The 288,358-nt window shown below is 37.2% G+C and overlaps 5 protein-coding genes and 2 non-coding genes across 16 annotated transcripts in view; 4 read left to right on the top strand and 3 right to left on the bottom strand.

Annotated features, from left to right (window-relative positions):
• Positions 1 to 59,263, top strand: part of LOC121373991 (urea-proton symporter DUR3-like) — an 81,432-nt gene extending 22,169 nt beyond the window's left edge. Inside the window, exons 2-7 of the mRNA XM_041500847.1 lie at positions 10,901 to 11,144; positions 45,154 to 45,270; positions 53,068 to 53,704; positions 54,771 to 54,936; positions 56,132 to 56,550; positions 57,533 to 59,263. Of these exons, the coding sequence (XP_041356781.1) occupies positions 10,901 to 11,144; positions 45,154 to 45,270; positions 53,068 to 53,704; positions 54,771 to 54,936; positions 56,132 to 56,550; positions 57,533 to 58,191 (2,242 nt within the window). The 3' untranslated portion in view covers positions 58,192 to 59,263. The remainder of the gene's footprint in view (positions 1 to 10,900; positions 11,145 to 45,153; positions 45,271 to 53,067; positions 53,705 to 54,770; positions 54,937 to 56,131; positions 56,551 to 57,532) is intronic.
• A 7,868-nt stretch (positions 59,264 to 67,131) lies between these two features.
• LOC121373965 lies at positions 67,132 to 87,803 on the bottom strand. The gene is made up of 7 exons (XM_041500823.1): positions 87,695 to 87,803; positions 85,725 to 85,971; positions 82,993 to 83,109; positions 81,067 to 81,706; positions 75,765 to 75,930; positions 70,926 to 71,344; positions 67,132 to 70,284 (listed from the first exon to the last, which is right to left on the bottom strand). Exons 1-7 carry the CDS (start codon positions 87,763 to 87,765, stop codon positions 69,647 to 69,649), a joined length of 2,298 nt encoding a protein of 765 aa, XP_041356757.1. The 5' UTR covers positions 87,766 to 87,803; the 3' UTR covers positions 67,132 to 69,646.
• Positions 87,804 to 89,512: 1,709 nt separating this feature from the next.
• Trnan-guu lies at positions 89,513 to 89,586 on the top strand. The gene has a single exon. It is a non-coding gene; the product is annotated as a tRNA-Asn (tRNA).
• An 867-nt stretch (positions 89,587 to 90,453) lies between these two features.
• On the top strand, positions 90,454 to 90,527 carry Trnan-guu. Its single transcript has one exon. It is a non-coding gene; the product is annotated as a tRNA-Asn (tRNA).
• Positions 90,528 to 128,183: 37,656 nt separating this feature from the next.
• Positions 128,184 to 128,852, bottom strand: LOC121374517 (probable 18S rRNA (guanine-N(7))-methyltransferase). The gene has a single exon (XM_041501619.1). It carries the CDS (start codon positions 128,850 to 128,852, stop codon positions 128,184 to 128,186), a length of 669 nt encoding a protein of 222 aa, XP_041357553.1.
• An 18,381-nt stretch (positions 128,853 to 147,233) lies between these two features.
• On the top strand, positions 147,234 to 180,364 carry LOC121373898 (histidine--tRNA ligase, cytoplasmic-like). Of its 3 annotated transcripts, none has more exons than XM_041500704.1 (15): positions 147,234 to 147,252; positions 157,635 to 157,744; positions 162,379 to 162,465; positions 162,902 to 163,021; positions 163,442 to 163,537; positions 165,136 to 165,261; positions 165,813 to 165,920; positions 167,377 to 167,475; positions 167,852 to 167,945; positions 168,836 to 168,963; positions 169,914 to 169,986; positions 170,449 to 170,633; positions 176,572 to 176,688; positions 177,989 to 178,135; positions 179,013 to 180,364. In XM_041500704.1, the coding sequence occupies exons 2-15, from the start codon at positions 157,652 to 157,654 to the stop codon at positions 179,073 to 179,075; spliced, it is 1,536 nt and encodes a 511-aa protein (XP_041356638.1). In that variant the 5' UTR covers positions 147,234 to 147,252; positions 157,635 to 157,651; the 3' UTR covers positions 179,076 to 180,364. The 3 variants fall into 3 exon arrangements, with proteins under 3 accessions (XP_041356638.1, XP_041356637.1, XP_041356639.1); XM_041500703.1 differs by lacking the exon at positions 147,234 to 147,252 and adding an exon at positions 154,019 to 154,282; XM_041500705.1 differs by lacking the exon at positions 147,234 to 147,252 and adding an exon at positions 160,169 to 160,345.
• A 590-nt stretch (positions 180,365 to 180,954) lies between these two features.
• LOC121373896 (E3 ubiquitin-protein ligase MYCBP2-like) lies at positions 180,955 to 276,569 on the bottom strand. 8 transcript variants are annotated; one of them, XM_041500698.1, is made up of 88 exons: positions 276,316 to 276,569; positions 274,911 to 275,107; positions 274,036 to 274,174; positions 273,438 to 273,547; positions 272,920 to 272,979; positions 272,504 to 272,597; positions 272,125 to 272,189; positions 271,313 to 271,457; positions 270,984 to 271,060; positions 269,148 to 269,358; positions 268,462 to 268,629; positions 267,828 to 267,983; positions 267,364 to 267,432; positions 266,519 to 266,630; positions 264,304 to 264,461; positions 263,726 to 263,836; positions 262,784 to 262,903; positions 260,824 to 260,905; positions 259,717 to 259,831; positions 258,770 to 258,863; positions 258,276 to 258,407; positions 257,889 to 257,967; positions 257,210 to 257,284; positions 256,448 to 256,617; positions 255,983 to 256,108; positions 255,474 to 255,601; positions 254,647 to 254,738; positions 254,008 to 254,142; positions 253,526 to 253,609; positions 253,156 to 253,252; positions 252,187 to 252,379; positions 250,835 to 251,109; positions 248,892 to 248,927; positions 244,690 to 244,920; positions 243,288 to 243,482; positions 242,309 to 242,512; positions 241,674 to 241,811; positions 241,279 to 241,457; positions 240,751 to 240,890; positions 239,652 to 239,752; positions 238,983 to 239,180; positions 237,503 to 237,743; positions 237,082 to 237,200; positions 236,587 to 236,674; positions 236,165 to 236,220; positions 234,082 to 234,254; positions 233,597 to 233,741; positions 232,840 to 233,028; positions 232,162 to 232,333; positions 230,980 to 231,068; positions 230,100 to 230,216; positions 229,449 to 229,674; positions 226,924 to 227,048; positions 226,100 to 226,361; positions 224,624 to 224,650; positions 221,560 to 221,895; positions 218,081 to 218,185; positions 216,508 to 216,805; positions 215,734 to 215,865; positions 213,490 to 215,050; positions 212,926 to 213,124; positions 212,108 to 212,310; positions 211,488 to 211,649; positions 210,648 to 210,788; positions 209,734 to 209,877; positions 208,796 to 208,822; positions 206,890 to 206,980; positions 206,342 to 206,475; positions 205,251 to 205,316; positions 204,679 to 204,918; positions 203,635 to 203,787; positions 202,530 to 202,571; positions 199,789 to 199,892; positions 198,015 to 198,165; positions 196,240 to 196,393; positions 195,527 to 195,656; positions 193,900 to 193,987; positions 193,376 to 193,495; positions 192,408 to 192,515; positions 190,905 to 191,033; positions 190,339 to 190,465; positions 189,323 to 189,435; positions 188,548 to 188,739; positions 187,356 to 187,463; positions 186,755 to 186,964; positions 185,449 to 185,553; positions 184,762 to 184,927; positions 180,955 to 183,995 (listed from the first exon to the last, which is right to left on the bottom strand). In XM_041500698.1, the coding sequence occupies exons 1-88, from the start codon at positions 276,341 to 276,343 to the stop codon at positions 183,880 to 183,882; spliced, it is 13,503 nt and encodes a 4,500-aa protein (XP_041356632.1). In that variant the 5' UTR covers positions 276,344 to 276,569; the 3' UTR covers positions 180,955 to 183,879. The 8 variants fall into 8 exon arrangements, with proteins under 8 accessions (XP_041356632.1, XP_041356629.1, XP_041356630.1 ...); XM_041500695.1 differs by lacking the exon at positions 224,624 to 224,650 and adding an exon at positions 223,316 to 223,369; XM_041500696.1 differs by lacking the exon at positions 224,624 to 224,650 and adding an exon at positions 223,316 to 223,369 and having other exon boundaries at positions 263,726 to 263,833.
• Positions 276,570 to 288,358: the final 11,789 nt, after the last annotated feature.

Here is a 288,358-nt window from a genome sequence, read left to right as displayed (position 1 = left end):
TAACACAGAATAGAAATAATGCTATTGCCTAATAATTAATACACGATGTCCCAAAGTGGGACAGCTGCAATCGACTTTTAATATTTGTTTTCTTTCTTTCTCTTTCTCATAAAATATATTGGCTTCGTTATAGAAATATTTTATTTTATTTTATTTTATTGTATATATTTTATTTTATTTTATTTTATTTCGTTTAATTTTAATTTTAATTAGTACTATGTATATGGATGCACTGTTTTCGTCAATAATACGTACACCCCTATGTATATTATCTTCTCTCTTTTTTGTAATTCCCTACTTTAATAAACCATTTCTCTTCAGTTATTGCCTTCTTAAACAAAGACTCAGTAATAGATGATATTCCGAGAAACAAATTTCTATTGATATTCTTATCTCTGTCAGGCAGCGAAGACGTCGTTCTCCTGCCCATCTTCGTGAAACATTCCGCAAGATCGTCCGCCGTCCATACGTCACTTGGCGGTCACTTACGTGTGGGAATAACGAGCGAACAATTGAGCTAATAGGATCAACAGAGATGCATCCTTCTTAGCCCGGCTACTTCAAAGTCCATAAAGACATCAGGGCAGGATTAGCCGGCGTCATATGCGTCAGAATTATTCGCAATATTCCCGGGCTCAATTTGTTAGGATTGCGGTTGACGAAATTAGATCTCATCCGCACATGGACATCGGCTTTGTATATATTGGCATTATTTAATGCACGTATTTGCCTAGATCAGTTTCGGCGTGATGAATTTTTTCCAGCACATTTGTCAACTGTCAGTTGCATATCCAGGCAGGTTTATAGCCACGTGCATATCCATTCATTTCAACTTATTTTCGTGCTTATATCCAATTCAGGTTCAAGCACGCTGTCCTGGGCACACACTTCAGCTATTTGGGCTGACTGTCCAGGACAGTGGGTTAGTTGTTAGTGGTGTACCCTACCCACTGAGTCGATAAACTCATCCTGGGTGGGAGCCGGTACCGGGATGCGAACCCAGTGCCTACCAGTCTATGTATGATTGCTTAACCACGACGCTTAACCACTGCGCCACCGATGCCGGTTATGTTTTTCAAGAAGAATCGCAGAGACATGCCATTGTGATGAATCCAGTTAAGTCTCCAAACACTAGGGATGTATTCGTCAAGCTCAGCATCAGTCATTGCTCGAGTATACACGGGTTTTTTAACCAATAATAAAGCAACAAACATAAAAAAAAACACATCTTAAAGTCACATGGTCGTCGGAGCCAAAGTGCCTGTTTAGCCATTCCCCCACCACAACTCATCATCTTCATACAGATACACCTTTCCCTCGTTTCAGTTTTACAATGACAGAACAGCTGATTTAAGCACTTTGTCAAATGTATGGTATAATACAACAGACTGCAGCAATAATGTCGATTCGGTTTTGTTACAGTTGAAGGAAAGTGCAAACTTCGAGGCTGGTTCTTGTAAATTAAGAAGGTGGGCTTATATCACGTTTAACGTTTAATGAATTGCAGTTATTTTTATACAAAGAATAACACACAAGTGTTGCATAATTAACCTCTGGGGAGAATGGAATGGGACGTGTTATAAATAAACCATGGTTAAATAGAACGTGTTATAAATAAACCATGTTTAAATATAAATGACTTTGATTGCGCAGTGACGGCAGTATCTAGGTCAGTTGGTAGAGATTTCGCGTGAGGTGCTTCCGCCATAGGATCGAAGCCCTCTCCCTCGTTCTCTGATTGGGTTTTCCCCGTCCCAACCACAGTGCCCCACGACTAGTATATCAAGGCAGTGATATATACTGCCCTGTTGGTGGACAAATTCACATAAAAGATTTCTTGCTGCTAATTTTAAAAAATGTAGCGGGTTTCCTTCGATGACCACATGTTACAAATGTTTACATCCAATAGCTGATGGTTAAGGAACCAATGTGCTGTAGTGGTGTCGTTAAATCAAAATAAACTGTATCACTTGATTGTGCAGTTGACATGTCATCGAATGCAATATGCAATATTGGTGTGTACAGAGTTCGTATCTCCGTACCGACTCAACCCAGAGTAAAGTTTGTTCGACTATTAGAAGGAAGGAAGGAAATGGTTTATTTAACGACGCATTCAACACATTTTATTTACGGTTATATGGCGTCGGACATATGGGCTACTCTTTTCGATTAGCAGCAAGGGATCTTTTATATGCACCATCCCATAGACAGGATAGCACATACCACAGCCTTTGATGTACCAGTCGTGGTGCACTGGCTGGAGCGAGAAATAGCCCATTGTGCCAACTGACGGGGGTCTATCCCAAACCGACCGCGCATCAAGCGAGCGCTTTACCACTGGGCTACGTCTCACCCCTCGGCTATTAGAGGTCAAACATGCAATAATTCTGACACATAGTCTTTCAAACCAGAGTGAGTGCAAAGCTAGACTTCGAAAAATTGTTACTTAGGCCATAAATATTCGGCTCTTGTATATGTTGTGCTGTTGCAAAATGCATATAAAGAACCCTTGTTGTTTTTCGACAAGAGTACAAATTGCTAGCAATTTCGTCGTTCATTAATCTTTTCACATCTGTCCAGGACCAATAGCTCATGTAAATTGGATGTCCAGGACAACATACTTGAATCGCAGTCAGATTATAAGTACAATAACGTATCACCCTCTTGGCATCTATCAGGTTGTAAAAACTAGTCTAATGATAACCTAACCAAAGGGCAAAACTTTAATCCCAGACTTGAGCTCTTACAGCGCTGAAGGGTATGTTTGTAATCTTGTTATAAAACAAGAAATAATGGTGATTACTAACGACATATCCTTATAGGTGCACATCCCCCATTCTCACGAGTATATACTCAAGTCACCGTCACCTTAGCAAAGCAGCCACTTGTTAACAATAATCTTCATCATCCCCCATTCTCACGAGGATATACTCAAGTCACCGTCACCTTAACAAAGCAGCCACTTGTTAACAATCATCTTCATCATCCCCCATTCTCACGAGTATATACTCAAGTCACCGTCACCTTAACAAAGCAGCCACTTGCTAACAATCATCTTCATCATCCCCCATTCTCACGAGCATATACTCAAGTCACCGTCACCTTAACAAAGCAGCCACTTGTTAACAATCATCTTCATCATCCCCCATTCTCACGAGCATATACTCAAGTCACCGTCACCTTAACAAAGCAGCCACTTGTTAACAATCATCTTCATCATCCCCCATTCTCACGAGTATATACTCAAGTCACCGTCACCTTAACAAAGCAGCCACTTGTTAACAATCATCTTCATCATCCCACAAATTGTCTGATTTTATAAAACCTGACCTGCATTATGAGACCATTTTAGACTGTTCTGAGAGCATTGGCATAGCCAGGAGTTTATATGGAGGACATCCATTATGGATTACGGGGCGATAGGCAACTATACATGTTGGTGAGAAAAATAGGTATGTTTGGGAGGTGGCTCACACCACACCTGCCTACACCAGTGTCTGAGTGGTCACATACGGAGGCTGGACTGAGATTGTGGTGTTTTGGCGAACATTCTTGGACTAATTTTTGCCATAATTTGTGTCTTGAGCATTCATTGTTTATCTGTCATTGGTCTAGGATTTGATGGGGAAATTGTTGAACGCATTTGATGGGGAAATTGTTGAACGTATTTGACGGGGAAATTGTTGATCGCATTTAATGGGGAAATTGTTGAACGCATTTGATGGGGAAATTGTTTAACGCATTTGATGGGAAAATTCTTGAACGCATTTGACGCTACATATACAAAGCTCTGTACTAATTAATTAGATACGGTGTTAAATAATAAATAGCTTTTTTGAATGTGATTTTATTAACTCAGTTATGTGTACAAACAGTTATATTCTTGATTACGTCTGTCGTCTTGCAGAACGGTATGAGTGTAATTAAGGTCGTGTGCCGTTCTGTTCTGTTTATTATACTACAAACGTAATGACAAAGCTTTTGTTAGATAATTAGGCATTACACAAGATCAGAAACGAGTGTGGCGTTTTAAAAAATAGATTTTTCTCTAACGGTATTTATATATAAGACCCACCGTTGAATAATAGATTCTTCTAGTGAATCGTATCTTAACCATTCCAATTACTGTAGGAAATGCCAGCTTGGTACGTTTAAGATGTTTAATTAATATATAATAAATACGGAAGGAAAATCAATGCACTACTATTTATAAAATAATAATTAATCTGACTACTGAAATAGCGTGTATACTAGCTTGTTATACATCCTTGTAAAGACCTTACTTTTCCTTATTTAGAATATTATTTTTCGTACACCTGAAGTGGTTCTGGTCATCCGTGTGTTTGCAGTACCCAAAACTCCGAAAACGCACGTTCGCCTTGAAAATAATGGTTATCGAGACAAACTCTAGTTATTTTAGACGGTATTTCACTGTTTAAACATCACAGACTTTAGCTTCTCTCTGTTATAACCTTAACTAAATGTGTGTTGTAGGTTTTTAGATTAAATGAAATTAGTATTCAAATAATTTCGTATGTACGAAAAAAAATATTTTAGGAAATACAATGAAATTTAACTCAGTATAAATATTAGAACGATCCGAAACACGTTTAATATACAGCCACTAATATTTTAGGCAGAAACATATATTTGATATGTAATTACAATCGTTAAAAAGTCTCTGTTAGTCGATAACCCTATAAAAATGGCAGCAAACTCAGGAATGTCCCTTTAAGAAGGGATTCTATTACCACTTATTGCGATTCAGGTGAATTACAGGTTGATACACAGTTTGCCATTTCACACCTATACTAATTACAAACTACCTAACTATTTTATAAACCTGATTTGCGTCTGTTTTAGCGATCTCTATATGAAATTAAGTTTTAAGCACGCTATCTGGCCATACACCCCAGCTGTCTGGGCTGTTTGCATATAACGGTTAATGAGAGAGAAGTCCGTGCAATGTCATTACCACCACCTTCACCCGCGTTCCCGCCCCCACCCCCATCCCACTGAACCATTAAAACTGGTTTAAAGCCGATATTGAATTGCGAACCCAATACCTCCCAACCTTAAGACCCATAGCTTAACGACTACGCCATGATTTATTTCGTGGTTATTACCAATGAATGTTCAAGCACGCTGTCCTGGGCATGTATCTCGGCTGTATAATCCCTTTAGATAGTAGAGCACTCGCCTGGGGTGCAATGGGTCGTAGGATCGATCACCCTCGAAGGTTCCAGGCTACATCTCCTCCCATTTAGTTCTCCATGGCAATGGGCAACTCGTTTTCGTTTTACGTGCCCCTATCCACGAAGGTTCAGGCACGCCCACCACGGATTTAGCCTCTGACTTCGCCAGTGACTAACTCCGGAGCAGGGGGGGGGGGGGGGGGGGGTAAGTTTAAGGTGGGCGGAATTTGGAAAAAAGCCATTTAGTAAAGTCAGCGCGAGCGCGGACCAAATAGTAGACACTTCGCAAACTTGAAGTACACCGAGTGGGAGCCGTGCTCTGATTTGCTGAATTTCGATTCCTCGGTGAAGCCTGTATTTTACCTAAGTCTACAAAGAGTAACTGCATCCAAAGACATGTCTGGACTCTAAAATTTGACCCAAAATAGTTAAGACTGCTCAGCCAAAATGTTTTTAAGGTGATTTTGAGCAATTGAACGGGCGCCGAAATAAAATGCGTTAGACTACTTATAAAAAAATAAACATAAGAATTTTGAACTCGATCGAAAACATTTAAAGTCTGACTAGCCCAATAAAAGAGGTTGGTACTCACGGAGGAAAAGGTTGACTAGGGGGAGGAGAGCTACACCCTCGTGTCCAGATGGGGGATCAGCTGGTGTATATCCGGCTTCGCTAGCAGTCTAGTGATCACAGGATACTGTTTGCTGAACACCTTCTTCATCAGGCGATGTATCGAAATGTTGTCCATTTCTGCGAACAGTAGAGCCTGGCTGTAGCGGTTGTCCAGATGGTGGGTAATACTCACAGCTGACCGCCCATCCTTGAAGGTCACTGGGTGCATCTCGTATTCGCCTTCAGCGTTCGGGATGTCCTCAAAGTTCCGACATCGAGGCGCTGCCAAGAGACGTTTGGTGTCCGGCACGTCGATTACCACGCACCTGGAATAGCGGCGATCAAGTTTCCCGTGCAGAGTCCAGGAGTCCATGGATTCGCCGGACTCTGCACCTTCAGGTGGTGGCGGAGGTTGTTTTGGCGGTGTTCTGATCTTGGTAACCGCTGTCGCCACTTCTGCCTTGCGCTTTCCAACAGCTCCTTGGCGGTCCGGGATAGCCTTTGGTGACACCGGTAAAATTGGTGACACATCAATGCTATCCAGAGTATGACGTGGCGAAGTGTTAAGTCGAGTCGGAGTTCTAGTTTCAATAGACTCGTGGACTCGGGCCGTCTCCGAAGTAGCAGCTGGGCCGGTCGAAGCTGGCTTCTCTTCCTTCTTCTCGGTTGAAACTGCAGGTAACGGCGAAGCAGAAGGAGCCGCTGCCGGTGGTTTAGCCACCGGGGTTGGCCCCCCCTGAACCGTTCCTGGCGGGTTTCTCCTCTTCTTCCTCGTCCTCCTCTTCTTGGTTGGAACCGGGTCGCCGTACACCAAGGTCACGGTCGCCCGTGACCCGGTGTACGCGACGCGGTATTCCAACAACACTCCATACGTTGTTATGAGTCCCCCCAGGTGGGGGGGGGGGGGGGGGTAACTCCAGAGAGCATGAACACAGGTCCTGCTTCATCTTAAACGAAATTAGAATGAGTTCTCCATGACTTATAAATACACAATTCTCCTATTTATGGGAATTTGCATCTAAAAGATCCCTTAATATCTATCGGTAAGGAATAGCTTATTTGGCCGTAGGAGTAGCTTGTTTTATCGTAGGAGTAACTTATTTGGCCGTAGGAAGTAACTTATTTGTCCGTAGGAGCAACTTATTTGGCCGTAGGAGTAGCTTATTTGGTCGCGGAAGTAGCTTATTTGGCTGTAAGAGTAACTTATTTGGCGTAGGAGTAGTTTATTTTGTCGTAGGAGTAACTTATTTGGCCGTAAGAGTATCTTATTTTGTCGTAGGAGTAGCTTGTTTTGTCGTAGGAGTAACTTATTTGTCCGTATGAGTACCTTATTTAGTCGTAGGAGTAACTTATTTGGCCGTAGGAGTAGCTTGTTTTGTCGTAGGAGTAACCTTTTTGGCCGTGAGAGTAGCTTATTTGGCCGTGGGAGTAAGTTATGTGGCCGTAGGAGTAGCTTATTGTGAGGTAGGAGTAACTTATTTGGCCGTAGGAATAGCTTATTTGGTCGTAGGAGTAGCTTATTTAGCAATGGAAGTAATTTATTTGGCCGTGGAAGTAACTTATTTGGCCGTAGGAGTAGCCTGTTTGGCTGGCCAAGAAAATGTTCAGGAAAACGAGCGATCGTAGTAGCTCAAGAGACAGTTGTTGTTTGGGTGGTGGGGGGTTGCGCCTAACCTGAGATGAATGTGATATGCTAGAAGACAATGGTACCAGTCAATTTGTTCGCAAGCGCTCGGTCTCCTGAACACGCCACGAGTCTCGAGATAACTACATGTTACTTTGTTAGACAATAAATATCCGTAATTGTCTCCAGACAAATGTGTCATGTCCTCTCTGATTGTGTCCGCACTTCGTATTCCGGGCTGGTACAGCCGTGTACGGATCCATTTGGATTGTTAACCTGTGCGTGCATGACAGAACCACGAGAAGACTATGAATATCTGAACAAAATTAATTAAACCCCGAGCGTCTCATTCGTTCACGAGGAAATAAGCTTCTCACGCAAGAAGCAATCACGTTTTGGAGCCGTTTAGGGGCCGTTTGGACCCGCTATTTATTGCGAGGTATTACCTAACAGTAATAGAGACCACGTGTCTTGCGACAAAAGAACATTTCACCGCCACCATTCGACAGATAGTATCTGCTTCGTAAACTGATCAAATGACTATTAACTAAATCAGTTGAGATGACTTGTTTCGTCTGATCGATACCGTCCGGTGTGTTATATTGGGGATGAGGTTTAACACCAACATTTTCAGATCTCATTTTACAACATGGTTTTGTTTAAAATGTATGTGATGCAAGTCCGCTGAAACGGAGGCGCCTGGACTTTTTCCTACACTTACCCACCCGTCCTCATTTAAAGATACACGTTTCTACTGTAATACTATTAGAACAAAAATAGCCTTTAAAATTGGAAAATTATCATCTGAAACATTGCAATGTTCTCTAGATGCTAGAAAGACGCTTTTGATGTCATCCAAAGATAAATAGTCTAAAGTAGTGCCTGCCCCCACTATTTCTAGTTCCAGCCAGTGCACCGCGACTGGTATATCAAAGGCCGTGGTATGTACTACCCTGTCTGTGGGATGGTGCATATAAAACATCCCTTGCTGCTAATCGGAAAGAGTAGCCCATGAAGTGGCGACAGCGGGTTTCCTCTCTCGATATCTGTGTGGTCCTTAACCATATGTCTGACGCCATATAACCGTAAATAAAATGTGTTGAATACGTTGTTAAATAAAACATGTCTTTCGTTTTTCTTTATGTCCCTTTATTCATAACTGTATGGTATTTTAACCAATGGCGATTTTTATCAATTTTAAAATTAGGTTCCATACAGGTTTTATGGTTGAACTTTAATAATTTCTGCACATAGGATGGATTATTATAGATTGGGTTTTCGTGCCTAACGTTAGATGAATGTCATATGATAGGATCCGATGGTACCAGTCACCCAATAACCGATGTGTTTTTCGTGCTGGGGTGTCGTTAAAAATCCATTCATTCATTCATTCATTCATTCCAGTCAAATTTTTCGCGACCGCTTGACCTCCCGAATACACCACAGGACTGAAATGTTTGTGCAGCTTTGAACTATCGTGTCCGTTTGCGAAAATGTCCGTTAAGTACTAGGTGTTCTTGCATCTCTTATAAGCTAGGCTAGGTGACAAAATATTTGTTCATAAAATATCATCCAGTTTATTGTTAGCTGACACGTTAACAAATAATTATCATCAATAAAATTAGACAGACCTTTAACGGGACTTATCGTCTGTGCATTCGTCATCAGTTGATAAATGTCATAATTAATTGTCAACAATGACGAATATAGATATACACGTGAAGAATAAGTCAGTATGGACGAATATAGACATACAAGTGGGGAATAATGTCAATATTGACGAATATAGACATAGAAGTGGAGAATATAGTCAATATTAACGAATATAGACATAGAAGTGGAGAATATTGTCAATATTGACGAATATAGACATAGAAGTGGAGAATATTGTCAATATTGACGAATATAGACATAGAAGTGGAGAATATTGTCAATATTGACGAATATAGACATAGAAGTGGAGAATATTGTCAATACTGACGAATATAGACATAGAACTGCAGAATATTGTTAATACTGACGAATATAGACATAGAACTGCAGAATATTGTCAATATTGACGAATATAGACATACGTGTGAGGAATTTGACAAATGTGCAACCAACATGCTTCAAATGTTAAAGCACGTCAGTCATGAGTACACCATGACCTCGCCAATGATTCTGTTTGAGACAAATACAAAATATACGTATACAGATATTGCAGGCATACAAAACAAAAAACATAATGTCCAATCGTTTGATTCGAATAGCACAAGAAAATCACATTTTAATTTAATTTGTTTACGAACTGCTCTATATCAATACATGTATTGGACAAAGATTAAAGTCCGATGAACTGATTTTTAATAGTGATACTGCTACCATTGCTCTATTTGAAAAATAAACCGTAACGTTATGGTATTGTTATTTTTCTGTGAAAGGCATATGTACCTGGTCCTCTAAAGGCAATGTTCTTTACTTGCGGTTGAAACTAACATTTTTAATTTCATGTACATGTATATCAAGCATGTTCATGATTGTACTAGTGTGTGCAGAAGGTCAAGACAGTGTCTTGTTGTCAGGGTTTAGCGGACGTAACAAGATTTTATTTTGTCAGTACTTTTTGAGAATTTTAGAAATGCATCCTGGTGAGTCTCTAAAAAATGTATCATTATTCAGATAATTTAGAAAGAAATGCGCATAAAGTTCTTTTCCGTGCATGCAGTTTTTTAAGCGGCGCGGGCACGGTTTCCAAAACCGTGTTATGCATATGGAAACGTTGCTACTGATAACCACAGGATCGAGATCTACCATTTTTTATGCGTTTGTTTTCCGCGTTTTGTACGTGCACAGATCTCGCTTATCGCCAATAACCATACACATGCAAAAAGCAAATACGTTGTTAAAGTAAACCCGGTTCTGTCATCTTGCCACTGTAAATACATCATTGTACGCTTACTCTAATTCCCCATATGCCGTCGTTTGACGGCCTGGGTGTACCCAAATAAAGTTTCAAGTTTCAAGTAAAGTTTCAAGTCATAAAACAAAACCTTGAAAAGTAAAAATGGCGTGTGCGTTTCAGCTACTATTAATATCAGAAGCATCAAAACAAATATGATTTTTTTTACAATCAATATTTCAATTAATTTTTTAACATGATATGCAAGTGCACGTGCTATGCTTCTAGGGGCCATTTGTTATGCTTTATTGGGCAATAATAGTTTAGTTGTTAAAAACATTACCATGTGCAGTGGCAGATCCCGAAAATCCATTGGCGGGGGGCAGTGACATGAGGTGGAATGCCAAGGGAACTTTGTGAGAGGTTTGGAGGGGATCGTAAAAAAAATGAAAATTAATATCTAATAAGATTATAACTGTCGCAAACTTTAGGGGGAGGCGGACCCCTGCCACCCAACCACCCACCCTAGATCCGCCTCTGATGTGTCTTTGATTAAAGGTATTAATGCGTTTAAATGTATTGTTTCAGCGTCACGGCTGTTCTCGAGAAGCATGAGACGGCTCTGCTTATGATGCTGGGGTTCGGTGGATTCTCCATCATCCTGGCCCTCCTGCACAACGCCGTCAGGAAGCACTTCTACCACGACGAACACAACCTCGATACGACGTTCGACGCCGGCGGCAACGTGTCCCTCAGTCTGACTGCCGTCACAGTGGCCTCCCAGCTCTTCTGGCCTGGTGATATCCTCCACAGCGCCACCCTGACCACAAAGGTAGGTGTACACTGAGCAATATTACCTCAACCTGCGGGATCAGTCGGTACAGCGCTCACCCAAGGTGGTTTGGATGTAGGATCGAACCTCCTCTGTGGACCCATTTTCTAACAGGTCTTTTTTTCTATCCAACCAGTGCAGCATGACTGGTATACCTAAGGCAATGGTATGTGATGTTCTGTCTTTGGGACCTTTTTTTGTATCCAATATCCGATGCTTAATTAATCAATGTGCTCTAGTGGTGTCATTAAACAACACAAACTTTAACTTTAACCTACTTGCACTGATTTAATAAACAAAATTAACGAAACAACTAAATCACATTGATTAAGTTATTGTCATCGACTGTTAAAACCGGCCTCGGTGGCGTCCTGGTTAGGCCATCAGTCTACAGGCTGGTAGGTACTGGGTTCGAATCCCAGTCGAGGCATGGGATTTTTAATCCAGATACCGACTCCAAACCTTGAGTGAGTGCTCCGCAAGGCTCAATGGGTAGGCCATTGTTTGTGCTATCCTGCCTGTGGGAAGCGCAAATAAAAGATCCCTTGCTGCCTGTCGTAAAAGAGTAGCCTATGTGGCGACAGCGGGTTTCCTCTAAAAAACAGTGTCAGAATGACCATATATTTGACATCCAATAGCCGATGATAAGATCAAAAATCAATGTGCTCTAGTGGCGTCGTTAAATAAAACAAACTTTACTTTACTTTACAATTTATAGATGAACGGCCGTGCTGTTCTGTCTATAGGAAACCACATGTAAAAGATGACATGTTGCTTTACGATGGTAGTCGTGACGTGTTTCCTCTCGGACTCCTCGAAACTTGGGGATGGGACGTAGCTCAGTGGTACAGCGCTCGCCTGATGCGCGATCGATCTAGGATCGATTCCCGTCGGTGGGCCCATTGGACTATTTCTCATTCCAGCCAGTGCTCTACAACTGGTTTAACAAAGGCCGTGGTATGTAGTATCCTGTCTGTGGGGTGGTGCATATAAAAGATACTTTGTTGCTAATCGAAGAGTAGCCCATGGAGTGGCAACAGCGCGTTTTCTCTCTCAATATACATGTATGTGTGGTCCTTAACCATATGTCCGACGCCATATAACCGTAAATAAAATGTGTTGAGTGCGTCGTTAAATAAAACATTTCCTTCCTTCCTCCTTCCTTGAAAGTTAAAGTTTGTTTTGTGTAACACCATTAAAGAGCGCATTGATTAATTAATCATCGGCTATTGGATGTCAAACATTTGGTAGTTCTGACAGTCTTCAGAAAGAAAACCCGCTACATTTGTCCATCAGCAGCAAGGGTTCTTTTATATGCACTTGCCACAGACAAGACAGCACGTGCCAACGGCCTATGATATACCAGTCGTGGAGAACTGGTTTGGACGGGAGAAACCCAATCAGAGAATGAGTCCACCGAGGTGGTTTGATCGTCCGACCTCAAGCACCTCAAGCAAGCGTTCTACCGACTGAGCTAGATCCCGCCCCTTCCTGCGTATGTACAGATTAATTTATATTCATTAATTGTGTATACATATTCATGTCTTTTTAACTCATTTAAGGGATTCCTGTGTGTTCTAGCTCTTCGCATTCTCAAATCGTGTAATATATATATCTGACATTGACTTATTGGTGGGTGGGTTTCTTTGTTTTTGTTGTTTTGAGTGGGTTTGTTTGGGTGGTGGGGGTGGGAGATGTGTGTGTGTGTGTGTGTGTTGTTGTTGTTGTGTGTGTTGTTGTTGTTGTGTGTTTGTTGTTGTTGTTGTTGTTGTTGTGTGTGTGTGTGTGTGTGTGTGTTGTTGTTGCTTTTGTTGTTGTTGTTGTGTGTGTGTGTGTTGTTGTTGTTGTTGTTGTTGTTGTTCTTGTTTTGTTTTGTTTTGGTTTTGTGTGAATTGTTTTACACTTTTCGTTTTAGTGTTAGTAAAAGTATCCTCGTGAGATAATGATAAAACAAATATTTTTGAGTTTACATGACAAAAGTATTGCTGATGTATTTACAATTGTTTTTCTTCTAAAAAAAAAAAAAAGGTGCAATTTGGGGGGTCGAATGTTTATGTATTTACTATAAACTATTAAATCTACACAAAAATATACTCTTTTTTATATTTGTTGTTTTATGAAAAACAAAGTCATTATACCTCGCATGTATAATGCATGTATTTAATAGCGATTACTGTCAAAGTAAGTTTCACTTGGTAATCATTGCAAATTATGCGTGTTACAAAATGCGCTAATTTCCTGCCCATTTAAGAGAGATTACCGGGAATTATTTTATTTGTATTTATTAGTAATAAGATCAGTCAATAATAAAGAAGTTTTGAGTCCATGTGAACACGATTGCCTTGTTACAGTTAAGGGTTTTGTGGGTTGTTTGTTTGTTTTTCTCTCCTCTTTCTTTTTTTTTTCTTTTTTTTTTTTTTTCATTTTCTTTTTTTAAGTGTTGTTGTTATTGGTTTTGTTTTGTTTGTTTGGGTCTTTTGTTTGTTTTTTTGTTGTTGTTTTTTTTTTGGGGGGTTGGGGGGGGGGGGTGGCGTTGTTTTGTATGTTTTTGGAAGGAAGTTTTGTTTTTTGTTTTTTATTTAGATTTTTGGTTGTGTTTTTGGTTGTTGTATTATTTTCATGTGTTGGTTGTTGTTGGTTTGGGGCTGGGGGTGGGGGGGGGTGCAGTTTTTTTTTTGTAAAACAAATTATTATTATTAAACTTCGTATTCTGAAATATATTGACAGGGACTTAAGTTCACAATGTGAGTGAACATTATTTTCCATTCATAATCACGTTTCCCTCTTCCAATTTCGTATTTACAATTTCTTTCGAAACCTTCTAAAATAACCAAGCAAACACATTTCCGACGACGTCAACAATATGAAACAAGTATAATACGTATAAACCGATATGGGATCGGGACGTAGCCCACTGGTAAAGTGTTCGCTTGATGCGCGGTCGGTCTAGGATCGATCCCCGTCGGTGGGCTATTTCTCGGTCCAACCAGTGCACAGCGACTTGTATATCAAAGGCCGTGGTATGTTCTATCCTGTCTGTGAGATGGGGCATATTAAAGATCCCTTGCTACTAATGGAAAAATGTAACGGGTTTCCTCTCTATGACTGTGTCAAAAGGACCATATGTTTAACATCCAATAGCCGATGATTAATAAATCAATGTGCTCCAACCTATAAATTATTATTACCATAGTGTCGTTGGATATTTCGCTGATAGCAGGGAAAATCACTGTTTTATGGTATTCTTAGCTACGATTATCACAACTGAAAAGTCGTCACCAATTATTGAGCACGGTTAACGATTTACATCTATATACAAATTCACGGCGTCAAACTTAAATCGTATTCGTAACCAAAAACCTACAATTACAAATTTAGCAAAACTGAAATAAAAATCTTTGTTAAAATGATATGGGCGATTATTAAAAAATTTATTACTATATTTTTTTCTATTTCCACCAAATTGCTAGACATCTGGAGTCGCTTGTTAAACAATGTGCTGGGGTGTCTTGATCAAGCATTCCTTTCCTCTAAATATCAGAAAATGGACTTCTGCAGTATTCCATACGTCTCATGCTAATAGCTAAATTCAATTTGCTGATCAATGTAATTTCTAAACAAACCTTCCGTTAATTGCGTGCATTGAGACGGCTGCAAGCAGGTTTCTCATTTAGTGATAATGGGATGATCATAGTTACCTAGTTTGAAAACCGGCCTCGGTTACTTGATGAATGAATGAACAAACGAATTGTTGAACGAATGAATGAATGAACGAATATTTAATGACAATCAGCACGAAATATTTGTCGTCTATAGAGTAAATCCAAGTGAATGCACAACGCACTAAAACACATTGGGCTATTACTCGTTCCTGCTAGTCCACCAAGACTGGTATATTACATGCCATGGTATGTGCTATCCTGTATGTGGGATGGTGCATATAAAAAAGTTCTTGCTACTAATGGAACAATGTAGCTAGTCTCCACTCTAAGACTATTTCAGAATCACCAAATGTTTCCCATCTAATAACCGATTAATGATTAATAAATCCATGTGCTCCAGTGGTGTTGTTTAACAAAAACTTAAACGAAGTTTTAACTCAGTAAACATATGTACTAGATGTTTTAAAAATAGTAACCTATATCATGCTAATGGGTTTCCTTTTTTAAACGACGCTAGTTTAACGTGCCCATATACCACTAGGGTTTCGAACACACCCATCCCGAGTCCGACCTCCGATAAGATCGGTGGCCTGACTCGGGATGGGGGGGGGGGGGGGGTGAAAATGGGCAGAATTTTGAAAATAGCAATTAGTAAAAAAAGTTAATAGAATAAATAAAATAAATAAAAAGGTTACAAGCCAAAAATAAAAAGAATTGACTGCTCGGCCGAATATTTACATAATTTGGAGCATTTTAGAAGGACAATCCAAAACTAAATAAGAGAAAGAAGAAAAGAAAGAAAGAAGTGTTTTATTTAACGACGCACTCAACATATTTTATTTACGGTTATATGGCGTCAGACATATGGTTAAGGACCACACAGATTTTTTTAGAGGAAACCCGCTGTCGCCACATAGGCTACTCTTTTACGACAGGCAGCAAGGGATCTTTTATTTGCGCTTCCCACAGGCAGGATAGCACAAACCATGGCCTTTGTTGAACCAGTTATGGATCACTGGTCGGTGCAAGTGGTTTACACCTACCCATTGAGCCTTGCGGAGCACTCACTCAGGGTTTGGAGTCGGTATCTGGATTAAAAATCCCATGCCTCGACTGGGATTCGAACCCAGTACCTACCAGCCTGTATACCGATGGCCTGCCACGACGCCACCGAGGCCGGTTAAGAGAAAGAAGAGAGGATCGGACTATTTAATAATATTAAAACGTTATCTGCTCTTTTGTATGTCAGAATTGCGCATAAAAACCCTGTAACCTAATTGAAAAATATCAGCTTACGTGGTAACTTCAGATTTCTCATGTACTCTAGATCGCATTTCACTATTAATATTTATTTACATGTAACTGCTGTTGATTAAGCAATGTATGCGGATGTTCTTAAACAATCTTCTTCTTTTTTTTCCTGTTCCTTTGTCCCCGTATATCAACTAGTTCTAAACATCAAGCTAGGTTATTAGATTCCACGGCCAGATTGACTTCGTTTGTAAGACACTGCAGATGCCTGCCAGCATTGTTTGCAGGATAAATTGCCAATATTTGTGTTTAATGGGGAATCACTGGTCTGCCAAGTAGACCGATCATTGTTTTACTTGGCATTAGCACAGTTCCGAGCCTGGAGGAAGGAAACAAATTGTTACCATAAACCTCCTTGTTTCTCTTTGCAAATGTGTCAAGTTTAACTATGATTTGCTCAAAACCAAATAACAAGGTGTGACGTCCTAATGTGAATGATACATCTCTATTTTTAAAACAAAATGAGTTCAAAAGATTTGTTTGATGTTAGTGGTTCAGTATTAGATAACAAAACTTTGACGCGTATCATCTTAAACGGATTATACTGAGTTTGCAATCATTGTAACATATTTCAAATGATAAATAATTTTTAAACAACTAAACTTACATCTTGAATACAGATTATTGTTTAGTATATTAGTTTCTGTATAGCGAATGTGTTTCTGGTCGCCATAATGTTTGTAGTAACTCGAATTTTATTTTACTTCCTAATTTTTGTTGTTGTTGTTGTTTTGTTTGTTGTTGTGTTTTGTACGTACCAAATTATTTGAAGGTTAAATACAGTTTGAGCTACCACAAACTTTAGGATAACAAAAAAACACAATGTATATACAGACAGACACTGACATTTGAAACAAGAAAATGTATTTAATCTGTAATTGTAGCTGTTCAAAATGCTCTGGTACAATGGCAGCAAACTTGGAACAGTGTCTTTAATTGTCTAGTAATTGTATTAGATTGAATCCAATATACGTTTCTAAACACCAAGTGGCTAAATATCAATAGTCAGTCAAATTAACAAAATATATATTTCTTTTCTTTATAACTGTATTTCTGCACAAGACAGTCTAAGAGTGTTTTTGCCAATCTAATTAAAATTAGCTCCACTATTACATGTGGATCTAACAGCAGCCCGTTGGAGCTCATGTCCAGCTGACCTTTCATTCGACCAATCAAAACCTTACTTGCGAAATCATGCCAGTGATTTGAAAAGAATTTGAAAACATTCGGGTTTATGCCGAGGGTATACGAAATGATTCGGGTGAATTACGAAGTATGCCGGAATGTAATTGCAATATAAAATCTGTCTATACTAGTCTACAATCCATAGTTTATTACTGCACTTTTCCCCCTGTTTTTTTCAATGTTGAAATAGACCAACAAGTTCGCCTGTTGCATAAATATAATCTTGCCCGATATTTTTGGAATTTGTATGCTCCCGAAGTGTAATTGGTCGATATTTAAATTGTTATTTATAGTTGAATTTTCCCTTGGACATGGAAGTCCACGCAATGCTGTTAGATCTACTGGTAGACCCAGTAGAGCTAATTTTAATCAGATTGTGTTTTTGCTTAACACTAACAATCAAAACGACAGTACTATTAGCATATTTCTCTACTTCACAAAACACACTGCTACAGTGAAATTACCTCTGCATTTCTACCATAAAACTTGTTCAAAGCTTTAATGAGTCTTTAGATGGTAAAACCCTATTGTCTCAAATCACGGTAAAAAGAAACTGCTATCAACTGTGATGTATAAACGCCAATTGCTGAAGAATAAAAAGGAACTGAGTATTCGAAAGATGGTGTCATCAATTTTTTGATGCAGCTATGTTCATATGCCTGTGTTTCTTTGAATACCTATGCAAAGATCAAGGTGTAGTGGGCTTGTTTATATATACTTCTGACTGGTAGATCAGTGGGATATGATGTGCAGATTATCAATGTACAAATTTAACTCATGTGAATAGAGAAACAAATGAGCGAGTAAAGTGACTAGTTTGCTCCCATGGTGAAACCTAGTTCCTGCCTGTGTAGGTTATTTCCCCAATTTGACATACAGGTGTATGATTTTTGTGGAGAGATTCAGGTTTCCGCGGATTGTCATACACTAAATGTTGTTCACTTGTTTTAGAAACAAAAAATGTTTGCCTTAAAGGGACTAACCTGAGTTTGTATCCATTTTAAAAAGATTTTCGGCAAATAAATAGGTTTAAATTAATAAAATTACAATTCACTTACATGTTCGTGCTTTGAATATAAATACATGTATTTTAATAACTTATTCATTTCTGATCATCGAAATGTTTTGAAGTATCTCAATATCGACTTTTGTCTAAAATAATTTCGTACGTTCGAATTTATTTCTTCCAAAGACTAAACGAAATTTGAAACAATTCGGCTAAAGGTAATTCCAAATGAATTTATTTGTATAATGTTTTATGTTTAAAACGTTAAAGATAGTGCTTTTTAAAAGCAGGATGTGTTCATTTTGTTGGGAGGAACAAATGGAAGTCTTGCTATTGAATCAAAATGAGGATACTCCCTTCAAATAATCGAAATAACTGAATCAAAGTAATAAGAAAATTATTATAGTTTTCATAGCTGTATCTCTGTACACGCTATAATCAAACTTAGTTTTTAATTTTAGCTACGGCAGCATCACTACGCTTGTAAATCAGTGTCAACACTGGCCGTATTCTCTTTCATGCTCATTTAGCATCAGTTATTTTTGTACGGCGTAACTATGCCAGTAAATCAAGTTAGTAACAACTTGCAATCACCTCTAGACATTGTAATGTGACCAGATTCCCTGGCAGCCTAACGAGCTCCGATTCCATTCTGAATGGAAAATAAGCTGATATGTTGACACTGGCAACAGACGTTCAAGTGTTTTCTTTCCACCTTGTTAGTGGAGAATAGTCTCGGTCCGCCTAGACTCTTTGCGAAACAAATAGGGGAACACTGCAGACCTCGATGTTTATGTTGAGATATCACTCTCGCTCCCCATCATTCCCCTAAGATTAGTTCAAGAAGAGTTATTTTTAGCTCCCCTTACCGTGTAAATTTATATGGTATCAATATGCTTATGTATATGATAGTTATATAAACAAAAGTTGGAGAACACCGATGCCGAAGGTGTGAAGCGTACCGTGGAGGTGTCTGAGAGCAGTTGAACATTTATAAAGCATTCATTAATAAATACGTTTTCCTGGCATTTGGGAGATAAATTGTAATGTGTAATGGATGTAACTGTTTTAGTAGTGTTAAATATCTCACCAAAAACGAGGACAATGGTAAAGAAAGGGGCACATAGTGTGTGCGCGCCCGTGCGTGTGTGTGTGTGTGTGTTTCCCCTGTTTTTGTTTTATTTGTTTGTTTGTTTTGTTTGTTGTTTTGTTGTTGATGTTTCTTTCGTTTTGTCTTTTATGTTTGTACTCTGTGGATCCGCACCTGAACATTAACAAATAGCTAGAAAAAAGGGATCTTTGTATTTTTTTCTTAGTCATCCTAAAATACATGAGCGAATATGTTGTAATTCACATAGACTATTTAATATAAACTAGTTTCATTCCAAAACCAATACATCTTGACAGTGTACTGTGCAGCATTATTTTTGTTGTGCATCTGTAAATTCATTTAGTTTGTGTCATAACAAAAAGGCAAATGATCTAAAGTGATGCACACTGTTATCATATTACATTTGTTTTTCGTCGTCCCTTTTCTTATACATTTTGGATGAAATAACGTTCTACTTGTCATGGATGTATCGGGCACAAAACATTCCCACGATACTGTCATTTCATTACAGCCCACATACTGAGCCCGAGTATTTAATTTGAGGGTTAGATGCAGTGTTAAAATGATAACATGTAGGAATTGTAATGTAAAAACGTCGGAACTTTCATTGAAATCTAACGACACTGGTATCATATATGTTAGCTTGTATTATATCTGCTGGGAGTGCGGGGCGTAGCCCAGTGGTAAAGCGCTCACTTGATGCGCGGTCAGTCTGAGATCGATCCCCATCGGTGGGCCCATTGGGCTATTTCTAGTTCCATTCAGTGGTATATCAAAGGCCGTTGTGTGTGCTATCCTGTGTGTGGGATTGTGCATATAAAAGATCCCTTGCTACTAATGGAAATTCTAAGACTGCGTTAAAATGACTAAATGTTTGACATCCAATAGCCGATGATTAATAAATCAATGTGCTCTAGTCGCGTCGTTAAACAAAACAAACAAACATATCTGTTTGGCGACATTCAGAAGTGTCGGTTTAGCGGTGTTGCCTGTATCAAGCATTCGACTCGGATATAATGAACGACAGTTATGAAAGCGTTTTTAACTGAGCATAGCTTGGTTTGTTGTGACTCTAAGGTTTGATACTACTTGTTTGTTTTCATAACGCTGAAAAAACTATTAGACATTTTGTACCATTTACCAAAAATGGATCTGAAGTAAAATTACCATAAAATATATATCATGTATTGTGTTTGAAGCCAAACCGATGATCTGTTTGTGATGTCGTCGACTTTAGCTCAGTAGCTGACAAGTCTTGAAATGACCGTCCGTATTCACGTACCTTGGTCCTTTCCTTGATAATGTTTAAAATTTGTTTTTGTTTAACGACTCCTCTAGAGCCAATTGATTTATTAATCGTCGGCTATTGGATTGCAAACATTTGGTAATATTGACATAGTCTAAGAAAGGAAACCTGCTACATTTTTTCCATTAGTAGCAAGAGTTCTTTTATATGCACCATCCCAAAGACAGGATAGCACGTACCACGGCCTTTGGTATACCAGTCGTGGTACACTGGCTGGATGAAGGAATATACAAATGGGCCCACCGACGGGGATCGATCCCACACCGACCGTGCATCAAGCGAGCGTTTTACCACTGGGCTATGTCCCGACTCACCCCCCTTGATATTGTACCCAGTTGTGATTCCCCTGCCACGCACTGCAAACATGTTATACGGTGGTACGTCTAGTTTGTAGTGGTGTCATCGGGAATTGACAGCGATTCATTGAAACAATCACAACCTTTGCCAATGCCATCCGACCTGCCTTGTGCGCAGATATAATTTTGATCACGATAACCATTTTATCCCAACTCCAATCACACCTCATCTTCCCACCACCTCTTATATGTTCCTGTATCCCCATATCACGACTCATAGACAGCGCGGTTGCCAGTGTGGATGCCTCCTCCACTCCCCACTAAGTATAAAGATCCTGGCTTCGCCACTGGCCGGCCATTTTGGCACTGCTGTTAGGCCAAAAGCTAACAGATTTTGCTAGAGCCATTTTCTCGAAGTATTCGAAGTCAGTATCGCATTGATGATATATGCATTCATCCTTTAACACACACACAAACACACACACAGAGAGAGAGAGAGAGAGAGAGAGAGAGAGAGAGAGAGAGAGAGAGAGAGAGAGAGAGAGAGAGAGAGAGAGAGACATACACAGACACACATACACACACACACACACATGCACATGCACAGACACACACATACACACACACATACACATACACACACAGACACACACACACACAGACACACACATAGAGACACACACAGACATACACACACGTACAGGCACAGACACACACACATACACACACATACACACACACACACACAGACACACACAGAGACACACATACACACACACATAGACATACACAGACACACACACACACACACACATACATACACAGACACGGATACATACACAGACACACATACACACAGACACATACACAGACACACACATACACACGCAGACACACACACCCATACACACATACATAGACACACAGACACATACACAGACACACACATACACATACACACAGACACAGACACACATACACAGACACACACACATACACAGACACACACATATACACAGACACATACACATACACATACACAGACACACACACACACACACATACATACACACATACATACATACACACATACACACACACACACACACACACACACACACATACATACACACACACACACTCTTATTGATAGCATGGAATACGAAAATGAACGATACAGGACTCTGGGAGTAGATCCATAGCTAACCAGAGACTTCGAACTTACCTACTTACTTTCTTTCTTACTTACTTACTTACTTACAAGTATTTGCATGCCTATATCCAACTAAGGTTCAAGCACGCTGTCCTGGGGACACAGTCCAGCGGCGTGGACTGCCTCTCCAGGACAGAAAGGGAGTTGGACAAAATGTGCTATGGCTTTATTTGGTTAAGTAGTGATCTATACTCAATAAATTAGTGGGTGTACTTTTTAATGAAAATAAGTTTATGATAGTCGTTCTAAAAAAATTAATAATCTGGACGACGATTTTGACGGTTCCCTAAAATAAAAAAGGAAGAAGACGTGAACTTTTCTTTTAGACATTTTATAGGGTCTTGCTACAAGTGGAAATACCAGTTTTTTGTGAACATGGCGGCGATGAAAGTCAGCATAGTGGACATGCTTTTGTAAAATAATGAGGTTGTCGCTAAATCTAATACGTGCAAACATTAGGGCGTCCAGAAACACAATGGATGTGAAAACTGTAAGTCGTTTTAAACTGGCAAAACATTAGGGCGTCCAGAAACACAATGGATGTGAAAGCTGTAAGTCACGTTAGCTAGGTTTTAAACTGCCAAAACATTAGGGAGTCCAGAAACACAATGGATGTGAAAATTGTAGATCACGTTAGCTAGGTTTTAAACTGCTAAACTTTTAGGGCGTCCAAAAACACAATGAGTGTGAAAATTGTAAGGACGTTAGCTAGGTTTTAAACTGCTAAACTTTTAACGCGTCCAAAAACACAATGAGTGTGAAAATTGTAAGGACGTTAGCTAGGTTTTAAACTGCTAAACTTTTAACGCGTCCAAAAACATAATGAGTGTGAAAATTGTAAGGACGTTAGCTAGGTTTTAAACTGCTAAAATTTTAACGCGTCCAAAAACACAATGTGTGTGAAAATTGTAAAGCACGTTAGCTAGGTTTTAAACTGCCAAAAGGTTCTATTATCAAAAACTTAGTTAGTCCACCTTGTATAACTAAGGTCAGCGTCTTTAAAACAAACGAAGAAAAAGATACATAGAAGGGCAGAAAAAAGATAGACAAAAGGGGAGAAAAAGATAGACAGAAGGGGAGAAAAAAATAGATATAGCGGAGATGAAAACGAAAATCACAACAGAATCGGGTATACGTTTTAGCACTATTTCGGGGTGACAAATCACGACGCAGGACATGACATTTGGCACTACGTGTCACCCGATTTGTAATAATTAGTCACCCTGATAACAAATCAAATTAAGGTTCAAACACGCTTGTTCTGAACACAAACTCTGGCAAGCCATAATATACTCATGGTTATCTTTCAATCCTTTACACCAGTGCGAGTGCGAATAATTTTTACATTCTCATATACCACTAGAGTTTCGAGCATGTCCGTTCCGGGGCCTGTCTCTGGATAGCCAGGGGCTTGTCCCGGGACAGAAAAAAATTAGCGGACAATTTTGAAATTTACATCCAAAAATTAAATAGTGGGCCTTTAAAATTTTGATGCGCATCTCTAATATAATTAAAGGAGACCGGACACCAAAAGACATGTAGTGTGTAATGGATTAAGTTAGCGTCAAAGACCGCATTACTCTAACGTCCAGCTCGCTGCGAGGCACCGGTCAGCTGCTCGTCTTAGGTTTGGGGTAAAAACAGAAGTGGGCGGGATTATGCATAGATCTGAACGAAAGCGAGGCAATACGTCATCGGTGAGAGTTACCAAGCAATACCGGTACATGTGTTGATTCTTTGGTTGTGCCTTTTAGTCGTCTTTTTTTTTTTCTCCAGGTTTATCGGAAATTTAATTTACTAGATAATTAGTGTTATTATATACTGTCGACGTAATTATATGATGGTTAACTGCGCAGTGTTTAACTGCAATAGTAACAGCAATGCATCCCAAGAAACGGCCAACATCATGGTTTCGATTTCCAAAAAAACGAAAGTTGTTTTAAAACATGGACGCATTATTGTCGTCGAACGGGCTTTACACCAGCTAAATACAGTAGGTTATGGTACATTTACAATGTGAAAATTAAAACAATAAAGTTATTGCAATTTGTTCACATACGAATATTTAAACTTCACATTTATTTACCTACAATTACCAAATTAATTTTCACTGACAGCCCATAACGACTCCATACTAACGTCTCTTGATCTAGTTGGTTTGTTAACCTTATAACAAAACACCTTCAAAACGTTAATTATTACGTTAGTTAATAATGTTTATAGTCAGTTCAGTATATTGGCATTAAAATTAAAATGCTAACACTTTGGCAGGAACAACATATGTACTGTGGCCAGAAGGAATGATGGTTAATTAGTTTTAAAGTTAATGTCGACTATTAAAGCATAATAAAATTGTACTTTTCAATGCTTTCTGTATGTCATATTAAAAATACTCTACACCAAATAATGATTTTAATACCTACCCTGGGTTTCTGCCAGAGGGTGCGGAGGGTAAACTTACATGTATGTACTAACAAATCTCAGAAATTAATGTATATATATATATATATATATATATATATATATATATATATATATATATATATAATGTTTTATTTTTTCGATAGATTATAGTAACATAATTGCTGTTTAAAATTTATAAAAGTGCATGAAATAAAATGTTCAGTAAAATACCCATTTCAAACCTATAACCACCCAATATACTCCTTTGAATATATTTAGTTTTTACAGGCCCGTAGGAACGACATGCAGTCGGGGGGGAGGGGGGGTGGGGGGGGACACTGACGGACCGGGTATAAACTCTATATCAGATTTCGGTTACAATGGCAAAAATTAATGTGATGAAGAAAAGCTCACAAGTGGGGGGGCACCCCCCCCCCCCCCCCTCCACCCCCCAGTTACTACGGGCCTCTTTTATTACGTACCCTCAAATTATTTTCTGGCAGAAAACCTGGTACCTTTGGCAGAGGTTGAAACAATTGGTCGTCTAATTTTCGACTGTTACCATAAAATAATATAATTAATCACTTTTGGCATAATGAAAATTCTACTATTAAATGTGGTTACAAGCCAGAAATAAAAAGAATTGACTGCTCGGTCGAATATTTATAAAATTTGGAGCATTTTAGAAGGACAGTCCAAAAATAAATAAGAGAAAGAAGAGAGGATCGGACTATTTAATAATATTTTTAAAAAAAAGAAGTAATTTCAACATAAACTTTTGAACGAAGGTCTAAAAGTTTTAAAGTCCGATCTGTATGTCCACGTGAGTGGCCTCATTAAGGCCGTTAGGGTGCACAGCTTGTAGGGACGAGATGGGTTGCATCCCGTCAAGAAAACCCCTAGATTGACACTCAATAGACGTTGAAGGTGTAGTGCTGTGCTGAAATACAGATTTTGAGAAGCCGGATCCGTCTGAACGACTCCGGAGGATACGAGATGGTATAATAGTAAAACAAAGTAAAGTCTAGAAAAGAGTAGTAGGGGCCGACCCCGATTCCTATTTCTTCTTAGAGTGGGGCGGTCAATCTTCCAGTGCTGCTAGGACAGGCTCGGACATGTAGAGACTAAACGCGAACAACCGTGGCGTTCTGCAGAATGGCCGTCATACGAGTCACGAAAAATACAAGTCAGCATAGTCAGACGGAGAAATGACGTGGAGGCAAGGAATCTCGCTAAAAAAGAATCCAACCTGGTGGTGCAGACTGTCGAAACGAGAAGCGTTCCAGCGTTCAATCAGTTCCAATGGCCGCATACATCCAAGTAGAAAACTTCACTTCGTTGACAAAAACAACAAAAGTGAAGGATCCCCAAGTCGAGCCGCGAAAGCACGTGCAGTGTGCACGTCTTACCGCGACGAGCTGCAGACTGGGAATGTTTACACCAGTCGCCCATATACTTTCACTTTTACCAGCCTCTGTGGCATAGTGAAGGCCTTACCGTTATAAGCTACAGAGTTAGCACCATGGTACCAGCTTCAACCCAGAGTGAGTTGCAATAACTCTGTGGATAGGTGCGGGACAACGCGTACCGACGTCTGTCTCAATAATTAACAACTAATCCTGAATCCTATTCTGAACAGACAACCGAGACAGCAAAGACGTGTTTATGCAGCATAGAGTGCTTGAAGTGAATAAAAACACAAAAAATAAATTTTAAACGATAATAAATGTATAATAATGATACTTTATATTATAATTGGCTGTTTGTTATGTTTTTGTTTGTTTTGTTGTTTTGTTGTTTAGTTTTTAGTTTTTTTTTTTTTTTGGGTGGGGTTGCTTACTTGTTTTGAGGGAGTTTTTTTAGGTTGTTTTCTTTTGTTATTGTTGTGGTGGTGGTGGTGGTGGTTATCGTCGTCGTTGTTGTTTTTGTGGGAAGATGGATAATTTCAAGTTAGCACTGTTTGTCAACTTCCGCACGGAAGCCTCAAACCTTTTGCTCGGTTGATTGATATCATGCTTTTTGTTCTTCACTGTAGAAACCATTAAAGGATAAACTTAACTAGATCCCCATTACACAAATTAAATTTAGACCTAAAACAGGTGTTTTTTGTGTGCTTTTTCAAATATTTCTAATTTTGGCTATATTAGCAATGTCTGGTGACCTATCTGTTTTTTTTCTAACTGGAGATTACTCGAGTTCATTAGTCAAATGCGAAATCATCGCAAATCATAGGTTGTCGTGGAAAAGTCACTAATTAGCTTCCTCCTCTCTTCTCTCTCTCACAGTCTCCAGTCTAGTTAACTCTTTCGAAATCAGAATTACAAGTCTGGTGCGTAATTAATAATAAAATGCCAAGCATCTTTATTTCTATGTTTAAAGGGACTGTTGTGAGTGTGCAGCTATTGTAAGAAGTTTCCAACTAACAGAGCCTTTTAGCGACTGAAATTACATATCCAATAAAAAAATTGTTTACAATATCAATGTCTGTTTATCCAATGTGTTTGCGGTCATGTGTCAATTTCTGCAGCAGTCACTTTTCTTTTTACTTCGTAATATATATTTTTTGTGCGTACGAAGTTATTGGAAGGTAAAATCTGGTTTGGGCTATACAGATAGTGATGTTCTAAATAAGAAAATATTTTAAATATGTAATTTTAGTCATCGAAAAGGATCTGTTTGTCGTAAACATGTTACAGTGTAACAAACTGAGGATAATACCTGTAATGCGGTAAACCACTGGTTTTATTATTTGTGTTAACATCATTCAGAGTAACCATCTCAAACTTTATGACAGAGTACATATCCGTTTTGCGTGTAGTTAAACGAACGTATATTTGTTTAATGTTACACTTTTCAAGAGATGCTTAAATAGGTTTTTGTTTTGGAACTAATAAATGTATGCAGGTTGGGTTTTTTACTGGTAAAGCACTGATTGTAATAGCTAAACATTACCGCTGCGACAGCATTTTGTTTACGAATGTTTCAAACTGTAAAATGTTAAACACGTTTTGTTCATGGATGCCACAAGTTAAAACAATGGAAAATAAGGCAACCAAGAAAATGGCTATCATGAAGAAGTTAGCAGGCACAAAGTGGGGGACAAATCGTAAGATCCTAACCCAAGCCTATACAGGTGCTGTTCGACCACATTTAGAGTATGCTTCAACAGCATGGATCACAGCAGAAAAAACCAACACAGCAAGATTGGCAAAAATCCAAAATACCAGCCTCCGTTTGATAACAGGTGGGTTAAAAACAACCCCAATCTCTGCAATGGAAAAAAACCTACGAGATTACATACACTTGAAGAAAGGCGGGAAGAAAAACTACTCCGACAATGCGAATAACTCAAGAGAATGCAATCTTATCCACTACATACAAGCCTGAGAGATCCTACCAAGAACAGACTCAAGAGACAGAGCATAAATCACATCTCCAAAATACTTCAAAGACAACATGCAGAATGCTTGCCACGACAAGACCAACAGGGCGAACCACTCCAGGACTATGAAGACTGGGAAACTGAAGATTTTACCACCATCATAGACCTGCCAGGAGTTGGTAACAAGGAGGAACACACAGAGGCAGAACTCAAAGCCCTTACCCTCGAGGTGTTGGACAGGGATTACCACACAGATTCCTGGACCCAAGTCTATACAAATGGCTCTGCTGAAAATGCTGTCAAAAATGGAGGAGGGGGTGTCTTGATCAGATATGTTGATGGAAGCTTCATATCGAAGTCTATCGCAACTGGATATTTCTCCACCAACTTCAGAGCTGAGGCATGTGCACTACTTGAAGCAGCTAAAGTACTAAACTTACAAGACAAACTGTCTCCCAACACCGTTTTCCTTACAGACTGCAGATATCTACTACAGAGCCTCCAGACACATTGTGGTGAACATATCCTGTTGAATATCAGGAGGGAACTTAAAGATATGTCAAAAAGAACAAACATAATCCTTCAATGGATACCATCCCACTGTGGCGTGTCAGGCAATGAAGAAGCAGACAGGCTCTCAAAATCAGGAAGCAAACTTCAGCAGGTATCTCAACCCACATCATACTCGGAGGTGAAAACCATCATAAAGAACCGCTTTAATACCAACTGGAAGATACGGATGGAAGTGAAAAAAGAGGATAACCTTGAGTCACTAGACAGAACACAGCAAGTAACCATCTTTAGAATGAGGACTGGCCACTGTCGCCTGCTCTCCCACCTCTATAGACTCAGACTTGCCCACACTGATGAATGCCCCTGTGGTACAGATGCCCAAACGTCTGAACACATTCTTCAGTCCTGTCCATCATATAGCACCCTGAGACAAGAAACCAGGACGTATCCAGTGGACCTAAAAGAGAAACTTTGGGGATCGACGTCGTCCCTTCGACGGACAGCGGACTTCCTGGTGAGAACAGGACTGGAAGTCTGAGCATGGCCTTGGGAACACAGAAGAAGAAGAGAAGAAACACGTTTTGCACTGATTAAGGCAATGTACAGCATTGTTTAACTGCTGTATCAGAAATGCTTGCATGAATATCGTACACTTTCATATGCTAATAAATTTAATATTTATCTCCACTAGTTAATACAACAGGATATAGGAGTGCAGTTTTGTTTCTGGTTTTGTGCACCACTAATACTGGTGAAGATTGATTGATTGTGTATTAAAATACAAACATTAAACGCCCATGAAGCTAAATGAATTTAAATGAAATAAAGTGCTCTGAAAATGCATAGCGTGAAGGAAGTAAAAAAGAAATCAAGTCACATTAATATAGGGTATTCTTCAGGTGTACAAAAAGAGCATTTCTGTATTTGTATTTTTCATAGGGAAGGCATTTCATTTATGTCTTTTCATTTATACCTATTTTCGTTCTTATATCTAATAAAGGTTCAAAGCACACTGTCGTGGGCACACGCCTCAGCTGTCTGGGCTGTTTGTCCAGGACAGAGGGTTAGTGATTAGTGGTTAGTGAGAGAGAAGTCGGTGTAGTGGCCTTACACACATTGAGTCGTACCGGGATGCGAACCTAGTACCTCCCAGCCTCATGTCCGATGGCTTAACCACTTACACCACCGGTGGGGGTGGGGGAGACAAAACCCTCTTATTACCGCTATGGTGCTGCTTGGGTAGGTTCCTTTTCAAAACTTAGACATGCTATGGCGTCTGATTTTGCAGACAGAAAACTTAGGTTACTGAGATATTAGTCCCTGGATATAGCTGATAAGTAATTGTTTCATTAGCAGGATTAGTGTCAGTGAGGAAATTGCTTTCATTATAATTTTGTCAATCATGTGTTATACCGAGGAGGAGTCTGTTAAGTAACTGTCAAAAAAGTTGTTACAACATGTATTAAACCTTTTGAGACTAACAGCGGTACGCCTTGGACTAGCTCAAACCGATAACATCTTACCTTGTGATTACAATCCGTGTGTATGAAGTGTCATCAGGGTCAACGGTCGTGGTTATGCGCTCGGTGGTGTCGTGCTTAAGCTATCGGACATAAGGTTGGTAGGTACATGGTTCGCTGCCCGGTACCGGCTCCCACCCAGAGCGAGTTTTAACGACTCAGTGGGTAGGTGTAAGACCACTAAACCCTCTTCTCTCTCACTAACAACTAACCTACTGTCCTGGACAGACATCCCAGATAGCTGAATGGTGTGCCCAGGACAGCGTGATTGAACCCTAATTGGATATAAGCACGAAAATAAGTTAAAATGAATGAATATGCGCTGTTTTGCATAAAAAATGGTTTGAAATGTCCCATTGCATTTCATTTCAATTTATGTTCGTGCTTATATACAATTTATGTTCAAGCACACAGCCCTGGGCACATAACTCAGCTATCTGAGATGTCTGTCCGGGGCTCCGTTCCACGAAGCGATCTTAGCGTTAAGATCACCTTAAGTGCATAAGGTAATTATGCACTTAAACGCGCTCTCTCACAGATGGTTGACTTAATTATTGACCCAACAAGGTATTATATGACAATATATACATTTGATTTGTACCTAAAAGTACTTTATTGAACCATCTACATAACCACCATATCACACTTATTATTGATATTTTATAAAAAAAAAATATAAAAAATTGAATTATGGGTATGGTCCATAATTCTGAGAAAAATAACGGCTATTTGGAGATCAGAGGTGTGACTTATTATTTTGAGTCACGTGACGGGCATTCCCCGAATAACCGCAGTGCCAAAACGATTTACCAAGCTCGTGTAACGAGAACGCTTGACCGTTCTCTGCGACGTAGGGTAAATATGAAGAAAAAAAACAATGAAAATAAGTCATTAAAAAATAATAAAAACATGTACTGAATGATAATAAGCTTATACATTAATTTATTTTAGTAACAGAAGCATGTAAACGTCGACAATCCCGACTAGTTAGGCCTTTGCATCTATAGGTAAATTTATTGTTAGTCGTACGCGAAAAACTCTAAACATCTGGATCGCAAACATCGTCATTTTCCACCTTGTCAAATTCATTATTATGCAAAATATGCCATAACAGCTGACTTGGCATAGAAATTATTACATTTTTAAAGAATACTCTGAACTAGACGGTGTTTATATACGATGTGACTATATATACGAAGGCCGTGTCTATAGCCTCCACTAACGAGGGCTGGTTATATTCACAGCAAAAATGTATATAGGCGGTAAATAAGTATATGTATTTGATTTATCCATATTACCGAACCATCTGGAACAGGAGGTATAAATACTAAGTACTGTACGAACAGTGCATTTTCTGAACAGGGGAGGGGGTGGGGGAGTATATGAATTTAGCGGACCCTTTTGTGTACGTTTTCCATAGATATATGAATAGTGTCATATTGTCCCTACAGTACTAACAAACAAACAAAAAATAATAATAAATAATAATAATAATAATAATAATAATGAATAATAAATAAATAAATAAATAAATAAATAAAAATAACAATTACAAATTATCAGCGGCTGAGGTTGATTAACTGAAAGAGAAACTAACTACGGACAGTACACAAACTAACAACAGGGTTTAATAATTATTCACTGATTGCAGTTTTGAGGCTGCTTACGTAAATTTAAAAAAAAATAATAATTTTATCGCAAATACATATGACTAAAACGTTATTTTGATGTATTTAGTCACATTTCAAATGCTCAAAATTGCAAGGGGCAATAAAACTCAAAATACATTTTTTATAGGCTATTAGTAAAGCTGAGACCACTCCCGGGTCCCCCTCTAAATGTAATGTTTCTATAACAACCGCCCCCACCCACCTCACCCCACCCCACTGCGACGTGATTTTACCAACATTATAATACATGTAATAATAATAATAGTAATAATAATAATAATAATAATACACAATTATTATTCCTATTACTATTATTACTACTAATTAGCCAACCTTTGAACGACAAAACATGCAACAGTACACTGTGTTTTTTACGCTATACATTAAAACCGAAATACCACTTTGCAAACTAGTCAAAATAATTTGCACACGCGCCTAATAATAAAAATAATAATAATAATAATAATAAATGATGAGTTCATGTTCCGACTGTTTATTATTTCATTTCAGCGTATTCGCGGTTATTTTCGTCATGAAATAATATATTTTTTATTATTTGCCATGTATATAGCCGGCCCTCATTTGCCAAGTCTCTATACACGGCGATCGTTTATATAAAATCCAAAAATACATTATACGGTTGTCGTATATATAGCCTCATCACTACGAGTCTGTTTTTCCGTATTTTTTATGTCTCATCACAAGAAGAGTTCCTAATTTTAAAAATAAAACGTATCATGGAATTCCCTTGATCGTAGTTCAATTAAAATATTTTGGATCATACAATAACTAGGTTTGGTATTCCAAATGAATATAAGTTTCATTTATAATGTATACTAGGCGGCAATAAAAACGCAATCTCGGAAATGATCATGGTTTATTTTATTATGCGAGATCCCACAAAAATGAAACTGATACCACCAGTGAGACCAACACTGGCCCATCTGACTGGCACTGTTAGCCGCCAACAGTGAATCGCGCATAACGTCTCTGGCGATGTCAACGTCATGGGGGTCAGTATTTCGTGTGACCTCCATGTGCTGCGATGCACGCCTGCAGCCTCCTAGGCATGGACATGCACAGGCGCCTCACCACACGTCGTGGGATGGCTGCCTAGTGATGCTGCAATGCCTGCTGCAGCTCAGCGAAGTTCTGTGGTGGATTCGGTTGGTTTTGAACACGACGTCCCAGCTCGTCCCACATGTGCTCTATTGGGTTCATGTCCGGGGAAACTGCTGGCCAGTCCAACACAGTGACATGGCGGGCACGAAGAAATGCCTGTGTACGCCTGGCAGTGTGCGGCCGAGCGTTGTCTTGCTGGAAGACGAGCCTGTTTCCGCCATGCCGTCTCATCAATGGGAGGAGGACCGGCCGCAGGATGTTGTCGACGTAGTGTTGCGCATTAAGGTTTCCCTGTACCACCACGAGTTCGGACCGGAAGTCAGCATTGATGGCACCCCAAACCATGACTCCGCCGCCCCCGTAGCGGTCTCTCTCCAGAACACAGGCCTGCGCGACACGTTCTCCACGACGGCGGTAAATGCAACGACGTCTGTCCGTGACACTCACGTTAAATCTCGATTCATCCGAGAAGATGACATCTCGCCATCTCCTGGGTCGCAAATGCCCACCATTCCTGGCCCATAAGAGTCTTGCTTGACGATGTCTGTGCAGGAGGATAAGGCCACGGTAGGGTCGATGGCAATGCAGTCGTGCTGCGGCAAGATGTCTCCGGACAGTTCGGGCGCTGATGAGTCGTCCCCTGGTTCCCACTTCAGTCCTGGCAGTGCTTGCGGCTGTCAAAAACCGATTGCGCAGGTGCCGCAACCGTATGTTCCGGTCCTGTCTATTGGTCGTTATGCGTGGTGTGCCCGAACGACGGCGGTCATTGCGGTCCCTGTCGTCTGATATCGGTTGAGGAGCCGATTAATGGTTGACGGGTGCACGTGGAACCGTTGTGCTACCCGCAATTGCGAGTTTCCGGCATTCAACAAGCCAATGGCTTGATTCCGATCGGCGTTGTTCAACCGAGGCATCGTGTAGGAGTGAGATACTCATTGCCACCCGCGTGTTCTGAGTGTGCCCGGGTATCAGGAAATGCACGTGCAAAGTGTTATTTCGTCAAGTGGTTGCGTGTGCGCGATTTACCGGATAATGCGTTTTTAGCGTTGTTCCCCTTATGTTGGGAACAGGCCGGAAGTCGACCTTTACATGCTGCTGAAATAATGTGTACCACTGTACCATGTATATTGACGAATAGCGTCAACGAAGTCCAACCAGAACGTATATTATTTTGACAAAAGGAAATTGCGTTATTAATGACGGCTAGTATATATTTAGAGAAACAAGGCCCACTAAATCCGTGATTGAGTTCTTTAATGTCATCTTAGGACTAAGATAGCTTCGTGTCCCCGGACAGAGAGAGAGAGAGAGAGAGAGAGAGAGAGAGAGAGAGAGAGAGAGAGAGAGAGAGAGAGAGAGAGAGAGAGAGACTGAGACTGACTTACACCTCATCATCGTCAGGAAAGATGTAAATCGGAAACAAATATTTCATGGGTTTGAAATCTTGGCCTCTTATATTTCGCACAGAATTAGTCTACAGGTAGCACTATACTAAATGGAGGGGTGCGACACAGAGCGAAGTGCTCCATCATTGACGTACGGCACTGAATACTATCATATCTTTGATTGGTGAGATATGAGTAAAGTGTTGTTTAGTGTGCTCATTAGTATAGTGTTATTTGAAGATGCCAGGTAATATTCTTCTAGAAAATTGCAGATGCCACTAAAATTATAATGATTTTTTTGTTTGGAAGTAGGTTAGTCAAGGACGATTTTTTTAAATTATATATATATATATATAGAGAGAGAGAGAGAGAGAGAGAGAGAGAGAGAGAGAGAGAGAGAGAGAGAGAGAGAGAGAGAGAGAGAGAGAGAGAGAGAGAGAGAGAGACACACACACACACACAGACAGACAGACAGACAGAGACCGGCCTCAGTGGTGTCGTGGTTAAGTCATCGGACATGAGGCTGGTAGGTACCGGCTCCCACCCTGAGCGAGTTTTAACGACTCAGTGGGTAGGTGTAAGACTATTACACCCTCTTCTCTCTCACTAACCACTAACCAACTAACAACTAACCCACTGTCCAGATAGCTGAGGTGTGTGCCCAGGACAGCGTAGTTGAACCTTACGTGGGTATAAGCACGAAAATAAGTTGAAATGAAATGAAAATAATCTTTCTCTCTTTTTTTTCTCTTTTTTTTTGTGTTGCTTTGCTTTTTCATTTTTTCTACAAAACTTTTAATACTTAAAATATCTTATTTAAAAGACGCAAAACTTTTTATCTCGTACTTATCCCACTATCTCAGGTTAGCTTTAAGTGCAGTTAATATCAACCCGCTGCAAAATGTGCCCCTTATATTAATCTATATATTACAAATGTTGACTATCTTTCGCAGATTTCCAATGCTGCAATAAGAGCAAAATATCTTTTAGCTATTCATAAATTAGTCATTACATTTTATATAGTCTTTAAATACATTTTATTCGGTATCTGCTCATCAAGGAAGTAAGTCAATAACCTATTTTTATTATTTTTGTCTGTTTCATGTTTTGTTTATTAAAAACTAATTATTTATATTACCAATTCAAAAATCGAACAGTTTAGCTAAAGAAACAGTGTTAAAAATAATTATCTGTCGATATTTTAAGTCGTCTTCAAATCTGTAATGAAGATTAAAATAATACAGATAACAAGGAAACAGAAATAATTTACTAATGAAGTACTTAAAAGCGTAAATCAAAATACGGGAGTTTTCTTAGAATTGATCTGTAAAAAATCAATCACCTTTTTGCACTATCGCCTTTTCTTTTCTTTTTTTTTTCTTTTTTTTTTTTTCTTTCCTTTTCCAATCTTTTTTCTCTCACCTCTTTTCCCTAGTCTGATGACTGCTTTCTTTTTTTCTTTTTTTTTAAATTTCTTTTTGCTTTCCAACTCCACATTTCACTCCTTGTTTTTCCAATCATGATAGGTGCTTGTACTCTCTGACCATTCGTGTCACACACCAGTTAATCCTCATTGTAACCATCACTCAGTCTGATCACTTAGAAAAAGGAACGAAATGATGGAGTGGCAGCAGCAGGTTTCTTCTTTCATGATCTTTGCCATCCTTAATTATATGTATGACGCCTTTAACGTGACACCAGCAGATTACTTAAAGGTAGACATACCCCGATGTTGTTGTTTTGTTTTTGTTGGGTTTTTGGGGGGGTTGCGTTGTTGTTTTTTGTAGGGTTTTTTTGGTTGTTGTTGGTTTTGTTTTGGGGTTTTTAAAGAAAATTATATGAAGGTCGTAATAGTGTGACAAAGTTCAAAATAGTGGACCGTATACCTAATATGAAGAGTAGCTTCGGCATTGGACGCATTGGTTGTAACACTGAAAGGTGGAAGTCAACTTTTTGGGGGAAAGGCTTTGCTTTGTGACGCATTTTTTTCAGGCACATTCGTAAATGCCCGAATTAATTAATTATGAGTGAATGAATGTAAGATCACTTGATTATGTATTTGTTTTTGTTGGGTTGGGGTTTGTTTTTGTTTTGTTTTTTTTGTTTTTTTTTTGGGGGGGGGTGTCATAAGCAAACGTAGATATAAATATTATGTAAACTGATAATGATTGCTAGTTATCAAACTTATATTTGTCACACTCAGTGTTAACCACAAGGGGTCTTTTATATCTACTTCTCCACAAACACATACCACTGTCTTTGATTTACTTGGCATCACTTCAGGCTCATTAAATATTGCTGTTGTAAATAACTGGCTATAGGAGGAAATATGCTAGCTCGGCGAGAGTTCATTGCCATAAACCATGGCCGTTCACATTGACAGTCCTGTCGCATCCTGTAAAGGACCTCGCGCCTGGTGTCGCCGACGTGCCAGGTTCCTTTACAGCTACCACAACAGCGAGAGTCAGAGTTCAAAACGTGCACGGCGTACGGAGTTCTTTTAGCCATGCAGCAATCAACACTGGATGAATAGTGCAGCTCGCCGAGGAATGAAGACGTGAAATAAGGATTACCGTCCATACCAAACAACACTAGAATACGCAACAACACTGCAATCAATAGAGAATATAGTATACACAATATTCACAAATACAGCTGGCAGTGGCGTAGCGAGTGGGTGGCACGGGGGTCATGCCCCCCCCCCCCCCAAATCAAACCTATTTATAATATTAAATTTGATAAAATCATACATACATACATCAGTAGTGCGTGTTGCCCCCACCCCCACCCCCACCCCCACCTACCCACTTCAGTATTAAATTATGTGTCCAATTTCACAAAATATCGTAAGCCTAGTTTTGCACGTAAACGTAAATCTATGACTAAAACACAATTCTTATTACTATCATAGTACAACAAATATAGTTTTAAGTAGACATATTCCATTTTCTTTTGTCATTAAAATGATCCATCTTCCGTAATGATGTAATTTTTCGTGTGATATAGATGCCAAACTCGTGTAAACGTCTGCCCGGGATAACTGTTGGTCGCAGACGTAAACTTACGATGTTCAGTGTACGTGGCCCCTGGCTACGCCAGTGATTGCTGGAGAGTTGGACAGTCGCACACACAAGGGTATAAGGGACGATGCGTATTTAAACAGATGTTATACGATTGTATATATCGAAGATCTCTTACTGCGTTAGGGAAAAATGTAGCGGGTTTCCTCTGATACCTTCGAGTCAGAATTACCAAGTGTTTGGCATCCAATAGCCGATGATTAATTAATCAATGTGCTCTAGTGGTGTCGTTAAACAAAATAAATAAACTGTACACAATGTGAAACTGTATTAAATATTTCGTAAGTGTAAGAGATCAAAACGAACAGAACACAATATACTTCCTACGATGAACCATAAACTCTGGACCAATCAAACTGTATGTTACATTGCGCCGTGAGGTCGCACTTCATTTGACAATAATCTCTCGTGGAAATTTATTAACTTCCTTTAGATCCGTGGTCCGCAAATAAGACGCATTCGATTGTAGCGACTTATGGTCATTTGCAGTGACTTACAATCGATTGTAATGAACTACTTTCGAGTGTCGATGTTACATTTGTATTACGCAAGTTTTACAAACGTTTCAGGTTTGGATGTCCGTGGTTATTAAAATCTTGGTTCCTGACGATATATCGGAACTTCTCGGGTGTGTTCGTAAGCATCGAGAATCTCCGACTAATGTCGTTTACCAAAACCACCATTGCCAAAAAAAAATAAGGAAAAGAATATTAGTTTAACAAAAGAAGCGGAATCCACTGGGTTTTCCCGTTACAACCAATGTCCCACGACTGGTCTATCAAATGCCGTGGTATGTGCTGTCCTGAACGTACATATAAAATATCCATTGTTGCTGATGGAAACACGTCGAGAGATTTATTTTTAAAATTACGTGTTAGAATGAGCAAATGCTTGACATCGAATAGCCAATGCTTAATTAATCAACGTGCTTTAGAAGTGTCGTCAAATAAAACACAATACTCTTTTATATGAAATTTCTCACAACGAAAGATATTTTATTTCCTTATTTCAAGTAATATGTGTTTTATATATACCAATGAAGTTCCTTCTTCTTAGTCATCAGATTTATTTTAGAACTACGTCAGTGTCTTTTGGAGTACTCGGTCTTATTTAACTTATGGTCAATTTTTTAACATACACGCATAAAATAAATCATACTTTTAAATGGACTTTTGATTTGATTTTTTTTAAGTAAATAGTATTATTAAAACATAATGATAACTACACACGCGGTCTATTCCATTGCTATGTCATTATTGCTTATTTCGTAAGCATACAACTGTTTAAGGGTATTTTGAAACTCTGTTGTTATTGTTGCTGTTATTACTGGCATTTTACAGATATGCCATTTTACAGTAGCTGTTGTTAATGGCATTTTAAACGTATGACATTTTATATGTTTTCACCTGTTTTACAGTAGTGCATTTTGCTGCATTTTCCTGTATCAGGTAAAATGTAAGATCACTTTCCTCCAACTTCAAAATGCTCGTCAGTGCTTCATACACGAACTAGTGACACAGAAACCTTGTCTTTAAATGCCCTCATACATCACCATGACGCGGGCGATAAAACAACTATAACCTTCTGCTCGGTGTTCAGTGGCAGGACCAATCGCCTGGTAAATACCTTGTGAAGCCCCCGATATGTGAAGATTGTCGTTTTAGATGATCCCACAACCCCAATCAGTGGAGGATATCTAAATTTATTGAACATGTATTAATCTGCCTGACCTGCTGTGGATGTCGATTAAATGGAGCTTATCTGCCCCTGGGCAAGTTTCGGATCACGTATTTTCACAGCCGATAAGTCTCCAGAACGCCAATTTGGCGGCAGTTTTTTTTTTATTCACCAATCAAAACTCAATGTTGTGTATGTAATAGAAAGAAAAAGTAATTTAGGCGTGAAAGTATGTCTTGCGATTAAGGAAATTGTTTTCAGAACAGACTTGCTCAATCCTGTTTCTTTTTCTTCTTTTTTTCTTTTTTTATATGAAAGAAAAGTGGATATTAAGTTGACTTGATGCAAAATAATTTGAATTTCCCTAAGCACTAACATCACTGCCTGTTAAAATCACCTTAAGGTTGTTTTACAACTGATATTTATTAGAACGTGAAAGGTCAGCTGTCTGATACCAAAAGTTTCGATTACATTCTTTTAGTTTTCAAAGGTATTGTTTGGTTTTGCGTACACCCGCGTGCAGTTTGAAAATTGTAAAACTGCTAATGTAATGTCGTGTGTGTGTGTGTGTGTGTGTGTGTGTGTGTGTGTGTGTGACTGGTTGTGTGTGTGTGTGTGTGTGTGTGTGTGTGTGTGTGTGTGCGCGCGCGCGCTCGCTAATCTATTTAAATATGACAACGCTTGGTAGCATCCTCTGATTAAACTTTATTACATTGGTAATAATATAGATTTCAAATGAAATATAATAGCATATATTTAAAATACAATAACATAAATTAAGCATTAACAAAATGTTACTGAACTGTTACAATTTAATAAACGTTATCGCAGACTCCATATGGAGATCTAAATAATAAATTAAGCCTTGTCAGTGCGGTAAATGTTTGATTTATGATCTCCTTGTGTTGTCTGAGTTTAATACCGTGTGACAGTGCAGCAACATTGTGTAAATGTTTAATTCATTATCTCCCTCTGGAGTCTGCAATAAAGTGTAATAACTTAGATTTTAAATAAATACAGTAAATACATACAGATTTTAAATAGATACAGTCAATATTATACATATAACAATTTCGTTGAATTTGTATATCACAAGCATTGCTATTCTCCCTTGTGCGTGTGTGTGTGATAGCAGTGTTTGTTGCTAATATCGAATTAATGGTGAGGTCGCTCAGCGGTTACTTATAAATGACCCAAGACAATATTGCCTGAAGACTATACGTTTAATTTGTCTCGTAATTACTTAATTCAACTGGGGCCGGGTCTAGCTCAGTTGGTAGAGCTCTCGCCTCATGTCGTAGAATCGAATTCCCTCGACAGACCCATTCCCAAGGGCCGTAGCTAGCTTTAAAATGATCTGACAATTTACTGGTTATTGCTACTGGCGTTTTAAGTATGTAACCTCCCTGAAATGGTTGCAAAATGGTATTTCAGAGCGTCTTGATTTCCAGTGTGGCATGCCAGGACTCCCTAGTGTCTTGCGCATTCCATACTCGTTCGTTCCAAAAATTCATCTGCACCACCCCCACCCCCCGACACACACACACACACCTCCTAGCTACGGCCGTTTTCTGATAGTTTGTATTTCAATCCCAACTAGTATATCAAAGGCCGTAGTGGTATGTGCTATCCTGTCTGTGGGATGGTGCATATAAAAGATCTCTTGCTACTAATGAAACAAATGTAGCGGGTTTCCTTTCTAAGACTGTATGTCAGAATGACCATATGTTTGACATCCAATAGCCGATGATGAATAAATCAATGTGCTCTAGTTGTGTTTTTTAACAAAGCAAAATAAGGCGGTGCAGTGGCATATAAAGGGAAGATAACTAAATGATTTCGTGGGCAACCTATGTTGACTTTTGTTTTGCCTGTCTGTTACCAAGAAATTATTTTCTAAAACTAGCAACCATATAGTCAGGGGCTGGATTTAGCTCAGTCGGTTGAGTGCTCGCTTGATGTGTTTGCGTAGCAGGATCGAACCACCTCGGTGGATTCATGGAAAAGTGTGGCGGGTTTCCTCTGTTGACTACGTGTCAGAATTACCAAATGTTTAACATCCAATAGCCGATGATTAACTAATCATCGTGCTCTAGTGGTGTCGTTAAACAAAACAAACTAGCACCCATATGGTCATTTCAACATTGTCCTATTTGCACATAATATATTCCAACATAAAAATTGCATTGGAATGCATGCAAACGTGAATGGTGGTATCCTAAGAGTCAAACACGGCTTGGACTCCACGTGTCAAACCAGATTAGTGCAGAGCAGCAGCATAGACGTACGTGGTCCGATGTTTCTTGCGGGCGGAAGGGGAGGGGGCTGATTTTTCCCGGAATTAAACGAAAATGCTCGAATCTAAATAACGTTTATTCATATTTGCATTATTACCAAACAGCTATATACGGTTCCAAATGAAACACTGCGTATTTTACATTGATTATTATTAATATTGTGGGTAAAATGATGGAAATACGTGGCAAAAAGGTTTTATAATGCTCATTTTGCCAAAATGCCTCCATCGTTTTAGCCCGAATGCGAATGTTTGCTCCATATCTGTGAGGTGTGTGGGGGGGGGGGGGCAATTGACCCCCCTGATCCCCTGTCTTATAGGGCCTACGCTTGTGAGCAGCTGACTGAACCTGCAGATCATGAAACCCCCAGTCTTCACACAGGATGTTTTTTTTTACATGTATACTAAAACACAACACATCACGGCCATTGATACGACCGTGTTGCAATTCCATTGAGCTGCATTAAATTAGATGTGAAGTGAATGAACACAGTGCGACATCTCAAGATTCTCCTGTCAAATAAAGTCGTCGATAGTGCTGCAATCAAGTCGACCACTGCCGTAAACCAGTGTGTGACTTTGTCAACGAGAGGGAAGTGGCTAGTCGAGATATGAGGATAATTGGATGTTAAATGAGATCATAATTAAAGTCCGGCTCGGCGGTCTTCGGTCCAGATTACCGCGGGAATCAGCGGTAAAGCTGACAATTATCAAGAATTGGAAGACATTTTTTTTCTTCTTTAACGTTTTTTCCTCCGAAAAGAGACGTGAGTTCCGGGTCGTTTAGGCATGCATTTCCGGCTTCTATTATGTTGTAAAATTGCTTTTTTGTTTTTCTTCTTTTTTTTTTTTACAAATGGCCCAATCTTTAACAAACATTATTTATAATGCGGGTCAAGCTATCCTGTGTTTAGCTTTTGCTGTGGATTAAAGAAAATGAAAGCTTTTTTTGTTTGTTTGCTTGCTTGCTTTCCACCATGTTACTAATTACTTTTTGGGGTGGGGCTACTTTAACCGCCGTCGACGCCGCTTCTGCTTCTGTTACTACAGCTGCCACTACAACGATTATATACTCTTAAAAAAGTAGGGGGACCTGAAATATTAATTTTAATATAAACTATTTGACCGAACATACGTTTTGACCACAGATATCCTAGTCAAGAACGTTCAGGTCTGTTTACCAACACACCGGAACACATTCCATAGTTTGCACATGCTTCACGCAGTTGCCCCGTACACGTGCGTGGTGTGTCATTCTCGAGTTTGACAATTTCCAGGAAGGTCCATTAATCACTGTGGAACATTATTTCTGTCAATCTCTTTCATTCTGTTGATCATACAGTTGTTATTGTTTTGTTTTTAGTTATTTTTATTGTTGAATTGGCGATTTACTGATTTAAAACACGTCAACTTTCAAATTTCACTTCTGACCCCAATCGTCCTTCAAGATCTTTTGTGGTCATAAAACCTACTGTAATACTGAACTACCGGTTGTAATGTTTGCCCAATTAATTCACTAGTATCTTATAACCATTCCCCACAGCTAATATACCTTACAATTTTGGCAATTGTAAATTCTTATTAGAGTTTCCCGACTTTTTTTTTGAAGAGTATATATCTACTAGTGATACTGGGTTGTATTTAGCGGGGTGCTTTATTTAGTTTTGTAATGTCATTTTTCACCCTAGAGAACACCATGTATTACTGTGGCCTGATTCCTTTTGTACTGCCACCAGACTTATTTCAGTATAGCAACAGCAGCAGCACTATGATGAAAAGATGTGTTGTTGTAGTAGTAGTAGTAGTAGTAGTAGTAGTAGTAGTAGTAGTAGTAGTAGTAGTAGTAATAGTAGTGGTAGTGGTAATAGTAGTAGTAGTAATAGTAGTATAGTAACGGTAGCAGTAATGGTAATACTAGTGGTAATAGTATTAGTGGTAATATTAGTATTTGTGGTAATAGTAGTAGTGGTGGTAATAGTAGTAGTGGTGGTAATATTAGTAATTGTGGTAATAGTAGTAGTGGTGGTAATATTAGAATAATAATAGTAGTAGTAATAGTAGTAGTAATAATAGCAGTGGTAATAGTAGTAGTAGTAGTGGTGGTAGTAATAGTAGAGGTCGTGGTAGTAGTAGTGGTGGTAGTAGTTGTTGTTTTAGTAGTAGTAGTTGTTGTTGTAGTAGTATTGATAGTGGTAGTAGTAGTACTAGTAGTAGCAGTGGTGGTAGTAGTAATAGTAGTGGTGGTAGTAGTAGTAGTGGTAGTAATAGTTGTAGTTGTGGGGTAGTAGTGGTAGTAGTAGTGTAGTGGTGGTGATGGTGGTGGTGGTATTGAAGATGCTGTTGTTTCTGCTACCACTATTGTTATGTATTATTATAAGAGCTGATTTCTGGTGGTCGTCGTGGCGGTGGTAATGGAGAGATGTTGCTAGTGCGCGGTATCCTTCACAATAATAACCGATTTTCTCAAACTAATTACCTGCTGGAGTTTTCAAAGACATGAATGTTCTATTCAGTTACAAGCACTAACTAACCTAGAACTCATGCACTTAACGGAATTATGTTTTCTTGGCTAAAATACCAGTTATTGGATTTCTTTAAACATCTTTTAACAAGTCAACCTAATTAATTAATGATATACTGTTATCAGCAAACAATGCCTGTAGACATAGTTGTGATTCACTTACCAGTGAAGCGTGAAGCGTTAAATATTTGAAGTCCTTTTGGAATCTGTTACGCAAACATAGGCGCCCTTGTAAAAAGAAAGCTTCTGGTCAAACAGGAAGATTTTAAAATAGTAATTATATCGCAATAAGCAGTGTTGCAGGGGTGAAGCCAGGAAATATTTTGCGGGAAAAGGGCACATAGACTAACTCGTCAAATGGAGAAAAAAAAAAAAAAAAGTGGAAAACGGGACGAATATTTTTTAGAGAAGGACAGGTCCCCAGGCCCGCCCTCCCCACCCCTCGGATCTGCTTCCGTGTTGTGGGCCAAATTATTTTATTAAAGATTCCATAAAATCTGTAATACATCGGTACCCAGTTGCGGATGGTCCGAGTTGGATTTGACTCGGATCGACGATGATCGACTGTTCTCAGTAAAATGTTCTTTGATCTGCGTCGAGCTGGGTCAGTCTGCGACGAGCTGGGTCAGTCTGCGACGGTCGCCAACATGATTCAGATTCTATGAAAACCAGGATTTTAATTATTTCTTCAACTAAGTAAATAATTTATCTGTATGACATAAAGATAGAGAGAGAGACAGAGAGAGAAGGATAGAAAGAATAGAGGCAGAGAGAGGTGGAAATGACAGAGCTATACAGAAAGCACACACACAAGAACACATTCAAACACACAAATACACACACACATACACACACACACACACACACACACACACACACACACACACACACACATAAAGTTATTTTTCTAACCATACGTTTCACATTTGACGTGTAGACCAGTCTAAGGGTTTCATTATATTTGCAGTATCAGTTCGATGTGGGGCAAGGACACTAACTTGTCTGTCCTCAACAACCAATCATTAATCCCACTTCTGGACAAGCAGTCGTCAGTTAGTTTATATTAGAACAGAACTTCCTTTCCTTTTCTCAGTTGACCTTGTGTATAGATTCTATTTGGATCAAACTGATTCCAATATATACTATAACAGCAGCTAAAAAAAAGAGTGTCATATTCAAATTGTGGCTCTGTACAAGATGGAGCCCAGGGGGCCATCTTTACAGCTGCTGATCCATGCATCAATCACAGGTCTGCAACGCGGAGGTGTATTAATTAGCTAGTACAGATACGTTTATTGTACTTACTGCATGTACCTGTGTGCGCTAATTATCCAACTTGTGTTCTTTCAGAATGGAATCGCTGGACCGTTTTGGTATTCTGCTGGCATCATGGCAAACATCTTCGTATTTCCGGTTCTTTCCGTACACTTCAAGACGAGAGCTCCCGGAGCCAAGACCTACTTACAGGTGACGCCCTTTAATAGAAACTAGTAATTCAGTGTGGTGGTGCGATTAAATATACTTACAGGTGACACCGTTCTTTAATAGCTACTAGTAACTCAGTGTGTTGGTGCGGTTAGACCTACTTACAGGCGACGCCCTTCTTTAATAGCTACTAGTAATTCAGTGTAGTGGTGCGGTTAGACCTACTTACAGGTGACGCCCTTCTTTAATAGCCACTAGTAATTCAGTGTAGATGGTGCGGTTAGACCTACTTACAGGTGACGCCTTTCTTTAATAGCTACTAGTAATTCAGTGTAGTGGTGCGGTTAGACCTACTTACAGGTGACGCCCTTCTTTAATAGCTACTAGTAATTCAGTGTAGTGGTGCGGTTAGACCTACTTACAGGTGACGCCCTTCTTTAATAGCTACTAGTAATTCAGTGTAGTGGTGCGGTTAGACCTACTTACAGACGACGCCCTTCTTTAATAGCTACTAGTAATTCAGTGTAGTGGTGCGGTTAGACCTACTTACAGGTGACGCCCTTCTTTAATAGCTACTAGTAATTCAGTGTAGTGGTGCGGTTAGACCTACTTACAGGTGACGCCCTTCTTTAATAGCCATTAGTAATTCAGTGTAGTGGTGCGGTTAGACCTACTTACAGGTGATGACCTTCTTTAATAGCTACTAGTAATTCAGTGTAGTGGTGCGGTTAGCCCTACTTACAGGTGACGCCCTTCTTTAATAGCTACTAGTAATTCAGTGTAGTGGTGCGGTTAGACCTACTTACAGGTGACGCCCTTCTTTAATAGCCACTAGTAACTCAGTGTAGTGGTGCGGTTAGCCCTACTTACAGGTGACGACCTTCTTTAATAGCCATTAGTAATTCAGTGTAGTGGTGCGGTTAGACCTACTTACAGGTGACGCCCTTCTTTAATAGCTACTAGTAATTCAGTGTAGTGGTGCGGTTAGACCTACTTACAGGTGACGCCCTTCTTTAATAGCCATTAGTAATTCAGTGTAGTGGTGCGGTTAGACCTACTTACAGGTGATGACCTTCTTTAATAGCTACTAGTAATTCAGTGTAGTGGTGCGGTTAGCCCTACTTACAGGTGACGCCCTTCTTTAATAGCTACTAGTAACTCAGTGTAGTGGTGCGGTTAGCCCTACTTACAGGTGACGCCCTTCTTTAATAGCTACTAGTAACTCAGTGTAGTGGTGCGGTTAGCCCTACTTACAGGTGATGACCTTCTTTAATAGCCATTAGTAATTCAGTGTAGTGGTGCGGTTAGACCTACTTACAGGTGACACCCTTCTTTAATAGCTACTAGTAATTCAGTGTAGTGGTGCGGCTAGCGAGTCGTTTTAGCGATGCCCTGCTTTAATAGCCACTAGAAATTCAGTGTAGTGGTGCGGCTAGCGAGTCGTTTTAGCGACACCTTGTACTCTTTGGTAAAAGCGTGAAATTTGACAGATTATGGGTCATGCTAATTATTTTGTGTAATGAACCCAATGAAAGTTGCCAAAAGGGTAGGGTCAGTGTAGCGGTGCTTCAGAGCAAATGTTCATTCAGCTATGATAAATTAATGTTTGAAATAAATGGGTCATGATTGATCATACTTTCTTTCTTTTAACTTTATTAATGTGCCTAAATCCAAAAGAGGTTCAGGCGCGTTAACTGATATCTGCGCCGCTAATGCTTGGTGGTTATTGGGCGAGAAGTTGGCAAAGTGGCATTACAGCACTCCACTGACCTCTCCATTGACCATTTTATTGACCACGTCAATGACCACTCCACTTACTATTTCACTGACCACTTCATTTACTATTTCATTGACCACTCCACTTACTACTTCACTGACCTCTCCATTGACCACTTTATTTATCACTTCAATTATCACTCAACTTACTATTTCACTGACCACTCCACTTACTACTTCACTGACCTCTCCATTGACCAGTTTATTTATCACTTCAATTATCACTCCACTTACTATTTCACTGACCACTCCACTTACTACTTCACTGACCACTCCACTTACTACTTCACTGACCACTCCACTGACCACTTCACTGACCACTCCACTTACTACTTCACTGACCACTCCACTTACTATTTCACTGACCACTACACTTACTACTTCACTGACCACTCCACTTACTACTTCACTGACCACTCCACTTACTACTTCACTGACCACTCCACTGACCACTTCACTGACCACTTCACTGACCACTTCACTGACCACTCCACTTACTACTTCACTGACCACTCCACTTACTACCTCACTGACCACTCCACTTACTACCTCACTGACCACTTCACTTACTACTTCACTGACCACTCCACTTACTACTTCACTGACCACTCCACTTACTACCTCACTGACCACTCCACTTACTACCTCACTGACCACTTCACTTACTACTTCACTGACCACTCCACTGACCACTCCACTTACTACCTCACTGACCACTTCACTTACTACCTCACTGACCACTTCACTTACTACCTCACTGACCACTTCACTTACTACCTCACTGACCACTTCACTTACTACTTCACTGACCACTCCACTTACTACTTCACTGACCACTCCACTTACTACCTCACTGACCACTCCACTTACTACCTCACTGACCACTCCGCTTACTACTTCACTGACCACTCCACTTACTACTTCACTGACCACTCCACTTACTACCTCACTGACCACTCCACTTACTACTTCACTGACCACTCCACTTACTACTTCACTGACCACTCCACTGACCACTCCACTTACTACCTCACTGACCACTCCACTTACTACCTCACTGACCACTCCACTTACTACCTCACTGACCACTCCACTTACTACTTCACTGACCACTCCACTTACTACTTCACTGACCACTTCACTGACCACTCCACTTACTACTTCACTGACCACTCCACTTACTACTTCACTGACCACTCCACTTACTACCTCACTGACCACTCCACTTACTACCTCACTGACCACTTCACTTACTACTTCACTGACCACTTCACTTACTACTTCACTGACCACTCCACTTACTACCTCACTGACCACTTCACTTACTACTTCACTGACCACTCCACTTACTACTTCACTGACCACTCCACTTACTACTTCACTGACCACTCTACTTACTACTTCACTGACCACTCCACTTACTACCTCACTGACCACTCCACTTACTACCTCACTGACCACTTCACTTACTACTTCACTGACCACTTCACTTACTACTTCACTGACCACTCCACTTACTACCTCACTGACCACTTCACTTACTACTTCACTGACCACTCCACTTACTACTTCACTGACCACTCCACTTACTACTTCACTGACCACTCTACTTACTACTTCACTGACCACTCCACTTACTACTTCACTGACCACTCCACTTACTACTTCACTGACCACTCCACTTACTACCTTACTGACCACTCCACTTACTACCTCACTGACCACTTCACTTACTACCTCACTGATCAGTCCACTTACTACTTCACTGACCACTTCACTTACTACTTCACTGACCACTCCACTTACTACCTCACTGATCAGTCCACTTACTACTTCACTGACCACTCCACTTACTACCTTACTGACCACTCCACTTACTACCTCACTGACCACTTCACTTACTACCTCACTGATCAGTCCACTTACTACTTCACTGACCACTTCACTTACTACTTCACTGACCACTCCACTTACTACCTTACTGACCACTCCACTTACTACCTCACTGACCACTTCACTTACTACCTCACTGATCAGTCCACTTACTACTTCACTGACCACTCCACTTACTACTTCACTGACCACTCCACTTACTACTTCACTGACCACTCCACTTACTACCTTACTGACCACTCCACTTACTACCTCACTGACCACTTCACTTACTACCTCAATGATCAGTCCACTTACTACTTCACTGACCACTTCACTTACTACCTCACTGACCACTCCACTTACTACTTCATTGACCACTCCACTTACTACTTCACTGACCACTCCACTTACTACTTCACTGACCACTCCACTTACTATTTCACTGGCCACTCCACTGACCACTTCACTGACCACTCCACTTACTACTTCACTGACTACTTCACTGACCACTCCACTTACTACCTTACTGACCACTCCACTTACTACCTCACTGACCACTTCACTTACTACCTCACTGATCAGTCCACTTACTACTTCACTGACCACTTCACTTACTACTTCACTGACCACTCCACTTACTACCTTACTGACCACTCCACTTACTACCTCACTGACCACTTCACTTACTACCTCACTGATCAGTCCACTTACTACTTCACTGACCACTCCACTTACTACTTCACTGACCACTCCACTTACTACTTCACTGACCACTCCACTTACTACCTTACTGACCACTCCACTTACTACCTCACTGACCACTTCACTTACTACCTCACTGATCAGTCCACTTACTACTTCACTGACCACTTCACTTACTACCTCACTGACCACTCCACTTACTACTTCATTGACCACTCCACTTACTACTTCACTGACCACTCCACTTACTACTTCACTGACCACTCCACTTACTATTTCACTGGCCACTCCACTGACCACTTCACTGACCACTCCACTTACTACTTCACTGACTACTTCACGGACTACTCCACTTACTATTTCACTGACCACTACACTTACTTCACTGACCACTCCTTTAAGGAGTATTGTTATCTATTAAGTATGTTAAAGGTTATAAATACAAGAAGTTCTATTACCTGTTAGGTATGTTAAAGGTTAAGTGATATAAGATACGAGAAGTACTGTTACCTGCTTGATATATTAAGTTTAAGTGGTATAAGATGTAAATAAGGTGAACTTTTGTAATTTTGGTGTTGAAAGGATCGAACAAAATAGCTCCAGATAACGATGGGTCGAGATAAACATAGTATTTGATGAAAATTATGCCATGAAACTATTTCTGGACTTCGAGATATCCTAGGCTAACAAGATAATAGAGGTCGAGATGTTTCATGGTTTATGCATTTACAAACGACCTAGTCTCAGTTCCACTGCTAAATTTATATGAATACTATATGCTACATTGTAGATCCTTAAATATAGCATTTAATGTTTTGCATTTACCATAGTTTGACACCCAATCGCCAATTATTCTATCTATCTATCGACCTTAAATATACGCACTAAATATTTCCCAAAGTTCTTTATTGATTTCAGTACGATAGTTAGAACCTGGATAATTTTTTTAAAACTCTTCGACGTAAATCATAATATATTTGGTTCTGCATCGGTTCTTAAATCCTTGCTGACTTCGACATAAGACATGTGATTTAATTAACGTTTTGTCACTCTCATTTCACATATGTCAGCACTTTAAGGCATTCATTATGTTTTCCCCGAGTGGAACCGTTTCCGGAACAAAGACAGCGAAATCGACTCCAATTTGATGTAAAAGTCGGGTTAATTTGAGTTAGCTGCAGGTTGTGAAACGCAGTGACGTGCTCAAATTTCAGATACCAGGTCATCATTACATACTCTTACGTCAAGAAATTTGAAATAATTCTTTAGGCTATAAATAATTGTGTCATAGTATCCCAAGTATGTTACTGATATCATGTATATGAGTTCATATCTCGGAAACTTATTTCATTTTATATACTTGAATTTCCTGTGATGCATTTTGCATGGAACTATATACAAAATAATGCTAAAACTTATATTAAAAAAACAAACATATCATTAAGTTTTAAATCTATACCAACTCTCATAAAAAATTTTTTACAACAACAAATAATACTAATTGCCTTGTAAATAAAGACGTTTCCTAACAAATTAAAATAATTATATAGATTAAATTTCATTTTTAATAGAGGGGTGAAGACAAAATGATAGAACAGCCAAGGTATGCAACTTTATCTGCACTGACAGCGAAGTAATCGATAATGCAGCACGCAGTGACTAAAGGGAGAACCGCGCGTGCTTTTACTCGGCTGTTCCATCCAGTTGTCTTCATACCTGTAGTAAAAAAAGAAGATTTAACCTATGCAATTTGATGATAATTTATAAAGAAACTTTTTGTTTACAATGATTTAAAAAAAATTGTTTAATGTTATTTGAGTTGATATGAGTTTAAAACTTAATAACGTGTTTTTATATATGAATTGTAATTCATTTATTGCACAGTTACGTGCGAATTCCTCGGTTTCTGTTTTGACACAAATGGACTAAAGATAGCCGAACAGCAAATATTTGAGTGGGTCAAAGTTCGAAATACACCAAACTTTTCATCCCACAGTTAAGGCTACCAGTCCTGCCATTGGTAATTAATGTGAGAGTGTTTGTTGTGATAAAATGCTGTTTCACCTGGCCACTAAATTCCTGCCATTTAATATGAACTAGTACCAATGTACCAACTACTATTGTGATTGAAACAAGGGTCCTACTAAAAAAAGCATGACAGATTGTGCGGAACTAGGTTAGTCATAGAGGCTTCCTTTTATGTGTGAAACGAGCAGCTCACACCTCCCCCCCCCCCCCCCCCCACCATTTCTTCTGATCTACTTTAATGATGAGAGGTGGTAGTATTAAATAATTTATATCCATGGTGTGTATGTCAATTGAAACGGTATGTGTAGCAGTTTTAGCCACATATGTTACTATTGTCGTCTATGATATTTGATTTGGTAGTATACACCCTATAGTGAGAGAAGAATCTGGCGTGGTGGCCTCACACTCTCCTACTGAGCCGTCAAAGCTCACTATGTGGGGGCCTGAACCGTCTCGCGGATTGACCAAATTAAACTTGTAAGCACCTGCGTTGTTCTTTGATTTCATGCCGTTGCTAAGAAGTTTCCAATTCAAAGTGCGACCACTGGTTGTGATTAGACGAGGGCTGCGCTGTCTGGATGATCATTGTGTGAGACTACAAAGGAAGGACGTGTCCAGTCTGCAAAACACTGACCACTGACAAGTCCACTTGTGTTATGCCAGTAATTATAAAGTGATCGTGCTGGGTACAAAACAAAATGTCTGGCGTGCTGGCTGGATTGTCATCATGGCTAGATGGGATGGTGTGTGGATTGGAGAGTATATACATGGATGGATGGATGGATGGATGGATGGATGGATGGATGGATTGGTGGGTGGTTGGGTGGGTGGGTGGATGTATGGATGGATGAATGAATGCATGCATGAATGAATGAATGAATGAATGAGTGAATGAGTGAATGAATGAATGAATGAATGGATGGATGGATGGATGGATGGATGGATGGATCGATCGATCGATCGATGGACTGATGCATATAAGGATGGATGGATTGATAGATGGATAGGTTGTTTAGTGAGTTCTGAATGTGCACGTCAAACTCTTTGACCTGACTTGACTTGATTTGGATCTATATGGCTGGGTAGGTGCGTAGATGGATGGATGGATGGATGACTCGTTGGACTGATCAGTAGGTGGAACACACACACATACACACACAAACATACATACAACTTTACAACAGCTTTATATGAATTATATGCACAAAATTTAATACCCGATCACACACGTACGTTCTACCATTGCACAGAATTGCGATTTGCGTACCATCCTGCTCATGGAAAGATGCATATATAATACGTCTTGCGACTAAAACGAATAACCTATGAGACAATGCCCAGTATTTGATATCATCGAACCACTGTTGGCAAAAACACTGGACTTTGGAATTGTCAAATAAACAAACTTGTCTAAAGTTTAAATTACCTTTAATTACATTAACTTTTGTCAATTTGCAGATCATGTATGCGAGATTCGGTAAAACTGCACACAAAGTGTTCTGCTGTTTCGCTCTGCTGACCAACCTCGTCATCACAGTGGGAGTTCTCTTGGCGGGCCGGGCCACCATCCAGTCTCTGACGAAACACGCATCCGACGAATTCTCTGTCCTCATAATGGCGACCCTCTTTGGCTCCTACTCTCTGATTGGTGGACTGGGCACTACTTTCTACGTGTCGTACTTCAACGCCGTCCTCGTGTTTGTTTTGTTGATAGTGTTTGTGGTGAAGATCCTGCATAACACGGATTCTGAATTCGAGAATATTGGAAACACGGAGAAAATGTACAGTGCCATCGTGTGTCTGCACGGACCGGAAGACAGCGAACAGAACAGTTACTTGACCTTCAGGTCATTTCCGGCTTTCCTTTACGGCGTCATCGAGGTGTTTGTGTCGTCTGCGGTGACCTACTGCGACCAGGCGTCGTGGCAGAGTCGTATAGCGGCCAAGCCCGTGCAGGGCGTGTGGGGGTTCATCCTAGCAGGGTTTGTGTGGTTCTCCATTCCTTCTACGATGGCCACGACGACAGGAATGGCGTACCTAGCCATTAGCGCCACCAATGGTAGTCATATTCTTACCAGAGGAGAGATTGATGAAGGTAAAGCAGTTTTAGATAACTGTCAGGTTTATTAGTACCCTACCGATCCAACCGGAGGGAACTATAGGTTTTGTATCCGTCCTTCTGTCCGTCTATCTGTATTTGTGTCCATCTGTCCCACATATAGGTTTCCAGATTTTGTTTTTCGCAATGTCTCAAGATGAGCTGAATGTTGGGGTTTTTGGGTTGTTTTGGGTTGTTTTTTGTTGTTGTTTGGGTTTTTTGGCGGGGGTAGCTTTATTATGTACTGTTACAGATCAAGTTTGAATTTCATCGTGATTTACAGGGGTTTTTTTTTCCAGAGTTATGGTCCTTGAACTTCGGAGATACAAAAATTTGTTTTTCGAACTTTTTTTTGTGTGCAAAGCCTCAGTATATTGAGCTGTTATTTTGTGTATAGCTTTATCATATACTGTTACAGATCAAGTTTGATTTTCAGGGCAGTGTCTCCATTTTTCACACAATTATGGTGCTTTATTTTAGGAGATGCAAAACTGTTGGACTAGTTAAGGGACATGTATTGCTGTAGCAGTACTTTAAGAATTCTTGTTTTCTTCATAATTTGGACACATCAGTAATTGTCTTTGTTAGACATACCATTAAATCTGCCTTTCTCATCCTTCGTTACTCTTCTGAAGTGGGTTTTTGTGGTTTTGTTTGAACGGTAGGTGGAACACACACACACACACACACACACACACACACACACACACACACACACACACACACACACACACACACACACACACACACACATACAACTTTACACACATCTTTATATGAATTATACGCACAAAATTTAATACACGATCACACACGTACGTTCAACCATTGCATAGAAATGCGATTTGTGTGCCGTCCTGCTCATGGAAAGATGCATATATAATACGTCTTGCGACTAAAAAGAATAACCTATGAGACAATACCATGTATTTGATATCGAACCGCTGTTGACAAAAACACTGGACTTTGGAATTGTCAAATAAACAAATTTGTTTGTTTGTTTATTCATTTATTTATTTATTTATTTACAATGTATTTATTTATTGCACGTTTTGACTGACAGGTTTGGTGACGCCTCTTATCGCTGAGAAGATTCTTGGGTCAGCGGGAGGTATCTTGGTTCTCACCATGGGGGCAATGGCACTCATGTCAACGGGGTCAGGCGAGGTCATGGCCATATCATCCATCATCGTATACGACATATATCAGACATATATACAACCATTCAGGTAAAATTAGTTCATGTTTATGTTTTGTCATTTCGTAGCTAGAAACACTTTGCTAACCTTTTCATGCTAAGCGCTCCGCTGAATAAGAACCAGCGCCTACCCCACAAAATGAACAGTAGTGGGTAGTGCTTTATTTATCCACACCAAACACCAAAAGTGAAAATATGTGACGTTCAATTCCCCAGACATAATGATTTTTTCCCCACCGTTTACGTTTGATGTACACAATAATTATAATGAATCAGATTAATTGACTTTAAGTTCAGTCGACGTGTCATCAAACTGGCATTCAATAATTTAGGATTTTTGTGCTAAATACGTTTCTTCAATGTAGGTAAAGACGAAATGTCTGCAGGTAAATAAATTCGATTTATCTACGAACTTTGTGGTCACGAAAATTACATTTAAAAAAAAAAGAAACCAGAACTATAACGTTGGTTCCTCTCTAAGACTACATGTTAAAATTACCAAATGTTGACATCCAGTCATGATTAATAAATCAATGTGCTCTAGTGGTATTGTTAAAGAAAACAAACTTTTAACGTTTTTATGAATGTTGGACTAATTCCAAATTGACCATGCTGCTAGTTCTGATTGTGTGCAGTAGAACACTGTCTGCAGCAAATAGAAACTATATAACACTGTCTGCAGCAAATAGAAACTATATAACACTGTCTGCAGCAAATAGAAACTATATAACACTGTCTGCAGCAAATAGAAACTATATAACACGTTAGCATGGTTAAACTACAATAGAGCAGAAACCAGTCGAGATGTTACGGAACTACCAAACTTATGTGCTCAACGTAGATCCGGTAAGAAAGTATTAGTTAATGGTATCCAGGATACAACAAATACACATCAAAATTGTTTTATATACTGCATATATAAAACTGATGCGCGGTTGGTGTTGGATCGATCCCCGTCGGTGCATAACTGCTGGTATATCAAAGGCCGTGGTATGTACTACCCTGTCTGTGGGATGGTGCATATAAAAGATCCCTTGCTGCTGATCAAAAAGAGTAGCGTATGCAGAGGCGACAGCGGTCTTTTCTCTCAATATCTGTGTGGTCCTGAACCATATGTCTGACGCCATATAACCGTAAATAAAATGTGCTGAGTGCGTTGTTAAATAAAACATTTCTTTCTCTCTCTTTTTTGCATATATAACACATTTTGTAATGACTATTTTCAGGAGGAATCTTGAGAGCATTCACTGTTTGCTGTGCGGTCGCACCAAGAAAAGCTTGAAGAAAAGCCAGGGCGAGGAGAACACCGCAGAAGAATACTGCTCGTGCATAGACGTGACCAAGTGTGAAGACTGTTCCCGCGACATGAAACCGCAGAAGGACGTGAACTTCTCGGATAAGAAACATTACAAGTGTACGACTCACGGTCGCTACCGAGAATACCGGGACCTGCTGTTCGAGTTCAAGAACTGGTGCATCGTGTGGGTGACCATCGCCATCATTCCTCTTGGGCTGGCCACCTTCGAGTCCGGCATCGATCTCAACTGGATGTTTTATTCGGGAGCCATCGTGACGATTCCGTGTTTTCCGCCAGTCTTGCTGTCCATCATGTGGGTCAAGGCGACTGGAATCGGGCTTATCATAGGTAAGTATTGAAACACGACTATTCCATACTGGTTTATTGCTGCAGTTTTTTCCGGAAAGTACAATGCATTGGATCACCTGTAACGACCTCTAACATGTGTTTTTAACCTTGGCCCGTGCTTCTAAATGTTTAAGATATAGCCTGAAATCTCTTATGATGTCACACACAAACAGTTTGTGTGGCGTTGCCATGTAGTTGAAAGTCGCAGACTCTGTAAGAGTCTTGAAGTTAAATTCTTCAAGCATTATAAGCCTAGGGCTTGATCCTCTCAATGTTTCTAGAGGTGGTGGACGTGACTGGAAAGTCACAATAGAACCACAAATAGTCTGGAACGAGTCTTGTTCTCGTCTCACAGAAATATCTTCAATGTCCTGCCTGCTTTACACAATATTTTGTCCATATTCATGTTTTTTAAAAGTACAGTATAAAAGATCAATCGTAAAATTAATATATTCGTAATCTTAGTTTATGATGGGTATGGATGGAAATGCATACTGTGGAATGCATACACAGTGATTATGCAATGGTCATGCTGTCTGGTTTAAGGCTGGCATATACTGAATTTATATCCTCGGACCTAAAGTCAGTGCATCATTCAGGTCAACGGTTCTTAAGTTGCATATTTAAGGTCGTGGTGTTTGCCATCCTGTCTGGCAAAATGTTTATAAAATATCCTTATTGATAATCCACTAACTTCTGTTCCGAAAAAAAGCTCAGAATATGTTCAGAGTTTCTTTAGGACAGGGTGTAAGTATAAAACTGACTTATCGTCATAAATGTATCAGGGCCGTAGCTAGCAGGGGGGCAAAGAAAGAAATCCGGAAAGCATTATAGAAACTTAAAGAAAATTCTCTTCTTAACTGTTTAAGGAGTTTTAGACTATTAACTACTCAGTTGCGCCCCCCCCCCCCCAACAAAAAATCATAGCTACGGCCCTGTGTATATAATGTATACTCAAATACTGTTGCAATCGTTATTTCAGGAAGTCTATCGGGTCTGGTTTGCGGCATATCTGCGACGTTACTGACGGCGTCGTTTTACGAAGGCGGCCTGAGCAAGTTTCTCCTGAACACCGCCCAGGACTATGCCCTCCTTGCAGGTACGAGCACCAGCTTCGGCATCAGTCTCACTGTGTGCGTCATCGCGTCATATCTGACCCACAATATCAAGACCCAAGAAGACGAGAACGTCGAATGGCTAAAAATGTACGACATAGACAACCCCATCAGCCCGTGGGAGCTGAATTTCAGGGATGATTTCAAAGGAGTGGAGTATGACGTGCGGCCGTCGGTTGAACAGATGAATACTGCCTTTCGGAAAGCCAAGTTGTGTGCCTATATTGGCGGCGCCTGCAGCATAGCGCTCTTCACCCTGATTATTCCCAGCATCATGGCCAGCTTTTCTGTAATGGATCAGACTCAGTTCTCCATGTGGCTGACGTTCACCCAGGCCTGGGCTGTTATCATGGCCATCATTGTAATCGTTGCACCTCCGGCAGAGGAGATTTCCAGAATCGTAAAGCAGCTAAATAAAAACAAAGGGTTGCAGTTACACGTGCTGAAGATGTCGAATCAGGAGTCACACGAACTGGTTGTTAAGGACAACGAACATATAGTCAATAATGAACCCACACATGTCTGATTTTACATGAATATAAACTGAATACAAACTTGATGTAATACGTTTGTATCCTGTTTTTCATACGAACGTTAGCAGAAGACTTTAAAACAATATTTATTACCAAAAATGAACTGGTATTGGATTTGTCAATAGGCGGCGTTTATTATTAGTATGTTAAGACTCTCCAAAATAAAATAATACAAATGCAGATTACGCAGATAAAATGTATGTGGATTTGATCAAATGTCTGTAAAATAGTAAGACAAGGAACTGAGACGAGTACACGATAGTTAGATGCATTATCATGTAATGTTAAATATGAACGAGATATGGTCGCACTTATTGTTATATGATATTGCTATGGAATACCCCTGTGAGACCCAGGCATATGACCCAATGGCTCTGTTGATGTTGGTGTAAGAAATGTCCAGAGTTAGCTCGTTCATCCTTGAAACTGTGTTGCAGATTGGCAACTGTGGGTCTCATAGAGACAAAAACGATCGAGTGCATATATTGTGGATAATGTAAATACCTTATATCAAGTAAATAGGTGGATCTTAGAATTGTCTCCGGGGAATTTGTGAGCGTCAGTAAAATAGATCCATAATATTTATGAGCAACCGAAAGACCCTTCTGGAAAACGTATACACTGTGAATCGACAAGTGCACGCGTTCTTGCACAACATTGTGGATTGTAGAGTAGGCTAATAAAGGCAGATTATTTCGTACGGGGTTGATGTTTACGGTAAAATACTGACAATAGCATACTAGTACCTCAGTATCTCCTAGTAATATTTGTGTATATAAACACACAACTACGTCATTGTTTCATGTAGTAGGCTAAGTAGTTGGTAACACACAATTCAACGGTTTTAGAATGAAAGTAAGCAGTGTTTCAGGGTGAGGGGTAAAAACTAATGCTCTCCCTCTTGCCACTTGAGAGTAGAAATCGCTGGAGACGAGAACAGTTTAAATGAAAAAAGATTTTGTTTAACAACACCACTAGAGCACATTGATTCATTAATCATCGGCTATGGTAATTTTGACAGTCATAGAGAGAAAACCCGCTACATATTTCCATTAGTAGCAAAGGATCTTTTATATGCACCATCCCACAGACATGATAGCACATACCACGGTCTTTGATATACCAGTCGTGGTGCACTGGCTGGAACGAGAAATATCCCAATGGGCCCACCGACGGGGATCGATCCTAGACCGACTGCGCTTCGAGCGAGCGTTTTACCACTGGGCTACGTCCCGCCCTCAGTTTATATGAAGCTAGTCTACTGGTCCAGGAGATCTGTTCCAATCGGATTAGTATACAATACATATGTTTAATACGGAGGTACGACTTGGGATATTATACCCATTTTCTTGTTTTGATTTGCGCAGATATCACCTGGCACAGGTGTGTGTGCATAGGTGGGTTTCGGGGGGGGGGGGTCGGTACGCCCTCCCCCACCCCACTGCTCCAAGTGAATTGTTTTTTTTAATATATTTTCCGTGGGAGCATGGCCCAAAACACACTAGAAACGTCGCTCGCCAGTCTAGACCACCCCACCCCCCACCCCACCCCTTCCCTGCACAATTTCATGCACACGCGCCTGGCTTCTGCATTTAACAGAAAGATGACCGGATATGCTCACGGTCAGGGGTCAGTATCAAACCATCAGAACACAATAATGTAGGCTATTCTTCAACTAAACAAACAATTGCAGTCGTAAACTGAAACGACAAAAACGTTTCAAATTCCTTAATGAGGGAACTGTTTTCTTGTTTTCATTTGCATAAATTGGTCCTGGACACTGTTTTGTGTAGAGATTTAGCGTAGGATATCTTAACGGTTGTATTACTTTTATTTTCAAACCGTTGAATTTTGCAAAGTGCCAGTCTGTTGTACTGTAGTAATCCGGTTCCATGGCGTGGATAGGATTTGTATCTGTGTACGTCAATACCATCGTCATTACTTCATCACATCAAAATAATAAACTTCTTTTACATTTTGGATGGTTTACCATGAAACTGAATTTATAATGGTTTGTAAAATAGCGTTGTATTTCAGGTGTCTTAGGTTTAGTGTGAATAGTAAATTATTGTTACTGTTAATACATTTGTACGTGTACATGTATATACAAACTTAGATTGCTATAGAATACCGTAAAACTGACCGTTTGGGGCGGTTAAGTATCTGTAGTACTGTATATCAGTGTACAATAAATGTTACGTGTGTGTGGTGACTTGTGTTGATTGGTGATATCATCTACTTAACAAAACTAATGAAGGGACAGTAGACTTTGTTGTGTTTTATATTATAGCAAGTTTTGATCACAGGTTTTGAACACTGTTTCAGTAAAATGTGACACGTGACCCTAGGCGTACGGGCTCCCATATTTGTAGAGGGCCAGGCTGGTTTTTTCCCGAATTAAACGAAAATGCCCGAATCAGGATAACAACATTTATTCATATTTGCATTGCTACCAAACAGCTATATAGGGATGCAAACAAATCACTAAGCATTTTTACATGGATTACAATAATTTTGAGGGTAGAATGATGAAAATACATGATAAAAAGGTCTCAGGTTAGCACATTTTGCCAGAATAACTATAATTTTTGCAATAGTTTGAGGTCTTGCTCGAGTCCCCCCCCCCCCCCACACACACACACACACTCCCCTGTCTCGTACGCTTATGCCCGTGACACGAATCAAAATCCATGCACACTTTGGGGTTTTTATGCATTTATGGAAACTATTGAAATGTACTTTCGACTTGGATTCAAACTGATGCTTGTCATTGTGTTCGCTCTAAATTGTTTAAATCAATAGATTTAATAGGACATTCCTGAGTTTGCTGCATTGTAAGATAAAATATTTCTTCGATTAAACTTACATATTAAATATATTTTCTTGTTTAGAATATCAGTGTCGTACCACTTTTTGGGCCAGGAACGTTCTCTCTCTCGCTCTCTCTCTCTCTCTCTCTCTCTCTCTCTCTCTCTCTCTCTCTCTCTCTCTCTCTCTCTCTCTCTCTCTCTCTCATTCACTATGTCTCCCTCTCTGTATATCTATTTCTCCAATCTCTCTCTCTCTCTCTCTCTCTCTCTCTCTCTCTCTCTCTCTCTCTCTCTCTCTCTCTCTCTCTCTCTCTCTCTCTCTCTCGCTATGGCGCCGCATTGTATAGATCTCATCATATGCATTGCTTTCATGGCCGTACCAACTTTTAATTGTTCCCGACGCTCCTGTTTACTGTTCGGGAACATGCTCCAATGAAAATTCAAATTAAAAAATGCGTTTTCAGGCCAAGTTGTATATTGTGGATGATGAATTTAAAAAAAAAAAAAAAAAATTCATTTTCTTACACACCCGTTGGTAAGAACATAATTTATTATTTGGTTACACATACTAATAGCACATACACGAGTGATGACAATGTAAAGACATTCGACTGACTGCTCCTACAGGGCCGTACCCTGACCAAAATCCATGGGGGGGCACTAAATTTTATAAATAATTTTTAACATACTATAAAGATTAAACATTTCTATGCTATTACTGGAGATATATAAAAAAAAAAAAAAAAGGACAAGATTCTCAGGGGGGCAGCTGCCCCCCCCCCACCCCCCCGGAGGGTACGGCCCTGTCCTAAGTGATGACAGGGCTTGTTCCACTAAGCTATCTTAGCGCTGAGATCACCTTAAGTGCATGAGGTAGTTATGCACTTAAGGTGAACATAGCGCTAAGATCGCTTCGTGGAACGGCCCCCAAGTCACTATTGTCCAAAGAAAAAAAGCACGGTCGAAATCGATTACTCTGTGACGTATCAGTGAATCTTCCAGATTACATTGTGACGCATAAGGTAACTACAAGCGATAGTACCGTAAATAAGTTTTAGTTGGAAAAGATGTTTAAATTGATTTTTGAAGATGTGTAAGAAATAGAATACTATGTTCGTGTTCGTTTCGCTCGTTAGATACGTTTTAAAACAACTCTCTATAAAATAAGTAGTTTCTAACGGCCACTCATGTAGTATTCTCTATAAAAAGTTTAAAATAATTGTTTCCATTCAAAACCCCTAAGTTAAAAGTGTATTATTATAATCGACGTTTCGTCAGTAAAAACAAAACCCACACCATCTTCTGAATAAGAAATAAAATAAAATTGTTGGCAAGTAGGCCAGTAAGGCATAAAATAGAAAAACATGGAAATTAAAAACAATACTGGGAGGAAGTAAAATCTAACCGATAAGGTAACTGACGCTGGGGTATAAACTGTATTAGGTATTAAAACCGGTTGTGTCGTAGTTAAGCCATTGGACTTAAGACTGGTATGTACTGGGTTCGCAGCTCTGTACCGGCTCCCACCCAGAGATAGTTTTTAACGACTCAGTGGGTAGGTGTAAGACCACTACACACTCTTCTCTCTCACTAACCATTAACCGCTAACAACTAATCCACTGTCCTGGACAGACAGCCCAGATAGCTACAGTATGTGCCCAGGACAGCGTGTTTGAACCTTAATTGAATATACGGTCGAAAATAAGCTAAAAGAAAGAAAGAAACCAGTAGGGCACTTCAAACAGGCGGCGGAGATCACGAATCCACGTGACACCCGTGTCTTTCCCGCCAATACGCGTAGATCCTCGACTTATATTGAGGAGCGGGTGTGACTTAGTACATGTGTAGTAAATCGCGTGTGTCGGATTCAATCCTCTTCGGTGGGTGGACCTCATGTGGGCTTCCACTAGTGCATTAAAGGCATATTGTCACAGACCACTGACCTATTAAATGGCCTAACAAAGTATTATGTGAAACATATGTATTTGATTTGTCCCTAAATGTACTTTATTCAACAATCTACGTCACCATCATACTCCACTTATTAATGATATTTTGTAAAAAAAAACAAATTGAATTATGGCAATGGTCCATAATTTAAAAATTAATATTGCCAAGAGGATTGACATGGATTTCATTCCATCATGGTTTAGTTAAGGTGATTCAATAGCCAGATTTGCTTTCCAAACATTGATATAATTTTATCCGCTTTTGGAGAAATAAGTATATCAAATACACTAGTTTTTACTAGTACTTAACAAGGGAATCATTTTCATTTCAGTTCATACGAGTATATCAAATACACTAGTTGTACTACTAGTATTTAAGTAGGGAATCATTTTCATTTCAGTTCATACGAGTATATCAAATACACTAGTTGTACTACTAGTATTTAACAAGGGAATCATTTTCATTTCAGTTCATACGAGTATATCAAATACACTAGTTGTACTACTAGTATTTAACAAGGGAATCATTTTCATTTTAGTTCATACGAGTATATCAAATACACTAGTTGTACTACTAGTATTTAACAAGGGAATCATTTTCATTTCAGTTCATACGAGTATATCAAATACACTAGTTGTACTACTAGTATATATCAAATACACTAGTTGTACTACTAGTATTTAACAAGGGAATCATTTTCATTTCAGTTCATACGAGTATATCAAATACACTAGTTGTACTACTAGTATTTAACTAGGGAATCATTTTCATTTCAGTTCATACGATTATATCAAATACATTAGTTGTACTACTAGTATTTAACTAGGGAATCATTTTCATTTCAGTTCATACGAGTATATCAAATACACTAGTTGTACTACTAGTATTTAACTAGGGAATCATTTTCATTTCAGTTCATACGATTATATCAAATACACTTGTGGTACTACTAGTATTTAACAAGGGAATCATTTTCATTTCAGTTCATACGAGTATATCAAATACATTAGTTGTACTACTGGTATTTAACTAGGGAATCATTTTCATTTCACTTCAACTTATTTTCTTGCTTATATCCAATTAAGGTTCAAGCACGCTATACTGGGAACACACCTCAGCTATCTGGGCTGTCTGTCCGGGACAGTGAGTTAGTTGTTAGTGGTTAGTGAGAGAGAAGAGTGGCCTTACACCTACCCACTGAGTCATTAAAACTCGCTCTGATTGGGAGCCGGTACAGGGCTGCGAACCCTGTACCTACCAGCCTTATGTCCGATTGCTTAACCACGACACCACTGAGACCGGTTTTAATACCTTATACATTTTATATCCCAGCGTCAGTCACTTTTATTGTTACCCTATCCGTCTGATTTTACTCCCTTCCAGTATTGTTAATAATTTCCAAGTTTTTCCAAGGCAGGTACTTGGGAATCAATCTCAAAATAAAGAAATTGAGGTGCAAGGGAAATAAGTGTAATTTCAAGTAATTTCATGATAAAGTGGAGTTACTTCCCTTCTAATTAACTAATTTTATTTCTTTTCCTTTTATTATTTGTCATTATCCTCTAACCATATACTACGATTTTATGTATGGTGAAATTTCATGGGCTTTTCTTTAACATGTTGAAGTTTTTGTTTTTGTATGTTCGTCTTAGCAGAATGTCCTTTGAAATTCTTGAGCTTTAATGTCATTGTATTTACTTTGAGGGGACTTTACTTGTCAACAAAATTTAACAAAAACGTTTTCTAGTGCCCCAGCCCAAGTCCTCTTGGCTCACATGTTTATGTGTTATACACATGTTAAAGGGTGACACGAAACACATATCCTTGTATTTCACATTCAAACAGCGCAACACTTTAAGGATGATAATGTGGATTTAGAATCACTATTAAAATAAAAATGAGATGAGCCAGTTTCACAAAATTTTGTAAGTTTTGGCATCCATTTAACGCAGAAAATTACATCGTGACGGAAGATGGAGCATTGTAAGAATGAAAGAAAATGAAATATATTATGTATAAATCAAACTTGAAAGTGGAGGCAACTTTAACTGTTCATCAATGTGGACGCTACATTGGGCGAGGTATAGAATGTTTACATATACTAGTATACTATAGTTGATTTTGCTTCTCTTTTTGTTTTCTTCTCATTTGTTTTCTCTTCTTTCTTCTTCTTTTTTTTCATTCATAACTAGCTTGGAATAAAATGGGTTTGCTCAATATATTAATTATATCTCGCAAACATAACTATATATGAAATCGAAATTTTGTCTTAATATTAAATAAATAAATATTAATGCAAAAGCCGTTCGATCATCAGTTTTAATACAAAATATTACCTTTGAACAGTATGAAATAATAATACGTATATCAAAACACATTGGTCTACAAATTAACTCACATCCACGTGAAGTTGAAACTGCGACTTAATTAAATACATAAATTCTAACGCTAAAATATGAAATCGATACAATGGCTTTAATATAAAATAAAACTTCAATCACACATTGAATCTTTAATGTCTTACCATCTTCTACTAACTATACAAAAAGGGTTACGAAAAAGCAAGCACACTTATGAATATAAATGTTTGCCAGATTTAATTGTCCATTTCTGAGTTTTATCAAATGTTCTAATACGCTGTACATACAATTGTACTACAAGTACATGTTCTATAAATATATACAGTTAGAATAAAGGGTAACATTTGAACCTGACTAAAAATGGGCGTAGTATAATTTTTTCTGCTTAAAAAACAACCGCCTGCTATAATTTAGACACTCGTGTGCCGCCATTTATACATTTAAATGTATAGTTCTCCGTCATTGAACAAAAGTATCACCTCATTTTTAATGTTCTACCTTTATACCACTTGCAGTTATGACCATTTAGTAATAAAAATATAACAAGTAACTTCAAACCAATGTGGGGGTTTTAAAATACTACAGAGGTCAACCTATTTGTAATTATTTTTTAAAAACTGGAAAAGCATTTCAGTATTTTTTTTTTTTTAGGAAGAAGTATTTTTTAAACCGAACTGCTATACAAAGTAACGACATGACAAATAATGAGGTGGCGCCTGCTATTCTGTCTACGGGAAGTACATGTTATAACAAACGCCTTGCCTCTGCTGAAAGAAATTCTTTTCGGTTCGTCAGCTAGTGTTGCAGTCACCACTTGTTAAGGTTACACACCACCATTAATTATTCCATGCATTTAAATACAATTTCTATGTCAGAATATATTCTGTGAAAAATACAACACTGTCGAGAGGGGGTGCTCTCAAATGATAAATACCGTGTAAAAAAAATCAACATAGGTCTACCATGAAATTTTTCAGTTAAAAGCCCTCAGACCTGAGCACTGCCTTGTGTTGCTGTTATAAAAGTGGCACTATACCACTTGCCCAGTTGTTATCAGTTAGTACTACATATAACACGTAACTTCAAACAAATGGGTTATTTAAATACTACAGAGGTCAACTTACATGTAATCATCAAAGAAAGATTTCAAAAAGCATATTATAATTTTTTTATGAGGAACTATTTCCTAACTCTGATTATATTAAGCTGTTACAGTAAGTAACGACACGACAACTGGTGGTGTGTTACCTAAAGGGACTATCCTGAGTTTTCTGCAGCTGTTAAAGGGACATACCCTAGTTTTTAAACACTACAGCATATTTTTTACTAGTAGAGCACTTTTTGATAACTGAAATCATATTTTACTTAGATTCTATTGTTTAGATTATCCATTTCCGTACAATCGAAGTGTTTTAGGTCATCCTGGTGTTTTTAATATCACAAAATGCATTTCTCATATTTTTAAAAACGCACGTGCCTCTGAGAAGTAACAGTTATGGAGTCGAGGTTTGGTTTATTTTTAGAGGGTATTTCACCATTTCAAAGTCACAGACTCATGTTTCACTCAATTGTAGCTGTATCCAAATGTGTTACAGGTTTGTAGACTAACTAAACTTATGTCCCTGTCAAGGGTATGTCCCTTTAAGATAATGCTGACTAACAGAGACTTTCTGACGACAGTAATTACTTATTAAATATATTGTTCTGCATAATATAGTAGTGGCTGTATATTAAAAGTGTTTCTGATAGTCCCAGTATTTGTACTAGGTAAGATGTCATTTTATTTCCTAGCATATATGTTTTGTACATACGAAATTATTGGGATTCCAAATCCAGTTTGGGCTAATGATAAATATTAGGACGATCAGAAACATATTGAACATACAGACACTGATATTTGAAATAAGAAAATGTATTAGTCGGAAACACAATAAACTAGAAAATCTCAGGACAGTTTCTTTAGACATCTTTCATTGCCACCCTAACTCCCCTGTACAAAGGCCGTAATTCTGTATGAATATAACATTTTAATCAGATTTTAATACAATGTACTTGGAATCCAGACCATTTTGAAAACCTGAAGTAACAAGAAATACACAACATATTATCTATGAGTAATTAACAGACTAACGGTATCGCCGTATCTTCACAGTTACATAGACACAAGGATTACGTCATCTTGCGTTGTAAGTACTATGCCGGATAATCAACACCATACACAATGTAACTCTGAACGTGTGATACTGCACTTTAGTCTAATTTAGCATTCACCTATTTATCATGAGCTTAATATTACAGCACATTTATACATTGCATAACATAGCAACGAAATGTTAAATTAGTGTCTTAGTGGAACGGCTTCCCTGCGTAATAAAACAATTGTGAAGTCAATCAGGCCTTATCTACTGGTATCACCATACATACGGTGATTGTATTATAATCGCCTATCAGTAGATATGACTGAAGCACGTGGGTACATGTCAAAGTAGTAGTGTATGTAAGGTCGTGATGACCATAATAATATTCAGTATGTAATACAGCATTAAATATGTAAAGTTCGTGCATGTGTGGAAGAGACAGGCGAGAGACAGCGATTAAGAGAAACAGACTGATAAAGAAAGAGACATAGAGACAGACAGGAAGGCAGGCAGAGATCTGAGAATGAGACAGTGGGAGACAGGGGAGATGTGTGTGAGGGGGGGGGGGGGGGGTGCAATGGATCTTAATCGAAGGATATTTAACATTTGGCATAACTGTAAATTTGGTTACTGATCGTTTAGTTATTCAAATTATATGCAGATGAACCAAATGGAAATAAATTAATTTGTTTGTTACAGTTTATGTGATGTTCGTACATAACACATGATTTATAACTTCGCGTGGGTTTACTTGGGTGTATTGCTGATTTTGAAACTTACTTGATAACCGATTATCGTTACCGTGAAGTTGTGTAACCGACACACTTAGTCTTAACTATTCAAAGAAGAAGGAAATGTTTTATTTAACGACGCAATCAACACATTTTATTTACGGTTATATGGCGTCGGGCTCTAACTATTCGATTAATATTGCATGCCTTGTACCCATCTGAACAACATACGTGTAATTCAGTGTTGGGTTTTACATGTATTTCAGTGTTCACAATAATATACTGATGTCGCTTACTCGTGGTCACTACTCCGGCTATAAACATCAGTTGTAAAATGAAAATATTGCAAAACATACGAGTAATTAAATTAGTATGTAAAACAATCATTATACTAACACAGTCACGTTTATGTACTATAGTAAACATAAACTGTATATGCAATGCTATCACAATGTAAATGTTATGAGAATACGTAAAATGTTTGCAACAATACATTAACGTACATAATACAGTGATTGTAAAGCAGTAATGTTACTAACTTAGTTATACGTAATACTGTAACGTATTACTGCAATAGTGACGAAGATGTTATTGTGGTCTATATTTAATAAGTGACGTGTTTGTGATAGACTACGGTATACGTATTATAGCGGAATACAGAAGTCGGGTGGACGTTGTTGTCTCACATTCTTAACATACTATCAGTCACGCGTGATAGGACAGTAAATTATAGCTTGTACCAGCCTTTACTTTAAATGTTTGTTGTTCGTTTTTCTTTTCTTCCTTCATTTTTTATTGTTCAGTTATTTCAGTTTGTCTTGACATTAAAAGAAAAGGAAATGAAAACGTGCTTTGTTTTATTTTATGAACAATTTGTAATATTGGTTAATAAAGAAATAAAATAGCATACTAGAAAAATATATCGTCTGCTCATGGAGTTCTTGGTTAATTAATCCACTGCACCTTACATTTAATATTCTTTTGTTGTTTTATTTTGTTTAGACTTGTTCAAAATTCATTTCGTATGTATGTACGATTTAAAAAACAACAACATTATTTTAGTTATCTAATTGTAAACTCTGTGAGCAGACGACCAATTTGCTTGTAAAAATATAAATGTTTTATTTCCAAACCACGTTTACCTTTTCTTTTTAGCTGCAACCAAACTGGAAATTCTGAGGGGGGAGGGGGGATTAAACTGGAAGCTATTATGGGATATCATGCAGCTTCCTTAAAGTTATTTTAGAGAAAATGCACTTAAACGTAAAGTGATTTAGGTATGTTAATGCTTGAGTTGCCGATATTGAAGTCTCTGCTCTCTCTCCACCCTATGGGGAAATGTTTCCTACATCGCTAAAAACAAATCCATGCAATGTTTCAGTTCTTGTGGCCCATATTGTGTTCTATTTACATTAATATCAGTTGTATTAACAGTAAAACAATTCACGAATTTCGTGCATTAAAGCATCTCTGTTTCACGTATCCCCTCAATATTCGTCTTTTTCAAATTACCACCATTGATCTCCAGTTTCTTATTTGCTTTCTTTTTACGCATATGCTTGACGATTATAATCGCCTCTTCCACTGGCGCAACGATTACAACAATGGCGGCCATGAGGAAACACCAGAACTGCAGCGTCATCAGCCACGTGCGAAACTCTGATGACGTCAGTACGTGCAGACTGGCCATGACCCCCGGCATGACGACGATGAACAACAGAAGACTGAAAGCGCCGCCGATGTACGCGGTCAGTTTGGCCTTCTGGAAGACTGTGTCTAGCTGGGCAAGAGTTGGTCTCTCTCTGGCCTGCAGGTTGGGCAGATCTTCCTTGAACTGGTCGGACCAAGGCCGCAGGGGATTGTCGATGTCGCGCAGTTTCTGCCACTCTTTGTTCTCCGCCTGCTGGTCGGTGATCTTGTGGGTTATCAGGGACACGATGATGGTCACGCTCAGAGAGACGATGAAGCTGCTGCTGGAGCCGGCCAGGACGGAGTAGTTTTGGGACGTGTTCGCCAGAAAGTTTCCAAGTCCGCCGTCAAATGTCGAGGCTACGATGAGCGTGGCAGATACTCCTCCAATCAGTCCGATGATGCTGCCTGGAAGAATTATTTTAATAATAATAATGTGATATAGCATTTGAGATAAAAGAAATTAAAGACTATTAATGTATTACCCCGTTCCCCATCGTGTGTCTGTAAAAGAGACTAGAGGTTGGTAACTAGTATAACAAAAAGTGTCATATGCTTTTAAAAAATTCGCCGCAAACGTGTCCGTTCCTCTTCAGACAACACAATATAATTTTATAGTTAGTAATATAAACATACAATGAGCTTGTCCAAGGAAAGGCATTCATTTATATCTTTAATCCAATTTATCGCTGCAATAGTACTGATTGGTCAATTTCGAATATTCTAGATGAAATGCATAAAGACATCAATGCAAACACACAAGATCGTGCGCACTCACACACACATACACATACACAGAGAGAGAGAGAGAGAGAGAGAGAGAGAGAGAGAGAGAGAGAGAGAGAGAGAGAGAGAGAGAGAGAGAGAGAGAGAGAGAGAGAGAGAGAGAGAACCAATCTTATGTAACTTCTACAGATATTAAAATATGGCTCCCTAGGTGCAAGAGTCCAGCTATACTCACTGAACTATTAGGATAAATCTCCACCACCTCTGCTAGTCTAAAGACTTTATACAAACTCTATATAATATAACTATAATTATCACCCTACCAGCTACCACGCCCACGGCGGTCGTCTTCACCCAGATGATGCTAAGCACGGACCCAGGGAAGCAGGGTGTCGTGATGATGAAGCCCACCATCATGGTCCAGTTGAGGTCGATGCCGGCGGCGTTGAGCAGCATGCCGAGCGGGACGATGCCGATGGTCACCCACAGGATGCACCAGCTCTTGAACTGGATCATGCTGTCCTGGTACATCCTGAACTGGCCGTGGTCCTCGCAGCGATATATCGTCTGCTGACCCAGGTTGGACTGGGCGTCGTTCAACAGCTGGTCCTTCTGGCACACCAGACAGTCGGTGGCCGACGGACACTGGCAGTACGTCAGCTGAGGGTCTCTTGAGGAAATGGGTTCTTCTAGTGGCGTCGGCTGCCCACAAAGAAGGCAGCTGCCCGAAGAGTTGTGCTTTCTGTGAAGATAAGATGCAGCATATGATACAGAAGATTATTTGTATTATATTTTGTATTCATTGTCAATAAGATTTAATATAAATCTCTCTTGAGCTCTCTTAAGCGCTCTTAATCTCTCGTAAGCAACATCACATCCCTGCAGTCATTTTGCACTGCACTGCTAGATCGCAAAGTTACGAGAGTTTAATGAATTAAACGGTGGTTACAAAATAAATGTAATATTAGTGTGCCTTATGTGCAATATTGAAGTGGCTTAGTTTAGACCTGAGATGCAGGACGGACAAGAACTGTAAATAATGCTTTGTGCTACAAGTGTAGTTTTAGAAATTAATTAACTAATTTAATGTTGTTGTTATTATTACCATTGTATTAGTGTTTACCAAAATATTCCTCATGGGGCTCATCTCGAACTGTATACAGTTTTAAAGTTCTTGTAGTTAGCAAATATATATTTGCAGCGCCCTCAATAGTTTAAGAAGTAGCAGGCTACAACAGTGACGATAGCAGGGGTCAAAGCGGGTGGTCTGGGGGCCCTCCCCCAGAAACATTTGAAAAATCAAATTTCGATGTGAACTAATCGCATTTCAAGACAAATAAACAACTATTTTGGCACCTTGTTTGGATCCCTTTTGTAGGAGACTTTATTAAAGAAGAGAAAGCACTTTTTTTTACCATCAATGAAAAGTAGGCGGTGGCAAAAGCTGTTTCAGGCGGCGATTTGCCGCCGGAGACCGGGTACTTTTGAGGGCTCTGTATATTTGTTAATATATTGATTTGACAAATATAGATTGACGCAGTTTCTGCGGTGCTCCGAAGACGATAGCTGAAGAATCTACAACCAACCAACCAATAACGGTCACCGTTGATCACATAGAATTTTAACAGCTCGAATAAACAACATAGTAATGCTTTGTTGCTAGTTGACGCTACAATGGATAAACTAAATAACGATGTCGTTAAATGCATAAGATGATTACATGCGTAGTAGCTCTTTTTTGTGTGTGTGTGCTAATGGGACGGTTTTCGATAGGTCGAGGATATTCGTTCAACTACAAACGCTTAATTTTCTAAATATCTACAATGGAATTAAATATAAAGTGTCTGCTTTTTGTTACAGTTTTAAAACCGTTTAATTTTTAGTCATAATATAGTTACATGGAATGTAGTTTAGCTATAGTCCTTCCCACAGGCAGCGCCATTTTCTTACGATGGTATTTCTCAGCAGATTATTTAATTGCACACAGAAATAGTATTTTCGTGTTCTTTTCTTTTTTGCTATTTCCAAAACACTTTTATTTTTTTCTTACGTCATATCAAACTGAAATTATTTATGAAAAAAACATTGTTCATGGAGGCTGGGACGGACAATAGAAATCGGACGTTTGGTGACATTCACCAATCAGACCATGACACAGATAACCTCGAACTTCTGAGTGTAATGGCGGAAAACTCTGTACGCTTGTCGTCGGCACAGATCCAACAGCTCATAGAGTTGTACCAGCGGCACAACTCTTTGTGGGATGTGTCCAGTCATTTATATAAAGACAGAAATGTTAGGACAGCCGCCTTCTTATAAATAAATACACGTTGCGTTGAATGAAGCAACCGGTATAAATCTTCCAAGTAAGTATCAATAACAGACATGGATTCATACTTCGAGCAAAATCCGTAATAATCCAGCTGAGGGTCCAGGGAGTGCTGTAATCCCCCCGTGAAATTCTTTTAAAACAAGTGCTCCCAGAGTGATACTGAGCAACCTTAACAACAATACTTATGAAGCTAAATTACCTACCCATCTTTGTAATTCATAAACCTGTTTATATTATATTAAAATTATCTGTTCAGGTAGGTACTTCAGCTTGCAAATGATGATGTTTACGTTTCCTTTCCTTGGCCTCTCTCTTCTATACAAGCTCTTTCTTATATACAGATGCTGCATGCCGCATATTGTAATTGAGTTTTGTTAACAGGGTTATGTATTGCTTCTGTTCGTGAAAACATGTGGATAGCACTCTTGTGAGCACGGAGCTAGTATTTTACAGTTTCATGAGTTTATATTGAATTAAAGGTCTCAACTTTGAAGTTTGCTGATTTGGTGTCCATAACGTCACCCATGATATTGAATAAGGATTCCACTAATGGACCATGGAATATGCTCAAGGCAGCAGTGATCACTTTCGGAAGGATCATGATTCACAAATAATTTGTGTTTGGAGTTTTAGTTTGAAGTACGCAGGATCCAGGATGTCATAAATACGCTTGCGCAATGAAAACTTCCGGTGAAACTGTAGTCTTGAACCTAAACTTAAAAGACTTCAGACGATTTCGACGACCGACATCCATCTAAACAACTTGTCGGCTATTTCCGCACCTGCTAATCTTCTGGTTCTGATTGTTGTCAAACGAAGAGTATAGTTCGAGATTGGTGTTTCCGTTTTACACTAGTTGCCAAAAACTCCGCTGAAGGTTTATTTGTTTAAAAACCATCACGGTCACGTTATTTAGAATTCTGGAATCTATAATCTAAAAAGGGTCTCCACCCCCACCCCCCCCCCCCCCCCCCCCCCCAAATGAAATTAAAAAAAATTAAAAAGTTTTAAACCGGATTTGTATTGATCTCAAATATGGTCCAAATGACCACACAAAAAGTCGGAAATCCGCGAATCCGCGGAAGAGTGACATCCCTGTAAACAGGAATGTAGAAAAATAACAATTGAATCACTAAACGCGCGCGTGGTACAAAAAAAAACACAAAAAAAAAAAAACACCAAACAAACAATCATCAATGTGTTTAACTTTTGGTATTGGGCATAGCATAGCTTTCGTTTTCTATTTGCTGTACCAACGGCATCGGATTCGCTTTCGTGAACAATATTTAAGTCAGTTGCTCCCCCTTGTTAATTCAACAAGGGTATTGCAATTGACGTTCCACGAATGACTTTATTCGATACGGAATGAAATGTATGATGTGTTGAACATATTTACGGTACCGGTACCAATCACACGCCAGACACGGTTTGAGTTGAGAACGCATTCGACAGTGGCATCTGTTAAATAAATTTATCTCTAAACAACATGCAACATGAAAAGCAATTCGCCGAACGCAACAAAGTCATTAGTCATATTTAGCTGACATTTTATTATTTTTCGTGTGATCGTATTTGATAAAGATATTTCGTAAACGTATTTGTTTTATTGACCAGTTATATTGTACCTTTTTTTCTTTTTCATAAGAAAAGCGTCCATCGTTTGACAGCTCTTGGCTGCACGTTTTTTGCTTAGCTCTCTTTGCTCAGGTCGTCCCATGATAGTCGTAGTTTGTGAGTCGACAAAATAGCGCGCCACAATTACTTACATGAGAGATTGGTTCTCAATTGAATATACCCATAACGATGCCTTGCAATATCATTCGTGTAACACATGTACCATTTTAGCCCCAAAATAATATTTATGGAAATTTCGAACGCTGAAATTAATATTTGAGCTTCTACAGAGACGAGCCAAATAATATTGAAATAATATCAGAATGCGGCTTCCAATAATGATTTTGAATAAACTAGCATTTAATACAGCCATCTGTTAGGATAAACGTTAAAATACTTATAATAGGAAATAAACAGTATTATACATTTTTGGGCGGAACTCCAATTCTCGCGGGAAGGTGCGTTCGTACCCGTCGTACCTCCAACTTCTAAACATAAGCAAATCAGAATATTTTTATTCAGTGTGTTCAACCCCTTTGCACCGAATACACCGTATCCATGTACTCATTTATTATCTGCCATGACACTCCTATTCCACCATCCATTACGCCTTACAGTTGTCTCTGGAAAATGATTCTGTAATCGAGACTGATATTTCCTAAGGTGTATTTAGCTTGTGCTATTTCAGGCATTTTGTACGATCTAAAACACGGTAAGGGTTTACATGTGCGCAGGTGTTTGGGATGGGTGTTTTCTCTGGGCTTGGGAGTTGTTGATTGGGGGGGGGGGGGGGGGGGGGTGGAGACAACAGAAAAATGGGTGTGTCAAAAATTAGATTCTACTGTAATCAATAACAGTGTTTTTACATCAGCGACAAGGTATTTAGTAACCGTGCCCGCACTGAATAAAAACAAAAATCTACATATATGAAAAACGCCTTACGCTGTAATAAAAACAGAACAACATGATAATTTATGAGTTTTTTCATCTTCTGTGGCATCCTTGGGAGATGTCTCAGTGACACCGCCACAACACTACCCCCATCCCCATCCTATGATTCTGTAGTATATCGGCTGCCAAATCAGTCGTTTATGACAGTGTGTGTATTAAAAGCGAATCTGCATATAACCGTATACATGTGCGTGCGTGCGTGCGTGCGTGCGCGCGCGCGCGCGTGCGTGTGTGTGTGTGTGTGTGTGTGTGTGTGTGAACAAACCTGTAGGGACGTAGGTGCGACTGGTATATGTCGTAGACGATGATCGACGACACCGCCATTACTTCGCCAGACCCTGTAGACATGAGTGACATCGTCAACATCGTCAACACCATGAAGCCGCCCGAATAACCCAGCGCCTTCTGAACTATGAACGGCGTCACGAGACCTGTGTAAAACAGAACACAATTTAAAGTTTGTTTTCATTAACGACACCACTAGAACACATTGATTTATGAATAATCGGCTGTTGGATGTAATAAACAATTAATCAATTTGGTAATTTTGACATATAGTCTTAGAGAGGAAACTCGGTACATTTTTTATATGCACCATCCCACAGACAGGATTGCAAATACATGCCACGGCCTTTTATATACCAGTCGTAATGCACTGCGGGAGTGAGGGTTAGCCCAATGGGTTCACTGGGGGGGGGGGGGGGGGGGGTGTCGATCTTAGATCGACCGCGCATCAAGCGACCGCTTTCAAAGTCGTATCTGTACAAGACAGACACGAAGACTGCCCTACTAAAGCAAAAGGTAGCAAGTGGTGAATTAACCATTTTGATGAAATCACTGTTTTGTGACGTTCATCCATCTGATAAAGGTTTTATTAAGCAGACAGAGATGAATTATTTTATTTCTCAAATTTAGTGTTTGAGAAAGATATTTATCAGCACTCGTTGATAAAAGTACTTTTATCAACTCGTGCTGATAAATTATGATATCACAAGACACTCGGGGAGTGTCCTCTATTTTTTTGGTATGCGGTTGTATAGTATATCTATGATCCGCCACTGAAATACCACAACAATGTGGTTATTTCTAGAACACATATATAGCTCAGTCGGTAGAGAGCTCGCTTGAGGTCCTTTGATCGTCAGATCGAACCCCCTTTTCTCTTTTAAAAAAAAGTAGCCGATTGCATTACATCAGATGAAATCGTAATATTGTTTTCTCACAATCGGATGTAGTACACGGCACTCGTATCATGTGGCACCACCTTAAGACTAGATGTCAGAATTACCCATTTTCTGTATATCCAGTGGCCTATGATCAATAAATCAATATGCTTTAGTTGTGTCGTTAAACAAACACATTATTTATTATCCACAGCGAATATTCTAGTACACGGCACTCGTATCGTGTGGCACCATCTGAAGACTAGGTGTCAGAATTACCCATTTTCTTTATATCCAGTGGCCTATGATCAATAAATCAATGTGCTTTAGTTGTGTCGTTAAATAAACACATTATTATCCACAGCGAATATTCTAGTACAAGGCACTCGTATCGTGTGGCATCACCTTAAGAGTAGATGTCAGAATTACCCATTTTCTTTATATCTAGTGGCCTATGATCAATAAATCAATATGCTTTAGTTGTGTCGTTAAACAAAACACATTATTTATTATCCACAGCGAATATTCCAGTACAAGGCACTCGTATCGTGTGGCACCACCTTAAGAGTAGATGTCAGAATTACCCATTTTCTTTATATCTAGTGGCCTATGATCAATAAATCAATGTGCTTTAGTTGTGTCGTTCAACAAAACACATTATTATCCACAGCGAATAGCAATAATCGGTATAAAAAAATGCACTATAATATATACAAGATAACTACCTGCACACGGTTTGTAAAAGAAAATCTTTGTGTGTTTGAACGAAACTTTAGCACCCTGTTTAATAAGCAGTTATCATTAAATGGTGTCCAACCAAACAGTTGATTTTGAAAGTAAGAAGAGAGAAAAAAAAACCACTGAGGTCGCATAAGCTACTCATTCCATTTATCAGTAAAGGAAGTTTAATGTGCACAGACAGGACAACACGTACAACGGCATGTATTATACCAGTCTTGAGGTATACGATTTTAGCTATGACAGTAAAGTTTTTGTTTAGATTATACTTCCTACACACTGCTTACTTTTTGTGCTGTTTAATTCTACAGTCAACTCATTATTCAGGTGTATTTATGCTTGGCTATAAGTGTTTGGTTGGGGTTTTTGTGTGTGATACTCAATGCAGTACATTATATACAAGTGCACGTGCATGCATTTATGAAATCCATTACAGATAAAACTGCCTACAGGTGTAGGATATGGGATCGGGGCCGCTCGGTGCATTTGTATTTCATTTATCAACACAGAGGCACTAAAATGTTCCTAGACACGGCCGATCCATATGGCAAGTTTAAGTGGGAGTCTAGCGAGAGGTTTCCTGTTCCTACTGCGGTGTAGACATATTTATTTCAGGTTTTTTTTATCTACGCGATTTGTCTGCGTTTGACATGAGGCGCAGTTGGTAGTAATTTCTAAACTTGTGTTTTCCATAAATCCATGTCAGATGCACTCCATTGCTTTCTTGCTCACTGTTATAAAATCTTGAATAACGATAACGTACTGTGTATCGGTCGGAGGGCGTATTTCATTATTTTGACACGATGGAAACTGGGGGATCGGTTCAGTAGCAGAGCGTACATCCGAAGTGTGATCGGCAGTAGGCAGAAAGATCAAATCTCATCCCTACCACACACACACATACACACGCACACAAACATATATAAACACACACACACACACACACACACACGCACACAAACATATATAAACACACACACACGCATACACACGCACACAAACATATAAACACATTCACACGCATACAGACGCACATACACACACACACACACACACACACATATATATATATATATATACAGTCGACCTTCGATAACTCAAACTTCGATCTTTCAAAAACGTCGATCTCTCGAAGTGAAACGGCGGTCCCGACCGAACTGCTATACAAACTAGTAATAACAGACTTCGAACACTCAAACTTCGAACATTCGAAAAACTCTATCTCTCAAAGTAATTTTTTGGTCCCACCATAAAAAATTAAGGGATATTGCACTTCCAAAACTCGAAGTTTGTGGAGTGACTGAGCCTTTTAACTGTACCGGTAATACTTTAAAGAAAAATTAATTGTCACCCAAGCCAAGCCAATATTTACTTAGTTTTATCATATACACAGAAGAATGTGCTAACATCTGTGTTGGGGACAGGGATGGAGCAGCAAACGTGTCTTCCGATATCAACGAAATGATAATACTACAATGCACAATATATAAACGCGCGCGCACACACACACACATAAATACACACCGCGATTTAACCAGCGCTCAACGACTCTCTCTCTCTCTCTCTCTCTCTCTCTCTCTCTCTCTCTCTCTCTCTCTCTCTCTCTCTCTCTCTCTCTCTCTCGCCTCTCCCTCTCCTTTTAAAATCTAATTCTACCAAAATTCAGAAGAAACCTGTTTTCAGAGCCAGACTTGATGGATGTTCTTCATTTTTACTTACTACTCCACGACTGGTATATCAAAAGCCATAGCATATTTTATTCTGCTACCGACAAAGTATATTCTTCTTCTACTTCTGCGATACCAAAGCCAGAAAAAAGGTATACAAGACTACTTGTTTTAATCTCAAAACCTTAACTTGAGTTACCGGCCTCGGTGGCGTCGTGGCAGGCCATCGGTCTACAGGTTGGTAGGTACTGGGTTCGGATCCCAGTCGAGGCATGGGATTTTTAATCCAGATACCGACTCCAAACCCTGAGTGAGTGCTCCGCAAGGCTCAATGGGTAGGTGTAAACCACTTGCACCGACCAGTGATCCATAACTGGTTCAACAAAGGCCATGGTTTGTGCTATCCTGCCTGTGGGAAGCGCAAATAAAAGATCCCTTGCTGCCAATCGGAAGAGTAGCCCATGTAGTGGCGACAGCGGGTTTCCTCTCAAAATCTGTGTGGTCCTGAACCATATGTCTGACGCCATATAACCGTAAATAAAATGTGTTGAGTGCGTCGTTAAATAAAACACTTCTTTCTTTCTTTCTTTAACTTGAGTTAACAACAGTTTTCTCTCTGATAATTAAAACCACAACATTATAAGCCTTATAGCATCGTTAACAATTCATCTAGTAATGGAATAACTCTTCTTGAAAACTGTGTTCTAGTGGTCCATATTTTCATTACTTTGGGAACTTTCTTACTGCACCGATTCGTATGATCGTAAACTAGTTTATGTGCCCAATCTTCATTTTATCTCGACATTCTCTCACGGTCCATTAGTGAAACTGTAGTGTGTGATGTGTACTCGCCGATTACCGCGGTGTGTTAGAGCGCTGCAATCAGATTGCAAGTCGTACCTAATACTTATTTAATGATACATGGGGTTCTCTTTAACGATTCTGACTATTGGCGCCAGAGTGTGTATAGTCACTAAGTGATGAAGAATGGTACACGTTATCGTTAACTTCGATAAGTACCCCATTTCCACACTACTCAACTACAGTATCTTTCTCTCTATCTTTCGCTTTTTCGTTTTCTTGCTCTCTTCTTTTGCTTGGTACTAATACTAAATATTGTTTTATTATTATCATTATTTTTTTATTGTTTTATTAATTTGTCAAATTCCTTTGCTCATTCTCTGTCTCTGTCCCTTTCTCTCTTTCTCTATTTGTGTCTGTCTGTATGTATGTATGTATGTATGTCTCTCTCTCTCTCTCTCTCTCTCTCTCTCTCTCTCTCTCTCTCTCTCTCTCTCTCTCTCTCTCTCTCTCTCTCTTTTACTGGCTACTAAAACTAAATGACATCAAATTGCCATTTTTAGCTAAAATGAACAGATTTCAGGCAGGGGGATATCAACCTCTCTCTCTCTCTCTCTCTCTCTCTCTCTCTCTCTCTCTCTCTCTCTCTCTCTCTCTCTCTCTCTCCTACTGGCTACTAAAACTAAATGACATCAAATTACCATTACATAACAGTATCTTTCTCTCTATCTCTCGCTTTTTCGTTTTCTTGCTCTCTTTTTCTGCTTGGTACTAATACTAAATATTTTTTTTATTATTATCATTATTTTTTTATTAATTTGTCAAATTCCTTTGCTCATTCTCTGTCTCTGTCCCTTTCTCTCTTTTTCTATTTGTGTATGTCTGTCTGTCTGTCTGTCTGTCTGTGTGTGTGTGTCTCTCTCTCTCTCTCTCTCTCTCTCTCTCTCTCTCTCTCTCTCTCTCTCTCTCTCTCTCTCTCTCTCTCTCTCTCTCTCGCTCTCTCTCTCTCTCCCTCCCCTACTGGCTACTAAAACTAAATGACATCAAATTACCATTTTTAACTAAAATGAAAAAATTTCAGGCAGGGGGATACCAACATACCACCCCACCACCCTTCCATACATAAGCCACAGTTGGCCATTCATTAACTCATTATTAATTAATTAGTTAACCAAGGCTACAAAGTCCAGTGGCGTACCTGCATCTATGTCTTGATCAGACAATTTGAAGGTCGAGTTGGTAGCGCTGAGTGCCAAATACGCCAGACCGGTGCTGGTTCCAATAGACGACGGAATCGCGAACCAGATGAAGGAGGCTGCGAGGAAACCAAGCACTCCCTGCACGGGTTTGGCCGCTATCCGACTCTGCCACGACGCCTGGTCACAGAACGTCAACGACGACGTCGCGAAAATACCTTGTATACCCCAGATTAACGCGCCCTCTGACCAAAACGTCAGGTAACTCTGTTCTTCGTTGCCTTCCGGACCTTTGAGGCACGTGACCTTTTCGTATATATTGTCAATGCTTCCAAGTAAGGCGGTTTCTCCGGAATTCTCCTTATAGAATATGTTGATGATGAATATACAGAGCATTACGAACACGAGAACCGTGTTGAAGTACGACACGTAAAATGTGGACCCCAGTCCGCCGATGAATGAGTAGCTTCCGAACAGCGTGGCCATTAGCAAGACACAGAACTCCCCGGATGCGTCTTTCGTCAGTGATTGGATGGTTGCTGTCCCGCCTGTCAGAAGACACGTCATCACCACTAAATTCGTGAGAAGGGCAAAAAAGCAGAAGACGATGTGGGCTGTTTTACCAAATCTGGCGTATATCACCTGAAATTAAAAAGTGTGCAGCAAATTAATCTTTATTCGCTGCATTTTGTTCTATAAAAAACAAAATGCCTGCAATTTGCCAGTAAACTTTGGTGCGGGTATACTAAATAAAGCGTAGAGAAATAATATGCAAGGTCCCGTGTTCATAAAAGGTTCTGAGTCTAGACTCAAGACTTAATAGAGCCTGAGATTTTAATGCTGTAGCACCGTCAATATTATATACGTGTGACGTCATTAGAGATTTGAGTTTAGTCTCTAAAGTTTTATAAGCCTGTGCACACTGTAGTGATTAAAAAGTCAACAATGGTTGTTTGCTCTTTTTATTTTTGATTCGAACTGAAAGATGGTTGTATAGGGCGTTTTGTTGTGTTTTCATATCAGACAGGGACGACAATAGGGCCTCCACGAGTACTTGAGTACTCGAGCACGGGCCGAGTCTAGCAAGACTCGAGTTCGTTCACAGTCACAAGACTCGAGTACCCGTGCAAGGAAGATCACTCATTTAATTATACATTTTTACATAATTTTGCCACATGCATGTTACATTTTAGGGCTATGAGACATGAAGTAAAATAAAAGACTACGTCGAATGTGTGGAATGCAATACAATGGCATGATTTGGCACCCATGTTTAGCGCTGGAGTGTAAGAGTCGGGTTTTCGGGTCCGGGTTGAGTTTGACCCTTGAGTACTTGAGTTCGATAGTTTGGACTCGCGGAGGCCCTACACGACAAAGATCAACAGCAGCGGCTGGAAACAATTTATCATAATATTCAAAATCTTAATAACACTACTTTCATTTTCGTTTTAAATCCAGTCCTAGTGATATTTCTTTTTGAGTAGATCACGAGTCATAACAAGACAAATCCAGACAACTTAATTAAGACGAGGTCACAGGGACCATTCATTTCAAATAGACAAGATGACATTAGTTTATTATATTTTAAATTCATTTATAGGTACATAAACACCATCAACATGAAACATTCACACAAAAAAAGAAAAATGGAACTTATCTTGTCATGAAGTCATGTTCGTGGTCTGGGTTAGGAAAAAAATTACATATTCTTACATGCAAGTTTATATTATAGCTAGAAAATAAGTAATGTAATACAAATTTTTTTAATAATAAATTGGTAACATTTTGTAAAGTTTCTTTGTGTCAACCAAGACATATTACTGTTCATGGTGTAAATGCATATACGAAATACACAACGTGTTCTTGCAGTTCTGTGAGACACGTGTTTTACATTTATCGTTTAGAATTTAGAAGCCAGTAAAGGTTACCTGTAGGAACGTTTTAGCACCAGGAGATCTTGTTTTGAAGTGGACGGAGAGAACGGGGAAAAGAATCATGTTGACAACCGCACCCACGGAATACCAGAACGTTCCTGCAATGCCGTTCTGTTAAACCAAAACAAACATGTACATTATTGTTATATAAACATGTAATATAACTCGTGGGAGCGGGACGTAACCCAGTGGTAAAGCGCTCGCTTAATGCGCTGTCGGTCTGGGATCGATCCCCTTCGGCGAGCTCATTGGGTTCTTTCGCGTTCCAACCACGACCGATATAACACAGGCCGTGGTATGTGTTATCCTGTCTGTGGGATGGTGCATATAAAAGATCCCTTGCTACTAATAGAAAAACGTAGCGGGTTTCCTCTCTAAGATTATATGTCAAAATTACCAAATGTTTGACATCTAACAGCCGATGATTAATAATCAATGTGCTCTAGTGGTGTCGTTAAACAAAACGAACTTTAATATAACTCGTGTTTACTGAAACACTCGTCTATAAAATATTCATAAAAATAACCTCAAGTTGGATCAGAAATTGTCTGTGTGAAAACTAATTATATTACCAGTTCACCGCAATCGTTACTGAAACAATTGTCTATATAGAGAATAATACATGAGTGGCCGTTAGATACCATTTATCTCACAGAAAGCGAGTTTGATACATTTTTAAACAACGAGTTGTGAGATTAATGGTATCTAACGGACACGAATGTATTATTCTATTTCTTACATATTCTAAAAAAACAAACAGGTTTTAAGCAAATTTTAACATCTTTTTACGACTAAAAGTTATTTAAAGCCGTTGCACTTGTAGCTAACTTACGCGTCACAGACCCATGATTGTCGGGTTAACTATACGTCACAATGTAATCGATTTCCATCGTGTAGGTTTTCATTGAATGTATGTGGTGACCTAGTCATCATCTAGGAGCAGCCAGTCGTATGTCTTGAAATTGTTAACACACGTATATGTGTAACCAACCATGTGTTATCAAAAATAACACATGGTGTTCTCACCAATGGGTGTGTAAGAAAAATATTTCACAAAATAACTTTTAATATCTCAAGTTAGATCAGAAAATGTTTCGTAAAAAAATAATAATGACATTTTGACTATATTGCAATCTGAAATAAAAATCGGCTCCATTTGTCTATAAATATAACCTGTTGATGTAAACCAGTGGAGCTGATTTCAATCTCACTGTGGTATACCGATGTATTTTGATTCAAAACGTAAATTAATAGACCTGTTACGATACAACCTGCATATAAAGCATGCAGGCATGCATGAAGCATATAACGGATTGAATTTCATCCCGAAAGCTTTCCACATTTTGATATTTCTATATCAGCAAACATTTTGTATGGATGGTGAGGCCTAGTTTCAAACATGTTGTATAGAGCACACGCTTTACGTGTCCCAACAACAGCGATATCCACGTTAATAAAATCTAGACGTGAAAATGACGGATGCTAGCCATTTCTTTCATCTCGACATTTATACGTCTGTGGTGGTTTCAATCTGTACAAAGATCTAGGTGTAAAACGGATGGTGCACTTTCATTTGCATTTTGTGTCCAACTCTGGTGGAAAAATAAATGAAAGGCGACCTGTTTGCCTGCTATCATTGAATCAGACTTTAAAAGAATTCTGTTATTGTCAAAACTGTTAACTGAGAATAGAACAGAATAGACTTTCACTTCTTGAAAGTGCATTCTTTCAAGACAAAAAAAATAAATAATAAAGCTAGTACATGTAAACTTCAATTTAGTAATCTCGAATATTTATTTAAAATAAGTCATCCAGTGTTGCTTCTTCCTGTAATGCGTCATACCTTTTAGTTATTAAGCTTAACATTAACTCGTGCAAATACTTTTTTGTTCATAACGACGTTCTGATTATGATTATAACTAGTTTAATGTGCCCATATACCACTAGGGTTTCTAACACGCCCATCCCGAGTCCGACCTCCGATAAGATCGGCGGCCTGACTCTGGATGGAGGGGGGGGGGGGGGGGGGGGGGGGGGGGGGGGGGGGGTGAAAATGGGCAGAATTTTGAATTAATAAAATAGAATAAATAAAATAAATAAAAAGGATTGACTGCTCGGCCGAATATTTATATAATTTGGAGCATTTTAGAAGGACAGTCCAAAATTAAATAAGAGAAAGAAAAGAGGATCGGACTATTTAATAATATTTTTAAAAAAGAAGTAATTTCGACATAAAATTTTGAACGCAGATCTAAAAGTTTAAAGTCCGATCGATATGTCCACGCGAGTGGCCTCGTTAAGGCCGTTTGGGTGCACAGCTTAAAGGGACGTTCTGAAGACGAAGAATGTCGTACCTGGCCCGTTTATTCATACAAAGTAATATAAAATACCGACCAAACACATATGTTGTATGAAAACAGGTGACGATATCCGTTGATAGTAAAATCATACTGGTTTGTTAAAGCTACATGTAATTTGTTTTTTAGTTGGTTGTTGGTTGTTTTTGTTTTTTTTGGGGGGGGGGTTGTGGGGAGGTTCTTGAGGGGCTTTTTTGTGTATGGTTGGGGTTTTCTGGGGGGTTGAGGGTGGTTTGTTATTGTTGTGTTTGCTTGGGGGGGGGGGGTTTGTGGTTTTGTTTGGGGTTGTTGTTTTTTCCCCTTTTAAAATGTTGTCAAGACGATGTTAGTCTGGCAACAAGATCCATCACATTATTAATATTACGTCACCTTAATGGCTACTGTTGCGCTCTGTAACAAATCACCCGGCCACAGGAGTTGCGAGGCGACCGTCACGGCTGTCAAGCTCATGCTCACATTGCCGCCGGCGTCGAACGTCGTGTCGAGGTTGTGCGAGTCGTCGAAGACGTTTTTGCGGATGAAGTTGTACAGCAGGCCCAGCAGGATGGAGAATCCGCCAAAACCCAGCAGAATGATCAGAGTGGCTTCATACTTCTCGATGTCGTGGCTGACTTTCCTGAAAATACAATATCCAGCAAAATAATCTCATATGTCGTGGCTAACTTTCCTGAAAATACAAAACCCAGCATAATGAGAAGGTGGCCTCATACTTCTCGATGTTGTCACTAACGTGTCTGAAAATACAAAACCCAACAAAATTATCAGTGACCTCATACTTCTCGATGTTGTCACTAACGTGTCTGAAAATACAAAACCCAACAAAATGATCAGAGTGGCCTCATACTTCTCGATGTCGTGGCTAACTTTCCTGAAAATACAAAACCCAGCAGAATGATCAGGTTGGTCTCATACTTCTCGATGTGGTGACTGAGGTGTCTGAAAATAGTTACAGGTAAATGGTACTCCATTAAACAAGGGCGGGACGTAGCCCAGTGGTAAAGCGTTCGCATGATGCGCGGTCGGTCTAGGATCGATCCCCGTCGGTGGACCCATTAGGCTATTTCTCGTTCCAGCCAGTGCTCCACAACTGGTGTAACAAAGGCCGTGGTATGTACTATCTTGTCTGTGAGATGGTGCATATAAAAGATCCCTTGCTGCTAATCGAAATTTCCTCTCTCAATATCTGTGTGGTCCTTAACCATATGTCTGACGCCATATAACCGTAAATAAAATGTGCTGAGTGCGTCGTTAAATAAAACATTTCCTTCCTTCCATTAAACAATGTACATGCTACGTTTGCTTGAAACATATTAGGTCATATTTATGCAAGCCTATTTGGGGTTTTTTCTTAAACGCAGGTGTCTAGTCTGGGAGTGGCAGTCCTCCTTGAGCGGTATAGGAAGGATGCATTGTCCAGTGTATGATATCCCCGGGAGTGGGTGTCCTTTTTAGACGAAGCACCAGATAGAGATTTATGATATCAACTGAATATATGTGTTTTCCTCTAATGTAACATTGTAGTCTTGCCCCAACATAACATTCGAAAGGTCAATACTATCACATCAGTTTATTTTCTCATCCAAATATAACATGGAAAATGTAACGTAACAACAATTGATTGTAACATTAGAAAGGTCAGTGTTATAAAATATGTTATTGTTTTATTCGAATGTAACATTGAGTCAATACCGTCATAGTATGTGATCATAATTCCATCCTAATTTAACATTTGACATGTCAATACTCATACAACAGTTTAGTGTGTTATCTTATTGTAACATTAGAAATGTCAATATGAAAAAAAAAGGTTTGCTTTGTTTAACGACACCACTAGAGCACTTTTTTTTATTAATCATCGGCTATTGGATGTGAAACATAAAAAAATTATGGTCATTTTGACACAGTCATAGAGAGGAAACCCGCTACATTTGTTTTCTATTATTAGCAAGGTATCTTTTATATGCACCATCCCACAGACAGGACAACACATACCACGGCCTTTGATATACAAGTCGTGGTGCACTGGCTGGAACGAGAAATAGCCCAAAGGGCCACCGACAGGGATCGATCTCAGACCGATGGTGCATCAGGTGTCCGCTTTACCACTGGGCTACGTCCCGCCACAAATGTCAATACCGTCACAGCAATCTATTGATTCTCCTTATTGTAAGACTGGAAATGTCAATACTGTCACAGCTATGTTGGCTTTGTCATATGCATTATGGTCTTACACAAGTTTAAATGTAGTATTAAAAGGTTTAATCCTGTCACGGGGAATGTTGTCTTCGCCTGATGTAAGATTGGATATACCAGTAATTGTTTAAAATTTATTGCCTTACCCCAATGTAATATTGGAACGTTCCAAAATTTCACAAGAATTGTTGTCAGTAACTTCGACAGCGTCCGTCATTGTCTGAATCAAGACCAGTAGTCCCACCACGACCAATGTGTTTGGCTTCCACATCGTTCAGGAACTGAAAACAAATATATAAATATTAATCAGGTTGATGAATTTGCAAACCCAGCTTAAATAGAGAACAATACATGAGTTGCCGCTAGATACCATTTATCTTATAACGAGTTATTTTAAAACGAGCGAAAGCGAGTTTGATACGTTTTTAAACAACGAGTTGTGAGATAAATTGTATTTAACGGACACGAATGTATTATTCTATTTCTTACATATCCTCAAAAACCAGGTTTTAAGCAAATTTTTAGTCATGACATCTTTTTCGACTAAAAGTTATTTACAGCTGTTGCACATGTAAATTTACGCGTTACAGACACATGATTGTCAGGTTAACTATACGTCACAGTGTAATCTATTTCCACCGTGTTGTTTTTCATTGGATGCATGGCACTGGTGACCTGGTCATCACCTAGGAACAGCCAGTCGTATGTCGTGAAATTGTTAACACACGTACGTGTGTAAACAGCCCATGTGTTACCAAAAATAACGCGGGATGCTCTCACCAACGGGTGCATATGAAAAATATATATCAGGTTACTCAATATGCAAACCCAGCTTAGATATATTATATAACATGTGACAAATTATTGGTGGACACATAGCTAGATGGGGCGGGATTTAGCTCAGTTGGTCGAGTGCTTGCTGGACGTGCTTGCATCGCAGGAAGGAGGCAACTGAATTATGTTTTGTTAGTGGTATTAAATTTGGTAAATTTATATATTTTACAGTTTCTGTACATTGATATAATCGTCACTGGGTGGACTCGAACCTTTAACCTGTAAGTTATAGAACTATGTTGTATTTTACAGTGGCATAGCTGGGGGGGGGGGGGGGGGCGCTCATCCCCAATAAAACTGTATTAAAGTTTATAAAATCATACATACTTACCTACCTACGATTTTTTGTTGCGGGGTGGGGGTCAAATGAGTAGTTAATAGTCTAAAACTCCTTAAACGGAATTTCCCTTAAGCTCCCTTGCCCCCCCCCCCCCCCCCCCACACACCCTAGATAGCTAAGCGCCTGGTGAATATATCCGTTTTATTGCCTCCGCTTCGAGTCACCGATAAAATATAGTTTGCGACTGTAAATACAAATTAGCATATATATCCACAAATGGACAAATACAATATAGTTTAATTTAATATTACAGTCTGTGGCGCTTAGGGGCCGTCCATAATTGTCAACATTTTCACAAGTGTACAAAGAGTACGCTTTTGACACACACACACACACCCCCACCCCACCCCCCTCCCCACCCCCCCCCAAAAGTGTACATCCGCAAAATGAAAAATGTTGATCGACAATTTTCATTTTCAAGAAAAGTGTACGCTGGCCCGTAACACACACACACACACACACACACCGCGTACGGTTTGTACGCTCGTGAAAATTATGGACGGCCTCTTAGCGCGTTCGGCTGTTAACCGAAAGGTTGGTGGTTCAAGCCCACCCAGGGACGTATTGTTTTATATTTAAAAGCTATTTATTTAAAAAAAAATATTCGTGGTTTGTTGTTTGGTTGGTGTGTGTGTGTGTGTGTGTGTGTGTGTGTGTGTGTGTTTGAGCGCGCCTGCGTGCGTGCGTGCGTGCGTGTGTGTTTGACGCAAGAATGATGCGTTTCATTTTAATATATCATATTACAATATATGTTAAATACCGATATTGTGTTTCGAATGTTTAGTATTCCGTCTCTGTGGCGCAATCGGTTAGCGCGTTCGGCTGTTAACCGAAAGGTTGGTGGTTCGAGTCCACCCAGTGACGAATTACTTTTATTTATTTTTTCTAGGAATGTTTTTTTTTTTTTTAATCTTGTAGAAATCAGCTAGGATCTGTTTAAATTGCGCATTCGCAAATTTCTCCATATAAACCAGCGAATTTCTTTTTAATGCAATGTTAATGGCAATGCGAAATGGTATTAAAATGCTATTTAGTATTGCTATTAACATTGAATTATACAGTACATATCTTCAATAATCGAAAAGAGTAGCCCATGAAGTGGCAACAGCGGGTTACCTCACTCAATATCTGTGTGGTCCTTAAACATATGTCCGAGAAAAAACAAAGAAGAGAAAAGAGCTCGTTCAAATAATACACGTAAAAGTGATCTCCTGGAGGACATCAAGATGACAGGATACACGTGGAAACAGGTTGAAATGAAGATTCCGGGGAGCTGTTGTCGACGGTCTATGCGGCATGCCCCAGGAGAGAGGATGGGCATAAGTAAGCAAGCACTGCGTAATGGAGAATATACGAAGAGGTGTGGATTCTGTTTTTAGCGAAATGGTCGAGTAATTTTCATTCTTGAAAAATAATGGAGGCGAGGACCCGTTAGGGTCGAGTTCAATTATATTTCGGGAATAGAGTGTTACTATGATAATACCTATTTAAAATAAGTTTTTTATAACCGGTAAATAATAATGTAGGCCTAATTATGTGTATGTTTTATGGTAACATGTGCACGGACGTTTTGTGTGCAGACTACTGTTCACCACTAGAGCACATTGATTTATTAAGCCATTGCTACTGGATGTCAGACATATAGTCTTAGAGAGGAAACCCGCTACATTTAGTAGTAAGGGATCTTTTATAAGCACTATCCCATATTGTGTTTCGAATATTAAATATCCAGTCTCTGTGGCGCAATCGGTTAGCGCGTTCGGCTGTTAACCGAAAGGTTGGTGGTTCGAGTCCATCCAGTGACGAATTATTATTATTATTTCTTGTCTTTTTTTCTAGTTTTTTTTTTTTTTTTAATCTTGTAGAAATCAGCTAGGACCTGTTTAAGTTGCGTATTCGCAAATTTCGCCATATAATCCAGTGATTGGTTTTTAATACAATATTAATAGCAATATGAAATGGTATTAAAATGTTATATAGTATTACTATTAACATTGAATTATACAGTACATATTTTCAATTATATGGTCTTAATGCACATGCAATGCTGGTATTATGCCAAAATATGAATGTAAAAGAAAAAATCGCAAAAAAAGACAAAGCAATTAATGTAATTATACGTAAATAATATCACTGTTTCACAATGCACCATGTTAATTTTCACTATCTGGAGTAACCGACGACCGTTGGTAAAAGTAAAAACAAAAACAAAGGTACGCTGTTGCTAAACTGTTCAGCAACATTTTGCTAGTTTTGCGCCATGATGTATTTATTGTCGACAAGCTAGTGCTCCACAACTAGTGTCACAAAGGCCGTGGTATGTACTATCCTGTCTGTGGGGGTGGTGCATATAAAAGTTCCCTTGCTGCTAATCGAAACGAGTAGCCCATGAAGTGGCGACAGCGGGTTTCTTCTCTCGATATCTGTGTGGTCCTTAACCACATGTCCGACGCCATATAACCGTAAATAAAATGTGTGGAGTGCCAAAAGATAAGCAAAATACATGTTTCATTACAGAGGCACTTTAAATAAAACATTTCCTTATTGTCGACATGATGTACATGACATGGAGCCCCCGGGGCAAGAGGAAAAGAGCTCGTCCAAAGAATAGACGGCGAAGTGATCTCCTGGGGGACATTAGGATGACAGGATACACGTGGAAACAGTTTGAAACAAAGGCCCAGGAGGAAGGACGGGCATAAGTAAGCAAGCATTGCGTAATGGAGAATATACGAAGAGGTGTGTATTTTAAATAGAGTGTTACTATGATATGACCTATTTAAAATAACCGGTAAATAATAATGTAATTATGTGTATGTTTTATGGTAGCATGTGCACGGACGTTTTGTGTGCAGACTACTGTTCACCACTAGAGCACATTGATTATTAAGCATCTGCTACTGGATGTCAGACATATAGTCTTAGGCAGAAAACCCGCTACATTTAATAGCAAGGGATCTTTTATTAGCACTATCCCATATACAGGATAGCACATACCACAGCTTTTTGCTGCACATGCTGGAACGAGAAATAGCTCAATGGGTCCACCGATCCCAGTCCAACTGCGTATCAGGAGAGCTCTTTACCACTGGGCTACGTTCCGTCCACCGACGGGGATCGATCCCAGACCAACTGCGTATCAGGAGAGCTCTTTACCACTGAGCTACGTTCCGTCCACCGACGGGGATCGATCCCAGACCAACTGCGTATCAGGATAGTTCTTTACCACTGGGCTACGTTCCGTCCCTTCTACGTCCCGTCCCTTCCCGTCCCTTGTGAAAAGTAGTCTACAGATAAAACAATATTATAGTGTGGCGTCACAGGTATAGATTAAATTAACGATAACACCGTTTTGAGAAGAAAAAAAAGTGTTGTCTTCCTAGTGGTTGATAACTTACAGCACAGATATTTTCAGATGTGTCACTAATTGCAATATATAATAAGTGTCCATATTATATTTTTATATTTCTTGAAATGTTATTTTTGGAACTCTTTACTTTAATGGCCAAATATGACTACACCAAGTTTGCGAAGAAGCAAATGGGTTTATGATGAAACATTTGGCAGACTTTAAAATGAAAGCAATAATTGCATAATGACATTTTCGTACACTGTCTAACCTGTAGCTTAGACTTAGTGGTAACTCGCCAGCCTCGATGGCGTAGTGGTAAAGCCATCGGACTAAATGCTGGTAGGTACCGGCTCCCACCCACATCAAGTTTAACGACTCAGTGGGTAAGTGTAAGCATAAGCGTACGAGGCAGGGGCGGGTGGGGGAGGGGGGCAACTGCCTCGCTAGTGCTGGAACAATACTGTAAATGCGGGTAAACATTATGGAGATATTCGGGTAAAATGTGCTGAGACCTTTTTTTCATTTATTTCCATCATTCTACCCGCAAAATTAAAAATGTGCAGTGATTTGTGTGCACCCTATATAGCTGTTCTGTAGTAATGATAATATGAATAAATGTTATTATCCCGATTCGGGCATTTTCATTTAAAGGAGGGGACAATTAAGGCATTTGGCTTGGTATGCATATTTAACGATATATAATGCACATTATTGCTTAATATCAACAAGTATAATCATATAGGCCTAATAATATGCATTTTTTCTTTGGATTTTTTTAAAAAGAAAAATACTGTAACTCCATTTCGTTCTATTGATGCAAATTGAAATATATTTAGTTAAATAGTTTATTATACTATCAAGTCATTTATGTTGTTTTACAAGTCAGGTTGATGAAAGTGAAGCGCCTTGTCGTAAATTAGAGCGTTTGTTTACACTGTAAATAGAGGAGATGGACGGAGCTGACGTCACTTCGCCCCAAGCTTTACCACCGGATGTCACAAAAATGAAACAAAATGGCTGCCCCCAGTTAGTAGGAATAATCATGGGTTTTTTATTAACTCTAAAATTGCGCGTTTTTCATTTGTTAAAGTGTCAGTATGTGTTGGTGGTCCGGGTATGCATCTTTCCAACACATAAGGCTCTTGTTTGAGTTGATCCTACCTTTAATTCGGGAAAAAAACAATCAGTCCCCTTACAAAAATTTGAACTCGTACGCCTATGGATGTAAGGCTTTTGAGTCACTAACTACTAACAACTAACCACTAACCCAGCTTGCTTAAAACTTAGTTGGATATAAGCACGAAAATAAGTATCAGAAGAAGAAGTGGTAACTTGGTCTTCCTTGAAAATGAACCTGCTATTGCTACAAAAAAAAAAGTTCTGATAAACCAAATGTTAAAAGCTGACAACCATGTGGAAATGGTTATTTACACATTACTGATTAAATTAAATCAGGTTATAATTTTGAGAAATGCCACTTATGGGTCAAAAGGGTAAAACAAGGTCAATCCGAATAAAATAGATGACTTTTGTTTTCTTTGTTAGGGTTGTGTTTGTTTGTTTGTGTGTGTGTGTTTTGCGTGCGCGTGTGTGTGTGTGTGTGTGTGTTTGTTTTGTTTGCTTGTTTTGTTTGTAAAAAGTTTTTAGTTTTATAGTTAAAAAGTTAGTGCCAAATTGTTTTTGCAAAATTATTTACGTTTATGATGATATAATGGAGTACTGAACTGATGTCTTCACCAAACATCTATTTTAAAACTCCGGTTATCGGAAAGAACATAAACATGAGTCTTTTTTATACTGCTGGGTTCAGAACGCGGTTATTCTATGCGTATCGCCCCACGAACACGGGATTAGGTACGAATGTTTCTTCAAATATATCTTAGCATTTTGTTAATTATCTGCTAAAAGGTGTTAAACCTATAGTAACAATGGCACATGGTCTAGAGTACAAAAGGAAAAAAAACAGTTTCTTTTACATGCATATTAGGTATTTTTTTTTAGGTAAGACAGAAAGCCGCCGAGCGGGTTAGAATAGTACAGACATACAGATATAAACGAACACACGAACGGACTGGCAGACGAACTAGGCAAAAAAGGAAGACAGAAGTAGGTAGATGGTAGGCATGTATTTAATACAACTGAATTTACTTCTTTTTTTTTTTTTTTTTTTTGCAAGGACAGGTCTCTCTTGTTTTCGTTCTGTCTCTCTCTCTCTCTCTCCTCTCTCTCTCTCTCTCTCTCTCTCTCTCTCTCTCTCTCTCTCTCTCTCTCTCTCTCTCTCTCTCTCTATCTCCATCTCCATCTCCATATAAAAATAACTTTCATATTATTTTCATTTTAACTTTATTTCCGTGATTATATCCAATTAAGATTCAAGCATGCTGATCTGGGCACACACCTCAGCTATATGGGTAATGTTTGTAATGAGAGAAAACTAGGTATAGTGGCTTTACACTTCCTCAGTGAGACTTGAAAGTGAGAGCCAGTACCGGGATGCGAACCCAGCTTCTACGACCATTGAGGTCAACGACTTAACCACTACACCACCCAGACCTATGCCCTTATTTTCATAAAATGTAATTTATACAGCAGATTTTCTATGGCGCGTTCCTCATGCTGAAGGACCTTGTAATTAGATTTGTCGAAGATAAAGAAAAGCTTTTAAACTTACTGTAACATAAGACTGACTAAGTACTCGCCGCATTAACGTACGTTGGCATTAATTTGTTTGTCCTTTTTGAAGTCCTAGAACCACATGAGGTTTGTAAATAAAGGTTATAAACACAATATTCTCTCTATAAGTAAAAACGCCAGAAAACGGTTTATTTAGCACGATATTTGTTTTCCTTTCTTGTATTTTTTGCTCTTCTGTGTTTTTTCTTCGTTTTTTCTTTTTTTTTTCTTCGTTTTTTTTTTTCTTGGGTTTTTTTTTCGTGTTTTTTCGTTTCTAATTTCTCTGTAATATTTTAATCTTTTTTTTCTTTTTTTTTTTTTCTTTCTTTTTCGTCTTTTTTCGTTTTTCGTCTCTAATTTCTGTGTAATATTTTATACTTTCTTTTCTTCCATTTCTTATTCTTCTTCTTTTCTTCCATTTCTTCTTCTTCTTTTCTTACTTTTTTCTTCTCTTTTTCTCCAAATATCTGTCTAGAGTTTATTATCAGATCTACCATATCTATTGTATTGAAAACCTAAGACAAGATGACATTTATCATGATCTCTATGCCTTAATTCGGTTTTTTTAAATATAGTCTTTACAAACTAGAATATATCTGTGTGTCAAAACACATTTGCTTTTCTCAGTACTACAAGGATATGTGCACAGTCTCACAGTGTAAAGGAGAAAGAAAGAAACAAGTGCACTGGTTGGGACGGGGGAACCCCCATCAGAGAATAGTTCCACCTACGTGGTTCGATCCTTGGGCGAGCAAAGAAAGAAAACGTTTGTTTTGTTCAACGACACCACTAGAGCACACTGATTAATTAATCATCGGATATTGGATGTCAAACATTTGGTAATTCTGACACAGAGGAAACCTGCTATATTTTTCCTAATGCAACAAGGGATCTTTTATATGCACTTTCCCACAGACAGGAAAGCACAAACCACGGCCTTTGAACCGTTGTGTTGCACTGGTTGGAACGAGAGAAAAAAATCAGCTGAATGGATCCACTGACGTGGTTCGATCCTGCGACACAAGCACCTCAAAAGGAGAGGACAATTAAGGCATTTGGCCTGGTATGCATATTCAACGATATATAATGCACATTATTGCTTAATATCAACACGTATAATAGTATAATTAATAAAACGGTTAAATGTGACGGCTATTATATATAACGGGCGCAGCCATTTTGTACCATCTCAGTGAGTACGCCCTCTGGCGAGCTGGTGGTTACGTAATACTTAACGGGTAACGTCAGGAATGAGCCTTAGAACTAGAGAAACACAATCTACCTGGTTTTTGCGGGATAATAAATAGTCATACATTGCAATGTTCGGTAATAATACACATCCCAGTAAGCCAGCAATAAGTATATCCAGCACTACATATATATTATTTTTCAATACAAAATAAAATACCATTGTCAAAGTGGCTACACAACAAGTCGAAACAATTAACAATGTTTTGCCCATGCATTAACCTACGTACTGAAATGATACACGGGGTGTTTTCTTAGTTAATTGGTCTATGCTGTTAGTTGCTTCTACCTGTGATTCCTGATTGGCAGGTGTGTATTTGATTGGTAACCAGATGAGCCAATTAATTGACGATGTCTAGACACAAAAATACATACCTGTATTGTGGAATATTACCTGTCGCCCCTAAAATTGTAATGGACATGGTTTATTACTGTAAAGAGTTCTGTAAAACTATTATGTAGACTTTTCCATCTAAAACCACAGAATTGACCAATTACGTAGTCCAAAAGAAAAGAAAATTATCACTTGGGTATCGTGGGTTGTCGTTTTTGCTCCAACGTAGCATATCAATAGGCCTAATAGTGTACATTTTTCCTTTGGATTATTTAACAGAGAAAACTACTATAACCCCATTTTGTTTCGTTAATGCAACTTGTAATATATTTAGTTAAATAGTTTATTATATTATTACGTTATTTATGCTGTTTTACAAATCAGGTTGATCGAAGAGAAGCGTCTTGTCGAAAATTACTGCTTTTGTTTATACTGTACATACAGGAGATGGTCAGGAGCTGACGTCACTTCGCCCCAAGCTATCTCACCGGACGTCACAAAAACGAAATAAAATGGCTGCCCCCAGTTAGCAGGAATAATCATGTTTTTTTACTAACTCTAAAATTAAGCGTTTTTCGTTTGCTAAAGTGTCAGTATGTGTTGGTGGTCCGGGTATGCATCTTTCCAACACATAAGGCTCTTGTTTGAGTTGACCCTCCCTTTAACTGACTGAGCTAAATCCCGCCCCAGCAAAGAAAGAAAGGCAAATAAACCGAGAAAAACAATAACAGGCAGGCAGGCAGAAAGTCAGATAGGCACATACATCTGTAAATTAGCTTAATAATCTACATATAACGCCATTCGTTTTATTTTCCCATGGGATAAAACAATGATATATATATATATATATATATATATATATATATATATATATATATATATATATATATATATATATATATATATATATATGAAATAGTCTTTGATATAATAAATGGAAAATGAAAGGAATGTTTGTTTAACGACACCCCAGCACATTGTTTAATGGGAGGTTGTTAGGTGCAAGTCTGTAACTTAATCTAGAGAACGGAACAAGAAGGGGTTACTCCCACCAGTTAGAGGGAAATTATTTTATTCCACTTTTTCAACAGAATACGGGATAGCATCGTATGCCACGACCTTTGGTATGCCAGTCGTAGAGCGCTGGTTGGATTGGAATTGATCCTGCTATCCACTGTACCTCATGCGAGTTTTCTACCAGTGATCGAAGTACTTGGTATTAATAAAGAATACTACACGTTATGCATATTAAACTAAAAAATTGTATATTAATTTGATTAAGTATACATATATTATTATGGGCAGGACGTAGCCCAGTGGCAAAGCGCTCGCTTGATGCGCGGTCGGTCTGGGATCGATGCCCGTCGGTGGGCCCACTGGGCTATTTCTCGTTCCAGTCAGTGCACCACGACTAGTATATTAAAGGCCGTGGTATGTGCTATCCTGTCTGTAGGATGGTTCATAAAAAAGATCCCTTGCTATTAATGAAAAAATTTAGCGGGTTTCCTCTCTAAGACCATATAACCGTAAATAAAATGTGTTGAGTGCGTCGTTAAATAAAACATTTCTTTCTATTTCTCTAAGACTAAATGTCAAAATTACCAAATAGCGGATGATTAATATGTCAATGTGCTCTAGTTGTGTCGTAAAACAAAAACAAAGTTTAAACATATTTAAATTTTTATTAAAGAATATTGCACGTGCGTGTATACTGAAACAAACAAAAAAATCTAAATACATTTGATAAAGATATTTAACAAGAAGTAAGGTTTAAACATACCAGCATATAACAGAGAAGAAGGGGGGAAAAGTCTTTAATGGAGGGGAAAAAACGTCAAAATATTGTTGGAATGTGCTCTGAAGGGAATATCAAATGCTGTTCTCTGCACGAGAATATACAGAATGTGTAATTTAACACTTGATTTCCCGGTGGAATCATCAGTTTCTCAGAATAATACTTATAACCTGTAAACTGTTTCAGTCACATTCCAATACACCTACGTAAAAATAAGTTGCATCGCACTTCAAGGTCACAGTTCTAGGTACATCTATAGGCAAGACTTATAATGTAGCAACAGCATAGTCTGTAGCTGTGATTGGTATTATCGAATGTCAGCCCAATAAATGCAAAAATTATAATTAAAAATCTGGCCTATATGCCCTCCCCCCCCCCCCCCCCCCCCCCCCCCCCCCCCCCCACCCCCCCCCCCCCCCCCCCCCCCCCCCCCCCCCCCCCCCCCCCCCACCCCCCCCCCCCCCCCCCCCCCCCCCCCCCCCCCCCCCGCCCTCATTTTACATAATATGCAACGATTCTATTTTTGTTAATATGATTCTTAAATTGTTATTACTGGTATTAAGATACAGTTAAACACAACATAACCAATAACATTTCTCTCCCATCCCTCATTCAGATTATTACTTTTTTTCTCTTCATCTTTTTTGTTTGTTTAACTCTTTTCTTTGTTTGTCAGTTTGTCAATATATTTTCTGTTTATCCCCTCCTTCCCCCCCCCCCCCCCCCTCTCTCTCTCTCTCTCTCTCTCTCTCTCTCTCTCTCTCTCTCTCTCTCTCTCTCTCTCTCTCGCCTTTCCTCTGTCTTTCTCATTCACTATGTCTCCCTCTCTGTATATCTATTTCTTCAATCTGTCTCCCTCTCTCTCTCTCTCTCTCTCTCTCTCTCTCTCTCTCTCTCTCTCTCTCTCTCTCTCTTTCTATGTATTTCTTTCTTATGTACCATTTAAAATATTGTTCACCATTGTAGAAGATTCAAAGGTAATGTCGACGCTATTAAACACACGATCACATAAAAACTACGTACCTAAATGCAGGGATAGGAGGGAAATGTCTCAACTTCGTCGACCAAGAAACGTTAAGCGGGAGTTTGCAACCAATACATAATTCCCGTCGTTATGAGAAAAACACCGTATAATAAACTGCGGCCGAACAAAAACATGATAACAATAGAAAAAGACAGCTGACAGGGTCATCGGAGTTATCTGTTTTTTTATATCCCACTCTCTTTGGACAAAAAGGCGGATTTAATATACAGCACGTCCAAGGCCAAGAAAACGTTTTGTCATCACGTATTTAAACCCGCGCTTGCGGTGGGTCCTACCGACAATAAAATGGGCGGAGCTTCAAGCCAGAGATAATGATCACGTGATCTAAGTCTAGCGACAAGGTCAGTCTATGAGTTATAATTAAACAAATATACGTGGCCTCAGAGAAAGAAAGCTGTACTCACGCAACGTTAGAATGAAGAACCACATTCCCGGTTTTTTTTTTTTTTTTATCATTTAGATTAGAAATAAATATGATCTACAACAGAATCCCAAATATCTCGTGCAAAGTTGCGAGTCTTCGGTTTTAGATTTTTTTTTACCAACTGTTTCTGCGTGGACAACGCGGATCTTCATAAAATGTCACCGAGGTAAAATCGCGACCAATGTTTTCATTCCAGTCTAAGATGGCTAGGTTACTTCTTCGTTTATATTCCTTGTCAGAGAAGGAAATGCGTTTGTCATGGTATACCAAACAAGCATTGTTGAATGATTCCACATAGTGTGTATCGACACATGTGACGTAGTCTTCCGGTGTTTTGTATATGACAAGTCGCTTGATTGCGCAATCGAAAAGTTTGATGGCGATCGGGTCTCGCAATATGATTTTGCTGGGCTCGTAGTTTTTATCAGTTTTGCATCTTGATTCAGGCAAACAGTTATCGTGTATATTTTGATAATGTAAAACTATATTGTCAAGAAGACTTCTCAGTTTTTCTGATGATCCACCACAATATTTCATGGCGTAATAACAATGCGTTTTCACCGATGCCGCTTTGTCAGACAATTCACCGTGCCATTTCACAGCATGGAACTTAACAGGGCCAGTGCAGACTTTTTTCATTTCTTTACTACTTCCCTTTGTTGCATGCCATGTGTCATTTGCGTTAGTAACACCAACACGGTTTTCTGACAAGTATTTATTTATGGTGACATTTCGGTCGTGTCCGTGGATGTTGACATTGATTCCACATTTATCAAAGTGGTCGTATAATTTCTTTACACCGAATGTCTTATGTCTTTGGCTTACTGGATCGTCATCTTTGGAGACGACTGCCAGTCCTATGACCTTTTTTGTTTCAAATCCAATGGCAACCACGTCAGAATGCCGTGCATTTTTTCGCCACCCATGCCTTGCGTCTGTCAATATCGTAATTCCTTTGAAGTCAGAATTAATATCAGAACATTGAAGTGTTGTGATAGCCGTTTCTTCGTCAACAGCATCTTTAATAGATTGATAAGCGATGTTATTTGTTTTGCAGCAGTATAAATCTAAAAATCTACTGACGAAAGTCTCTGATAACTGACCAAATCCTGCAGATGTGACAAAAACGTTCATACTGTGAATATCGCAAACCAAACACAAAAAGTGCATGCAAGAGATGCGAAAATTTGCGAGGAATGATCCACCCGGCAAACGAGGTGATGTGTCCACTTTCATGCTGTGTTGATTCTCACAGTGCAACGAAATTTTTTCCTGTGTGCCCTGAGTATTCTATGGTTTCAATTTTCCATGTGTTTCGAACATTCATGGGCATGCACCTGTAATCCGACACAAAGATTTTGTATTGCCGATTCAGTAATGAGGACACATCTTTTCTGTACTCTGTTCCTTTGGACATGGTAAATATGTTGAAAATTTGTGAGCGGTTCCCAAATCATCTGCATCGGTGTTGCTTGGTGGCAAATGCATGTTGTTGAAGATAAAAATCAAAAACCTCGTGTAGAATTGTGCTGTTGCTTGTATTTGAAACCCTGTCATCCAATAATAGTTTTGCGCGATCTATTTTGTTGAAGAGCAAAGTTTTTGTCATCATTAGATTGGGCATAGAATCGAATATTTCCTGTCACCAGAGGAACGTCTTTTAATTTTCTTCGTTTATTTCTTATTCGCATCTCATCACCCTCATCTGACTTTCTTTTCTTTCTTCCGAATTCTTGTCTGTTTTCGTCTTTTATACGCTGCATTTTCGATCTTTAAATAAGCAAGCTTCTAATTCGGAATATGTTCACATTGAAGAAACGTGTTGATTATTTTAAAAAAAGGGCGCCACAAATACAGGTTGGTGTTAATATTTAGTTTAGTCCATTTTTCTAAAAGGGCGAATTTTTCTTATCTACTAACAAAATACATATGAGAAAACGACAATATTATTTTATTTAATAATGCACAGTGAAATTAAACGTAGTATATATACATGCATATATTTGTTTTTATTGCGACACTGAACTCACATTATTCGAGTCAGAATATAAGATAACGGAAGAGAGTTTTAGTAGCTTTGTCTCCTTTACAGCGGAATGTCGCACATTCCTGGTAATTAAATTATCGGGGCTATTGTTTTAGTTTCCATCAAAAGTGCGCCAACGTTTGGCTGACAAATCATGAGTGAAAAAAGGGAATTATGTTTTTTAAAATAACCCAAGGATCAAGCGGAAGCTCTATTGGCATTCTGTCGCTTTAGCGATTTTGATTTAGACAATGATGTTATAAAAAATGAATGGTTCAGTTTGTGAGGACGAAGGTAGTGCTCACTTTGAGAGAAGCGTCGGACGCGCACACGGTTGACAGCACCGGACCGGGATTGCTAAAAATACCTGTTCTGGCTCTCGGGAAGGGTCGCAGAGAATTCTCGAACAAAGTGATGGACACGGCAGAACCTCGGCCAGACAACACAGCACACCTACTGACGATGAATGTTCATCTTGTTTTTGTGTGCCATGTGTCACGTCCGATAGACAGAATTGGTTAGGAAATGGCGCCGCACCCCATATTCGTAATGCTGGTTTACGGAAAGAACGTTATAAAAAATTCTGGAAAATGTTGTCTCGCCGAGGCGCATAGCTTGATGCCCGATATCAACAGAGCAAAATGCGATCTTTTGATAGAGGTACCACCCAGGAAAATGTCTGGACACTGAGAGAAATGATGCCGCACTGTGTTCTGTCGTTGGTCAGGTCATTATACCCAAACTCCGATGGTATATCGTATATGGGGCATAAGTGGCAATAAACGGTGAGTAGACACCTGTAAAGGCATTATTATTAAATGTATTTGGCAAATAACACGTTTGCTGCCTTGCAAGTGAGGGGCAAAAATACTATTATTCCACGTGGCCCGTTCCACGTGCGCCTTGTTACTCATGGTTGTCATGTGACATAAACAAGCTACGTCACATGTCCATATACGACTATTCAATTCTACGCTTCGGAGTTATAAGTTCCAGTTTACCTCTAATTACAATAGCTTTGTATAGAAATTAAAAGCATTCTTTATTTCTCTTACATTTATCTACAAGCGGATCAAATTTGGAGTTATAATATGTTCTAATTGTTCCATAAATATTAAAAATGTACCCCCAATAAAGCTGTGTCTTCAAACTGTCAAACTTTCAAACATTTTGGATTTAAGCTCCGCCCACTCCTATTTATATCGACGGCGCCGGTTTAATTTATACCCATTAATTTTTTTATTATTATTTTGTTTTTGTGAAGTAAATTCTCGTACTTAAATCTGTTTTTAATCGTCTTAATGTTTATAGTACTTCAAATGTCTTCTCTTTTTCTTCTTGTTTTTTTCACCGAATATTTATTTGTTTCGTATGTACGCAATTATTTGGAGGTAAAGTTGTTAGGACGACCAGAAATACTTCAAATGTTGTTGGGTTTTTTACCCGAATATTTATTAGTTTATTTGGAGGTAAAAGAGTTAAAGTTTGTTTTTGTTTAACGACACCACTACAGCACATTGATTTATTAATCATCGGCTATTGGATGTCAAACATTTGGTAATTTTGACATATAGTCTTAGAGAGGAAACCCGCTACATTGTTTCCATTAGTAGCAAGGGATCGTTTATATGTACTATCCAACAGACAGGATAGCACATACCACGGCCTTTGATATACCAGTCATGGTGCACTGGCTGGAATGGGAAACAATCGGCTCGGTGAACTCGCCGATTGACCACTAAGTGCATGGGCCTTATAAGATGTATTATATAGTTCGGGATATTACTATGGGATACACCACCAAATTACATCAACAGATACATCATAGATATAAATATTACACCCCTAACCCTTAAAGTGGCAGACGCTAGTCCTTAAGACCGTCGACGTATTTTCCACTATAAAACTTGTTTTTCTCTTTTTTTCTCTGATACTATTTAAATGAAACGAGCTCTATGGTGACAAGTCCTGTCATATATCTCATTAGTGGCAGAACTTACCGTCATTCGACCTACTTAATCCCCCTCGTGCTGAGAAGCCCATAAGGCTGTAACTAGTAATTGCCAATGCTGCCTGTCTTTTGCCAGCTTCTCCAGTAGTCCCCAGCTCAGACTGCCCTCTCGGGTTTCCTGCTCTGTACTGTCTTCCTCCATGTTTCTTTCGGTCTTCTCCGTTTCCTTTTTCCAGGAGAGGTCCATCGGAGTGCCACTCTTGGTAGGGCTGTTTGAGGCATTCTGATGACATGGCCAATCCACCGCCATCTTCGTCAATTGATCTCCGATACCAATGACTGTGTGGAGGATTGTTTATGGAGTTCTTGGTTATGATGTTGGGCCAGAAGATATTCAGAATCGAGTTATTTGGTACACAGCTACCTCATAGAGTTATTATGGCCTCTGTGGTATAATGGTTAAGTCATCGGACGTCAGGCTGGTAGGTACTGTGTTCGCATCCTGATATCGGCTCCCATCCAACAACGAGTTCCTTAACGACTCAACGGATAAGGCCATTACAACAACTATTCTTTCACTAACCACCAACAACAAACCACTAACTCACAGTCCTGGGCAGACAGACCAGACAGTTGAGGAGTTAGTCCATGAGAGAGTACTTGAACCTTAATTTAATAATAGGTTAAAACGAAAATGAAATGAAAAATGACGCATTAAGACAGGTGACTGCTTAACCCCACCAGTGGTGTCATGGTGCAGGTTTGGGCTATAACGGAAAGCCCTTTCACGATCCTTGATCCACACAAAAAAAATCGTTATTCTAATTTTAGTGGCACCCCGTGCGTTTAAACACGGTAGTACCGGGTACACAGTAACTCTGTCACTCAATCAAGTTAAGGTACCTTAATTTACTGACCAAACACACGTCGTAAGATAACTGCAATCCGTGAGGAGAACCATTTATTGATGTGTTTTCAGCTGGGGGAGGGGAAAATAGACTATGTTTATACAGTAAACCCCACTCTTCTGTACTGATATTAAAAAAGGGTCATTTTTGAGATAATTCCTGTTTATAGAGGGACCGGTTTTCATATTTGCAGGACATAACCCCTCTTTGCCCCGTCTTCCAGCTCCTATGCCCTTTATAAACTGTCACCAATGACAGGCATGGCAGTGTTCAAGGCTCTTTTAAAATGTGAGTGTATTTATTTAATCTAGTCCTGAAGATGCTAGTCTAACACATCGGGCCATATGCTTATAAAACATTTAGAGTCTGAGACTTTATATATCATGCCACGCCAAATAATTGCATATGACGTCATTAGAAATTTCATAAGCACGGGCCGTGCCGTCTTACTGAATCTGTCCAATTTATAGTTTGACGGTAGATTTGTTGGACCAGTCAGATGCTACCTGTAGTGGCGTACCTATCCCAACTGAACAGGGCCCGTTCCACAAAACGATCTTAGCGCTAAGATCACCGTAAGTGCATATGTTAGCTATGCAGTTACGGTGATCTTAGGGCTAAGATGGCTTCGTGGAACGGGTCCCTGGTCACTCTTGAATTAGCACCGTTATTGACACAACAAATCAGCATGTACCAATGTAAAACGCCGATACCTTAAATGACTTGTCTGAGTTTACAGCCATTGTTTTACGCTTTCTACTAGCAGAGAATTTTTAACAACTAAAATTACATATCAAATATAATTTATTGTTAAAAAAATTAAGCGTCTGCACATCCAATGTGTTTCTTATAATTTTAGTTGTTAAAAAGGATTTACTCTTTGAAACTATGTTACAATGTTGCAAACTCGGGATAGGACCTTTAAAGATTGCTATCCCCTGAAACTGATCGTATTAGCATTACTGCATGCAACATGGTGGGGAATCTACCGCACAGCATATACAGCGTACAGGTATAAATGTACGTCACAGACGTTTCGCTGATAACACACGTTAAAGCAATCCCTACCTTTGACACTGACAGATGAGATTCAGTGGCGCCAAACTCGCGTTGGTGGTTACCGTATGACGTGTGCAAATCAAGAGAGGTGCATCCAGCCAAACTCGACCGACACGACGGATGAAACACAATTATTATGGGACGCCAGATAAGTCAAAATTTGCAGCTTCACAATATTATGTATTTAAAGTTGGCAGGATAAAACTGAAAATTCGCAAGGAGCATTCATAGGTCGTAAAATACATTTAAAGTTCAAAATACGCATTTAAAGCTCACAGTATTCACTCCTTTGATCCTGTTCAGGATCGGCGTGCGCTACAACAGCTTTCTCTCAATGTGCACATAAAACCCACTGACCTAACCTTAGAACCCTGTTCAGATAGAGACATGTCACCGCCATCCTGTTCCGCACTACTTGCAGTCATTGCGATTTGACACTAAAAAACGAGAAAGGAATATTATTTTCAGACCTCGATCAACCGGTTATTAAAAAACAAAAATGCTCTCAATGTGCACATAAAACCCGCTGACCTAACCTTAGAACCCTGTTCAGATAGAGACATGTCACCGCCATCCTGTTCCGCACTACTTGCAGTCATTGCGATTTGACACTAAAAAACGAGAAAGGAATATTATTTTCAGACCTCGATCAACCGGTTATAAAAATAACAAAAATTAAAGTAGAAATCATGTGTTGAACTTGTGTATATGTGTGTCTTTAGGACATGGATTTGTATGTAAAGCAGTGACACTGGGCTCCCAGCACGAAACTGCTGTTTGATCTGGGACTATAAATATACTGCTTTTAGTGCGCTGTCTCAGTCCATAATTAAGATTGGAATTATTTTACACACACAGCTCACAAGTACGTCACACATTCACGTCTTATGTCAAGTGGAAGCATGTCCTCATTAACGGGTTTTTTTGTTGTTGTTGTTGTTGTTGTTGTTTGTTTTTTTGCACAAATATGACATTTGAATTTGAGCGAATCACCGTGCGTTCTCAAATAGAGATTGAGATTACATGTATGCTTTGATGTATAGTCACAAAATGTGCATTGTTTCAGCGATCCATAACCGGCATCGTCTATCCCGCAATCACTGTCAGTGCTAATGAAGCTTAATTTGAGCTTATGAACTTCCATCTTCAGAACATTTCCCTGCAATATGTTTGAGGTGCAATTAAAATTATCATACAATTGTATATAAAAATTACGGAATTGCTATTACTACAGCATAGGAAAAGCATTCACTTCATACGAGTGCAGTTTTGAAATCGCAAGGACTGAAGGAAACAACATTTCATTTATTTATGTAGTAATGAAGTCCGAAATTTTTTTTCATGTTCATAGGAACTCATTCTTTCATAATGCAGTATATAATATATTGAGTTGACTATTCTAATACCATAAACCAGTAAAACTTATTCTTGTCTGAATGCACAAATACAGTTTTATTAATTGTCCACTTATTAAACCACCTGCCATTATGTTATTCTGCTATATGGTGCACGATTCTAACGGTAATGGAAAGAATTCATACATGTTTACGAAACCTGTTTTAAATTTTGACGTTGAATAAAGTTTCTACACTGATTACTACTATTGGAGACGGAAATTTGACTCGTGGTGACTGCACTTTCTGCTGAACAGATTCGCGGTGTCTTATGTCTAGCCGAACAGGGCCCAATTTCACTAAACATCGTAAACCTTGTTTTGCCATACCATACCATCAATTTATTTTCGTGCTTATATCCAGTTAAGCTTCCAGCACGCTGTCCTGGGTACACGCCTCTGCCATCTGAGCTGTCTGTCCAGGACAGTGGGTTAGCTGTTAGTGGTTAGTGAGAGAGAAGAGGGTGTAGTGGTCTTACACCTACCCATTGAGTCGTTAAAACTCGCTCTGGGTGGGAGCCGGTACCGGGCTTCGAACCATGTACCTACCAGCCTGTTGTCCGATGGCTTATCAACGACACAATCGAGGCCTAGTTTTGCATGTAAATGTAAATCTACGACTAAACCACAATTTCGTTTAATTTCGTCCTTAAAATGCTCCATCTTCTGTAATGATGTAATTTTCTTCGTGAAATAGATGCCAAACACGTGTAAATGTATGCCCGGTATAACTGCTAGTCGCAGACGTAAAATTACGATGTTTTGTGAAATTGGCTCCAGGGTACTACGGGGTGGTATTAAGTTCGCAAGATAGGCTACATTCAAATATTGCAAAGTAAATTAGATTTTAAACTGCTGAAGAATGTATCTTACGAAGTTTAAAATTCGCAATATGTTTAATTTCGCAAGATACATTTAGACTTCGCAAGTTACCTTTAAACTTCGAAAGACGTATATAGAATTGCTATTGACTTTAACTTCCATTATGTCTGTTTTCACGTGCACAATTTGCTCATGAATTTGTTGTCGTCTGCTGGTCATTTATTTATAAATAAGGCTTTTCTTAACAATTCAGAATCACTTTCATCAACAATAAAGTTTAAGCAAGTAAATATTTTAAAGCTAAGTTTACTAAGTCCTTTTTTTTATTCCTTAAAATTGCAGATATCGGGTCCAGATTGATTTGTAGAAACTGAGGTCAGGTCAGGTTATAGGTTTTAACGTGCACATTCAACAAGCTGTTGTAACACACGCCTGTCATGGGCGCAGGTGTCGACTTTCGCCGGCTCCTCCGTCTAGGACAGGAAAAGGTTTGGTGTGGGTGGGAGATGTGGTTGCCAGTGCTGGCATGTGCAAGGGAGCACAAGCAGCCCGACCAGGGTCGATAGTGTTCGAGGGTTGGTTTTGGTGCTGTTGACTTGCAAATGTCACTAGAATAAATGTATTGTCTCTCTATATTGATATCAAGTGTTTTCGATCATGGGGAAAACAACTAAACTGACTGCTCTTGACAAACTGAAACTTTCCTTTTAAAAGATACTAATCAAAGCGTTTGTCCACTGTGCATTTTTCAGATTTTGTTTTTCATATATAGTAACATACAAAACTGATAAAGTTGAACTGGGCATGCGCGGAAATGGGTAATTTTTCCAGCAAATGCATTGTAACGAATTTAAAAATCTGTCAGAATGACCATATGTTTGACGTCCAATAGCCGATGATAAGATAAAAAAATCAATGTGCTCTAGTGGCGTCGTTAAATAAAACAAACTTTACTTTAAAAAATCTGACACATTTTCCAGTTTCCACGGCTTACACTTTTGTTTAATAAAATGGATTCATTTTACGTTCAGATTGTTAATTTGCGCTTTTTCAAAATAAATGTTGTTCTGTTTCAACACGAATCTGATTTGGCTGTCTTTCAAAATATCTAAACATTCACGAGTCTTGTTAACTTAACGTAACATTGGTTCTTGCGTCCGTTCATGATTTACGTAGTCTACTGTCTCGTGATAATCAAGGCTGACTCGTTATTTATTTTCAATTTGGCAATTAAGAACGTTAGGATGAATGCTATGCACGGGAAAGTTTAGACGGAGTGTGGTGGGCTTTCACTGCACGATGTGTGTTTGGTAGTTGACTGCACCTAAGCGTAAAAAAAGGAAAAAGGATCCTTGCAAAATGGGGCATGGGGTAAGAATTATAAAGACGGCTGTCAGCAGTGCAGATGAAAAGAAGAGAAGCGATCAGAACGACCGTAAACTGTTAAAAAAGCCTTGTGCATTATATAATAGATGTTAATCAAGAAGAAAAATAACTGTAAACAATTCCAAATAAGCCTACTATAAAATGTTCCAACTAAGCCTACTATACTTACTTAAAATGAATTCAGAAACGGCTGAATATGGGAGGATCCTGGGGTCGTTTTATGTAAAACTTATTTATAGCTCCTACACCTGTGCTGATAATTCAACCTCCACCCTCCGCTCCTCTTTTCCATTTTGATTTCCATGTGCAGTGAAGTCCGTTTCTGAACATCCAGTCTTACACCGTCCGAATAAGAGAAACATTGGACAAACCTTCAAACCTTTGCCAAAGTGGCTTATCATTATTTCGCCCGATAAACTACGAATTCGTTTATGACAACCGGATAAACCGACTGGTTTACACCTAAGAGGTTTCTGCAATGTATTATCGCAACTAACTGATATACTAATAATATCAGCACATAGGTGAAGCTATTGGGGTTTTAACATATACCAGTAATATATGATCTGTCTTGGACATATTTCCTGGAAACTATAAGGATGTAGACAAGACAGACGTACTTGAACATTCAGTGGATATAAGCACGTGTTAACTGATTAATTGATTGATGATATTTGTTTTAGGAAATGAGAACAGAAATCCACTTTTGCCGCTTTACTATTACCGTTATCATCATTAACAGTACGGGCGGGACGTAGCCCAGTGGTAAAGCGCTCGCTTGATGCACGGTCGGTCTGAGATAGATCCCCGTCGGTGAGACCATTGGACTATTTCTCGTTCCAGCCAGTGAACCACGACTGGTATATCAAAGGCTGTGATATGTGCTATCATGTCTGTGGGATGGTGCATATAAAAGTCCCCTTGTTACTAATGAAAACATTTAGTGGGTTTTCTCTCTAAGACTATATATCAAAATTGTTTGACATCCACTTGCCGATGAATAATAAATCTATGTGCTCTAGTGGTGTCGTTAAACAAAACAAACATTAACGGTAAAGAGTTTTTTGTTTGTACTTAGGATAGTATTTAACATAAGGTTGTAACCCCAAAAAAATGTAATGGGACTCTCAACTGAGCTATATATAACTCCACGACTTGTATATTACAGATTTGTGGTATGTGCTGTCATGTCTATAAAAAGTGCATATAAAAATATATTGCAGTTAAGAGTACTCTATATGGCAACGACTTTTGTTTTATCTCACTATTTATATTATGTGTCATTATTATTGTAAGTTAAGTAAAGTTTGTTTTATTTAACGACGCCTCTAGAGCACAATGATTTTTTATCTTATCATCGGCTATTGGACGTCAAACATATGGTAATTCTGACATATTTATTCAGAGGAAACCTGCTACCGCCACATAAGCTGCTCTTTCCGATATGCAGCAAGGGGTCTTTTATATGCACCTTCCCACAGACAGGACAGCACATACCACGGCCTTTCATGAACTAGTTGTGGACCACTGGTTGGAACGGTAAATAGCCCAAACTGCTGTAAGTTAAGAGACATTCGCATTGTTCGACTTACAGCCACGACTTGCATGAAATCGGGTTGTGTTGTGAGAACCGATATATAACATGTTCATGCACACGCTACACGTTATGCGTCACACAAATATAGCATCCAAAGAAAGAGTACTACTAATAATCCAGGAGCCAGACTCCGACGTTCTGAGTACCAAATTGGTGAACAGATCTAACGTGAATTTTTGGCGAGTCTGATATCTGAACTGTTCGAAATCACTTCATGGGAACTAAATCTTTAAAGAAGGCCGCCATGTTTTGACTAAAATATCAAACATTTGCAAAATTCCCTTAAAGGTCAATTCATACGTTAATAGCCGTCCTCATGCGAAACTAAAATTACATTTTTTATTTGGTAAACTAAAAGGATTTTAACAAACGGGCATTAAAATTTACTAAGAAATGTGTTAAAATCATACTGAATTGACTGAAAAATGAGGATTAGGTTGGAACAGAAGCAGAACTGGGCGAGTCAGTTACTCGCCAACAAGAGTCGACGGTCAAGTATGAATCTAGCTTAACACACTTCCAAAATGACTTGCTACAAATCGTTACTAGCCGTCACAACATGAGAATACTCCTTTAGACATCTAATACCGGCCTCGGTGGCGCAGTGGTTAAACTATCGGACTACAGGCTGGTAAGTACAGGGTTCACAGCCCGGTACCGACTCCAGCCAGAGCGAGTTCTTAAGGGCTCAGTGGGTAGGTGTAAGGCCACTACATCCTCTTCTCTCTCACTAACCAACTAACAACTAACCCACTGTCCTTGACAGACAGCCCAGATATCTGAGTTGTGTGCCTAGGACAGCGTGCTTGAACCTTAATTGGATATAAGCACGGAAATAAGTTGAAATGAGCGGAGCGGATAATTTTATCATGCTCATATACCACTACGGTTTCGAGCACGTCTGTCCCGAGTCCCGTCTCTGGATAACCAGGGGCCTGACCCGGGACAGATGGTTGAAATGAAAGACACCCAACAGTTGTCGGATAAACAATGTGCTGGGGTGGCGCCTGGATGGAATATCTCCAACTAGGACCGCGGTGGCATCAGACCCGTGACTTAGTGATTTATTTAGAAGACACGATCTCGCATGACTTTACATAATTATTTCAATAATACAAACACAACTAGAGGTTTAACAAACCCTTATTTTCACTACCAGCAAATAAATATTGCCAAAGGGACGGGATGTAGCTCAGTGGTTGAGAGCTCGTCTGATGTGCCACGTAGGGTCGACCGCTCTCGGTGGATTGTTTGGGGGTTTTTCCCCTTACAAGTGCATTTCTCGTCGATATTTATTAAAGTGACTGTCCTGATTTTGCAGTCATTGTAAGATGTTTTCGACTGACATGTTCTTAAGTTCTTTATTGCTTTAAGTTTTTACAACTTATCAGAATAATACAATGTACAACCAAATAATAGAATCGTTTTGGAACTAAAATTACATATTAAATATACTAGTATTTTCCTGTTTATAATGCCAGCATCTACATGTGTCCATTTTTGTAGCAGTTATTAAGATTCCTCTCTAAGACTATTCTGTCCCGGACCAGACCACTGGCTATCCAGAGGCCGGGCCTGGGATGGACATGCCCGAAACCTTAGTGGTATAGGGGCATGATAAAAGGGTACTTACCTCTCTCTCTCTCTCTCTCTCTCTCTCTCTCTCTCTCTCTCTCTCTCTCTCTCTCTCTCTCTCTCTCTCTCTCTCTCTCTCTCTCTCTCTCTCTCTCTCTCTCTAAACTTACCATTTGTTTGACATCCAATAGCCGATAATTAGTCAAGCAATGTGCTCTTGTGTTGTCGTTAAACGAAACAAACTTCATAATATATATTTTGCATACGTACGAAAGTATTGGTCCATGGTGAAATTCGGTTTAAGATACTACAAACATTAGGTTTGTGCAGATACTGATATGCTAAACAGGAAAATACAATTAATCTGTAATTTTTAGTCATCAAAAAGGCTCTGTCAGACGTAAACATTTCACAATGGCACAAAACTCAGGACTGTCCCTTTAACTACGCTATATTTAAATTACGTAGAGACGCCTCATCTTTAAAGCATCAATACGGCAAACGTCGCATTTGTACGTGACTAAGGTTAAACCTAAGAGGTAATTATATAAACATATATGATAACCGACAGCCAGAGAATGTAGGTTTCGACCCACTAATTTGCTTTCAGATGAGATTTTAATGAAAGGTGGCATTTTGTATCAGATAACCTACGTGAGCTAATAGAGATTAATTTCGCCATTGTGTTGATACACATGCGCATTGTTTCCTATAGTCCGTCCCATCATTCTATTAAAATGTTTTTGTAAATAATTCCAGTTTGGTTTGACGTAAGACGAAAAGTAAAAGTGTTTTGGAAATAACAAAGAAATACAATTTGTATGTGCAATTTACAAATAAATCGGCTCAAAAATAAATAGCTTGTAGTAAATTACATAGTATGAAAAATAATGCGATCCCTGTGGTACGGGTTATAAATGTTCGTTTATTTCATACTTCGTTCATTGTAACATGTGATTTAATATGTGTGCTACAAAATATCTTAATTCTAAAGTTTCTTTGTTTTGTTTAACGACACCACAAGAGCACATTGATTTATTATTAATCATCGGCTATTGGATGTCTAACATTTGGTAAATCAGACACAGTCTTGAGAGGAAATTCGTTACATTTTTCCATTAGCAGCAAGGGATCTACCAGTCGTGGAGCAATTGTTGAACCTCCTCAGAGACTCAGTCTGTGATTGGGTTTTCCCGTTCCAACCAGTTCCCCGCGACTGGTATGTCAAATGCCGTGGTATGTGCTCTTCTACCTCAGGGGAACGTGCATATAAAAGATTCCTTTCTGCTAATGGAAATCCTGTCATGGACAGAGGGGCCGGCCAAGGCCGGCTCCTGTGCCCAAGACAGGCGTGCGCTACAACAGCTTGTTCTGAATGTGCACGTAAAACCCTATGACCTGACCTGACCTAATGGAAAAATATAGCGGGTTTCCTCTCTAAGACTACGAGTCAAATTACCAAATGTTTTACATCCAATAGCCAATATTTAATAAATCGGTTCTCTATTTCTTTTTTCTATCAAGGAGTATCGGTCGATTATGCCATGTATAGCTCATCAGCTTAATCGAACGATTTATCTCTAAAATGCGTTCTGCTTCCTTTGTGATACAACGGTTCTTGGTTCACACGGTACTAGCACGCTGCCATTTGAGAGTTCTACACAAACATATACCTGTTTCACAAACATATACCTGTTTCACAAATAAATACCCGTTTCATTTTACCGTTTACTTTAGGCGTATGTGCTCCCATTTTCGTAGTGGGGGGGGGCAGGCTGATTTTTGCCAGAATCTGGATAACATTTACTCATATTATCATTACTACCAAACAGGTATATAGGGTTGCATACGAATCACTATGCATTTATACATGAATTACAACTAATTTTGAGTGTGGAATGATGGAAATAAGTGCCCGAATATTTCTATAATTTCTGCTCTAATTTGAGATTTTGCTCCCCTGTCTCGTACGACTTTGCCGTTTACTGTTACATAAACATATACCTGTTTCAGATTACCGTTACTGATATTGATATTCCAATGATCGATTATAATCGAAAATTGATCGGTTTGGTCATACCGATGTGATGGTCGATTATAAAAATCCATAGTCGATTGTGTGGGAAAATGTTAACTGTAATTCTTCCTCCAGTTCAGATCATGCAAATTATGTAAATATTTTCGAGATGGGATTTCTTTTTGTGTGTATACAAGGAACAAAAAGATATACATGTAAATGGAAAATTAGGCATTTGTAGCGTGTAGATCTCGGTAAACATTACAATAGGTGTATGGTCCTTATAATTCAAATAATTCATTATTTTTCAAATGATTCTAACTGATCGTGTGATCGAAAGTTGATCGGTTGATGCCAAATGATTATAAACGATGATCGATGAACCACTAACAACTAACCCACGGTTCTGGAAAAGACAGCCCAGATAGCTGAGATGTGTGTCCAGAACAGCGTGCTTGAACCTTAATTGGATATAAGCACGAAAATAAGTTAAAATGAAAATGAATGATGATCGATGATGAAATTTCAACCGATTCCCGTCACTAGTTACTGCAAGTAGTATGATAACCTCACCCACGCCATACCAGATCCGTTTCTCAATTCGCCAGCGGTGCTAGGTTGTATAAGGTATATGCCAAGCATATACACTGGTGAACTTTGGTTTATGTGACATGTTTAGTCTGTCAATACCGTTACGTCTGAGATAAACATAACACTGTGTGGTTAGCGGATATCCTCACCCACTGTTATTGCTGGGTTTGTACAGTATACCACATACTTTTGGGACACATAACAAAACACTTGCAAGTCCTTGAACTTCAGGCACGGGCTAAAGAAATTCCCAGTCATAAATAAGCCCGATAACTGATCTTATCTGACAAGATCTCACCAACGAAGGATGTCACGTAATGCACAGTCCAGTGAGAAGATAACTCCATTAAAACACACACATACCACACACACACACACAGAGAGAGAGAGAGAGAGAGAGAGAGAGAGAGAGAGAGAGAGAGAGAGAGAGAGAGAGAGAGAGAGAGAGAGAGAGAGGAAGGGGGGGGGGGGACAAAAGGGGAAAAGCTAACAAATGTTGTCAAAAAATTAACCATAAATTAAGATCAAAGTCTGGGATTCATATACCAAGTTTAATGCGCGAAGAATGTGGTTAAACGCTTCAAATATAATAGTCTGTATGTTCAATCCACTTCGAGTCTTGTTGTTGTTTTTACCATTGCAACTACTGCTCTGCGACTGGCATAGCAATTGGCGTGGTATGAGTTATCCTGTTTGTGGGAGACAGCGTAATTTGATGCTTACATAAGAATACCTTACATTAATGTGTTCCTAAATCGTGTTGAGGGGCTGGTTATAGCCCAGTGGTAAAACCGTCGGTCTAGGATCAATTCCCGACGGTGAGCCCACTGGGCTACTTCTCATTACGACTGATATATCAAAGGCTATGGTATGTGATATCCTCTATAAGACTATATGTCAAAATTACTCAATGTTTGACATCCAATAGCCGATGATTAATAAATCAATGTGCTCCTGTGGTGTCATTAAACAAAGCTAAACATTTAAACTAAATCGTGTAGCGTTTACAATATATGTCAAACACCTAATAGCTGTAGTTTAAAATGCACTGGATATCGGTAAACAAAGCTAAACATTTAAACTAAATCGTGTCGCGTTTACAATATATGTCAAACACCTAATAGCTGTAGTTTAAAATGTACTGGATATCGGTAAACAAAGCTAAACATTTAAACTAAATCGTGTAGCGTTTACAATATATGTCAAACACCTAATAGCTGTAGTTTAAAATGCACTGGATATCGGTAAACAAAGCTAAACATTTAAACTAAATCGTGTAGCGTTTACAATATATGTCAAACACCTAATAGCTGTAGTTTAAAATGCACTGGATATCGGTAAACAAAGCTAAACATTTAAACTAAATCGTGTAGCGTTTACAATATATGTCAAAACACCTAATAGCTGATAAAATGCGGATATCGGTAAACAAAGCTAAACATTTAAAAATCTAAATCGTGTTTAGCGTTTAAACAATATATGTAAACTAAATCACCTAATAGCTGTAGTTTAAAATGCACTGGATATCGGTAAACAAAGCTAAACATTTAAACTAAATCGTGTCGCGTTTACAATATATGTCAAACACCTAATAGCTGTAGTTTAAAATGCACTGGATATCGGTAAACAAAGCTAAACATTTAAACTAAATCGTGTCGCGTTTACAATATATGTCAAACACCTAATCGTGTAGCGAAGGTTTAAATAGCTATAGCTAATAGTTTAAAATGCACTGGATATCGGTAAACAAAGCTAAACATTTAAACTAAATCGTGTCGCGTTTACAATATATGTCAAACACCTAATAGCTGTAGTTTAAAATGCACTGGATATCGGTAAACAAAGCTAAACATTTAAACTAAATCGTGTCGCGTTTACAATATATGTCAAACACCCAATAGCTGTAGTTTAAAATGCACTGGATATCGGTAAACAAAGCTAAACATTTAAACTAAATCGTGTCGCGTTTACAATATATGTCAAACACCTAATAGCTGTAGTTTAAAATGCACTGGATATCGGTAAACAAGCATTCCTTGCATTCGTGTTCAAGCATTACTTTCGTCGAATATTAGTCGAGCAGTTAGCTTCAGCATGGGAATGTAACTCCACCAGAAACGATTAAACTACGACAAAAGCTCATTCGGGAGACATCTGCCAATTGATTACTTAGTGGGGGGGGAAGGATGTTTTAAATGGAAAGTGAGCTGTAAACAAAAGGAAGTATCGAAATGAAAGGCAAGAAAATGAACCGAAGTATTTGTTTAACGTAACAGACCCTAGTTTTTAAACACTACGACGTATTTTTCACTATTAAGAGTTATCAAATCAAACGTTACTTAGATTTTGTTATTTAGATTATCCATTTTTATATATCACAAGTGTTTCTGGTCATCTTGGTTTTTCTAATACTATGAAATGCATTTTTATAGTTTTAAAAACGCACGTCTCACTGAGAAGTAACAGTTATGGAGACGAACTCTAATCTACATGTTACGGATATTTCCCTGTTTCAGGGTGTACTATGCCAAATAAAATCCCATAGGCGACCATGTTAACGTTTGTGTTTAAAAAACACTATACGCAATATATTAAGCAAGCTATGATCCATACATATCAGAACTACAACTCCTACTTCAAAGTATTAACTGAAGAAAATTGTACCTTTCATGGCTCATATTCAGTATAGCCAGATGTTTTTACAATACCGCTAGTTTCGCACAAAATTCGAGTATTTTTTTTTTTATAGGTACCCCATACATGTTACAAGGCTACTTGACACAGTGCTACTAGATAAAACTGCATAAATAGTTTGCTTAGATGAACTAACAAACACTCTTACATTTATCACTAATGGCAGGTACTAACTACTCTATCAAAAGTTCGGTGCGCCTCGAACCTTGACCCAGCCGGAAGTTATTTGGTTTAGTACTACCTTCAACGTCACAGACTCTCGTTTCATTATGTTGTAACTTTCTCACAATGTATTTCAGGTGTGTAGATTTCCCAAACGTAGTGTCCATTTTCACTGTTCAAACTATAGTCATCAAATACCAGTATTCTATTTCGATTGGCAGTCAGGAATACTTTGCATGCAATTTCATAGAGTCACGGAACAGCATTTACTTTGTTGTACCAAACAATGAACCATTGTTTTGAGTATTTAGCTGCAAAAAAAGCAGTAAATAATGCTTAGTCTACAATCAGCCATAAACACGTATAAGTAATAATTATTTTTTCACACTAGCTTACGAATATCACTTCTACAGACTAGTTACTAATAAATTAATTAATTAATTTTAATTTCTTTCATTTTTATATCTAAACAAGGTTGAAGCACGATCTTCTGGGCTTACATCTCAATAATACAAGCTGTCTGTACAGGAGAGAGATTGAAAGTGATAGAGAGATGTCAGTATAGAGGGTTACGTTCTCCGGTGATCTCTATACTCACCGCCGGTACAGAGATGCGAACCCATGACCTATCAGCCTTGCCTATTGAAACAATTATATGGATGAACTGGATATTAAATATCAATGTTTATTGCACCTCCTAAGTCAAAACCGCCATAGGCGATTATGTTAATCAAGAAAAGATAATAAATGTGTAGAATGGAATGCGTCGGGTCCATAGGAACCGGGGGGGGGGGGGGGGGGGGGGAACGCAGAGGCCTCCGACTTGAAGACGAAAATATAAATAAAAATAAAACATCTGGCTTGATCCCCCTTAATCATTTCAGTTATTCTATCTCTTTGTCTGTTGATAGTTGTGTATATTGATAGGAGTACAAGGCAAATATTTTAACCTTTTTCATAATGAAAATCGACAAAAACTAAAAATTAAAGTCCATTCCGTTAAACTTGTTTAGGAAATATATTCCTGCCGCATCCCACACCCTTTCTACGTTTCCAATATCCCCCGTACGCCTCTCATACTATTAAAGGGACATTCCTGAGTTTGAAGCAATTTTTAAGATGTTATCGACTAACAGAGACTTTTTAACGATTGTAATTACATATCAAATATATTTGTCTGCATAAAATATTAGTGGCTGTGTATTAAACGTGTTTCTGATCGTTCTAATATTTTTACTAGGTTAAATTTCATTTTATGTCCTAAAATATAATTTTTTCGTACGTACGAAATTATTTGAGACAAAATCCAGTTTGCGCTTCTTACAAATATTAAGACGACCAGAAACACATTGAATATACAGACACTGATGTTCTAAACAAGAAAATATATTTAATATGTAAGTTTAATCGTAGAAATATTTTATTAGTAGGAAACATCTTACAATGCAGCAAACTCAGGAATGTCCCTTTAATATCAACTCGAACTCAGCTTATGTCAAAGGTATCAATTTTACACATTAATTGTCATGCATGTCATTTAACATAATACCCTATCTCCATTAACCGTTTTTAATGTATCTAACACCTTATTTTCCATTAAATGCATTGTTTTAGTAACATTTATGTTTGATTTAAATGACACAACGTTTCATTCCCAGCACTTACCTCAAACTGTCTAAAGCTGATGGAAATCCAACCGTTGATAGAAGTCGTTTCTTTTCTGAAACGTGTTTTCAGTTAATTAAATTAAATTGCCATAAATAACATAAGAAACATTTAAAATTGTGTTTTTCCATAGCGAATCCTCTGACATCCAAACAATGTCTGACTTGAGATGGTCTCCAGATTACATTTCGTCTTGAATATCATAAAAAGAAATGGTAGATAGTATCGCCGACAGCCGAGGCGTGAAGATTTCTCTATCAGCAGTTCTGTGAGGTAGGTATAAGATATAAATATAAATAAATAAACACACACACGTAAACGAACTCTAGGGTACGACTTGCTTCTTTAAAAATCCTTTCTTTTTTTCTCTCCAGCGTGTGATCGCAACAGTTCCGTAGCCAATTCCTAAATTGAACTTGAATATATATAGGCTGTCGGGAAGGGTTTATATGAAATAAAAAGTCACTAGCACCTGCGAAACATATGGTTTATAAATTCCCTTGGAAACCAGAGAGGAACATCTTTGTTTTAGTGGGTGATAAAAGGTAGTTGGCTTATCTCTAAGTGAATCGAACAAAATCTTTGCTTATCGCGCTGACGTCTCTATTTCGAGTTCAACTCGCAGAGTGGAGTTTGCACTCCCAGCATCGCCATTTCTTTAATTTCCTTTGAAGTGTTCCCGTTTTCCAACTGAGGCGCCGTGTTGCTTTAACCCAAATACACAATAAACAGTAAAATAATGCAAGCTGTCTGGAATTAATACATGTTACTTGCTAGGCGGTCAGGTAAGAATGTCAGTGACTCTGTTATTTTATTCAGGGCTCTTGTTTTTTCTCTCTGCGTGAGTCAAGAGCGTCATATATAAGGAGCATAACAAAGGCTAGTAAAGCACACGAAGAATGAAGGAGTTATGTGGAGCGAGAAACGACACGAGTTTCAGCAGTTTTCAATTGTTCTTTCTGGTCATTTGCGGTTTCGGGTTTATACCGCTTTTGGGGGATGGGGGTATTGGCTAAAGATACACGCACAACACACACACACACGTACGCACGCTCACAGGCAGAGAGAGAGAGAGAGAGAGAGAGAGAGAGAGAGAGAGAGAGAGAGACAGAAGGGGATGGAGGTGGGATAGAGACAGAGACAAAGAGACGAGGAGAGAGACAGGAAGATAGAGACAGCGAGAGAGATAGAGAGAAAGGGGGACATAAAAAAAACATGATCACACCACATAATACATACATACATACACACACAGTCACACGTACACACACACACCACACACGCACCACACACACACCACACTATATATATATATGGTAAAGTATTAACAGACAAATTATTTAATGAAGTCTCACCTCCGTTTTAAAACACACGACACTGAATACCATACAATCTAAAATAACACTGAGCCACTCCATATGGAGTTAGAGACTACAAATAATGGACATAGATCTTTTATTTTGTTTTGTTTAACGACACCACTAGAGCACATTGATTTATAAATCATCGGCTACATTTTTTCATGAATAGCAACTAAACAAAGAATCGTTTATGTGCACCATCCCACAGACAGAATAGCACATACCACGGCTTTTGATATACCAACCGTCGTACACTGGCTAGAACGAGAAATAGCCCAATGGGCCCACCGACTGGGGTCGATCTTAGACCGACCGCGGATCAGGCAATCGCTTTACTACTGTGCTTCGTCCAGACCTCACAATAGATAAAATACTAGTATATAAATATTATATTGAAAACCTTGACCTTGACTATTGTGACCTAGATCTTTAACTAGGTCAGTATATTTCTAGATGATGAAACATGATAAAATATCTGTATGTGTCTGGCCAAAAAAAAAAAGTACTTAACACTTGTTCTTTGCATTGTTGAAAAGTGTTAGTTTCTTCTAATATGAATTACGTAAATCAAATATAATTTGTTAATCTTTGGTGGGAAAGCGCTCGCCTGATGCACAGTCACTCTGGGATCGATCCCCGTCGGTGGGATCATTGGGCCATTTTTCGTTTCGGCCAATGCACCACGACTGGTATATTAAAAGTCGTGATATGTGCGATCTTGTATAGCCAGTGACGTTGAAATGGGGAAATACCCTGTAAAATAGTTTAAAAGCTCGTCTTTGTAACCGTTACTTGTCAGGGGTATGTGCATTTTTAAAACTATGAAAAATGCATTTTATGGTATTAAAAGCACTAGGATGACCAAAAACATTTCGGATGTACGGAAATGAATAATGCAAACAATACAATCTAAGTAATATCTGATTATCAAAAACAGGCTCTAATAATGAACAGATTGTCGATTGTGGACAATGAAGCTCATTTGTCAAAAACTGATACGTTGGTTTTGTTATTTTGTCATATTATAATAATAATAAAAGAACATTTTAAAAGCATTTAAAAAAAAGTATTAGTCACATTATTATTATTATTATTATTATTATTATTAACGATTGGTGTTTACATTTACATGTATTTAATTTCTATAAACATTAATGACACGTTAACCCTTTGCAAAGTTTGTTGTTGTTGTTTTTAAAGATAAACGAAAAACAAATTTGGCGTTTTGTCGACTCGGGAAGATACGTTTATGTCAAACTATTTTCTGTTTTCTTGTATTGTCCAAAATGAATTATTTTATAAGTCCGCTCATAGCGATATAATTTTCTCTTTTTTAAATATAATTTCCTGGAGAGTATGACTCGCCCCCCTCTACCCCAATCATGCTCGCATATAATTATAATTATTATGTGAATTATCCACCCATAGCTTTCAATACCAGTCACTTGACAGTTATTTATGTCTCAGGTGTTTTGTCTCATCACCCCGTCAGGGTTTCTGCCAGAGGGTATGAATGGTAAAATTACGTATTCTACATTCTTGAAATTAAAGGATACATTTTTTTTTTTTTTTTTTTAAATTATATATATATTTTTTTTTTTTTTTTTGTCAAATGCAGTGAACAATTTCATAAGATTTCAAAACCATAACCACCTAGTAGGGGCACTTATGATCTGTTTTGTTTTCACTACGTACCTCAAATTATGTTCTGACAGAAAGCCTGCCCGTATGGTCGTTAAAGGGACATTCCTGAGTTTGCTGCAATTTTAAAGATGTTATCGACTAACAAAGACTTTTTAACGATTGTAATTACATATCAAATCTATTTTTCTGCATAAAATATTAGTGGCTGTATATTAAACGTGTTTCTGATCGTTCTAATATTTGTACTAGGTTAAATTTCATTTTAATTCCTAAAATATAATTTTTTCGTACGTACATTATTTGAAAAGAAAATCCAGTTTGGGCTGGTTATAAATATTAAGACAACCAGAAACACATTGAATATAGAGACACTGATATTCTAAACAAGAAAATATATATGTAAAATGTAAATTTAATCGTAGACATATTTTATAAGTCGGAAATATCTTACAATGCAGCAAACTGAGGAATGTTCCTTTAAGGCGACGCTACACAATACGATTGCTTAGTACGCGAATAGCCACGAGATTAACCGATTGTTACAAGATAACATTACGATTTCATCGTTTCCTATGCAATCGGCTTTCACGTTCGAGGTACTCGTGTCGTGCGGCGTTTTATATAGATTTATCTTTATAGAATCTAGATGATATGAGAATAATACATGTTAGTGTTCTTTTGAATACTGTAGGCGCTCTTTTTAAATGTTGCACAGGGATGGCCACCCCCCCCCCCCCTTTTCTGTTATTGTGCTCAGAAAGGTGGATTGCCTCTTTAAAAACCAGAAATTGTAAATCCCCTCCAACAGGCTCGAACCGTTTGGGTCCTTACATGTCCATCCCCCGGACCATCGCACTGGCAGCGTCACCATCCCTACCCCCACTCCGCGGGCTCTGTTGCATCTCCTCCTTTAATATTGTGGGTGTCATTTTTTAACATTGCACCCTCTTCCTAGACAAATCTTGTTTCCTCTCCTGGACTTCCACAGAGGAGAATCGAACCTTCGAACTTGATACAAGTGCAACCCACTTGTGATTTTACGCCATCATTTAGTTAGTAGAAAAATACATAGAAGATTGAGTCTTCGATAATGTTTTGCTGCTTTATTTTTTTATTTTTTTTTATTTTTTTTTTTTAATGTAATCAAAATGGTTACCTATTATATAGGTCACAATGAGGATATTTTTTTCATTTTTTTTTCTTCCGCCTTTATTTATTTATTATTCTTTCTTTTTTTCAACAGCTCAGAAATAAAGTGTCCGCTCAAGTTGCGCGGTCGATCTGGGATCGATCCCCGTCAGTGGGCCCATTGGGCTATTTCTCGCTCCAGCCAGTGCACCACGACTGGTATATCAAAGGACGTGTTATGTGCTATCCTGTCTATGGGATGGTGCATATAAAAGATCCCTTGCTACTACTAAAAAAAAATGTAGTGGGTTTCCTTTGTTAGACTATATCATGTCAAAATGACCAAATGTTTGATATCCAATAGCCAATGATTAATAAATCAGTGTGCTCTAGTGATGTCGTTAAACAAAACAAACTTTATTTTTTAAAAAAAAAATTCAATTTTTTTTCAACTTGTGAGTTTGTGTGTTCGTGAGACACAGGTTCAGGTACAGAGGGGTCGAAGCAAATTTTCTTTTTCTAAAATAAGTTTTCTCCAGTCTAGACCTCACTGCGTGTACGTCTGCGTGTGTAAATATTTGTTTGAATGCGTGTAGGTGTGCGCGTGTACTAATGTGGATATTGTGTGCGTGTGTGCGTGTTTGCGTGCGTACGTGTGTCAAACCTCGACTTGAAAGAGGAGAGTGATTAATTGTTCTCCCAACTTAGATTATGGAGGGTCAGTTAAGATATTACCATACTGATATATATTATTTCATTTCATTTCAACTTATTTTCGTGCTTATATCCAATTAAGATTCAAGCACGCTGTCTTGGGCACACCTCAGCTATCTGTCCAGGACAGTGGGTTAGTTGTTAGTTGGTTAGTGATTAGTAAGAGAGAAGAGGGTGTAGTGGTCTTACACCTACCCACTGAGCCCTTAAGAACTCACTCTGGGTTGGAGCCGGTACCAGGCTGTGAACCCTGTAGTATATCTACCACCCTATAGTCCGATGGCTTAATCACTGTCCCACCGAGGCCGGTGATATCATATAAGTTTACATGCTAAGGGTAGCTAAACATAACTATATTTATGTTAAGGTGCCCCAAATGTGCCCCAAACAACCCACTAGTGTCACATAGCCAGGCCCGTAGGAACGATATATATAACAACCTCTAGTGGAGAGGGACATAGTTTAGTGGGATTCACCAATCTCATTAAAATTAGCTCTACTGGGTCTACCAAAAGATCTAACAGCAGTGCGTGGACTCCCATGTCCAGATGACATTTCATCTATAAATAACAATTTTTGGGGACTGGGAAACTCTATTAACGTGCCCCTATCCACGAGGGTTCAGGCACGCCCACTACGGATTTAGCCTCTGACTTCGCCAGTGACTAACTCCGGAGCAGGGGGGGGGGGGGGGGGGTAGTTTGATGATGATGATAACTAGTTTAACGTGCCCATATACCACTAGGGTTTCGAACACGCCCATCCCAGTCCGACCTCCGATAAGATCGATGGCCTGACTCGGGATGGAGGGGGGGGGGGGGGGGGGGGGTTGAAAATGGGCAGAATTTTAAAATAGCAATTAGTAAAAACGTTAATAGAATAAATAAAAAAAGAAAAAGGTTACAAGCCAAAAATAAAAAAGAATTGACTGCTCGGCCGAATATTTATATAATTTGGAGCATTTTAGAAGGACAGTCCAAAATTAAATAAGAGAAAGAAGAGAGGATCGGACTATTTAATAATATTACAAAAAAAGTAATTTCGACATAAAATTTTGAACGCAGATCTAAACGTTTAAAGTCCGATCGATATGTCCACGCGAGTGGCCTCGTTAAGGCCGTTTGGGTGCACAGCTTAAAGGGACGAGATGGGTTGCATCCCGTCAAGAAAACCCCTAGATTGACAGTCGATAGACGTTGAAGGTGTAGTGCTGTGCTGAAATAAAAATCTTGAGAAGCCAGATCCGTCTGAACGAGTAGAGTATCAGACTAGGGTATAGTCCAGTCGTCATGGGTTGGTATAGTGATGCGGACGGGCCCGACTCCGAAGGATACGAGATGGTATCATTATAAAGCAATGTAAAGTCTAGAAAAAGAGTAGTAGGGGACGACCCCGCTTCCTATTTCTTCTTAGAGTGGGGCGGTCAATCTTCCAGTGCTGGTAGGACAGGCTCGGACATGTAGAGACTAAACGCGAACAACCGTGGCGTTCTGCAGAATGGTCGTCATACGAGTCACGAAAAAACAAAACGAAAAAGAATCCAACCTGGTGGTGCAGACTGCCGAAACGAGAAGCGTTCCAGCGTTCAATCAGTTCCAATGGCCGCATACATCCCAGTAGAAAACTTCATTTCGCTGACAAAAACAACGAAATGAAGGACCCCCAAGTCAAGCACACGAAAGCACGTGCAGTGTGCACAAGCGAAACAAACACGTCTTACCGCGTGGAGCTCCAGTTTGAGGTGGGCGGAATTTGGAAGAAAGCCATTTAGTAAGGTCAACGCGAGCGCGGACCAAATAGCAGACACTTCGCAAACTTGAAGTACACCGAGTGGGAGCCGTGCTCTGATTGGCTGAATTTCGATTCCTCGGTGAAGCCTGTAATTTACCTAAGTCTACAAAGAGTAACTGCATCCAAAAACATGTCCGGACTCTAAAATTTATCCCAAAATAGTTAAGACTGCTCAGCCAAAAGGTTTTTAAGGTGATTTTGAGCAATTGAACGGGCGCCAAAGTAAAATGCGTTAGACTACTTATAAAAAAATAAACATAAGAATTTTGAACTGCTTCCAAAACGTTTAAAGTCTAACTAGCCCAATAAAAGAGGTTGGTACCTGTCCTAGGAAAGGTTGGTGTCTAGGGGGATCCGATGTAGTCGGTGGTCTCAAGATGCTGGAGGAACTGCCGGTAATCGGAGTCTGCTAAGGTCTTGGTGATTGGACGGTAATGTGGACCCGCGACGGTTTTAAGGACTCGGTGTAATGTCGGGTTGTCCATCTCCGATAGCAGCAGACCTTGGTTGAATCTTCCGTTCCGGCGGATGGTTACGCATACAGCGCTTTGTCCCTCCCGCATCTCGAGTCGGTGCACAGCGAATTCCCCCTCGTTGCGTCCGTCTGGCAGAGGTTGGTAGGCCTGTTCTTTTGGATGGCTCATCAGTTGACGTGCATCCATGAGGTTCGTCTTAACCAGCTGTTGATATCGCTGTTGGAGACGGCCGGCCTGCAGTGACCACTGCTCCACTGGTTTTGTCCCCGGCTGCGGCGGTTGAGATGGGCGACTTGGCCTGGCTGGAGCGGCACTCGGAGGAGTGTTCGCCTTCCTCTTCACAACAGGTCCTTTCCGGGCCTGCGCCTCAACGGGTGTCGTCGACTGGATCGGCGACACATCCGGAGGCGCTTGAGTAGGTTCGGGTGCAGGTGGCCGATCGAACGGAGTGACACAGATGGCTGTGTCCAGCTCGTTCAGTTCGTCCTCTTCCTGAGGGACAGAAGCCGAGACAGCCGGGGCCGGAACCTCTTCCATCTTGGTCGTCTTCCTCGGTTGAGTGGCGTTGGGCGGTCTAACAGAAGGAGTCGCCGCCGGCGGTTTAGCCACCGGTTTTGACACCCCCCCCCCCCCCCCTGCGCCGCCGCTGGCGCACGTCTCCTCTTCCTCCACCTTCCTTTCTTCTGTATGCGGTCTCCGTACACCAAGGTCACGGTTGCCCGTGACCCGGTGTACGAGACGCGATACTCGACCAGGCTTCCATACGTTGCAATTAGTCCCCCCAGGTGGAGGGGTAATTGCACAGCGCACTCGACGTCTGGTTGGATTGGCTGCATATTTGAAACTGCAAGAATCGACTGCAAGAATCGACAATTTTAATATCGACCAATTACACTTCGCCTTTTATACCGTTATTCGGGAGCATACAAATTCTAAAAAATATATTTATGCAATAGGCGAATTTGTTGGTCTATTTCAACATTGAAGAAAAAACAGGGGGGAAAGTGCAGGAATAAACTCTGGATTGTATACTAGTATAAACAGATTTTATGGCTACACCATCACGGGGGTGGGGGGGGGGGGGGGGGGTCTCGTCTTGAAACGAATTTTATTTAAAATTTTATATTGCAATTAGTTTCCGGCATACTTCGTAATTTACCCGAATCATTTCGTATACCCTCGGCATAATCCCGAATGTTTTCAAATCACTGGTATGATTTTGCAAGTAATGTTTTGATTGGTCGAATGAAAGGTCAACTGGACATGAGCTCCAACGGGATGCTGTTAGATCCACTTGCAATAGTGGAGCTAATTTTAATTAGATTGGGGATTCACAAGCCACATTTTTATCTTTAAATTATGTATACAGATAGGACCCCCTCCCCACCCCCCTCTCAACAAACACACACACACCGAATCCTACGGGCGCGATAGTACACGGGTTTTAACGTGCACATTTAGAACAAGCTGTTGTAGTACACGTCAAACAGATTTCATATAGCCCATTTTATATAGCTCCATATTCGTATAGTCCATTTTCATCTCCGTTGTAAACTAAATTTATTTACGATTCCTACAACACATCAAATGTATCAACATCATTAAATACGATTTGTTTTTATTACGCTCGTCATAATGAAAAAAGAACAATAAACAGTTTCTTCCCTCTGTTTTTGTGCGGGTAATCACAAACGAGAAACCCTTTGAAAAACAAGGAAGCTGAATTAACAGTTTTTTCAACATCTGCCACCGTCCTAGGATAAAACTGCAACACAGCTGCACCCTTTTCGGTTAAACAAAGCTTCAAGGAACGAAAAAAGACTGACAGAGTATCCACATTTTCATCAACAATAAGCCACTGCAAGAATGAAATACTGACTGCTGTATCAAATATTCCACGCCGAAACGGAAAGTCCTTGCTGATATCACTCAAAACTGCATTTGCCGAACAGTCACGCTGCCCAGTCATAAGTTTCAGCACTGAAGGGTTAATATCTACTCCTATAGGGAAATGGCCTCTGTCAGCAATGACCTTTGAACTTATACCACTTCCACAGCCTAGGTCCAAGACGATTGCTGGATTCACGTCACATACTAGGTGTAAAAGATCCATTGCTTTCTGTGCCAGTTCCAACTGTATGGTGTATGCACGACTAGCCTTGATGTAAACATTCGCTTTGCTAACTCCCGACTGCATGCTTGTCAACTCGGGACGCCTGGCTTTCCCACCTCGCAAATTTCGTAGCCCGAGATCTGACAGTTTGTTAAGTTTTATGAATTTCGATCCCTGCTTCGACATATTTTGCATTTTCTCGATCTCTGTGGATGAGGTATTGGGAAAGCACAAGATTGCAAGCTGCTTATAACTACATAGTTGTCTCCCCTTAACAAGACTGTATAACTGTCTTTTGCCGGCAGATGTTCCCAGCACCATTCTACATACAATTATATCCTCAAAGTCTGTAAAAAGTTTGTTTTTCAACCACAGCTGCATAAATTCTGTAAACTAAATAAACGTATTCCAGGCCAGGTAGTGTTACTTTAAGGGTTAACCGACTTAATCAAAGTAGTCATCTTACAGATAAACCAAAATATTTTAAAACACGAGTAGGTTGTTTAACACGAAATCCTTGTTGCTTGTGTCTCGTGTATACATGACAACATGTGATTTGATAACTATATCATATTATTAGCTCAACAGCTCGGAAGTTGGTTAAGGAAATAAAATAATCCTAACAGATTTAACCACTTTCAGTCACTGAAATAAAACTAGCGAACTTTTCTATCCGCTGTGAAGCCAGCGAACAATAAGAGGTTATCGGATGTCAGGTCTTTCCAGAATATAGTTCCCACTTTGATTTACTTTTCTTTCTTTCTATAATAATACATTTATAGTGTTTTTGCAATAAACAATTATTTCTTCCACAATACAGTTAACATTAATATATTACAGTTCTGAAATATGATTATTAGTTTAGGTATTAATACGCATCCGGCCTCTTACACCCTTATCTCTGCCATTTTGTTCGCTAGCTCTCAGGTTTTGTTCGCTGGGTTGAAATTACAATAACTGCAAAAATAATTTGTTATCAGTTTAAGTACTTTTAATATTTTTGCTGAAAGAATTTGTCCACTGCATTGTTCAATACTTAGTATCATATTGTTGTTTTTGTTAAAGTTACATTATGATTATCTGGTTACCATGAAATACAAGCTCAAATGCACTTTTAAAAAAGTCGTGTGTGTTCGCTATTAGTTCATCAAGATTAACTTTGGCTACAAGTGCAAGCACTACCAATGTGCATTTACATTCGAGTTTATTTTTATGAACTATGTTCGCTATGAACGGATATCGTCAAGCGTATACGCTTGATTCGTCGCCTGTGCCGCCATAGCTCGGCAAAGCATAAACGATAGCCTGTTGTCAGTTTCAGTTAACACGTGCGTTTGCCGATTTCAAATTGTAGGGTTCGTCTCAAAAAATTCAAAGAGAAATCTTGCGCTGTACGAGTTTAGTTAAAACCGGTTTGATCTTGACAATGTATTATCGACAGTCGTACCTTCCTATTTCAGAATTGATATTTTATAAAGTGTTAGAACTTTCAAAGTTTAGTTTGTATACTAGTAACACATTAATCATGTATATATTTTTAAAATAAAATATACTAAAGTAGACAATGAACGTTTTCACTTCTTAATTTTACGTGTTCAAATCGACAAATTCAAATAAATATTATTTCGTTTGGAAAGGGTAAAGTTGGGGGGGGGGGAGGGTGTAGGTGTGTATTTAACGACATCAAAGATAAAGCATATTGATTTAATAATCATCCGACCCCATACAACCGTAAATAAAATGTGTTGAGTGTGTCGTTAAATAAAACATATCCTATCCTACCTTCCATGCTGTTGGATGTCTAACATTTGGTAATTTTGACATATAATCTTAGAGAGGAATCAGGTGCATGTGCAGGGGGATGATACTGGAGGTCGAAACCCGTACTTGCCCAAGCTTAAAAAAAATTGAAATATATTTTTTAGGGGAGCATGGTCCCATATAAACTTCGCTTAACACAGTCTATAACCCCAACCCCACTGAAATCCCTGCACACGTGCTTTGGAAACCTGCTACATTTTTTTTTTAGCAAGGGATTGTTTATATGTACCATCCCACAGACAGGATATCACATACCATGGTCTTTTTGTATACCCGCCGATGGGAATCAATCCTAGACTGACCGCACATTTCCAAAAAACACCTTTTTAGGTCTAAGTAATGAATAAAAATAACATATAGTCTTGAAAAATGTTATGTAAATCGAACACAGTACCCTCTTCCTCTACCCCTAGAGCGTTACATAATTAGTAACACACCCTTACATGTAACACGTATACCAACAGCTGGCCACTGTCAAAATTTCAAGGCAAATCCCCCACTCACCAACCCTGGAAAGGCTTTGTACCATACCTCTATGGATATAAATATGTTTTGGAGATATGAGACAACCCCTCAATCAAGACAGGTAAATTTGTTAAAAAATTGCGAAATCTCACGTGATCTCGTTGGGTAATTCTATACTTGTGATAAGCCAATGAAAACCGAGATCGGTACGAGCCCGTCATAAGTGTACCACTTTCAAAATCATGGCTTTGTTTTTGACCTGGATAAGCCAGCGTAGTGAAACCAATGCGGAGTGTGGCGTCATATATGCACCAAACGTAATTGGATTTTCTGTTCTATATGCTTAAATAATAAAAATATTGTAAGTAGTCATCATATTTTCTTCTACAGCTACTAAAAGCTACTAATATGTTCAGTCCTGCTGTGGCGAGGACATTTATTTGTTTGTTTTTTTAATTTCCAGCCGGCCTTTTTTTCTAAAGATTGATCCCCTCAGTTTGGTGGATACAGAGGCCTACTCGGATTACAGCTAGTCTTAGGAATTGACTTCAAACTGACAAAAGGCTCAACCTTTCACTGAAAGTTTCAGGTTAGTTAGAAGCTAACGCTATGAAACTGAAATGTGTAAACTATTGTAATATTGGGCTTTTTCATCACATACATGTAGTTCATGGTATGACATAAATCCCTATGTATGGCTGATAACCAATTAGGAATTGTATTGTATCTAGCCAGTTTCATCATTAAAAACAAGTAAAGGGCAGATGGGGTGGGTTTTGGGGTTGTATAGTTACAGTATTGTAACGGAAACCTTCGCCTACGTCTCGGTTACCTAAACAGAAGACCCTGTCGATGTCAGCGCTACTTTATTGTATCTGACCGGCCTCGGTGGCGTCGTGGCAGGCCATCGGTCTACAGGCTGGTAGGTACTGGGTTCGGATCCCAGTCGAGGCATGGGATTTTTAATTCAGATACCGACTCCAAACCCTGAGTGAGTGCTCCGCAAGGCTCAATGGGTAGGTGTAAACCACTTGCACCGACCAGTGATCCATAACTGGTTCAACAAAGGCCATGGTTTGTGCTATCCTGCCTGTGGGAAGCGCAAATAAAAGATCCCTTGCTGCCTGTCGTAAAAGAGTAGCCTATGTGGCGACAGCGGGTTTCCTCTCTAAATCTGTGTGGTCCTTAACCATATGTCTGACGCCATATAACCGTAAATAAAATGTGTTGAGTGCGTCGTTAAATAAAACATTTCTTTCTTTTTTTCTTTTTATTGTATCTAGGGGTTGTATGGGTATCTGTGAAAATTAGTCATCGCCTAACTTCAGACTTCATTTACAGAGAGAACTAAATGATGTGACATAAATCCCTATATGTGGCTAATATCCTACTATAGGGTAGAGTTAGGAACTACATAGCCATTTTCATCACAAAAATCGGTTTAAGGGCAGATGGGGTGGGTATTGGGGTTGTATGGGTGCCCATGAAAATCAGTTGTTGCCTATTTTCAGGCTCCATTTACAGACAGAACTAAATGATGTGACAGGAATCCCTATATGTGGCTGATGCCCTATTGTAGGGTAGAGTTAAGAACTACATATCATTTTCATCACGAAAATTGGTTTAAAGGTAGGGTCAACTCAAACAAGAGTCTTATGTGTTGGAAAGATGCATACCCGGACCACCAACACATACTGACACTTTAGCAAATAAAAAACGCGTAATTTTAGAGTTAATAAAAAAACATGATTATTCCTGCTAACTGGGGGCAGCCATTTTGTTTTGTTTTTGTGATGTCCGGTGGGATAGCTTGGGGTGAAGTGATGTCAGCTCCCGACCATCTCCTGTATGTACAGTGTAAACAAAAGCAGTAATTTTCGACAAGGCACTTCTCTTTGATCAACCTGACTTGTAAAACAGCATAAATGACGTAATAATATAATAAACTATTTAACTAAATATATTTCAAGTTGCATTAACGGAACCAAATGGGGTTATAGTATTTTTCTCTGTGAAATAATCCAAAGGAAAAATGTACACTATTAGGCCTATTGATATGATACCTTGGAGCAAAAACGACAACCCATGATACCCAGGTGATACTTTTCTTTTCTTTGGGACTACGTAATTGGTCAGTTCTGTGGTTTTAGATGGGAAAAGTCTACTTAATCAATAGTTTTACAGAACTATTTACTATAAACCATGTCCATTACAATTTTAGGGGCGACGGGTAATATTCCACAATACCGGTATGTATTTTTGTGTCTAGACAGCGTCAATTAATTGGCTCATCTGTGTTTCTCTAGTTCTAAGGCTCATTCCTGACGTTACGCGTTAAGTATTTCGTAACCACCAGCTCGCCAGAGGGCATACTCACTGAGATGGTACAAAATGGCTGCGCCCGTTATATATAATAGCCGTCACATTTAACAGTTTTATTAATTAACTATACGATTATACGTGTTGATATTAAGCAATAATGTGCATTATATATCGTTGAATATGCCAAATGCCTTAATTGTCCTCTCCTTTAAGGGCAGATGGGTTGGCTATTGAGAGTTACGAGTCCCTGTGAAAATTAGTTGTTGCCTAACTTTAGGTTCCATTTACAGACAGAACTAAATGATGTGAAATAAATCCCAGTGTGTGGCTGGTACCCTATTATAGGATAGAGTTAGGAACTACATAGTCCTCTTCATTACGAAAATTGGTTTAAGGACAGATGGGTTGGCTATTGAGAGTTTTATGAGTCCCTGTGAAAATAAGTTGTTGCCTAACTTTAGGTTCCATTTACACACAGAACTAAATGATGTAATGTGAATCACACTGTATGGCTGATACCCTATTATAGAGTAGAGTTAGGAACTATATAGCCATTTTCATCACAAAAATCCATTTAAGGGCAGATGGGGTGGGTATTGGGGTTGTACGGGTACCCGTGAAAATTAGTAGTTGCCTAATTTCAGGCTCCATTTACAGACATAACTAAATGATTTGGTGTTTCATTTAAATAACACAAATTAATCTGAACATTGGCACATAGTAATGTATGAGTTCTAACATTATAAATCTGGGGGAAAACGATGGTTAAGGAAAGGTTGAGTCTAGCTAGGTTACAGATGATCAGCCTTTTTAGGAAAGTGTTTATTTAGTAGATACCATATGATTTTAAATCATAAACATTTGGCATTCTATCAGGAAGATGGTTAAAGATAGGTTGAAAAATACATTGAGTAAATTTAGTTTTTTCCGATTTTGTTGATACAGTATAATTATTTTGGTGTAGAAGTTGGTTGCTTTATACTTATTATTTTTATACACAGCACATTCTGAACATAGACACATAACATATAATGAATGAATAATATGTTATATGTCTAACACATGCCATATATGCTTTTCTATTTTCATAATCCAGTTATAACACGTATTTTCATGTGAAGATAAGTTGACAATGTTCCTGGGTTGTGGTAACACTGCATTGTCAACCACAGGCTTAATTAAATATGAGGACTAGAATTTTCATCTTCTCTTTTAAAGTTTACAATCACCTCTATCATGTTGAACACAGTGGATGGTGTTCTCTTTTTGAAGATGAGCGACATCAAGTTAAGTAGTTAAAAGATATATACACATTTTGTTCTCATACCCTGACACCAGCAATGGTTTCATGTACAATTTTTTAAAGTACATGAAAGGCCTATTGAGAATAAAATTACATTTTAACAATGAGGCCTGCCAGATGCCAAAATTTGACCTAACCGTGAACTAGGGTACATAAAATCTTTTATGGTGGTTTTATGTCATTTAGGGTATCCTGAATCGGAAACTGCATATATTGAGAAAAATGTTTTACGGCCATTTTAAAAACACCTCCAGGCTAAAAAATTACAGTTTTTTAGTTGGGCCTACTGTGTCATGCTACAATGAACAATAAATACACAGTTATTACAAGACCTCTACCTATTTGATACCTTTTACAAACATTATATAATAAAAATAAAAAAACATATAGCAACATGTAAGTGCAGTTTACTGGTGGCCATCTTGATTTTCAAAATGGCCACCATTGCAAATCTAGTTTGTTGAATACATTTGCACATTAAACATGGTACCGATGAAATAACATATTTACGATAGTGCTTAGAAAGGGAAGTCTTAATCTATATCAGATCAATATTTTTGTAAAATACGTATGTGGTTCCTTGCTTTAAATATCATTCTATGCACATCTTTGTGCTCATTCAGATTTTCCTTTGTTTATGGAAGCTGTAGCGCATGTACTAGTGCATGCTAAAAGAAACTGGCAGTCTTACTACATATGGTGTTGAAACCATACTCTGTAGACAAAACACTTTACAGTGATTCATGCTTGAACAGTTTTGTGAAGAGATACCTTATTTAATATGCTAATGGCAAATTCGTAATCGTCACATCACACACTTTTAAATGTTTATACTACTTTTATATATTAGTAGATTAAGGCATATTTTTGTCAGATTTTATGAGAAAAGGTTTTGTTTTGAATGCGAAGTCTTTTTAAAATAATCACCAAATTTTAATTAGCAGCCTCCTTCTTTGAAATATAATTTTTACTGTAAAATGTTCTTCATCAGTGTAATTTTCATCATGCATAGTATTTAGGATTTATTTACAAATGTCCGGTGCAATACATTGTCAGAAAATGGTGCAAGATAACCCTTGATATGAACAGTTATTCATGAACCGGCATTTTAGCTAGCAGTCACATACCAATACTTCTATAAGCATTGGTGGAGCACACACCAGTACAATGACTGGGTATGTCGTTTATGTCCCACCCACAGTCATATATATTTACATTTCAAGGGTTCTGTTAATCGTCAGCTTTCCACATCATGGTTTTAACTTGTTTGATGTGCTCAGTCAGTGCAAGATCAGTAGGAAGCAGACTTTTGATTAGGGGAATGTCTCGTTTACTTGTAAATATAGTGTGCTTCAAGTGATTCATGGATGATTGTATTGTTTTGTCTTGTATAGCAAACCGCTGTTCAGCTGTGATCAGGTCATGAATGTGTACCTCTTGTTCTCCCAGTACCTCCAGACCAACATTACTGATATATGATGGTGATGGTGTCACTTCCTATAACAGCATGCACTGCAAGGAACTGGAGAACTTTGTCACAAAGACAAAAAAAACCACAGACAAGTGGTGTCTGACGATACTGATATATTTGCATTGCTGGTATTTTGCTGCTGGTAGTGGAAATATTCTGTTCAAATTTACATGACAAAAGCCTACGGTCAAGTGATTAACATTACTGCCACAGCTAAAAAAAAAAAAAAACACTTGGGAGATCAATCTGTCCAGGTACTTGCAGTATATGACATCACATGATGTAACACAGACAGCTGCCTCTTTATTAAAGGCTGTATCAGTAATGTTGAAGCACAGCGTTGGTCTGAAGGTACATACCAGTATACGTGAATAACAACGGTTTGGTAGTTTGCTATACAAAACAATACAATATAACATTTGTATGAAACACTTGAAACACACCATCTTCCCAAGTAATTGATTCAAAGGTCGGTGTCCTACTTATCCTGCTCTGGCTGAGCACATCAAGCTAGCAAATTTACAAAGTATGCTGAGAAAAGCTGCCGATCACCAGAACTGAATGTGAATATATCCAAAATTATAAACAACATACCCAGTCATTGTACTGGTGTGTCTGCAGTGGTCCACCAGAGCTTATGGAAGTAATGACATGTGCATGTACTGCTAAAAATGCCTACTTCAGGAATAACTGCTCATGTCAAACAGCAGAGTTTACTTGCAGCATTGTCTGCAAATATATGACATAGGACATGCGACAAGCTTCAAACCATGCATGATGAAAATGACTGATGAAAAAAAGTAATGTCATCATACATGAATATCACATTTCACTGTAAATTATGTATCAAAGTAGGAGTCGGCCAATTCAAGTAGGTTGTTATTGTAAAGAGACTTCACCATTTAAACGAAACGTTTTTTTCCAAGAAAATTGGTTACAGTAATCCACATAACCAGTATAAAGATTGACAGAGTGTATGTAACATGATTGATGATTACGAATCTTCCATTAGCATATAAACGATGATAATAGTATTTCTGCACAGATTCCAAAAGAGGTTACGAAAGTTGCGAGGGTATACAGCCATATGCTAAAAACCTTATACAGCTTCCTTAAATGAAAGGATCTCTGAATCACCCCAGGGATGTGCACAGAATGATATTTCAAGCAAGGAACATTAAAGTTTTTTTTATATATATTTCTCAGATTATTTAGAGGAAAACGTCTCTATTGTTAACAAAGTTATTTAATCTGTACCATATTTAAGATGCATAACATAGCCATGCAATGCAAACGTTCCATAACAAATGAGATTCGATAGCTACCAGCTTATTCCTGCATTTATGTATGTAAATAATTTCACCTGATATCTGGTACATGTGATTTTATTAATTTAACAGTTACATGTTAAATGTTTAAAAAATTAAATTTTACTTTTAAAAGTACTGTTCTATCTCCAGGTTGGTTTTAGACCAGATAACCAAGATATACAATTTTTTTTAAAGTATAGCCTGTTATATATTACAAATATTTTTAATATATGACATATCAAAATTGGTAACATTTTGGGTGCTGGTTCTAAAGTTTATTAAAGGGACTGACCTGTGTTTTAAGACCTAGCAAGACTTCTGTTTGTTCCCATAAGCGCACGTGTCAGGGGGCAGGGGGCAACTGCCCACCATGTGCTGGATAAAATCACTCAAATTCGGGCAAAAACAATAGAGATATTCGGGCCTAATGAGCTAGCCTGAAATGTGTTCACCATGTATTTCCATCATTTTAACTACAATATTACTTGTAATCTGTGTTTGGCAGTAATGCTAATATCAATAAACGTTGGTATCCAGATTTGTGCATTTTTATTTAATTTAGGCAAACATCAGCCTGCCCCACCAACAAAATAAACACACAAACTGCTTTTTCAGTTCTTTTAAAACACTATCTTACCTTAAAATGTTTTACATATAAAACATTATACTAATAAATACATTCGGAATGACCTTTGGTCGCAATGTTTTAAAATTTCGTTTGGCTGTTGAAAAATATTATAAATATTTACTTTCAAAATTATTTTTGACAAAAATCGATATCGAGATACAAAACATTACAATGTCCAGAAATACATGGATTATAGAGATAATCATATTCTCAGCAAGAAAACATAAATTTTAATTTTAATAATGCATTAATATTTTATTTGTCAAAAATGTTAAAACGGCTACAAACTGAGAATACATGTAGTCCAATCCCTTTAATATAAGTATAGAATATTAGTCTGGCATAAATGCATGGAAATACTCTTAAAGTATATTATAGACATTAGTTAAAATAAAATCAATATTTAATTTCAGAAATTATGCCAAAATATCATGTTCCTTGCAAGGTGTAAATTAGGTTAAATTGGGATTTTTATTTTTAAATCTGTTATTTTTAACTTTCTTCTGTGAAAATCCTCCACCCAAAATGTTACTATTTTTATTTTGACCAATACAGATTACAAATAGTCTTGCTTATGAAAACATTCCCACCTACCTGTATATAACTTTAAACAATTGTTTTAGTTGCCTGGGTGCGGTTAATATTGTAAAAACAAATGTTTAAATGGTGGCCATTTTGAAAACCAAGATGGTCGTCAACAAACGCCCTTGAAATGTTGCTATTGTGTTGTTGTTGTTTTGTATTATTCTTTAGTATTTGTAAAAGGTATCCAAATAGGTATGGGTCTTCTAATAATCTTGTACAAATAAAACATTATAGCATAATGCAATGGGCCGAACAGAAAAAACAGTAATTTTTTAGCCTGGGGTGGTGCTTTTAAAATGACCGTTAAACAAATTGCTCAATGGTGATAAAGTGTCATCATGCAGTTTCTGAATCAGGAGATCCTAAATGACATAAAACCACCATAAAACATCGTATGTACCCTAGTTCAAGGTATAACCCTTGTTCTGCCCAACTAAATGCACAGTTTCTGATAATGTGTATCCAATACTTATTTATTATGAAGGAAACCACCACTTGATAAGTACTGTAGTAACAGTATCATTTATGAAATTTTCTATATACATAAAGCTCAGTATGTACAGTAAACTTAAGTCACCACAAAGGTATCAGGGTTGATGTATTTTAGTATTTTTATTTTTTAAAAGTTGAATAAATGTATGATCAAATTACTGGTATGGTTTGAATAAAAAGCAGGTAAGTTAAAAATGTTTCCACTGTATATATTTAGATGGTGGAGGTGGGGTATGTTGGAATAGTAAGAGTTATAGTAATTTAATTGTGATGTTACATGAATGGATTGGTAGTTTTTAATTTATTCCATTTAATTTCTTTAAACACAAAATACTATAGAGTTGAATATATATTGGATATATATTTGTGATTGCGTTTTGATGTAGTCGAGACTACTCGTGTGCAGGACTTCTTTTGGTATCCGCTACAAGGGATGTCATGACACACCAACCTCAATATACATATTGTTATTACACCACAATACCTGATTCACAGTATAATCTGTGTAAATATTATTGACATAGCATGCATATATGTGTTCTCTGTCCACTTCACTGTTTTTTCTTTAAATGCAATAACACCTGGATATAAATTAATACAAATTTGTAAATTGATACAGAGTTAAAGTAGGAATCGATACATGGTCAAAATATGAATCGATACACAAGCAACAGTATCTTGTAGTCAGCAATAGTATCATGATATGTCTGTGTCACCCCTGTTGATGATTTGTAGTGTAGTTAGTAGTATATAATATAATAACATTTAGAGGCTTCCGGATTTCTAAATATAGCTGTGACGAGAATTGGTGAGTTAATGGTGGCATTTTGTCAAGTGTGGTTACTGTCCCTTTTTAAATATTATAATTTTAAATAATTAATGTTGAATATTTTTGGAAAACAATTATATTTCTCATATACATGTATTTGTCTGCATTTTTTGTAATTGAAATTTCTGCATTATACTTTATCACACCAAATATACATCATATATGTTTGGGACAACATCCAAAGATGTGTTAAATACATTAGATTCATTTGTATATATAAACATCAGCCTTTGTTGATTTGAGTAATTAACATGTATGCTATTGCTTTTGTTTTGGTTTTCATTTAAAAGTTATAATGTTTAGTAAATGAAGTGGATTTTACATTCATTCAAATATATATCTCTTTTTTTTTTCACATATTAAATGCCCAATCATACCCTATAATGCTCTGTAAGGCTAGACCATACCCCTCCCCCCTAAAACCCCCAAAATAAATAATAATAATACATGTATAATACAATAAAATAAAATGTATGCATCACTTAAACATCCACTACCACATTCACAAACAAATCATGCAATACATATAATTTAATTTTAAAGTATTGTTTGACAACCTGGGAAAGCCCATTTCAGCCATATAATCATTATTGTGTGTTTACATACATATAGCTACAAAATAAAAATAAAAGCTCCCCCACACCCACCCCCACCCCCACCATCCCACTGTCCAATCCAATCCAGAACAAACCAACAAAATGCAAACCATTTAAGTAATAAAGAACTGTTCTGTGTAACACAGTTCAGGACAACCACCCCACCCCACATAAAGTAAGTACATTTGAACACATATCAACTCCCTTGGTCATAAAATAATTTTTGAATGGTCCCCAAACCACATTTGTTAAGGGGGAAAAAAGTAATATGTTAAAACAAACATTCATTTCATGGTAGAAGTTTTACATACACATGATAATTTTCTCATTTCTTTTTCAGGGTATTGTACCTCTTGAAAAGAACACATTTTGTGCAACTGATTACGTATCCTTGTTTTTAAATACAAATGTATACATATACATTTTGTTCAATACACTTAAAATTAACCATGGCAGAAAGAAAACTCGCTAAATTTGTTGATGAACATCATGTTAATATTCTTTCAATAGATCAGGGCTCACCCTGGATCAAAAATACTTGTAGCCAAAATATTAGCCAAATGGAATTTTGATTGGCGATAATGAAAATGCTTTAGCCAAAATTATTTTACGCAGTACTGTATAGAGTATTTATATCTGAATATGAAAATGCATCTTTTTCAGCTAATTGTGTACAAACTGGAATATATCTGAATAACAAAACCTCAATGGGGGTAGGGGCAGTTAATATATTACTTTGATTTTTCAGCGGGGGTAACCGGTCAAAACCCCCTCCGGTCAAAACCTCCTCAGTCAAAACCCCCTCAGTCTAAACCCCCTCCAGTCAAAACCCCTTCCAGTCAAAACCCCCTATTTAGAAAATAAACCCGAGTTTCTTATAACTGTTATAAGAAATAACAAAAAATTATGCAAATAATTGATACCAAAAATATAAAGTATTGGAGTTTATTCACGCTTGCATATGATATAATTTAATTGCATAAAATTTCATATAATTGCATAGGTCACAGTTTTTTTTCCAAGGCTTCCCAATTTCATTAATCCCTTCAGTAGCTAAGATCAATTTATAAATATTGCTAATTACTATCAAGTTCTTTCATTATATTATTTTATTATTTAAGGATTTTTCCAAGGCTTCCCAATTACATTAATCTCTAAGATGACTCTAAGATCAAACATTTTTCAAAAATTATAATTCCAAGTCTATGAGTAGCTTCATTTAAAGCCTTGAAGTCTATGTCGTGTAACATACACTAAATAACAACATAACTAAATATATTTCAGAGAATTATTTATAAAAAATTTAAACAATTATCCATCTATATCAACACTATACTAATTTTACCACCATAAATACAAAAAGAAATAGGGGTTTTTGACTATTTATTGCAGGTGGTTTTGACTGGAGGGGGTTTTGACCTGGATTCGTGGGGATGGGGTTATGCATTATCTTCAGAGTTGGAAGCCAGTACCCCGTACACCCACCCCCACTTCTAAGGCCTATGACATTAAATTAGCAAACATACAGAAATATGGGGGTGGGTGGATGTTTATGGAGGGTTTTTTTTTTTTCTTTCTTCCTTTTTTCCAAAATAAAAATTAGAGGGTTTTTTTAATATAGAGCAGGCCCGTACGCGGATGTGTAAAAAATATTTTGAGGCAAAGAAACATTTCAAATTTACTTCCTAGAATGCAGGAAAATGTATCCCCCCCCCCCCCCCCCCCCACCACCACCACCATATAAATTTCTGCGTACGGACCTGTAGAGCTCATTATTTCTTTAAATAGCAGTCTTTATGTTAGTTAGAATAGCTTTTTTTTCTCTCTTTTTTTTTAAGTAATGCATCAATTCCCCACCCCAAACAATTTCATAATTTGTGCCAAGTTGTTGCTGTTGATTTCGGCGTCGTATCAAATGGTGGTTGTGATTTCTGCTTGCAAAATACCTCGGCTAAGGATGCCGACTTCACAGTATACTCTATTTATTAAAAAAAAAAAAAACCTCCAAAAACGTTAATAAAATTAAAATTTACGGTCATTTTAAAATCCAGCTAACTTATTAAATGTCACCTCAACAGTCTTACAAATTTATATCTAAAATTCAGGGCCGTAGCTAGGATTTTTTGTTTGGGGGGGGGGGGGGGGGGGGGGGGGCACTGAATAGTTAATAGTCTAAAACAGTTAAGAAGAGAATTTTCTTTAAGTTTAATGCTTTCCGGATTTTTTTTCGGGGGGGGGGGCCAATTTCTCTCTCTTCTCTCCCCCCCCCCCTCCCCCCGATCTGAAATGCGTGCTCTCAACCATGGATACAAAATTAACAAAGACAAAGGAAATAAACAAAAACTGCAGTTAGGTATTCATTGATGCGAACAACTATTGTTTTTCTACAAATTTACATCAAGATTTACTTCTGTGTAAACTGTAATCGTATTGTTTAATGTTCGCGAACTATTTGATTGGTGTTCATCGTCTTTTTTCTCTCCAGCTGTCCTTCGATGAAGGTGGACGTGTCAACGTGCGCTCTCGAGATGCCCCCCACCTGGGGGGACTGATTGCCAGCTTCGGCCCGATGTTGGAGTTCCGGGTCACGTATACCGGGTCACGGGCGACCGTGACTTTGGTGTATGGTGACCCGCCTCCACAGAAACGGAAAGGGGGGACTGGAAGAGGAAGAAGAAGGAAGAAACCGGTGCTAGGGAAGGCCCAGGGGGGGGGACAAAGCTGGTGGCTCAACCGCCAGTGGCGCTCCCTCCTGTGATACCGCCAGTACCGAGTCCTCCGGAGAGGACGCAACCACTTGTGGAGCCTGCATCCCCGGAACGGCCGTACACCACCCAGGAAATCGTGAGATTCAAACGGACGAGTGTGCCACCACCGACTTCAACCTCCACCCCAAAGACGACGACTCTGGTGAAGCGGTCAACAACGACCGCTCCCGTCGAGTCGCCACTTGGACTTGTTGTTCCGGCGACAAAAAGGAAGGCAACATCACCGACCACCCAGCCAGCCAAGACCAAGCCGCCGCCGGAATCCGCTCCCCCTGTTGACGACGAATGGACCATTGCCATCAGTGGACTTCGCCGTCATCTCCACCAGTACATACAGGGGGACACGCAGAAACTACAACTACTTCGGGGAGGATTTTCGAACCACCACTGGAAGACCATGGAGGACGGCAGCAGTTACGAGCTTCATTCCAGGATCTTCAATGAAACCAAGGGAATAGTCGTTACGCACCGAAGGGACCAGACCTACAGACAGTGCATCCTGTTTGCTGAACTCGACAACAGATCGATCCACAGGATGCTACAAGCGGTCTGCGGCCCCGACTATTCCAAGGTGGTCCAACATCTACAGCAGATCAGGGATAAGCTGCCGTCGCTCCGAGACACTCCAAGCTCCCCGAAGTAGTACAACCTTACCTAGGACAGGTATCCTCCTTTTTGGGCTTAGTTGGACTTTAAACTTTTTCGATCGAGCTTCAAAATCTTTATGTTTATTTTTTTATAAATAGTCCAACGCAATTTACTTTGGCGCCCGTTCAATTGCTCAAATCACCTTAAAACCTTTTTGGCCGAGCAGTCAAACTTATTTTTGGGTTTAAATTCTTAGTACGGACATGATGTTAGGTGCAGTTATTCTCCGTAGACTTTAGCTTTTTCTAGTTAGACCCGAAGGAATCGAAATTCAGCCAGTCAGAACACGGCCCATTTTCGGTGTCTACTAGTCGGTCCGCGCAGTCGCTGGACACAACTAAATTCTTATTCCAAAATCTGCCCACTTCAAACTTATCCCCCACCCTTTTCTGTCCTGGACTTAGTCACTGGCAAAGGCCAGAGATTATGCCCAGGACAGACATGCTTGAAACCTTCGTGGTATATGAGCATGTAAATAAATATTGGAATGGAATGGTGTTCATCGTGTCCATTCGGTTTAACGTGAAGCGCACAAACCAGTCTCTTGTTTTCGCTCGGTTTGGCTGAACACAGCCCTTGAGATCGCCTACATGTCTTTCGGCACTGAACTGACATGTGTATTCAAATTGACACGCATTATTGGTATGTTTTTATTACTTTGGTTCAAAGACTTTAGAAAGTAAAAATAACAAGTTACAGATCTTCCAGACATTGCTGTCATACATGTTGATATATGCCGTTAAAATTAATAACCGTGATTATTAAAATATGCAAACATTATAAGGCCTACACTGTATTCTGCACGACACTATTTCTTGTTACCGGTCGCGAGATCGCTAGGTAGGACTTTCCTTTGGCACTGTCACGTAGCGTAGGCTATAATAATAAAGAACATTATAAATACTTGTCATTGAGTTAGGGTTAGTGACAGTGCCAAAGGAAAGTCCTTCCCCGTTGGTTCACATCAGAAGACAGAAAATGGCTTAGTTAATGGTCTGTCTTAAATTTGGGTGGGAAAGTTAGGTCAGCTTTTGACTGGAATCACAAATCAAAGAACAATTGGATTCACTGAACAAACCAATTGACGATTTGAACAGTGATCTTGGTCTCAGTAGGGGCCTACCTTAAAATTTAATTGTGATCTTTGTCATACCGTGTGCACACCGTGTGCACCCATTTCGAATACTTGCCCAAAAGTGGTTATTGCCTATAATAGGGTATCAGCCACACATAGGGATTTATGTCACATAATTTAGTTCTGTCTAAATGGAGCCTACAATTAGGCAATGACTAATTTTCACGGGTACCCATGCAACCCCAATACCCTCCCCATCTTCCCTTAAACCAATTTTTGGGATGAAAATGGCTATATAGTTCCTAACTCTATCCTATAATAGTGTATCAGACACACATAGAAGTAAATTCCTGTCTGTAAATGGAGCCTGAAAATAGGCAACGTCTAATTTTTACAGATACCCATACAACTCCAATGCTCTCCCCATCTGTCCTTCATGATGAAAATGGCTATATAGTTCCTAACTCTACCCTATTATAGGATATCAGCCATACACTGGGATTCATGTCACATCATTTAGTTCTGTTTGTAAATGGAGCCTGAAATTAAGCAACAACTGATTTTCACGGAGACCCATACAACCTCATTAGCCACCCCTACTGCCCTTAAACCAATTTTCGTGATGAAAATGGCTATGTAGTTCCTAACTGTACCCTATTAGCCACACATAGGGATTTATGTCACATCATTTAGTTCTGTCTGTAAATGGAGCCTGAAATTAGACAAAGGCCTATTTTTTTTTTGGATACCCCTAGTCCCAATACCCACCCATAATGCCCCTTAAACTGATTTTTGTGATGAAAATGGCTATATGGTTCCTAACTCTATACTATTATAGGGTATCAGCCATACACTGGGATTCATATCACATCATTTAGTTCGGACTGTAAATGGAGCCTGAAATTAGGCAACAACTGATTTTCACGGAGACCCATACAACCTCAATAGCCACCCCTACTGCCCTTAAACCGATTTTCTTGATGAAAATGGCTATGTGGTTCCTAACTCTATCCTATAATAGGGTATCAACCATACACTGGTATTCATGTCACATCATTTAGTTCTGTCTGCAAATGGTGCCCGAAGTTGGGCAATGATTAATTTTCACGGGTACCCATACAACCCCAATACAAACCCCCATCTCCCCTTGAACGCATTTGCGTTATGTAAATGGCTGTGTAGTTCCTAACTCAATCCTATAATAGGGTATTAGCCACACATAGGGATTTATGCAATCTAATTAAAATTAGCTCCACTATTGCATGTGGATCTAACAGCAGCCAGTTGGAGCTCATGTCCACCAATCAAAACCTTACTTGCAGAATCATGCCAGTGATTTGAAAATAATTTGAAAACATTCCGAATTATCCTGAGGGTATACGACATGTTTCATGTGAATTACGAATGCCTTATTTCGATCAGTAGAACTAATTTTAATCAGATTGCTAACAACACTGCGTAGTCTCCAATGTCCAAGTAATATGTCTGTAAATAATAATTTAAATATTGACCAATCACACTTCGCCTTTTATAACGTTATTTGGGAGCATACAAATTCTAAAAATATCGGGCGAGTCTATTTTAGTGGCCGCAGTACAGCGAACCATACCAATACGTACGGGATGGATTATCAGTCTTCAATTTTACATTACAAATTATTTATTTAATAAAAAAATAAAAAATAAAAAACCAGTCTTCAGTTTTACATTACAAATTATTTATTTTATAAAATAAAACATGTTTTAAGGCATTCTTAATTCACACGAAAATTATTTTTAAATCACTGGCATGATTCTGTAAGTAAAGTTTTGATTGGTGGACATGAGCTCCAACTGGCTGCTGTTAGATCCACATGTAATAGTGGAGCTAATTTTAATTAGATTGGGATTTATGTCACATCATTTAGTTCTGTCTGAAAATGGAGCCTGAAGTTAGGCAATAACTAATTTTTACAGGGACCCATACAACCCCAAAACCCACCCAAACTGCCCTTAAACCGATTTTCGTAATGAAGATGGCTATGCAGTTTCTAACTGTATGTTGATGCAATTTTAATTCTATTGCAAAGTTGTTACTTTACAACTTTAAATTACAGTATTATTATTGTTATTCTTATTATATGGATGTAATGGCAACAGTGAAAATGTTCCACTGAATATATTCTTGTATTCTTTAAAAAAAACACCCAGTTTCTTGAAATAATGAAATGATTTTGTTTTTACAGATTGTGAAATTATCTCATGATGTTGGCCTTCCTTACCGGTTGAATGCAGGTGAAAAGAAAATAGCAATAATAAAATATAGCCAACCTCAGACTTTGTCATCTAAGGGGAGTTGTATCTCTCTCTAGCTACCCATCACTCCCCTCAGATTAGTTCAAGGAGAATAATATATAGTTCCCTTTTGCATGTGAATATTAATAATATTTTAAATTGTCCCCCATAATCTAAGTTAGGGGAGCAATTAATAACTCCCCTCAGTTATTTTCATGTCACTGTCTACAACCTACTAAAACATAGTGTTACCTCGTCAAACAAACATACAAATGTTTTAATAATTGGGTTTAACATGGTATATTTATTAATAAAACACAAAAACTTACCTGAGTAAATAATATATATATATATAGGTGTTGTTTTATATCTAGTCAAAGTGGATATTGCAGATATTTTCTTGTTCAGTCTCGTGCGGTATTGGAATTGTTATTGCAATTAAAATTTAAGTAATAGGCCTACGTACCAAACTAATTTTTGATAATATACAACTGGAGAAAGGAGATGGAGGCAAATATCATGACTGTTGGTAAACTGATCGATATCAATATGCCTTCTGCTAGACTACACATATTTAACCTAAATTGCTTTTAACCTGGGTTAAATTACCTCTTGTGTAGATGCACTTGTGTAGCATAGGAAAATGTATGAATGAGATGGTTAAGTGCTATATTGTTCTCCATGTCAAACGGTGTTTTAAAAAGGAAAACAAATATCAAATATGGCAGATGACCATTTTATTGCAGGTAATTGCTGAAGTAGATTGCACACACACACACACACATATATATATATATATATATATATATATATATATATATATATATATATATATATATCAGGGCCGTAGCTAGGATTTTTTTGATTTTTTTTTTTGTGTGTGTGTGTGTGGGGGGGGGGGGGCAACTGAGTAGTTAATAGTCTAAAACTCCTTAAACAGTTAAGAAAAAAAAAAAAATTAAGTTTCTATAATGCTTTCCGGATTTTTTCTCCTTGCCCCGCCACCCCCCGCTAGCTACGGCCCTGTGTATATATATATATATATATATATATATATATATATATATATATATATATATATATACACATGTATAACACAATTTTAAAGAAATAATTTCCTTTTACATGATCCATGTAAAAGGAAATTATTTCTTTAAAATTGATTTAAATACATACACCAGGGCTTCTAGAATTTTTATCAAATTCACTAGCCAAGGGATCAGTAATTTAAGAAATTTACCTGTCACGATGAAAAATCCACTAGCCGTTTACTTTAAGTAAATACAATTTTACTACTTAATAGTATTAATCGGATATGTCACCTTAAAGGTAGGGTCGACTCGAACAAGAGCCTTATGTGTTGGAAAGATGCATACCCGGACCACCAACACATACTGACACTTTAACAAATGAAAAACGCGTAATTTTAGAGTTAATAAAAAACCATGATTATTCCTGCTGACTGGGAGCAGCCATTTTGTTTACGTTTTTGTGAAGTCCGGTGGGGCGAAGTGACGTCAGCTCTGTCCACCTCTATGCACAGTGTAAACAAACGCTCTAACTTGTGACAAGGCGCTTCGCTTTCATCAACCTGACTTTTAAAACAACATAAATGACTTGATAGTATAATAAACTATTTAACTAAATACATTTCAATTTGCATCGATAGAACGAAATGAAGTTATAGTATTTTTCTTTTTTAAAACGTCCAAAGAAAAAATACATATTATTAGGCCTATTGGTAGGGTACGTTCGAGCAAAAACGACCACTGGCGATACCCAAGTGATACTTTTCTTTTCATTGGGATGACGTAATTGGTCAGTTTTGTGATTTTAGATGGGAAAGTTTGCTTAATCAAGGGTTTTACAGAATTACAGTAATAAAGCAGGACGATTTGACGGGTATCCGTACCAAGGAATAAAATTATGTATTTGTACAGTCAATGGAACCTCAGAACAGTTCCTTTGCAACATCGGAGTCCGTGAAGGAGACAATTTGTCGTCAATCCTATTCTCTCTCTATTTAAATGATCTAGAAAACTTTTTAAAATTTCAAAATTGTAATGGAGTATCCTTAGAAACAGATGGTATGGAAACTTTTTGTGATCTGACCCTGCACTTCCTATGCCTATTATACGCCGACGATGCCGCGCTTCTCGCAACTAATGCCTTTGACTTAAGCAATCACTAAATGTATTTCCAAGTATTGTAACAAATGTAAACTAAAAGTCAATGCAAATAAAACTAAAATAATCATTTTTAATGGTAATGGAAACGATTACAAGAAGGTATTTACACTTGGAAACCATGAACTTGAAAACGTACAAGAATATAAATACTTAGGCTTAACTTTTACAAAACTAAACAAATTTAGTATAACCAAAAACAATATTAAAACATAACTTTTCAGTGGAATGCAAACTAAAACTATTTGACTCAATTGTACTTCGATTATTTTATATGGATGCGAAATATGGGGTTATGAAAATACTGATATTGTCGAAAATGTTCATATTACATTCTTGAGGCATATCCTACCCATGAAAAAAAGATATCCCACTTTTCATGCTATATGAAGAATTAGGAAGAAAACCCCTTAATCTGGTTATTCAACAAAGAATGTATTCAACAAAGAATGTATTCAACAAAGAATTGTGTCAGGTAAACGAACGAAATCATCATTTCTGCTGCACGAATTAATGTCCCACGACTCGATTCTACATGGATATAACTATAAATGGATGGAATATGTGGAAGATATATTCAATAGCTTGGGTATGACCGATATTTGGCTGACACAGAACCTTTCTTCGATAAAGCTGCTTCTTGACCACGTAAAGCTAAGACAAAATGATCAATATCTACAAAAATGGAATAGTGATATATCTACACCATCAAGAGGTAAAACGTACGCTATATTTAAAGAAAATCTTAGTTTAGAGAAATATCTTGTCCTATTACCACAAAAGTCCTGGACTACTTTACTAAAATTTAGAACCTCCAACCATTATATGCCTATTGAAACCGGGCGCTGGAACAACACCTAAGTGGAACACGGAACATGCACCTTGTGTAATACAAATGACATAGGAGATGAATTTCACTATTCACCTGCACATTTTTCGTAAATTTACGTCACTCGTTGTTAAAGCCATACTATTATATTAAATCCAGTATGCTGAAATATAAGCGTTTGATGACTAATAATAAAATAAGTGCCCTTAAGAAACTGCAAATTAATAAAAGAAATTATTAACATTCCATAAACCCTAAAAACTACAGCTGCCTACAAATGAAAATATATACACTATCCATTATTGCCATTATCTATTTGTTTACGAATATGTATGCGTGTGTGTGTATATATGTACACGTTTGTGTGTGTGTATATGTGTATACGTGTATACGTATATACGTATATATGTATGAGTGTGCGTATATTTTTGTGCATGTGCAGTATGATGATTGTCCCACACCATACATAGCTGTGTTAATACCATTGCATATTACATTGTGAATTTATTACATATATGCATTGTACTGTATACATATATATTTATCTCCTGTAAAACCCATCTGGTCACTGTCAAATACTGTTATTTCATATTCCCCATATGCCGTTGTGTAACGGCCTGGGAGAAATAAAGTTCTGTTCTGTTATCACACAATACCCTGTAATCTTATTATAAGAGGCACGTCTTTTTTAGTATGTACACCGCATATACATGCGCAGGAGGAAATTTGCAGGGGGGGGCGGGTGTCGAGGTGTCTGGTGAAGCCCGACACCGCGAAAAAATGACCCCTTCTAGGGCTATTCTGAGGTGTTTTCTGCTGGCTAGCCAAGCTGCTTTCTGACCACATTTTTTTGGAAAGAAATTACATTAAAAATCGGGATATGAAAAACAAATTCGCCTTGAGCAGGGGGGGTGTTTCGACACCCCCCACCCCCGCGCACGCTCCTGTACAGGTCACGGAAAAAAAGACCAATTAACCAAGAAAACACTCCGATTATTATTTCAGTACACGGGTTAATTTATGTACAAAACATAATACAGTTATTTCAATACTTTGACAAAGGTGGTTTATTTTGTATTGAAAAATAATATATAATTGTTGTTGGCTTACTGGGATGGCTATTATTACAGAACATTGCGATGCATCCGCAAAAATCAGGTATGTTTTGTTTCTTCGTTTCGAAGACTAATTCCTGACGTGACAAGTTAGGTATTACGTAACCACCAGCCGTCACATTTAACAGATTTCTTAATTAACTATACGATTATACTTGTTGATATTAAGCAATAATGTGCATTATATATCGTTGAATATGCATAGGCCTACCAGGTCAAATGCCTTAATTGTCCCTTCCTGGAAATGGAGCTTAAACACACTAAGATTGGGGGTGTGGGGGTGGGAGTGGGTTACAGGATATTCATATTTAAAAAATAAGATTAAAATGCAGTATTTGACACCTTTTTTTTTTCACTAGACGTTGGGCATGGTAATATTAGTTATTTACTAGCCCAACATTGAATATCACTATCTAGAAGCCCTGCATACACATGTACATACTGTACACTTGTTTTCTTTTATTTAAATATGCATACATACATACATACATATATTCTGACACAAAGGCACACGTACATTTTCCCTCTGCGCCGAAGTAAATACTAAACACATTAGTCCATTATTTTAGTTTCCGAGATACAAGTATACCTTTTTTGTTTAATACATTATACATTTGGGCTATTACACGTCCGTAGGAACAATATCTGGAGTGGGGGAGGGGGCAAAATCTCTAGTATTAGGGACAGTCTTTGGAGGGGGGAACCATATGTATATAGAGAGAGTAGAAAAAAACAACCTATATTTTCGTACCGCAGGCCTGCTACAGACACATTTGCAAAAGAATAATAATAATAATAATAATAATAATAATAATAATTAAAGTTTAAACAAGAACTTATAATTATTATATATGTGTAATTTAACGGTATATACTTTTATTTTAAAATTTAAAAATAAATAAATAAGATGTAGTACTCAGTAGTAGTAGCCGAAGTATGGCAAAATAAATACAAGTATAGAGAATGTATAGCAACTCTAAAATTAGATCAAATGAAAAATGAAGACCACACAAATTTGATGAATTATATACCCGGTACACTTTATTTAAGAATTGGATGCATCCGTTTCTTTTTTCATGGAAGTCAATGGTATTGTGTATTTTATTTACAGTATAATGTGGAATTTTTATCATTGTACATGCCTTTAACAATTTTGGTTGCTATTAACGTCGGTTAATGTCAACAAGCAACAGCATTAAACTCAACATAGTCGCATTCTGTGTGGGAAGCTATGTCGTTCCATCAGGTTTGTTACGTTTCAGTGCAATCTAATTAAAATTAGCTCCACTATAACAGTGGAGCTAATTTTAATTAGATTGGTTTCAGTGCGTCTACACAGAAGCGGCGTCTGGGCCCGTGCACGTAATGCTACTTGAATGGCGTTGCCATGACGTTAAAGTCTGGACCCATATTCACAAAATATCGTAAACCTAGTTTTACACGTAAACGTAAATCTACGACTGAAGAGCTATTCACGAAACAACGAAAACGTAAGTTACGTGTAAAGTTGGACGTAAATATAAGAGTGCCTCAGGTTGCAACTAACGCTGCACGTAAGTTGTGTACATATAATAAATCAAGCACCATCGCCGTTATTTACTATTATTTACGGAAACTAGCAGCATTTCCAATAAATGAAGCAGTTTGCTATGGCGAACGCCCACGGATTGAACATATTTTTGTTCGTGATCGAACGGATGTTTTCGACTTGGCCAATTTCTCCTGAGTTATCTTTTCCTTTTTAAGAAATGTCCTCAAGTTCGTACCAAAACGCGGATCCCCACCAATACCAAAATGCCATGGTTCACTGTTCGCAATGTTATTGTTAGCAGACGACAAACAAAATTGCGTTTTGCGCATTTGTTATTTACCCGGTAGCCATCGTTTCTAATGTGTTTTTATTAATTACTACAGTGAGAATGTTAAGTCGTAGATTTACGTCCAACTAAGTTACGTTTACATTTACGACCATCTTTGAGAATAAGGTGCTTCTTGCACGTAAACGTAAATCTACGACACACGTAAGTGCTAGTCGTAGACGTAAATTTACACTTTTTTGTGGACTTTATTAAAGTATAGACTTTAAGTTTTATAAGCACGGGCCCTGGTCTCTTCTTTTTGAAATTTGTAAAAAAAAAACATCTTGGCCGTTAACTGCTGTAAATGATCGACAAAAGTTGTCCCAATTCACTATCAAACCATAGGTAACAGGAAAAGCTTCGCTGCGTCACGTGATAAACAATGGCGGCCAGGGGTCGAAGTACCCGTATGTTCGGTTGCGAGATATTATTTTTATTGTAAACGAGAAAACAATTTTATTAGTTTATGGATTTATGATCAACTGGCAGTCGGACAAGAGCCATTCTACACACAGACATACGCACGCACACACAGACATACGCACGCACACACAAACACGCATGCACGCACAACACACACAACAGACACACACCCCACCCCACTAAAGACTGGCCGCTCCACTAGATATTGGCCCCCTTACAGATACTGATTATATGCGCCTACTGGCTATTCGTTTTCCATATAAGGTAAAGTATGACTAAAGTCTCGACTGTGTATTGTATGTCTGGGTCACGTGATCACATGAGATATAGAAATTTACTACAGGATAACAAACAGTATGTACCCACAACCGTTTACCGAAAGTGCATTTCGTTCATGATCCCGGAAATTAAAAAATATAGTGTTTAATAGTTAAGACTAGGGTTTACAGTGGTGTTGGTTAGTCGCGGAACAGTAGCGCAGTGTCGAGTATCCACATACAGTATCCACCCTTATTGTGATATTAGTTAAACTGTTATTAATAATAAGTCTTTAAATTAGGCTTATTCTCAAAACAGACATTCTAGCGTTCGACGAACTGTCTACAGTATCAAAAATGGGTAAGTTGTTTTATCTTTTAATGATATAGTTTCACGAATTAAAAGATTAGTTTTTGTCTAATATTAAAAAGTTTAAATAGAAATCATAATTCACTTAGGATACAAAGCATTGCTTTTGTTTTTATGTATCTACTGCAGGTTTCGATCGAATATTCATATCGTTGTGTACGTCTTCAATATATCAGGCGATTAATTTAAAAAAAAAAAAAAAATTGCGGAAATGAATTGCCAAAACATTTAAAATTTTCACAAGACCAGTTTATCGCGTTGTCTATACTTTGTTGTGAACTGTCACGTTGTCAAATAGATTACTTTTAAAATAGTGCAAGATTCAAAATGACACACCAAGTTGCGAAAAAGACGTCCAACTGGGTCACCGCCTTCTTCCACTCGTAAGCTTTACTTTCAGGATGAAATGAACTACCATACTTCTTCTAAAGTTTTTGGCCCCTAACATTTCGAGATTTCCATTTTAAATTCCGTCTTCCGTGAACTTGTCCGTTTGATCACCTGTCGACATTCGAGGAACTTAAAAAGGAAATGTTGAAATTTCTGTAATAAACATCTTTCGAAGAAGTAATGAAGTGCATTTTGTCTTGGGGAAATGGACAAGTTGTGATAGAAGATAGTACTACAGGCTACCGTTTTAATATGTACAGTATATATATATATATATATATATATATATATATATATATATATATATATATATATATATATATATATATATATGGATATATACACGCTACGAATAGAACAAAAATGTAGTGGGTTTCCTCTCTAGAATATATGTCAAACTAACCAAATGTTATTAATAAATCAATGTGTTCTAGTGGTGTCGTTAAACAAAAACAAACTATTAAACTCGGTCGTAAAGCATTTTTGTAAGTTTGTAAAATGCACCGTTTTAAAAAATATGTAAAATATTTTGGAAATCAAAGAAAAACAACCCCGCAACCACCAGTAAACTAAATACTGATAATTCCAGCTGTGCTTCTTTTCTTTTTTTTGCTTTTTTGCTTTTTTTGGCCGCTATTCAATTTCAAAAAAGGAAAACATTTGAATCAATTACTGATACTCGATATGTCACTACAGCGATGGAATTTGACAATGATATCGTTAGAGGTTTTACACAACTTAAACATAAAACATCTATTAAGTAGAAGTGGCGGGACGTAGCCCAGTGATAAAGCGCTCGCTTGATGCGCGGTCGGTTTGGGATTGATCCCCGTCGGTGCGCCCATTTGGCTATTTTTCGTTCCAGTCAGTGCACCACGACTGGCATATCAAAGGTCGTGGTATGTGCTATCCTGTCTGTGGGATGGTGCATATAAAAGATCCTACATATATATATATATGTAGGATCTTTTATATGGGTGGGATGTTCTTGTGAGTTCCTGATATATATTTAACGCCCCATCCAACCGCTAAAGTAAAGTAAAGTTTGTTTTATTTAACGACGCCGCTATATATATCATCGGCTATTGGACGTCCATCCACACAAGTAAACACATTTCGAAAGCAAGGGGATGAAGACATCCCTCCAACACACATATACTCCCTAAACACTTTTGGAGTCGGTATCTCGATTAAAAATCCCATGCCTTTACAAACTACATACTACATGTATCATAATTTCTCAAGATTTTAGTTTAAACAGTATTTATTCCTCTTCTTTTTTTTCCGGGTGGGATTGGTCGATAGGCTAAAAACCTATAGGCCTATTAGAACCTTTCCCTAAAAAAAAAAAATCACAAACAAGCTGTGACAAGATGACAAAGTACATATAATAACTAACAATAATAAAACATAATAGTAGATAATTAACATAAAAGTGAGCTACAGAAAGGAAAAGTACGTACAGAGAATTAAGACAGGTAGAGAAATGTAACAGTGCTATTAAGTTTCAAAACGTGCAATAGTCGTGAACGGATTTTAAAATGTCTGTATTTTCCTGATTTTCATTTTCTTACATTCATTTCTGTACATCCATTTTTTTATCACTATTATAGTTTACAGTATTTCAAACATATTAAATGGCGAAATTATAATTCATATCTGCTATATCTACTGATATAATATAAACGCCAACATGACACATCCCTCCGCCCCTTGCACAGAAATACAAGTCTCTCAAAACCGGCGTGAAACTGAAACTGAATGAGCATTTTTCCACTTGTGAAACAGTCGCGAGCCAGTGTTTTGATAGCAATAACATATAAAGACGTTTCCTTTGTCTTTATTTTGGGTGACTGGCAATACTCTTGAGTTGGACACCAAAACAATTATGAACAGTATTCAGTAAACTGAGTAATAAATCATGCAGGTAAGTTTGGAGGGTAGTTACAAAACGAGGTCATGGGGTAGGGTATGATCAAGAGTTACGCACAGTATCTGGAGTTACGCACAGGGGTAGCACAGTATCTGGTGTGACTGGTAACAGGTCGTTTCGCCCCTGTTACTAGGTCGTTTCGCCCCTGTTACTAGATCGCCCGCGTCGTTCGACCCACATCCATTTGTAGGCCTACTGTTAACTGAGTCGGTTCGCCCCCCATGTAGGGTCATTTCGCACTTTTTTTTTATAATTTTGTTAATAAAAACATTTAGCCTATTCATTGCTTTATCATATATGCATCGGGATTATTATTAAATTTTTTTTTTTTTTTTTTTTGGGGGGGGGGGGGTTACACACCACAGAGTTTATGCTAAAATTCGAGCAGATCTAATTAATTTTTCTTTTCAGGTTGAAACATCTGCTAAAAAATAATCCCCTAAAACAGTGTCATACAAGACGTAAACTGAATAATAAGTACATCTTAGCATGTACTATATTATCATAAAGAACAGGATTAAAAACAAAATATTTTAACTGAAATGCCAAAATGTAATTGGCGAATACATATTTAGATTGGCGAAAGAAATTGAAGATTGGCGAATTTTTGGGCGAACAAAAATAGCCACCCGGGGCTAGCACTGCTATAGTATACAGACTGGTGGACATACAGACTAACAGACTATAAAATAGCAATTGAAATCATAGGCCAGTGTCTATGTCTAAAAAAATATTAATTATGTTAAATATTTTATGCCATTAGACATTGTTATTATGCTTTAGATATATATGAATATGAATATTGTCTGATGCCCATCTTGTTTAGGAGAGCACTTATATAGGCTGTGCCTGTTGTGTAATCCTTTTGATCCTTTTTTTATTAATAAAATATCTTTAAAAAAAAGTGTCTATATGAAACCTAGATCGAGTGTCGGACTGTCCGCGAGCCCCATTTTGTTTACACGTAGGCATTAGAGCTGTGTGAATCCTATTCCGTGCTTCGTTTCTTGTCGAATTTAGATTTTGATGATGAGACCATGGATGCCGAAAGGAAAAAACTGAAAGAACAAATTAAAGTTCAAGGCGATATTGTGCGACAACTAAAGTCTGAAAAAGCTGACAAAGATAAGGTTGGTATCAGTGTATAATGTATAGTACATCGTGTGGATTTTATATCATAATTTCTTCACTATGTGTTTCCATCTGCTGTTTAGTTGCACCCGCATGTTTTGTGGCCCACGTTTAGACAGGCCGGTTCGAACGAGTAGCTTCTAAAACGCGGATGTTTATAAATTACTCAACATAAAATGATACGGATTTTAAAATCGTTATCAGTGCATTTATAACGTGGGGGAATTTCCTGTAGTGCTTTTTAACATGTTTGTAAATGATGCAATCGTTCTATATGTAAATCAATATGGACATCATGTATAAATACCCTGTCTCATGGGCCACTAGTCATAAAAAGAAATTTTAAGATAAGATTTATCAGGCTGATGCAATCCAATGAAATATTTTAATGTTTTGTTTTTTTAAGGGACCGTTCAACAGTTACATAACATAATCTGGAATTGTTTTGTTAAATACTAGCTGCCATTTGTGACATTTTATAATGTTCACTAGAACTAGTACCCCTCTAAAGTTGTAAGGACACACCCCACCCCACCTAATCCAACCCATCCCTCTCCACTTTCCAGGTCCCCATAAAGTAATTTGACCGGTTTGTATTTTTTTAGACATCAAAAGAACAAGAATGGGCTGGCTGCATTTTTAGTTTATGAGGGGCAGGATTTAACTCGGTGTTCACCTCAGGTGCTTGCATTGCAGGATCAAACCACATCTGTGGATCCGTTCAGTTGTCTGGGTTTTTTCTTTCTTGTTCCAACCAGTGCACCACAACTGGTCAAAGGCTGTGGTGTGTGCTTTCCTGTCTGGGAAAGTGCATGTAAAATCTCCCTTACTGCTAATGGGGAAAATGTAGCGGGTTTCCTCTGATGACTATGAGTCAGAATAACCAAATGTTTGACATCCAATAGCTGAAGATTAATTAATCAATGTTCTCAAGTGGTGTCGTTAAGCAAATTAAACTTTAACTTTTAGTGTATGAATAAAAAAAACGTACATAACTTTTAAGTTTAACACCCACCTCCCTGCCTCATATTATTTTGTAACACATCTCATCTGCCTAGAGCATGATATAATTGTTGAATAGCCCCTATTATGAGTTATAACAAAATCTTTTACATAAGTAGGTGTATGTTTTTCATCTCCACGAGGCAAAAATTTCATAACAGATCACGTATAGGCAGGTCCTAATCTGTCCGGGGAAATGGCATCTTTTTCTTTGCTGAAACTTGTCTTCAGTCAGTTATTAGCAGTAGTGTGAAGTTGCAGTTACATGATATTTTGGATCTAATTTAAAAAAACCAAATTATTCGACACATGTCAAGACATTAAATTGTTTAGTGTCATCAGTCATACATCATTCAGACCAGTAGCCAATGGGGCCACTGGGGGGGGGGGGGGGGGGGGGGGGGGGTGTCGGTCGACCCCCTACTGGTGTTTTTTTCTTCAGTATGCCCCCTGGACCCCCCCCCCCCCCCCCCCCCCCCCCCCTCTCCCATGCAATTTGGGTGCTTCATGCCCTCGTGTGAGGCACTTTGTGCCTCAAGCCTAAACGACCCCACCTCTTAAAATCTGGCTACTGGCCTGTCATTTGCATTAGCAAGTGGCTATATTTCAGGGAACGCGTTTTGTATCATGTCGTCATTCACTATACTACAGTGATTCACTAGCTATACAATTCTAAAACTTTAAATAGTAGTTGTTACTCCAGGCACAGTGGAAGCAAGTTGACATTGAGGGGGGGGGGGGGGCTGACTGAGATGAAGGGTTCAAAGCAAAGTTTGTAGGGGGTTATTTCTACGTAAACTTTTGAAAACTAGATGTCCTAAAATGCAGTTTCCTACATTCTACAAATAAACTTCATCTCTGCCATTTATTCATTTACTACCAATAATATTTTAGATTTCGCTCCGTCGTGCCTGTACTCAATTTTTAACTGATCACCGACTGTTGCTAATCAATATTTTGACCATTTAAATTATCCACTTTTGAATAATCTTCAAACAAATATCCTAATTATTTTTTTAGGCAACTTGTTCTCTTTTTTCTTAGGAAGAGAGAAGTCACTTCTAGTTCTACTTTTTCACTACTAGATTAGTGTCTGGATTAGGTCCAGATCATGTACAGTGAAACCCCTCTAAACCGGACATCCATGGAACCAAGTGTTTTGTCCTGTTGTCAGAGGTGTCTGGTTTTCAGGGGTTTGTATTGATACAAAAGCTTTTGTTGTACTCTGTCGTTTGTTTCTGCTGGTATCCTATTCATATTCAGCCTTATATATGTTTTGAAGATGTATTCAACAGATAATGTTTATAGTGATAAATGAAATAAGACTAAAGATCAAGTTCTCAAATTTGAATTAAAAATGTTTAATTAATCTCTTTTTCAGGAGGTATTGGTCTTCTTGTTTTATTTTGTTTATTCACCAGATTTGCTGATACGGACTTTCTTCTCTCCTTTCCATATATTATCTCACTTTGCTGCCTGGCTTCATATTGATTTTGCTGTCTGCTTCAAACATGCTGGCTGGTCTGTCGTTGTGCCGATTCCATCATGCTATGCTGCGACAATCAAAATTACTTGTTCGGTGTCTGTCACAAAACCAGGTGAGAAAAAAGAGAATATATTATATTATTGCTGATAGTTTTGAACTTTTAGTTTTAACACTTTACAATGGGATATGGTATACAGTTAACTTTACTTGGCATGCTAAAAACATTTAATTTACTCATGGGCCACTGCAAATTAAAGCAAAATGTACTAATTAAATTGTTATTCATGTTGAAAGTATTTTGTGTATATATTTATGTATTTCCTTAATGTCAGTATTTTCGAATTTTTACAATTTAATTTTTTACCTACATTAAGACATAATAAGATTTTTGTATTAAAGGGACATTCCTGAGTTTGCTGCAATTTTTAAGATGTTATCGACTAACAGACTTTTTAACGATTGTAATTACATATCAAATATATTTTTCTGCATAAAATATTAGTGGCTGTATATTAAACATGTTTCTGATCGTTCTGTTATCTGTACTAGGTTAAATTTCATTTTATTTCCTAAAATATGTTTTTTGTGTACGTACGAAATTATTTGAAGACAAAATCCAGTTTGGGCTTCTTACAAATATTAAGAAGACCAGAAACACATTGAATATACAGACACTGATATTCTAAACAAGAAAATATATTTAATATGTAAGTTTAGTTATTTAGTCTGAAACATCTTACAATGCAGCAAACTCACGAATGTCCCTTTCATAAACTCATTGTACTTGTAGTAGTGATTTATAGTAGACAGTGGAACATGTTGTCATGACTTGTACCTGCAAGAGTTGTTACAGTTTCAAGATTCACATGTTACAATTTAAACCTACTGGAAATTGTTTGTTTTTTTAATTTGAAATATGAAAACACCCTTTTTGGTGATTATGACTGATATCAACCCTGTCTAAATATTAATATTTTTTTATTACTTCTATTTATATTATAGCATGTATAAAAACTGATATCATTACTCTCTTAATTTTATTTTATGCTTCCTCACTTAGCTGTGCACTCTGGCCTAGAGTCGGTGCAGTGTTTCAAACCCAGTACCTACATTTTTCTGACCTTTTACCTAGCAGCTTAACCATTGTGTCGTCAAGACCAGAGACCAATACAAATTGATACGACACCTACGTACATGTACTTCCACCTGTGTGTAGACTTTGTTTCTCAAACCAATCCTTCACAACAAAAGACAAGCCTAGAAAAAGAGATTCCCCAATACCAAAACATTAATATCCATAGAAATACATGCTAGACTACATTTATACTCACAGCCATTCACAAACTGATAGTTACACAAATTGTTACCAATATTGTATACCATATGAAGGTAAAACTATTCATTGGTCATAGCAGAGAGATATATGCCAGGTTAATTTATACTCAAGCCATTCACAAACTGATCGTTATAAGAGTTGTGGTAAAACCATATGAAGGGTAAAACTATTTACTGAAAAACATATGTTCCAGTTCTCATGAAAAGTTAAATAGATAACTTGTGTTATCTTGGAAACAAATAACTAAGGAGGACATGATAACATACATTTGAATGGCATTATCAGAACAAGTGTGTTGATATTTTTGGGAGTGTGGAAGTATGGAACATTGTGATGGCGGCATTCATAAGAGGATACAACTATGTAATTTAGATGTTGACAAGAGAAAAGCTAAACAAAAGGTGTAGTAATTATAAACAGTTTGACCGTCTTTAGAGGTTGCCCTATAGACTTTATAAATGTGGCCTTAAGCTGTATCCTAACCGGCCGCGTTCGACACAAGTGATTATTTTAGAAATCATTGATTTCAATTGTGCGACGCAACATAAAAATCTGTCGCATCGCACTCGTGCAGTTAATCAATGATTTCTAAAATAATCGCTCGCGTAGCTCGTGGCCGGTTAGGATAGAGCTTTAGGAACAAGTGACCTTTATTTAGAGGTAGAATACATTTTATTTGTAAGCATACATTTGAAGTGTCGTTTATAATGGTTGGCTCTTGTTCATTGTTGGATTACATGTATGTAATTATCTTCTGCTTATTTGTGAAATCTCTTTAATAAGTCCTTAAGTTATCTTTTTACCAACAGATTGATGAAGAAGTATCCAAGTTATTGCAGCTTAAAGCTCAAATCACTGAATATGGCACACAGACATTTGTGCTTAAGACGCCCAAGGTAATACACATTAGTCACATACTTTTATATCACTTTGTCTAAACCAACATGCGATCTGTCTACGTAGCATGATCTAGTTTATTTGTAGAGCACCTACCAGAAATGGGTTTTTTAAATGAATGTGTGATACAAAATTATGTAAATAATTATTGACATTAGTATTTGATGGCTGCCAACTACTGCTAAACAGCAGATGCACTTGAATAGTAAATGACACTTGTATTCTGGATAATTTTTAAGTCGCTTTTATGACATTTTAAAATTGGGGTAGAAAAGATGAGTGGGAGCATGCTCTCTCCCATATGGCTTCAATTTCTGTCAATACTCCATGACCATGATAAAACAATTGTTGAGAAAGTTTTACTGATCCTTTTGTCAGTAATATAAAACTTTATTATCGACTTTAGAAATGTACTCTTTTTTCTTTTCTTTGCAGGGCACACGTGACTTCAACCCCGAACAAATGGCTATACGAGAAGGGGTATTCAATAAAATCATCCAGTGCTTTAAACGACATGGTGCAGAGACGATTGATACGCCAGTCTTTGAACTCAAAGTTAGTCATTTTTGCTTAAGTTAATTTGAATAAGATGTGGAATATTGATATCATCCTAGTATTGTTCTATTGTCCACTGTGAATATTAACTGAAACAAAATGTTTAATGTAATTGTAATTTTTATGGGTTAGCTTATGACAAAACTGCAATAATTGATAGATAATTTTAAACTTCTGACCTCTCAATCCTTGTTCATTATCCTTCTAAGACTAAAGTGAAGGTGAACGATTGACTAGAAATGTGACACCCAGGACACAATAGAAGATTCCAGTCAATGATTGGCTGTTCGGACATTTGGACCAGTCTACTGAAACAATGGGGAATTTCACAAAGTTTGAGAGGTTATGCTAAGTATTTGTGAAAACAGAAAACAGTTAAGTTTCTTCAATATTTCTTTTGAATCATGGTCTCTGTTTCAGGAAACACTGACGGGGAAGTATGGTGAAGATTCGAAGTTGATCTACGACCTCGCTGATCAGGGGGGAGAACTGTTGTCACTCCGATATGATCTCACCGTATCCTTGCAATATTTGTAATGTGACCATTGGGATATGTTGTACTGTTAATGTGGCATTGGGAAAACTGTCAATGTTGTATTGTATTACTGAATTAAAGAAGGTTTGAAAAAGAAGATCTAGGGTTCCTGAGTTTGCTGTAATTTTTAAGATGTTATCGACTAACAGAGACTTTTTAACAATTATAATTACATATCCAGTATACTTTTCTGTTTAAAATATTAGTGGCTGTACATTAAAGGGACGTTCCTGAGTTTGCTGCAATTTTTCAGATGTTATCGACTAACAGATACTTTTTAACGATTGTAATTACATATCAAATATATTTTTTTGTACAAATATTAGTGGCTGTATATTAAACGTGTTTGTACTAGGTTAAGTTTCATTTTATTTCCTAAAATATAATTTTTTTGTACGTACGAAATTATTTGAAGACAAAATCCAGTTTGGGCTTCTTACAAATATTAAAGGGACATTCCTGAGTTTGCTGCATTGTAAGATGTTTTCGACTAATAAAATATTTCTACAATTAAACTTACATATTAAATATAAGTTCTTGTTTAGAATATTAGTGTCTGTATATTCAATGTGTTTCTGGTCATCTTAATATTTGTAAGAAGCCTAAACTGGATTTCATCGTCAAATAATTTCGTACGTACGAAAAAAACTACATATTTTAGGAAATAAAATGAAATTTAACCTAGTACAAATATTAGAACGATCAGAAACACGTTTAATATACAGTCACTAATATTTTATGCATAAAATACAGTTGATATGCAGTTACAATCGTTAAAAAGTTTCTGTTAGTCCATAACATTTTTAAAATTGCAGCAAACTCAGGAATGTCCCTTTAAGATGACTAGAAACACATTGAATATAAAGACACTGATATTCTAAACAACAAAATATATTTAATATGTAAGTTTAATCGTAGAAATATTTTAATAGTCAAAAATATCTTACAATGCAGCAAACTCAGGAATGTCCCTTTAAAAGTTTTTCTGATTGTTCTAATATTTGTACTATGTTAAATTTAAATTTTATTTCCTAAAATATTGTTTCTTCGTACGTATAAAATTATTTGAAGATAAAATCCAGTTTGGGCTTCTTACAAATATTAAGACGACCAGAAACACATTGAATATACAGACACTTATATTCTAAACAAAACAAAATATTTAATATATAAGTTTAATCGTAAAAATATTTTATTAGTCAAAAACATCTTACAATGCAGCAAACTCAGGAATGTCCCTTTAACACTAACACAACAAAATCAATTAATTAATTTATCTTTATTGTAATTCCTCCATTTAAATTATATTTATTATCTTAAATACACCATTTCCACATTGAATAGTGTGAACTCTCTTCTTTTTTTCCTTTTCTATTTTTTTGTCCTCCTTTTTTTTCCTGAAAGATTCAGTACTTACTCTGTTTACTTATTATGTAATATTTAAGGAAATGAAGTTAGGGCCCAACTTCAACTGTTAAAAAGTAGAATTTAATTTATAAAGGTGTAATATGTTTTCTTTTGATAATGTAGTAAAATATTTTGCAGACAAACTGTTTCAGTTAACCTTAACCTTGCTTAGGTTCCTTTTGCTCGGTATTTAGCCATGAACAAAATATCCAACATCAAAAGATACCACATAGCCAAGGTGTACCGGCGTGATAACCCAGCGATGACCAAAGGGCGATTCAGGGAATTCTACCAGTGTGTAAGTTGTTTTATCATTTTAATAATCATCTAGATATATAGGTAACAATAGATTGCTCATCTGCTTTTTGCAAACAAAGAGGCTTGAAATTTCGTAATATAAATGTTCTATTGTAGACACTGAATAATATAACAGCAACATGGAGCTGTATTTATAACATATTTATGTACTTACCTATGTTTGACACCCATTGTCAATGTGAATGTTTATGCTGGGGTGTCGTTCAATTTCATTCATTAATTCTGTATTTGTACTTTAATACTATCAGATGTGGCTTTTTTTTGGCTGACATAATTATGAATGGTAGAAGTAATACAAAATACCAGCCCAAGAGGTTAATTGAGTGGATGGTCCTTCTTGCTACACTGCACAATAATTTGGTGAAAAACTAATGTAATAAATGATGTTTTTAGCTTAAATGTTATTAGATTGTGTTTATGTTTTTTCATATTGAATTGTCTTCTTACTGAATAGCATGCACAGATTATTTTTGTTTAACAAGAAAAGTGAGTCTCAGTTTACATGTAACACTCTTATATGTTGTGTTTCAGGATTTTGACATTGCTGGCCAGTTTGATGTGATGTTGCCAGATGTGGAATGCATTAAAATAGTTGTGGAAATCCTAGATGCCCTGAAACTTGGAGATTTTATCATAAAAGTAAGCATTTATGAACAAAAAAAGAAAAGAAACATTAGTGCAGACTGCAGAACAAAAATCTGAAGGGTATACATCATTTTTCAAATATACCTATATGTATTTATTTTAATGTAAATACCGGTTAGACTTTTTATGTTTATCTACATGCAATTTATTAACTTATAACCAGAGTATGACAAATATTTTGAAAAGTCACTAGCCACAGGGCTAGTGGGTTTGTGAAAACCACTAGCCCACCAAGATAAAGCACTAGCCCAAATTCTTGATCAATTATAACTGGATTTTTATTTAATTTTTGTAACATTACACATTTACGACTATAACAGTAAAATAAAACAAACACTTAAATTATGTTGTAACTTTCAGTTTTGTCGTGTTGTACGTTTGGTCTTTCGTCAAGTGTGAGCCATCGTCATTGTCCCGTTTTCACTTTGCCCCCCCCCCCCCCCCCCCCCCCCCCAGGAAAATAATTGAGCTCATGATTGGTATCTAAACCCACTATCAAAATAATTAAATTTAAATGAGGGTACGACAGTGTGACACACGATAAAAGATGGTTCAGTGTATTTGGTAGTGGGTTATACATTTAGGGCCTACTATTTAGGTCGCCAGGAACGCTGCTGCCAATTGCTCAAATACAGGGCATCATCCCGTGACAGATCAGTATCAAAAGAATATAACGGCGACATCTAATCAGTTGTTAATTGATGAACAAAAAAAGGTATTATCTTGTAGCCTATCGGCAGCTGCGACACATTATCCAAACCGTTACACATAATAGGCCAAGCCGAGTCGTTGCATGTGCAGTTACCATTAAAGTAAATTGTTTTTCTGGTTGCCGATAACCACATGTAAGCGAAGTGTTAAATTAGAAAACAATAGGTAAATAAAACAAACACTGAAATTCAAAGCATGGCTGGGGTTTACTTGATTGAGATTAACCCGTCGTCGCGATTGGTGATTTCCAAGTTCTTAGCCTAAAACATATGTGCGAGATTAACTACCACATGACGTGTCCAACCAATCAACACACGCATGTCATTAGACTTATTTCCTGTGCCAGAAACTTGAAAGGGAAAAGTAAACAATGCATGCTGTAACTGTGACGATGTAGAGATAGCATGTTACTGCAGTTTGCAGACCTAGTTCAAGTGGATTATTATTATATACTGTTGTTGATATTATTCGATGACAAACATCACAATCAAATTTATTAAACGAAATTTCAGCCGAGAGAAACAGAAAAAAAACACGATCGAGCGATAAGGAGAGGGGGTGGGAAACTACTAGCCCTACGGGCTAGTGGTTTTGCATTTCTCACTAGCCCGAACTTAAAAACCACTAGCCACAGGTGTCGGGCTAGCAGATTTGTCGAACTCTGCTTATAACTAAGTAATCGATAAACATATAAAATGATTTCAAATGATTGTAAAAACATCTGCTTGTTTGATTTTAGGTAAACCACAGGCAGCTGCTAGATGGGATGTTTGCTGCATGTGGAGTCCCAGACGACAAGTTCAGAACAGTATGTTCTTCTGTTGACAAACTGGACAAGGTAAATAAAATTAATTCTACCATGGTTGACAACTGGTTTTAAAATGAACATGGGTCGGTACAGAGAGAAAAATCTTTGTCTATAGTGTCTGCTAAATAAATAAAAGTTATTTATTTTATGCAAGTTTGGGATACATAATTATAGAAATTTGATTTCTTTTTAATTTGTTTTATTTTATTTTATTTATTTTTGTTTATGTTTTTACGGGAGGTGGGTGTTGGATATGCTCTAAGTAAATCATCTTTGTGTATTCTAGTGTAAAATTATGTGTTGGAAAAAATTAAAAACAATTCTATTCGTGGCTAGAGTAGATTCTTGTACCTCATAACCCAAAAGATTATCTTTTTAATGTGTAATATTTTCTGTTTTATTTCAGACTCTTTGGGCCGAAGTGAAAGCTGAAATGGTCAACGAGAAAGGCCTGGATCCTGCCGTTGCTGACAAAATCTGGGAATACGTACAGCACAAAGGTTTGTATCACTCACCAAGATTGGTTTGATAAGGAGGTAGACAGGGTATGAAGAAAATATATATGTTGTCATTAAACATTGGCAGACCGTTAATTGCCAATCATGTCTGCAGAGAGAATGTCATAATTTTTTTTTTTTTTAAATCAACTGAAGTCCAAACTAGGCAAATGTGTCATGTTTTTTTCTCTCTGTGCATTTGATGCTATTACAAACAGTCCTTTTGAGGGGTAATGAACCTCACGAAAGTGATTTAAAACCATTACTAACAAGTTTTAAACACACATGATGTCGACTCCCTATTTTTTTTAATGGGAGGTATGGATATTTTTATACATATATTTTTACATCTATTATAGCAGTCTCTAATAACACTATAAAATAGCGATTTACATGAGGGTTTTGATGATATATCATAATGAACACTAGTATCCAGTCAAGAACCTGCAAAGTACCAAACTATCGATTAACAATTTTGCATTAATGATCGCTAGAAATGTTTCCAAGATTATTTTTTGTTATGATTAATGCACAGCACCATTTTTAACCTGCAATATTAAGAAAAACAGTGCACATAATACACGTGAAAATATAGTACTTTGAACCTTTTATCATAGATCATGGCTGAAACATTGTTTAGATCATGGGCTGAAACATTGTTTAGATCATGGGCTGAAACATTGTTTAGATCATGGGCTGAAACATTGTTTAGATCATGGGTTGAAACATTGTTTAGATCATGGGCTGAAACATTGTTTAGATCATGGGTTGAAACATTGTTTAGATCATGCAAAAACGTTTGAGGATTACCATCTTTCAGAGAAAGACATTATAACATGTATATACAAAACTAAATTTAGAAAGTAAATCTAGTTTGATTGTTTTGTTACTAGGTGGGATAGATCTGATTGACCAGCTGTTGAAGGATGAACACCTCAGCAAGCAAAAACCTGCAGTGAAGGGATTGGAGGAGCTTCGAATACTCCTCGAGTATTGTCAGATTTACAATATCCTCGACAGAGTGAGTTCAGTCACCCATTGATTAAATGTTTCATAATACTCAGACTGTAGCAAGATCATATCGGGTGGAGGGGAGGGGGGTCATTTGGGCTTTTTAAGAATTGGGAGTACAGTAATACAGGGTTGTCTTCAACAACACAAAGAGGGCACTTTTTTTATTATCCGTCTTTATGCTGGGTTCACACTGGTACACAATTTAGTTTTTCATTTTTCAGATATGTAGAGTATTTTCTTGAAAGTTATTAAAATGTGGTTAATTTAAGAAATATTTTATTAACCAAAGACTAATAGTTGTAGCCACTTTGAAATGTTTTAGAAATTGGCTAATTTGGCAATGGACAGAGTGAACTATGCTTATGACCCCATATACACAAAGGGGCAGGACGTTGCCCAGTGGCAAAGAGCTTGCTTGATGCACAGTCGGTTTGGGATCGATCCCAGTCAGTGGGCCCATTGGGCTATTTCTCGCTCCAGCCAGTGCAGCACGACTGGTATATCAAAGGCCGTGGTATGTGCTATCCTGTCTTTGGGATGCTGCATATAAAAGATCCTTTGCTGCTAATCGAAAAGAGTAGCCCATGAAGTGGTGACAGCAGGTTTCCTCTCTCACTATCTTTGTGGTCCTTAACCATATGTCCGACACCATATAACCGTAAATAAAATGTGTTGAGTGTGTCGTTAAATAAAACATTTCCATATATACAAAATCCCCATTAGCTAATCAAAGTAGTTTTTGTTATTTTTCAGTTTTTCAGTTTCTGTGGATCAAGTTTCCAGATGTTACATAATATTGAAAAATAAGTTTATAGTACTTTTAATACCTATTCAGTTCAAAAGCATGATTTTAGAGCTTCAGATATTAGATCTAATTAGTTTTTTGCACATGAAAATGGCTGCTTTTGGAGAATGATGCAGAATAAGATGTGATGTTCAATTTTCTGTTATGTACAGGTATCATTTGACCTGAGTCTGGCACGAGGTCTTGACTACTACACAGGGGTCATTTATGAAGGCATCCTTACAGGTCAGTTGTCATGGGCACAGTTTCATTTTGTATTATTAAACTTCAATAAAGAGAAAAGGAAAAGCTGTGATCTAAGATTATGATATTATCAACTTATGTTCAATTTATTTAAGTTTGTTTTTCATTAAAACATTTTGGTACTCAAATGGATCTTTCCAGAATATATTATCAAATCTTTTTTGTTATTAATAAGGGAACTTAAGTCTTTAATCTTTAATAGATATGGATTGTTAAACTTTTGGAAAGTTCATTTATTTTAACTAGCTAACTAAAAGTTTATTGTTAGTGTTATGTTGGATGTAAACTGAAATCTGTGTTACGGTTAATGAAAAACACCACTGGCACAGTAGTGCTTGGACTCAACTAGGACATATTTATCCAATGGAGGTACAATTTTATAAAGACAGATCCCCCACTCCATCATAGTGTTAAGACTTTAAAGACATATGAGTTTGTTTGCAGGTCACACTCACAAACCCGGTGGTGGTGAAAATGGTGAGGAAGCGACCGGTGTCGGGAGTGTTGCAGGTGGCGGTCGCTATGATGGTTTGGTTGGAATGTTTGACCCCAAGGGCAAGCTTGTCCCATGTGTTGGTGTCAGCATTGGGATTGAAAGACTGTTTGCCATCATGGAAGCCAGAGCAAAAGTATATTAGTCGTCTTCTCTGTTTTTCTTTTCTCTTTTTTAGAAAAACTTACAGTAGGAAAATTTATTGTGATTACATATCTATTCTTCTCTACCTTTTTATATGTTAATATCCTTTTTATATGTTAATATAGTTTGTTCTTCCATTTATACAAGACTTGATATGTTGCTCATTGGTAGAGCACTGGTTCAGTGTGCTATAGATCTCTTGCCCTTGGTGGACTGGTCATATTTTTTTCCCATCCCAACCCATGTGTCATGACTGGTATATCAATAATGGTACATGTTATCCTGTCTGTGAGATCTTGCATTATGCCATCTAATACAAAGGATTCTTTGCTGCTATTCAATAGGACTTTGCTATTTGGGTAACATACATTTTATGTTGAAATTTGAAAAGTCTTGTGATGTTTAAAAATTATTGTTGAAGAGATGGCATGTAATATTCCTTACTAGTCAGGACTCTAGGTTTTGTCTCCATCCGTATGTCTGTCTGTCTGTCTGTTGGTCTCACATGTAGTTTTGGGGATTTTTAAAAACATTTTTACAGTACCTCAATATATTGAGCTGAAATTCTGTAATATAGCTTTATCATGTACTGTTGCAGATCAAGTTTGGATTATCATGGTTATTTATCCATTATTGACAGAGTTCTGGGCCTGGAGAAATTGTGCTGAAATTTTGTGATTAGTTTTATCATGTACTGTTACAGATCAAGTTTGACTTCCATGGTGATTTACTAATTTTTCAGAGTTATATCCCTTAAACTTAGACAATAGGAATTTTTTTTTTCCAGAATTTTTTTCACAATGCCTCAACATTTTCTTTTCACATTACCTGTCCTCAAACAAGGGCACCTCCCCCCTCACACAAGTGGTCTGGTCCAAACATTCCAACAGCCAATGGGATGGCCTAAATTCTTCTACTGCATACTGCTCTCTAGTTCCGGTCACATGACTGTAACTTCCTTCTTTTTCTCTTCGCTAAAGGGTCTGGCTCTTATACGACTTTTGGTTTTGTATTCGTGTTTGGGTGAAATGTTTTTCACCTTCGCTTTCGCTAGCTTTCGTGTGTCGCTTTGTGTATTTCGCTTGACTTTCCAAGCGTTTATTTACATGAAATGTTGTTTATATTGCCGGTTGTCGTGTCGGACGCCATTTGCAGTCCCCTCTTCAGGGGGTGCGGCTTCTTCAGCTCCACTGATACCTAAGACTTCGAATGACAGGCCTGCGGTCTCTACGCAACCCTCTAAGAAGCCGGCTCATTCAGATAGACGCTCCACGGATTCCAAGGCTCACCGATCTTCGGCAGGGAAGTCCTCTTCGGCGCATCGGTGCCAGGACCGTAGCCGCTCCCCAGGACCTGTACGGCTCCCTACGGGTTCCACGGATCGTCAGCGCCAACCTTCAGTTGATGTGGCTTCCAAGGCCTCCGAGGGATCTAGACAGGACCGTCCACGGTCCGGTTTAACCGGCGGCTTCCATTACGGTAGATCGATTGGCCTATGCTCGAGTTCTACGAGACTTTGGTGATGAAGCGCCTGCGGCATCTGTCATTGAAGAGCCCGACTCTATGGACCATATGACTATGAGGGATTGCTTGGCAGCCGTCTACGACATGTTGCCATCCTTGCCACATCCACCGACGCCGTCCAAGAAGGGACCGACACCGATGATAGTGACTGATATCCCTCCGGAGAATGTGATCATCCGTTCTTGGTATCCTCACGGGACCTCCCACGGTCTAGTTCTCCGGTATCTCCATCGGGCCATGACCAGAGCGACTGGCCTGTTCACGGGTGCTACGTGACTTTTCTGATGATGTATCGGTTCTTGCGGTGTGGAAGATATGGATGCGGCGGACCACCTGTCACTGAGGGACTGTCATATCTGATATGCTACCGCCGCTGGCCCATCCACCGTTTTCCAGCCAAGAAAGGTCCGGTTCCGATGATCGCCACGGAGGTTCCACCGGCAAATGTCGGCATTCGATCGTTGGCTGCCACAGGCCCCCGTCGGTTTACACGGCTACCAGTAACCAGCACCGTGCGGATCGCTTGTTCCAGCAAGCAGGCGGAGCCCTGTAACGAACTGGAAGATTGCGTCATCGGCTCACCGTTTGGTACCGTCGTCCCGTGATCGATTGAAGTGGTACAGCGTCCAGGGTTCCACCGGCTCCTGCCGGTCCGTGTACATCGTACCGTCCACACCAGTCGGCAGCTGATCTGGCGTTCAGGGTTTACACCGGCTCCTGACGGGACCGTCCACGGTCCGTGTTTCCGATTGCAGCCAGTACATCGGATCGAATTGCCTGTGCCAGGTTACTGAGCGATTTTCCAGATGATGCGTCGGCACCTTCCGTGATAGAAGATCCGGATGCAGTGACCCACATGGCTGTGACGGATTGTCACGCTGCGGTGTATGATATGCTTTTGTCACTGCACAATCCACTGGCACCATTCTAGAAGGTTTCCGTTTTGATCACTGATCCGATGTCGACTTCGTTTGTGCCGTTCCCCATTCGTCACAACGAACGTATCCCATCTTCAACCTATCCTTCAACGGTGTGGCGCCGGCCTTGGATGACGCTGTTTCCGGCGGGACCAGACGTCTTCCTAGAACTTACAGATCGGCACGTCCTGTCGATGGCTTCAGTTCAGCGTAGATGTTTGTACATGCTGTCCTATTTGATATTTTCCTGGCAACCATAACTCCTCATGTGCAGGATGCCAGAGGATATGCCTTGTTCCAGCCGTCGACTTTAATGTTGGTTTACTTTATATCTTCCGTGACGTCGACGTCCACTACGATTGCACACTATTGTCAACTGACTTGCCTGAAGCGATCCATTCTTGACTTTCAGCACAAGCCGGTAATCTTGGCAGACCTGTGGTCTACATATGGCTGTTTGCCGTGAAGGGGTTCGACGTTACAAGTGTTCCGGGTTGGTGACGAAGACAGTCTACTGGTCCGAACACTTGTGTTGAGATCCCGTGCACCGAGATTCTCTTGTTCGAGGAAGGTTCAGCGACATTCGGCAGATCGTTCTCTATATCCAGTGGCGATGCAAGACAGTCGCTACTTCCGCTGGTTCCGGAAGTCATCCAGTTGCCATCACGTGGTACGGGGTTTTTACCGTCACCGTTTTCCTGTGGTTCATTGTGGCTTATCAACTGACTGACATTCACTGTTGTTACTGCCAGAGTTCGTGACCGATGCTGTCCAGATTGTCTCTGCTGATGTTTCATTGCAAGAGTAATTTTGACGTCGGCGCAACATTTGACGCTTAGAGGTCACGGTATCCAGTTGTTTCTGAATCCATGCATTCAGTACAATAACGCAGATTTGCTGATCTGGTTACCAGTCGCCCTGCAGTACAGTCCCTGTTGGTAGCTGTGGTCTCCGATGAAGCCGATCTACACATCAACCTGTTGAGATGTTGGCAGTTTACAACGTCATCCTTCATTGGCGAGAGATGCTGTTAGGCGTCTCTCATGGTAGCCACAGACAGTATCACTGCAGCGGCTTACATCAATCACCAGGGCAGAACACACTCCAGCAGTCTGCTGCAGTTGACTTATCGTCTTTACAAATTGGTCGACGAGATTCCACTGCAACTTCGGTCTCGCCATATTTCAGGGGTTTCCAATGTGCTAGCCGACACGCTGTCTCGCCCGTCGTCTCCACAGCTGACAGAATGGATGCTCCATCCCGAAGCGTTTCGACGGGTGTGCAACAGACTTTGGACACCAAACATCGATCTCTTCACCACACGATTCAACCATCAGCTGAGGGTTTACGTGTCTCCGGTGCCAGATCCCGAAGCTCTGGATCTCGACGCCTTGGCCAACAGATGGACCCGAAGCTCTGGATCTCGACGCCTTGGCCAACAGATGGACACGTACGCTTTTCCTCCACCAATCCTCCTTCCAAGGGTGCTTCAGAGGTTTCAGCTGTACCATTGTCGCCTGCTATATCTGCGGACCGCTTTACAATTGAAGGGGTCTACCATCGCTGGGTACGTTTCGGTCATCGCTACTGTTCGTGATGTTGCTACTGGAACGAAGTTATCGAGTATTCCTGAGATCCATAAGATGATCAAAGGGTTTCGCCTTGAGGATCAAGTACACTGGTTTCGGCCACCAAGATGGGACCTGAATCTGGTGTTACGAGCGTTATCGACCGCACCTTATGAGCCGATCGAATCCTCTTCCCTGCAAGACTTGACGCAGAAGACGGTGTTTTTACTCGGTTTTGCCACGGCTGCCCGTGTCTCAAAACTCCATGCTTTTGATGTGGACTTGGTATGTTTTCACAGAGATCGTCGTGTGGTCAACTTGGGGTTACTCATGAACTTTGTTGCAAAGAATCAGTTACCAGACCAAGCGCCTCGTTCGTATGTTGTGCAGGCCCTCTCCTCTATCGTTGGTTTAGCGAACGTTGAGGACTTGGGCGTTGTGCCTTGTCAAGAGCCCTGCACCAGTACATCGAGAGGACCAGATCCTTTCGACAACATCACAAGAGACTTTTCCTCTCCTGTAACCAGAGCCACCTGGATCCGGTCTTCTATCCTGACCGCCTATCAGAAGGAGGGTTTACCTGCTCCATCTGCTACTAATCCGCATGAACTCCGTGCCTTGGCTGCCACGATGTCCCTGCACTGCAACACACCCATTCAGCACATTATCACTGGTTGTTTTTGGGCTACGGACTCTATCTTCGCCAACTATTATCTGAGGGATATCTCCACAGAAGACGTTGAGGGGTTCCATCATCTGGGTCCGGTTGTTGCTGCACAGACTCTGTTGAATACAAGCCGTCCTCGTCGCCGTTGATGTCTGTCTGATTCTAGGCTGCATACCGAGATGTCCATCGAATCGATAGGTGAGGATTCCTTAGACTTTTGTTCTTTTGCACAGTTCACGCACTGGTGCCGGAACTTTTGTCTCGATAACCTTTACCCTGCACTGCATGTGGTTATTTGTTGTCATTATTGAACTAACAGTTCTTTGGTGTACTAGACAGAAAACACTCGGGGGTCTTGTTCTGTTCAATGTTCTGACGGATACACCTCATTAGGTTGTCGATTGTTATTACTAACACTTCAATACGTGAGGGTTACCCAACACCTGCATCCCTGGTGGCTACGTCTTCCCACCCTATCAGAACCAGCATGATATGTGGCTGCCGCCTCGTGGTCCTTTGTTCTAGGAGCCGCACCTGCCACTGCTGACGGATGCCACCATTCTGGTTGTTATTACGAACATTACCTGCATTGGTCTGTGACGGGCATCCCTAGGAGGAGAGTTTACCAAGGTTGGCCTTATTCTTCCACTAGTCAGCCTCTTTCTGGTTTGGGGAGTTATCACAAGCATCTACGGATCTCGGCACCCACCACCATCTGTTGAATGCTGCCCTTGTTTGAGGACAGGTAATGTGAAAAGAAATGGAGAAAACTTGGAGTGTTTTCTCTTTTATAGATACATTACCTGTCCTCAAGATTTTATCCCGCCCGGGCCTCCCCGCTTCCTGTTCTCCGTGCGATGCGCTCAGGGAAAAAGAAGGAAGTTACAGTCATGTGACCGGAACTAGAGAGCAGTATGCAGTAGAAGAATTTAGGCCATCCCATTGGCTGTTGGGATGTTCGGACCAGACCACTTGCGTGGGGGGGGGGGGGGGGGGGGGGGGGGGGGGGGGAGGGTGCCCTTGTTTGAGGACAGGTAATGTATCTATAAAAGAGAAAACACTCCAAGTTTTCTCCAATTGAGGTGAAATTTGTATATAACTTTATCATGTACCGTTACAGATAAAATTTTACTTTCATGGCTATTTATAAATTTTTCACAAAGTTATGTCCCTTGAACTTAGTTTGTTTGGCCCAGTAGGGGACATGTATTCCTTTAGCAGTACTCTGAGAATGTGTGCTTATTTTACTTTCAGGCGGCCAATGAGAAACCCAGAACCACCGAGACGGAGGTGTACGTGTTGTCAGCTCAGAAGGACATGGTCAAAGAGAGGCTTAGACTATGTCAGGAACTGTGGGATTCAGACATCAAAGTAAGTGGTAATGTTGGATTAGAGTTTATCTTACAAGCCTATAAGAAAAAACACTGAGATTCATATCATATGGCAATATCCAACGTGATGGGGATTGATATAAAGTCATCTGATTGGCTGCTCCATGGTGATGACCTGTTAAATCCAAATCATCTACTGAAGTTATCACAGATACCAATTGCTACTTATGACATAAATAATTGTTATAATTTAATTTAAATACAAACAAGTCTCCATAAATTGTTATGTAGGACAATAGGTTATAATTAGGTCTCCACATTGTGTTATATAAGGGATGCAAGATTATAACAATGTGATTATAGTGATTTCCCTAGATATTTGGCAAGGCATGGTAGACCGAACACTTTTGGGACATTTTCACCATTTTCGGGGCTCTTGTTTTTCTTTAAAAATACACAAAAATTAATTAAAATAAACATTAATGTAATTTATGTTCTTGCTTTAATAAATGAATGGCAAAAGATATAAAAGGCATATTTTATTAATTAATAATACCTTTTTGAGTGTTTTAGAATTAATTAGTGAAAAAGGCTTGTTTAATCTCAGGGCAGCATGGTGCCGATTAAGGCAAGATGGTGTTAAACTATTGAGGCATGGTGCTGCACCATGCTAAAACAAGCTAGGGAAAACACTAGATTAGTGATAATGTTTAAAAATGTACACTTTTTTTCATTTTAAAAAAATGTTAAAATTGTAGTTTATTAATTTAGTTAATGCTTTGTTTGTAAATACAACGGGCGGGACGTAGCCCAGTGGTAAAACGTTTGATGCGCAGTCGGTCTGGGATCGATCCTCGTCGGTGGGCCCATTGGGCTATTTCTCACTCCAGCCAGTGCACCACGACTGGTATATCAAAGGTCGTGGTATGTGTTATCCTGTCTGTGGGATGGTGCATATAAAAGATCCCTTGCTGCTAGTCGAAAAGAGTAGCCAATGAAGTGGCAACAGCAGGTTTCCTCTGCCAATATCTGTGTGGTCTTTAACTATATGTCTGGCACGATATAACCATAGATAAAATGTTTCGAGTGCCTCGTTAATAAAACATTTCTTTCTTTTTTTAACTATATGTCTGACGCCATATACCGGTAACCATAAATAAAATGTGTTGAGTGCGTCATTAAATAAAACATTTCTTTACTTCCTTGTAAATACATTTTCGTTATTTTCAGGTGTTTTTCTATGGACTTATTAATACCTAAAATCTTCCACTTCCAAATTACAATTCTAAATGACACTGGTACATTACATTACTATGTTGCTTTTTCTTTTCTCTTTTAAGACGGAACAGTCTTATAAAAACAACCCAAAGGCTCTGGATCAGTTCCAGTACTGTGAAACGAACTGCATTCCATTGGCTATCGTCATCGGCCAGTCTGAGATCGACAAAAATGTGGTTAAACTCAGAGTAATAGCAACAAGGGCAGAGGTATGTAATCACAGGAAAATTAGAAAGTTGTTTTCATTTTAACATAATGAGAATGATGGGCGGAGGGTACTAGAGAAGAAAGTGAACTGTTATTAATCTCAAGAAAATTGTGAAACTTGGCTATTATCCGGGTTTTTTCTCATCAACCGTATGATGTAACTAGCCTTTGAGATGCCTCCAGTTCTTTTAGTACCTGAAATATGTTGGTGTCTTTTCATTCTGTCAGGGCTCACCCTTGTTTATTTGCAAATTAGCCATTTGCAAATGTTTATACAAAGTTGTTAAACCTTTAGTATCTGCATAATGAAATGGTCTTTAAATTAGCGACGTTTGAATCATTTTTAAGGAAATGCCCTACATCTGTCATAATTGGCTCAAACTAATTTCTGTCGGTTCAATATCCCAGGCTAGAGATTTTCAAAGCTATCTTAGTGCTAAGATATGATAAAACCATCATAGACTATGACGTCTATCACCATAGTGACGTCATAGCTTACAATGGTTTTACAATAACGTACCGCCAAGATAGTTTCAAAAATATGTCTTGTTTATAAAGTTTGTTTTGTTTAACGATCCTACTACAGAACATGAATTAATATAAAAGACTCCTTGCCTTGCTGCTGATGGTAAGGAGTAGCCTTGGTTGCAGTGACAGGTTTCTTCTTTAATTCTAGATGATGCTTCCCAGTTGATGTATTTCGGACACTGAATAGCTGCCGATAACCTTGTTATCATTAAATAAACATTCCCTTTCTTCTCCCTCAAGGATCTTATTATTCTGTGTTTATTTCCATCTTGATTTAATATAATATAATAGAATAATTATTTACATAAAATTATGCAGATTTATCATTTCAAGTATTTTTATCATTTTTAGCGGGAGGTTTCCAGAGCTGATATGGTTGCAGAAATCAAGAAAGAACTAGCAGCTCTATCATAAGGAATATTCCAAACGACATCACATTCTTGGGTCCTTTTTCTGACTCCACAATGACGTTTTCTACACAACAGCTTAGCTTGCCAGCATTAGACTTTTGATGTCATAAACATTGAAATGTGTCAAAATAAATATTCATAAACTGATTTATTTTTTTTGTAAAATGAACATTGCAAGAATGAGTTAACCCGTGTCAAATAAATTGTGAAATAATCAACATGTAATCTCCATTTTGGGGGAACCATCTTCTTCCATACCAGGGTCCAAGGTTGACCAGTCAGTTGGTCTGTGCCTCGTGATCATTTCTTTGATGATCCCACCTACTAACTTCACTCCCATGAAGATTAATTAAATATTAAGTGTAAGATGTTGATAAAAAAAAATTAAAAGCAACACGAGTCTGCAATCTGATTCAGATGTATTATGTTTTAAATGTTAAAACAAAAACGCTATAATTGATTAATTTGTACAATTAGAAAATAAATTATTACAAGTGTATAGAGATCCAACATGTTATACATGTCTGGGAGTTAAAGGGGCAATCTCAGAGTTGCATACTTGCACAAAATATTTATTTTGTCTTGCAAAAATTTTAAAATTACATTTCAAATTACATGCTCACAAAATAATACATCCAAATAATTTCATTTACTATTTTATAATACTGCAAAATCTAATAAGCATGACCAACATATTAACATGTGGCATCACACTTTGAATTTGAATTGCATCTTCACATTGACATAATAGAACTAAACTGACTGCTACTTTAATGAATACATGATGAATATTTTCTGTGTACCATACTTTATATTTTTGGCAAAAGAATTTTTCTGAAAAACACTGTTATTTTTGCAAAGATTGTGTATGAGATGAATTAGTTATTTATTACAAATACAGGTAACGATAGTGAAATGAAACACATGCACGTTTTAGAATGCACCTTTACACTTTGCCAAGAGGGGATTAGCTGAAGTTGACAGTCATATGGAAAAAGAGATCATAACACTGAAAATCAAATGTAAATGCAACTAAATCCATTTTTAACCTAATAAAATATTAATGTCGTATTGCTTAATATGCATAACATTTTTGTTTGTTTGTGTGGCTTTGCAGTAAACAGTTGATTTCTAATGATAATATGCCTTTTTTTAAAATTACACAGGAATATCAAATTAAATATAGGTCTGCTACTCGCACATTATATATTTAGTTAGTCTATTCCTGTTGATACTGTGTAAATTTGCTACTTGTCTACAAAACACATAATAAATAAACTATTATCAACCTGACTAGTGTCTTGTGTTTTTTACTATCAATTTAATCTAGTACTGAGATGTGGACGTTGGCCTGTGCTTATAAAACTTTTAGAGCCTAGATTCAGTCTCAAATGACGTCACACGCATACAATTTGTATGGCACTGTCATAACATTACTGTTTCAGACTCTTATTAGTTTAGACTCTAAAAGTTTAATAAATATCAGACCTGGGGCCCACAAAGCTAAGCTCACCTGAAATGCGTAATTACCTTATTATAATTAAGATGATCTTGGCGTTAAGATCATTGAGTAATGGAAATAATTGCGGAATTGAAAGATCACAAAGAATATGCTGAATATGTATTCAAACTAATATAAATAAATAATACTGGTGCAAACTATCGGTGTTTAAAAACTTGTGCAATTGTTGTTCGCAACAAAAGAATTATGTAATGTTGGGAATTTTGTTGTGGTTTTTTTTTAAATATGTTAAATGTACATTCTCAATGTTTTTAATTGTTAGTCTTCCATATATTCATCATTCTGTCAGAAATGTATGCCTGTAAAAATCTTCCAACTCCAATTGTAGTAGACACCATAAAAACGATTGAGCAGTTTTTAATATTTTTTAAACTGTTTATTCAATATGAATAATACACAAGCAAAACACATACATACACACTGTGCTTTCATCAACTAGTTTCAGTTAACTATTTAATGACTTTTTTTTCTTCAGGTACAGGTACAGTTTTTAGAAAAATCTTAAAATTAACAAATTTGTAAATGAACCCACAGTATAAAACACTCGCATACCGAATATTGGGAGATAAAAAAAGAAGAAAAGCAAAGTCTCCCATATAGTATGCTTTAAAAAAACACAAAAAAACATGACATTCATATATGATCAAAAATGTAATACATCTAATATTGATTATTTGTCAACGTAACTCTCTATCAGTCTAATGGACCCTACAAGGTTGCTGGACGATGCTGTTAATTTAAAAGAGTATATATGACAGTTTTTATGTAATTTCAACAGAATCAAAATAATTCAGTACACATCTGTGTTTACATGCTCTTGGTAATTTAAAAACCAAAACATTTTCAGTGAAATAATTACTAATCTGTTAATGTAATACTCTGTATGTTACACTGTATTTGTTATTTAAATCAACTATTACTGTATGTTACACACTGTATTCGTTATTTAAATCAACTATTACTGTATGTTACACACTGTATTGTTATGTAAATCAACTATTACTGTATGTTACACACTGTATTGTTATTTAAATCAACTATTACTGGACTTCTGAACACAAATTTCTAAAATATAAGACATCGACCTACCAAAGCATGCAGGCCTCTGTGGCTCAAGTCGGCCAGTTAATTGTATATAATGAAAGAATGTGAAAAGGGTTAAATATTAGGTTTGTAAATGAAACTGAACAATCCTTAAGTGAATCCATTTAACAAAGTAATCTTGTTGATGGTAAATGCTACAGCATTGGAAATTATCTCCCTTATGAATTAACTTCCTTTTATGGGGTAGGCAAGTTCACCCAGCCTTTGTTGTCAATGCTTGTTAAGACCTGGTTTTTTTACAAGATGTTGTACCAGTTAAAAATAGTTTGCCAGCGTTTAGTGCAAAAAGGCTTATATGCACCAAATTACTTAACTAACTAGTCACTGCAAGTCCCTTTTAATATGTGTAATTGTCTTTTATTATGGTTGTTTCTTAGTGTTCAAGGATTGTAGGCACTTTGGCCAATAATCTGGTTTGTTGGTGGAAGGACAGTGCTGTAACCAAATTATGCTTATCACAGAAAAATTACATGGCAATAACCGTTCAGCTGACATACACAAAAAAAAAACGACTTGAAATCACATCATTTAATTTTATGATCATATTATACTGACATTCATTTTAATTTCTTATGTCAAAACCAGACAAATACGACAACATGTATAGTAATTGTAAATATACTGATTGGAAAAGCAGGTAACATTTGTTTTTTAAATGTACAATATACAACAACTAACAAAACAAAACGTTAACAATTACTACTATTATAATACATATATATATCATAATCTTCACAAATGGTTAAGTAAACAATTCCAGCGGAAAGTATGTTTAATTTCATTTTTAAACAAAACAATACTGATAACGACACCACTATATATAACGTTGTACCACGACACTGGTATGTGCTTAATGAAAGCACCTAAATATATAACACATGAAACATAAATGAACATCAAAGGATGAATACGTACTTAATTTAAAACTCCCAAGATTGATTGTAGGAATTTGATTTTCATGTTATTTTTCAATGTCATCCATAAAAGAACAATACAAATACTTTTTACAATTATTTTACATCTATATTTTTACAATTCTTTTATAGGTGTATTTCTTGAATCTAACTTAATAAAAAAGCTAAATTAATCTTTTTTTTTGTTTTTAAACAAATATGGATTTATTATTATTAAATTTGTTTTTACAAATATTTACATTTATACAAATCTGTGTAAATGCAATCATATATACATTATGCAATATGCAAAAAAAAACAATGTCTGTATACATTTTAAGATATATAATTTAGCTCTGTTTCATTCACACATAAAATTAAACATTTACTGAATAACACAAGATACTTTATATTCATGTATTCATTCATTCTTCAGATAAGAATAAAAAAAACAACTAGAGAAAATTGTTTTTCTACTTCATTGCTGTCTTAAGTTGTAAGGTGTAATTAACGAAGTAAAAAAAGAAAACCAACAACTATAGCACTTAACATTAAGTAAAATATTGAAATGATCACTGCAGCACACACTGAATACTACTGTATAGTCTAGAATATATCATAATTCCTGCTGCACATACCCAAGTTCAGTAGCATGTTTAACAGTACAGACATCCTAGAATGTATAAACATTGCAACACACACCACAGCCCAGAGCAAATCACTGTACAGACTAGAATGTATGAACACACCACAGTCCAGTGCTAACAGCTGAACAGATCTTTAGGATGCATGAACACCGGTTCACACCCCAGTCCAGTGGAAACCGCTAGACAGATCTCTAGAATGTATTTTCATTTTAAAACACACAACAGTTGTACAGACATCCTAGAAGAATGTATGAGCATTTTGGCACTCACCACAGCCCTGTACAGACATCCTAGAATATGCAAGCACTGTGGCACACACTACAATCTATGAACATTTCGGCAACACAGTACAGACATAAATGTATAGCCATTGCAGGTACATACCATAGCCCAGTACAGACATTCTAGAATTTATGAGCATTTTGGCATACTCCACAGTCCAATACAAACATTCTAGAATGCATGAGCCTTGCAACACACACCACAGTCCAATATAAATATTATAGAATGTATAAACGTTGCTTCACATACCAGTCCAATATAGACCTCCATAATGTATGAGCATTGCTTCACACAGCAGTCCAATATAGACATTCTAGAATGTATGAGTGTTGTGACACACACCAGTCCAACACAGACATTCTAGAATGTATGAGCGTTACGACACACACCACAGCCCAGTGCAAATTCTTCTCCAGTTGGTGGATGCTGTACATGTAGGGGACACTCTTCTCCCTCGAGCTGTTTTCCTCTTGGACCTAAAACACAAAACATGTCTTAAAATGTAAATGCAGACACAGGGCATTCATGTTTTAAAAATAGGAGGCTCTACTTGTATTCCAATCAACCAACCAAAACCCTATTTATGTGCCTATATCCACTGAAGGTTCAGGCACAAATGTCAGTTGTGTCAATCGGGACAGAAGACTTGTATTCAAAATAGGCAGCTATTTTAAGCATCTTTCTGAACAGTGTAATTATCCAGCAATGTCAAACTGTAAAACATATCCAGCACAAAATCTATAACAGCAGATGCAATTTGCTGGTTTCCTGCTTATTTGAAAAGCCTGTGAACAGTTCGGTTTTTTTTTTAACCTTTAATACAAAATCTTTATGTATAAACTGGTCAAACTGTTAACTGACCTTTTACGCTAGTGTTCGAACTAGCAAAAAACTCACTCATGTCATCTTTAAAATGAGAAACAAAAGATTATATTTTTAAAAATTATCTAACAATTGTTCAATTCAGTTATATAAGTAAGAAGACATATTTTACATTAATATGAGTACAAAATATCTGCCTTATGAAAATGAAAGCAACAAACAAATATGAAGTCAAAATTTATGTGATTTTTCTTTTTAATCGGTGCCAGTGTACTACCACTTGTCTTCGCCTTTCCAACAAAACATAACAGAACTTTATTACTCTAAAGGAACAACAGCCAGACTGGAATCCCCCCCCCCCCCCCCAAAAAAACAACATACAAAGCATGATATATTACTTGAAATAAGAGGGTTTCTTACCTGCTGGACAGTGTGGTAAATCTGTCTTACTAATGTTGGTGACTCGTTGAAAATCATCATGACAAGCATTACAGAAGTGTGTGGTACCGAAACAGAAAAACACTGCCACTGAGCAGCAGTATCGACACTTGTATTCCAGGAAGTCGGTTCCATGCTTTGGACACATCTGTGAAAGACATAATATTATGTATAATAGTTATGTATGAAGTTCAGCACTGTGCTAGACTGTCTCCCCTGCTTTTTTGTAGTTTGATGGCTGTTACAAAATGAAAGTCGGTACTATCAGTTAATCAACTAACCCGGTTAATTGCATATGATCGAGCTGCACCATGGGTATGCAAATAAGAGGATTTGACTGTAGTTGCACATATGTAAGACAAACAGGTTTTGTAAATTCTGCTCTAGTACTTTAAGCAAGAATTTGTAAGTAATGTGTAATTTAATAGCAAAAAAATGGATTAATGTCTTTAACATACTTTCAGCTAACCTACTGTAAATCTTTACAACACAGGTTTTATTATTTTTACAGTAGTGATATATGTGTCCCATATTACCAGCAGATTGTTATGTCACATGGGTATCTATTAAAATGTTGGTACTGAATGTTGGAAATAAAAATATCACAAAGACAAATATGTACTTTAAAAGTGTATAGGTTGGTTGGTTATTTTTGTCATGTTGATTTACCTGTGCTCTGGACACATCAGAACAAGCTCCACACACTAATTCTTTAGGATCGTAGTTATCTGCCCCTGCCTGTTCATCGCATCTAGCCTCACCACCATAGTATGCCTGCAATACAACAAAAAGTTTAGATAATATAGTCAACTTAGCTACAATAACTAAATTAATGATGATCAATCCAACTCTGAGATGAATACATCAAATATATTTGTAATTCACTTATGCATGTAATACAAAATCTACATTTATATTTAGTCCAATATTCCTCTCTCTCTCTCTCTCTCTCTCTCTCTCTCTCTCTCTCTCTCTCTCTCTCTCTCTCTCTCTCTCTCTCTCTCTCTCTCTCTCTCTCTCTCTCTCTCTCTCTCTCTCTCTCTCTCTCTCTCTCTCTCTCTCTCTCCTGAAAATTGTTTTCAAAGTAGACTGTGAAATAACTAAAACCAATTATTTGCAAAATGATACTTCACCAATTTGGTGTCTAATATGGTTATTTTTAAAGCTGATCTAGATAATAAGAGAAAAAACTCAAATCCATCACAGTGAGTAACAGCAAGGGATATTTTATATGTACTTTTCAACAGACAGGATGGCACTTACCATGGCCTTTGATATACTAGTCATATGTCACTGGCTGGGATGGGGAAAAACCCAATACGTCACAGAGGGTGACTGATCCCACAGGTGAGTGCTCTACCACTGAGCTACTGTGATTGTGTTATGTTTCAAGACTGTTTATTTGTTTGGAAAGAAAGCCAGCGCTCCACAACTGTTGTAACAAAGGCCATGGTATGTACTATCCTGTCTGTGGGATGGCACATATAAAAGATCCCTTGCTGCTAATAAAAAAAAGAGTAGCCCAAGAAGTGGCAACAGCAGGTTTCCTCTCTCAAAATCTGCGTGTTCCGTAACCATATGTCTGATGCCATATAACCCTAAATAAAATGTGTTGAGTGTGTCGTTAAATAAAACATTTCCTTCCTTTCTTCCTTGTTTGGAAAGAAAGACAATTTACACAGTATTCTTGAGCAAAATACAGTCACGTCGATCTCTGTTATCTTGTGAACACAGCAGAAAGTGTCCCATGACAATTTTAACCAATAAATATTGTTCATCTCAAACCACTGATATTACAAGTTTGACGACTTGAGCCTAACAACAAGATAAAAAAGTTTGACTGTATAATAACAAAATGTTTAAATAATTTATGCTGACATTCATATAATGTTACCTTAAAGAATTAAAAACATACACAGTAGGCAAAGTTTGACTGTATGTCACAAAATGATAAAAAAAAGAAGAAGTTGGTTACCTTAAAGCATTTAAAACAGACATAGTAGGCATATCGTTCCATGGCGTAGCCAGAAGGGTCGTGGTAAAATCTTGCTCCTGGTGTTTCTATAGCCTCGGCTTTCTTCAGCCCTTCGTACTCCAAACGCATGAGAGCTTTACGCCGCACATTTTCGTACAATTCAAGAATCGGTTGAAGGAGTTCTCTCAATACTGGATGTTCAATATGATCCTTTAAGTTGAAATTAAAATTTAAAAAAACTTTATTTAGTTGTTCATGCAAAATGCTACTGAATATTAAAAACAGTATAATGTCATATTAATTTTCACTACCGGTACGGTAAAAAATGTGAAACTCAGCTCAGTAAATAACAACAATTAGCACTATGCAATAAAACTGTCTGCCATTGTTTAATATCAGTCCTGAACATTAACCATTACCACATCTACAGTGAACAATACATACACCTTCAGTCAAAATTCAGATTCATTAAAGGTTCAGGTAATTAATACTAATAAATCTATTGTGGAGGAAATGATTAAATTCTCCTTCAGGTAAAGTATTCTTTAAAATCGAAATGAATTTTTTTTTATATGTCAGTTACATGATTGACTGTCAATACCTTGCAGATAGGACACAATGAGAAGCCAAATGTGATTCTTGGTCCCACCCATTTCTTCTCCAGGATCTTTCTACAGCAATGCAGATGAAACACATGGCCACATTTGAGCTGAAAGGACAAATAAATTTATGTAAAATGTTTGGGGTTTTTGGTATTGTTTTTATTGCCTTAAAAATTATGACTAGTATTTTATGCAGCCAGCTTTAAAAATACTCCAAATTAATGCTTATAAAACTCGAAAACCTAGACTTTAGCAAAATCTTCAGTCTGAAACTGACTGTAACAAAATCTTCAGTCTGAAACTGACTATGACAAAATCTACAGACTGAAACAGACTATGACAAAATCTTCAGACTGAAATAGACTATAACAAAATCTTCAGACTGAAATAGACTATAACAAAATCTACAGACTGAAATAGACTATAACAAAATCTACAGACTGAAACAGACTATAACAAAATCTACAGACTGAAACAGACTATAACAAAATCTACAGACTGAAATAGACTATAACAAAATCTACAGACTGAAACAAACAGACTATAACAAAATCTACAGACTGAAATAGACTATAACAAAATCTACAGACTGAAACAGACTATAACAAAATCTACAGACTGAAACAGACTATAACAAAATCTACAGACTGAAATAGACTATAACAAAATCTACAGACTGAAACTGACCATAACAAAATTTTCAGACTGAAACCGACCATAACAAAATCTTCAGTCTGAAACCGACTATAACAAAATCTTCAGTCTGAAACTGACCATAACAAAATCTTCAGTCTGAAACTGACCATAACAAAATCTTCAGTCTGAAACCGACCATAACAAAATCTTCAGTATGAAACTGACTATAACAAAATCTTCAGACTGAAACTGACCATAACAAAATCTTCAGTATGAAACTGACTATAACAAAATCTTGTCTGAAACTGAATTTAACAAAATCTTCAGACTGAAACAGACTATAACAAAATCTACAGACTGAAACAGACTATAACAAAATCTACAGACTGAAACAGACTATAACAAAATCTACAGACTGAAATAGACTATAACAAAATCTACAGACTGAAACAGACTATAACAAAATCTTCAGTCTCCAGGCTAACTATATTAATTAAAGTCTTGAATCCAGTTTAAAAAAAACCAGCACTGGGCCAGGTTTTTCATCAAACATACGTGAATGGCAGGTGCTGCAGAGAGGGCCTCTGTAAAACAAATCATGCACATGTCATCAGCATCCTGACGCAGGGACTTCTGGTCACATGACTGACATCGGTGCAGACACGGGAGACATTTTTCTTCATTCTTGATACCTCCACATGAGTGACCACAGGGCAGGATTTTAATGCAGGCATTGTTGGCATGAGCCTAAAAGAAAAACACATTTAACACTAATAAAACATGACTAACAACAATGGTCAGCATACTAAATTTCTTTCTTTTGTGATCATATATAAAAATCATGAATTTAACATTTAAAAAATTATTAATATCAAGTTTTATTTTAAAATAACATTTTTCATTTTAATGTTTATACAAATCAAGGGAAAATGAACATAATATTTTCTACATAATTTTTAGTTGTCATACATTATGTATTTTTATTTGATACTTGGATATATTTTTTACTATCATTATTAAATAGGAATGCTATTTTTCAGCTTTTTATTCAGTTAAGAAGAGTGAATTTGATCTGAAATGTTAAAAAAGTATTTAATGCATGGTATAGTTTTCAGCTTTTATAGATCATTTTAACTTTTTACTAGGTATCACATTCATGTTTAAATGAAATTTCATTTATATTGTGCACGCACGCATGCACGCTCATACACACATGCACACACACCATCCCCCAACCCCAAACCCCACCACCTCCCAAAAAGAGAAATAAATCCACAATAAACCTAGTACTAAATAATTTAATTCAGGAATACTTTTTCAAATGTCATACCTGACAGTCTGGATCTGAACACACATTTCCAATAGCCAGAACTCCGGTGTTGCTTGACGTCCCACAGAAACGACATGTTCCAGGACCCACAGTAGCTGTAGTTGAAAGCTTGCCTGTCATTTAGAATAAATTACATGTATTACAAGAAATATTCACAAGCTGACTCTACCAGTACAGACTGCATTGTAAAGATAAGAGTTTAATGAAAAGAAAAACTTTCCTTATGTACAAATGACAAAAAAAATAAAAATAAATGCACTTGACAAAAAATAATTGTACAGATAGATATAAATATAGGAAATGGAAATGTGTTATTTAACGACGCACTCAACACATTTTATTTACGGTTATATGGCGTCAGACATATGGTTTAGGATCACACAGATATAGAGAGAGGAATCCCGCTGTCACCACTTCATGTATGGGACTTTCTTGTTTAACTTGGTAACTTAAAAATGCTGAAAATATTCAATATCATAAAAATACGCTATTATCAAAATGTGAGATAAAAAATAGAGTTCACTAATATTTACTTGCTCTGAACCATTCTTTTATTGTCTTGAGGCCTTTGAATTAAAATAATCTATAATCCATAATAACCATCAAATATCACTACTTCAAAATTTATCCTGCAACTACCGTTTCTATTGACAGAATATGATGACGGATAAAGCAAAGTTATATTCATTCCTGCTACTAGCAGGATCTGACTTTTGACATCATTTATGTGACGTCACATGCATTGCTACATTACAAAATCACTCATATGACCTCTAGGTCATCGTACAATGTGGCTGAAATAACAGAAATAGTAGCTTTTCCCCTTAATTTTTATGGTTTGCAGGATAAAGATAATAACTAGTTCATGACGTCGGATATCTGCCTTATCCTGTTCAGGCCGAATGAGAAATTCCGCTCGGCAGAGCCTCATTAAATTTCCCATTCTTACATTCACAGGATAAAGCAGATATCCGACGTCATTAACTAGTTATTCTCTATATAACCAAATATGTCACCTTCTCTGAACTCCACCATTGCCTTTAGTGTCTTGGAATCAGCTAGTGCCATTAACCAAAACAGTTTGATTCGACCACATCCTTCATGGAGATCAACTTTAATGGCTTCTTCTTCCTCTCGAAAAACCTAATAATGCAATGTTATATTAAGTAAATAGTAACAATATTTAGTCCAAAACAACACAATAATGCCTCCTCCTCTTCCCCTTACAATTTTAATATTCAACATACATTAAAAGGTTTATAAGACTTTTATTTGTTTGTCTGGTTTCAACTAAAAGGAAAATTAATTGTACAACATATTTGCTGGGGTTTTTTTTATCAACAAAGCTACCATTCTTTTTCCTTCTTAACTTTATTATCAAGCTTATATCTTTTAACAGTTCAGGCACACTATCCTTGGCACACATCTCAATTATCTGGGCTGTCTGTCCACAATAGAGGTTATTGTTAGTGAGAGAGAAGCTGGTCTAGTGATCAAACACCTCCATATGAGCTATACTCTGATCAGGAGCCAGCACCAACAAATACCACACTAAACACCATGAATAATGTGTTTTATCTACCTGTCTTTGGTGTGTTCGAGTTTTCTTCTGGAGATGAAGATACTTATCACAGTCTGCACAGAGGTTACCACACTCGTTACACAGGATAATGGCTGAGGTGATCCCGTCATCGTGGTTATCACAGGTCGGCTGAAACACACACAAAAACAAAACTCATCAACATATTTTATTTACATTGTGGAGATCATGAATAATACAGTTTGTCTCAAACACAAAAAATAAACTCAAGATATAATATATAAAAGCAGTATATTTTCACTAATATTTCTGAACACACCTAAACGCTCAAACCAAAACTTAAGTCCCAAGTTTTATGTTCAGTAAACCCTTATATTAAGTACTGATAGGTCGAACATGTCCAGGGTCGAATGTAAGCATTCCATCGAACTAAATTATTGGTACCATCACTGTTATGGGATAACATATTTCCCTCGAACTGGTGATCCAAGAAATATCAAATGGGAAACCACTAAACAGGACTAACAATTGCTGGGCTTGCACAATTGGTTATTACAACCTTAGGATTAATTATTTAGGTGGAACGAATTATATATCAATCGGACTGCACTCCTTTCTTTATCACACATGTTGTTTCTTAAGTAATGACCTTTCAGTGAAAATATCTGATGTTGACCGAATGGTTAGGTCGAACTACCCGATGGACGAACACTTCTGAATGGGATTCAACTGTATAATAAATCTTGAAATATTATATAATATAAAATATTGATAAACATAAGTAAGATTTATAATTATTACATAAAAAATCAAATGCATAGGAAATCCTTATAGATAGATATATATCATAGGATATCCATGATAACATAGAGATTTTTAACCTAGCCTGTCCATGGCTAAGCGATAACACAGATATGCTTATCATAGACTGTCAAACATTTCAGTGATAACACAGCTAGAGATACTGATGTTAGGATGTCCATGTAATCGGTGGAAACATAACAGATATATTTACACTAGGATGTCCATGTTTTGGTGGTAACACAATAGAGATACTTACACTAGGATGTCCATGTTTCAGTGGTAACACATTAGAGATACTTACACTAGGATGTCCATGTTTCAGTGGTAACACAGTAGAGATACTTACCTTAGGATGTCCATGTTTCAGTGGTAACACAGTAGAGATACGTACCATAGGATGTCCATGTTTCAGTGGTAACACAATAGAGATACTTACACTAGGATGTCCATGTTTCGGTGGTAAGTCAATAGAGATATTTACCCTAGGATGTCCATGTTTCGGTGGTTAGTGAGATATTTACCCTAGGATGTCCATGTTTTGGTGGTAACACAATAGAGATACTTACACTAGGATGTCCATGTTTCGGTGGTAACACAATAGAGATACTTACCTTAGGATATCCATGTTTCGGTGGTAAGTCAATAGAGATATTTACCCTAGGATGTCCATATTTCGGTGGTAAGTGAGATATTTATCCTAGGATGTCCATGTTTTGGTGGTAACACTATAGAGATACTTACCCTAGGATGTCCATGCTGACCATCTTGACTGGCCACCCACTCTCCAGATGAAAGACGTTCAGAATGGTCCTGATCCAATACACACAGAGCAGCCAGACCCAGCCACAGCTATGAAAAAAAAATATAAATACAAAGCTCCATTACTAACAACATCTCAGTATTAGTAAATATCAGAGTTTATATTAACCACGGCTTGTGTGTTCTGGAGAATGGAAGGAAAGGCATATGTGTTCAATGATTTCCCAGCAAACTTGAAAATCAGAAAGGAATATCTGCATAATGTCTTAGCACATTTTAAACTATAGCTATTTGGTGTCTAACATAGTGAAAGATGAGACACATATAGAATACTTCTACTGAATAGCAGCAAGGGATCTTTTGCATACACTGTTCCAGATACCGGACAGATACACTACAATCTTTGATGTATTAGTCAAAGAACACTGGAAATATGGAGAGAAAAATGGGTTCACCTTAAGCAATCAATCCTACAACCCATCAAAACTCCACTCCCACCCCTGTGTTTTATGGGCAATATGGTAAATATGTTGATTGGTCTAAAGTGTGGGAGAGCAGAATATTACTAATGAAACATAGGTTGATCAGTGTAATTTACAGAAAGACAGAACATACTACAGCTTTTGATAGACATGTAGCAAGCACTGGTCAGAATAGAAAATAACCCAATTGGTCCACATCAAAAAATGTGAATGTTCTAGCATACATAATATGTGACTATTTAGCAAAATAAACATCAGAATATTAGATTGTTAGGGTCTCCATTACATTTGAAAGTAGGAGAATGCTATCATTGGCTATATATCAGTGCTCCAATGTTCTCTGTTATAAAAGTTCCAGGATTTATTATAAGTAAATAGTGACTAGCTTCAGTAAATACCAAAAGTTGCCTCCTGCTGCTTACTAATAAACACAATTATTAATATATTATCTCAGCGAAGTATACTTACAGTGGGTATTTTCACACAGGACACAGAATCTCGATCAGCTTCACTCAGCTTGGTCATGTTCAGAATTGATTCAGCAATGGCAGCTTTCGTTACCTCCGCCCATGTTTCTGACAAATTACCCTGGAAAACATGTTTACTTAAATATACATCTTCAAACAATAAACAAGCAGACCTGAGTTAACAATTAGGGGATAGTGGTTTGTCACAAAAATCTATATAAATTACTACAATATTGAATTAAATATTTTACTTCATTTTTTATGTTCTTGCTTTAATAACTACAAAAATATTTAACGTAATAAGTCTGAAAGGCTTCGTAGGACTTAAAGTGGTTTCCATGGTTTATATATATTATGAAGCACAATAAAATAATAAAATAATAATAATAGTAAAAAACAATAAACAAAAATTAATAATAAAAAAAACAAATAAAAGTGAAGGGACCAGACTAGAAAATTATAGTCAATGATATAACTAAAGCTAATTAAAACTATTACGGTAATAACTATTAATTAATAACTCACAGCAGCCATGTCCCTGACCAGGTTGATAATTGATGTAGCTTGAGCCTCAGACATGTGGCCTCTCAACCACCACCGACGACCGGTAGCACTGAAACCATGTTAATCTCGTGTTAGTAATTTTGGTTTAAACAATATTTATTGCTGTTCAAAAACAGTAGCAGTCTGGGGATTGGCCAACAGGTGTTAGCCTATATTAAAGCCTCTCCCAACATTTTACAATATGAATATATTACAAGTAGTAAAATAAAACATGATTATAACTTGTTCCAAATTTACTAACAAAGAGGGGAAATAGAAGGAAGAAATGGTAAAGAAAGAAAAGGCAAAGAGGATGAACCGGTTTATTACCTTTAAGCATTTTACAATATTTAGAATTAGATGTCAGAAGAGAGAGAACAAATGTGACTGGTTAATTAATCTCAAAACCTTTTCTATTTATCATGAAGTTCTAGACAGATTTCAATATAGCATTATTCTCTAGGAGACTAAGGTTTGGTTCACCAAATAGTAAAATATGCCAATTTAAGATTATGGTAACCAGACAAATGGGTATTACGAACTACGTTGTATAGTGGACAAAAGCATAAGAAGTGTTCAGCGTCTTTAATTAGGTGCCTGCAAGCACAAGATGGATTGTCAGTGACGTATCGTGAGAATTTATGACCATTTAAGTTACTATTACCCAAATAGAATCGCCTATATAATATCTGCTGCATTCTATTGTCATTATAAAAGTAAGATGGTATAATCAGATAAAAAAAATTAATTTGAATTCTAAATCCATTTACTGATGAAGAATGCCTAATATCAGCAAATGTGTTGTTCTATAGTTTAACAACAGATGGAAAGAAAGAATTTGAAAACAGTTTTGTTCAACAAAAATATGTGTGCAGATGATGCTAGTAATTTTAACCATTTATCTCAGGTTGAAAAGCACCAAAAAAAAGAAACATGCACAAAACTTAAACTTACATTTGATGCTTGGCCTGTGCTTATGAAAGTTTGAAGTCCACAGCGAAGACTTTAGTAAAGTATCCAGGCTTTAAGTACCTGCTATTTTGATCGCAAAGACTATATTAAACACTCAAGTTAAATAAGCACAGAACCAGGTGTCCATTCCATGAAGGTAATACTTTTGAGTGGGTTAATTAAAAGTGATATCAATAAATAAATGTTCTTGAAATTTTGATAGGAAGAGATACCTTACATGTATTATAAATCTGTTTGAAAGCATTTGACCCGATTAAATTTGCTAAATATTTACATGTAGAACAATAATAGAACTGTTACAGTCTTCCAAGATAACAGATCATGGTACATATCCATACACTAGAATAATGCCATATACACTGGATGTCCATTTAATATCATCATATCGGGGGGGGGGGGGAGGTTTTTTCCTGTTTTGGGCACCACCAGACATGTCGGGTGCCCTATTTATTTTCCATTTATCCTACCTATATACAATTACCAAAGTCTGATTGAATGTTAAAAATGAATGTCTAATCTTGTATTTATTATGGAAAAAAAAAAAAAAAAAAAAAAGTAAAATTTTATTACATACTTTTGCATATTTTATTTATATCATACACAATGACTATCTCAGAACACATAGGTTTTGATTTACCTGACTGACTCTCCCTTTAAACAATCAGACAATTGGATGGTGGAGACTCCTTTACTAGGCCCACTGCTTTTAACCCGTGTCTGGACAGACAGAGCCTTGCTGATACATGCCAGAAACACATCCAGTATACCTACAAAGACAGAAGGAAGGAAATGTTTTATTTAACACATTCAACACATTTTATTTATGGTTATATGGCATTGGGTACAAAGACAGGTAGAAAAATAACAGTTTTTCATTTGTTTTAAAGAAGAAGACAGTTCAGAAGGTTCAGTTAATCCAGTCGTCAACAGTAAGGGTGTAAACAATTTCATTGTGTAATTAAGTCACAACATTTCATTGCAAAATGAAGTCGGTATACTTGTCACAACAGCCATTAAAATGCAATAGTTGCTGTATTGTAAAAGTTTATGCCCAGGGTTTGCTATGGGGTTGTTGTTGGGTTTTTTTTTTTTTTTTTTTTTTTTTTTGGGGGGGGGGGGGGGGGGGGGGGGTGTGTTTGTTGGTTGGTTGTTTTGTTTTTGGGTTTTTTTAGGGGGGGCTACTGTTAATCATTTACACTTGACTAACAAATGCCAAAAAATACAATAATAATAATTAACTTAATTCAAAATTGAAATCATTTTGAAAAATTATTTTTAAAAAATACCATAATACTCCATCTCAAGATGTTTTAAAGGCTTAAATGCTTATCCATAAATTAAAACACTTACCTGGTGTTTCTGGATCAAAATTGTCATTAACCCCATCTTTTGCAGTGACGGCCACAATACTGTAGTCTGAAGGAGGTAAATTAGGAACACACAGAATGTTGGCTAAGATCTGTGGCTTAACATCTGGCAACACTCTCCGTAAAACTGATGTTACCTACAGAATAAAACCATATATAAAATTAGCATATACGCTAATTTCATTTAGATTGCAAAGCTTATGATAGTCTTCAGAGGAAACCCACTACATTAGTAGCAAGAAAGAAAAAAGAAAGAAATGTTTTATTTATCAACGCACTCAACACATTGTAATTATGGTTATATGGCATCAGACATATGGTTAAGGACCACACAGATATTAAGAAAGGAAACCTGCTGTTGCCACTTCATGGGCTACTCTTTTCGATTAGCAGCAAGGGATCTTTTATATGCACCATCCCACAGACAGGGTAGTACATACTACAACCTTTGATATACCAGTCGTGGTGCACTGGCTGGAACGAGAAATAGCCCAATGGTTAGTAGCAAGAGATCTTTTATACGCACTTTCCCACAAACAGGACAACACAAACCATGGCCTTTCATATACCAGTTGTGCGGCACTGGCTTTAACGGGGAGAAAAAATGGGTTCTGTTACACTACATTTTTATATTAGTACAAAGGACCTTTTAATAATCTGTTGATAATTCTAACACTTTTCAGACAAAAACCCACTCACTATATTTTTCCATTAGTACCAAAAGATCTTTTATATGCACTTTTCCACAAACAGGACAACATATACATTGGCCTTTCATATACAAGTCATGGGGCACTGGCTGGAACGAGAAATAGCCCAATGGTTAGTAGCAAGAGATCTTTTATATGCACTTTTCCACAAACAGGACAACATATACATTGGCCTTTCATATACAAGTCATGGGGCACTGGCTGGAACGAGAAATAGCCCAATGGTTAGTAGCAAGAGATCTTTTATATGCACTTTTCCACAAACAGGACAACATATACATTGGCCTTTCATATACAAGTCATGGGGCACTGGCTGGAACGAGAAATAGCCCAATGGTTAGTAGCAAGAGATCTTTTATATGCACTTTTCCACAAACAGGACAACATATACATTGGCCTTTCATATACAAGTCATGGGGCACTGGCTGGAACGAGAAATAGCCCAATGGTTAGTAGCAAGAGATCTTTTATATGCACTTTTCCACAAACAGGACAACATATACATTGGCCTTTCATATACAAGTCATGGGGCACTGGCTGGAACGAGAAATAGCCCAATGGTTAGTAGCAAGAGATCTTTTATATGCACTTTTCCACAAACAGGACAACATATACATTGGCCTTTCATATACAAGTCATGGGGCACTGGCTGGAACGAGAAATAGCCCAATGGTTAGTAGCAAGAGATCTTTTATATGCACTTTTCCACAAACAGGACAACATATACATTGGCCTTTCATATACAAGTCATGGGGCACTGGTTGGAATAGGGAAAACAATGGGTCCACTGAGGAAAATACTCTTAACAACTGAACTAAAGCCTAGCCCCCTTTTCAGTAGACAAGACAGCACGGTTATGGGACACTAATTGTGACACATAAAGTTACATCCTATCTCAACTACATAGCTAGATCTCACTGAAAGTATGTGTGTGCAGAGTTCTTTAGTATCATACAAAAATAGCAATATATTGTGGCTGTACCATGGTATACTTTCAGGACATGTTTTTAAAGAAGTTGGCCGTTCAGGTAGATGAAACATGACGAACCTGTCTCATGATTCGTGGGGTTGCTGTGTGCAACAGGCCGAACAGATCCTGGATGAGTTTGTATTGTTGAGCCAAGTAGTTCCTACCAACACTTGACCCACTCAGTGCCAGAACCATGGACAGCAGTTCAAAACAGTACACATCAGAGCCCCTGAAATAACAAGCATTTATTTAAATAACAATCAAACTGTTCAAAATAGTACACATCAGAGCCCCTGAAATAACAAGCATTTATTTAAATAACAATCAAACTGTTCAAAATAGTACACATAAGAGCCCCTGAAATAACAAGCATTTATTTAAATAACAATCAACTGTTCAAAAACAGTACACATAAGAGCCCCTGAAATAACAAGCATTTATTTAAATAACAATCAAACTGTTCAAAATAGTACACATCAGAGCCCCTGAAATAACAAGCATTTATTTAAATAACAATCAACTGTTCAAAATAGTACACATCAGAGCCCCTGAAATAACAAGCATTTATTTAAATAACAATCAAACTGTTCAAAAACAGTACACATAAGAGCCCCTGAAATAACAAGCATTAAACCATCATACAGATTAATATATTCAACAACGAAAGTTTAGCTAATGTTAAAAGAAATTGCATAACATTTATAAATTAACATAATTTTATTAATTAGTATTCACATCTGAATTACAAACAACATAAATTCATCAACCTTTGCCGTAACACTCAACCTTTGCCTTAACACAACAGGAGGACCTGGTTTTCTTTTAAGTTTATTCAACCATGGCAAACTTAGACATCATAAAAGATATTTGCTAAACTTTCGTTGTTGAGCATACATGAAAAGAAAACTGTAACATAGTTTAAAACAGTACACATCAGAGCCCCTGAAATAAAAAGCATTGAACAATCATACAGGAAAGGAAAGGAAATGTTTTATTTAACGACGCACTCAACATGTTTTATTTATGGTTATATGGCCAGACATGGTTAAGGATCACACAGATATTGAGGGAGAAAACCCGCTGTCGCCACTTCATGGGCTACTCTTTTCGATTAGCAGCAAGGGATCTTTTATATGCACCATCCCACAGACTGGGTAGTACATACCACGGCCTTTGATATACCAGTCGTGGTGCACTGGCTGGAGCGAGAAATAGCCCAATGGGCCCACTGACGAGGATCGATCTCAGACCGACCGCGCATCGAGCAAGGACTTTACCACTGGGCTACGCCATCATACAGATTAATACATGAAAAGAAAACTGTCATATAGTTCAAAATGGTATACATCAGAATCTCTGAAATTAGAAGAACTGCAATTAAACCATACAGTTCAAAACAGTACTTAGAATCTCTGAAGTACTGAGAAATTTAACAGCACATGTGCAGGGGGATTTCAAGGGTTAACACACACACACACACCCCCCCCCCACAAAGTAAATTATTTAAAAATATATATTTTGTTGACTTGAATCCCACATACTGCACTTGCAAAATGCTACCCGATCCCTGCGTAATTCACTGCACAGAAGCTTGAATCAGTAAACATTAAACTTCAAAACAGTACACAGAACCTCTAAAATTATGAGTCTTTTTGATGTCATGTTTTTATATAAATATCTGAAATACGGTAGAAGGATTTTAATTTGTTATGGTGTGCTAGTTCATAAACAATGTATTTTATTCAGAAAATAACAGAATACAAAATGTAGTTTCAATTCAAAAACTCTACAGATATTAGTTAACACAAATTAGTAGATAAACAGAAAAAGTAAAAACACTGTTGATTTCAACCTGTTGTCATCAAGCATTTCCTGTTTGTTTCCCAATGTCGACTCCCACTCTTCCTTTATACGGCCCGCCTCCTTTCTGATTCCCTGGACAATATGTAAGCACACCTGCAAAATAAAATAGTATGTTTCTTAACTGAAGCAAGTCAGGAAATATTAGCAAGCATAAAACAGCAACTCTCTTACTAAAACTAAAAGCAAGTCAGGAAATATTGCAAGATACCATAACAAGTCAGAGAACAAAATACCAAATTAAGCAATGTCAGACAGAATGCTAAAACCCCTATACATCATGTCAATAAAGTTCAAAATATCATCATATTTAATACAAATAATAAACCCATTAATATTACAGATTAGTTGAATTAACACATTATGAGGTAATAGTTATTAATCTAGCTTCTGTTAAAATTTAAGATATTATTATTCTATAATAAATTTTCAGTTATGCTTCTATTATTATTTTGAACCTATCATTAAATCCATTGATAACAGTATTGTTATTTGTAGCAGGAGTGAAAAGTTACATTTGCTCCATTAAATCTAGATTCAAACCGAAAGATTACAGTTAACATTTGTGTTACAAAGGGAAATAATGAAATATCACAACTGGTCTAATCATCATATCCCAAAGGTTCAAAAGCAAATCATAAAATCTCCCAAAAATGCATGACAAAAAGAGAAGAAAAAAGATTTTAATCATTAAAATTATTAACTTTATAGAAATATAACATAATTAACAAATTAAAGAGTTTTTCAACACAGCAAACATCAACACATGATAAAATGTAAACAAAAGTACCATCTCAGATCAACATAAAAATGCAAATTAACAAACAATTATTATAATCAAAACAATACTCATATTAAAATTCAAAACAAAAATCAGTGCTAGTAATTACATTTTAGCTGATGAAAATTTCGAAGTACACAGTATTGAACTCTTAATCACTGTTACTTGGACATTTAAGTTATTCTGTACAAAATTTCATTCAAAGTGCATCACACTCACAGCAATCAAATACCAGGAAGTGGGTGCCTTATTTCTGTGCTGTTAATTAATAAAACCGTCATTTACACCACAAGAGCACTAATTAATTATTTGTCTTTTGGGTTTTTCTTCTGAAGATTTTTATAGGTTTTTTATTTGTGGGGGATATATTGTAATCATAATATAAAGTAAAACAACTTTAACCAAATTATTTTAAACTATGATACGAATGATGATATTTTAAGAAATGGTAATAATAATAATAACACTATTAACACCCACCAAATAAAAAGGCAAAATAAAAAAGTATTAGCTAGAAGTAACTCTGACAATAATTAATTAGACCTACTTTGATAAATATGCCCCCCCCCCCCCCCAAGTACTATAATTGAGGGTAGTAGTGGTTTGTCTCTTGCTAACATCAGATGCAACCAACTTTACAGGTATGTCTCATTGGGGCCAATTGTGGACTGCACACCTAGCCATTAGGTATTTCCAAGATACTCCAGCACACTGTAAACTACAGCTAGTTGTTAGGAGTCTTAACATATATTTTTCAGGATTCTGTGCTTTCGTGAATCCATGATTTTGGGTCAGAGGGGTAAGATTACGAGATGGGAATATTTAAAATATCTAAATTACATCATTTGTACAAATCTAATAGAATTCTCATAGTTAAAAGTATGTTTTGTTTAACGACACCACTTGAGCACATTGATTAATCAATCATTGGCTACTGGATGTCAAACATTTGGCACTTTTTATCATAGTCTTAGAAGAAACACGCTACATTTTTCTATTAGCAGCAAGGGATATTTTATATGCACTATCACAGACAGGATAGCACATACGACGGCCTTTGATATATCAGTAATGATGCACTGGTTTGAACATGAAATGGCCCAATGGGCCCAGTGATGGGATCGATCATAGACCGACCATGCATCAGGCGAGAGCTTTACCACTGGGCTATGTCCCGCCCAATTGGAATCTTATAGAGAATTTCCTAAATTCAATTTCTGCAAAGTAATTCCAATACTTGGTTCAAAGTGAGAGGAGAAATCCATTGCTACTTTATCAGTTAGAAGCAAGGAGTCTTTTATATGCATTTTCTCAGACAGAATAGCATATACCATGGCCTTTCATGTACCTGTCAAGGAACACTGTCTGGAATAGGAAAACCTAGATGGGTCTACCTTTTAAAGAAAATCCCTTGATAACATGATGTTGTCAGAACCACAACAGCAAGACAGGAAGTGGAACATAAAAAAATACCCTGCTGTTAAGAGAACAGAAACTGAAAATTACATGATATATTATATACCATGGTATATCATTTGGGGAATATATTAAAAGAAATATGAAACATGTATTTTAACTACTATCCCATTTTCCAATGTATTTTATTGTTTATAGTCCATCTAAAAATTCAAATTAATATCTTTGGTAACTTGTTTAGCAACTAAGACCTATCAGCCATTCATGAAGTTTAACATGCAAAGGTTTTAGTTTATGTTAAAAAAAAAAATGAATTACACGTTAAAATTAAATTTCATGAATTAAAAAATTATTACATTTATTAAAAGGCTAATCAAATACATAAATTTTTATAATATCTTACATGAACACTTGTGAAAACAGGCCACAACATTAGCTATTTTAAATTTATAGTACAAAGAAACTTTTATCAGTTTTAAACAGAGGCAAAAAAGCAAAAGCGCTGGGTAGTTGTAATACAAAGACAATACTGGCACCTGGTGTCTAAGATCACTGTTAATGTCATGCAATCCAAACTCCTAAAAATCAAGAGTACCAACTGTGTTAGGACAAGGTAAATGGCTTCTGAAGTAGTAGTAGATTGCTACATCATACACATTTTAAACAAAGACAAACACTATACAATGAAGTACTAAAATAAACGGGGACAAATACTGAAGATTTTTAAATTTATATTCTGAAGCTGAAATCTCACTTTTCTATCCTCTATTATCTTTTACTAAATTATTTTAATGCAAAATGCAAGCATAACTATATTTTTAATAACATTTTAATTTTCAAAATCACAAGTAAAGTCAATTGCCTAGTATGTAACTGACAAATCTCATCACTATTTTTAACATTTAATAGTTGAATTACATAAATTAATATAAATAAATTAATGAAAAAAAGTAGTTTCCCAAATAGTTTGGCAAGTTCGGAAGTATATTTTGTTTCTTTTTTGCAATGGTACACATACATGTAATCATTTACATGAGAATTTGGCAGCGAGTCTGCAGTAGCGTCCCACCACATGGTGTCAAACTGTGTTAGAATGACAAAAACTAAAACAGATGACTGTAAAAGTTTAAATACTAAAAATATTCCTGAGACTGAGGCTTCAATTTATAAACAACACATAAAGCAATGAAGTGGGGTTACAATTATTAGATTTTTTTAAAAGGATACATCAAGCATACAAAAATGTCTATTAATATTGAAGTCTATTGAAAAACATCTTTTTGCTAAAGCTATAAACGAGATCTTTGTCACGACTTGAAGTATATGGGTAACACTAAAGCTAGAGTTAAACCACTCAGACGACTGGACCACCTATTTAACAAAATAAAAAATACTGTAGGTGACAGTAACATTGTTTGGATTGATTTGGTGGAAAATATGTCAGTAATATGTTATTTCCACAACAAATTTCCACATCAGAATATATGACAAAACAAAATCATGTTAAATTAATTATCATCTGACATTTTATCTAAAGCAATAAGCGAAAGTTTTAGGATTGGGAATTCAACAACTGGGGGACACTATGACAAACCCTTAGTAAGGCAGACATCTTCCAATACCGGACCATGGCCAACCCACCTGTTTCTGTAGATGAGACAGCTTACTGCGGCTGAAGAGGATGCCGACCATGTGCTCCTTCAAATCATTGTCAGCATCAACCACGTCAACCTCCATCTTGTTTTCGGGAAGCTCCTCAAACCTCTCCAGTGGAAAGATGAGGCGACCAAACACCTAAGTGACAATAATGGGTCAGGATCAGACTGAATATTCAAAGTTCAAACCTAAGAACAGGGGTGGGAATTGGTGAATTGTTTAAAAGAGGAAATCTAGACGGGTCCCGGAAATTCTTGAAATCCTAGGTTAAAAACTGTGCCATCTGACACATTTTGGAAGAAAGGACGATTAAAATGCGAGGAAATGCAATGTTCTATGAGACGAAAACAACTGATCCAAGGAGAATTCCCACCCCTGTAAGAAAGCTGCATATTTTGCATGACATTAGAGTAGAATCTTAGTTAAGATTATGACTTTCTGCATAATTACTCCTTAATTTCACATATCAGTTAAACGAATGTGATACTGCACTTATTGAAATAATTATACACTGACAAACCAAATATAAAAGGCACTATTTTTAGAGAATAACTAACAATCTATGAATGTGGATTATCTGTCCGAAGTGAATTAATGTTGTAAACCAAAGGCTTTGAAATGTTTAGTCAATGGATTTCGTTTTCATACCTCATTTCAATTGTGTTTAAAACTGCTACATTGCAATCAATTTGATGTTAAGTTAAAATTAATATCCCCTTTCTTCCACTATACACTGGGATGTGAGAGGGGCTAACACAAAAAAACTTACTGCGTGCAGCGTCCAGGGGCCCCTTAAGGGCCCCTTAAGGGCCCCTGAAGAAAAAAATTGTTTGCAACCTCTGGAACTGCCAAAAATTGCAGTCAATGTTAACAAATCTAAACTGGTTATAACTTATAATATAAGGCACACATAAACTTGAAACTGAAATCGAAAAGCGCATTTACGTGTAGCTCTCACATCTCTGTATATAATAAAAAGCAATGCACACTGACTCACTGACGAATGAAGTGATACCAAAGACCACCCACCTGTGCTGTCAATATTCTGAAGACTTTGAGAGTCTCGGCCTCACAGCTGTCCTGCTGGATGTCTGATGCAGTCTTCTTGATGGGCAGCAGGTTGGATTCACCCATCTCCTCGCCCAGCACCTTGATCTGTCGGACTCTCAGACTCTGGTCGGACCCTCGCAGCTCCAGCTGAATGAAGTAGCTGTTGGGTTCCGGTAACAAGCAGCTCATCCAGCCCGCACTGCGACTGTCCAACTCAATCTGAAGAACATTAATATTTTTTTTCATCAATATATAGTTTAGTATATACACCAATGCATTTTAATTGAAAATTGCAACTTTGACCCCTAGTGCTGTTTGCGAACTGTAATGTACATATCTGATGGAATTAAGGTGTATACAGTGTTTACATTTATCTAAATCATTAAATACATGTACTTTCGAAGTAAAACATTAAATTGTGTTTTGTGTCATTTTTACTATTTCTATAAACTGATTGGTATACATTTTTTTGTCAGTATATAATTTATAGTAAAATTATAGTTCAGTAACAAGAGAGTACAATTTCTTGCTTTTAATTAATAAATGTTTACCTGTTTAATTCTTTTGAGTTCTTCAGAACTTGAACCAGCACTGAATATTATGCTTGCTACTTTGTTCTAAAAATAAAGTATAAAGTATAATTCAATTTACATAAAATTATATACATTACTAAACTATAACACCTAAAACAGACTTTAAATTAAGCTGTAACTAAAAATAACAATATTATAATTTTCCTGAAATTAATGGCATTGTTCTCTGTAATAATTATTCTGTGTAGTCATGGAAACAAATATCAACAATAAATTAATGCTAGTGTTTTAACTGAAATGTATTGCCTTCAAATGTCTGCTTTATTCAAATGGACCCAGTTGGGAAAAAAATATCTCTAGAATTTATCATAAACGGAAATATAATTAAAGAAAAAAGATTTTTTTTCAAAATGGTTGTTTTTGTTTTGATTTTTTCAATTGAAAATACCTTGAAATTTTGGTTTTCGGCAAGTATTTTCGCTTGACAACAATGGCGGCACGTCGCGGTAATTTTTAGGGATCGATAGCTAATTGTAACAGCTAATTTGATAATAAATTTGATCGTTTTACCAACAACGAAAATTACCAAATATTGCAATATGAATCGTAGTTCGGGTTTTAAAAAAAAATCTGGTCAGAAAACCACTGTTATTGGGAATAATGGACATAAATACTGGACAGCTGGCCACAAATGCCCGTAAGTAAACGCAACTTTTTCGATTTTTTGCCTAATTTTAATCACTATTAGCCGATCTAAAATAATAAAAATTACAAAAAAAGACACGAAAATAATACTTACCGATTCATATATGAACTTTATTTCATGTATTTATAAAACATTTAAGTGAATATATGTGAGTAAAAATTATAAACTTGTACCCACTCAACGTGGTTTTTGTTAAAAATTAATTCAGTAGTCTAAAGGTTAACTTATGACATATTTCTGCCAGAAAATCGGTGATTTTACCACCTGAAATTTTTAGCAGAGATCCAATCAGATTCGTTCTTACAAATGTGTTGAATTAGAATTGTGTTTTAGACAGCTTTGAGCATATGACTCTTCAGATCTTCAATTAATTAACTGAAAATATTTTAAAATGAATACATACAGCCACATCCCTTGTGTTGTCAATGTGAACATAAATCATCTTTGGTTCAGATCTCTTTGAGCAGACCACAGTTAAAATTTTCAACTTATTTCGATCCTCGTCACCACTCTCCCAGAATGTTTCTGTTGAATTGTCTGAAATAAATGAGTTTTATTATAAAACACTTTACATTATTTTGTAGAATATTTAAAATAACAAGAAAAATAACCTCATAGTACTATAATTATTAAGACAAATTATTATTAAAACAAAGATTTATTCCTTTTATAGGGCCAGATTTACAAAGCCTGTATTTGTCTTATATCTTTTATTATGCATGTAAATCACCTGCATTTACAATGCCTAAACACCTGCATTTAAGAAAATCAGGCTTCATAAATTCGGTACTTAATATTTAACTATTAACATAAAGCAGATAAAATAATGCCTTTCTGCAAAATTGGCAAAAATCAACAAGATTTACAACAGCAACAAAAAAATTATTTTTACAATTTAAAATAAACTATATAAATGGAAGTAATTCAATCGACCTGGCTGTGTAAACAAACCTGTAAGACTGCCGATCATGGCTTGGCGACTTGAGGCAGTTATTTCAGCAGCAGACGTTAAGTCTTTCAGACAGTACAGGGAAAAGCCAATCTAAAATACATAACAAAAATTATTAGCCAAGTCTTCTTCTTCTTCTGTGTTCAAGCTAAGTCAAAGTAGTGTTCACTGACAGATATGTATAAGATATTTAACAAGCATTCTGAGAGTACTGCTAAAGTAGTACATGTTCCTATGGGCCTAATTTTGTTTTTTGTATCTCCTTCGCTCAAGGGACATAACTCTGTGAAAAATTAGTAAATGGCCATGAAAGTCAAATTTGATCTGTAACAAACAGTACATGATAAAGCTATACACAACATTTCAGTCTAGAAAACAAATTCGACTTTCTTACAACATGCACTAAGTTTTGTGCTTCATACAAATGTATACATTACACTTGAATATAAAAGTGATCTGTTGTCAGTTGGGTGGGGGGGGGGAGGGGGAGGTTATAGGCAGATTCTGACCAAATGTTACATTATACGGAAGTCATGATAGGTTCTAGATATAATAAGTTTCAAGAAATACTTTGAGACAGATCAGAGGTAGAGGGTGGGGTGAAGATTGGGTGGAATAAACTATGCATTAATCTTACAGTACATGCAGGTTTTGTTTTTGGTACCATATTTAATATTTTCTTTTATTATTTGTTTTAAATATTTGTCACTACCAGTAATAAAACAAATTAAAATTGTATATTAATGATTTAACATTATCTGGATTATTCAACAACAACAACAGTATTAACAAATATTAAGATACTGTAAATCATAAATTATTAGCCATCTTAAAATTTTGCGAAATCTAAGTGACATGTTAGCGACATAAAACTTTAGTTATGTTGGCATTATTAGATATTAAAAAAAAATAAGCCTAAGTTGAAGGATTACTGTTTACATTTCTTGACATCAAGTAGCTTACAGATAACTGAATATAGAAGAAAATTGCTGTAATGTTTATACTAACTGTTGTTCTTTCCTACGCTTGTAGTTTAATCGCACAAATGTTTTTTGTAACATACAATTGTATGTGTTTCTGAACTTAGCATAAAATATTAGCATTTTGTGTGGCCTCGCTAAATTTACTAGTATTTTATGCTCGTTAATATTTTTGATAAGAAATATTAACATGTAAGTAACTTTTCTTTACTCAATGGAAAACAACTGAATTTCAGAAATATCAGGGTTCACTCTGGATCAAAATAGTTGCAGCCAAAAAGCTAGCTAAAAATTATTATCATCAAAAGCTTAAGCCAAAATCTAGTAAAATGTAACACATAATAGACAATATCATGAGAAAATGTTTCATGTCAAATAATGCTTTTAAACATTTATCTTTTCCGCTAACAAACATTTTTTTTTTTTTAATGACACCATTAGAGTACATTGATTTATTAATCATCGGCTATTGGATATCTTTTCAGCTAACAAGTCAAACGATAAATTTGAATAAAACATAATAAAATTTTTTTTAAAAGTAATATTATTTGTATTAAACATAGTAAAATATAGTTCTTTTATCAAATGATAATTATGGTCAAGTTCTCCAATATTGTCATAAACAAATGTTTAACTTATCTCATGACTAATATGTCACTGTGTGTACAATGGTGTTAAGTTAAATCAAATATGTTACGTAGCTCATAGGTTAGGCCTGTTAAACATGATCAAGAAAAATAACAGGAATTCAGGTCATGACCTAAAAAATATTTTTGGACCTTTTGTATATTAGCTTGGCTATCAACAGAGATTTTAAATGTAAAGAAACAACAAGTAACTAAGAGTAAATAACATAAAAAGAATATAATATAAGCTGAAACTTAAGAAATAGTATGTTGTGTCAAAAAGCAACATACATTTCACTCACCAAATGTCCTTCTTTTAGGCGTTTCACCTGAATCAATAACACTGGATAATAACATATTTAACATATTACAAGTATAACTTGCCAAATAGTGTTTCAGAGTAAAGAGGATGTCTAAACATTTATGACTGGAAATTGTTGCTCTGCGACAAATATGAATGTAAGGAAAATGCAGGAAAGCTTTTTGGAAGGCAGATATAAATATTTTGGTACAAAAAGGTTTTATTAAAAAGAGAAAGTATTTCCCATCAAAAATCTGCATATTAACCCAGATCCTTGCAATACAGGTTCTCTCCTTAATAGCCAGTTAAATTTGACTGGAAGAATTTCAATTTCCTTTATTTACTGAGCAAACTTGAATATCTAACAGCCATTTTTTAAAAATGTTATGTTGTTGTTAATTACTATTATTTCATTTTTAATTTTCAACTTATTTTCGTACTTATATCCAATTAAGGTTCAAGCATGCTGTCCTGGGCACACACCTCAGCTATCTGGGCTGTCTGCCAAGGACAGTGGGTTAGTTGTTAGTGGTTAGTGAGAGAGAAGAGGGTGTAGTGATTTTACACCTACCCATTGAGTCATTAAAACTCACTCTGGGTGGGAGCCGATACCGGGCTGTGAACCCTGTACCTACCAGCCTTATGTCCGATGGCTTAACCACGATACCACCGATCATTCATGGTTACAAATGCAGTTCTAACTAATGCTTTACATGACAAATGGTTTCTTGGTCCCCGACACCACAACCACCTTACACTCAAACTGTAGATATTATTTCTTTCCTCACAAACAAAGCTTAAAACACTGCTCTAGCTACGGTCCACATTATTTTTGGCTGGCATACTTATAATCCATATATTTTTGTGCCAAGTTTTAAGATGTAGACAAGAAACTGGCCCCGCTCTTTATGTTCCCAGTTATTTGTTTTCTTTATGTACCTGTGAAGCATCAAGACTTATTTCCTCGGATTCCTCGTCCGATTTGCTGAGGATGCGGCTGATGTTGCTAAACACATGGCTCTCATGTAGAAACTGGTGGTCGTGCTGCTGGAACCTCATGCAATAGCAGCACACCGCCATTTGCTGGTGAAAACAAAACAGAAAGACTTAATATTTAATACAGACAAGTAACCAAAGTGTTTTAGTTATACCAGTTTAGCTATATAGAGGATACTCCCCAAGTGTCTTGTGATATTATAATTTATCAGCATGAGTTGATAAAAGTATGAAATCCGAGGCTTGCTAAGGATTTTTATACTTTTATCAACGAGTGCTGATAAATTATGATATCACAAGACACAAAGGTGTATTCTATTTATCATCCATTATCATTCTTTTCATTTGTAACAACTGTAAATAATGTCAGTAATGTGGATTGAATGTCACTATATTTGGCAGCTAGCAGAACGACAGTGGTGTGACATCTCTAATGATAGGTTTAGTGCTGAAACATGTACAGTGACGTAACAAAATAATGTCTTGTGATTAAAATTAGACCAATTAAGATTATAAGAAGTGATATCTCCTAGGAGAATATCACAGGAGATATTGCAAATTATAGTGTCAGCGATATCTCCTACAAAAGCCTTTAATGGATGATAAATCTGTATAGCGAAAAAAATCCCATGCACTCTTACATTTTAAATTGATTTAGTAATATCAGTTTAGTTAAACTAGTTTAAAGTGTAAGTGTGAACACAGCTACAGCAATAATAATAAATGGTAGAGCTAAAAACAGAAATGTCAAAGCCTATATCCCTTGTGGTTTCAATTCCAATTTACATGCTTGAGATTGGATCGAGATGAAAAAAAAGAAGAAATATTTAGCTAACAAAGGAAGTTCTTGTACAAACCTGGAGTGCTGTGCTGGCTGGGAGATACATCATGACATCCGAGATTGTCTGCAGCAGGGTATGAAACATCTCTGGTAGAGGTGCCACAGCCTTCCCCGCAATGCTGATGTCAGCCAAGGGGTGTTCACAAAGAGGAAGATCCTGGACAAAACAAAAAAGTATTATGATGATGAAAAGTATTTGGCATACAGTAACCATTACATATTGATATAATGAGGAAACCTCAAGTGTTTTCACTTTATAGAAATACTTAACCTGGGCAGAGTTCAGCCAGACTGAGCAGAAAATATTCCTTTAGATTGGTTTATTCGCTTCACAGTAAACCAAATGACCACGTCAGTAACCAATTATATAATCTGCGAATGTTAGCAAAATGTTCACCGGCTGAACTTAGGTCTGATCTCTCATCTGTAACATGTTGATATGACAATGAGAACTGAGTGTTTCCAAATATAGGAGGGCTAGCTCTGGCACTCGCCAAATTCACCAATTGCAAATTTTGTAAACAATTGATAAATTTTATTTTAATTTGGCAAAAGTATTAATTGATATTTTGTTAGAGAATAACTGGGGATCTATAAAATTTGGAAGTTTAATATATATTTTTCTGCTGATCCAGAGCTAGCCCTGTATAGAAATACTTAATCTGGCTTTTCACCTATTACATATTGATATGAGGAAACAATTTCACCCCTTTGTAGAAAAAAGTTCACTTGTTTTTTACATTAGCCAATAATGCTAGGAATTGTCATTGTGTGAAGGATATCTGACGTGTCTTTGTTTAACATAAAAGACCATTTACCAAACCGACATTATTTAAAATTCTAACAGTGAGTTTACCTCGAGATCTTTCTTGACCTCTTTCTGCTTTTCCTTCTGTTGGTCCTCCTTCTCCTCTTCCTCCTCCTCCTCGGGTAGAGGTTTTAACGCTGCCACAAGGAACCACAACAGGTCATGCATACACACTTGTTGTACCACACTCCTCATCAGCCAGTTGAATGCCTGCATGGAAAAATAGATACAAAAAATATGTAACACAAGTAGGTAACTGTCAGATTGTGATCACTTTATCACATCACCATGATATTTTAGTTTCCATTTTGGTCAGACAATTAAGGCTCCTCTGTGACATTCACTGGTTAGTGTACCAGATATGACCAACATAATTATTTGGTAGCTTTCATATTCTAAATATTACACTAATTGCTATCAAGATACAGGAAATAAAATATTAGGTACATAAAGTATTACGCTGTAAACAATTAATTTGCTTACACCAAGACTGCTGAGTGTTCAAAAATAGTTTACAAATAAGCAAATGAAAAAGTCAATACCCCACAGTATAATTATAATACATTAGAACTGTCAAAAATCTACAAAACAGAATATATATATTAAAAATATATCACTGAAATATTGTTCTTTATGCCCCGATGCACACCATGGGGATTGTCACTGACCTGCATGGCAAACACTCGACACGCTGCCTTCCTCAGTGCTTGTCTCATGGCCAGCTGAAGATTATCCAGGTCATGACGCTGAATGATGAATTCCATGACAGGTCGCTGTAACGCTCGCTCCCCATTTTCTGACTGACGATCAACCGATGAGATCAGCTTTGTCATGGCGGCCGACGGATGTTTCAGAAGTGACATTCCACCATCTGAAAAACACAACAAGATGATCACTACCTGATAGACATATAAACAAGCAAAATATAAATGGTTAAATATGGTGATTATTATCAGTAAGAAATAATGGATAGAGAATATACAGTGAAACCCTGCTATTGCGACCATCAGTGGGACTTATTAAAAGTGGTTTTAATAGTGGGGTGGTCTTAGTACCAGGGTGATCGTTAGGTGGGGTTTTACTGTATATGAATAAAAACTAGCATACATTATTGCAAAGAATGGAAAGAACACAGATGCCAAGCAAACCCCCTGAATTATCACAAGATTTTTCCACTAATTATAAAATAAACTGCAGTATTTGTCTCATTAAAAACTACAAATAATTTCTTTCTTTTTTTCTTTTTTCCTGTAATAGTCAGAAACAATTATTATTCAGCTTTTAAAAGAATCCCTTCTTGCAAAATTAAGATGTAAACTCTATAAAAACTGATCTAACCTTGTGGATTTTAGATGGATGTGTTACTGTTTTGAATGGTAAATCTTTTTGTACTTATTTAATTTCTTTAAAAATTGTAACACATAAACAAATATCTCTCATGTTTCCATTAAACATTCATTCATTTATATTTTGACAGAACTCTCACCTGACACGCCACCACTGTTGTTTCTTCGTCTAGACAGAGATCGGTTGGTACTGCTTTGACTGTTTTCTTCCTCGGGGGTAATTTCTGACACACTCCGCTGAAAAATGGTTTTCTTGAACTGTTCCTGCTCAAATTCTGGACTGGTGCCAGCACTTTTCGTTACAACCCTGGTTTCAGGCACAATTATGACACTCTGTTCCTGAAACAGAAAAGCAAATAATATTGGTTTAAAGTTAATGCACACAAGGAACAATAATGGTACAAGAATTCCACTGTTGCTCTGGATATATTTGTAAGTTACAAATATATAAGTTAATTTCAAATCATGGCTAACAAAATATTTTGTTTTATAATTATGGAATTTTTCAAAATACAAATTAAACCAAATTAATTAACTTTATTCTCTAGAAAATGTTTTGAAATATGATGAACAAATATTCAGAAAGCTAATTAAAGTAAAATATCTCCCTGACAATAGTTGATTTGATGGGTTTGTTTAAAAAAAAAAACGCCATAAGACAATAAACAAGTGAAAAACAATTATAAAATAACGATGTTATATACCTGAGATCCTACTGAAGAGAACTGTGAAAATGACCTGACATCTTGCCCCAATGACCCTGACCTTGCCAGGGGACTGTGTCGTGGTTCGGTTGGTAGACGTGGCCGGTAGATAATTCTTCTCTGAGCCATGGACATCGATCCCGACCTGACAAAGACTCGATCATCGTCATCTATGAAAATGTCCTCAGCAAACGCCGAGTCAGCATTCTGGGCATTATGCTGCATCAGGTATTGGAATGGTACTGGCGGAAAAGACTCCATGTCCGAACCAGCATTTTCACTCACACTGGGCAGTCCAATGTCCGACCTCATAAGAACGTGTTTCTTGTGATGTTTCGGTAACGTGAAACCAGAGGCACTAGCCATGTCCAGGAGAAACATGGCATTGTTTTTAAGTATCACGTGAGGCTCCAGAGGTGACATCAGAGTCTGCTGTTTTGACAGAATACTCCGCTTCTTCATCTTCTTCACCTTGTCCTTGTGTTTCTCAGACTGGCGCTTCTCTTTCAGGTACTTGTCCCTGCACACATCACACATCAGGTACCAACTGCTGCCTCCTATTCCACCTTCACCGCAGTTGCCCGCCCAGCCACCACAGAAGTTTCCACCACTGTTGTAGCCTTTTCCACAGGCGTGTCTACCACAGCCTGGATGGACGCTGCGCATGTGGTAGGTGACAGGATGTGGGAATGAACCACCACACAGTTCGCAGGCGGCTTCTCTTTCCGCGCCCCCTATTCCTATTCCACCACCACCAAACATACCGGCAACTGCTTCGGCAAACATGTGACCTTTCGCCATCGATTTCTGGTCTTTGCGTTTCTTGAACTTTTTCTCTTTGTCCTTTTCCTTGTCTTTCTTTTCAACTTTCTTCATTTTTGCTGCCACAGCTGGGCTGGGAAGAATCAACTCTTGATCAATAACTCGTATGACCGACGTCGACAGCTCTTCCCAAAAATAAACTAGATGCTGTAGTGTTGGTGGTAATTGAGTCTCCTTGTTTGAATCCCCATCATCCTTCAGCTTCTGACTGAATTCTGGAATCCATTTTTCATTCCCCTCGGACTTGTGTCGAGATATAGGAGGTCTAGACTGTATGGCCGACTTTTCAACCAAGTCAAGGTCCTTCACCTGTGGCTCGAGATTAAATCTAACTCTGCTCTCATTCATATTTTCTTTTCTTTTATCTCTCGGAGAGCCTTTGCTCGATTCTGTTGCATGCCTTGTTCTAACTCTTTCGCGATCTTTACTTTTCACAAATTTTGACATTTCTTTTGTCAAGTCAGGGTGAAACTTGAGGAACGAGGCACAAGCCATGGCATCATGGACGATGCCTTCGTGCCACATGAATGCAGCAAACACAGCTCTGAGACATTCAGCCACCGATGGCGACAGGGCTTCCTTGACTGGCTCCCTGGGCTGGTCAAGAGTAATTGAAGCTGACGATGCTGACCTCGCCCTGGTGACAAATGGTATGTCACGTGGAGACGGAGATGATGCTCGTTCTCGCTTAGATCGTAGCTGACGGCCTCGGTCCTTTCTATTTGCCTTGGGTGACAACCTGGATAGAAAAAAGACACATCCATCCAATTACATAAAAATCAATGTCTAGACTAAATAATATAAAAATTAACACATATCATTACAAAATAAACGAATGTTAAAAAAAGAAAAAAATCTAAAATTTGTGCTTAGTACAATTTATACTATTTATTATTTAAGCACTACTTAAATTAAAACAGTTGACCGTGCTGACAGGGATTGCACCAGGTATTGACAATTTTTACATCTATTATCTACTGAGTATTTACCAAGATGGGATCAATAAATTACTTATGACAACCACATCTTTTTCGATATCCTCATAATACACAAAACATAAATTTCAGTGTTATGAACCCATGAACTGGTCATAGTTACTTGCGAAGTACAAGTCAGGAAAACACATTTTCTTATCTCTCTAAGTCCATGGTTAAATCGCCATGAAAATCAAATTTGATATGAAACCGTACGTGAAAACGTTATATACACAATTTCAGCTCAATATCTCAAGGCATTGTTAAAAAAAAATATCCCGAAAACTATAAGTGTTTTAGATGGAAGGAACAGACAGAAGGACAGAGATAAAACAAATAGTCCACTCCGGCTGGACCCGTCGGGGACTAATAATTGAACTGAATACATGAAGTTTTTTACGTATCAAAACAAATATCAGAAGCTGGAAGTGAATACTGTATTACAAACCTAATTGCTTCATCTTTTGGTGGTGAGGACCCAATACTGAATGCACCCATTAACTGCGAGGGACTGGATGATCTGATGCTGGAAGCGCTTGCTCCCGACTGAAGACAGCTGCTGCCACCACGGTACTGAGGACTAATAAAACATAAGGTTATCATGCTTAAGTAAGTTTTCTAAGACTTGATACTTGCATTTAATCAAATGACACCATTAAATACTATCTTTGTCAAGTGTCAATGTTAGTATTTAAGTGTTTAGATTCTATATTGAAATGAATTTAGTTATTTCTGGTAATGTCGTATGTCTTGAAATTGTCAACCCATGTATGTGTGTAAACAATCCATGTGTTACCAAAAATAACACATGATGTTCTCACCAATGCGTGCTTAAGAATAGCTACTACTTCTCAAATTCCACTTAAAATGGTGACACACATCAGATAATCAGAACTACCTTGTGACTATATATACAATGAAACACCTTTAAACCAAACACCCATGGGACATAGTAAAAAGTTTGGTTTTTAGGAAAATCCAGTTTAGCTTGGATCAGGGGCCTAATTCACAAAGGTCCCTTAGGCACTGATAGACAACAAAGTATCCTATTTGCAAGTCTTTTAGCATTGCACTGCGAGATCACAAAGTTACGAGAGTTTAGTGAATTAGGCCCCTGCTCTGTACTGATATTTGAAAAGGGACGATGAAAAAGTTCCTGTCTTTACAGAAGGCCTGGTTTTGAGGGTTTCACTGTATATAGTTACTAGCTCCTACCACTTACCTTCCACTTCTAACAGGTGATGCGTATCTGGGACTCCCTGACCCCGAGCCTCCAGGAGATGCTGAAGCTACTCCTGGTGATGAGGACAGCTTCACCTGAGACAGTTCTCTGCGAGCTGATGGAGGGGTTTTAGGTGGAGACAGGCTGGAGGTCTCAAACGAAGGTTCTTTGTGTAGTCTCGTTCTCAGGGGGATGGGACTGCTGGGTGGAGTTTTGAATGTCTCTTCATGCGACAGTGGACCTCTGTGGTGAGGGCTGTCTCGGTCACCTCGAGCTGCAGGTGAGCCTGACCGGGAACCTGTTGGTCCAAGAAAGGAAAGGAATGTTTGTTTAACAACACTTCAGCACATTATCAAAATTAAATTATTTAGTGTCTAACATTTAGTTATTTTGACACTTGGTCTTGAAAATGATAGAGAAAACTTTTAAAAACACCACATAGGCTACTCCTATCAGTGTGCAGCAAGGGATCTTTTATATGCCATAGACAGAAAGTTAAAGTTTGTTTTGTTTAATGACACCACTAGAGTACATTGATTTTTTAATCATCACTTATTGGATGTCAAACATTTGGTAATTCTGACATACAGAGGAAAACTGCTACATTTTTCTATTAGTATTAAAGGATCTTTTATATGCACCATCCCACAGACAGGATAACACAAAAAACGGCAGTTGTAGAGCACTGGCTGGAAGGAAAAAATAGTCCAATAGGCCCACCAACGGGGATCAATCCTAGACTGATTGTAGATCAACTGAGCACTTTATCACTGGGCTATGTCCCGTCCCCACTATAGATAGAAATACACATACCAGTTAGGATAAAACCTAAGAGGTCTACTGAGGGTGATCGATTCTATCACTCAGGTGAATGTTCTGTGTTAGGGTGATCGATTCTATCACTCAGGTGAATGTTCTGTGTTAGGGTGATCGATTCTATCACTCAGGTGAATGTTCTGTGTTAGGGTGATCGATTCTATCACTCAGGTGAATGTTCTGTGTTAGGGTGATCGATTCTATCACTCAGGTGAATGTTCTGTTACAGAATACATGACACCTTAAATTACGACACAAGATTTAAATCAACAAGATGAATTAAAAGCTTGTATTTACAATAATCGATCAGTGGCCATCTGATTAGAAAGATAAACTACTTTAGTTTCCACATTTTTCTTTTCTTCATCACTTTATTAACACTACAAATCTATTTTGCTTGATATTCTATGTATTAACTTTGTTCTGAATATTTATTGTAGTTTTTCTTCCTGTTTCACTTTATCTGCACTGTTAATTTGCCTGCTTTATGTTTTGTGTATTTACTTTGTTTCAAATATTTGTAGTAATAGTAGTCGCCAGTAATGTTATAATATTTGTAATTAGGAGATGGCCTCGTAAGTTGGATAACTTTTGTATATTATATGCAATAAAATATGTTTCAAACAAACTAAATCGATTTAAAACACTAAAATAGAAGCTGCTAATAACATACTTCAGTAAGTAATCACACTAAGATATTAAGTAAAAGGTTAACCTTTCGGTGTTACAAGATTTAGCCTTATCCAGCTCTAATTACCTGAATCACTTGAGGCTTTGGGACTGTTGCTTCGTGAATTCTGTCTGGGAGATCCTGGAGGTGAAGGGTTTGGAGTTGGCCCGTTACCATTGGCTCGGCTTTCACCTGCAAACAATAACGCAATCGAAATAAGGTCATTCTTGAAAAAAGATTTTGATTAATTTCATGTAAATCTACTAACCAGTTTAGTATTGAGCTAATCAGTTAGTAGTATTTTATTATTAAAAATTATCTTGGGAATAGGTCAGAGAAGACATTTTGTGGGGAAATGGTCACTGCAAAAAAGATATTAAACAGTGTCCCAATTATAGACAAAGTAACTGCAGTGGTAACTGCTGAGATTTTATTTCTTAGAAATATAAAAATAATATTTTGGGGCATTTATGAACATTCACTTTCTATGACAGTGTGAGAATCATTGATTTAAAAATTCAAATGGCAGCAAAATAAACAGAAGACAAAAATTTGAAGGACTTTGACAGCAGAATCTGCTATTATTAAAATTCATAAGTTTAAAAAAAAAAAGGTTTGATGAAATTCTTTTTTTTTTTACAATGGACAAAATTTCTGTGCAACAAAACATAATTAGGAAGATAGTTTATTTCCATGTTTACATTCACTTAAGGATTAGAATAACACTTGTGCTTACATGCCTGGTAAGGGTGTAACTGATAACCTGTAGATTTAAAACTGTATTCAATCTGCAAGCTGTAGTAACTGATCACAAATTATACTGATAACAACAAAACAAGCAAAGAAAAGCAAAGCAAAGCAAAAAAGAAACCATTCTTAAAATCTAAATGAAATAAAAACAAATCTGTGGTATATAATTTTCAAAGTCTTAACAAAACATTTCATTAGGATATACAAAATATTAATAACCAAAAGGTAAATGATATCACTTCTTGTAAGCAGCTTACCATCTGCTAATTAGATACAGTCAAAACAAAACTTTACACTATCTACATTAAAACAACAGGTTAACAATGTCAGGGTAGATATATCTAGGCATTCCATTACACAACATAGACAAATTAATCTAAACATTAAATGTCCATAATAAATATTCAGATTGATATATGCCCCCATATCTTTACAAAATATTGATATGATAATATAGAAAGAAGTTCTAAAACTACTTTACAGAATAGATTTTATTTTGACCGTTAACAATTCTGCCTTGTTGTCAAGAATTCAACCGTTGGAGACATTTCATACACAAAGCTCTGTGGGGGTAATTCAAGGTATATGCAACAACCACAATGTACTTTCAGTAATGATTTATTTAATACAGTGATAATAATGTTTGTGTCTAAATTATTCATCTTCCCAATATCCTTCATACTGGTGGTACTCATATGAGCCATGATTTAGGAGATAACCATATGGAGTTGTTAGATTTGTGGGTGTTATTGTCTATTTGATCATGCAAATGTAATTTTTTGACCGAATAAAAAACCTCCATATGGTTATGTCCATTGTAAACTGAATCGTTTTTCTACGGAACTAACTGTATATTTGGTATTTCTTGAAAAAAATACTTGACTACAATCTAACTGTAGACCCTTGAACAGTCAACTTGTCCTGTTCCAATTGTTAATGACATCACTTTCTAATTATGTCATTAGCATTCCGGGTGTTAATTTCATTTGATCCCGGAAAAAGAAATGTCATTAGCCAATCACAATACAGAACACACTCGCCTTTAGTTTACAATGAATAATAAAGTACTGTTAAAATGTTTTAGTTTTCTTTCTTTGCTTCAGTCTGTCAGCAACATCCAATGAATTATCACTAATGGAAGTTTTCCTTTCTTCCCATTCTTATTCAGTTAGAGAAATGTAATGAATTATTACTTGTAGTTTCTTTCTCTTTTTTTCTAAAATTCCCCTTGATTTTCAACTTACTGTTACTACCATCAGGTCTTAAGTACACTCTTTTTTTATAAATGAATTATACTGCAGCAGTATTTTATAGTTTCTGTTAAGGTGCATATGGACTGGTTGTGGCGTGTGTGTGCAGTGCAGCTAAAAACAAATTGTACTACATTAGTTTCAATGATAGCCTCTAGATGAGTGTGATGCATGTGGCAAAAAATGAATGCAGCCAGCTTGGGTTTATATGTCCAAAACGCAAGCCACAGATGCATCAAATGCAACAGTCAGATCACACGTATCTGCTGCATCCAGTATATATGAGGATTTAAGTGTTCCATCCATATTGGAGATGGAAACAACCTTTTATGGCTTATTTGTGACTAAAAAGAGCTGGTTATTTAGTCTGTTTCTTATGCACTCAGTAAATTTTATTTACATTTTGCCATTGTGTTCCTACCATGCCAGGAGGGCAAAAAACAAGAAAGGATTACTTAAACACTATATAACATATTATCTCGTTAAGTTTAATCATTCTTACATTTTTAATTCACAAGCATTAATATATATACATGCATATAATACATATAAATGTATAACCATATTAGTCTAGAATTAAAATAAAGGAAAACATGACATTCTAGACCAATAAACTAGCCTAATATCAACACAGAGAAAGAATTATGAAAGGTATTGCTCAGTGTCCTACATACATAGTCGACCAGTGTGTTCACAAAGATAACAAAACAACACAGAGCATCTCCAGAAGTGACTGTGCTTACAACAACTATCTTACCAATAAGGGAAGCTAGTCGTTTAGGACTAACAGCACGAATTTGATAACGAAACAAGTGATTTGTGCAACGGTCCATATGCTTTGCATCCTTGTTCCACAATCTACTGGAAATTCTTAATGGTTCCCCGGGTTTAACTTTGTCTGCTGCAGCAGCAAGCAAGCACATCAAAGCAAAAATGGAAAAAAATAAAAAAAATGTAAAAAAAAAATGTGCCTAGGTGCATAAAAGATAAAGAAAGAAAAGTTTTAAAATGTAAGCAAAATAGCAAAAGCAAGGCCTAAACGGACTGTAAATGAAAGCTTACCATGATGATTCTGTATACCGCAAAATTATCTTGATGTTAAATATTCCCCCCCCCCCACATGAACACTGGAGGGTCTAGTCTGTTTCTTTAACTATTGAATTGTGCTTCATGTTTTATATATTACATGATATTGGTAGTATATCAGTTGGTAAAGTAAACTGATCATATATTTGTTGTAAAAAAAGTGTTTTATCAGGGCACTAGCAGATCTCAAGAAGGGATGGGTCACAAAGAATCTCTCTACAACTTCTCTCTCTAAAAAAAAAAAAAAAAATCTTTTGCAAGTGTTGAAAACTAATTTTGTTCTAAAGTTGTTCTAAATTAGCACAATATATTGATAATGATTTTTTTTTTTTAAACAAAAGAAATGCTGTTTGTTAGTGAACACAATTAAAGTGGGTTTTTTTTTTACTGCAAACCAACAAACCAACATTCTGAATGCAAAAAAAATGCAAAACCATTTTTGGAATCTGAATGTGAAAAAACAAAAAATAGCCCACTTACCTAAAGCATTAACCAGCTCCCTGACTGACACTCCCAACAGTTCGGGTGGTATATCCTTGTCCTTCCCAACACCCTTCAACATGCCCAGATCCACTGCCTGCCTCTCTAAGTAGGTCGGCTGTGACTGGCGCCGGTCGAATGGTTTTGGAGCCATGGGTTTTGATGAAACTGGTTGAGAGGCCCGTCGCTCTGACACCGGCTGCATCCAGCGTTCTGGCATTGGTGTGGACGTGAAGGGCCCCGCGGCGCCAGTGATGGGCAGTGACGGGATGATGAACGGGCTGGCTGTAGCACCCATCGATTCTTGACCAAACACAGGGACACTAGATGCAGCACCTACAAGCACAAATCACAACCATAATGACAATGCGACAGGTAATAAATATACAGTGGAAACCCCTCTAAACCAGACACCAAAAGGACAAAGTAAAAAGTCTGGTTTTAAAGGGTATCCAGCTTAGAGATTTTGAGGATATTCTGGTTTATAGACTCTTATTTCACTGTACTACAAAAACAGTAAAAGCCTTCACTATCATGTTGGTTCATAAGTCCTCATAATACAAAATATGAAAATATATTCTTCAAATATAAAAGTTCAGATTTAAGAACATTGTGTAAAGTCCAAAAAGAGATTAGCTTCTAAAATATAGTCAAATCCGAATTGGAAAAGGTTCCACACCACCATTAAGTATTCCATGCAGTTCAATACAATTTCTATGTCAGAATATATTCAGTGAAAAATACAACATCGAGAGGGTCATGTGACTACGGTACTAGCTTAGGGAGTGCTATCCTTGGCAATCAGCATATGCTGACCACAAAAAAATTCAGTTAGGCACCCTCATGCCAGAGCACCACCTCATGTTTCTGTTGTACAAGTGGCACTATACCACTTGCACAGTTGTGACCAGTTAGTAGTACATATATAACATCTAATGTCAAACCAATGGGTTATTTAAATACTACAAAAGTTAAGTAACATGTAATCAACAAAGAAAAATTTCCAAAGGCATATCAGAAATTTGTAGATGTTTTTGGGTTTTTTAATGAAGAACTATTTCCTAAACCAGACTATATTATGCTGCTACAACAAGTAACGACACGACAAATAACAGATCATTTTTAACTCATGATAAATCATGAAAAGAATCTTTTGGATAAATAAATGACCAAATGCACAAAGGCACAACAATGGATGAATGGGTGTCTGGATGAATAGATGGACGGATCGACAGATGGGGGGATTGTTGGATGAATGGATGGACAGATGGAATAGAGTGATGGATTGGTGTATTGGTGGATGGGTGTGTGCGTGAATGGGTAGCCAGGTGGGTGCAAGGACAAAGTAATGAACAGATAACTCCTTCCTTCCTCTAAAAAAATGGTCACAAAAATTATATATGTTATATTTAGCAGATTTGTATAATTAAAACAAGAACTATTACAAGCTAGCAATATAATATTTTTAAAACGCAAATACAACTATAATAAATTAAATTAAAAAACAAACAAACAACAAAGAGGTGAATGCTGATCAGCATACATGATGTATTCTCATACATTCTGAACCAAACCAATAATAAATTAAAATACGGTGAAACTGTTAAAGGTAATAGCATGCTGTACATAAACCACAATAAAAAAATAAAAAAATAAAAAACCCAGCATGCACTGGAAACAGAAGCGGAATAGAAAATGAAGGAACTGTTTTAACACTGTGATGGTTAAAATTGTGCTGCTCAATACAATAAATTACCTGGATGCCCAAACAGAAAACCATACGAAGGCATGCTTGCACTTCGACCAAAACCTGGAGATAGAAACATGAAACACTGCAACCACTGGCAATTCAGGAGGGCAAGAGATCGTGAACAATTTGACTGGTTTCCATACTAATCTACTCTATCATACTGATTTAACATTACTCATAAAGACAGGTTACCAAGTGTCTGTAAGCGCTCAGCCTCCTGCACTTGACTCAGTTTGACAATTGACAGATCATGTGATTTTAAAGTTATATATCTGACACCCAAACAGAACAACAGTTCACATGAAATATTGTGCTTATAGGTAGTACTAAACCAAATAACTTCCGGCTGGGTCAAAGTTTGAGGTGCACCCAACTTTTGATAGAGATGTGAACACTACAAGTTCTGTGATTGGTGATAAATGTGTGTTGGTTGCAAAAATTTTTTTAGTTTAATCTGGGTAAAAAAAAAAAATGCAATTTTATTTCATCTAGTATCACTGTGTTAAGCAGCCTTGTGCTTGAAACATGTATGGGGTACCTGTAAAAAAAAGTACTCAAATTTTGTGCTATATGTTACTATTGTTGTGTATGGGATTTGATTTAGTAGCTTACACCCTTGAAATTGCTTTCTCTACGGAGATATAAACTCAGCATCCATCAGTTCTTAAACCCAGTGAATTAATTAACTACTGCCCTATTGGCACTGAAATTATTTAATCTACAGTTTATGAGAATTTGGTCACATATAGAAAGACAACAGACTAATGGGCATCATGCTATAACTATAAAGGTACAGTTGTAGACATAAAGGTCCTGTGGTGTCATAACCTATGAACGATTCAGCAATGGAAAGTGTTAAATGAATGGCAATAAAGCTTTTTCAACTGACATCATCAATTATATCAGTTTTAAATTTCAAAAACCTAAACAAGATATGGTATTCGAGAGATGAATAAATCATGCTTTACCACATTGGATCAAAGATAATAAATATGCAAATATATTTATTTCAAAGTTTCTTCAATTAAAAAATCATCTGTAACCACATATAAATACCACTTTTCATTTTATAAAAATGACTGATGATACAAGAAATGTAGGCTTCCAACAAAACCACCACCAAACAGAAACTAGTCACACTTTGTGAAACATGCTGTAAAAAAGAGCATGTTAGAATAAAATGCCAAAAATCATAACAACAGTAGGATTTAGGCAGACTGAAAGTAACTGTTGCTAAAAAAAATAATCTGTTCAAGATGCTATTTCATCAGAAAAGAGTTTTGATGCAGGTTTTAATGGGCAGAAGAATATTACCTTCTTGGGGTTCATCATCTGAAAATACTGCAAATAAATGTAGGTACCCAGTTATAGCACACTGTGTTTAGCAAAGAAAAGGAAAGGGAAAAAAAGGACAGCACACCTTAATTTAATAACTTACAAAACTGGAAAATGAAAATATTTGATAAAATGATGACATTTTGGGGCACATCTTGTATTTTCTTAAAGCCTGATTTTCATCAAATCTGTTTGGGACGAACATTAATGCAGACACTACAACAGGGGCCTAATTCACAAAGCTAGACAACAAAGCATCCTCTTTGCAAGTCTTTTAGCATTGCACTGCAAGATCGCAAAGTTGCGAGAGTTTAGTGAATTAGGCCCCAGATCTGCGAACTGAATAATTTGTGTCAGTCAACGTTGGTCAGCAACCTGTTACATATTTTATGGATTCCAGACTCAATATAGCACTAATTTAGCACTTGCATCATATCCTGATTGTTTTGCTTATGGTGGTCCCCAACCTAACAACCTAAACCACTTTTGCAATCCAGTTCCAAGTGGCATAAACAGCATTCTTTCCAGTATCATCCATTTTCTTATTGTAAGGGATACTCTTAAACAGTAATTTTCATACCATACCCATCTCCAGTAACCAGATAAAGGTGTGGGTTTTTTACTCTATACAGAAACTTTGAATTTTGTTTTATACATTCAGCAATAAAGCCCCTATTTAAAAAAAAATACATTCAGCAATAAATCCCCTATTTATTAAGCCAACTCTAGGTGCAGTGTTCAAAATAAGTCCTTGTCCTGACAAGTGCAAATCTGCTCAGACGAGCAAAATGTACCTCAATAGTAAAAATGTTCATACAGTTTCATAGTTCTTGTACTTGAATAAAACAATCACTTATTTGGACAAGTGAAAGTATTGGCAGACAAGTTCATTTCAACTTATTTTCGTGCTTATATCCAATTAAGGTTCAAGCACGCTGTCCTGGGCACACACCTCAGCTATCTGGGCTGTCTGTCCAGACAGTAGGTTAATTGTTAGTTGGTTAGTAGTTAGTGAGAGAGAAGAGGGTGTAGTGGCCTTACACCTACCCATTGAGCCCTTAAGAACTCGCTCCGGGTTGGAGCCGGTACCGGGCTGCGAACCTGTACCTACCAGCCTGTAGTCCGATGGCTTAACCACTACGCCACCGAGGCCGGTGGCAGACAAGTAGATTTGTAGATGTACTTGGCCGGTAATAAATTCTGCTTATTTCTACCACTGAGATATAACCCTTCTGTAACACAAGTGTATGCATTTTTTTCCACAGAAAAGCTACCTGCTTACAAGACCACCACTGATATGCGTCTTAGTCGGCTCTTTCTGTTCACAGACAGGTGTCACTGTATATAAACTACACTGTATATAAAATATACAATAAATACCTTCTTTTGGTGTTATATTTCTGTTACACTCTCTTTGTTTACCTAACATTTAACTAAACACTCCACACAACGAACCTTCGTTTTTCTCTCCAAACGACGGGAACACGGCCGACTGATGATGTGCCGATGAGAAGTCGAATCCCCTGGCGCTGGTGGATGGTAGCGTGCTGAAGGAGAAGGGATCGCGGCCTCCCAGCCCCAGATCGCTCTCGTGCTGCAGGTAGTAGGTGTTGTCTCTACTCATACACAGCGTCCACGCCTCCGAGTCACTAGTGTCACAGTACTCCTCTATACTCTCAGAGTCCAGCTTCACCCACGTGCCATCAGAATTTGTCACCTGCAATATTGATGTCAACTGTACTGTAATGTTTAACATTTCATCCTAATTAGGAGAAAGCATTATGTGACTTATTGATTTTAGACCTCAACACCTGCTTTAAAATACAGTCAAACCTGCTCTGTATTAACCAGCCATATTCTCCCATATCATCTAATATAGCTAGTATAAACCAACCAGTATTAAATGCCACTGTTTGATACTCCCATTGGTAGCTGTTTTAACTGTATCAACAAAAAGAATACTTAATTATTCATATTTGAATAATTTATAAACAAAGTCAAACTAAAGTCAAAATGCAGTGAAACCTCTCAAAACCAGACCCTCCATACACTAATTCTCCCCAAACTGGACATTTTTCATGGTCCTTTTTTAAAATTAGTACAGAACTTAACCTCTCTAAACTGGATACCTCTTAAAACCGAAGATTTTACTTGGTAATAAACATGTACTAACTCAAACAAGCTTTTGTTAAAATTAATCCAGAAGTCTAAAGCTTAATAAACATATAATCATAAATTTTGAAAGACCAGTGTTCAATGCTTCAATTACATCTACTCACATCTTCAATTGCATACACTTTCTTGTTAAGTGTAAGCATACCAGTGGGTGTAGCCTTCAGATTAGGCTTGCTGCGGATGTTGTGTCCAAATGACCCACATTTGACAACCTGATATATACCAGGACCTACAAAAAACAACAACAACACAGAAATAAAATAGTAATAATGCCAGTGTGAGTGTTAGTTAAAGTGCTGTTCCAGATGTATGATGTATCAATCAACATATTATTTAATATGATTATAAAAAAAATAAAAAAAATTATATACTGGTATATTTTCCATTTAAAAATATTCCCCTAAAAAATAGAACCAGCTGAATTCGTTTCGGGAATTTCCGTAAGTTTTGATCCGTGACATCACAAAGGGAACTCCTTTCTATAGTCAGCGCCATTGTTCATTGCTTCTTGTGTGTTTATTATGGTTAAACGGCGTGTTGTTGGTGGCTGTAGCAATACAAAAGCCGATAAATTAAGTCTTCACACATTTCCTAGTAATGTTGCTGTGAGAAAGCTGTGTGTGAATTTGATTAAATCAACGTGGAAAGACTGAACAGGAAGAAAATGCCAGAGACCGTTGCGACAGCAGACACTTTAGGTTCGATTCGTCCGAACTGGCTTGTCGGCTTAAACGAGATATGGGAATACCACATGTTATGGCTTTTAAAAAGGATGCCGTACGAACAATGTTTCTGCGACACAAAACAAATGACAACAAGCCGACACCATCCACATTGAAACGACCTTGGGGTGCATATCGTCAATGTCCCAAACTGTGTTATGCTTCCAACTCCGGCCAGTTTGTTTTCTCATGCACGGTTCGTGCAATCATCGAGATCCGATTTGTCATCGTTTGCATATCGTTCATTTGTGAGGTTTTTCTTTACAGTTCGAGAACATTTTCATTAACAATAAAGTTCAGACAAGTAAGTATCTATAGCTTTGTCCGTCCCATCCTACAATTTTTTTTATTTTTTTTTTTGTAAATAACAAAAAAGAAGAAAAAAAGAAGAAAAAAAAGCTCTTTTTGTATGCATCTTAGAAAACAATCGGGTCAGAAATAAATGACTTGTAAATTCCATAGTATGGAAAAAGGTGTTCCCTGTGAGACAGACTAAATACATTAAATTAATTTTACTATACCTTCTCACAGAGAACACCTTTTTTCATACTATGGAATGTACTATAAGTTATTTATTTCTGAGCTGACTGTTTTCACAATTGCACACAAAATTAGTATTGTTTTGTTATTTCCAAAACACTTTTACTTCTTTTTTTTTACGTCAAACTAAACTGAAATTATTCACAAAAAAACATCTTCATAGAGGGATGGGACGGACTAAAAGTCGTTTTTGTTTATTTATTTGTTTACTGATATCGGGTCCACTTGACTCGTAGAATTCAAGAGTTATTTATCGTCTTTTCTACTACACCACAAGTATTAGAACATACAGTGTAGCAAAATAATTCGCACGAAAAGCTAAAGAACAAAACAATGATAAAAGTTGTAAATTAGTGGTAAGCTGTCTCCACCACCATTTTCATCGTCATCTGTCAGGCCGGTGGTTCGTCGGAAGATGTTCCAGGTTCAAACTGATATGGCATTATTTGTTGTGTTGCATAAATATTAGTCCAGTCGTCATTACTACACTATTCATCATCGAAAGAAGAATCGCATGATAATTGAGCTTGGCAGTCGCTGTCGGTCTCACTTTCACTTGCGCTGGAAGTCATCTCATAGTAGGTTTCTGTGAAGCGCATTCCCTTCATGATGTCACAGCTATTTACAGGCAAATGTTTTTACTGAGAATTTTACTTGGTCGTTTCTGGCAGTGTTCTACGGGAGTGATGTTTTAATACTTTTATGGGGCATTTTCGTAATTATTGATTTCCATATGGGTGTAAAATATTATTGCAATGAATTAAGAAAGCATTTAATTGTGGAATTTGAAATTTTAGTGTATGGTCTGGAAAAGCACTTTAATGAAGTTTATAATACAAAGACTATCATGGATTATTTCACACACTAAATGATCAAAAAAAATACTTTCATTATTTTGTAGTAAAACAAGACAGAGAGACTTATCAAAATGACGTCATTTTGGAAAATGATGTCGTTTTGTGGTCTCTTTTTAGTTACGTTTGAAAATTTTTGACATGGTTCTAGCTTGTTATTCAAGAAAATAATATTTGGAATAATGTGAATCGTACTGATTTTACGAAACTCATGTCAGGATTCATGTATTACCTGAGCGAGAGCTCATATAATAATCTCTATATATTAACATTTGTTTATGAAGTTAATGAAGAAGCTAGTTTCCTTCACTATATTCATATAAGGTTCAGGAATGTACCCACATGATTATCTTAATTTTTGGTCCAGAACAAATATTAGGTAGTTAGTGGTTAGTGAAATCAGTTTAATTGCCATGTTTTTGGTTTAACTACTGTGCCATCAAAACTGGTACATACACAATCAAGTCTTACACCCTTATTTAAAGACAAATACCATCACAGTGTAATGCTAACCTCTGTGCGGTCTTGCTGTCTCCCTAGCTTGCTCTGGCATCTTCCGTACAATCTGTTCCTTGGCCATTTCATCGAGAATGGACTTTGGTTCCTGGACCGGCACGAGAAGGGTCTTACCCAGGTGTTGGTTGTACTGGAGACACCAGGCTTCAGAGTATCCATTGACGCACCACTCAGTAATACTGTCCTGACCCAGGCGAACCCACACACCATCGTCATTGTGAATCTAAAGGAAAGGAATAGAATACTTGTTTAATGATATCTCACCACATATTAAACTATGGCTATTTGATGTTTGATCAAGTTACATGATTTTTCTGGTTATGTAAAACTTGGCGACAACAAGCTCTGTCACATATTGCACCAATGGCAGGCATGGCAGTATTTAACTGTTTAAAAAAAAAAAAAAATGCTATTTGGTTCAGTGCTACCGATAAGTCATAGTAAACGTATCTAAAACAGCAAAGTAACTGGCCAACATATGGTACAATGGTTCAGAGTTAATAGCTACACAATTAATAGGTCTATTTATTCTACACCAGAATTTGTAAATCAATATCTCTTTTAAAATATATTCTTAATTATTATGAACATTTTACTTTCAACTCTGGATGAATAATATGTAATGTGTGAATTGTAAACTGAACTGACCTCATCAATGAATGAAATAACTCCTTCTGGCTTGACCACACCAATCTGTTCACTCTGAAGAGTGGGGTGAACTCTCACTCTCAGACCGGCACTACATGTGCCTACAAACTTCCTCATCTAGAAAAAACCATAAATGAAACGTCAAGTTATTACACCACAAGAGACATAACAAAAGGCATACAAACAATGAGTAAGTAAGTGGGTAAATAAGTAACAGTAATGTGGCCTTACGCTTACAAAGTTGGGCTGCTCTATGTTTTCATTCTATAAAATGCAAACGTTAACAAGTTATTAACATGTCATAATCTTTAATCAAACTTAACATTCCTTATGAGGCTCTACATCAATTCTCAGTAGGACAAATGTCTTATCTTTTAATTGTTCTATCTGAAATGTGCTTGTCTCACTTGAACGTTTCTGCTGAAAGTTTGGAAATATTTCAGTGGTCTTTCATTAGGAAGCAAAACAGTGTCAGACATAACACAGTGTCAAATTCTTTTTAAAATTATCATTGGAATTGTCTGGTTGGACAATTTGCTACAAAAATGTACTTGTTCTACTCCCGAAACAACATGTCTCGGACAGAAAACAAGCCTCAACGAAGAGTTCTGCTTTAGTCTGAATACATTTTTAAAATCATAAACTAAAATGAAAGTAATCCATCTACTTTTAAATAGTAATCCAGACACTTTAAACTTTAATAAAACTTTAACTTGATTTTCATCATGTTTGAGACAAAACTTACTAAAATTTCCTAGTTTAGTAGCAAGAGATCTTTTTGGAATGGGACAAAGCTGATAATTTACACCATCTAAGGTTGACTATTTAAAACAGAGCTAGATCCCACTTCCAATTTTCGAAGATATATAAATGAACTCACTCTGTTAGGCTGATGTGCTTTCTTTGTACTCTGTGAAGGTGCAGGTGCCCCTTGTGGGGGTTCTTTGACTTCCACTTTGTATCCACCAGCTGTAAGACAACATATTAATGACACTTATAATATATACAAATAATCTAATATATACCCATTTAACCTTATAAAGACTTTTTTTACTCAATGAATTAGAAACATGTTTACTCAGCCAAAGATGATAATGAATAATGGAAAAATAAATACAGAAATTTTAATATTACTGTTCGGGCACTGAGATTGTTCCTTGAGTCAAAATATGCAAAGCATCAGTCAAAACCATACTGTAAGTTTTGGACAGAGAATATGAAATTATTTGGACAAACAGTGCAAACTCTGGAAATACTGTACAGACGATTAAAAATCTGGAATTTAACATAACATATGTTGAATACAAGACCGGAAATACATTTTCTTAGGGTTTCCCTTTCTTAATTTAATGTAATGGTTCTCTTGTCTACAAGGCTAAGTAGTTCAAAAAGGGTATGTTACAGGACATTTGTATCATTAAGTCTACACAACATGGTAACATATTGAAATAATTTGACTTTACAAATTATCCGCACATTAACAGTTGTAATACCAAACAATAACAGTTATAATACCAAACAAAACCCATTGGATTAATTAGCCATATCATTCAGACTGGATTTTATCATTAAGGGTTAACAGTCCTGTGAATATTATTGAGATTATAGATAAATTCCTCATTTAAAAAATATATTATTAATCTATTCTTCCTCAGACATTCTTCACTACATAGAATATACCTATGTTGAAGCCGTCAATAGTGGATCAGTTAAAACTACTCAACATAGTTTACAGTGTTAATATGGATAAAACTTGAGGTGTTTAGATACATCACAACAAATGCACTCCCCCCACTCCCTTACGGCTAGTAGTCTGGTCCGAACATCCCAACAGCCGATGGGATGGCCTAAATTTCTTCTACTGTATGCTCCCTCTAGTTCCTTTCACGTGACTGTAACTTCCATCTTTTTTTTTTCGCTGTTCAGTTTGGACATCTTTTTCTTTGGCTCTGAGTTAATCAGACATCTATCAGTTTTTCTTATCTTTATTAATTGCTTTGTGTGTGGAATATCTTCTTTGTACTTGTTTGAGGACAGGTGATGTTGAAAAGAAATTATATACCTGTATCAAAGCCATCGATAGTGGAGTGGATGTTGTAGAAGCCCACACAGCCTGGAGTCCAGTTTGCACTGTACGTTCCATCACTATTACTTTTCACCAGCATGTTCTCACTGGGCCGGGGCACAGCTGGGGCAGCATACCTCAGTTCTTCAAACGAGTAGTTTTCATATGCCTAAAAAACAACACAGCATATTCCTTTATACTCATTATATATTATTTATTATTCATTAGGTACTAAAGATCATACGACTAGAATTATTTCAGAAAAAGATGTTAAATGTGCGTGTGTAGAATGTATAATGAATGGTAATGATGATCTGTTTTGGACTTAAGTCACTAAATAGATTTAAAGAAAAAAACCCAGAATACTTGTTAAATGCACATCATGATATTTGTAATCAGAAGTTATTAGGTGTTTAATTTATAATGGTGACACTTGGTTCAGAGAATTAAAAAAAATACAAAGCCATTATCTGGCCCTTATTATCAGTTAGCAGCAAAGAGTCTTTTATATACACCTTCAAAGACATGCACTTCAGGTTGGAAAGGGAAACATTCTGTAGGTACGTACTTCCATTAAGGGGAATCCAACAAGAAAAAAATATGGCCGTCACTGATGTAATATTATCACAAGTAAAGCTATGATGTTACCAATTCACACAATTAGATGCCACACACCTTCATAAATGTAATAGAGTGGAACACATCCTTTCTGTCTTTGACGGTCGACTCGTATGGTGTGTCAAGTGATGGCGGCGGCATGCCTCCGAATGTCAGATCTCCTTCATCTGGTCGGCTGATTCGTCTCATTTTCTTCAAGTCATCCAGTGAGTCTTTCTGATCAATGGGAACAGCCTTCACCTCAATCTGAAATACAACTAACTATGCAGTGATGGACATACTCAAAAATTAAGCCAGACCTTCTGGTTCAATCCCACAAAAACATGTACAAAAGTATTTATGACATTATCTGCAACTATACAACTGATAATAAAATTCATTATTTAAAAAAAAAAAAGTCAAATGCAACTGTTGAAAATATCAAACATTATTTATTAATTTTAATATTTTGTTTTTCTCTTAAGTGCTTAAAATAAAAAGTTTTAGGCTATGTTAATGGCATTTTCATCTTTGTGAGTGAATTGGTTTTTGAAGGAGTTTAGCTATTTTCTATCACACAGTAAAACTAAAAAATTAATGAAGAAAAAGATTATTTACACAAAGGTGGTGGTGGGGTCCCAGAGAGTTTGAAACAGACACACACAGACCAAGAGACAAAAGCAAACTGGCAGAGATAGAGACAGACACAGACTGACAGCCACACACATACAGACCGACATAAATACATATACATAAATAGATGGATAGGCAGATAGATGGACAGATAGATGGACAAACAGGCAGTAATATGGACATACAGATAAATACAACATACTCTAAGATTTGGCACATTGACGAGATCGCCGTATTGGTCTTTGGTAAGAATTGTCACAACAGCTGGCCAGCTGCACTTGAGTTCCTCTTTGTTACAAACAATCTCACACAGTTTGGGGTCCAGGTAGGAGTCAGGTTGTAGCCATCTGATGAAATAAGCATAAATGTTTCCGATTATATTTAGTGAAACAGAAAAATTAAGAAAAATAAAAGATAGTAAAATATGTAGAAAAACATGTGATTTCAAACCATAGAAATGTTTTTAATTATTTAACTTGTATTGAAAAGTGTATTTACCTAGAAATGATGTTACCATGAGTTTAAACTAGAAATATTAAACTCAGACTAAACTGTTGTCTGAAACCACTTTAAAAAAAAAGTAATATATTATTATAAAATATTTTACAAATGGTAATTTAATGAATGCATGATCACACTACATGTTACTAAAAATCACTTAGCATTACACTGGATTGTAAAGCCTACCGTGCAAGTCTGCCTCCACTGGTACCAGCTGTACAAGCAACATAATCTTTGAGAAATGATCTCTCATTGGACTGCCAGCAAAATGGTAAATTTCCCTCCAGGGCCTGGATGATGGTCGGTGGCTGTGACAGAGCAAAGCCTTTTCCCAGCAGGTTCGAGTGAGCGTTGTAAACCTTTTATAGCATAATACAAAATGAAAAACATATACTTACATGATGCATACTAGATACAATTAATACACTAAAATAATCATTTAAAATACATATTAAATACAGTCAAACTTCGGTATCTCGATGTTGACCAAGCCACTGAGCTCGAGATATCCGTGGCTCGAGATAAACATAATAGTTGATGATACAAATTATGCCAAACATGTTTGCAAACTTAACAACAGTCAGGGGCGATTCGAATATGAACTGTTTTGTCTATATTTTCTCTGGACATTTTGTTCGAAACCCCCCCACCCCATCGCCAGTCTATGTCCATGAGTATACCAAAGATACATGTACTAATATACAAACATCAAACAATCACTTTGCCAAGCTTGTAGACAATACTAGCTAGCCAAGTTCAATATCCTGTCAAATAATGTTGAATCGGAATATAAATCCGGACATCAGAGGTAATCAGTTTCACAGTTATTACAGGGTTGTGTTGGACCTAGCATAGTAAAACTAAAATAATGTTATTTGTTACATTTATTTAACACAAAATCAAAATTTTATTAAGAACATATTATGGTTTGTTTTAATATCAATACTCAAAGAAAGTCCTCTGTTATAACCTGACTTGTGATCTGGGCTAACCCGGCTAGTAGATGGTCAGTTTTTTCTGTCGTTTCAATCCTGTTTCTCACAACACCAAGTGCATATAACGCCTCCGTCATAGTAGGTCGTTTTGGAGGGGCAGTGGTGTCGTTGTTATCACTAGCATCATCATCGTCATCATCTGGTGTTGTGTTTCTTGCACTGATTATTGTGTCAATAATGTTGTCATCGGTCACAGTCTTACACGTGCCCAAATAGTCGTCCAAGCTGGTGTAAGTGGCAATTGGTACATACAGTCTGCTTAATGGAATGTCGTCGTCTGAGTAATTTTCACTGTCTGGTTCTGGCTGGTTCAGGTTTTGCAAACGCTGCATGTCGGAAAGAGTTCTTAATTGTGGTTGGCGTTACATTTCCCTATGCCTGATCGATCATGCGTAAAGCATCGAGCACACTTATCTTCAGGTCTTGTTTTTCATCAAAGGCTTTCAGTTGACGCATAATTACCAGCTTGCAGTAAAGAACTTTAAGGTTGTGAATAATACCTTGATCCATCGGCTGTTTAGTAATGCTAAACTTTGCACTGCTTTTATAAATGATGCATTTTTTTTGTTACATGTGCCGATTAATTTATCTTTAGTAGATAAGTAAACACTACATGAATTGCAGCGGCATGTTAAAACAGTTGTTGACAATACCTGTATGACACTTCATTACCTGTTTTACTGTCTGCACCGTTAGTAACTTAATTAAGTTTTTATAGTTCGCCTTCAAACTGGCATCTCCCTTTCATAAACGCCTGGATCCGCTCCAGTTTAATGCAATGTATACAGTGCTCTTTATTACTTGGGAGGAATTAAGGGAAGAACAAAAATGGCAAATAAAAGCGATACTCAAAGCAGGTAATTTTTGCTATACTTCAAGGAAAAAACCAACAAAGTGTACCTGGGGACACCAAAATGTGCTCGACATAAGCCTGGTACTCGAGGTTAGCGTGCTCAAGATAACAGTGCTTGATTTGGTAACATTACATAGGGAAAATGCCGGGACCGGCAATGGACCTCAAGATATGTTGGGTACTCAAGGTTACCGAGGTTGAGATACTGACGTTTGACTGTATTTATTAATTCTTTTTAAACTCTAACAAATATGTAGAATGACATGATTGAATGAATGAATGAATGAATGAATGAATGAATGAATGAATGAATGAAGAAACAATTGGTTTATTAACACCACAGCACAATCAAATCATTGATCAGTTAATGGATGTCAAAGATCCATTATGAATGAATGAAAAAAGAAAGAAGACAACTTACCAGCTGAGCACCTTCTTCTATTATCTCTATCTCATCATCTAGTTCTTCAATAGTTACTAAAATATTTAAACACATCAAGTTCACCATAAATACCCAGAAAAAACAATAGTGTTATATAAATAACTTATAGCTGCTTAATTTCTTTTTAAGAGATCACATATTGACTGCAGTTTAAACCAGATAAATAAAATTATACATCTGTAAACACTTTTTTATATTAATATTATTCAATTAAAACACATGATAAAATCTTGATCCTATTAAAACTGGGGTCAAAGTCAATTGTCAAAAAAAAGAATACAATCCAAGAAACCTATAATTATGCCTTACAAGTTAAATCAGACTCTATATCTCTGTATATTTTAGATCAGAATGCAAAATATAATTTGGTCTGACAGTAAACAGATAAAATAAATAGTAACCTGGTGGCAAAGTGATGTCCTTTCTCATGAGAGCTGCTGCACACATCCCTCCCAAATAAGCCAGCTCTTTCTCCAGCTGTAGTATGCTCTGGAAAGAGAAAATACGAACAGACTAAAACTCTACAAAATTCTCAAAGGATGAAAATGACACTATCTTTTTACATTATAATTCAAAAACTATATTTTTCACTACTTCACCAGACCATCAAAATTCAAATTGGGCTTAAATCCACAGGGGATATAAACATGCTATCATCAGAGGATGAAAATGCAGTTTTGTGGATACATAGTGCACAATGAAATTACATAATATAACACAAAATTCAAAGAAACACTTCTATTATTGTTGGAGATATATCCACTGTCAAGGTATTTTAAAACACTCAACAGCACTTAGATTTACTATTATTAGTTCAATAAATATTGGATCAAGGTTTTTTTTGGATTTTTTAAATGTGATACATTTTGTAAAACAAAGTTTTAATAATGACTTACACTTTCTGGTTTGGCATCAAAGTCATATCCAATGACAATACACTTGAATCCATAATAGGACGATTTCTCATCCTTCACATAATCTGATGCTGTTTCCAAAGAAAAGATGACTTCATTTCCTGAAATAAAAAAATACATAACTTTTTAAGCTATTGCTGACAAAGAATAGTTTCTTTTTTTTCTAAAGTTATTGTAATTAACCTAAAATATTGGCAGCATACTTAATGAATGCTAGAGTTTTGGAGGCTTTTCACATTATTGTTATTTAATATAAATAAAATTTGAGCACATTTTTAAGGACAGGACAGAGATTAAACTAAATATTTTTTACTACAAACCATAAATCATGGACAAATCTTAAAAGTTAAAGTCTTTTTTATTTTTTTTTATTCTAAAAACTGTTCTAGTACAAAAGACGTACCTGGCAGAATAACAGACTGTTTTGGCCAACAATTCTGTCCATGGAATTTCTTTAAAACTGGCCAATGGGTGGAAGCAATGTCATGTTCTACAGTGCACACTCCAACCACTGGGTTGTCAGGAGTTTTCTTTCTTAGAACTCTAGCTGGAATGAAGAGCTGCAGTGCATCTTCCAGTTGTCCTGTTGCACACTGGTTGTCAAATTCTATGGCCATCCAGCGCACGCATTCTGGGAATTCAACCTACGAAACATTACAATATGGAATAGTGAAAAAGTAAAATAGTCATCTAAGGATGTAACTAGTTTACAGTATTAACACAGTATACAAACATCACAGACTATTAATATGGTTTGGGGCAGGGTCTAGCTCATGTAACTAGTTTACAGTATTAACACAGTACACAAACATCACAGACTATTAATATGGTTTGGGGCAGGGTCTAGCTCATGTAACTAGTTTACAGTATTAACACAGTAGACAAACATCACAGACTATTAATATGGTTTGGGGCAGGGTCTAGCTCATGTAACTAGTTTACAGTATTAACACAGTACACAAACATCACAGACTATTAATATGGTTTGGGGCAGGGTCTAGCTCATGTAACTAGTTTACAGTATTAACACAGTATACAAACATCACAGACTATTAATATGGTTTGGGGCAGGGTCTAGCTCATGGGGTAGATCCTTGCCCCAAGTGCATGGGTCAAATGATTAAGCACCATCAGTGGATCCATTACCTAATTGTTATTTTCCCTTCCCAACTAGTACCTCACAACTGGTATATCACAGGCTGTGGTATGTGCTGTCCTGTTTGTAGGAACGTGCATATAAAATATCCCTTGCTGTTAACGGAAAAAGTAAGGCATTTCCTCCAAAGACTGTGTCAAAATTACCAAATGTTTGACATTCAATAGCCTACGATTAATAAATCAATGTGCTCTAGTACTGTTGCTAAACAAAACAAACTTTAACTTTATGAACAAAGTTTTGCATAAAAATAGGATTCTGTCTAGAATAGTGGAAATAACATGTCAAAGTGTGAATTTTGTGATTTATATTGTGAACAGAGTATTATAATTGGTGGTCAGCAACACATTCTACATGAAGAATGCTGGTCAGAATTTCAAAGTACTGACCAATGATGACCATATTTGACAGAACTCTTTATGAAGTGAAAGTTAATAACCCTGAAAAAAAAAATCAAAGAACATTAAAGAAGAAGAAGGAAGGAACAAAATGGTTTATTTAACGACGCAATCAACACATTTTATTTACGGATATATGGCATCGGACAAATGGTTAAGGACCACACAGATATTGAGGGAGGAAACCCTCTGTCGCCACATGAGCTACTCTTTTCGATTAGCAGCAAGGGATCTTTTATATGCATCATCCCATAGACAGGATAACACATACCACGGCCTTTTATTTACCAGTGGCGGGAACATCAAAGAATACAAAAAGTGATATGTACCTTGTAGTTGGCCACACTGGCGTGCTTGTATGGGTGGTCACTCTCTACAACAGCGTAGTGCTCCGACGTTGTCCCAATGTCAATGATGCTGCTTTCAAACACTGACGACGAGTTCATTGGGGCAGGTACAATCTGTTTTGTGATGCACACAACTGCTGGTAGAATTTCCAGGATTAAGTATAACACCTGAATCGCTCCCTGTAAAACAAATAGCACAACTGTTTAATAATTATTACTGATTAACCCAAGTTTATTGAAACTTCATTATTTTGATGTTGAAAGGATCAAATCAAATAGCACAAGATGTTGGTGAAAATGATGTCATGAGACCATGTCGCAACTTAAAGATATCCAGGGCTCATGAGATAACAAGGTTGAGATAATGATATTTGACTGTTGTTTTAATAGTTAACGTTATTAGATACAAGATATTCATAACACATAATGAAACACCACAAAAATATTATTTTAGATACAAAATAAATACAGTGAAACCTGCCAAAGTGGCCACCTGTTTAAACAACCATTTATCTATGGAGGCCACTATGTTTTATTCCATATTATCTAATATAGTATATGTTAACCTGTATTAAGCAGTCATCTGTCTTACAAAATCATGTTTTAATATTTCTTAATTTGCTTTAATTGAAAATAAGACAACAGACAAACCCTTGGATCTTGGGATGCAATCGGACCAACATAGGCAAACAGCAGAGGCAGGAGTGAAGTAAACAAGTGTGACTTTCCAATGATTTCTTCCACTTCATCAACTGAAAACAAATATTCAGAATGTTCACATGATAGAATTACAAAACACTTCATGACATTATAAGCTAACTAAATATGTATCAATGTATGTTGCACGTTTCATTTTGTACATTATCCCATGCCATGCTGTGTGCCCTGCTATACCGTGGTGTTGTAGGCGTGTATGGGGTCATTCACAATTGTCAACATTAACATAAGCATACAAACCGTACGCTGGGGGGGGGGGGGGGGGTTAACAGCCGCTGTACGCTTTTTAGAAATACAAATAAATGTCGATTTATAACTTTCCGAGAAATCTATTTTCCCCCTAATTGTCGTTATTATAAACAGCACCTATTCAGCACCCATTTTAAACACCGATACCTCACAGATAACTACGCCTCACAGCGGGTCTCTCGAAAAAAAGGCAGTAAACTACATAACAAAAAAGAAGAAGAATGGCGGACAATGTTTACGATCGCCCTAATATAACTGCCAATAAAAGATGGACAAAAAAAATCAACATTTTATTTTGTACACTTATGGGGGGGAGGGGGGGGGGGTCATGAAAAAGTGTACTCTTTGTACACTTATGATAATGTTGATAATTGTGAATGGCCCCTATTGTATTGTGTGGTTCATAATGTCTGTCTGTGTTTGCCTCACGTTGTTTTTCTTAACATTTTCCATATTGCTGACAGCTGCTTTCTCTCAATCTGTCTGTATATAAATAGACATACACTGCATTTAGCCATTTTTAATGTGACAGACCCTAGTTTTTAAACACTACTGCATATTTTTCACTATTAGATAATTAAAACCTGTTTCAACCTCACAGATTCTTGTTTCACTTTATTGTAACTTTATACAGATGTGTTACAAGTTTGAACATTAATCAAATTGAAACGAGATTTTGTCACTTTAACAGAAGGTAAAATATGACTAAAGAAACTGAAAATAATACTAGATTTTGTCACTTTAACAGAAGGTAAAATATGACTAAAGAAACTGAAAATATTACTTGACAAACTGTGAGCCCTGCGAAGAAGATCTGTCGCCATTCTGCACACTGCACCAGTGATGTCGATGGCATTCTTCCTGGCCTGTAGTTCTGCTAGATTCTTATTTGTTTGATGATACGTTTCCCCATCTTGTGGTGTGCTGAAATTAAATTTCATGTTACAAGTTAAATTCTATTATTTCTTGCATTAGTGATAAAAAGTGACAGCCCAGGTTGCTTTGGTTTTAATAAAAATGACTCAAGCAAACCAGATTTTCAATAGATGCAAATGACTGAAGTGTGTGATTCCCAAAAGCAATAAATGCCAAATTAAAAAAAAAAAAGTTACAAAACGAGAGTTTAGCTACTTACATCCATGTATCCACACTTTTTCTTTCTTATTTCCAGTGAGTTAATGTGTTATTTCTTAAACAATTGCAGAATACTGTATCGTATATTTTTCACACTAGGAAATAAATAAAACTGTTTACTTCTTTTTTATAACACTATATAGACGTTATACTGTATTAGTTTTAAAACACTAGCAACCTGTAGTAAAGAATCTGTGGTATTTGTCCTCGCGTGTGGTTGGTGCCATTGGTGCTGAAAAGGCAATGGGTGAAAGTGAAGGTTGTTCCATCAGAGGCTTTGACCTTGCTGATGCCGCCGTCTCCATTCAGTGTCCTTGGACCACAATTCTTCAGCTTCAGTGCATACTTCACATTTTCCTAAAAAAAAGAAATGTGGACCTATCAGAATCATTGTATAAGAATTGATGCCTATTGTCTTTCCAGTTCAGTGAAGTAAGCACCTCTAGTACAATGGGCCCCACCTCCAGTAAAATGGAGAATGAATGAATGAATGAATGAATGAATGAATGAATGAATGAATGAATGAATGAATGAATTAGTTTTTCCAAAGTGCTCACAAGAGAGAGGCATTACCTTGAGTGGAACAGGCCTGTCAAACTTTATTTCTGCAATATCGTTGACACAGTCTTCTGGTTTGTATGTTCCTCGTACAAGTTCCAAACTGTTCCAGCGATGGTGATGAGACAGGTCTTGAGCTCCATCACCAGGCTGCTGCAATAACAGATTAAACAAAATATTACGGCTTTTAACAATACAAATCACAACAATTGTGGTGATATAATGATTAAACTAACAGTCATTAAGGCTGGTTATAAAGTTAATGTTTGTTTTGTTTAACGACACCACTAGAATACAATGATTTATTAATCATCGGCCATTGAATGTCAAAACATTTGTTTATTTTGACAAATAACATTTTAGAGAAAACTCACTACATTTTCCCATTAACAAGGGACATTTTTTATGCATGGATATTTTTCCACAGACAGGACAACACATACCATGGCTTTTGAGATACCATTCATGGGACACTGATTAATATGGGGAAAACCCAATCAGAGAAACCTTCTGGACAAAAAGTGTTATAATAAAATATCATCAGAAAAAGGTAGCAATTGTTAATGAGAAATTCCGTTTGTCTACATTTAATGAAACACATTTCCAATTTGTGAATACTGCTACATAAAACTATATTTGTTTGAACTTACTTCATCTAGCAGTTCCACTTCGAAGTCATACTGTCCTGCTCCTCCATACAAACACACCCCAGCTATGATGATCCCCGGTCGGTCCACAGAGAAAGCCACTGCATCAGGACTTCCATTACCCGTGTTCCAATATGCACCTTGGCTCGTGCGAGTAAAACGGTTTGGGGTGACAAGCAGGGGCCTCGATGTTGTATTGAAGTCAATCTACAATTAATCAACTTATTTCTGTAGATGTATATACTTAATGTGTATGCAGGGACAAGAATAACAATTGAAAAAAGCTCAAAGATGAGCAACTGTAAAATAGCAATGAGCTTGGCAAGCAAATTTAAAGTATATTTAAGCAATCTTAGATCAGTTCTTGTATCACCAGTCAACCATGCAAATCTTTTTTTTAACCTATATAACTAGGAATGAGGTCTGAAGTGAGGAGGGGGGTCCAAGACTAGTGATGAAGTTACAATTTGTAGTGAGGTGGGGAACAAGTTGGATGTTTATCTGTATTTATATAGAGGACAAAAAATTTACATTTTCATCCTCAAATGGAGGGTACTGGCTCCCCTGATCCTCCCCCTGGTCCTCCACCTGGGTCTCTCCCTGGGTCCTAAGGGCCTGTTCTATTCATGTTTCATACTACTGTTTTATGCATCGGTTTTGAACTGTTCAATTGTTAAAACACTTTTACCTAATTTGAAAGCTTTACTACTGCAATTATTCTTTTATGTTACAAAATACATCAGAAGATTTTCTTAGTGAGGAGTGCAGGATGATTAAAAAATAAACAATAATACATCAAATTTACGAATTAAAAGTTCCCAAATAATGGATTTAAAGTTTGTAGTAAGTAAAATGATTGTCAAAAGATGTGTGTGTACTATTATTGTAGATGTAAATTATGGATAAAAAATGTATGGTAACTAAAAGATTATGACAAGATGTGTTTGTACTATATAAATACTTGAGTTGACTTTTAACTGACCTCTAAGCCTGTAGCAGATGCAGCCAGTTCGCTGATGATGGATGTCATTAAAGCACAAGTGTTCACCACTAATGAGGGAGGGAATGTTGGAGCATCTTTGTTGAGAGCCTGGCGAACTGGCAGAGCGACGATCATCAGCAGGTGATCCAAGACTTCTTTAAATGAGATGTGGCTACCCCAGCCCACACTGTCAACCTGAATATAACACAAGACTTCTTTAAATGAGATGTGGCTACCCCAGCCCACACTGTCAACCTGAATATAACACAAGACTTCTTTAAATGAGATGTGGCTACCCCAGCCCATACTGTCAACCTGAATGTAAGACAAGACTTCTTTAAATGAGATGTGGGTACCCCAGCCCACACTGTCAACCTGAATATAACACAAGACTTCTTTAAACAAGATGTGGTTACCCCAACCCACACTGTCAACCTGAATATAACACAAGACTTCTTTAAATGAGATGTGGCTACCCCAGCCCACACTGTCATCCTGTATATAACAAGACTTCTTTAAAAGAGATGTGGCTACCCCAGCCCACACTGTCAACCTAGATGTAACACAAGACTTCTTTAAATGAGATGTGGCTACCCCAGCCCATACTGTCAACCTAGATGTAACACAAGACTTCTTTAAATGAGATGTGGCTACCCAAGCCCATACTGTCAACCTAGATGTAACACAAGTCTTCTTTAAATGAGATGTGGCTACCCCAGCCCACACTGTCATCCTGTATATAACACAAGACTTCTTTAAAAGAGATGTGGCTACCCCAGCCCACACTGTCAACCTAGATGTAACACAAGACTTCTTTAAATGAGATATGGCTACCCCAGCCCACACTGTCAACCTGAATATAACACAAGACTTCTTTAAATGAGATGTGGCTACCCCAGCCCACACTGTCAACCTAGATGTAACACAAGACTTCTTTAAATGAGATGTGGCTACCCCAACCCATACTGTCAACCTGGATATAATACAAGACTTTTTAAAATGAGATGTGGCTACCCCAGCCCACACTATCAAACTGTATGTAACACAAGACCTCTATAAAAGAGAAGCAACTACCCCCAACCTCAATTAAACATAAAATGCATGACATAACAGCCTGGGTCACGATTGTCAACATGATCTGTACAACAGAAATATAATGTCCTAAAAGGCTGAAAATAGATAAAAACTTATGAAGTCAAACCCAAGATATACAACCCAAAATATACACACACAAACACAGACACAGACACTCACTCTCTGTATCTGTCTCTCTCCCTAACTCCCTAACTCTCCTTCATTCCTGTCTGTCTCCTTTCCTTTCCTCTCCCTATCTCTCTCTAATACTGGGTGCTTGTGTTCAATTACATACTATTATTCTATCCACTGTTTATATATTACATACCTCCATCCTACAGCTCATGTGACTGGCCAGCACGGGGTACTTGTGCATCTCACTGAGCCGCGCTTGGCTGTTGGTGTTGTCATCCATACACAGCGACTGTCGCCTCAGCACCTCCTCCGCCTCCGGTTCACAATTGATGGGCATGATGCTGGTCAGCTTAATTGCCGGGTGACACATGGCTTCCATCACTGCAGCCAGCAGCCGACCCACACCACTCACATTGGGCATTCCCTGAAACACAGACAGACACTATCACGTAGTTACAAAGACACTATGGACATTTGGCATACACCTAACATGAACGTAACTTGATCAAGACATCACAAACATTTGACAAATCCCTGCATAAATTAATTAGTTTTTTGTTGGTTTTGAGTTGTTGTTTTTTTAATTAATGATGTAAAAACTAGGGGTTTTGTTTTTAAAACTAGTTTTTTTAACATAAAAAAAAACCCCTAAAAGAACTTAATTTGGTCAAGTTACATCAAGACATCACAAACAATTTTTTATTGTTTTTTTTTATGTAATTCATCATAGTGGGTTTTGATTTTTCTTTTTGTTTTTTTTTAAACTTCAAAAAAGTTAGTTTTTAATTAAAAATAAATAAATAATTAATTAAATATTAAATTTAATTGTTATATTTGGAAGCTTTCAAATATGGTTTGTGTTTACATACTGACATACAATTTGCTGCTCAGTCTCTGATGACATGTGACTAGTAACCTGCTGCTGGGGCCAGGGCTATTTTTAGACTATAGGCACTGAGATAAACTCTGCACAGAAAATGGTACAGGCTGTGGTAACGGAGCTGGTCAGTACTGTTGCTGCAGCTAAGAGCTAATTATAGCGTAGTCTTGGAGACTGCAGGTCGATTCACTAATATCAAAACCTATATTAGCTCGGCCATTTACTTTTCGATCGACCATTCAAAATTGCGCCAAATTCCCTCCATCAAAATTGTGCACCCTTTTCTCTTTGGCATATAACTGCTTCATTCAAATTCTATAGCACCACCACCACCCCCACCCACCTGCTACCAATTTGATCGGGCTGTTGGTGCTCCCTTGCACCTGCCAGTGCAGGCGGTCCCTCCTCTCCCCTCCCCCCCACCTTTCCTGTCATGGCCAAGGCCGGCTCTTGTGCCCACGACAGGCGTGCACTACAACAGCTTGTTCTGAATGTGCACGTAAAACCCTATGACCTGACCTGACTGCAGGTCTTGCTCCCTGTAATGATATGCGGGGTCCCCTTACAGGCATGGTCCAGCTGGCAGGTTTAGCTGAGATATGGTGTGAATCAGACCTGAATAGTAATCTGTGTGACCACCACCATCCCCATCCACCTACCAAGAGAGATATTTATAGCATCTGGAGATACTCTCTTATCTGTACACTGGGTGGGAGTTACATATATGTGGGTACGGTACTTATGTCAGGTGTCGGGTACTTATGTCAGGTGTCAGGTACTTATGTCTTTGTACCCCAAGTTGTTAATAAACACAGGTATACATGATACATGCTAGTTAAGGACACATATGTACTTGTATGTATATTGAGCATTTATTATGTTATGTATTATTGTGACAGCATATACATGTACCTATTATCTCGTGAAGCACTGCAAGTACTACCAGTGCCCATACAGTCTGCATATACATGTACTTATCATCTTGCGAAGCACTGCAAGCACTACCAGTACTCATACAATCTGCACACGTCCAACTCGTGCTACCCCAGGGAACCTTACCCTGTAAGTGGGGTAGTGCTGTAGTGCTGTAAGACCACTAGTGCTCACGCATTCATACAATCCTGTTCCCACACACAATCCTGTTCCCACGCACAATGCTACCCACTCCATTGGGCCTTAGGTTCTACTTTTATCAGACTTTATGTAAATATTATTGTTTACCATGTTTCACATGACATAGATGTTACCCTCTACTAGTCTATGTTGATTAATGTATTTTGTTACATCTTTCGTTGTTGGGACCGATGCCTGTGCGATGTGAGAGTTAGGAATTTTGTTATACATGAACATGTACATGTACATGTGATTCTCAATGGTATCATAGGCGTATGGTACACTGTAGTTTGTACCATGGGCATCGGTCCTCCTTTTTGCCAAATATATAGTTAATAAATAATATGCTTGATTCACCTTGTTATGTTGTATGTGAACATAAATAAATTGATTATTTTTAATATATATTTAGATAAAACATTCATGGGTGCAAATTGACAGTTTGTGAGAAATGGAGTTAACACACAAAAGCTTAATGTAGATATAATACAAAAGTTGATGATGTTGTCGTCGCCACTATCAGAAAAGAAACACAAGCACCTTACCTACTGAGTTTGTTGAAGTGACACAAGTACAAACTAACATATACAACATTAATTTCTAAGCTATCGGTTCTTGAAATGACATCGACATAGATGTGTGTTTCTTGATTGCATGGTTTCATGTAGAGCCAACAACTATAACTGAATATATCCACTCAACACAAAAATATGAATGATCCACTAGTTCACATATTCTTTTTTTAATTTAGTTTTCTGAGGGGACACAAATGTAATAGCAATAATGCGACACTATATAATTTGAAGTGCAGTAATCACTCACACAAGTCCCAAAAGTTATATCAAACATACTTCTTAGATGATATTTAACATCTCTTACAATAGTGTGTAAGCATTTTTTTCATCCCTCAATATTACTGTGGGATCTAGGCTAGCTGTATACACCTTACATACTATTAATTAGTCTAGTCTCTGACTTTAACATGAATATTGTACTTCAAATACTTTCACCATCAGTTCCATACCAGTGTTAAGTGTCAGATTAATAGTATACTGAATTATATAGAAGCTGAAAATAAATATATTTGATGCTCGTGTGTAAAATGACTAGTGCAATTTTATCACAGATTATAGATAAATAAGTTTAATATCATGATTAATCAAGTTTCACTACATGATTAAATACCCGGGCACAAGGTTATACAGTACAACTTTTAAGTCAAGACTCAAGACATTAGTAAAATCTCCTAACTTTAAATACATGCTGAGCAAAGCTTTATTAAAGCTTTGAATTCAGACTTTTAAAGTTTTGTAAGCATGGGACCTGTGTCCACATTTATAAAACCTTAGTCAGAATTAAGATTAAGATTAAGCTCATATTGCATGCATATTTTGTTTTAAAGTTGAGACATTACATTTTACAAAATGCTTTGAAACAAAAGGATCAGAGCTATTGTTCAAAACACATATCATACAAGTAAGTTGAAGTAGATTGTTGTTTAGAAGTCAAGTCTGGGGGTCAAGATATGTCAAGGTTTACAATCTGGTAAAAATTGTATCAAGATTCTAAAAAAGAAATTTAAATTGGTTCCTTTTAAGTTTATATTTAGACAAAAATGTACAAGTAATTTAACAACATTACGAAAAAAATTAACTATTGCATGTGATTTGAGAAACATAAGAAGAGATTTTTTATTTTTAATGTACCCGGTAAAAATAATAAGAGGTATGATAAGAGATTAGTATAATTCACTAGGCCCAGCCCTATCTCACTCTATCCATAAAATCCTGAATTTTAAAAAAAGTGTTTTAGCATATGACTTCCATAAATGAACACTAGTTCACTAGTTCTCATCCATAAATAATAGATGGTTTGCTATAACAAAGACTCCTAAAAATTACTACAGTTTACAGTTGTTACACAGCTACATATTTTTTGTCTATACTTTTAACCTAAAAACTTTCTTTTATTTTAAAAAATACTTTTCAATCAACATACCATAAAAATGGCATAAAAAAGACCAAGCTGCATAGTTTAGAACAGTCTATGACTCAATAGTTAAAAGAATAACACAAGATTCTGCAACATGACTTGATCACACATAAAGTGGAGGAAAATAAATACACACAAAAACAAAAATGATTGGCCACAATGAATACTTTGGTATTCAGAGGTTAAAGCATTGTGATTTAATGCTGCAACTGTAAAGACAATTAAACAATAAAAAGAAATGAAATGAAATAAAATAATTTAACAATTTAAATAACCTATTTAACGGACAATGGTAAGAATTAGACATTTAAAATCTGTTTTTACATGACAGAACAAAAGCAATACACACAAAAACATGCTAAACTAAAAAACTAAAAAGTGTCAGTAAGCTAATAATAGGTTATACAAACCTTTTTCACACATTTTTTTGGACTAAATTCTAGTATCTGTAAATTAGGAGTGCAAATGTTAAGAAAAAATTAAACACTAAAAGGGTAGTAAACACAACACATGGCTCATTCTAAAGTTACATGTTAATAGCTGTTCTGGAGATGATCATAAGTTTCAAAAAATAGGAATGTACATGCTAAAAATGTCTTGTATGTACAAATAATGCTAAATTTTAATTTTATATTATGTATTTATTTAAGATCCCTTCTCTTTTTTTTTTAATGTGATCATTTCTAGAACAGTACAAAATACAAGGCTAAACCAAAAATGGTAGTATACACAGCACACAGGTTTAATTTATGTACATGCTAACAGTGCTTTACTGTTTCTTCACTTTTTAACTACTATAAATGCATCCAGGTGACAATATTCACAAGTATGCAATAAGTAACTGATGCACATCATCTCAAAGCAATCAACATGAATATTGCTAAAGCCATCTCTGTAACTTAAATACTATATTAGTCAATGTAATTTCTAAAGATTTATTTTTAGAAACTACATTTGATCAAACAAAATACCATGTGCTGTCTTGGCTGTTTATAAAAGATCTTTTGCTATTTGGTAGGTTATGTAGTGATAACAGGTTTACGTTATCACATTTTACACTAAGTGTCGAAATTGCTGTATGTGACAGACCATCTACCAATAGTTTAACATGAGTACTGGTGAGGTACATGATATGCCCATCAAAAGGCCGCAGTGACCTAGTTAATGTATGCATCACACCACCATCCCAAGTTGTACTTGCATGCAAGGTTTTATGATCCTAATTGAATTGATAAGGAAAATAATAATGGCCAAAACAAGGATTTCCTTTAATTAATTTGCAGTAATGCATGAAAATTAGGTTGTAGCAAACACACCACCATCCCAAGTTGTACTAGCATGCAAGGTTTGATGATCCTATATGATAAGGAAGATTATAATGGCCAAAACAAGGATTTCCTTTAATTAATGTGCAGCACTTGATGTATGAAAAGTAGGTTGTAGTGACCTAGTTATGGTGCATGACACACCACCATCGCAAATTTTACTTGCATGCAAGGCTCAATGATACTATATGAACTGATAAAAAAGATATGCTCTGGAAACAAAATGTTTATGGATGAATGTATGGATGGACAGACGGATGAACGGACAACACCATACTATAACACAACCCGTCAAAGATAGGCAAATAAAAATGTACTAATTATGCATGAACAAATATTTGATTCCTTTCCCAGGGCTCACACTAAAGTCGAGTTTCAGATACTGTAAATCATAAAATATTAGTTATTTTAAAATTTATTGAAATCCAAATATGTGACATATTGGCGACATAGAACTTTAGCAAGGTCATCATATCAGAAACTGAAAAAAGAAAAAGCTAAAGCTGTAGAATTAGGTTAAATAATACTTTTGATCTATTTTGACGTTATGCAGCTTACAGACAACTGAATTTTAGTAGAAAATTACAGAATGTAAATGCTAACTATTGTTGTTTGCTATCCATTTTAGTTTAATCAGTAGCATGCATCCATTGTTGTGTGTTCAGTTAATCACTGACAATTCAATCACACAAATGCTTTTCTGGACAGTCTGTTGTACATCTCTTTAAATTTAGTGTCATAAAATGTTGGCATGGCTTCGCTAAATTCACTAACGTTTTATGCTCGCTAACATTTCTTCTTGAAAATTATTAAAATGTTGTTAATTTAAAGACTATTTTATTAGCCAAATTCTAAATGTTTTAGCTACTTTATATAAAACTTAGCAACTGGGTAATTTGGCAGAAGCCCTGCTTTCATAAAAGTACAGCTAAACACATGGTTTTGTTAAAGTACAATCAAACAGAGGTTTTCAAAATTAAAACCTAAAACAAACATTTCGTAAAGGTAAATAACACCACTATTCTCACCGGTTCAATCTGGCAGAGTAAGTCACACAAACACCACCACTTGAGCATCCCAGTCGGGTAGAAGGCGTGAAAACACGATTTGAAAGTCTCGTGACACTCCAGCAGGATCTCCTCACGCAGGTTCTGATAGTCCGTGAGGGAGACCGGTTCATGGAGAAACACCTCAAACTTGGAAGAGTAGAACTCATCTGCCAGAACTCGGCGCAGTAAGTCACACGTATTTCCTATTCGCTCGGCCAGCTCCGTGGTTTCCAGTGGATATTTCTTTTTGGTCACTAAAATAAAACATTGTTGGTCACATTTAAAGTCTTTTTATTATAGAGTATAAAAATGTAATTACAGTAAAGTAGAATGAACATGCTTAGAACAAACTACTGTACAGAACGAAATGGTCGTAAAGTCACGTTTTGCCCTGCTATGTATTCCTCAAATGTGTAAACAAACTAATTATCATGGTCCCTTCCAGACTGTTATAAGAGTACTTTATTGTAATTTAATTTTAAAATATTTGTTTTTTCGCCACAAGTTAGCATTATATTAAAGAGACATTCCCGAGTTTGCTGCATTGTAAGATGTTTCCGACTAATAAAATATTTCTACGATTAAACTTACATATTAAATATATTTTCTTGTTTAGAATATCAGTTTCTGTATATTCAATGTGTTTCTGGTCATCTTAATATTTGTAAGAAGCGCAAACTGATTTTAGGAAATAAAATGAAATTTAATCTAGTACAAATATTAGAACGACCAGAAACATGTTTAATATACAGCCCACAATAATTTATGCAGAAAAATATATTTGATATGTAATTACAGTCGTCAAAAAGTCTCTTTTAGTCGATAACATCTGAAACATTGCAGCAAACTCAGGAATGTCCCTTTAAATCAGATGTACACACATGACAAAAAAAAGACACACATGTGTATACTGGATGGATGACCAGACTAAACTAACAATCCAAGCTTCCTGTACCATTCAAATTCAACATTTCATTTTGTTAAACAAAACCACTAGACCACATTGATTTATTAATCATCAGTTGGGTGTCAAACATTTAATAATTCTGACATAGTGCTAGAAAAAACCTGTTACATTTTCCCATTAGCAACAACAGATCTTGTATATGCATTTACCCACAGTTTGGACAGCACATACTACAGTCTTCAGTATACCAATCGCCAGGCACTAGCTAGTATATTCCATTCCATTCCTTATTTGTACCAATTTTCAGTTCTAAGTCAAATGTGTCTCCAGCAAGCATATTTCATTATTAAATTGATATCAGCACAAGAACTTTTGACAGTCATATTTATAAAAGTGAACAACAGTTAAACACTAATGTACAAACCGCCATCAGGATAGATTTCATTGATGTATATCTTCATGAGCCTCAGGCAAGCTTTACAGATGTAAACGAGTCTGTGTAGATCGGTGATGGCCGCTGTGAAGTGGATTCCCTTCAGGCCGTCAATCTCTCGCATCGAGGTGTGGAATGTCATCCACCCCCACTCTAGAAGCTGTAGTAAGGCTTCCAGACTCGCCTGTAATAAACAAGATAGAAATGGAAATGTTTTATTTAATGATGCACTGAACACATTTTATTTACGGTTATATGGTGTTGGACATATGGTTAAGGACCACACAGATATTGAGAGAGGAAACCCGCTATCGCCACTTCATAAGCTACTCTTTTCGATTAACAGCAAGGGATCTTTTATATGCATCATCCCATAGACAGGATAGTACATACAACGGCCTTTGTTACACCAGTTATGGAGCACTGGCTGGAACGAGAAATAGCTCAATGGGCCCACCGACGGGAATCGATCCTAGATCGATCGCGCATCAGGTGAGCACTCTACCACTGAGCTACGTCCCACCCCTAAGCAAGACAGATAAATAGTTTAATCAGTTTTGTAATTTGTAACAAAACAGTAATGAAGTCACTTCACTGTACCTAAATGGTAAGCAAACAGTAAAAGTACTTTAGGATCATATTAACTTAACTGAATTATATTAAATTAAATTGAAATGTTTTTAAATTCACCTGCGATGGTGGCTAAATATTGGTGACCATAGCAGAATTGACTTGGAAGAGTAAGAGTGTATGCATGCTTATGTAACAAGATTTTAATGTGTTTAGTCATTTTTAATTTAGTCATGTAGTCATTCATAAGAATGAATGTTTAATGACACTTAAGCTAAAACAAACATAGCTGCTATTAGAATCAATGGAGTAACCAACAGATGTAAATATATGAATAATAAATCAGAATACAAAATATACATTTAAAAAAAAAATCAATCAAGGACTCACTGGGGTGACTGAGTGAGAAAACTCTTGACTAAGAACATGAGCCATATCAACAAGTTCAGTTCTTCGGATCACACTGGGACTGTCTCGAGATGGCAACCTAAATACAAACAAAACATTCACATGATATAACACTGTTAATACTTGTACATCTGATAGTCATAATTAGCCAGTAAACATATCATGAAAGAGTTTACAATTTTTTGTTGCAAAATATCTGTAAAATTGCAAATTCGTAGGTGAAAGAAGTACCTTTAAGATTGTGCATTAGACAAATGCAATAAACATATACTCTAAACCAGATGGCATTTATTTAATATATTTAATATTAAATATGACTTCAACAATATACAAAGAACCAGTCAATCATTACCTGTACAGTAGCTGTGGTATTTGGCCAGCATTGACATCAGTTCCATTGTTTGATTTCTTTGAGCTTTTGAACTTGAAGACAATTCTGAAATAGCAACAAGTTACAGAATATTTTAAATACATTTTACAATGACCTGTTCTATCAGCTTACAGAACAAGACACAATAGAATAGTATTCTATATAAGCATGTTTTTAAAATACTTAAAATGTGTCAAAATCACAAGAAACAACCATTGCCATACAATATAGAATGTAAATTTTAATACACAACTTTTCTACTCTTTTTTTTTGGGGGGGAGGGGTGTGGGTGGGGAGGGTTGGACAAATATCTAATTAAATAAACAGAGTTTTGTCCATAAAACATTCATTTTTGGTATTATTTTGTTAAATTATCGTTTTCTTACACCTGCTAGTATTGCTACAAACAAATGTGTTATTTGTTGTGTAATGCAGTATATAAGAACACATGTTGTACAACTTACTGATCATCAGTAGTGACAGAGGACTGACCACTGGATCCACAATCACTGCTCGGTCCAGATATTCTTGCCCATGCCACATACCAGTTGTTAGCTTGGATTGGTACTGGCTCTTCAAACAACATGGAGAACTTTTCTCTGAAACAGTTTATTAACAAACAGATAACAACTTTTCACTAACTGTATTGCCTGCACAGACCTTGATGGTATAGTGGCTAAAACATTAGATTATGGCTGGTAGGCACAGGGTTAATATTCAGGTTCTGGTTCCCATGCAAGGTGAATTTTAACAGTTTAATGGGGAGATGTAAGGCCACCACACTGACCACTAATAACGTACCATTAATTGACCGTCCTTGACAGACATGACAAACAGCTGAGGTGTCTGACCACTACAGTGTGCTTGAACCTTAATTGGATACAAGCAAGGAAATAAAGTGAAAATTAAATGAAATGTAAAAAAAATGCACATACAAGGGTTGATGCATGCCTACACATACATACATACATACATACATACATACATACATACATACATACATACATACATACATACATACATACATACATACACAAACATATCTCATTTTGTGTGATGATAATCTATGAATGACAATAACAAACAAACAAACAAATGTTTACCTTGCTCCACATTCAAATGGAATTTCATCTGTTTCTGCTAGAAGTTCACCATCAGTTTCATTTTCTCCACCATCCATTCCAAGTTCAAATATCTGAAACAAGTTAAAACATGGTTACCATTGTCTTCAAAGACAACCTAAGATAACTCTAAGTGCAGGTTAATGACATATGTTTTCGGCTTTATCCTGTGAGTGGGTAAATCATCTTTATCTCTAATTTTCAATAAGCCGAAGCTAAACAAGCAAGCTTTTTGCCATACGACATCAAAAATGCATTCCTTCATTCCTGTAATATGTTATGCTTGCCACATCCAGTATTATAATAACTCATAAATCTTAAATATATATGTAATTTTTGTTGTATTCACTACAACACCAAATTTTATTTCAACTGAATTAACGATATAAAGGATATGCAATTGACAATCTAGTCATAGCAAATGAGACAAGTCAGACAGGTCATATGACAAACAATATCCTGCTAGTAGAATTTTTATAACTTTGCTTTAACCGGTTAACATAACTGGCCAATGCAATCAGTGGTTTTAGGATAAAAGATAAATATTATGCAATTTATATGCACAAGGAAATAGATATGCCATTTATAGCAAAATTGTTTTTGTTTTTTTATTTAGCAGCATTTTAGTACAATTTTAAAAGAATAAACTTAAATCTGTTACAAATAATTTTTTTAGAGATGTTAAAACAAATTATGCACTTCAAAATACTGGAGGAAACAGTTTGCTACTGTACAGTCAGCTTTAAGTATCTTGTGCAAAGGAATTCTTAATACCTTCAATATGAGAAATTTATAAAATGCATTAATACCTTGATTCTGCCAACATATTCTCCTCGTCCTCCAAAAAGGCCGAAACCTCCAAGAAGAATGTCTGTGTCACAACTGAATCTCACAGCCTCCACACTATGGCCAGAATAACCCCAACCACCACCATGACCTGCAAGTAAAATGTGCAAATTAGCAAAGTCCAGCAAATACCATCAGTACACCAAACAACAGCATGACCTGCAAGGAAAATGTGCAAATATGTCATGCCCCAATCAACAAGCAAGACCTCAGTAAATATGGTTATTAAATGTTAAACATATTACCATTTCTGATTTGGAGCAGTGTTTGTTAATGCTTACCATTGTTTTGGATGATCTGTGAGAGATAAAATTAGAAAAATTTACGAGAAGATAATAGACTAAAGTGGTAGTCCATACCAGCTAGTTCAAATGCCAACTGGTCCGCAGTTTCAACTGGTTGAGAAATACCACTCTGAGTATTTGAAAAGAAACTTAGCTGTTACAGCAAGAAGTTTGTTATATGTACTTACTGTCAAATCTATTCACTACCGAGTAGTCCTCTTTGATGTAAATCTTAGAACTGGACTGTTTCTCCTTGGTTTCCTCTACTACAGTCATATTCAACTGCTGACAGACTGTCAGAGTATCCAAGCAACCTGAATGGTAAAATAAAAACAAGAATACAGAGAAACTCACAAACAGCCCTCCTTTCTTTTTAATTAAGTGTGTGCAGTTATTATTGTCTTGTCATGAACAAAAACCTACAAGCTTTTACAATCAGTGTTTATTATTTATGAAAACATTTTGAAGATTTTTCTTTTCATGATTATATATATCATTACATTTATGTTTGTTAACATGTTATTGACAAAATATACTATATTGATATATCTGTTTGTAAAGGTTTTGAATGGTTTATAAACAGGTTATACCTGTTGACGAATCTGAAAATCACTGTTTATAAAAATTTTACATACTGTTTAAACCCAACTTACTGAGCATGTGTAGAGCACAGTGTGACCTGCTGGCAACGGCCCCTTGTCTGATGGGAACCGCGATCTCAGGGCTGAAGTGATTACAGTAGCTGGGATTCACAGCCTTCAGGTCCCGCGCCTCCGTGGACAACACATTGTAACAGTTCACTTTGTGTGTCACAGGATTGTACCTTTTGACAAAACAAAATTAATATAACAACATGTAGATGTTTTCTCTTTTCAAAAATGCATTTAGTTTGACCTTGACAGTAGTGCATGACTTTCACCAATTGAAATAGTCTGGTTGAAACATCCAAAGAGGTCAATCAAAAGACACAGTGGAACATTACAGCCATTTGACTACCTACCTGGATGTATGGACCAAACCATTGCAATGGGGAGGAAGGGGAAATAAACTAATGTTGAGGTCAGGTTAACTTATAAAAAGAAAGAAATACATATCAAGAACTGCTTTTTGTTATAAAAGTCATATTATTATATAATGTACAAAGTTAACAGAGAACTGTAGAAAATATTTTAAAGGTGTTTTTAGCCTCCAATGAATTTTATGTACAAAATAAAAATAACTAAAAAACCAAGCACAATATCATTTCAAGTATGGCCACTTAAAATAAAAATTACAAAACCATTATCACATTCAAATTTTTGTTTGCACAAAACAAAGGTCATTGGCCATTACAGTAATGACCTGATAATAAAATAAGGAGAAAATGTACATTCTTTCATTCTGCAAAATAAAATTAAAAACCACACGACACCTACCCCCACAGAACATCATAGACTGGATCCATACAAACTGCCTGGTTGCTGAGATCAGCTTGGTCAGCATCACTGAAACTACAAAACAACAACAGTTTGATAACCTGTGTATAGTGAAACCTGTGTTATGCAGCCACCATAGGGAGTATCAAAAAGTGACCTTTTTACGACAGGTGGCTACTTAATACATGTGTGTTTATACTATATTAGATGATTTAGGAGAATAAAAATGTAGATTCGTTAACACAGATGGTTGTTTAATCCAGGTTGCCTCTACAGCAGGTTTGACTATACTTCACAAATATTAAGAAAGGTAAATGTAAGGATTGGATTGGCTCACTAGGAGTGTTGGATGTATGGTAATTCAGACAAACAGATTAGGAGATATTAACCTGCTGCTTGTACACAAATCATGCTTTCCAATGGCATCAAGGAATCTTTTATTTCATATTTAATTTAAATCACCCACAATATGTAAGAAAGACATGTTGAAAAACAGCAAAAGATCCACAGGAAAATTATATAAATAGGGATTCCCCCAAATGACTAGCAGTTTATGCCATATTTTAACCTCAATTTTATATTTAATCAGCCAAAATATCCAAAGTTGAGTGGCATCTAATGCTACAAGTTTTCATTTTTAAATATGATGTTTTAAAGGTGTATCAACTGTCCATCACACCTTTTACAGCTGCCATCTGCCTTCTGAATCATGAGACATTTCATCATACCAGCATTGTCTTCACCCTTTGGAATTAGACCTGAAACATAAAATATAAGGTGAATAATATACATTAGGCTGATAAAACAAATGTTCATGGTCATAATGTTAATTAAAAGAACCAAATTGGTTACCATGAGACAAGATTACTTGTTGCAAGTGATGACGAGTAAACAGGTTTTTTTAATGCAACATCTCAACTCTTTATGTCAATAACAACAAGTTTCATATGGCTATTCCTGACAGAAATGTTTAACTAATGGTCTAACAGACAATGGTATGAAATATCAGTAAATAAAAATATTAAACTATGAACGTTCAAAGGTTTGAAAACAAAAATATTCTTACCTATACAAGTCTGGCTTGCAAATATATTTGACCTGGCCAGATTGTGAGCATTTATCAGTGACTCGTCAATCCTCATGTATGTCTGATCTCCACTCGCTCCTATCCACGTCGCTCGGCAGCCAAACCTTGCTCCTAGAAGAAGATAAAAACACAGAGTCATTTTGATAAATTGGATTTCAACTTAGACAACCTAGATTTCTGAAGATACAACTTACCATCATCAAGAAAAGACATCTTATTTTACATTTCATTAATGCAACAATTGTATTTACATGTTGTTAAAAATGGCTTGACCTTAAACAAATATTGTTTATTGTAGTTCAACTGATTATTAAACATTTACAAAACATTTGTTTTTCTTCTGCCAGACATAATTTGTTAGTATTTTTCTGTCAGTTTAATTGAGAGTCACTATACAATAGATGATAGATGAAAAAGATCAAAATATCACGTTAGAATGCAATGTGTATATATATAATAGTAAATGTACATACCAACTCCAGGAACGGGTCCTGCCATCGCATACCAGTGACTCTTCTTACTCTTTACCACTGATTCATCAGAACCCGATCTCCCCAGTGATCCTTTCTGTGATACACAATGAAATAAATGATTAAAATATCACCAAATAAACATATATATAATTCTAGAGTAAGTACAGTCCACTAGCTTTTGGCATCCTACTTTTCAGTCTTTATATTATATTACTGAACTGTCATACACAGGCAGATGACTTAATTATGTCATTCACATTTTTATTGCAAATTGTATCTGGTTTAAAAACAAATTTACAAGCCTGAATGGTGTAACTAAAATAATAAACCACACGACCACCTCTTTTTCAAAGATGTGTATGTATCACTATTAACAGGGCTTCTTGTTTTTAAATCCACTAGCCATGGGATCAGTAATTTAAAACATTTACTATCCACAATTAAAAATTCACTAGCCCTACTTTACTTTAAGGTAATACAATTTTACTAAATAATAGTAATAATCATATATGTCACCTAAAGAGGGAGATAGAGCTTAAAAACACTAACATTAGGGGTTGGAGTGGGGTCAGTATATTCATATTTACAAAATAGACTTAACTGCAACATTTGACCAATTCTTTTTCACTAGCCGTCGGGCATGGCAATTGTAGTTATTTACTAGCCCAACATTGAATATCATTAGCCACGTGAGTGGGGCTACCATAATCTAGAAGCCCTGACTATTAAGCAATTTCTTTGTCTAATAGTAGAGTTGCTAAACTTGTTTCCCTGTTGTTTCTATATCGAGCACTGACAGGATGGATGTAAGCAAGCACCCACACCTTACCCCATTGCAAATATTTATTTTGGCAACTATGCCATAGCACTTCATGTAGAATTTGTAAAAAAACAAATTGTATTTTACATTTTACATCTAGCTGTTATTAAATACGACATGTATGTACCTGAAAGTTTCCGCAAGTGAAGACCTGACCGTTGTTGAGCAGAATGACAGTATGGTGACTCCCTGCTGCTATCTGGACAGCTGTGTTGGGGAGGGTAACCTTGGCGGGACAGCCTCTGTTACAAACAAATTGTATAATACCACATTATATATATTTGTTCAACCATGGTTATAATAAAAACAATTTTTACTGTGAAAAAAATAATGTTTCATAACTTGAAGATGTGGATATTTCATATATTTATTTTAAAGGACCAATTATTTCAGATTTGATAATTATTTTTGTTATACCGTATTTTCCCATGTATTATGCGCACCAATATATAATGCGCACCCCCCACTTTGAACATTTATTCCAAGAAAAAAAACATGAACCACAATATAATGCGCACCGTTTTTTTAAACCACAAAATCGACAGTGAATGCAAGATGTACCGCTTTCCCCGTCACCAAAATTAACGAAAAGCGAAAGAAGCGGTATATTCAAGAAACCAAGAAACAAAACTTAAGTTAGGTACTTGAGTACATAGACCTACATGTCACATTAAACAAACGCTAGTACACGTGCATAAATCAAAACAAAGTTATATACCCCATACACTGTAAATGACTAATAAATATATGAAAACAAAAATACAACATATTACATTTCGTTCTCGTGGCTAACGTGAATGCGCGAGATTTCAAAATTTATAATAGTGTGGTATATTTCCGGTTTGCCGGAAATGGCCGAATTAAATCTCATGGAAATTAAAAATATTTACGGTCCAGTTTTGTCATTTTTGTGCACTTTCTGGCGAGGTATGGATACTTTTGTAGATTTATTTTGCATTTATTACAACCATCACAAGTGAAAAGCGATTTTTAAGAGGGTTCTGGCGTTTCTGGCGATTTTTCATGGGTGATCGCTGGACATTTTTAAAAGATATTTTTTCTATTGCTATGTATAGTGCGCACCCCCATTTTTAACCTGTATTTTCTGGAAAATAAGTGCGCATAATACACGGGAAAATACGGTAATGTAAGACAATTTTAGTTGAACTGTAGCAGATTTTTTTCCTTTTGATGTAAAAATAGTGAGACACCCATCTAATGTAACATCATTTACCTGATATGTAAATCTCCTTGTCCAAGCTGTCCTTGGTGATTGCTGCCGAATGTATACACATCTCCATTCTGTAGCAGAACAACTGAAAACAGAAGTTATACACTGAAAAACTATCATCACATGTTTTTACGGTCATGTAATATTAAAAGAACGGGATGTAGCCCAGTGGTAAAGTGCTAGCTTGATGCGCGGTCAGTTTGCGATCGATCCCCGTCAGTGGGCCCATTGGGCTATTTCTCATCACAACTAGTACATCAAAGGCTGTGGTATGTGCTATCCTGTCTGTGGGATGGTGCATATAAAAGATCCCTTGTTACTAATGGAAAAATGTAGCTGCTTGCCTCTCTGACTGTGTCAAAAATTACCATATGTTTGACATCCAATAGCCAATGATTAATAAATCAATGTGATCTAGTGGTGTCATTAAACAAAACAAACTCTTTTCTTTGTAATATTAAAAGTTATAAAAAAACATATTTAAAAATTCAGTTGTTGACACAGCACTCATTTTTTTTTTTTAAAGAAAAAAAAGGAAGAGTTATTTAATACTAAATATTTTAGATTATGTAATGTGTAATGGTTTGTCATTCTTAAATTATCGTAATTTTATTTTAAAATCAATGTGGTTAGGTTTGCCATTGTTTAGTGATTATGATTTAAGAATTTTTATCAAAATCTCTACTGATAAAAAACAAGTAGGTTATTTGATCTAGTAAAACCTGCAGGGCTTGCGCTGTCAGTAGCCAAATTAGCCATTGGCTAATTTTTACAAAAAACGGTTACTAAAATTGCAAGTGGCTAAAATTTTGGCTAAGCCATTTTCTATCTTCTGATATGAACAAACAGTTACATAATCCATCTGAAACCTCGAATATAATAATAATACCTAATATTCAATTAGAGTAATAGCGATTTCGTGGTCAGTAACGAGAAACGGTGTCATCCAGAATACAGCGTAATGATGTTTTTTTATTTTAATAATCACGTTTATTAATTTTAACGCCATGTGTTCAACATGTATGAAAACAAAGATCTGTAAATTGTCACTATAACTTTGTAAAGTCTTGGAACCAAATAAAAGACCGACAATGCGTGTGAATTTCAATACACATGCTAGTTCTGGGCCGAAGACAAGTAGGCTATCCCAAGCTGTCAGTGTCAAAATAGGTCACACTCTTCAGTCAGCTGCGATTGCACGTTTCAAGAGACATGGTTGCAGATCTTAAACAATACAATTACATGCAAGTAAATCTTTATTTCAATTTGTTAAAAAAGCAATAGTTGTCTGCATCAAAGAATACTGAACTGCAGTTTCGTTTATTTCTTTTGTCTTTGTTAATTTCGCACCCATGGCCGAGAGCACGTATGCAGATTGCGTTCACGGAAAATTAACATGCAGTATTAATACAAATTGCAGTTAAATGTACACTGAATGAAATTAGTTTATAATAATCATGAGATTTGTTAGATAAAATATTATATTTGTAAAACTGTCAGGTGATATCACAAAAGTTAGCTAGATTTTAAATAGACCATAAATTTCAATTTCATTATCATTTTATCAAAAACAACATTGCTGACATAAATATCCACCCATCCCCATATTTGTTAAACTTTTTTTACATTTCTTGATTTAAGCCCATAGGCCTGTTGGAAGTAATATATTAACTGGGAATACAGTTTTGTCATTCAATTTTATTCCAGTTTATACATAATTAGCTGAAAAAGACACATTTTTATAAAATTATGCATATATAAAAATTCAATACAGTATTGAGCAAAACAATTTTGGCTAAAACGATTTCATTATGGCTAATAAAAATCTCATTTGGCTAATTTTTTGGCTACAGGCATTTTTGACCCAGGGTGAGCCCTGGACCTGTTGTTACTGTTGTATAATCGTAATCAAAGTAAAATCTGTTTTAATTGCTATATAAACCATCTACAGTAATTGTCTTACCTGTGTGATGTTGACCACAGGCTATCTGAGACACAAGTATGTCTCCATTGCCAATGACAACCTCAGCAGGAAGTAGACTCACTAACTTGGTGTATTCTTTTTCCTGATCTCCATCATCACCTGAAAGGAAGGAAGGAAATGTTTTATTTAACAATGCACTCAACACATTTTATTGATAGTCATATGGCGTTGGACATATGGTTTAGGACCACACAGATATTGAGAGAGAAAACCCGCTGTCGCCACTTTATGGGCTACTCTTTTCAATTAGCAGCAAGGGATCTTTTATATGCACCATCCCACAGACAGGATAGCACATACCATGGCCTTTGATATACCAGTCGTGGTCCACTGGCTGGAGCAAGAAATAGCCCAATGGGCCCACTGACAGGGATCGATCCCAGACCGATCGCGCATCAAGCGAACGCTTTACCACTGGGCCCTCATCATCACCTTAACATAAAATCAGCTTTCTAATATAACACTATCTGAAGTAAAGATACATAAACTACTTACAGATTTTTTAAAAACAATATTTATTCAGTAAATGACATGGATTACTTACAGATCACTTGGTAGGTACTGGGTTTGCGTGTTTTAACAACTCAATGGGTAGGTGTAAGACCACTACACCTTCTCTCTCACTAACAACTAACCCACTGTCCTGGACAGACAGCCCAAATAGGAAAGCATGCTTGAACCGTAATTGGACATAAACACGAAAATAAGTGTAAATAAATGATGGGCATTTATAAGCAGAATGCAAATAAATAACTTTGTCAGTTTTTTGTCTTAGGGCGTTGTGAGTTTTTTGGATGTGGTGGGTATGGGAAGTTATTACCTCAAATCAAATGACAATAAAAAGGCTTATAGACAGGTGGTTGTTGCACAAAATAAATGTTGATTCTGTAATGACAGCTAATATGGAATGAACATAATCACCTCTCTGTTTTTTCTCCTTTATTAGTTTTTGGTGAGCTTTTCTCACTTTCATGTGTTGCTGCTCCACTTTCCTACTAAGCTGTTCTATGTGCCTCACTTCATGACGTGCTGCTGATATAACAAGTCATTGGTTGGACTCAAAAATACTTACTCACTGTACCAATTTAAATTTTGGATTACAAAAATAAAAAGAAGAAGATATTTCATTATTAAATTACAAGTGTAATTAAGAGGTGTTTTTTTGTAGGATTATAATTAAAATATATTAGGCCAAATATCCAATGCCTGTTTTAGACTTACATGTGTGTAAATATATACATTAACTGTGCATAAACACGTACATTTAAAAAAACAGGCTTCATAAATTTTAACCATACTGTTTAGAAATATAAAAACCAGTTTTTTTAAAATCAGACAATAATGATGAACTATGGTTATGGAATTTGTATCTAAAACAATTGTAGAACCAAAATGACTATCCAAATATTAATCTAAACAAAAACACTATTTTAACTACTGATATTGTAAAATGACAATATTTCCTCAACCCTTTACTTGAGAATCCAGTGCATACTCACAGATAAGAATATCCAGCGGCGAACTCTCCTTTCCTTTTGCAAACACCTCAAAAAGGCCCCTTTCGTCCAATCCATCGAGGTCCAGTTTGTCTCCCCCACACAAGCTACACACCCCACACAGCACACATCCAGCATCCCCCACTCCACAACCACATTGTCTGGTGAACAAACACAGGTAATTAGCAATAAAAGTAACAGAAATAAATCAATGCTGAAAAAAAATTGCAAATGAATTAAGGATGAAATATATATTGGTCAAATTTTCATATTTTTGGGTTTTACATATATGCAAATAACAAAATGTATGCTTGTAAAGTCCATTCGATTATGCACAACATTTCTACCGTTTTGATGGAAAATAGTTCTGCACAGCAATATAATACAAACACAAGCTAATTATTCTATAACCAAATATGTGGTTATGTATACTACTCAAAAGAATTTAAGGGTCAAAAATTTATAACCAAATAAGTTTCAGAGTGTATTAGATTGATGATGTAAACTACACCAATTTTTTTATTTATTGTTCCATATTTACAAAAAAAACACAAATAAACGTCACTGTATACAAGAAAGTCACATGACATGCTGTCAAAGTTGAAGGTTGTCAAACATGGATTTTACACATTAGAACATTCGTTTAATAGTGTGTGAATCCACCCCTGGCTCGAATACACTCGACACATCGTTGCCTCATGCTGTTGATCAGACGTCTGAAGAACTCTTGGGGAATGGCCTGCCACTCTGCCATAAGAAGTTGACCCAGATCATGAAGGTTGGCCGGAGGGGCATGGTTATCCCGAACTCTCCTGCCTAATTCGTCCCAGGCGTTCTCTATTGGGGCCAAGTCAGGCGAATATGCTGGCCAATCTATCCTGGCGATACCTTGTTGTCTGAGAAAGTCCGTTACCACCCTGGCGCGGTGGGGTCTGGCATTGTCATCCTGCAGAACTGCCCCGCCGCCAATCTGCTGAAGGCCTGGGAGAACCAACGGCCGGATAATCTCATTCAGATAGCGGATTCCATTCAGATTGCCATCCACCACATAGAGGGGGGTCCTGTGGTGGATAGAGATGCCGCCCCACACCATGACGCTGCCACCACCGAACCGGTGACGTTGTCTAACGTTAACGTCAGCAAAGCGCTCCCCAGGACGTCTGTAGACACGAACCCGACCATCGTTGAACTGGAGACTAAACCTGGACTCATCAGTGAACATCACTCGACCCCACTGAACACGTTGCCACCGCAGATGAAGCGTGCACCAGTGATGTCTGGCTGTTCTGTGACGTGGTAGGAGTGGTGGTCGAACAGCCTGGCGACAGCAGCGGAGATTATTGACTCTCAGACGATTGCGTATGGTTTGATCAGACACTCGAGTTCCAGTCGCAGTCCGCAGATTGTCACGTAATCGGCGTGCAGTGGTTGTGTGTTGACGTAGAGCCATATTGGTGATGTAGCGGTCCTATCTATTTGTAGTGCTTCGGGGTCTTCCCGAACGTGGACGATTTCGAACAGAATTCGTTGCTTGGTACCGTTGCCACAGTCGGCCAACGACACTCTGACTGACACCAAGTCTCAGAGCAACATTTCTTTGCGTATTGCCACCCTGAAGCCAAGCAATAGCCCTTCCTCGATCTTCGATAGTCAGTTGAAGTCGTACCATTGTCGAATTTGGAGTGTGCACCGTACACAAACGCAAGCTCCAATTATACAGAAATTCAGCATTGGGAACATGGAATATACGTGCAAAGCGTGCAAATGAAGCGCTTTGTGAAAAAGCAAGTTATGGGCACTTAGCAGACCTTTCGCTTTCGCCCTAATTTACGTGCAAATGTAAGCATGTTTTCGCCATTAGAACTAGTCGACAGTGTCAATGACAGTGGATTTTAATTCATTTATGGGTTGCTTAGACCCACTTTCGTCAAAATGGAACAATACCATGCGTGACATTATGGTCTAGCTAATATAATTGACATTCAGAAAATAATGTCGAAAATATCGTCTGACCCTTAAATTCTTTTGAGTAATATACATTCGACTGCAGCATTCCTTTCAACTTTGTCCTGGCTCACTATAACCTTATTATTATTAACCTTTTAGTACTTTTAAAAAATACATAATATACAGTTTATATTTACAATATTTATTTATCCCGTTTGAAACGGTTTTTATTAATCGTAACTACCAGACTACAATAATGTGAAATACTCACGAGCCAGGCTGTCTATCTGGCTTGCCACTGTTTACACAACTGGAGCCATATCCAGTGCACTCCCCACACACAACACACACCATGCACTGATCGTGCTTCCATCGGTGTTTACCTGCCAAACAAACAAACAAATCCATCAATTTCCAAGTTTTTCCTAACTACCTATTTACTATCCCAACCAGTATTCCATAACTGGTACATTAAAGGCCAAGGTCTGTTTTTGCAAAGTACATATTAAAAAATCCCTTGCTACTAATGAATAAATATAGCGGGTTTCCTCTGAAGACTACATATCAGAATTACTAAATATTTGACATCCAGAAGCCAATGATTAATCATTGCAGTTGGCATGGGGCACTGTTAGGGATGGAATAAAAACCTGACATATGATCCTACAACCTATTACAAGCAAGAACTTTACCACTGTGATGGAAATAAGCAGAAAAATCCACTATTCCACCAGACAAATACATCTACAAATCTACTTGTCCACCAATAATTTCACTTTTCCAAATAAATGATTTGTTTTAGTCAAGTGCAAGGACAATGTTCTTGATTGTTCAGAATGAAACTGCATTGGACATTTTTATTTATCCAGCGGATACAAGGTACATTTTGCTTGTCCGAGCTGATTTTCACTTGTCAGGACAAACGGACAAGTGCTTATTTCTAATGCTGCTATATCCTGCCTTGTCTGTAGTATGAAGTACAGGTGACAGGTTACAATGTATAAACTAGTATGTCAGTACCAAGACTCTATCATTAAACAGATATTAATGAGTTACTGCATGTTGAAATACTAAGTTTAAGTGGTTTACTTTAACTAGTGGAATATGTTATAGTACCAGGTGGACACAGAAATTCCTCCGTCTCTGCTTCCTCCTCCTCTTCAGCCATGTTCACATTGTTACTCCCTGCAAAAATAGAATTCATTAGTACAATTTAAGAGGAATAGGCATAACATGACATTCAAACTGTAATAGCATGTTTTTCAAATGAGTTGGCTATATTATTTCCCATCCTAAACAATGTATATAAACTGTTATAGCCAATGAAATTTGCTGATTGCAAGGCTAGTTTGAGAAGCCTAAGGGCATAATAATCTTAGAAATAATTACTGCCAATAAAGCGGTATCAGTGAAATCAGTTACCTGGATTACTGAATTAATGAAAGAATGATTAATTAATGTTTCATGACACCCAAGTCCCCAACAAAAAGAATACATCAGCTGTTAGGTGTCAAACAAAGGTAAATACATGAATGAAAATGAAGATCAAACGACTGATTAATAACCTCCCCAAAATTTACCTTCTCTGGTGGCTCCGGGGTTGTAGTCACGTCCACACTGCCCCTTGTTGTTAATACCATATGAATAGATCTGTCCTTTGCTGCTCAGGGCAATGGCATGAGCCTTACCAAGTGCTATTTGTGTGATGTTCACATCTTTCAGTTCTGTGACCTGACCTGAAATGTATTTAACATATTATGTTAATTATATTACTCAGATGCAAAACTACTGATGTTACAAATATTTTATAATTATCAAAACCACCAAAAAAAGAGAGTAATCATGTAACAGTTGAATTCTTATCGATACAAAGGATCAGTTAAAAAATACAATATTAGGGATTTCCCAGACCTAAAACTTAACACATTTGGTACATTGAAAAACAGATTTGTTTTTTAATTTATCATTCAAATCCAATTATTATTTATTTATAGAGCATATAAAGCTTCAATCAATTACTCTGCATTACAACACAGTCATATTTTAGTAAATTAATCAGGGTTTTTTTTACTATAGAAGAAATTGGGAGGTCAGTCACGTAAAACGATCCTCCATTCAATTTCTCCTAAAATAGTTAAGGGTTTCAAGGATTTTGCTAGCATTTCTATTTTCTTGCAGCATCTCCCTAAGCTTGAATACTGACAGTGCTCCTACCAGTGGCGTGATCACAATGATAAGTGTCCTTTCCAAACATGAAGACCTCCCCATCCTTGCTGACAACCGCACTGCTGCCACTGTTACAAGCTGCATACATCACAGTCTTAGAGTCGAGGCGGATCATTTTCTTTGGTTTAACTGGCTTCGGCTGTCGACGAGCTTTAGCTGTAATGACAAAACACAACATAGCATTATATAAAGTTTGATAAACAGAATTTCATATAACATACGTTGGTATCTTTTCACCATTTTATTTAATAACATCAAATTTTTCTACAAGAATATTGAGTCTGTTCAGCAATATGAATTTCATAAATGGAAAAATCTCTATAATTAATCAGACCTTCACCAAAACTTATAAAACTGATGAAATAAAAATCTGGTGTAACCTGTGGTGGAAGCCCATTTCTTCTACAACACTACACACATAAAACATGTATATGGGACTTTACAGCTGGACCAAACCCTGTTGGTTAACCCATTATCTAATAAAGGCCATGTGCTGTCCTGTCTGTGGGAAAGTGCATATAAAAGACCTCTTACTGCTGTTGGAAAAATATAGTCAGTATCCTCTAAGACAATATGTCAGAATTATCAAATATATGACATCCGATAGCCAATGTTTAATAATCAATGTGCTCTAATACAAGAACATTTCTTTTACTGTTTCAAATGATACTTACACACACCACCGTCACCATCTTCCCCTCGCCGGGACGTCCCCACAAAGAAAATGCTTCCATCTTCTGACACCATCAACGCATGCTGTCCGTCATGGCCCATAGCTATCTGAACGATCTTTGGTGACTTTGTTATAGCGAGTTCTGCCCACTTGCCTGGTGGTGGCCCACCCTGTTTGACACCAAGTGAAGCAGCTTTCCCAGTGTACAAAACCTGAAAATTAAATTAATTATAAAATGTCTTCACATTTTGTCTAGCAAAAATATGGATTGCTTCTTATCAAAATATGTTGATAAGGTTCGATTAACACTGATAGAATTACAATAAGATATTATTCAGTGTTTCCCCCAGGATTTTTGTTCAGAGGGTTGGCAAAATAGTTTGACGTTAACTAAGCCCCCAAAGGGTGCGAAAATTCTAGGGGAGTTCGGGGGCATGCTCCCCAGTAATGTTTTTTTTAATTTCCAGTTGTTTTTAGATGTATTATGAAATACATGAGGGTGTCATGTACACTTATAGAAGGAGATATTTTAAGATAGATTTTAATAACAATGTTTATTATTATTAAATATTTGCATAATGTTAAAACAATCATTTGAAAAAGAAATATAAAAGTATTAGACTAAGCACAAACAGGTAATACATATTACTGAATCATTATCTGTTATCTATCTATTTATTTAAAAGTAAAACCCAGGTCTTCTAGAATTTTTTTTAAATCCACTAACCATGGGATTGATGATTTTAAAAATTAATTATCCATGATTGAATATTCATTAGCCCTACTTCTGTATGTATATTAGGGCTTCTACTTCTAGAATTTAAAAAAAAATGACTTCCCATACTGACCAGTGGATACATTTTTTACTGGTTATGATAAAAAATTCACCTGTTAAATTGTAATCACTCAGTGACTGATATATATATATATATGTGTAGGTACATTTTTAAATTTGTGTTAATTCATCATATAATGCACTTAAAAATAATTTCTTTCAAGTCTTTCAAATTTAATTATGTAATGTTTAAATATAATTTAAAAAACAACAACACAAAAACCAAAACAGATTAAGCAAAAAAAAACATTTGGAAGTTTGTATAACAATATGGTTATGTGCAACCTGTAAAAAAATAAAAAATCCTGATCTGATGAGACTGGTCACCGTTTATTTTGTTACGCCTGCACTGTGTTAGATTAACAACTGTTTGGGTACCAGTCACTTGACTGTGACTGCAACATTTTGTTAACTTGGGACTTTAATAAAATTACATCTGTAAGTATATTCATTTCAGGGATGGGGCATAGATTACTGGTGACCATATATTCATTAGTGAACTGTTGCATGTGAAAGGAAATCGAAAGTATTGACTTGTAGATCCATTTTCCTTTTTACATATGATGGATGTTGGTTGAATTTTTTTTTTTTTTTTTTTTCGATCATCATCATGATGGTTGATTTTTTTTCCCCTCACTGGCCACCGGGCTCTAACAATGTACTTATTTGTGGAATACTCTATATTTATGACTACTAGCATTTGCATTTTTTTTTTTAATATTGGCGAATTAATCACAGAAGTGAACTCGTCCCTTTTTTTTTAATGGTTACAATTTTTACGGTCCCGGTAAAAAAAATCACGAGGTCGGTGCGGGATCCTTCTGGCCCCTAGGGGAAACACTGTTATTATTGCTCGTGATCAAGGGAAGAATAAAAACATGGTCCGGGAAAAACAAAAGTTACCAAGTTTTAGACATGTTTTAATGCAAGCATATGCAAATTCATACTGTATTAAGGGTTTTTTTTAATTTAACATAGCTTTTAATAAGCTCAAATAAATACCTTTCCTCCTACTGTTTTAATAAGGCCAAAGTCTTTCCCAGTTAGAATTGAGCTGGTATCCTCATCAAATCCTGTGTCTGAAAAATAAGATAAAACAATAATCTATCTACATGACAGATCAACAAACATAAAAAATTAACACTATCAACAATACCATATGGCACAGTAATGAGCCATCTATGAGTCTATAAACATAAACACATCTAGTACTGGGATGCAAACTAAGTTTATCCTGGCCGTAGACCCAATTGTTTAACAACTAAGCCACCAAGGCCAGTTCTTTGTGACGTTTATTTTTAACTTTACTGATAATAAAGTTTAGTTCTTACTGATTGGTCTCCTGTCTGTGTCCATATCAAACGATGTTGATCCAAACATGTCCATACACCTTCTGGTGAGCTTTAGAGGAATTTCACTCAACATGGGCATGGGTGACTTATCCAGACCAAACGTCCTCACAACAAAAGTGTCCATCTGAAACAGCATAAAAACAAGATACAACCAGGATTGAAATATCAGTTAGTATGATACTAGTACAGGAATTTATGTTATATTATTGCTTATCTATACAGTATTTCATCAATGACTGTTTAATTTTAGTGACGACTTTCTTATGTTTTCTCTGAAACTCTGGAGAAGCTCAGACACACATTCTGTGGAATTGTCAAGTATGGGTTTTGAGCATTCCACGATGACACTACTTATTTCATCATTTAAAGATTATTATGGTGTGTACATACACATGGAGTTTTAGAAGATCTTTCTAGGACTTTATAAAGGCTCAAGTTTCTCATACAACATTGAATGGTACTTCAGATTCAAACTAAATGCTTTTTGCTTACAATATTTAATTCTATACACCAAATGTGTTTTTGGTTATTCTAAGAAGCACAGAACCTTTTCATTTGTCCAATTGGCACAAGCTAAAATGTGTTGGCAATTATGCATATAAACTTTACATGACCAGATGTGAAGATATTAATATTTTGAAAAAGAAAATACAATTTGGCCAGAAATATCCTATATGTTTAAGATACTGAAAATGACCGGGGGTTTTCAACTTGTAAATAATCTGCCACATTTGATGATAATAATCACAAATGGAAAATATCTTGTCACAGAACAAAAACATAATATTTACATCTTGAGCAGGTGCTATCTGTCCAATGTTTACACCATCACTGAAGAGGACACCAGTTACAGGCCCTGAAAGTCAACAAGCAAATAAAATCAAACATTTTAAACAAATACTTTCACCAGGACTTTGTTAAACTGTTTAAATATAATGAATGAGACCCAGTTATGTTCTGCAAGAGAAAAGATGTGAAATACCTAGAAATTATAGTATTTATTACAATAAATTGGATATGCTTATCTTCTGTATGCAAGCTACAGTCATTTTGTAGATTTGCAAATGAATCATTTAACCGATGAACTCAATGTATATGATTCTGTTTCACTAACTTGAGAATTTAACTGAAAAAAACCCATAATTCTGCAATATATGAAGGAGTATTCACCATCAAATTCATATGCAGTTTCAAGTTCCAGAGTGTCTGTGTTCACAATACGTAGATTGATAGCACTGTTGTCACTTCGACACAAAAGTTTTCCCTGCAAGTAAATAAACATCAATTTAACCATCTGACTCAGAAATAATTATGTGAAAATATAATGCTAGTACTAGTTATTGTAAGATAGCGACTGTTGTTGATAGTATTTTGTTTAATTTGCATCTAAGAAAGTTGAAGCAAAATAGTTAAATGTCAGATTTAATAATCAAAATGGTTCTTCAGTTTCTGCTATTTTGGTGACATTACAGGAAATGAACATTTTAAAACATGCTAAATTAAAAGAATTTAATATTAACAAAATGCATGCATGAATAATTTATATATTTCAGTTGTTGTTTTTAAAAAGAATGAAAAAAACTCACCCCAGAAAAAGCCAACCACACTTTCAGTGGAAAATCATCTTTGTGGTTATAAATGTGACCCTGAAGAAAGAAAACAAGAATTACAGTACTCTATTTCACTCTCTACACATTGTTCTGTACAACTGATACACTCAAATTTCATAAATTATGAAAGTTAATTAACTAAACAAGACTTAACCCAACTTGTTCACTTTAAAACTTCCCCACTTAAAAGTTAAAATATTAAACATAACTGAAGGTATTCATTACTTTACAAAGTAGGAGGATGCTTATTTAAAGTAGGTGGCTATGTTAAACACCTTTCCAAACAATGGAACTAATATATAATGTAATTTATAAAATTTAGCTAGTACAGACATTTTTTAGCCCATGAAATTCATCAGTTGCTATTTTATTTTGACAAGCTTGTAAACATTTTAAAAATTATTTGCAGTATCGTTCAATTGGAAGTTAATGGCCAACAACAATAACAGTTGTTAACGCCATTATCATCATCAACAGAGCAATGTCTAATGTACCTTCACAGTTCCTCCAAAGCCAGACCCAACTTTGAAGAGTCCTTTCTTGTTCAGTAGGTAGAGATATCGTCCATCACTGGCCACAGCACTTTCTTCCATTGTACTCGAGTCTGGCATTAAGAAAATGTTTGGTATTACGACAATCAATTGGTAATGGCTTACTTCATAGTCCATAATGTTAATATTACTAAGTTCTAAAATGTCATACATATGATAGATTCAGTTTTCTATGGTAGAACAACCAGGAATTCAGATGCTTTTTGATAGAAAAATAATAATTTTGCCGAAATGTATAATCGAAGTTAATTTTATTTCAGAATTACCTATATATCATTATAGCTATTATTATTACCACGTACAATAAAAAAAAGAGGAGAGAAGTTTGTGTAACGACACCACTAGAGCACATTCATTTATTAATCATAAGCTATTAGATGTCAACTGTTCAATACAATATGTAATATTCATTAATGCCCATTATGGTTTTAGAAAGGGCAATTGTTTGCACCAAGATTCGACCATCAATACAATGGACTACTGTATTCTATAATCACAAAACTGCAGAACTAAAATACACTATAATCACAGCACTACTCACATTCTTGAAAACTTTCTATATCAAACATCAATACACAAGACTTTGACTTGACACCACAGTTGATCCAGTCTGGAAGCTGTGATTTCCCAAGTAACACAGCATACACACTCTTCTGAAGCAATGACAGAATTCCAGGGACCTGAAAATAAATATATTTGGTTAACCTTTTAGTGTTCATGATAAATACTTAACTATAAAATACTATTCTAATTTTATCCATATATAACGTGAAATCCAAATATATTTGGTTAATCTTTTAGTGTTCATGATAAATACTTAACTTTAAAACACTATTTTAATTTTATCTGTACATAATGAGAAATTTGATCAGCTAATTAAATCCACTTGTGGTATTGAAGTGTTCGAAATTACGGGAATACTCCACAACATTGTTTTCATATTCCTATGCTACCTCTTGCTGTGTAGTTGGACAAACATTCTTTAAAAATATTAAAGTTTTCTACAAGAAAATAAATGTTCCTAGTAAGTTGTGACCTAACTGCTGTTCCTAAGTTTTTGTATGACGTCATGCGTGTGACACTTCAACAGAAATGCTGCTTGAAGTATTTAAGTCATGGCAAAAACCTAGCATAGTGTGAAAGAATCTATTTCCTCCATACAGGCCCTAATCAAATGATTTTAATTCACACTCTCAAAACCTGGGCAAATCCATGAAGCAATCTTAGCTCTAAGATCACCTTAAGTGCATAACTACGTAACTAACTTGACTTAGCAACAATGCAGTAACAGTCTGAAAGAACTACCTTCATATTATCACATTCATTTAACATTAAACACAGAACAAATATCAGGCTAGCAAGCATTTCATGCCATAGAATATTCACATCAACTGAAAGTGGGAATGTACTGCTTACCTGCACATCTTCAGTTGCCAAAGCCACTGGACTCATCAACAGAGCAGTGACAGCTTGCAGCAGCTTGCCCGTGTTACCCAGTGAGATGGTCAGACTGATGAGGGCGGAACACGCCAGTGATGTCAGAGACTGACCATCGTATTTAGTGTCTCCTCCAGATGTTGTCGCAATCTCCATTAACAGACTATACAGCTTTTCTGAAAAACAAAACAAATATTGTATGCTGTTAGTTTGTATATATTATCATAATCAATACACTGAAATTAGTTTTAATTAGAACTAACCTGGCCATAATCTTGCCGGCGAAATGGGGTTTTTTCTTTCTTTTTCTGGCCACTTTGCCAAAAGTCAGCTTAAGTTAACGAGTTATTAACAGTAGTGGGAACTAATCAAATTTCAAAAACACAAATATTTTGGACCTAATCTAATTTCAAAAACAAAATTTCACAACACATGTCAAGACATGTTGTTTCGTGTCACACTTCTCCTTTTTCAATTTTAGATTAGAGCCCAAGTCATCATAATTTTCTTTATTTTTAATGAGCATACTATCTGCACACAGGAAAAGAAAAAGATTTTCTTTTAATGAATACTTAACCCTACCCCCCCCCCCCCCCCCCCCCCCCCACACACACACACACACATCCAAGGTACTGGACCAAATGTCCCAACAATGGTCAGGTTAATGTATGATAAAAAAAACCTGCTTAACCACACTCCAACATTCTTTAATCAGTGTTTCATAGGTGTCTATACATCAGTACAGCACATATCAGTCATTCATGTATCAGTCATGAAGCACTGGTCAAATGAAGAAATAACCCATGACATCCAGAGAAGATGACAGACTCTACAATCCAATAAACCTCAACACACTAATGCCACATAGGCTACCACATACACTTTTGCAGAGAGTACAGCACATATCACAGGCATTCATGTACCAGTCATGGAGCACTGGTCAAATGAAGAAATAACCCATGACATCCACAGAAGATGACAGACTCTATGATCCAATAAACCTCAAGCAAGGTTTTATAGGTAGCAGCTATCCTGTCTGTGGGATGGTGCATATAAAAGAACCCTTGCTACTGATGGAAAAATGTAGCGAGTTTCCTCTCTATGACTGTGTCATGACCATATGATTAACATCCAATAGCCAATGATTAATAAATCAAAGTGCTCTAGTGGTGTCGTTAGACAAAACAAACTCCATAGGTAGCAGCATACACAGAACATTTTGTTGAGTTTCATGTCATGGTTCTCTACACAGGTTTCAGTGACACTGACTGCTACACAATTCTAAAATGTTACGTGTCTGAGGGATTTGAGTTGGTGCCCTATCAAGTCAAAGAGATTAATTGGAGTAATGTTTATGGTTCTACTAAGTCATTCCAACACAAACCTATGACGTCTGTGGGCTCATCCTTCATGCCCTCTGGCTGCTGGCCCTGCAGAATATCAAGCAAGGCTTTCAGAGCCTTTACACACAGCTCTGGGTACTTGTGGCAGGTCTCACGCACCAGTTCAAAAACACCATTCAGACCAAGTCCAACAATCTAGAAAGAACAATATTACATTTCAACTTATTTTCGTTCTTATATCCAATTATAATTCAAGCACGCTGTCCTGGGCACACACCTCAGCCATCTGGGCTGTCTGTCCAGGACAGTGGGTTAGTTGTTAGTTGGTTAGTTGTTAGTGAGAGAGAAGAGGGTGTAGTGGCCTTACACCTACCCACTGAGCCCTTAAGAACTCGCTCTGGGTTGGAGCCGGTACCGGGCTGCGAACCATGTACCTACCAGCCTGTAGTCTGATGGCTTTACCACTACGCCACCGAGGCCAGTACAATATTACATGTAATTTATTTCAAAAATTAGATATAACATGTTACAATAATATATGAACTTAATGTTCCTAAATATAACTGCAAGTAGTTTGGTCGCATGATGTTATATATGCATTCAAAACACCTTTGCTACGGTGCTCCCAGTGTATTAATTTATGTTAAATTTTTGCGACTTGCCATATATTTCTGTGCAGAATTGGTTTTGTTTGTAATTTACATACATACATGAACTTTGTGATTAATAGACATGTTGCCATTGCTATCTGGTCTGCACTTCAGTTATATAAAATACTTTTGTTGAAAATCAAAAAGTAAAAATAATAACTATATAACTATAATAACTATATATATAGCCATACAAGATTTTTTTAAAATAATATTAAAATTGTTTTTTTTAGCAACTAATGGGATCAGATTTTCAAACTTATCCAAGAACTATTGATGTCTATGCTATGTGCCTATGCCAAAAATGTCTTATAAACATGCATTCCCAGACTTCACTGTGTCTGCTTACATTTATACTTTTTAGTTTTAGAATAAGAAAAAGAAATGATTTCCTTGCCTTTGGGATCCTAATAAGACAGTCTCTGTTTTTGTCCTCCAGATCATCTTCAGAGTCGGAGTCCGAAGCCTGATTATTGGTGGCGAGATGGTAGAGTCGTGATGTGTCTCGCATGCACTGTTCCAGAACAGACTGCCGCACTGTTGCGTAGACGTTAAAAATGGAGGCATTCTGATGGAGTTCAACAGAAACAACGGCAGTTTCCGGTACTTCTGGGCTATTCTCTCTCTGCTGAAAAAAACATCATACAAAAATAACACCAAGTCTGAATTATAATACCGGTAAACATAATTTTAAGAGATTATGTATAATGCAAGGATCCAGGTAGGCACTGCGTTTTACCACTCTGAAACTAAGGTGTTGCTCCTTCTCAGTTGAAAGGTGAATTAACAAGTTTTCTTAGGGTACTGCTAAAGCAATACATGCCCCTACTGGGCCCAAAAATGTTATCTCCTAAGTTCAAGAGTCATAACTATACTCTTCAAAAAAAGTAGGGGAACCTGAACTATTAATGTTAATATCAACTATTAGACAGAACATATGTTTTGACCACCAACATCCTAGTAAAGAACGTTCAGGTCTGTTTATCAACACACCGAAACGCATTCCATAGTTTGCACGTACATCACGCAGTTGCCCCGTACACGTGCGTGGGGTATCTTTCTCGATTATGACAATTTCCAGGAAGGTCCATTAATCACTGTTGAACATTATTTCTGTCAATCTTTTTCATTCCATTGATCATACAGTTGTTATTGTTTTGTTTTTAGTCATTTTTATTGTTTGAATTTGCGATTTACTGATAAAAAATCCGTCAACTGTCAAATTTCACTTCTGACACCCATCGTCCTTCAAGATCTTTGGTGGTCATAAAACCTACTGTAATACTGAACTACCGGTTGTAATGTTTGCCCAGTTAATTCACTATTATCATATAACCATTCCCCACAACTAACATACCTTAAAATTTTGGCAATTGTAAATTCTTATTAGATTTCCCCTACTTTTTTTTGAAGAGTATATATAAAAAATTTGTAAATTGCCATGAATGTCAAACTTCATCTGTAACTACACTATAAAGCTATACACAAAATGTCAACTCAAAATCTTCAGGCATTGGAGAAAAAAGTCTGGAAAACATATTTTCATATAACTATCAAAATTAGCTGACCAGTTAGAGAACGAATAAGTGGCACCAACACAACAGTTGCAGATATCTACTAACATGTTTATGATGCACTTTATGATTTTATCATGAGTGAAGAAAAAAATGTAATCGACTAAATCTAAGAAAAATGAAACCAGATGAACCAGTAATAAAACCAGACAAACAGTAAATTTCACTTTTCTTCAACTAAAATAAACTTGTCAATATTAAGCTCTGGTATATGTGACAATTATTGTGAGAAAAAAAAAATTGGTAAAAGAAGCACAGGCTACCAAATCTAGTATGGACTACAAAATTTCAAAAGCTGGTAGTCCAACAGGCTACCAGATTAAATTACCATCTGTCAACTAGCCATTAGTCATAACAGACACTTTCCGTGTGTGCTTTCTTATAACATAAGTGACCGCAACAGTATTAATTGCAATTCTACCCTGAACAACAGATGAAGATTGACCAACCGAATTTCAACAAAAATGTGTGTAATTATCTCTCGACACGAATGGGCAATGCAATGATTGATTGTAATTAATTGTAAGTGATCCAGTAGCCAAAACTAAACGCAAATAGCATGTACAATTTTCTTGATTTCATAAATATAGTTATAATGCAATATATACTAAAACGCAAAAGAAACGCAGGTCCTGAAAATGCGAAAGAATTGCACTTTGTAAAGCAGTATCTTTGGTGGAATTGAACCTCAACTGTGTTAAAGGACATGGCACACACCCACACCGCAGTCCCACCTGCGTGTCAATTTCATTACCTGTGTGACGTCACGAATTCTCAAAACACGTTGTTTGCACGTGCTGGATCATCCGTATCATGAATCCAGTGCAAACACACTCATTGAAATGCTTATAAAGCCTACACACCTGGATTTAATCGCATAAATTCAATTTGAGTAGTGACAGACAACAGAATCACATTTTAAAAATGCTGCGACTGACGCAACTCCAGCGAGGGATGGCCATCGGGATGTTGCAAGCCGGACAGACCCGTACTGCTGTAGCCAGACAATTGGGATGTCATGTTTCGACAATCGCACGCCTTTCTCAACGTCACCAAATCACTGGATCTGTGAACGATCGACCACGCACCGGCCGCCCGAGGGTGACAACCGCAGCCCTAGACCGGTACATCCGGGTGACCCACCTTAGGAATCGGATGCTGCTAACACCGCTCACCAGGTGCGTGGTCCACGTGGTCCAGTGTCCGCCGATACCGTCCGACGCCGTCTGAGGGCAGCAGGACTCCGTAACCGCCGTCCTTATGTGGGACCAATATTGACCCCTCGGCACCGCCAACAACGTCAACAGTGGGCGCAACAACATCAAAGATGGCGACGTGGCCAGTGGCAACAAGTTCTGTTTACTGATGAGAGCCGTTACAATCTTTCCAACGCTGATGGCCGAATCCGAGTATGGCGACGTCGACATGAACGTTACTCCGACTGCTGCGTTCTGCAGGCCGACCGATGGGGCGGGGGTAGTGTGATGGTGTGGGGTGGGTTCTCATTCAACCACAGAACACAACTTCATGTGTTCAGACAACGCGTTAATGCCGCTGTGTACCAAAATGACGTCATCAACAATCACGTCGTTCCCTTCTTTGCCGCTCACCCACGTGTGCGCTTGCTGCAGCAAGACAATGCCAGGCCGCACACTGCCAGGGCAACACAGGCGTTGCTGGCTCAGCACAACATCCCAACGTTGCCGTGGCCAGCCTTATCACCGGACATGGCGCCTATCGAACACGTCTGGGATGAAATCGGACGTCGCCTTCAGGCTCGCGGACAACCTCAGAATATGCAGGCGCTGGAGGCAGCATTGGTCCATGAATGGAACTCACTCCCTCAGGCATTCTTTCAACGGCTTGTCAACTCAATGAGGAGACGTTGCACTGCCTGTTTGAATGCCCAGGGTGGTCACACGCGATACTGACTTTGACAATGCTACAGGTCGTCTCTTTCACATTTTTAACATGGACCCCCACCCTACTTTATGACATGAAACAATAGCCAAAAAGGAATTCAATCAAACATTTCCAACACCAATGTGTGCCGAATTGGTGTAGCTCCAAAATAAATGTTGAAATCTTCATTTCGTTTTGTTTTTTTAATATTTTATATCCAATTTAATGAGAACCTGCGTTTCTTTTGCGTTTTAGTATATGTAGATCCGCAGATCTATGCAGGAAATATATTTAAAGATTTGTGTTACCTACTAATAAAAAAATTTTGGTGCATAGAATTATGGCACGTACAGGCATTGAAATAAGTTGAGAATGCTCATCGAGAATGGAACTTCATTCTCTACAAAATTTTATTCATTTAAAACTTCTTCGCCTAAATTTAGATACATATATACATATAATATAGTATAGATAGGTACAGTGTGACCAATAATATGAATGAATAACAAAGTAACAGTGTGTCTGTGAAGGCACTTTACAGTGATAATAATTGGAACTATAAGTGGGTCTGTATTTTGTGGTAACCTGTAAATGCAGCCAGTCATTGCTAATAAACAATGCTATTTGGTTCTTCAACTAATCTTTTTATTTAAATCTAGTATTTATTACCAAAAGAAACAAACAGAAATACAAACAGAAAATAACAATATTGATAAAAAAATATTATGACAGGAATTGCACTAGGGCATATTGCTGAGCATTATGTAATTTTAGAGGGGGAATGGTATAAGCAATACAAAATGTTACATGGGGGAAGTTGGGGGTATAAAAAAATGCCAAACTTTGCATTAAGTAATTGTTAAATGGCCCAATGAAGGCAATTAGAGATCTTGAAAAGTTGACTAAAATATACAGCAATATACAGCAGATACCTTCTTTGTGCGCTCTTTTCCTTTAGCTTTATTCCGTTTCTTTATTTTCTTTTTCTCACTCTTCTTTCTGGAAATGAAAATCATCAATGTTCAGTATACTCACACCCTGTGGAGTTGCACCATTTGGGATTTTCCTCTTTTTTTAAAGTAATACACCACTTACCATTTGTTTGTGTTTCCAGTCTCACAATTCGAAGTGCAGACAGTTGTCAGTTGAGCAGAAATGAAATTTGAAATATATCCTTTTTTTTTTACATTTTACCTGATGAACCAAAATAGGGCAAAACACATGACCCATATACTTGAAAAACATTTATGTACTTTTCATCATTTATGGCAATCAAGCCTAAAATATGTGGCAAAGTGTCATCTGCATGTGCATGTTTATGCATATATACTCTTCAAAAGAAGAAACGCAAAACCACATTGTCGTAACATTTGGAGAATTGATTTAATTATTGAATGGTGAGTCCGATAATTACCAAATGTTGCAGGATTGTTCACAATTCACTCTAGTCCATTGTGAGTAAGTGATAGGACACACCACCAAGGTCAAGGTCATCTGGAGTCAATACCGGGTGTGGCCTCCGCGTGTGTTGACAACTGCCTGGCACCGCCTGCCCATTGAAGCAACCAGAGTACGGATGACGTCCCGGGGGATGGTGGCCCACTCGGCCTGCAAGGCTGCTGCCAGCTCGGGCAGGGTCTGGGGCTGTGGTTGTCGCTGTCGGAGGCGTCGGTCCAACTCGTCCCATAGATGCTCAATTGGGTTCAAATCCGGTGATGTCGATGGCCAAGGAAGGACATTAATGTTGTTGTTCTGTAGGAAAGCCGTTGTGAGACGTGCTGTATGAGGCCTGGCGTTGTCATGTTGGAACACTGCGTTGGCGTTGGCCATAACTGGAACGATGTGTGGCCGGAGGATCTGGTCAATGTAGCCCTGTGCATTCAGGTTGCCCTGCGCGTGGACCAGGTCAGTTCTGCCAGTGTGTGAGATGGCTGCCCACACCATGACACTACCCCCGCCGAATCTGTCCACTTCTTGCACGCAGTTTGCCGCATAACGTTCACCACAACGCCTATACACGCGACATCTTCCATCATGACGTCGGAGCAGAAATCGGGACTCGTCACTGAACCACACCTGTCTCCATCGCAGTTGAGGCCATTGTCGATGAATCTGGCACCACTGCAGTCGGAGTCGACGGTGTTGTGGTGTTAAGATGACACCTCGAACTGGACGTCTGGCACGAATTCCTACCTCACGTAGGCGGTTCCGTACGGTCTGGTCGGATATCCTGCGCAAATCTGGTATTGCTGCGGCTGTGGAGGTGACAGTAGTCAATCGTTCCCGAAGGTGGCGTACCCGGATGTAGCGGTCCTGCCCGGGGGTAGTGACCCGTGGTCGACCGGATCTAGGGAGGTCACGTGTTGATCCATGTTGCTGGTAACGGTCCCACAGTCTGGAGATGGTGCTTGGGGACACATGGAATGCCCTGGCAACGGCCGTTCTGGATTCGCCTGCGTCTAGTCGGCCGATGGCATTGTTTCTCTGCGGTTCACCGAGACGTGGCATGTCCTGGATTGTCAACTGTCGGCCAGATACAGAGGCCAGGCAAGAGAACACCCTGCACTTTTATACTGTCGGTGTTCATGTTGCACGTGCAGACAACGCACGTGCAGTGGTGACATGGTTTGCACGTGGCTGCGTTTTTGCGAATATTCACATTTTGGAACTTTATTGTACAGTAGCTGCGTTTTATCGAATGTAACCGTGGGAATGTGTTTGGGACATGCAATGACCTTATATTCACAAAGCATGAACCGGTAGGAAACATAAAATCGGAGTTATAACCCATTTGTACCCTTTTGCGTTTCTTTTTTTGAAGAGTATATTAGTGTCATGAGTGACGTCAGTAAAAGTGTGAGGTCATATGCCAATTGTTTTTCTATGAATGAAAATGAGGGTTCTAAAAATTATAAATGTAGATCACTAAGTTTTTAACATTAAAAATATTATTATTTCTACAATATTTATATTCCAGTATTCCATTTCAAGTTCAAATATTAAATGAAAATTTAGATTAAAATTTCTTTTAATAAAATATCAAAGATATTTTAAAAATACAAAACAAGTTTGTACCACTTTATTTTGCAGGCAATATTTTAAACATCATCAAACAATCTTCTGACTGCTAAATCTATAAAAATAATTGTTCCTTTTTTATTGATTTCTTCAAGGAATACATTCAACCATGCAAATTTCAGCTATATAGATTTTGTCCGTATGATGTTTTATGACTCAATAGTTAAATTAGTAAAATAGTAAACAAATGTAAGCATGTAAGCACTTTAGGGCAAGTAAAAAAAAAAATTAATATTTGTCTACATTAGGGTAGGTTACATACAATAACATTTAAAACAGTATGTTCTATAAAAACAACATGTTTATATTTCATAACCCAATATTGCTACATTTTGCTTTTAAAAATTAGACATTTTCAATAGTCTGTGTTACAGTGTGTAAAATTTCCTTGACAACCGTGGGTGATTTTGTTGGTGCCTTTGGAGCAAATTTAGCATAGAAGACTGAATGTGGATTTATAGAACAAAACATTCATTTTATTCCATAGATGTTCTGTTTATTCAATCACAATACAACCTATGAGCTATATAAGTTTTAAAATACAGTGTTACTTGATAATCCACTGTGTGGCCGAGTGATTAGAGTGCTCGGGTATGGTACCCATGGTCCGGAGTTTGAAACCAGACCTTAAGCACTACATTGTTTATAGTGTTTAATGCAATATTCAGTTGATAACGCAAATTCAATACAACAAAGGGGGGAAATACAGAAATCTTTCCTAATTTAATATAATTACAAAGCAGTTTCAAAATATACAAATAAAATTATTGAGAACCACGAAACAACAGGGGCTCATGCTAAAGGTAAACCTATCATTTAAGGTCATGCTTCGTCCTGCAATTACATTTGTTTTCCAACTGCAATCACAGCAGATACATCTGTGCATGAAATGTGGGTATATATGAATGCACTTGGCTACAATGATCCATCATCAATGAAGTTCAAAATTTACAGATCATATTCCAGCTCCAAAACAGAAACTGAAAGTACAGCATGTTATAGTGATGTGGAAAAGAAATAAAATTAAAACACAATTTTGCATTGGATATAGCAGTAATATCAGTATTTATGCGTTCAGCAGGTTGGGCTATAACCTAAATGAACTTACTTGTTGGGAGAATCGTCTTTCACGCGGAATAAATCATAAAATTTATCAGAAAGATCTCTTGAGCGCAAAAAGGAATCAACTTGACTCCTACATTGTAGAAATTGCGCAGCAGCCATTTCTGGCTACTACAGTCCCTTATCGTGTATGTAAAGTTCCAAATGTATCTTCTTAAATAGTTTGTTTGCTTCAATAACACTAAATATGATTATTTCCATCTACAGTGTCATTTCCTTCTTACGAAGGCTGACATGATGACTGTTGCATTGTGGGTAATCAGCAAGTACTCGAGCAGACGAAGTATTTGTCAGTATTATTTTGCACTGATTTCCTTCTTTCTTTTTTATTTTAACAAAGCATACACGCACAGTGATACACACAGTATAATATTATATTTGTAATTGACTTTAAATAAATTTTAAAAATAATAATGATAAACTTAATAATGTCAGGAGTTATCTCCCTTGCACCATTTAGTTTTTTTCAAACATTTAAATTTACTTCATAGACTGAGCCTCCAAGGCATTCGCCGACGCACATTTGTCTCCTCTCCATTAAATAGGGGCAGGACGAAGCCCAGTGGTAAAGCGCTCGCTTGATGCGCGGTAGGTTTGGGATAAATCCCCATCGATGGCCCCATTGGGCTATTTCTCGTTCCAGCCAGTGCTCCACGACTGGTGTAACAAAGGCCGCGGTATGTACTATCCTGTCTGTGGGATGGTGGATATAAAAGATCCCTTGCTGCCAATCGAAAAGAGTAGCCCATGAAGTGGCGACAGCGGGTTTTCTCGTTATATATATGTGTGGTCCTTAACCATATGTCTGACGTCATATAACTGTAAATAAAATGAGTTGAGTGCGTCGTTAAACAAAACATAGGCCTATTTCCTTCCTTCCTCTCCTATTAAATATCAATCTTTTTTATTGTTGCATATAATACCTGAAAATCCCATTTATAACAATCTGGAAACTATATTAGTATTATAATGACTTGTTAATAATCAGCTCAAGAAGCAATATAAAATGTCAAAAACACGTCTTTTTTGCGTTTTTTGCGCGCGTGCGTGCGTGTGTTGTTTTTCCCGTCTCAGCCAGTGCCCACATGTGCTCTTCTGTATTGGGAATTAACGGGTGGTACTTGTCCCCTACCTAAACAAAAATTAATTGCCTTTTTTAAAACAATTTATTTACATTTTTCATTGAAGAGCCCTTTTGAAAGAGTTGGTCTTTTACCCTTAGTCCCCTCCCTGAAATATTTCCTGACTCCGCCCTTAGGAATATTTATATGTGGGTGACGTCGTTATCAGATAAATCCCAACTTGATATTGCCAACCTTTAGGAGCTTCTTTCTTTTTTCTTTTTTTTTAAACAATAATATTCACAAGACTACCGCGACTTGTAACTAAAAAATAATTTTTAATATAAACTCATCATTCCACCCAAGATATATTATTTCTCGAGTTCGCTAGGAAATGTTATATTAATAATATTATTATTACATATTAGCAAAATCACCCTGGACATCGCCATGTGGGAGTAGCGATATATATCGTTATGGCTATTATCGATATTGGTGGATAATAATAAATCAGTTATTGATCTTAGTAAAGTTATTTTATTCATACTGCATCAATTTCATTTACTGAACATATTTGGAGGCAAATGTTACCCTGTCGCCAAGTTTCATGTCGGTACCATAACGCGTTGTTAACATTGACAATATTAATAGCACATAAGCTGATTTACATAAAGTTAATTATGTGATCATTTGAAAATTGTTATTTCTATCATTTTACGAACACTGCATGCAAAATCGCTCCTAGGGTGGTTTCACATGTTTGGCCAATTTACTGTAAAAGTGGAATGGGTATATAAGGCAGAATCCCAAAGAATTCTGTTAATTTGACCATTTAAATGAACTTATAAACAGGAATGGCGTGTTGTATGTGATACCTTGATACATTGCATACAGCTATACATTTTAAGTAGGCCTAAATAGTACTGTAATATGTTTTCCGCTTGTACGGAACGGAGATAATTTTGTATAATAGTATACTAAATTAAACCAGAATAACTCAAAACAACCATATAGTTACAAACTCTTAATGTGTACCGTTTCACATACTAATATTTCAAACGCAAGCACCAGTTTACTCACGTAAGTATATATGTCATGCGAACGGATTTGCTTACATGACTAAAATTTCTTCAGGAGTAAATGTGCATCTAGTCCTGATATATGTAAATTTGCTCTATATGCAAATTTGTCATGTGAACTTTTAGCAAAACTACACACGTGAGTATATAGAGAATAATACATGAGTGGCCTTTAAATACCATTTATCCCACAACGAGTTGTTTTAAAATTTATCTAACGAGCGAAAGCGAGTTTGATACGTTTTTAAACAACGAGTTGTGAGATAAATGGTATCTAACGACACGAATGTATTATTATATTTTTTAGATATCCTCAAAAACCAGGCTTTAAGTAAATTTAAACATCTTTTTTTACTAAAAGTTATTTACAGCCGTTGCACTTGTAGCTAACTTACGCGTCACAGACCCATGATTGTCAGGTTAACTATACGTCACAATGTAATCGATTTCCATCGTGTAGTTTTTCATTGGATGTATGGCAGTGCTGACCTGGTCATCACCTAGAAGCAGCCAGTCGTATGTCTTGAAATTGTTAAATTAACCCATTCTTAATGATATCTGCCATGTTGATTACCCATCTTTCGCCTTACATTATTTTTGTGGGTTGGTCCATGTACATACTATATTTGACTTACCTTTCTTTGGTATAACAATCTTTTTATCTTATGGTCTATACAAATAGCTAATTAAGATTTTTCTTTTTTTTTTTAAATAATTAATGAAATACCTGGGAATTCTTAGCAATTTTTATTTTACTTACGTAAGTAACTTTACTTATGAGTAAATTTACACAGAGAGTAAATTCTGTGCATGCGTTTGCGTATTTAGTAAATTACAATATGTTTTTTGAAATGACATGAAACTTTATAATCATATAGTTACTTAAGTGTACCAGAATTCATGAATCAATATATTGTTTCGTTTCATCAAGTGAAAGATTCCTTGCGCGGATCCAGGGGAGTCCTTACCACCCCCTTCCCACCCCACCTCTGCCGAACATCAATATGGCACTATTATATATCCCAGCGTTTAACGAATAAACATATAATGAATTCGTTGATTTCTTTATTTTATTTATTCTTTCTTTAATGTTAAAATTTCAGTACCGCTCTCATTACTGACGTTACCGGTGGGGGGGGGGGGGGGGCTATTTTCCCTCACCACCGTTTATATTTGCCAGTCGCCCCAAAACTCTATTCATAAGCATTGTGAGTTACCCCACCCCCCAATGTTCGTGGCTTTCCCAATGTACAATTCTTTCTACACCAATTGCTACCCTGAGTTTAATACGTTCACGGGGGGGGGGGGGGGGGGGGCATTACGAATAAATGTATTTTTTAACTATTACAAATGGATGTATGTATATATATATATATATCTGGTGAGGCACAAAACATATTATAGCCTTCCACCCTCCCCCTTTTGTCTCCATTGATTGTCTCTGTATACACACGTGCGTAATTTCGTTTACAGTGTCGCATATATTCTCCAGATACGAAGGCGGATCTTCATCTATCCTCCTTGAGCAGGTTTACATGAAATCTATAAATCGCGGATTACCAATGTTTTTATCGTTGCCGCGGGCCAATAGTTACCGCTCGAGTAAACTCTGCTTATT

The sequence above is a fragment of the Gigantopelta aegis genome, chromosome 6, assembly GCF_016097555.1.
Source record: "Gigantopelta aegis isolate Gae_Host chromosome 6, Gae_host_genome, whole genome shotgun sequence".
NCBI lineage: Eukaryota > Metazoa > Mollusca > Gastropoda > Neomphalida > Peltospiridae > Gigantopelta > Gigantopelta aegis.
Note: the sequence above shows the minus strand (reverse complement) of the source record. Positions and strands in the feature narration are given on the sequence as shown.

What these genes read in the sequence shown, in the direction of transcription:
- LOC121373965 (XM_041500823.1), bottom strand. Translation starts at nt 87,765, where the DNA reads ATGACGGACGCTGTCGAAGTTACTGACAACAATTCTTGTGAAATTTTG. An exon ending in TCGCACCTACGTCCCTACAG is followed by an intron (nt 71,345 to 75,764) that starts GTTTGTTCACAC and finishes TTATCTTCACAG; the next exon opens with AAAGCACAACTCTTCGGGCA. An exon ending in CGCCGTGGGCGTGGTAGCTG is followed by an intron (nt 70,285 to 70,925) that starts GTAGGGTGATAA and finishes TAATTCTTCCAG; the next exon opens with GCAGCATCATCGGACTGATT.
- LOC121374517 (XM_041501619.1), bottom strand. Translation starts at nt 128,852, where the DNA reads ATGTCGAAGCAGGGATCGAAATTCATAAAACTTAACAAACTGTCAGAT.
- LOC121373898 (XM_041500703.1), top strand. An exon ending in AAAAAGCTGACAAAGATAAG is followed by an intron (nt 157,745 to 162,378) that starts GTTGGTATCAGT and finishes TTTTACCAACAG; the next exon opens with ATTGATGAAGAAGTATCCAA. An exon ending in CGCCAGTCTTTGAACTCAAA is followed by an intron (nt 163,022 to 163,441) that starts GTTAGTCATTTT and finishes TCTCTGTTTCAG; the next exon opens with GAAACACTGACGGGGAAGTA.
- LOC121373896 (XM_041500695.1), bottom strand. Translation starts at nt 276,343, where the DNA reads ATGAAGGATGAGCCCACAGACGTCATAG. An exon ending in TGTGGTTGGCTTTTTCTGGG is followed by an intron (nt 272,598 to 272,919) that starts GTGAGTTTTTTT and finishes ATTTACTTGCAG; the next exon opens with GGAAAACTTTTGTGTCGAAG. An exon ending in TCACCTGTTAGAAGTGGAAG is followed by an intron (nt 215,866 to 216,507) that starts GTAAGTGGTAGG and finishes ATGTTTTATTAG; the next exon opens with TCCTCAGTACCGTGGTGGCA.